Source organism: Poeciliopsis prolifica, unplaced genomic scaffold (assembly GCF_027474105.1).
Source record: "Poeciliopsis prolifica strain line A6 unplaced genomic scaffold, Auburn_PproV2 SCAFFOLD053, whole genome shotgun sequence".
Taxonomy (NCBI): Eukaryota; Metazoa; Chordata; class Actinopteri; order Cyprinodontiformes; family Poeciliidae; genus Poeciliopsis; species Poeciliopsis prolifica.
The window spans coordinates 929,580-1,175,383 of NW_026562428.1; the positions used below are offsets into that span (position 1 = coordinate 929,580).

The 245,804-nt window shown below is 43.2% G+C and overlaps 11 protein-coding genes across 29 annotated transcripts; 4 read left to right on the top strand and 7 right to left on the bottom strand.

Moving 5' to 3' along the window:
• The first annotated feature begins 267 nt into the window (after positions 1–267).
• Positions 268–50,725, top strand: prox1a (prospero homeobox 1a). Of its 5 annotated transcripts, XM_055059233.1 has the most exons (10): positions 8,801–8,987; positions 9,101–9,160; positions 11,987–14,289; positions 14,366–14,579; positions 24,421–24,838; positions 24,928–25,518; positions 25,652–26,878; positions 31,947–32,054; positions 38,804–38,998; positions 48,943–50,725. In XM_055059233.1, the coding sequence occupies exons 5-10, from the start codon at positions 24,488–24,490 to the stop codon at positions 49,126–49,128; spliced, it is 2,658 nt and encodes an 885-aa protein (XP_054915208.1). In that variant the 5' UTR covers positions 8,801–8,987; positions 9,101–9,160; positions 11,987–14,289; positions 14,366–14,579; positions 24,421–24,487; the 3' UTR covers positions 49,129–50,725. The 5 variants fall into 5 exon arrangements, with proteins under 5 accessions (XP_054915210.1, XP_054915208.1, XP_054915207.1 ...); XM_055059235.1 differs by lacking the exons at positions 8,801–8,987; positions 9,101–9,160 and adding an exon at positions 268–283; XM_055059232.1 differs by having other exon boundaries at positions 8,801–9,160.
• A 23,475-nt stretch (positions 50,726–74,200) lies between these two features.
• Positions 74,201–90,759, bottom strand: LOC129378712 (sodium/potassium-transporting ATPase subunit alpha-1). Its single transcript, XM_055059164.1, has 22 exons — positions 90,514–90,759; positions 81,518–81,631; positions 81,316–81,375; positions 80,665–80,766; positions 80,487–80,588; positions 80,306–80,419; positions 80,095–80,229; positions 79,794–79,911; positions 79,445–79,713; positions 79,050–79,358; positions 78,115–78,249; positions 77,635–78,006; positions 77,424–77,560; positions 77,139–77,289; positions 76,551–76,719; positions 76,317–76,471; positions 76,112–76,235; positions 75,437–75,582; positions 75,220–75,350; positions 75,042–75,143; positions 74,650–74,741; positions 74,201–74,567 (listed from the first exon to the last, which is right to left on the bottom strand). The coding sequence occupies exons 1-22, from the start codon at positions 90,523–90,525 to the stop codon at positions 74,539–74,541; spliced, it is 3,078 nt and encodes a 1,025-aa protein (XP_054915139.1). The 5' UTR covers positions 90,526–90,759; the 3' UTR covers positions 74,201–74,538.
• Positions 90,760–93,457: 2,698 nt separating this feature from the next.
• LOC129378714 (sodium/potassium-transporting ATPase subunit alpha-1-like) lies at positions 93,458–105,128 on the bottom strand. The gene is given in 24 exon segments (XM_055059166.1): positions 93,458–93,654; positions 94,490–94,581; positions 95,064–95,165; positions 95,543–95,673; positions 95,766–95,911; positions 95,996–96,119; positions 96,201–96,355; positions 96,435–96,603; positions 96,687–96,837; positions 97,132–97,268; positions 97,353–97,528; positions 97,602–97,794; positions 97,955–98,089; positions 98,715–98,809; positions 98,812–99,022; positions 99,109–99,377; positions 99,505–99,622; positions 99,928–100,062; positions 100,150–100,263; positions 100,349–100,450; positions 100,565–100,666; positions 101,233–101,292; positions 104,543–104,653; positions 104,901–105,128. Coding segments are annotated over 24 exon segments (3,069 nt in total). The 5' UTR covers positions 104,913–105,128; the 3' UTR covers positions 93,458–93,625.
• A 16,321-nt stretch (positions 105,129–121,449) lies between these two features.
• Positions 121,450–135,340, top strand: obsl1a (obscurin like cytoskeletal adaptor 1a). Its single transcript, XM_055059165.1, has 25 exons — positions 121,450–121,732; positions 122,934–124,161; positions 125,268–125,537; positions 125,632–125,892; positions 127,081–127,386; positions 127,486–127,752; positions 127,822–128,097; positions 128,191–128,305; positions 128,775–128,935; positions 129,034–129,306; positions 129,391–129,666; positions 129,751–130,026; positions 130,101–130,376; positions 130,457–130,732; positions 130,823–131,092; positions 131,178–131,444; positions 131,519–131,788; positions 131,871–132,137; positions 132,703–132,969; positions 133,090–133,202; positions 133,281–133,434; positions 133,555–133,716; positions 133,787–133,891; positions 133,985–134,251; positions 134,346–135,340. The coding sequence occupies exons 2-25, from the start codon at positions 123,000–123,002 to the stop codon at positions 134,621–134,623; spliced, it is 6,615 nt and encodes a 2,204-aa protein (XP_054915140.1). The 5' UTR covers positions 121,450–121,732; positions 122,934–122,999; the 3' UTR covers positions 134,624–135,340.
• Positions 135,341–135,344: 4 nt separating this feature from the next.
• Positions 135,345–147,380, bottom strand: ctdsp1 (CTD (carboxy-terminal domain, RNA polymerase II, polypeptide A) small phosphatase 1). The gene is made up of 7 exons (XM_055059167.1): positions 146,617–147,380; positions 140,222–140,370; positions 140,049–140,144; positions 139,358–139,414; positions 138,901–138,993; positions 137,895–138,080; positions 135,345–137,807 (listed from the first exon to the last, which is right to left on the bottom strand). Exons 1-7 carry the CDS (start codon positions 146,687–146,689, stop codon positions 137,679–137,681), a joined length of 783 nt encoding a protein of 260 aa, XP_054915142.1. The 5' UTR covers positions 146,690–147,380; the 3' UTR covers positions 135,345–137,678.
• A 1,657-nt stretch (positions 147,381–149,037) lies between these two features.
• Positions 149,038–183,283, bottom strand: LOC129378647 (striated muscle preferentially expressed protein kinase-like). Of its 7 annotated transcripts, none has more exons than XM_055059020.1 (42): positions 182,875–183,283; positions 182,451–182,548; positions 180,763–181,309; positions 171,502–171,600; positions 170,686–170,836; positions 168,996–169,784; positions 168,045–168,481; positions 167,203–167,346; positions 166,829–167,011; positions 165,405–165,568; positions 165,220–165,280; positions 164,940–165,108; positions 164,696–164,769; positions 164,429–164,587; positions 164,097–164,286; positions 163,782–164,011; positions 163,582–163,701; positions 163,404–163,508; positions 162,980–163,186; positions 162,777–162,900; positions 162,475–162,647; positions 162,281–162,393; positions 162,037–162,205; positions 161,660–161,759; positions 160,352–160,552; positions 159,955–160,012; positions 159,793–159,870; positions 159,449–159,621; positions 159,333–159,359; positions 159,101–159,253; positions 158,312–158,354; positions 158,154–158,219; positions 155,474–157,958; positions 155,213–155,383; positions 154,172–154,294; positions 153,130–153,294; positions 152,309–152,882; positions 151,740–151,979; positions 151,445–151,668; positions 151,287–151,362; positions 150,897–151,046; positions 149,038–150,802 (listed from the first exon to the last, which is right to left on the bottom strand). In XM_055059020.1, the coding sequence occupies exons 3-42, from the start codon at positions 181,142–181,144 to the stop codon at positions 150,565–150,567; spliced, it is 9,588 nt and encodes a 3,195-aa protein (XP_054914995.1). In that variant the 5' UTR covers positions 181,145–181,309; positions 182,451–182,548; positions 182,875–183,283; the 3' UTR covers positions 149,038–150,564. The 7 variants fall into 7 exon arrangements, with proteins under 7 accessions (XP_054914995.1, XP_054914993.1, XP_054914997.1 ...); XM_055059018.1 differs by having other exon boundaries at positions 164,940–165,120; XM_055059022.1 differs by lacking the exons at positions 180,763–181,309; positions 182,451–182,548; positions 182,875–183,283 and adding exons at positions 172,652–172,681; positions 173,515–173,557; positions 175,537–176,086 and having other exon boundaries at positions 164,940–165,120.
• Positions 183,284–184,595: 1,312 nt separating this feature from the next.
• Positions 184,596–186,477, top strand: inha (inhibin subunit alpha). The gene is given in 3 exon segments (XM_055059025.1): positions 184,596–184,916; positions 185,307–185,883; positions 185,885–186,477. Coding segments are annotated over 3 exon segments (969 nt in total). The 5' UTR covers positions 184,596–184,627; the 3' UTR covers positions 185,988–186,477.
• A 453-nt stretch (positions 186,478–186,930) lies between these two features.
• LOC129378774 (gap junction gamma-1 protein-like) lies at positions 186,931–194,748 on the bottom strand. Of its 3 annotated transcripts, none has more exons than XM_055059269.1 (5): positions 194,417–194,748; positions 189,486–189,757; positions 189,186–189,411; positions 188,235–188,912; positions 186,931–188,019 (listed from the first exon to the last, which is right to left on the bottom strand). In XM_055059269.1, the coding sequence occupies exons 2-5, from the start codon at positions 189,723–189,725 to the stop codon at positions 188,006–188,008; spliced, it is 1,158 nt and encodes a 385-aa protein (XP_054915244.1). In that variant the 5' UTR covers positions 189,726–189,757; positions 194,417–194,748; the 3' UTR covers positions 186,931–188,005. The 3 variants fall into 3 exon arrangements, with proteins under 3 accessions (XP_054915244.1, XP_054915243.1, XP_054915245.1); XM_055059268.1 differs by having other exon boundaries at positions 194,193–194,748; XM_055059270.1 differs by lacking the exon at positions 194,417–194,748 and adding an exon at positions 193,410–193,529.
• A 4,622-nt stretch (positions 194,749–199,370) lies between these two features.
• Positions 199,371–218,430, bottom strand: stk11ip (serine/threonine kinase 11 interacting protein). 6 transcript variants are annotated; one of them, XM_055059245.1, is made up of 26 exons: positions 218,245–218,430; positions 217,897–217,964; positions 217,472–217,674; positions 216,943–217,017; positions 216,406–216,501; positions 216,207–216,314; positions 216,048–216,119; positions 215,834–215,963; positions 215,533–215,636; positions 215,370–215,459; positions 215,254–215,295; positions 214,945–215,115; positions 214,783–214,864; positions 214,279–214,704; positions 213,855–214,066; positions 213,527–213,637; positions 213,098–213,332; positions 212,777–212,919; positions 212,474–212,708; positions 209,503–209,612; positions 208,871–208,968; positions 207,753–207,931; positions 203,262–203,346; positions 202,111–202,193; positions 199,917–200,137; positions 199,371–199,725 (listed from the first exon to the last, which is right to left on the bottom strand). In XM_055059245.1, exons 2-26 carry the CDS (start codon positions 217,961–217,963, stop codon positions 199,585–199,587), a joined length of 3,519 nt encoding a protein of 1,172 aa, XP_054915220.1. In that variant the 5' UTR covers position 217,964; positions 218,245–218,430; the 3' UTR covers positions 199,371–199,584. The 6 variants fall into 6 exon arrangements, with proteins under 6 accessions (XP_054915220.1, XP_054915219.1, XP_054915216.1 ...); XM_055059244.1 differs by having other exon boundaries at positions 207,753–207,934; XM_055059241.1 differs by having other exon boundaries at positions 207,753–207,952.
• Positions 218,431–221,693: 3,263 nt separating this feature from the next.
• On the top strand, positions 221,694–229,410 carry igfbp2a (insulin-like growth factor binding protein 2a). 2 transcript variants are annotated; one of them, XM_055059199.1, is made up of 4 exons: positions 221,694–222,162; positions 227,228–227,385; positions 228,200–228,340; positions 228,835–229,410. In XM_055059199.1, the coding sequence occupies exons 1-4, from the start codon at positions 221,757–221,759 to the stop codon at positions 228,985–228,987; spliced, it is 858 nt and encodes a 285-aa protein (XP_054915174.1). In that variant the 5' UTR covers positions 221,694–221,756; the 3' UTR covers positions 228,988–229,410. The 2 variants fall into 2 exon arrangements, with proteins under 2 accessions (XP_054915174.1, XP_054915173.1); XM_055059198.1 differs by having other exon boundaries at positions 221,696–222,162; positions 227,228–227,409.
• A 579-nt stretch (positions 229,411–229,989) lies between these two features.
• On the bottom strand, positions 229,990–236,630 carry igfbp5a (insulin-like growth factor binding protein 5a). The gene is made up of 4 exons (XM_055059200.1): positions 234,606–236,630; positions 231,945–232,108; positions 231,671–231,781; positions 229,990–231,569 (listed from the first exon to the last, which is right to left on the bottom strand). Exons 1-4 carry the CDS (start codon positions 234,928–234,930, stop codon positions 231,432–231,434), a joined length of 738 nt encoding a protein of 245 aa, XP_054915175.1. The 5' UTR covers positions 234,931–236,630; the 3' UTR covers positions 229,990–231,431.
• Between the last annotated feature and the right edge of the window lie 9,174 nt (positions 236,631–245,804).

Below are 245,804 nucleotides of genomic sequence, written 5' to 3' on the forward strand. Positions count from 1 at the left end.
CTTAGCTGTAGCAGATGAGAAAAATGAAATTGTTGATTATTTTTAAAAGGTTGGTTTGATTGGGGTTTTTTTTGTTTTGTTTTTTTTGCTATAATATTTCAAGCCTGGTAAAAAGAGGGGGCGGGGGATGAACCAGGAGCTAATCAAAGTATTTGTGCCTGAACTAAAAAAACTCCTGTTCACTTCAGGCCAGCTGCCTGACTGATGCCTCACAGCAGCGTCGGACACAGCACAGCTATGGGCAAAGAGAAGTGAAGGGCGCTGCTCGCTCAAGGCGAACCCAGTAGGTAACTAACATGTACAGCGTTAACACACACAAGCTGCAGCTAATGTTTGTCGTTTCTTTACTTTTAACGCTGCAATGGCTGCTTCAAAATCTTTAACAAGAATTTAAAATCTGGTCTGGTGGGTAGAAAAAGTACAAAAGTAAAATATGCAAACAAAACACATTTAGATGATAGAAAATGAAGATAAAGCTGTAAGGTAGCCATTGTGATCTTAATGTTCAGTCTGTTGAATTACTGTGTTTAAGAAAGCCTGTTACGGTCAAATATAATAATAGTAACAATAATACCTGAAATATCATCAAATCTACTAGCCTCTTATATTTCTCCTACTTTAATACCCCTAAATAAAATCTGTTGCATGTCATTGATTTTAGATTTTACACTTTCACACATAGGTTCTACTTTATTCAATAATGTTTCATTTTTAATCCTAATGAATAGTTAGACCACAGCGTAAAATAGCTTCAGCTTTTGAGAAGTTATTCAAATGCAGGACAAGCCGTTTCAGAGGAGCATTGTTGTCGTTTGTGTTGTTGGATCTGCTCTGCACTGCTCCTGATGTGGTCGATAATTATGCTAATACGAACGGCATCGCTATAGCCTCCGTCAGTTCATCATGTCACCGTCTCTCACGCGAACCCAGACACTCGGCAAAATGTCAGCGCCCACCTCGCACCGCCGTGTAGAAGAGAGATTGCTTGAGATAAAGGAGAGGTAGCCTCAAGTGTGTAAAGAGGCTCCCTCAAATATGCTTCAACACACACACGCCGGGCTGAAATATTAATTAAAGTTCATTGCTTCAGTAATTAGCAGGGCAGTATAATACCAGTTAGTGACTTATTGCCCCCCCAGGTTCAGCTCTGCATCGAACTTTAATTGAATGAGCGACATTAAAAACTTCAGGGGCCATTTGGCAAGGTTGACTAAACAGTCATAAACAATAAAGGATACACTTGAAGCATGAAGGAAATTCTTCCTCCTTCAGCTGAAGGAAATAAAAGTGAACCTCATGAATGGAGGAAGATAATCTTCAGGTTTTCCTCAAGAAGATGTCATGAATGTCATCAGGTCTGTTGGACAAAAGTACAATCAAGGTTTGGCTGTGCTAAACACGATTGGTGGAATTTGTCAGGTGTTGGTAGGTTTAAACATCAGATTATTTGTACATTAAAACCCAAGAACTGACAGAGGGTGAACTTTCTTTATACCTTCACTGTGTTTCTAAAGTGTGGAAGAATGGAAGTCCATCTTTTATAGCTTTCAAAGGCAATGAAAATACAGAGTACACAGGATATTAGCAATAATTACACCAAAGGCTCCATCCAAGAAAGAGACAAAGCTGAACACTGAAGTACTGGTTAAAAATTATTGCCTACTTGGAAAAATATAAGTCAAAAGAAAAAAAGATTTTAAATACATACTTTTAATTAAATCAAATTTTTGTTTGTACTGAAATTGAAAACTGTGTATACTTTATTACTGTCAAGTTTGCATTGTTTTCTGAACATTTTAAGTCTAAATAAGTCTGACTCTCCCATTTTTTTTAGATTGTTACATTGTAATATCCAATGCATTTAGCTTGTAATAACATCCCCATCCACAATTATCAGTTTTATCATCAGTTGATTATCTAAGTCAGCCCTTAAAATAAAAACATACAGATGCGTTCAGACAATGACATCCGCTGCCAACACGATGTTACAGCTGCGCCTTTGTGCTCCTTTAACCTTGAGGTCTGCAGGCGCCCAGCTGTGATAATCTCCCTTCATTACTGTTACAGGACACACACACAAAACACACACCCACACACGCACTCTTTTGAGACAAGCATCAAGAAAAGTCCCCAACGTTTGAACAACACACACCGTTGAAACACAAATAACACCAGCACACGTGTACACATGTAATAGGTGGAGCATTTAAGTTTTTTTTTCTTCCTCGCGATTGACTTGAATCAGCATTAGTCTCATCAGATAGCTAAGCAGAATGTGTGTGTGTGTGTGTGTGCGTGTGCGCGTGTGTGTGTGTGTGTGTGTGTGTGTGGGTGTGTGTGTTATTGGCTGTCCTCTGCCTAACTGGCTAGACGGACACAGCCTCCAGGAATGTCAAACCTCCAACCTGCATTTTGATGTGGGCACCCGCAGTCAGTTGAACAACATTGCCCACCGCGGGTAGCCCACTTTGAGCGCTTCAGTCTGAGTGGCAGGACATGGACTTTATGGAAACCAGAAAGAATAGACGTGTCTGAGGCCTGTTTCAAACTTTTTTTTTTTCATGAGACATTCTGATTGTTTTGTGCTAATTTTCCAAACGGTCTTGCATTTTATCAGGTGTCACGCTGCAGTGTGCGTGTGTGAGCGCTCTTTAAGTGCCAGTGACAGTGGCTTGGCAAGAGATCTGCACTGCCACTCAGTCACCCCGCTGCTCTACCTTTCTCTTTCATTCGTGCTTTTCCTTTCCTTTCATCCCTTCACTCCCTCTGTGACACAACCTGTGGTTTTTGAGAAAGTTTTCAATGATTCGTTCTTTCATCTTTTTGCGCATGTGTGCTTGCTTGTATCAACTGCTCTGTGTCTGGATCAGAACCAAAGTCAAATGAACGCTGGAAGTCATGAATAAAAGTCATGAATTAAAGACACAATGGAATGATAACTAATGAGTTTAAAACACCAAACCCTTTAAACACAAATACACAAACCGAAGGTTCCAAAATGGTGACGAAATACAACTTAATTTTTTTTTATTTAATGTAATTCTTCAGACAAATTGAGACATTTAGTGTTGTGTCTATTTTACAAACATCTGGGCTCCACTCTAGCTATCTACTTACTTTATATTATACCTAGCAAGGAAAATAGCTAGCTAGCTGGTAAGTTTTGTCCAAGCCTGTTTCATTAATTTGTTTAGGTAAATGATTCAAAGCTCAGATTTTTGTCTGATTTTTACTGGTTAATTTCCATTAAAGCTGGAACAATACTTGAAATGGCAACAGATGAAATGAAGTCGGTTACATAAGGAATACCTTACTTAGAGAAAATTGTCAAGGTTAGCTATTTCTCTTTTTTTTTTTTTTTACAAAATCTGACTACTTTTCTTTAATCAAAATAGTGCCACTTTAATATAGTGTGATTTATTCATATTTGACAGCAAGAACAGAAATATTATGGTTGTTTTACAAGTATACATGTAAAAGCTGGCTAGCTACTTTACGTAGCTAGGGAAGCTACCGAGCTAACTCATTGCTTTTGCTGAGATCTGTTTCATTAGTTTTTTGGGTTTTTTTTTTTTACTGTTTCTGTTGGATAAGTTAATAACTTTAATATACACACTTTGGTTAGATACAGGTGTGTCAACAGGAACCATAGTGCTGAGCTTTGGCTATACTGGTTTAGTAGCAAGTCCAATTTTACAAAAGATTGGCCAAAACAAAATGCGAGTCAGTTTGTTTCTCAAGAAGACCACAGACAATAAAGAAAACCTGAAACAAAGATCAAACTGTATATATGTCAGTTTAAAACTGTGCCCTATAACTATCAAATATTCATACTAATGTATGAATATTTTGTTCATTTTTAAACCTCTTCAAATTTTAAACAATACTCCTGAAGAGGTCACTGCAGTAGGAAACAATTTATCCAATCTTTCTGAAGGCGATGAAAAGAAGACAGTTGAGTGTGAAAACTCTGACGAAATGTCATCAGAAGTCAACTTTTGCTCCGACGAGAACATCAGAAAACTGGACCCAAGAAAAGAGTTCTATCCAAGAGGACAATTTCACAAACCTTGGCCAACCATCCAAGGTATTAAGAGTAATTTCACTTGGCTGCGACATTTGCAATGAAGAGGAAAAACGTCGAGGTAGTAGCAACTTCAGAAGGGAGGTCCAGACTTCCGTCTTCAAAGGTCTTTGCTTCATAAGAGGATATGAACGTTTAAATCAAGTCAATCCTTGTTCCAGACTAAATTCAAAAACAACATATTTTGAATATAATTTTTTTTCTTAATCCACTCGATCCAAACCTTGGATTGTTTTTTGTATGAGCAAGAAAAAATTAAATGTCTCATTACAATCGGCTTTTTGTTATGGAGTACCTACTGATAAAACAACTTCAGTCAGATGTTGCCTTTTGAATGACATATTTCTTTAAGACAGCGTTTTTTTGTTCTTGTGTTTCCTGAATTATAGGCCTCCTATTCATGCAAAAGTGCCGAGGTCCAAGGACTTGAAATGTGGTCAATGTCTGAAAGCCCAATTTTTTTTATTTTTTCTACAAAACTGCTTTAAAATACAATTGACAAAAAAAAAAAAAAACTGCGGCTCCTTGGAAGCAAAACAAAAATACATGAGGGTCTTTTGAATTGTCTGTGCGACGCAAATTAACTAATTGAAAGTTGGTTTGAAGCAGTCTTACATCTCCTGCACAGACTCCGTCATTTAGAAAGAAAAAATGAGCCTGCTCACAATTCACAGCTGGATAAAAAGAGCCCACATATTGAAAAAAATTATTACAGAAAAGCATAAAAGACAAGGTAATGACCTAGACGCTGACAATTAGAAAAATCACGCGGGGGGGGGAGAGCAAGCAGAAAGCATTGTGAGCTCTTAAGGACTCTTTTCTTACTTTGGATTAAAGCAATTAAAATATATATATATATTTCTTTAATTTCCAAGTTCAAGACAGAAATCTCTACCTTTTCATGTATTGATTAAAAAAAAAAGTTAGAACTTTTTACACCAGCAGGAACCAAAACCTCATTCTAAGTTTCCTCCAGAGATTTTATTGATAATTTAAGGACAAATTAATCTACATTAAACAAAAAAATAATAATAAAAATAAATTGAAGATGAGTGAAAAGAGCTAGTTCAATGTACGTCTACTTAGACACAAAACATCAATCTTTTCTCAATGTCCCTCTGCCCCTGTTGCATCCTTGGAAAGCTTTAATTTTCCCTCAAGTGGCTGCCTCCCATCTCCTGGAAAACTCTCCACAAGGTTCCTCCCCTCTGAGAGGATTCATCTCTCCTGAGTTTTAAGTATCTCGTCTCTTGGTTGCCTCAAGGTCGCCATTTGTTCCGCCTCTTGAGGGTCTTGATTCAAACAAATAAGAAAAAGGAAAATTCATCTCAGGCGGAACACGAAGTGTTAGGGTTGCGTGTGTGTTGTGGATGAACGCGGTCATTGTGTGTGTGTGTGTGTGGGTGTGTGTGTGTTTCCAACTGCAGTTGGTAGAGCAGGAGCTCAGCTGCTCCGGTCCTGCACCCAACGGGACAAAGCGAGGGATGAAAGAGAAAGATGAAAGATGAAGACAGAAAAAGTGAAGGACCGTTGTTATTTGTCTGGATGTTTGTGCATATTTTATCTCCGTGGTAGCTTTCAGACACCTCCACCTTTCTGAGGAGATTTAAAATAAATGAATATCTGACCTCCAACACAAGGAAGATCGGACGCATTTAGAGCCGAAGAGTAATGAGAACAAGAGATATTTCATCCCTTTACTGCCAACCGTCCTGTTTTATCAACTGGGGATGGATCACATCTATTATTCACTCCATTTGGCTGCCAACTTTACACCAAAATAAACCTCCAGCCATGCTGCCCCTCCACCCGTTCACAACGCTCACCTTTTATCAACTGCATGCTTCAATAAATACATTTCTTTTGTCCCCGTCTATCCAAACTCCACTCGTAAAAGAGGGGCTGATGCTGACGGGTTTAAATTTAATGAACTCTGGGAGATTAAATTAAATATCTTTTATCTCCTACTTCACCCAGAATTTGATCCTTGGTGAAATATTTTGTCACTTAATCTTCTGTTGGACGCATTTTCAGGAACATCTACACATCACCGCAAGTATTCAGCGCTACTGACTCAGATTCCACCAACATATTAGATGTGTATTGATGATTTTGATTATGTCATTCATCAAAATGTAATGTTTATCAGTTGTTGACTGTATTGTGTTTTTTATGACTTTGCATTTTTTGTGGTTTTATGCTGTAAAGCACTTTGAACTACCTTGTTACTGAAATGTGCTATAGGAATGAACTTTGATTGATTGATTGATTGATTGATTGATTGATTGATTGATTGATTGATTGATTGATTGATTGATTGATTGATTGATTGATTGATTGATTGATTGATTGATTGATTGATTGATAGACTTCTAGCTTATAACCACTTTAAAGACTTAGAATTCTTTTAATTTTCAAACAACTTTTCAATGCTCAAGATCTCTTGGGTTTCATTTGGACCACATTAACTTTTCTCATTCCATTGTATTCTGAAGATGTTTGATCAAATCTGACCCTGAAGTTGAGGCAAGTATAGGCGATGATTCAATGACTTGATGTTCTCTGTTAAGTGTCGCCTCCAGATGGCCTGAAAGTGACACCGCACACACTCATGGAGGGCGCATGCATACATACAAATTGCTAACTCACCCCCGAGGCTCGTTTTAACCGCGTGTCACACGGGGATCAAAAGCAGAGGGAAGTCAGTAAAACCAGAACCATGAAATGCAACCAAAAAAAAAAAAAAGGAGGAAGAGATGTAATTAATAAGAAAGATCACTGTGACAGCTTTACATGCTGAGTTTGTTTGGAACTCCCTCCGACTTCATTGGAACGTTGGATGTTTCCTGTTTATTTCCAAAAAGTGAAGAATTCTCAAAATTCAGGGCTACTTGAGCTAATTCCAGGTGAGTGAGTGCAGCTCGGGGAAGGAGAAGGTACAGACATTATTATTCTATGTCACGGTACATACTGATCTCAATTTGAGTTTATTATGACGAGGTGAATTGGACTTTTAACTACTTCCATTCACCGCTGCTTAGTTCTATATTATTGGTGGCCAAGGCAGGTAGAATTTAGGATGCTTGCAAGCCACAATTAGTTTTAATTAGTTTTAATACTCCAAGGAATCAAACCTCAGCAGGAGTTTCCTGTGTGTTTGGTATAACAAATTGAAGAACTGGGCCTTTCTTCACTGTGTGGGAGAACCGTTTCTCATTCGTAGGAGCGCTCTGACCTTTCTGAGCTGGAAAAGCCATATAAATACTAAATGACAGAGCTAATTGTTTCACCCCAGAGTCCATTCTGTCTCTCCTGTTCCTCTTTCTGCCAACCGGTCCCTTCCATCATTTCTTCTAATTTCTCTCAATTATTGTCTCCTTCTGCTCTCTCTCTCATTGGGGTGTATTTGTGTGCGCGAGCGCACGTGTGTGTGCCTGACCTTCCTGAACTGTATGGCCATTTATGGAGATTAGATAAAGTTGCCTGACTCATTGGCATGCATTAAGCGGAGCACAACACTCATTTAGGCGCGCACACACACAAACAGAGCTGCACAAGAAGACCATCTTAAATCAAGGATATAGGAGCAAATTAGAGGTAAAAGCGCACTTGGTTTTTCTTCTTTTGTGAGACATCATCTGTTTTTCAAAAAGCCATATTCCGCGTCCTTTCCCCTCCCTCTAATGGATTTTTGATTTTTCCCGAGCATGCAACACAATTAGCTCGTCTTTCTTTTTATTAATGACACATTTACTCTTTTCTTTTGCCTCGCGCTTGTTTATGTTTATGTAGTCTAAATTGAGGACAGAGGAGGTCTTAAAGTGCATTTTGCGTGTGTGCGTGCGTGTGTGTGTGTTCGCGACCATGTTTTGCATAGGCCATTTTACTATTTTTGTTTTCTAAGTGTTTATGTAGAAAAATGGAAAAATCATAATGGAAAATAAATAACAGAGAATGACTTTAACCAACACATTTCTGATTTTTAACATCTTTGCCAGGCTGTAGCGAAGTTCTTATTTTCATGCTTTAACCATAAAAGCATTTAAAGTTGCAGTCACGTCAATAAATAAAGGTAATATGGGAATTGTTTGGCTCCTCATGCCATCCTCGATAAAAATGCCTCCAAATAAATTCATTATCTGTCTCATTAACACGATCCTACACAGGGAGTTTCAGACAAACTCAAACTTTAGATTTATTCCTTGGAAATATTTCCAAATCAGTGCAATATTATCATTTGTTTTACAGTTAACAGAGCCATAATGATTAGAACTTCTTGAAAATTACACATACATGAAATATTTTATGTTTTGCCCTTCACTTCTTTTAAGCTGAGGAACATTTAATTATAATTTGGATTATAATTAATTAGCGGGAGTATAAATGTGTTACCCAGGCAGCCCATCCAGGACGTTATCTCACTGATCTTCTTCTTCGTTTGTGTATAACTTAATAAATTCATTGAAAAACTAACAAAAAAAATGTTTTTGTTCACTTTAGTTTAGCTCTTCATGGTCCTTTTGATATTATTATTTGAGGTTTTTGCTGTAATTAGGATTGTCTTATTGCTTTCCTTTCTGGCTTTTGTATTAGTAGTGTTTTTCAGTTCCCCCTTTCCTCCCTGTCGTGTTCCCCAGCAGATTTTTTGGGATTTTTCTTGTTTGATGTGAATGCACCATCAGAATGTTCAGTTCCACTGGTTGTCACAATGACATCAGCAGTGATGACGTAACTGTTTGATGCATCGAATGAATCTCTCTTGAGTGTTGCACACAGACTGTTTTAGTGTAATTAGAATTGCTCCCGTTTCAGACTTATAAGTTGTAAGTTATGAATCTTCGACATGAGCATTGTTAAAATGATTTGAAGGCAGAATCAGCCCAGTACTGGTTCACGTTCTCAGGTAAGAGAGGCTCACCTGGTAAAAAGTTAGTTATTTTTGGTACTGGAATTACACCGAAGATAAATTAGTTTAATCAAATCATGTCATGAATATGTGTGCATGTACTCCTTAAGTCCAGGGGCCTACAATGCATTGCTATGACAGGCCACAACAATTATGGAAATGTTCTTCAGGTGAGAGAAAGCCGACTTTGTAACCGTCTTTATGTGACTCTGAAGGTTCAGATCGGAGTCCATCACTATTCCCAGATTTTAGGCCTGATCTCTATTTTCTATCTGTAATATCTGACTCTATAACTTTCCTCTTTAGGTCATTGGTCAATTGTTGAGTCAAAGATAGTTATGGCACATTAATGCATAGATTTGATCTAGTCAATAATTGAATAGGGTCTTAGTCACCCGGTGGCATTGTAATGTAGATCTGTGTATCATCTGCATAATTATTGTTTGTTGTAATTTAATCTGACCTAATAATAAGGGGCCCCAACGTGGAACTTTGGGCCTGCATGTGATTTTAGTCAGGGCATTAGGGGTAAATACAACCAAGACAAACATGGTTCCGATTGAGAATTTATAGCTTTGCGCTTGCGGGAGCCATGGCTCTTCTGTGACCTCATTGATGAGTCAGTGAAGTTCTCTTGAAGTCACTTTGGTGGACCAGCTACTTCCTCGGAAGGTTTCCCATCGTTCCGTGTTTTTCCATTCGTAGAGTTCTGAGTGTGGTTGGGTGAAATTCTCGGAAGTCTCACAAATCTCCTCTTGTCAAATCTGTATTTACTTTGAAGTAATTAAACACAAACACTTACCTGCACATACACATACTTCCTCCAAGGTGAAATCTTTTCATTAAAAAAGACAAACACGGTGAAAAACACACTGAGTTCAATGCATTCCGCATGTCTATTAATAATAGAATTTAATTAACAACTATTGATAAGCTTTGGTTGTCTTAAGGACATGTTTGTTTGCTATGGATATATGTGGGTGGGTGGTTGTCTGTGTATCTTAAGGACCTGCTCATTATACAATCATTATGCAGTGATCTTCTTGATTCGTGAACCATGAAGAGGAAACACACACACACACACACACGCACGAAGAGTGTGAGCTCCAAACACAACATGTTGACAGATTAGATGAGAGTTTTTAATCATTTTAATTAAGCCTAATTGTTATTTGTTGAATATGTGGCATTTATGAAGTTCACAAGGATATCCAAGCAGATGACGGAATACTAATTAAAGTATCAGAAAGTGTGCTTAAAGCAAGAAACTGATAAGAAGCAAAGGAAAGTCGCATTTAAGGCATCCATGAGAAGACGATGCACAGTGACAAGCTTTATGGGGACATTTAAATAATACACTCCTCTTTTCATTGCTGATGAGCTTTAGACTTTTATTTGAAGTTAATCAAATAGAAATGCTAAATGTGCTTCTTTTATTCCAACTGCCATGTCTTCCAGCTTTCATCAGTATAAGTTTATCTCATGTAGCTGTAGCAGTTACCTGGCTACAGTATTTAGCTGCTCTGTGCTAATACTGGCTAATTTTGCAGTACTGAATAACAAGACATTTGCATCTTCATCACCATCATGCAAAACCAGCTCGAAACTGACAGTGAGGAATTCTGCTGCCCAGTAACTGTAGCTCTTAAAGAGACAGCGTCTCAAAAAGCAAACTGCTCCAGTTCATCCCTGAACTGAAAAGTAGAACATAGTGTATATTCATCTAGTGTGCTTGCATTGCTACTTGCTCTAATTTCAGCAAAAGTCCTTCGTCAAGAAGACATGTTAGTCCATGTTGTATTTATAGATGAATTGACGATTGAATGTGAAGAGTTTTGTGGTGAAACAGCAGGACTGCTTTGGAATTCAGAAGTTGAAATTGCGCAAATGCTATGAAGCATTTTGGTTGGAAAGACTATTTTAGGAACATTACATCTCTGCATGCACACACACACTAGCTCCTGACAAAAGGACTGCCTTCCTTGATGCACTTGAGGGTAAAATAACTGTCTCCACACACACTTGCTTCCTTGCACCTGAGTACACACAAGCAAAAGGCCACAGCACCGTCTGTTCCTGCCACACACACACGCACGCACACACACAATCTCACAGCAAACTGCCCTCTTACCTCATAATTACTGTTGTTTTCTGATTGTGTGCTGCATACATACAGATTTCTGAAAAAGCATACACGCCGTCGGATGGCTGGGTGTGAGCCGATGTGCCGTGGCTCTAGTAGCGACAGGTCACCAACGTACTGAGAGATAAGAGGATGCCAAAATCCTCAAGACCAAAATCTACAAAACCATTGTGTGAGCCGTAACTGTCTTTGGTGTGACGTGTTGGCCAGCTATGATAAACAAGCAAAACCTTCAGCATGAAGAAGATGAAGATGCTCAGGCAGTCACTCAGATTGTCCAGATATAAGACACATATTGCCTGGTGTGTTCATGGGAGATTTTGTAAATGATTTTTTTCTTTCTTCAACCACTTTTTAGAGCATGAAACATTAAATTAAGATTAGCCGGCGTAGCCACGCTATTCCCCAGTCTCTAGAAAGCTAACACAAGTGAGCCTGTCATTAATCAGATTGCAGATTAGCCTCCTGCGACAAGAAAGTATAGCCTCCTCTGGGTGTGCAGTAGTTGTAATTTTGCTGCTGAAACTGCACCGTAAACACCATGAATGAGGACGAGAGACGAAGACTTCAGGAAGCTCAAAGCACCCACCCAAGAAGCATTGCTGCAACAATGAAAAAACACTTTTTGCACTAAGTACAGAATGGTTAGCTACTATAGATTTGCTTGGATTTTTCAACTTCGGCATTGAAGCTTTATTTTGCTTTACATCTGTGTGTAACGTAATGGCTAATTCACTTTCGAGGGTCTGATTAAAAGATTCTGGCTATTATGCTAAATGTAAGAATACAGGTGATATAATATCTATAAATGTTTATGATTTCTACGCCTACTTGTTGTTTTTTCCATTTTTAGGAGGGTCAAAGCATTACTTCGGGGCACCAGACCGTTAATTCTGTGTTATTAATAGAAGATCATGGAGCAAGAAGAACATCAGCGCCACGTTCTCTCATAAATGGAGATAATTATCTTGGCATCATAAAATCACACACACTTGAATCTGTGTCCAATCAAACACAGTTATAGCCATTTTTACTGCTGCTGCTGTTCATGTTGGACAGATGTGCGCGGTAATGGCATAGAGCGGGTGTTAGAAACAAACATTATAGATAATGTCCACGTGCATATCCGAGTTAATCATCAGAAGAAGTCTTCAAGCTCAGTTTCCAGGTTGCCACCTTACCCAGGGAAGCGGGTGTGGAGGTCCGCTCACCCGCTTACACACATTTATCATATTTAACACCTAGTAAGGAGGCCTGGTGACCCGAAAGAAACCGCAGACAGCTTGAAGATGGCGGGAGGACGAGGAGGAGACGGGCTGAAGACACAGCTGTTATTAGCTTTTCCGCCAGACGGCGGATGAGACGGAAGCTGAGACAGTTGGACTGGAGAAGGAACGGCTGGACGGGAAAAGGGGGAAGATGGGAGATCCTTGGAGGGAAAGGAGGAGATTGTGGAGCATTAATAATGAACGGCGGGTCCTTGGAGACCGTGTTCACACATTAATAATGAATCACATTCAGCTGGACGGCCAAACTCACATCTCGGCACAACTTAAGGGGAGAAACAGCAGAAAATTGAATGTAACGCTTTAGGGTGAATTTGGTCAACTTTTTACTTTGTAAAAATATTCATATCACATTAAAACCTTAAACTTCAATGCAATTTATTGCATTTATTCAACAACATAGAAGTAAATGTGAAGTTTAGGACAACCGTGAACTAAAATCCAGTAAAATAAGGACAGGTATATTTACTTGTATGGCATATTTTAGCTGCAAAACAATTCAAAGAGGATTGCATGATGAAAACTTAAAACAGTACAATAAATGACCCGGACTAGAGCCTAAAACTAATGATGTTCCAGCTATTATTAATCAAAAGACATGTTTAAAAAGTGGGGGGCGTGGAGGGAGGTTTGTACAGGAACTCAGTGTTTTGGCAGCTTTGCAGATTTTTTTCCAGATCAGTGAACTGGAAGCTGCTTCTCTATGTTTGGTTCTGGTTCTGAGGATGCAGAGCAGATCAGATCCAGAAGACCTGAGAGGCACATTATCACTTCTTGATGATGTAAGGTAGAGCTGTGCATCATTTCCATAATTATGCTAACTTACCTGTTATGAGTTAGTGGAAGATGTGGATATGAAATGATAAAGGAAACCTTTATTAATGTGAATTTTTTTTTTTATCAGACTGGTTTCACTTTGAATCCACTTCACAAAATCTTGATAAATTATTGAAAACATTTGGGTTGGCATGAAATGTGGAAAAGTTCAAGAGATTGGAAAAACTCTTAAAAAACTATAATACAGTAAAATATGTATTCAAACTAAAAAAAACCAGCAACTCAACAGTAGGTATATGTTGTTCAACTTAAATAATAACGATCATGAATGGCTTCCAGAGTGGGAGTTGAAACGGGCTGCTTTCGTAGATTACCCTGCGGCGGGAGCAGATACGGCGAAATGATTCCTAAAAGAGGTCAGGGGTGGAGTTCGAAACGTTCCCAAAAAGCATGTTTCTGCTCACAGTAATTGAAACAAATGAACATGGAGAGTCTGGTGTGGACTGCCAGCTCCTGGTTTTACCCGGAGAAGGACGCAGAGACACAAGCACACATTAACTTCTCAATTACCTCATTTTCCCTCTTCGTCTCTAACATCTTCCCATCGCTATTTCGCACACACTCACTCCCTCATTCGGCGTGTACACACACTCGCGCGCAAGCAAATGAGCTGCTTGCTTAAAGCAAATGGGCGGCCCTGATGTTGATTTGCTGCCATTTGCCAACAAAGACCTCAGCTTGTTGCCCCTTCATCCCTCTTTATCAGCCTGTTCTTCTTCCCCTCGCTCTAGCTAGAATGGGTGTGCAGCGCCGAGAGATACACACAAATGGACAAAACGTGTGTATTGGACATTGAGAACACACACACACTGTTCTGGGTGTATAATTACAGTGAGTGAAGCAGCACGGAGGAATAATTACATAGCCTGGTTCCTGTTGTTGTTTCCAACAAATAAACCAGTAAACAAACAAGATGGAGGGTGAGAGAGAGGTCAAGGGATCTCGCATCTGTGCGCCTTCCGTTTTGCAAACGTTTGTCCGTCGCATCACCTGCAGCATCGCTGGGAGCACCGCTGGTGCAAGGCTGCCAAAGGTTTGTCATGTGAAAATTTCAGAGTTTTCTGGAATCAACTTTCAACTCCAATTATTAAATATTTCGTGTGTGACAGGTATTTCCAAAGTGGGCAGGTTTCGATCGTGGAGAAACAGAACCAGGAAGGAAGGAATACAAGGACAGAAGAGGATTTATCCACCGATTAATCAATCAGATTGACTGATTGATCAATTGGTTGATTGAATAGACGAAAGAGAATCAAAGAAGCAAGAACACAGGAAAAATACAATGAAAAAGGGAGAAAGGACACGAGACAAGAGGAAGTAAAGGTCAGCTCAAAACACCAAGTCTTGATGCTAGCTTTGCAACAGTGACATTACCTATCAAACGCTGACGTTAGCCATCAAATGCTAATGCTAGCTATCAAACTCCAAGAGTGGAGATATGGAATGTGACCTTCTGTGTGCTAACATGGTTTCCATTGTGACTATTAAAGGATTCTAAGGCATATTCGGTATTTGCTCAGTTAAAATACAGTTGTTGGTCTTTTTTACAGATTCCACCAATTCTTTGGCATTTATCATAGAAAGTTAGACGCATCAACAGACAAGTGAACATTTTATAGTTGTCGTTTCGCTGGAGATTTATTGAGTTTCATTTAACAGCATCCTGGGTTTCCACTTTATTTTGGGGATTTAGACACACTTTTTAATTATGATGCCATTTCCTCCTCTCTGCCAGCAGTTCCACTTCCTTTGCTGTCTCCAAACTTCTTTAATGTGCTCGCAAACAGAGAGTTTCCTAAAGCAGCCGGTGCCCAGGCAGTCACCTGCACTGAAGGGAAATGGAGTGTGAGGTTTTTACTGGCGCTGTGATTACGGGGTACGGCTCAGGAGGAAATGTGTGTTTAGTTTGTTTATGTGCCATCAGACAGCAGGTGGCAGAGTCAGCACAGCACCTCTCGACCCGCACCGGTTCGAGGGGTGTATCAAGGTGCAGGGCAGAGGGGTGGCGCCAGTAAAATTTCCATCCAGACATCTCTAACAAGCAGACGCCGACAGATACGTGTGTATTTAGGTTCGACTCCATCAATCCTGTTTTTTCTGGTAAAAATCGGATTCAACTGCGTGTGTGTGTTTGTGTGTGTGTGTGTGTAGGCTGCGGAGGGTTATCCCACTGTGTGAGATGGAGAAAAAGCAAGGGGGAGGGAGGTTCTCTTCCATGTAGACAAAAAAAAAGGCCGACATGAAAAATGGAGGATAAGTGAGTGCGATGTGAGGAGGCTTTGTTCTAGTGGAGGGCCGGGTTCAGCGGCAGATGAAGAGCTATCTCTTACTGCAAAATCACAGCTCGGCGCAGGTCTCTGCCTTTCATTTGTTTGCTTTTTATCCTTGGTTCGAACTCCCAGTCTGATTATCGGTGGTATTCTATCTCTCTCTCTCCTGCTCTTTATCTTCTTTGGGTTTAATTCAAACTCACCTTCACTGTTTTTCATATTATTTCCTTTTAATTGAAGGAATTTGGGACCACTTTCCTCCCCAGCATTGCAATGAGATTGCTCTTTAGGCGTCTCAAACCAGGCTGAGGTCTTGCCTTTGACTAGGCCATTGCAACACCTTGGTTCTTTTCTCACCTAGCCATTGTGTTCTGGGTTGTCTGCTATGCCTGGACTCATTATCCTTTTCAGAACCCAGATCAGGTTGCGTTATGGTCCTCTCAATGACTCCTTTGCTGGCTTCACTGTCATGCTGCCGTGTTGCAGATCATACAACAAATTTAATATCAGACTATCATAATCTGAGAATATACAAAGAGTTTTTAAATGGCTTCATTCAGTAAGGGACTTCTCACTATGTGAGAAGCAGCCAATCAATTCCTTGGCACTGACTAAAGCAAGCTAAACAAGACTTGGGCACCAAATATAAAAACATAAAATTTTAAAAATGCTGCTTTCTTCTTCACAAATTATTAAACTAATAAATGGTCCAATTAACTGTTGGCTTACTAGTGAACCATGAAATAAAAGAAGTTCAGTCAGTATTAAAGTGATGTTACTGGAGCTGTGTTGAAGTGATGGGTTAAACTGGGACACACAGTGAAACAAACTCCCAATTCTTTTATTCATGAATGCATTAATCTGCTGTGACTTATTTACGGACAAAGCGTTAATAAAGCAGGTGTTTGTCAAACTGTCCAGAGCTTATTCTAATGAACCAAAGGCTACAGCCGTAATGCCTCATGTAAACAGGGCAACATCATTACTCTACAGTTTGATCCCTAAAGCGATGGCTACTTAAAACCTTGCTGAACTCCTGAACGTGATTGTGTACAAAACAGAACGGGTCAATGAGCAGTTATTCAAAAATCAGCTTTCACTGTTTTTGCTTTTTTTTTCTGTCTTTTTGCTCTGTGTTATTTGTGTTTGTTGTTTTTTTTTTTATTCTGCCTCTCGTCGTCCCTCGTGCTTTCGTTGGCTCTGATTTGGGGCACCGATGAAAGTATTTTGAGGAAACATGCTGATTTATTTCTTTTTTTTTTCGGTTTCCACGGGGACCCGGGAAGCCCAACAGCGTCAAAAGAGGCTTCGGCCAGCATCGCACCGCCGCTCTCCTTCTTTCTGTTCATCCCGCTGAATCTCAGCTCATCTTTTAAACACTTTTCTCATTTCTTTACGTCCCACTTTGCCGGCTCGTTTGTTTTTCCTCATTCATCCATTTGAGCGGCTCCATTTCTCCCGCTCCCCCTCTGCTGTCCTCTTCCCTCTCACTCGCTCTTATTCTGCCGTCACCCTTTGTCGTCGTCTGTGTGTGAAGAGCGGCGATAAATAAAGACAAACAGGGCGGATTTTGTTTGTGTGTTCTTTCGAGAGGAGGACGCCGGCTCTCTGATAGCATTGTTAGCCTCTCCACCTCTTCTCACTCCACTGCACAGGCTTTCTTCTCCCCCACCATCCCTCCATCCGCCCTGACCCGGAGCCAGTAAGGCAGCTTCGAGGCCAAGTTTGGGCCAGGACAGGGGCTCCGCCGGGGGGCTGCAGGGAGCATCGTTGCTGGAGGCTGAGGACGGGAACCGAGCCAAGCTCTGGACCCCGGGCCCTGATCTGGCGGGCCAGCCTGCCCACAACAGGGCCTTGATGGCTGGACGCGGCGTAGGGCAGAGCGGGGAAGCGGAGGGCTGGAGGTCTCAGCAGTGGCAATGGCAGCAGCTAGATTAAGACCTTTTCTCCTAGAGTCACCACAACGGACAAAGTCTACATACACACATACACACACCGCCTCTATTCAGCTTCATCCATCAGAGACAGAAACGCGTGAATAAGCTCGCGAACGGGTCGAAGCTTTATAAGACTGATTAAAACAAACAAAAAAAGAACATACTGAAGGAAAGAATAGAAAAAAAGTGGAGATGAATTAGTTTTGTAGTGAAGAAAAGGGAAAAAAAAAAGCATGATCAGGAGGAGGATTTACGACAATCGGCTTTTGCCCGTATGTCGGTTGGGAAAAGTTGGGAAAGAGCCAAGTTTGGACAATAAGTCAACAAAGAAGTTAATGCAAAAGACAGAAAACAGTAAATGTAGCATAATGTAGACTGCCAGCATTAAGTGCTATCCATTTAATATAATGTCGGTTCTCTGTTTCGAGATAGAAGAGGTTGAACAGAATTGCTTTAGCGGACTGTGTCTCATGAACTTGCTTTTTACATTTTAATGTAATAAGTAGCTCGTGAGTTTTCTTGCAGCAAGTCTTCACATCCGAGACAATTGACATCATCCGAAAGGTCAAAGGTCAGACCGACGGAAGTGGAGATTAGAAAGAAAGAAAGCAGGCATATATCACAACTGCTAGCAGATGGTAAAAGTGTGAAAAGTTTTCGTGGAGCTGCAGAAATGCGCTCACCTTTCTCCATATCACGGTTAGCACCAGTTGTCCCAGCTGGAAGTCAAGCTGCAGAGTAACACTTTGTAACATCACAATGACTGTTTAAAGCTGTAAAATATATATTATATTCATGTTCTTGTCGATGCATATCGCAGTGATCAGGTAGAATGCTGCAAACCAAGACCCCGCAAATAAAGAAGTTAAGCTTTTTTTGCATATTCTTGCTAATGAGCACCATTATACATTAATAATAAAATGCTTTTTGTAGTCTTTCACTTAAATTCAGTCACTTTTGACAATCCTGGTCAGAAACTTGTAGTTTACCAGCAAAAGCCCAGCTTTAAACCAAACAATTTTAGGCTGTTAAACCTTATTCAGGTAACTTACAGTAGAGCTGCTGAATTTTTTTATTTATTTATTTTTTTGCCCTTGATAATTTACTGGAGTTTTCTCTATTTTTCAGCACATTGTGAGACTTTTGGGACAAAAGAAGACAAAGGCAAAAAAAAAAAAAAAGGAGTAGATGATGTGTCTGAAAGTTCACCAGTATAAATAAACCCATATTCATTTCTCTTTGTGTCTGCTAATGTCCATGCTTCTGGTCACAGTGGCGCTCAGATACCTGGTAATGCCTGCAATAAGACCTTTTTACCACCTCTTACCTCTTCACCTATACCCCGCTCTACTTTTATAGTCCACGTGTGTGTGCGTGCACGAGTGTGTGTCTGCGTCGGAGCTCTCAGAGAGGACCCTGGGACCCTCCTCAACAGAGAGAGCTTTTAGCTCTTCCTCGCTAATGTCCTGAATAATGGCATCTTGATGGAGACTGAGCGCAGGGAAAAGAGGTAGAGGAGGGGAGGGTAGGGGGGACGGAGACAGAGAGAAAGACAGAATGAGAAACCTACGGCCGGGTGTCTTTACCCGCCGAGCGGGACCACCATTATTCCCTCTCTCAGCCCTTCTGGTTTCATTATTCCCTGTTTGTGTTTTTCAGGATGATCATCCAGACATTTTGGAAGGAGTCCCTCCCTCCCTCCATCCATCCTTTTAGCAGCTGCAACTTTTCATAACAATGTGGCATTATGTTGGAAGAAAAAGCTTTCATGTTTCAGCACCAAAAAGTTTCACCTGGGCGTAATAAAAAAAAAATGTTATAGTAACTCTGGCTCTGAGTGCTAAAAAAAACACAAAACAGGAAGTAACATGTGCATGTCCTTCTTGAGTGTGCGGCTGAAACAGAAACAGGAACTGGAATGAAACAACTCAGGACTTACAAGGTAGACGGCGCTTCCCGTTTTTTTTTTTTTCCTCCCGCGACGTCGACACACGCAGAGCAGCTGCTGGGCTGTTCTTCTTCTTCCCGTGTTCCTGCCACCCCGCTTTTCCGCCTCATCGGCTCTCTCGGCTCAAATCGGCCCGTTAGCAGCAGCAGCTAACGGCTAATGGCGGCGGCTTTTCATGTAAAGTTTAGTGGAAGGAAGAAGTTTGAAAACTAACTGCAGTATTGGGCTAAATGAACTTTCCAACACTTGGAATGCAATTTATATTCTTAAAATTATGTTTTGTGAGTTCTCTTCAAGAAGTGAAATAGATATTTTCTTTAGATGTATTTTCGATTGTCAGTGTTTCTTTTCATTTTAAAACCCTTTTGACCAAATGAGAAGCTCTGCTTCAGTCGTCCTCAAAAAGAAGAGATGATGACGACTGCATTTTGTAAAACAGAAGAAAAAAAGAATATCTATGTCCAGTGAAGGATGTTACCTAAATGATTTTCTGGATTGTTCTGCATCAACACATCAAACAACCTACTTAGCTCATCTGTAATGTCAAGAGGAAGACGGGAGACGCCGAACAGAATCTTCTGCTTCACAGAATCTTCTGCACTTTGCCGTAAGAAAGTGCAACAGAGTTTTTCCTTCCACCAAATTTTCCGCTAATCTGCTTGGAAACGACGCTCTAAACACCCAGCGATGACCTTTCCTGCCTCCTTCTCTGGCTTCCCGGCTATGACATAAAATTTGGGGTTTAAAAAAATAAATATATAAGTTTTAATTCACTGCAAAAACATTAGAATTAACAGCTTGGAAAGAAAAAAAACTGTTTGGACTGAATTATGATAATAATAATAATATACTGAGGTGCTCCTGTGTGAGTGTTTGCCAGCTGAGACTGGAAGGTCAGTGCGTGTGTGTGTGTGTGTGTGTGTGTGTGTGTGTGTGTGTGTGTGTGTGTGTGTGTGTGTGTGTGTGTGTGTGTGTGTGTGTGTGTGTGTGTGTGTGTGTGTGTGTACACAGTTTGGACAGTTTAGAAATTGTTTTCTCTGCGTTTTACAAATTGAAGCGCACACACACTCTCACACACAGCTCTGATTTCTTTCCTTTCTCTGCATAATAATAATTTGGAAAAAAAAAAGACATATTTTTTATTTCATTTTCACAAAACCGACTAAAACAATTCCTCCCTCCTCGGCCTCACATGAAAACCATTTCCGCCCTAAACGAGGAGCATCTCTGACCTCAGCATCCGCGCGTGTTTGAAGCCGCAGCATCCACGCCGCGTCACTTATTAAATATGAGCCATAGCGTTATGACCGCAGAGTATTTAAGGGAAAACAATCGGGGCCTCGACTGGAACATGCCTTCCGTTTTGAGGTTCGTTTCGGGAGCCGCTCCTGCGTCTAACGCTGCACGAATAATAATAATTGTTATTATTGTTAAATAAAAATGTTTTCCATTTTTATTTAAATCTTTAAGAAGTTTGAAGCGGATTGGAATGTGAGCCGCCCTCAATTTTAGTTGAGGGGGAAAAAAACTAATTAATACTTTGAAAACTTTATAGAAATTATTTTGTTTTGTTATATATAAAAAAAATAAAAAGAAATGAAATGAAGCCGCGGAGTTGGGCTCGCGCTGAACGTTTTTTTTTTTTTTTTTTTTTTTTTGCTGGAACGTCGCGCGCCTTTTCACGTGCGAAAGCCGCCCGCGACTGACGCGCGAGCTCTGACAGTGATGGCACGCGGAGGACCGGAGCGCGTTTATTCCAAACGGTTTTTATTATTATTATTATTATTATTATTAGGCTATTTTAGGTCTGGATGGAACTTTGAAAATAACATATTTGATTTTTTTTTCTTTTTTAGTAAAAAAATTAAGAAATTACTGGGGATGATTAATAAAATCTTATTGGTAAATTAACTTTTGTGTTTTTTTCCCCCAAAGTTATTCCCTTATATATATATTTTTTTTTTTAATTTTTTTTCATCTGTCTCCATTCATTTAAACTCTCCGAATTCGTAAAATAAAAAATGGGCTATATATCTAAAAAAAACAAAACAAAAAAAATAAACAAATAAATAAATAGTTCAATAAATTGAAACAATTTAGAAAGCGAAGGTCGATATTTTAAAAATGTAGGATGAAAGTAAAAAAGCTGAGAAAAGCAGATTTTTTTATTTATATCACTGTTATGATTTCTGGTGTCGTAAAATGGCTTTTCATGAAAGCTGACTATATCTATAATTCAACGTCAGTTTAAACAGCTAATAAGTGAATGAAATGAGGACGCCTCAGTTTACCCCTCATCCTCTCTGCGCGCCTTCTTATAAATAAAATCCAGCGTCCTCCCCCCCCCCACCTACCCCCCGCCGGTTCCTCGTCCTTATTGGTCAGACGGAGCCGTTACCTCACTCCGGGGACGGTGACGCAGCGTCTTCGCGTATCCTTCTGTCTTTTTTTTTTTTTTTCTCTCTCTCTTCTCACCCCCTTCCTCCCGTTCCTTCTTGTTCCTTTACGCGGAGAGTCCTCCAGTCCGCTCAGACGGGATAAAGAGACGCGGAGCCGGCGCAGGGGTGCGCTCGATAACTAAACACTTCCCATCCCGGGAGGAGAGCGGCGCGCAGGAACACACGCTCTCTCCGTCTCCGAGCGTCTCCTGCTCTCTCTCTCTCTCTCTCTCTCGCTCTTTCTCTCTCTCTCTCTTTCTCTCTCTCTCATTCTCCCTCTGCGTTTCGCGCACACACGCGCGCACACGCGTCCGTCTCCACTTGGCCGTAGTAAATTACGGCGTTGATCTGAAAGGGCGAGCGTGGATCTGTCTCTTCTCTTCGCTCCTTTTTGCTCGACGGAGGGATCCGGGGAGGCGCGGAGGAGAGAAGTAAGTAGAAAAGCTTCGTCCGCCGCCGCTCAACTTTTACGCTTCGCTCCCGTTTTCAGGTCGTCCACAAACGTGAGCACAAAAAAGAAAAGAAAAAAAAAGACAACCAAAATACAGATCAAAGTTCACAGGCTGGCTCTGATCCGCTGTTTTCTTCTATGCATTTTGTTTGACCTTTTCCATCTGTTTAGTGTTTCAGTTTGGATCACTAACAGAGCTGTATCAAGTTCCCCTCTCAGCTGGCTTCGAGATTAAGACAAAAATGCAAAGAAATGTGTTTGCAGATGAAAATGTGCGTACGGTGTCATTATGGTGTCACTGTTGTTTGGAACGCGAGAAACGTCCCCGGGTCTCCCGTGCGTAAAACTCCGGGTTCGGAGCGCACGCTGACCTGGACTTCAGATTCCAGACTCTCGTTTAATTTTCGGTGAAAAATGTCCGGAGTTCTGAAAAGTAGAGTTGCAGATTCGACTGTCAGATTAGAAATGCAGAACAAAGTGTTGATAAAACCTTCAGATTCAACTTAATTCTGCTCCTGCGTTCCCTCCTTACATGTTCAAATGGTCATTTCTTGCATTCTTCCAGTCTCACTTCTCATTTGCAGAGATGTTTGTCCTGCTATTTCCATTCAGAGCAAAACTCAAGTTTCGGTTTTGACACCAAAAACCTCACTTGCGCGCCCCTCTCACATCTCCTTTTCAGTCAGCCTCACCTTTAAAGCTTCCAACTTTCATCCGTGTGGAGGAAAAAAATGTGTAAAGTGTTTTGAGTTTGAAGGAGACGCCTGCTGTTTTTTTTTTGTTTTGTTTTTTGTTTTTTGTGATCTGCGCTTTCCAATCAAGTGCGAGATGTCACTTTTAGATAAATCTCGGTTCAAACAATGCAATGTGTGTGTGAATGCATTCGTTTTATTCAGCAATAATGTCTTAGAGAAAATCTTTGCAGGAATGCATGCTTTATTTTGTGAGTCATTTTCCTACAATGACTGACCGTGAAATCCTTTGCAAAACAGATGCAAACTGTGACACGGACAGCGCTGCTTGTGTGTGTGTGTGAGTGAGTGTGTGTGAGATGGTAATAACCTGCTTCCACAACAGCTTCAAACTTTTCTCCCTCTTTTCAGAAAAACTAAAAACAGGTTGGAAAGAAACATTTTGTCATTTGACGAAGCTGAACATTGACAGACGAAACCGTGAGGGTTTCAAATATCTGTAAAAAGGTCATTGTGGCTGAATAAGTTAAAAATGTATTTCTTAGACTTCAAGATGTGCTGGTGGTGGAAGTTTCTACCAGACAGGCCAGTGTGTGTAAGAGTCCAACAACATACGGTAGCCCTAACTGCCCAAAAAGGCAATAAAAAAATAAATAGCATGACAAGTTATGAACATACCGAAACACTTGCAGTCTTTTACTTCAAATCTCAACATGAAATTTCAATCTGAAATCTGTTAAATTTATATGGAATGATATTCAACATCTCGGCTCATTTACAATAAGGCTGATTGTCGTAGATGTTACTTTTTGTCTTGCTGTTTGGATCGTCTTCTTTTTTCCTTTCCCCTCTTCATGTTGTCACTTGCAGAAATTCAAAGTAAAATTCACTACAAGTGAATTGTTTTTTTTCCCCTAATTTCAGAGTGGAAAAGGATTAATGGGCTGCGTTGTGAAATTTTGCTGGCTAAACGTCACTTTGACCTGTCTCGTTTGCTTAAAAAAGGTCCAATGTCCATCTATTGGGAGACAAACAGAAAGCTGGATTCACCTCTTTACCTCCAGAGTAAATTCTGTCAAAATAAAAGTTTTACTTAACTGATAAAAACAGACCTGTTGAACCTGAAATGCTGAGATTCTTTCACTTGCATTTGGAAATAAGTTACTTTGCAGAGGAACAGTAAGAAAAAGCTTGTTTTTATTTTCATAACTGGAACAAAACCTTATATTTGGTTTATGTGTATAGAGCCAAGCTGATTGATATTTTAAAGAGTTGGTTCTCTTGGGTTATTTTTAATAAGAGCAACAAGTTCTTTCTTCACTGATAAAAGTGACTCACCTTTGGTCTTCTGAGTTTTTTCTGCCCTTTTGTCTCTTTGATACTAACTACAAATTCCAATTTGTCTTGATTCTGTTTCTCAATGACCAGGCTAATCCTCTCACTGTCTGTTTGACTGTGAGGCCCCGTGGACATGCCTGTTTAGCTGCCCTGCGTGATGCCTGATCATGACAGCACCACCCTCTTAACCAGACAAACCAAGCGCAGACGTGTCGACATCGGGGTGAAAAGGACTGTGGGTAGCGCGATATTTCCCCGTGCCCGGGAGACCCTGCTCGAAGCCATGAACCAGTCGCACGGCCCTGATCAGGACGGAGATCTCTCCCTGGTGAGTCACGGCCACGGGGCCGCCAACGGTGACGGAGAGAAGACAAACGTCCTCAGAAAGCTGCTGAAAAGGGCCAACTCTTATGAAGACGTCATGATGCCTTTTCCTGGGGCTACAATCATCTCCCACTTATTGAAGAACAACATGGGGAAGAACGGAGGGAGTGACTCAGGCTTTCAGGTACAACTTGATCTGCAGAGATAATAATAATAATTTTTAAAAAGTTCTTAACTTTAAAGTCTGAATTAAGCTGCTGTTCTTTATTGCAGGGTAGTGGAGCTCTGTCCAGTGGAGGTTCGGAGATTCAGGCCGAAGACGCCTGCAGTAACTCTTCACGGGACAGTCCATCCGACTGTCTTTCCCCTGGTCCTCCTCTGCCTCCTCCATCGTCCTCTAACTTTGGACGACCGTTGCCGCCCTCGAATCACATTTCTCACACCTCTTCTCAATCTTTATCCTCCTTTGACTTGGACCGACTGTCGGACGAGCATCTCCGTGCCAAGAGAGCCCGCGTGGAAAACATCATCCGCGGAATGAGTCACTCCCCATTGGTCCGTCCCAATGCCGGTGACCACAACCAGGAGGGCAATCGTGAGAACGAAAATGGCAGCAGCAACAGTAACAATCACAGAGGAGAGGACGGCAGTCATAACAGCAGCCGCGGCGGCGATTGTCCTTCCCTCCTCAGCTCTCCTGGTTCGCGAGGCGGTGTGGTCGGCATCGGCGAGGTTTACAGAGAGAATAAGAGGAAACAGCGTCTCCCACAGCAGCAACACAGTTTCACCCAGCTAGTTTGTTCCAGGCAGGAGCAGAGACAGGAAGAGAGAAGGCAGCTCAAACTACAACTTGAAGACATGCAGGTAACTAGATCTTTTAGTATAGATTTCCACAAGTGTTTACCAAATTGTTCTCTAGTAGAATTCTTATTCTTATAGCAGAATTTGAGATAATAAAAAGCTCAACCTATGTGTTCTTTGTTGTTTCTTTGTTCAGAAACAACTGCGTCAACTTCAAGAGAAGTTCTACCAAATCTATGACTCTGAGACAGAGGAAGAGGAAGAGAACATAGTGAATGGAGAGGTCAACCAAGGAGGGGATAGAGAGGAGGATGGCAACCTTTCAGAGGACAGTATCCGCTCTGACGGCCTGGAGGAGAGGCACAGAGACAGAGGCCGGCATAACCATGATGATCTATCCGAGTTGGACCCGGGACTTTTCCTGGACAGAGCCCGAGCCCTCCTCCGAGAACAAGCCTTGATAGATGGAGAAATGGAGGAAGATGCTGACAGCCGGGAAGAGGAGGAAAGAAACGGAGAAAGGGTGATGAAGAGGAGAGGGGTAGCAGGAGGAGGAGGAGGAGGAGGTGGCCGGCAGCTGGCCGAGACACTAAAGCAGGAGCTGAACTGTGCCGTGTCACAGGTCGTTGACACTGTCGTCAAAGGCTTCTCCTCACCCAAGCAGAACACCGGTCACCATCATGGCTGCCACAGCAGTACGCCAGCTGCACCTTCTTCTTCCTCCAACTCATCCTCATCTTGTCCACCTCCTTTCGGGCCACTGCCCTCGCTTACCCCAGAGTCTCGTTTTGGTGGTGGTAATTTGGCACTCAGCTTGAATGGTGAAGGCAGTCCCACCCCTAACTATCATTCCTCCAACCAGAGGCTGCATTGCTTTGGGGATGTAATTGTCCCTAGCCCTCTAGATTCGTTTGGTGGTCTGAGTAGCAGACTTAGTGGTGTGCCAACACCCAACGATCAAACGGAGGCTCTGCCGCTTGTAGTGCGCAAGAGTGGGAGTGCGGTAGAGACCCCCAATGCTTCTCTTCCTCCTCCTCCACCTCCTCATCATCCCTCCCTCCACCCATCTCCGCTCACAGCTTCCCTCGGCTTTAGCCCGCCATCATTTCGCCACCCATTTCCTCTCCCCCTCATGGGTTACCCTTTTGGGAATCCCCTAGGATCACATGGGGCTGGAGGTGGCTACCCCTCAGGACCAAAAGACCACAGTCGGGTATCCCCCGACTCTATGGACATAACCCGGGAAACTGTCAGCCTCAGAACCAAGATGGCATCTCTCAGCGGGGCCCACATGGGCCACCATCACCACAGGCAGAGCTCTCCAAGCCACCATGGACCAGAGGGCCTGTCACTGTCCCTCATCAAGTCAGAGTGTGGAGATCTGCAGGACATGGCTGACATATCTCCCTACTCAGGCAGCACTGTATCCTTACCATGTGTTACCTGAATATTGAAGGTAATGTCTAAAAACTGCTCTTTTAGTCGAGGAATATGGTTTGGATTAATCGAGAAAAATTTTGTTTAACAATCTTTGAAACTAAATATTGTAAATTAGGTATGCTAAAACTTGTGAGTTTCCCATCGTCACCGTTAAGAGAAAATTTGAAACTAAATTTCGGTGAATAAAACAATTCAGTTGAGCTTTTGAAACATGACATAAAAGACACGGCCAATACTAATTTGGAAGATAAGCCACAAAATTGTAGCTATAATCCTAGATATTATTATTTTAGCTCTCTTGTCCACAAGAATCACATTTTTCATAATAGAGCGGCAGCAGGAGGCAAAGTGACAAAAAGTCTTTAATATCAATTAATCTGCATTAATTGGCTGCTGCTCTGAGCCTCTTGTTTCCCTCAGTGAGTGGGGAAGATGAAAAGGGCGCACCGGGTCTTGCAAGAAGGGGAAGATTAAACAGGTCGCACACTGCTCTCCAGAAGCCCTTTTAAGTCTGTGCAGCAGGTTGTGTTGTTTAAAGGTGCAGGGAGAGGCTAGTGAGCTCCCTCTTGAACATGCGCGCACACACACACGCGCACACACACACACACTGTTTGCACTGTCTGAGACACTCGGGTGCTGTTAGGTTCTCTTTCATCACAAAGACTTTGTACATAAACGCTCAAAGCAAATCATATTTCACTTTGTCTGAGTGCATGTGTGTGAGGTAAGACTTTGTTCACAGGCGCTCAAAGCTAATCATATTTCAAAGAGTATGTCAGAGGAGCAGGCAAACGTTTGGCTTTATTGACGGCAGCTTTCTAAATTTGCGCATATCAGTGTTAAGGAGAAGTGTAATATCTAAAAGCTGCACAGTTTCCTCTTTATCGTTTTTAGCTCCATCTCCTCCCTGCTACCATTTCGGAACCCACCCACTCACTTTCATTTGTTGGCCCTTCATTTTTAGTTGCCTGGCAGGCGTGTGTGTTTAGCGCGCGCACGCACGCACGTGGGAACACACGCCTTGCCTTTCATGGCGCGTGCATGTCGACAGGTGTTTGCAGGTAGCTGTTTATCTTTTCGTTCCTAACCTTTCATATGGAGAGGGCTTCTCCCGGCCATCTCACTTTGACTCACACAAGAGAGCAAACAGGCGCATGTGCACAGACGCGCACGTTTGAACAACAAAGTAAAGAGAAAAATAAGACTTTGAACTCGTCAAATGGGTACTCCTTGCAGCTGTGATGGGGATTCGATCACAGTGTCGCCTTCAAAGCTAATTTAGATGTTGCTTTCATTGAAAAACAAGAAAATATTTGACACGGCTCTTGATCCTCTTGAGCCGTTTCATACCAGAATGCCCCCCTATTCATTGTTAAAGAAAAACAAAATCTTTGAAATGGATTATTACTTCAAAGACACTGACTGAGCTTTAAAAAGATTTTTTTTTCTGATAAAATTGCTCATCTTGTTTGTTTTTTTTATCAAAAAACTAATTTTGTTACAACATAAAGAATAGAGCAGATTTTAACTGATGTGTTTATAATAATTAGGAAAGTAATTAGGAGCTCTGATTTTTAAATGAGCAAAATTTGCAATTACTTCATGCTTCTGTCTGTAGCTTCAAGTGGACGTAGCTCGATGTTGATAATAATAGATATTAAATATATGTGGAGTGTTTTTCCAATTTGAGAAAAGCTAGCGAAACAAATGGAAAACCTGAAATGATATCATCATTCCTGTATGCCCTATGAAAGCCGTTCCACGCTAGTGCTAATTTTTGTCCCCACGTTTTTTGTTTTTTTTACATATTCCCAAATTCAAGACCGCTAAATAAAACCAAATGCTAAACAACTAATGGTTGACCGAACATGTCAAATGAAAAGTAAGCTAGAACTCTTTTGATTCAACCACTAGCTGGTATGCTAGTCGCTAGCTAAAAATTCACTAGCTAGTGTGGAAATTTAAGGACGTTTTTCTTTGGAATCATTAACGTGGAGCTTATCGCAAACGTTTCGGAAGATGTAAAATTATGCGATTTTCCTCTTCTTGTCTTGTTAGACAAATTTGTAAAATAAATAAATGAATAAATGTAAGCAGACAAATTCATACCCACACAAATCACGCCATTCTTTTTCTTGGTCATTAATTGTAATTATTTTCTCAAACTGAGCAATGTTGTGCAAAAAATATGTATTTTTTTATATTTTAACTAAGTGTTGTTGAAACCAGCATTAATCAAGGTACAGACTGTTGCATCAACAACAGACAAACAATCTATTTATGAAACCAGTACAGTGAACACTGTTCGACAGAAGAATGCCGTTTCCGAGTCGAACTGAAATGAAACTGCATGAAACCTTTGCTGTAGTTTTTGAGGTTAATCTTGTTTATCTCAAAAAACAAGATTTTTTAGATGAACAAAAATTCATGACATACAAGCGGTGAATGTGCCCATTAAATTTATATACTTTAAATAATCTTTTTGTACCTGAGAAAGTCACACGTGAAACATCCAAAACTGCAACATTTAAAATTGCGTAAATTATCAGCCGTACGATTAATTACGTTAAGTTGCGGATTCTTGGTTGCATTTTGCAATGGTCATCGTTCACCTGAAAGGCTGTTTCTTGCAGTGAACACTCTCAGGTCTGTGTATCTTTAATCCTTTGTATTGAGCTGAGCAGATGTCCTCCATTCATTTATGAATTTATCCCTCCACCCTCCCTCTTTGCCTCTCAGTCCAGCTCTTCCATTGACACACATAGACACACACACACCTGGTAACAAGGTCAAGTTACCGCTGGTATGGTGAGCTCTGCACAACACTCACAGGCTCTTTGACAGATATGCATTAGGCTAAACACAAACCAATAGGAAGACAAAAGCAAATTGGGAGGAAGAGGAATGGATGGAAAAAGAACATGTGTGTTGTTTATTCACCAACTCCCTTTAGCTACTATTACACCCAAAAAAAAACAACAATGCCACATATACTCTTTATTCATTATATCGTCTCACGCTTGTTTACTCTGAGGCTCATTTTGTTTGTTTGTGTCCCAAGAGAAAAAGAACACAGACATCAAAATTCTGGACAATATGTACCGAATGAGCACATGGTGACAGGTTGGTATGAATGTTAACAATGAGATTGGTGGTGTGGTGGGTTGGGGGGGGGGTGTTTGTGCCGTGCCCCATCCCTGATGAATCCAATGCTAAATGAATGATGGATCACATTGAGACTCACTTCTGGTCTAACATGGCTGCTGCATCACGGCACTTTCCAGATGTCGCGTATTTATGGTTTGGATCATTGGCTGGGATTTTTTTGGGTTTTTTTTTTTCGGGGATGCCAAATCTCTTAAAGATAAAAAGTACCAAATGATTATGTTTTCATATTTCACTCTGTCATCAGATTTCTCCTTTTCCTGTTTTTTACCCCCACTAAATAGTTGATGCCATTCTTTCCTTTTTTTCCAGCTGTACATGTCCGTTGAGGTTTTCTGCGTGTGTGTGTGTGTGTGTGTGTGTGTGTGTTTCTGTGTGCTAATTGACCTTGTAGGGGGCTCCATTGATTGCCTCATCTTCTCTGATAGATTATAGGCCTTTTAATGTGGTGGGGAAATGGCAGCATGGTGGGGCACAGCTGTTGTCTCCACACACACACGCGCGTTACCACACACACACACTAACACTGAACACACAAGCGCTCGCCGCCCCTGAATCCAAGGCCCTCACAATTATTATTTTTGCCGCCGAGTCTGTGGGACGGAGGGATTTGTGGGGTTTGATCAGAAGCCAGCAGGTGCTTGTGTTTACTTTGGGTGTAAACTACTATATTCATCGCAAGACCAGGCCCACTTTGCTTAAATGTTCCATTTAGCCCTAAGTAAAATAAAAACATATATATCTCTAGTAGGTGGAAGTGTGTATTTTGGTGTCTGCATTTGCAAATTTATTCAAAATTTGAAAACCAGTGATGCAAGTGTTCTTTTAGGAAACACACGTTCATCCAAAACAGACAAATCTCTTTACTTTGGCTACTTTTACTGCTTTGGGTGTTTTCTAAAACTGTTGCAGTTTTAGAAAACTGTCTGCCTAGTGACAATTTGTAGCAACCACCATGTTTCTATGTCATTGTTCTTCTTGATCATTAAGTAAACACACCGTTGGCTAAAATGTCTTTTCTTGCACATGCCAGATAGATTCTGCAGTAACAATTCCAAATAAATGTTCAATTTTTCTTTTTCAAGTGGTATAAAAAATGTCACCTGCAAGCTAGATGTTTCCTGTATGGGGATTGACGATGTGCAGTGGTCAGGGTCAGGGTTAGGGTTTTTAGTTTTGCAGTAACAGCACCGAGCTGCGTAATTTTGAATGCTTTTTCTTTCTTTCTTTCTTGCTTTGCTTTTGTGTGTCCCTCACCGTCTCGCTCCATCGCTGCTAATAGCATGTAACGTACGTCAAAAGCTTGTTGAACGATCATCCAGCTGGAACGCTGCTCTAAAATTTGCCTCAATGAATTTTAAAAATTGAGGTTCTTGAATTGTTGCAGCTTCAAGTCCATTTCTATCATTTCCACATAGACTACTGTTTTTCTAGCTAGCTATCAAATGCTCATACAAGTTAGTCTTACTAAAAAAAAATAATAAAATGTTTTTAAAGAACTTTCTGTAAATTTTCTACTTTATTGTAATAATTTTGACATAAAATACATAGAAAATAATGGAAAATCGGAAATTACAGGCATTTGTCATGTGGCTTTGGACGTTTATCAAATTCTGTATTGAGCTTTTTTTCTGTTATTTTAAAAAGAAAAGCTGCTTCATCAATAATTATGCAATACATTGAACTTTAGTAAATAGCAATGTCATAATGGGCTATTCCAAAAAAGAACTTTTATTTTCACCTCCATTTATTTCTTGATGGAAGGTGAAATTTTTCGTTTTCCCTTTTTGACTGCAGAAGAAACAAGCAGTTGCCTCCCTGTGTTTTTATTTTAAAAGATTCTGTAACGTCAGCACGTTTTGGCGCCTTAACTTGTCCTGATTCAGATTCAGGAGGGCTTGTCTCCAAACCATCTGAAGAAAGCCAAGCTGATGTTCTTCTACACTCGCTACCCTTCCTCCAACATGCTCAAAATGTTCTTCTCTGACGTCAAGGTAAGACCCGTTTCTTTATTTTTATCCTTCTTCCCTTTTGAAAAAGTCACTCTCGTTCTTTGGTGGCATTTTTTTTATGTCTTGTTTGTCCTTTCATAGTGTCTTCGTTTAGAGTGGCCTTAAATGACATTTAATTAAAAACGCTTCCGTAGAAATATTCATACCTTTCAGATGTTTCTCATTTTGTCTTTGCAATCATCACATCTCAGTGCATTTCCAGCTGAAAATGTCATCTTTGTTTGCACATCTAGTTGAGGAGAGTGTCTTTAAAAATGTCTAGCAAAGAAATTCTAAATTATATGTGAATATTAGGGAATAAATAGTTAATTTGTTCAAAATTCTTTACATATTAACTACATATATTTTCACGTGTTACAAAAGTAAATGCAATTAATTGTATCTTTAGTTCCAGGGGGAACCTTTATGTTTGCTTATTTCTGGTACAACAGTAAATCTGATGCACAAGTGGCATCCGCTCACAACAAAGGGCGTTTTTTGAAGTGAGAATGTTACAATCAATTAATTAGAGATCCTTCAAGAATTTGCTAAATGAGTTTTATGAAGTTCAACCACTAATAACTCTACTTTGATCTAAAAGATTATATTAAAGCTGTAGTTGTACTTTCAAGGAAGTGTTAGCTCTGTTTTTAGCTTCATCCAATTGTCTTTAAACTTTAACATGGGGCGACGATTCTCCTGTGACAAAGTATGCCCACGCCATTATACTGCCACCACCGTGTTTCACCAAACCTTTCAATTATACAGACACTAAATGAAACAGAAGGGATGAATTTCATGAGTTTAGCTCATGAAATTCAAATAAAATACATTTGAAGTTTGTGGTTGTAAAATTGAGAAATGTGCAACAGTCGTAGTTCAGTTTGCAGGACACGGCATGTTGTTTATTATAATTATTCCTAACTTTTTTGATAAAGTTCCATCGTGTTCAGATGAGCTGGATCTGAGTGCATGTCTGCGTGTGTGGGCGTGTGTGTGGGCGTGTGTGTGTGTGTGTGTGTGTGTGTGTGTGTGTGTGTGTGTGTGTGTGTGTGTGTGTGTGTGTGTGTGTGTGTACGAAAACTTAGAGCGCAGATGGGCGTTCCAATCTGGCATGTTTTTGTCACATAATTAGAGTTTCTGGCCTTAATCGGGCTTGGGTTAGTCAGCAGGGTGGGGGCGAGGGGGATAACGCCCACTTTCCCTCTCACACACTCCCACACACTCCCACACGTACTGTAGAATAGCTTCCCCTGACACACACACTGTGACCTGAACCTTTTTGCCGTTTTCACTCCAAACACACGCAGCTGCATCAGCGCGTTCGCTCTCGTCGGCACAATTAAAGCCGAACCTGGAGAAGCTGTGGCTGAGCAGGAAACACACTCCAGAGATTAGGCTGAGAAAAATGTAAAGGACCCCCACGAAGTTTGTCACGGGGAGGGTGAAAAAAAAAAAAAACGACCAAAGTGTGTGCAAATGATTGCATGTTTGGAGAAAATGACAGAGGGATTGTGGAGGAGGATGAGGGGGGGAGTGAGGGATTGGGGGATGAAAGGGATGACAACAGAACTGGAGCTATAAAACAAAAGCGCTGATTGTTTGGTGTTTACAGGCTGCTACGGGTTTTGCAAAGGAGCATACGGCTCCTCGACAGATTCAGGACGCTCTATTCAAATGAGCAACCACTCTCTCTCTCTCTCTCTCTCTCTCTCTCTCTCTGTCTCTCTCTCTCTCACACACACGCTCACACACACACCAGCTGCTCTTTTGGTTCATGTCTATGGTGACCACTTCCTCGTGGGAGTTCCACATCCTCATCGGCTGCCATGGGATACCAGGTTGCCAAGCAAACTCAAGGTTGCTAAGCTGACCTACCGCGGGAGAGCGAGGACCTGCCGGGTCATCAACCAGGAGTCAGTCCATTAAGTGATTAAAAAGCTGCTGAAAGGGGGAAATTACCGAATTGCAAGTAAAGTGAAAAACATCAACCCAAAATCCAGGTAGCATAGCAGGTCTGGTAAGAGTTCGATTAAAATAATTAACATTTATACAGTTATAAAACTTGTGAAAATAGGTTTTCGTCACACTTGAAATTAAAGTCATTTTTGATGATTAAACTACAAGAAATAAATGAAAAATGCACTAAAACACTAAAAAAGAAGTCAAAACCTTTTTGCAGAGATATGAATCCATAATATTAGATATGATTCTCATAAATTCACCTGAATTTTGTCAGGACATGTCACGTTTTTAGTCCATTTTTAGTTTTTGTTTTCAAACTCAGGTGAATTTACAACAAAATGGCTTCGAAACGCAGCAGGCGGAAACATAACGGGGATGTATTATTTTATTTTTAAACAAATATAATCAAAACATAGAAAACAACTAATGACACTCATACCAACACTTATATCATTCTTTAATCAGATTATATTCTTAAATTCCAAATTAAGTTGAGTTTTGTTTTTGAGCAATGATGTCATTAGAACTATGGAGTTTATGTATTGTAGATTGAAATAATATTAAAAATTGTAACTTTATCTCCAGATTGAGATTCAATTTCTTAATTGATATGTAAGGAACAATTTACATTTGTTTTAAAAACCAAAAAACATGCTTAAAAATGTTCCTAAATTTGAAAAAAGGAAAACAAAAAATAAAAAAGTAGGTACTGCTATAGAAAATAATCAGTAAAAAGGCAGGTTGTGGACATCTGCTTCATTTGTATCACAGTAAAGAAACGGACCACCAAGAAACTGTCTCTGTAGCAACTGGCTTCATCGAATATATAGCGCCACCTGCAGGCAAAAGTCGAAACAGTTTGTGTCCAGTATGTGTGGGGTCTGTAGAGCTGTTAGCTGACCATTTCCTGACCTCTGACCCATGCCGGTCGTGGGTGGAGGGACCGTCGGTGCTGATGTTTGTTGCAGTCTGGACCTGGTCCGGTTCTGTAGATGCGATGATGATTAAGAACACACACTTTGTCGTTGTTCAGGAAATAAAGTCTCTTTGCAGTTTGTGTCTCATGCAAATCAGTGTTTATACTGAACTTCAGTTTTAATTGAGTCATAATCCCAGTTAATCCATTTTATTTATGAGACACTTTACAACTATTACTCTGCTTAATGAAAAAAAAGAGAAGAAAACACGTAAATGGTGGATAATCCTATTTGTGACAAGTGAAGCTTTTCTTTTTGAAGACAGTAGATAACCGTCTGTGTCCCGTTTAATTGTCCCACCGCATTCATTACCAGAACTCTGAAATCCGGGTCAGTGTCTCTTTCCCGTTCCCTTTCTCACCCTCACTCCGATTCCGACCGGCGCCCCCTCCCTCCTTCCCAGGGAACAATAAGTAGCATGTGTTAGAACGGTTCCCTGTAAGGGAATTAGGCCCTGAATGGCTCCACTAATTGGACTTGAATGGACTTCGTCTATGGGAAACTGGTTCTTAAAGATGAGCCTCTTATGTACAATGACCTCCTCGCTGAGTGTGGGAAGTGGGTTGATCTGACGGCTGTTTCGAGCGCAGATGAGCGAGCGTACACACACACACACACACACACACACACACACACACGCACATACAAAAAGAATCCCAGACCTCTTGCCTTCTGACCAGTCACAGTGTTGGTGCGAGACGCCGGGCTTTGCTGGTGTCTCGCCTTGAGAGAGTCAGTGAGAGTAATTAAGACCTCGTTAAGACTGGAGGAGGATTAATTAGACGCTTTCTGGCTCAGGGAGCTCCTTCGAAGTCACACGCAGCTGAGTGTTTACACTCACACTAAGTTACAGGCATGCGGCGAGCGTGAAGCTGTGACGCATTTATCACTCCTGCCTCAAGAGGCTGAAGTGACATCTCAACATATTCGCCTCAGTGGGAATCAATTAGAGTCCATGCCGCCGTTTAGCCGTCCTGTCAATTAGTTGCATAATAAGTTACACAGCCAATTTGACAGTGCCAGGAGGAGAACGTGACGCGGCTTGTCCATACAGATTCAACTGTACCCAATGCTCTACATAATGCTTCCCCTGTAATAGTTTTCTTTAAAAAAGGCGTACCTTTATCATTTGTGTGGTTGTCAAATTTTGCGTTTTGGTCACAATGGCTATGAGTGTCTTTGGAGGACTCAAGCAAACACACACTTGTGGAGTGTGTCCGCAACCCTAATACATTTCCTTCACCTCCATGTCTTCAAACTGTCTGATCAGGCCAAATGTTCAATGCCCCTCTAACCCCTTTGCCATGTGGGGTTTCACCAAAGACTAATGTTTTCAGTTGGAAAAAGTTTGGGAGTCAGTCTTGCCTCAAGACTATCCTGAGAAATGAGTAATAGCTGAACGAGTTATATACAAGTGACTGAGGTTAATTTTTGTCTGTTGGGTGTCTGGCCTCTGTCTCCAGCTCAAATAATTCCTTTGAGTTGAGTCATTCATTCATTCAGGATCCTTGTTGGCACCTGCTTTGAGACCCTCAGGGTCCAAATTCGAGTGCATAAAATCTAGAATCATTTTTGGGAATCCCCAGAAAGACTTAGAACCTGTTGCTGGGGTGACAGATGTCTGGCTTTACCTGTTACCCACACGGCCAACTCTCACAGAAGGGAAACGGTGGATGGCACAGCCTCAAGCAGTGGTCCATGTAGGACTGGGTTTTCTGAGATTTTTGTTGACTGAGCAAATTCTCTGTCTGCTAAAAAACAAACAAACAAAAATAACTTGCTGACCTACGGTGTTTTTAGTTGAAGTGGGCATATTCTTAAAGGATGCGAGTGTCTGCCCTTCAGTTGTGGCCCCGGGGCAATGACAACACCCACTGTCAACAGAAGAAAACGGGGAGTCAGGCCTCCCTGACACCATCTCTGACACACTCCCTTTACTGCCACTTCATCGTAAACATAAAATGGCATTCCTCAAACTCAGCAATTTGCCTTCTCACCACTTCCATTATCTTTCTTTCTTTTGTTGGTTTTTTTGTTGTTTTGTGCTGTTTGGGGGCTGGGGGTGTTAGTGGGAGAGCAGTTTGGTCAGTTCATGGCGCATGTTTGAGCAGAAACTCTACATGACATTTGACTTCTGAGTGGCTTCCAGTTTTGTGTCTCAGGACAACAAACTTTTCCAGCTTTTATTTATAGAGAAAGTAATTAGAGTTACAACAATATATGATTCCAATCTCAGAATTAAGAAACCAGATTGTGCAAAAAACTTATGTCATCCACAATGATCTACAAAAATCTGACTATATTGTTTTTTCCACTCGCAAAATAAATGTACTCTAATTAAACTCTTTTTTTCTTCTTTTTTTTTGTAATTCCAGTGTGAGAAGATGCTGTAGAAGTAAAATAGATGTATTTCCAGGGTTTTTAAATCCATCTGTACCAAGTTAGTTGTTTCTAAACAACTTGTAGGTCAGAAAAACTACCCAACCTCACACTTTCCCCTCCTGTTGCCCACCACCCGCGCCCCCGCCTGCAGTTATGCTCCATTATGTCACCCCCATGTGACCACCCGCAACAAAATATCTCTTTCCCTCATCTCATGCCCTCTGTGCATTCCTTTTTTCCTACCATTCATCCCTCTGTCTGTTATTCGTCCCAGGCCCCCCGCGGACCCCCCCCCCCATCCCTCATCCCTGTGAGACAATGTCTTGTAACAATACAGAGCTTAATCTCCGTGTCAAAGCAGTTTTTCCCCTCCAGCGAACACACACACACACAAACACACACATGTACTTTCACTGTTTGTTGTTCTGCACATTTTGCTTCCACTTAAGGAGAGCTAGCACGCTAAAATGTTGTCAAACTCCTGCCCAGTAATTAACAGTGGATGTGAAGTAATTTAAATGACGTAAGCATATATAAAACAGAACCAAATCTTGAAAAAATTTTCTTGTAAAAAGAACATTCCTGTTTTTAACTGACAGTCCGTAGCATTAAAGTCTTCGGTCATTCCAGGAGAGTCTGTGTTCCTCCATGTCTCTTCTTTCTGGACTCTGCTGATCAGCAGTTTGTTGTTTTCTCTCTCTCTCTTCACGGCAGCTTTTTTTCTAGGACAATTAAAACCGTCTAAGCAACATCATGAAGCCAAAACGAAGCTCCAACTTCTCTTATTAGAATAAGAACGTCGTAGAAACTTCATCGAACCAGATAACAGACAATGGAGAGTTTGCACAAAAAAAAAAACTAGCTCCATTTTAAACTCTGCAGGCCTCATTTAGTACGTTAGACGTTAAACTTGATGTTTCATGCTTACTGTTAGGCATGGTGGTGGAGGAGTGATGCTTCAGGTTGGCTCAGAGCCGTTGCTGTGGTGTTCGGCTCTCATTACATCTTTCCCATATTTAGACTCAAAAAAATAAATGAGTAAAATATTCAGTTACAGGTATGAGTTGTTGTTGTTTTTCATGCCGCGAAGCAAGAAAATGATTTGCATAGAAAATCGACGTTGCCAGACAAAAAGCAAATTCCCAAGTTCATGCATAGCCATAATCAGTGCAAGCAGTCATTCAGCGGCTGGTTTGCTGTCATGCAAACGAGGACGAAAGCAAACGTCGAGTTATGACATGATACATGATACAGCAGAATACATCGGATAGTTTTATTTAAATTTGGTCCATAGGCATAAGCCATTACTGGTGAGTGAGGTCCTCGACCGCGGTTACAGAGAATATTTTTAATTCTGACGAGTTATTTTGGGAAATTGACGTATTTGATTTGAACTGTACACATGTATTTTTTTTTTTTATCTCCCAGTTCAATCGTTGCATCACCTCCCAGCTGATCAAGTGGTTCAGCAACTTCAGAGAGTTCTACTACATCCAGATGGAGAAGTTTGCCCGTCAGGCCATCAATGAGGGCGTAACCGCAGCCGAAGACCTGACGGTGAGCCGGGACGCAGAACTCTTCAGGGCCCTCAACATGCACTACAACAAGGCCAACGACTTTGAGGTAAGACCGGATGTCATGCGCTTTGGTTTGGTCAGGAGAACTGATGGTCAACCCAAGAAAACAGCCCATCAGTCTATGGGTAGTTCTAGTTAGCAGGAGTTTAATAAATTACACCTCAACCACATGTCTCAGCCATTAGCCAGTCACACACACATTGATGATTTGTCAGATGCATCGGCACCACCAGGCCAGGACGGAACCAGGGGGCTTTTAGGGAAGGTCCACGGGCTTTGAAAAAGACCTGGTGTTGTATTTTAGATCTGAAATCCTCACCTTTACCCCTTTCACATAAGGGCGACAGATTTCTACTTCAACTCAAATGGGTTTTCGAGCGCAACTATGATCGCAAACTACCGTTGGAATACATCTGGAAGAGCCTCCGCTCATCCTGACCCCTCCAATTAGTGGAGAAGCTAACCAGTTTAAATGGACTCAACTAAGGAATCTGAAATATGCAATGAAGTTTGTGGTACAATTGACCCATCCTGGAGAAGTATGGTCCAGTAAACCATAAAAGACCTGTAATTAAATGTGTTTTCCAGTTTCTCAAGTAGCTTCTTCAAATGTATTAAAACGCGTTTTGCTGAAAACTGCCCTCCACCAAGTCAACCGTTCCCTTCACGATTCTGCTGAGGTGTGGATGTTGTAATAATGTGTGTGTTAGCGTGTGTGTGTGCGTGTTCGATGAGGCAAAAGAGGACGCCGCTCTAGGCGTCCTTGTCAAAGCGATTTGCAGAAGTCACATCCCCCCCCCGCCCCTCACTTCTTCCCAGCCAATATTGGTGTAAGGGGACCTGAGGGCCCTTAAACTACGCAACGTAACATCAGCAGCATTTAGATGTCCATTAGCGCACACCTTCCCGCTGACACATACACTTGTCTTTTTTGCTCAGCGACATGGGTGTTGAAGCTTAAATGCAACAAAGAGGACGATATGCAGACAAATTAGACACACACACACTCACACATCGGAGCGTCCTACATATGTGAAGATAAATAGGAAACGCTTTGCATGCTAAGAGTCAGGTAGCATTTCACAGGTGTGTATAGAAAGGCATGACCAGGAAAAAGACACACACATGCAAATTGCTTTTGTGTTTGTTTTGACTGGTCAGCACGAAGGTTATTTTTAGGGTTCAAAGGGAATAAGTTCAAGCAGAGGTCATAAAGTCCTGCATGGAGATTTTTTGAAGAAGCTTCTAAAGCTCGTCTGTGTGTGGAATCAGGTTTGACTCGTAATGAATGCTAACTAAAGACTGACTGAAAGGTAGAAAAATCAATACAGATACTTGCAGCTGACAGCCTAATTTGCAGAGCTACAACATGTAATTGTAATCAGAGGATGCTGATAAGGACATCAGGAAAAGGTTGCGAGCGTCCCCCAAACTGAAGGTACATTTACTTTGCCTTCCTCGACTTTGTCGCCTTCACCTCCCGTCTTCCTCCCATCCGTTCACCTTTAGGGAACATTACTGGCTAGGGACTGTCTTTTCCTCTCCTTCCCTCTCTCCATTTCTCTCTCTCTCTCTGTCAAACTCAGAGGCATGAAACTGGAACCACAGCCGATTCAGCAAGTCTCCTGATGTACACACACACACACACACACATAAGTCTTCTCCTTTTGCCAAATTTAGCATCGTCTAACTTCCACCTTGGTTTGTCCCCCATCATGACTCCCTCTCCCCCTTCTTTTCTCCATCTTCCAGCTGAATGTGCCCTCTAAGCACAATTACCTCCTTTGGTTAAGTTTTGTTTGGTTTTTTTCCTTCTCTCATCAAGAATCTTAAATTGACTTTTCTTCAAGAGTTTTCTTCTGGTCACATTTTTGAGTCACCGCTGATGTTCATTCTAATAGCTAATAAAGTCAAATATAAACTGTAAAACATGATTTCTTCTGCTTTTTTAGATGTACAGTCAGATTTTTCTTGATTTGTCTAATTGCAAATTGCAAATTGTTTTGTGAACCGGGACTCCAAGTCTCTGACAACTTGTCTATTCACAGATTTTTCTTTTTTCTTGGAGCATTGGCAAGAATGCTTATTTTCTGCATCTTATGACCATAACTGGTCTGAATGTCGACTGTCGGTGAAAAGCTTTCTTGAAAAAGATCTAGATCTGTGTTCAAAATGGCCCAGTCAAAGTCTGACTGAGAATGGAAGGTAAAGACCTGAAAGATGATGTCCACACTTTGGAACATTTCGGTCTTAAATGTCCATGTTAGTCAGGTGAAACTCTTCCTTTTGGAATTGACAGTCGCGAGAACCGACTTGAACACGGAGCCTTTCTGGTTCCAGAGAAAGAAGACTTCAGCGGACACACTTGGACAGCATTTTGAATTCTTAATTCAGAGAGAGTCTGTGTGCTTCAAAGTTGGCGTAAACAGGCCTGAGTAATTATAGCAGCTTCATTAATTACCACCTCTTCAGCCACATTCTTTCTACTCTTCTTTTTTTTATTTACCTCTGTCTTTCCATCTCTCTTTCCTTGCTTGCTCCTCCTCTCCACTATTCTCTGCTAATTGCTGCTCTTCCCACTGAATTAATGAGGAAAAGTGGGAATTGTCTCATCTTGCCAGGACAATCAGGGAAAGGCGTTGGTATCTCGTTGTGCCAAGAGGAAAAGAAATGTTTCCTCTTTTGATTCTCCGTTTGGTTCTTCCTAGCAGATTGCCGAGCGGCGCACCTTCGACTCGTCGGGGTTAGGAATGCCAGATTCCCATATGCCGTAAACACGGAGCGCGACGATCCAGGCCACGGTATTCCGCTATGTGTGCCGGGTCAGCGGGGACAATGAGACATTTTTATGAAGCCTTCTAGAGGACGTTCTCATCTTTCCAGTTCAAGGATCCTCGCCGGCTCTGTCAGCACCAAATGACGGCACAGCTGCGCCTCACACACACAAACACACACCCACACACACGCATACGCATCCGTCGGACACACAACGCCGGTTGTGTTCATCTGAAAGCGCAGATATCCTCTCCCTCGAAGGCCGGGTGTGGTTGCAACCAAAATCTGCCCTTTGACTTTGCGTCGCACACACACACACACACACACACACACACACACACACACACACACACACACACACACACACACACACACACATATGTGCACACCTGGAGGCCAGAGTGGTCACACACTCACATTTCAGAGCTATCTGCTTTCATAAGCTTTGCTCTTCGTGAAAGGCTGAACTTCTCATGTCTTTCTCCACCGATTTAGAGTCTTTGTCATCCCTTTGCGCTTCTTATTCATGCCGTCACTCATCTTCTTCCCACTTCCTGTTCATGGAAGCTCCCCGGAACAGAAAGCAGGCTAAACTCCACCCAGAGGAATCGCGTCTGAAAGTGGGAGCTTTTGTCAAACAAACGGATACACTCAGCGATGAAACAGTGGGACCACACTGTTTAGTCTGCTCCATGCATTTGCTCTTAAGTTTGTCCTTTTTTCCCCCTCTGCGTCTGCTGTCCTTTCAGTCATAACCTACCCAGAAGGCATGGCTGTAAAAGTGTGTGCACACTTGACGCAACGGATAAGCCCTTTAAAAGAAGGTGAACCTCAAAGTCTATAAAGATTTGTCCTCCTTTGTTTCAATCTGCACTTCTGAGCCCAGCGCTCCTCCTGATTACTGCTTTCATTAATCAGGTTGTGAACATTGTGTGAGAGGAAGCCGCTTCAGTTTTCGAAATCAAAGCAACGCGCCAGAAAACAACTGCAGGTCACGGTTGCAGTTTAAACAGGAAAACCAGCAACAAGTCGCCAAAGAAGAAACGGAGGGAAAAAAAAGATATAAACCATGTTGGCCATGTCTTCTTCCTGCAGAATATTTAAGATTGAAAAGTCGAACCTCTGAAAGGATTTGATCAAATCTCCAAGTATGTAATTTTAGCTGAAAATGCTGCCAGATTAAGCTGATTATTTGTTGTTACATTAACAACAAACTATTTTGGTAAGAAGTAGTGGTCATTTGGTTAACAGTTGTTTTTTGATGTGGTTGGGCAATTAAAGAATTGTTGGTCTTCTTGATGCCTGTAAGTTAAAGTCAGAGGAGGTTTAAACATTTAGTTACTAAAACAGCCTTGATGTTGGGAAGTAAACACTTTGAAGTGTGTGAAGGAATGTCCATGTTTTCCAAGAGACACCAGCTTATAATTCCCATTAATACCCCCTTGACTTCGCCGTCAGTCAATAAAGTGAAGAATGCTAAATGAGTGAGAGTCCTTCGCTGCGTTTGTGCTCCACACAGAGCGGCATGCTGCAGAGAATGCCACCTGCCAGTTTCTGTCACTATAATTATAGCTATCTGCTCGCAGCGTGTGTGTGCGTGCGTGTGTGTTAGTATTCCAGCTGAGAAGACGAAGGCATCATCTTTGTCACCGAGCCTGATTGGAGTCACGCGGGGAGGTTAGGGGGGTGCGAAGGCGTGCGCTGGTGTTGTGCTCGCAGTGATTCCCTTTTCCCTGCCCCAGCTGTCTCCTTAGCTTCAACAATAGGGCTGCTAACAAAGAGCCGGCCTTCAGCCTCCATCATGTGATGCTAGCGGTCTGCAGCATCTCGGTCAGATGACCCGACCCATTGTCCTCCTTCGGGTGACACACAGGAACGCTCACAGAAGGAAGCAAAGAGGGCAAACCCTAAGGAAGCGCGGCACGCGTCAATGGAGTCCCGCAGAGAGACACGGAGGCGCACCAGGTCGCCGAGGGGACAGACAGAGACACAATCTGAGGACGCAGACCCTTCCTTCTGTCACATGCAGTCGGAACAAAGACGGCGTAGAAGGCCAGCCCTGGTGACAGTGAGATCAGTGAGCGACTGACAACACGTCAGCTGAGAAAGGAAACGTATTGCTCGTGTCCTGGAGGAGCTGCTCCTTCTCTTCCTACAGATAAAATATTTTCAGATCCACTTAAACAGCTGATCGCTGTCACTCAGGTTTTGTCTGTGGGACGGCTGCTGTCTGTGTGAAATAACAAGTACATCATGTGGAGCTGATGATGCTCGCGACTGTTCACTTAACAAACATTCAGAACGGGATGTGTTGAAGGTTTCAGACTTTAAATATGAAAGAACAGGAAGGAAGGAAGACGGGAGAAGAAAAAAAGGGATGCAAGAAGGAAGAAAAAGTCTATTAAGGAAAGAACCAGTCAGTGAAGGAAAGAAAGAAAGGAAGAAAGAAGAAGGGAAGGATTTAAGGAGGAAAGAAAGACGGTAAAAGGGAATGAAGGGAACCACATCTCCAAAAGTAAATGTCGGTTTGGATTTATTTGGTGTAACACCAGAACTTCCAGCTCGGGAACGCGCTTCCTGGTTCCCTCCGTCTGTTTTTGTGTATTTTCCTGCCAGGGTGAGTGTGACTAACGCCAGGTCTGATAGCGGCGAGCGCAGAAGAGAGATAGGGAGAGGAAAAAGGAAACAGATGCCTGAGTGTTGGCGCAGAATTGACACGTTCACTTTAGTCCCAAACACACACACACACACACACACACACACACACACACACACACACACACACACGTCCAGCATTTGACAGTCCACAAAGGGGCAGCACATGAAAGAGTTCCAGTATTGTCTCCATGATGGAGAAATACTCAGCTGACCAACAGCGGAGCAGACCTCAAGGCCACACAGCCAATGAATGAAGAACAGGTTGACAGTGCATCACCGAAAATTAAAAAGAGCAATAAACATATGAAAAGATGCGAGAAACTGACAAGAAATCAGGAAACCATAGCTCAGCTTCCTGTTTAACGTCATGAAGAAGGAGCGACGGGATGAACAGAATCGATGAACAACAAAATTCAGCAAACATGCAAATGGCAGAGATCATTTTTTCTTAAAGCCGAATATCGTGTTGGTGTTGCACTTTAACATTTCTGTGTTGGTGTAGCGCTTTCATGTTAGAGTAACGTTTATGATTAGGTTTAAACAATTAAACAGGTTAGTTTTAAACAATTAACCCTAACCTGGTTAGTTAGCAGCCCACTAAGGTTAGGGTTAGGAGTCCAAATACCAAACCTCACTAAGAAAATTCAGTTGGATGTTTGTGTAAATGAAAAAAAAGTGACAGGAACGTCTTTGCCGAACTTTTTTTTTTCATGCCTCAATTCTTGATTCTTTTGTTCACATCTTCTGAAATGAAGATGTTTGTCTTGAGCAGAAAACGCACCGAGTCTCTGATTGTTGGTTTTCCTCTGTGACCAAAACGACCAGAACTCTTTAAACGTGAGCTTTGGTAATGAAGCGACCTACTTATGAAGGACCCTTCTTTATCCTAAAATATTTTTAGTCCAACCGTGGCCCTTTGTGCTCGTGACCTGCTTTGTCTGAAATAAATAAATAAATAAATAAATAAATCGCTCCTAAGTCAGTGAAGCAGACGTCACTGTTGCCAAGTGCAGCTTTGTTCAGTTTCTGTCCCCCCCGCCGTTTGCTTTGTGACTCTTCAGGTGGCGCTTTTTCACCCCACTGCCATTGTTACCATTCAGATGAACAACAGTGATTTCTGAAATTGCTTTAATAAAAAATTAAATAAAATAAAGTAAAAAAAAACTGATTGGATGATTACATTTTTCAACACAAGAATCAAAAAGCACAAAACAGACGTCTCAGTGGGTAGCGATTTAAAGGCTCCTGTCCTCCTTGTCTGTGTGCCTGTGTGTGTGTGTGTGTCCGTGTGTGTGTTTGTGTGAAGACAGAGTAATTGAGCCTCCCCTCATCCAATATTTACCCAGCAAACCAGAGCAATCATGCGAATTATGTTTACTGGAAACAAAGTGTCTTTCTTCCTCTTTATCTTCCTTTTTCTTCCCTACTTTCCCAATTCCTTCCTTCTTCTGTCGCTCTCCTGGCAACTAGACATTATATCAAGATCCTGGCCAGGAGTTAATCACACACACACACACACACACACACACACACACACACATAGAGGGAAAACAGGCCCATCTGTATTGATGATGGCCTAATTTAGATCTTTTTATTGGACTGATTTACGACGGTTGGACAAATCTGGGCATCTGGAATCCAAATGAGAGTGTGTGTGTGTTTTGCGTGTGTGTGTGTGTGTGTGTGTGTGTGTGCTGACACCCAACCTGGACACTCAATATCCTGCTTGCTTAACCTCATCCTTCCAGCTTGTGTTTCCCTACGTCTCTGTGCGAGTCAGCGTTGTCCTTTTGGTCTTCTTGCTTCAGCACTTTGAAACGTGTCGTCCTGTTGGGTTGGGAAAACAACACAAGAATCAAAAACGACCATCGGCTTTGCTGATGGACACCGAGGTCCATCAGCAAAGCCGATGGACCTCACGGTCCGTCGTTCGTCTTCTGGACTTCCACTTGGGTCGAAATAAAATGAGGGAGGAAGTGAACAAAAGACGTGGTTTGCCCGGTTGTAGGATGTGATGCTGAATACCGTGTTGGTGTGTCAGGAGACAAAGGTTCTCAAAGGCATCTTCAAGATCAAGCTCAGGTTTCAACTTTTATTTGTCCCAGTGGGCAGTTTCACAGCAACTGTTAACAGCATCTCCACTTTGGAGCCTTTTATAGATTACAGGAATAATTTTGTGACACCAGCAGAGGCTTGATGGTCTAAATTTGCTTTCAGTTTTACCATTTTCTGGACATTTCTTGCTTGGATGTTTTCAGCTCCAAATGATGGTTTTTGATTGGCTACCAAGTAAAGAGCTGTGTATGCTTATGGGACCCAAAAGATTGTTTCCTTGGTTGGTTGACTACTTCGTGGACCTGGACTCTCATATCAAAGGCCCTTGGTGTGACTGACTACAGCCAAACCAAAAGGCTTTGGTTGCTTTGGTTAGACCAAATTCATCCAAACTGTTTAATAACTAGGATGAATTTGAATTTCTTTTTTTTTTTTTGCCTCAACATAACATTTATTGAAAATTGAATTGAGTTCTAATTTTAAAAAAAATAAAGCTTTAAATATTAAGTTTCAAAATCAGTCATTTCTTTTAATATTAATTTGTCTTGGAGAGACAATGAGAAGTTAAAAGCCTCAAGACTTTTGTGCACATTATTAGTGCACATGAAATCAATTCAGATGTTCACTTTGAGAACCCAGACTTACCTCCAATCTGACGTTTGGGGATGTAAATCAGACCATCATCAGCAAAGAGGCTTATTGGGATGAGCACTTTAAGCCAGCGATTTGTAAAAGTATGTGTTTGGGGTTTTTTTTACACCATCAACATTGTCATTTGGATACAGTGTTATAACTCCAGGTCTTAATCAGGGACTTTAAATTCCTGTCTTGAGTATTTTCAAATATATTTCAAAAATGATTTTGAATATCATTGGTGCGCTGATTGCAGTTTTCTGGCTTGCTGTAGATTGTTGAAATTTCTGACTTTGATATCATTTTTTGGTGTCAAAAGTCACTAAATATTGTGACAAAGTTGCTGAATTGACAACAGTGGGGTAACTATTGTTCAGACGTGACCTGGTGGGCGGGTCTGCCAATCAGAGCAGAAGAAGACTGATTGTTAGACAAGATCAGTAGCAAACATTCAACCAAAATCAAGGAGCTGATTTATCACTGATGTATCTTCTCAATTCTTCTTGGAGTACTTTATAAAAGTTTAGCGCAATTTTCCAAAACCTCCAGCTTGCCAGTAGAGCAGCTGAAAGCTGAGTGTTTTCAGTAACAACCTTATCAAGATTATGAGGTTTTCACTGCAAACACTTCCAGAGAACTCAAATCTACAAAAAAAAAAGCTTCAAGGAGACGCCGTTTGCACACCTCAAACCAACACTGTAGATATCATCTGAAAGTTGTGTCCAGAGCATGTGTGTTGTGTGTTTGTGCGCGAGTGTCTGCAGTGAGACAATGACAGAGAGCCTCATTGAAATAACAGTGGTCTCGGGGGGGAGGCAGCTAAAAAGAGAGGAAGGGTAGGTTGGGGTAGAGGGAGTATATGAGAGTCCAGGGAATCATTTAACTGTTGTGTGTGCGCGCGGAGTGATTCATCCGTTCTGGTGGCGACTAACCTTGGCATGTCCTGCCACGCGTGACGGGGTTACACTCCACTGTCCTCTACATGTGTGTGTAGGAGTTTGTCGGGTGTATAGGTCATTGTATTTAGTCTGGTAGAGTCAGCAGTGTGTGTGGGTGTGTGTGTGTGCATTAGTATGCAAAAAAATAAAATAAAGAAGGAAATCATGGTCAGGTTGTTTTGGATGATCTCGCCCTTGGGAGTGAACGACGTATGCGTGCTATTGTCCTCCTGTCAAACACACTGTTAAAACACACAAACACAACCCGGACAGATGTTCACCTGCCTGTTGGACGCTAGCTGTGGCTCATGGAGGTGGTTTCTTCTGCCTGTGTGTGCAGAAGAAACTGAGAGGAGTGTGTCTCAGGGAAGTTCTGGAAAAAATTTGGAATGGTAGTAGATTTTCTTCAGTCTATCAATCACTCGTCTCATTCGAGGGCTTCTGATATTACCTTCATACACCGTGCGCTCCATCTATTCACAAAATACCAAGAAGTGAAAGAAGACATTCTCACCACAACATTTCCTTTTAAGCTCAAGTGTTTTTGTTATTCCTGCGTATCCAAAGATTTGGACAGGTCCTCCCTGCTGGTTGTGATTGTTTTATAATAACACAAAGTCTGTCAAGAAAAGCTTTCCTTTTTTTGTTTTGGAATCAAGCAAACTTGACGTCGGACAATGTCACTTTAATGACATTGTAGCTGAGCAGAAAGCAGCTCAATGAGACGCAGTTGGTCCTTCGGTCACCCATGAAAATCTCTTTTCTTCATTGCAGTCAACATTTCACAGACAAGTGATGTTACTTACAAGAAAATACATTTTCCATGTAATTACACATTGTCTTTAGCTTTGACGGAGACCTTTTGGAAGCGGTTAGTGTTCGAGACAAACGTTCAGCCTGTGCATTCACACTCCCCTACGCTTTCCGCCAGGTTCCCGATCGGTTCCTGGAGGTTGCCCAGGTGACGCTCCGCGAGTTCTTCAACGCCATCGTAGCCGGGAAGGACGCCGACCCGTCGTGGAAGAAGGCCATCTACAAAGTGATCTGCAAACTGGACAGTGACGTCCCCGAGGTCTTCAAATCCCCCAACTGCCTCCAGGAACTCCTCCATGACTGACTAGGACGAGCGAGGAAACCAGGCAAGAGGAACAAACCCGCCAGGACCGTCAGGTCTGAACTGAACGTAGAGCGCGCTTCTGTTCACCGGAGGATCTGAAGACAACACTGCCCTCTATAAGATTTTATATGAAGAGTTGCTCCTCTTGAATAGCAGGAAAGGGCTCACGCTCAGTTTTAGATATTCATGTCTGGACTTTTGGAGTTTAAAAGCAAAAATGTGAGCAACTGATGATCCTCCTTGCACTTAAAGAAAAGGTTTTGTTTGAACTTTCTCCTCATCCTTAAAGATTAAAAAAATGATGAAAAGGATGCTGGACAGGAGCAAACTAATAACAAAGATGATAATATATATATATATATATAAAAACAAAAAAAAATCTTCTTATTGTGGATGGCTTTGAGTTACATGGATGATTTTGAAAAGAAAAAAGGTGTAGTTTGTGTATTTTCTCCTCCTTTGTATATGTCCCCATCCATCATGCACACGTAGGAAAGCACAGTAGCATCCTGACCACAGAGCGCTGCTCATCTTAGAGCATCAGACACGTAAACACGTAAATCTCTATAATAATATCCATGCCCAAAAACTTTGTGTCAGTCTGTCACGTAAAAAAAAAAAAAATCTCATTACAATAAAAGTTTTTCTGACTGAACGTGATCAAACCTGACGTTCCAGGGGTGTGAATACTTTCTCAAGCCACTGCATTCCAGTATCTAAAAACGCTCTGTTTGTAGAGATTACTAAAATTCTTGATTTCTTGAACTTCAGTTGTGGGTTTGATTACTTTGCTAAATGTGGATGACCTTTATAAATGAGACAAGAGGAAGCCAGCGGACTATTTTTGTCTAATATGATCAAAAACACATCGTGCCAATAAGCATGAATAAGAAATGTTTGCATATCGATACTACATGTATTTTTCACATCCATGACTGAACCGTTGACTTTTTAATTCTAATCAATTCAACTTATTTTACAAATTCCCTTAGAATTTGAAATATTTATGCCACACAGTGGCAGACATTTTTAATAGAATTCAACATTGTGGCAGATTTTTAATGTTGCAGATATTTGTGTCTCGGATTTGAAGAGTTCCCAGAACATCTTCACAATTCACACGTTCCAAGAAATGTGTGAACATTCGTCAGTAAAACCAAGTTTTTACCGACGCAAACCTATTCAAATAAAGCACAGGAAAAAAATTCAAATCTTTATAATATGTATTTTTTTTTTTTTTTTTTTGCTTTTGCAGTGATATCCAGTGTCTGATTGAAAAGCCCTCAATTAATCAATTTGACTTAATAAAGTAATAATTTCCAAGGTATCAATGGCCCATACTGTCTTCTTGTTGCTAACAATGCTAAAAATAGATATAAAAACCCCAAAAATATGTATAACATATTTATTATTTATATTAAAGATATAAATAATACACATCAGACATATATGCCTTTCTTTTAATTGTAACCCTTTAAATGTTTTGGATATTGAATGGTTTACGCATCCATTTCATACACACACACACACACACACACACACACACAAATACTGTTTACTTTCTTTATAGTTGAGCTGGTGCAAAATAATAATAAAAAGAAAAAAACTCACAAAACTGTTTTTGTGTTTTTAATTAAAACGTTACAACATTTTGCTGCTCAGGCAGCCGATCTTGAAGATTTTGGTCCTTGTGATGAAACGTTCCTGTTTAGCATTTTAGCCTTTTCGTTAACTTGGAGAACATTCAGCGCACTTAGCCTTTCCCTAAATTCATTTATTTCAAATCCTTTAATCAGTTTCAGTATGTAGCATACATATGTAGGTCTGCTTCCAATAGAACCGACCAAAAGACAATGCAACTTACCATAATCAAATTCTGTAACAAATAAATGAATGAAAACATTTATTTCCGCTTAAATTTCACCACATTTGTGTATGAGGCCCAGAAACAACTAGACAAAACTTCTCAGTTGTTTCAGTGGAGTTGATGCAATAAAATATTGATATTCATCTATTTAAAGGCGCCATTTTGAATAAAATTAATAATTTCACATGTGATGTTTTTTATTGGTAATGTTGATTTTTGTGATTTTTTTTTTTACCATATGATATCATCAGGTGTGTACAAGCACCAGATAAGAAGATATAATTTATCTGTCAGAGTTGGTCCTTCAACAAGTTTTCTATTGCTTTGATAGATTTCAAGTCAATGTGATAGTACACGCCCCCTTGTGCTGAGAACAGGAAGCACAGATAACACGGTTTGATCAAATGATTTCCTGCATGTTGGAAATATGCTCTGATTGATTGGTTGACAAAGTTGACAATATTTCTAACTTGTATAGATTTATTAATATTTCTGATCACTGATTTTGTCTATAACAAATAATTATCCGTCTTAACGTTCTTCTGATAGTGATGATCATTACTGATGCTTGCTGCAGTGGTTTTAGCCATTGTTTCTCCATCCCACTGTGATGTGAAATAAATTATTCTTTGAAAAAAACAAACAAACAAAAAATAAACATCAGACTGCGTTGTTTAGAGTTCAACATGTGGACCCTTCATAAAGCGCCTCACCATCCGCTCAAGCCGTATCCAGGCAACGCAGCAACCACTCCCCCTCCGCCGGTGCCCTCTCTGGATTCTGCGTGCGGACATGTGATCCCTTGTTGTTGCTGCTGATGAATTGAAAAGAAGAGCGCCGTGTGATTATTGTCAGCACAAAAGGCTGAAAAGCTGCTGACGCCTAGATTAGGCGGCACAAAGAGTGCAGTAGGGGCTAACACTCAGACACACACGGATGAGGCCTGGCTGCCCTCACTGCCCTCATCTCCTGCTCTCCTTCCTCCTTCTCGCTCCTCTTCAGGTCTGAATGCACTGTCTTCTTTTTTCCCCAATAAAATGAAAGCAGCTAAAATCTGAAGAGCTCATTGCTTCACAGAGCAACACAGGTAAAAGCATCGTTAAAGGCTTAACGGAGGAGCCATGTTGCAATGAAGACGTCTGGAGTTTAAAGACGAGCAGGAGTTTTTAAAGACGTTACAAAGTCTTCTAAGTCACGTTTGATACGTGTAGCATATTTATAACAACAGCTACTTTATTGAGCTAAAATGTATGGATGGATGGATGGATGGATGGACGGACGGACGGACGGATCGATCAATCGGTCAACGGATCAACCCAGATATCTGATCTTAGGAATAAAAAAAACACACAATACAAATGAGCGACTCAGCTCCTCTCAGTAAAACCAGACTATAAGGATGTGCTGTACTTTACGTATCACTGGCAATGTTTTTGATTAGAACAAGAGAGACTGAACAGAAGGTGGGGGTTGCGCTGTATGATCACACACACACACACATGCGCGCACACACACCGTCTGGCTGCGAAAACACATCTGAGCAGTGCAACAATAAAACAGCTGTGTTTGTGTTGGCATGATGATTGTTTCAATCTCAATCAGCATGTCATAAACACAAACACACAAAGACGCAGCATGGCTAATAACTGCCTTTATTATAGAATATCTCCCTCAGTCTAACAAATGATAGACTGCTATAGTAATTAATATAATTATAGTTTCCCTTTTTTTTCTTTTGCCTTAATGTCTTTGGAGGTTTCTTTGAACTGCACTGTACAAACCGTCCTCTGATGACCTGGGGCCTCATGCTTTACGGAAAACGTGTGTGGCGCCATATTTTACGCGCAAGTCGACATGAATAAACATTTTCCTTGCGTAAATAGACGCAAACTTTTTCTGTGGACAGAAAATTCATATCGGCGTCAAAAACTCACCTGAATACACTGAAGTGTGACTGTTTAGACCAAGAAGCATCAAACCCGACGTTTGTCACGAGGCTCCAGAGCTGGACTCTTCTTACACATTAGAGATGAAATCTGGATCTGTGACAGGAATAAAACAAAGCTAGCTAGAAAACAGTCTGATCAAATCAGAGGAATTGCCTACAAAACCCAGAATCTGCAGTGACCCCACCGCAACCGCAAAATAATCCTCCATTCTACTTTCATCATATGTTTGTCTCTATCATCCTCATCAAAAGCTTAGATTATTTTTCTGAAACAATGTCTTTAGTCTCTCTTGTTTTGGGAACTTTGTCTCTTCATCGCATATGGACTGCTGAGACACAGACAGGGGGCGGCGGAGTGCGGCATGCAGGGTAAGAGGATTGGATTGTGCTTTTCATCAGAAGACAGCCAGCATTGCTTTGTTCACCATAAATAGATCTGATAGATGATGATAGGAACAACTTTTGAAAAGGTTGGAAATAAAACGGTGGTACGCTAATATCTCATGGATAATATGGGAGAAATTCAGCAGGATAAAGAACATTTAAACAGTATCGTTAAGAGAGAGGTAATTTTCTTAAGGTCTTCAATTTTAGGAAATGCTTGCCCAAACCATTTTGCAATAGAAAAGATGAGCACAAATAAACTAAATATAAAAAGTTTTTTTTCGAGTAACAAGAATGAATGAGAGGGTAGTCTTCCTCTGCCTACAGGTGGGGTTACGAGTCTTAACTGTTGTTGAACAACAGTTCAGATTACCCACCCCTTTGGTGGGTAATCTGAGTCTTGGAAAAGGCAATTGTGGTCCACCATGCGGGCTCTCCAGAGGGGGAAGCAGTGTAGCACCAACACTTGCTGCACCATCTTGTTGCAAACCTTGAAGGATCTGAGCTTCCTCCAGGCTGCTCTGTCCTTTCTTCACTGTTGTGTCTCGGTCCATTCTGATGTCCAGATGAACACCCAGGTGTTTATGTTCTTCAACCACCTCCACTTCTTCTCCCATGATGAAAATTGGGTTTGATTCGATCCTGTTCCTCCTGAAATCAACCATCATCTCCTTTGTTCTCTGGCTTCCTGGCAATAAATGACAGTACTGCTGTACCAAAATACAATGTTTTCAGGCGAGAATGTAAGTGTGTAAGTCTCAAAAATCTGCTCAAAATCTGCAATGTTGCTCTGATGTTCTCAGACGTGTCTACTCCCGCTGTGTGCCCTTTTTTTTAACTTTGAGCCCCTGCCCCTCCAAAGGCCTTTGCACGGCCCTGACACAGCACAACTAAAGATTTGATCTCCTCATGACATGTCTTCAGAGGACTGTCATGATTCTGGTTTTCAGCATCGTGTCCATTTTGACCAAGGACACAATGAGCAATACAGACAGAGCAGGGGGGCGACCCACTGGTTACAGGATAAACTCTTACCACCTTTGCCCCCGAGAATATTTCCTACCTCCAAGGTCACACAGCTCCCAACCTTGACATGTTATCAAGGTTGGGCCATTTGGGTCATTAGCAGAAAATGGTCTAGTCTCCAAAATCAAAACAGATTTCAGCATTTACTGCAGTCGTCCTTCATCAGGAGCCTCTTCTGTTCTTTTTTGATTTCGATCAATCATATTATGTGGCCAGAATGCAAAATGAAAATGTTGGTGCCTTCGAATGACTCAAAATGGAATCACTTACATTCATGTTTTGAAATTTAAAGCTCTATTTGTAGATGAGGAAATAAAGCAAACTGCTATTCAGTCATTTAAATGTTGTTCCTCAAAATAAAACAGAAGGAGAAACAGAGACAGGTTGATAGAGCCTGTCGTTGGTTACTAAAATGTTAAGTAACATGAGTGTTTTATAAATTTGTCGGCTGATGGAACCCCTGGCATTCCTGAAAGCTCCTCATTGACGGACTTGATGCCTTTATTGGATGCACGACGCATGGCTCTCTCCACAGTTGGTACGTCCAGAAAAAAGCTGCGAGTGAGTCCATCTATAATCATGTATTAACGTTCATGCATGGCCTCGCGCGTGCGGTCCGCGTGAGGCTGTATCGATCACCTCACCCGATGTGTCCTCTTGCTCTCTGCTTGGTAGAATTTCACCATCGCAGGGTGTCCAGAAGCTGCTGTCAGGACGTCGAAGCCGATGGGGAAAACATCATTCGATTAGCAAAAAGTTGAAAAGCTCTGACTTCAGCTGTCAAACTTTCATCCGGTGAAAACCTAAGATCAACATTTCGTCTTGGACGGCGTCCCTTTGAGACTGTATGACGTCTGCACAAGATTTCTCTCAATTTGTTTGTTCAATTATTACTTTACTTTTGTGTTTTCTTTCACAATCTCGCTTTATAAGCAACAAACCTAACAATGATTGTCCTCTGACAATCTTTAAAATAAATTGTACCGGTAGGTTTTAAATGTATCTAGTTCTCGTTAAATGGCTGTTAAATTGATGTGACATATTTACACATGTCAGAATCTCAAATAATCCTTGATCTTCTTCAGATGGTCCCAGAAGAGTTGAGAAGGAGGCGTCATCTGCCCAGCAATCCAACTAAACAACCAGATGGGCTTAAAGAGGAGCAACAAAAGCAAAGGTACTGGATTAGCAGTGGTTGCCAACAGCTGATGATGCCATGTAGGACACGTTACTGTGGAATATCGTCTCTGCCGTGACAGTGACGAAACGGAGGTCTCTCCACATTTGTTACAAGACTTGACTGCTGTCACCGTCTGTCACCGTCCACAGGGACTCTTTGGAAACACTTGGACGATATGAGTTAAGACAACATTTAATTTCCCTTTGGGGTCAATAAAGTATGTGTTGACATCCATTGACAACCGCGCTGCCATTTCAACCGACAGGAATACCTTTGGGAGGCATCGCATTGTTACGACGGCTTCAAAGAAACAGCTCCTCGTCCCGTTGACAGTAGGGTGCAGACACTGGCCATAAAGATTTGATGTAAGCCATTCAAGAATAAAGGCCTCAGTGACTTTGTGGTATCAAGTCACAGAGCCAGACGCCAGTCGGTTTGGCGATCTCTGTGTGCGTGTTTGCCAGCAGAAAATTGCAATGAAGCACCAGTGAACATCTGGCCTGTGTGCCAATGATTGGTTAGGGAAGTTCCTCAGGATATAACACTTGAAAATGTCTTGGCATGTTCATGACAACAGCAGTGCGTGTACGTGTGTGTGTGTGTGTGTGTGTGTGTGTGTGTGTGAGTGTGTGTTAGAACATGGAGTTTATTTCCTGTGCGTGTGTGAGGGGGATTGAAATGTAACAGTGCATTTATGCTAATAGTGTTATGTTCCTGTGCGAGTGGTGATTGGGAAGAAAGCGTGTTAGGTTTTTTTTTTTTTTTTTTTGCGAGCAGGCAGCTGATTCTTCCCTTGATTACTATTTAGATTTCTGCTCTGCTTGGGTCTATCTGTCCATAATTGTTCCTCCTCTGGAAGTTTATTTTCTTTGCCTAATGGATGATAATGTTTTTTTCCTTGGGTTCAGCAAGAGGCCAATTGAAGTCGGTGACATTTTTCCTTTCCAATTCAAGCTATCATTTGGCATTTTATCCGTCTACGTGCTGCAGTCGTGTCTCGGTGCCCGTGGAGAGGAGGGGGCGCCGGCCCACCCTGGCAACAGCCGCCCAGCGGAAGTGGCGAGCGGCAGGCCGTGGAAGATGTGACAGGGTTGTTAAAAGTGTTGTTAAGAGAGCGGCTGGCAGCTGTTCCTGACAGGTTGGGGATGAATGGACAGATGGTGTTTGATTAGCGAACAGACCGCTGATGGAAGTAGATATGGTGGGACAAACGAGGGAGGGAGGGATGGATGTTGCTTCAGACGGAGGGCAAGGAGTGGATGGATGGATTAGTAAGGAAAAAGAAAGTAGAGTATGCAAAATATTTGGATAAAATTACCCATTTCCCATCCATTCATCTGGTAAATAGTCTTGTTTACCATCATTCACCCATTTGTATTACCAACATCATCCATCCTTCTGTTCCTTACAACCAGTCTTCACAGGTTTTATACTTAAAGCTTGAGACATGCAAGACGAATATTTGCTCTAGCTTCATAAAAACCTGTTGTATTTGTACAGCAGGTTGCTGTGTTGTCCATTTTGTCCATTTTCCCCTCAACAGTCTTTATAAAGTCACTGGGCATAAAAAGGCAAAAACTGCAGATTCATAAAGAACATTTGAAAATCTTTCTGCTGTCCTGTAAGTTAGCTCATAGCATTACACTAAAAAATAAAAAAAAACACACACACCACAACAAACAGGGACCTGAAAGACCAATGGACCAGACCAGACGCCACAAAAGCAGGAAGTAGACTAATCTGCAGAGCATTCTGGGTAAATAAAACCAAAATGAAGCCGAGCGGCAGAAATGGCTCTCGGTCATTTACCAAAGACAAAAGAGAAACCGTACAAATCGCTAAAATCTGACCAAACTGCATTTTTGTTCACAGTTTGTGCAGCAGGAAGTTGCGCTCAGTCATTTCCTTCAGTGATTCCTGGTGCAGCGCCCCCCACAGGTCAGACAGTGCAGTGTGAAACCTGGAAATGTTGCAACATTAGTCCCCAATTGAATTGAGTCTTCTGGACTGTCAGCTGTAAAAACACCAATTTGAGTCTAGAAATATAGATGAGAGTGAGTTCGCCAAAGCAAGCTAAGCTGCTAAGCTAACTGTCGCTCATGATAAAAGACTCCTTGCTGTTAAACTCTTAAGTAATAATCCTCTCCTGTTCAAACAACTCCTATTCTAGATGGGGAATGTTTATGCAATCTGGACATTTTTATAAATGCAACACAGAAGGTACACAATAATGACTTTTCAGGCAAAGAAACCAACATCTTGATGCAGAAATCACTGAACGCCACGCCATGCGAGCATCTGCTATCTAAACAGTAATTGCCTTCATTCATCTGGGTGCCATCTTAAAGGAGTGATGCAAATGAAACCTGCTGAGGAGACTGATTAAATTCTGTCCAAAAAAAGCAAACAGTGATCATCAGATCGCTTTGCTTCCACCTGCTTTAAAAATAACTATATGTGTTGTTGCAATATGTAGAATGCAACACTGTCAAGATCCCAGAGCTCTTTATTTTTTATTTATTTATTTAACTGACCTCAATTGTAAAAAAAAAAGATGTGAAAAAAAATCCTGTTTCATCCACAGAAGAAATAAGTTTTTTTTATAATAAATCTTTTATTCCAAATGATAAAAACTTTGGGTGGTGCAGACTGGGATGTGAGCAAACTGAAAAGATGAACTGAAACTAGGAACACATGGCAGGAATTACAAAAAATCTTTCATAAATATAATCTGAGTTAGAGCTTTTGGTGGCCCGGGCCTTAATCTCCCTAAAGACCACAAAGTCTTCCTCCACTAATCCGATTCTTTCTCATCCTCAGCCGCCTCACCCCGTCTGTCATTCAGTTTATACAGACAGAAAGTAAAGGAAAATGTTTGTCACTCACTTATAAAGACAGTCACCGAAATTCTCTTCCTGATCATTAAGAATCCAGTTCATTTTATGCTTTTCTTTATTTTCCAGGATTATTTTTGACAGTGCTAATCTGAAGGCCGCATGAAGTTTGATGACCTCGGTCTACACTTTACTGCTGACTTGGTGTCATTCCTAATGGTTTCCAGTCTGGGTTCTATGAGGAACATTCAGCCTTGAAGGCCATTATTGTTCAAGGTTTTGGAACCTTGAAAATATGGAGGTTTGCAACGAGCCTAAATGTAATACTCTGTCTGTTCTTGACAAATGTTTGTAGAAGCCATCTACGTGTTTCATATATTTTATAGATTTGTGACCACAAAAAGTGATTTTTAAAGTCTTGATTCATTGGTGGTCAAAGATTTTCTATCTAGACATTAAAAATTCTCAGAGGGGGGGCAGAATTTTTTTTTCCCTCAAAAACCAAAATGGCCGAAGCAAGCGTTTGCTGGCGAGTGTTTGCTGGTCCATGAACGCAGCCCCACATCACCCTCAGCTTCTCCTTGAGAACTAAATCTACTTACGATTGTTTTTAAATTCCTCGTTCATATATTCCTTACCGTTTTCTTTAATTCAAAGCGACAATCTAGACGTTGTAATCCATCACGGATTTAACGATTTCCCCACGCGCTCCGCCGCCCCGCCCACAGCCAAATATTTGGAATGATTTAGGACTCTGGGTCTGACTGGACGGGGATAGAAAGACGGAGACGAGAGAAAGGGAGCGAAAGAATCACGGAAATTGAATAAAACTGACATGAGAGGGAGAAAAGGAACGCAAGGGCAAAGCTACAGAGGGACACGATCAAAGAAGTCTTGTCCCGACAAGGAATAAAGCTGTAATATTCATAAATTGTGCTCCCCCCCACAAACCATTCCTCTTATCCATTCTGCCTTGATCGTATTAAAAAAATGAAAATCTTAAGATTAGAAAGATTGGAAAAATTGAATTACGCCAACCACACGGGGGCCCGAATGGATGAGTGAGGGCCAAATCTTCATCTCGGACGCAGCGGAGGAGGAGGGGGGGAAGGTGAGTGAGAATAATGAAAAATGAAATCTGGAGGAGGGGGGTGGGGGCCAGAGCTCACAGATACAGGAGAGGATAAGAAGTCAGGGTCAACACCTCCACCGGCAATCAGCTTCCAATCTCCAATCCAGCAATCAGTTTAAGCCCTGAAACAGAGGGGAACGCTTTCTGTGACCTTTGACCTCTACTCTTTGAGCGGTCTGGTGGTGATCCGGACAGAAATTTTAAACGTTCATTTAAAAAATCATACCACATTAGATATCCACAGACTTTGTTTGTTGGAGATCGGCAGCGTTAGTCCCCAGTTGCCCTGCAACGACAACCAAGAACAGACGCATTAGGGAATATGTAGCACCCTCTAGTGGTCAGAGCTCAGTACCGCAAAATCGTCTGCTACAGTAAATCTCAAGTTGCAGACGGAAGCAGCTATCTTACTGATTTTAGTCGGAACTCAGACAGCAACAGTTCTGGACCAGCTGCAGCTGGAGGGTCGTGGTTTGAGGCAGACCAGTGAAGACACCGTTGCAGTAATCAATGCCACCAAAGATAAATGCATGGATGAATTTCTCTTCATCATCTTCTCTGATGAAGATGAAAAAGATGGAGGCAGGGATGGAGCAGGTCTCCTTTAGTCTCGGGTAGAGACTAAAGTGTTAGAGCCTGGATCGCAGGATTCTTTTCAAGTTGTCTTTGCCATGAATATGCAAACATCCAGATTAATATTCATGTCAATATTTGGCTGCTATGAACTGCTTCCCAAGACATTCAATATGTGCATGATGTTATTTTTATGTGATTTAATTCTGAATGGCTCCTTTTCCACTCCTTAATAAAGGAGTCTTAACCAAGAGAAGATCCCACCTCTTATGTATTTGACACAGTTCACTTCAAAGCCCAGCTTTCTAGAGATTGTATCTGAAACATAATCCATTATGAATTTAATTATGGCACTTTATGTAATGTTTTGATTGTTGAATCAATGTTGCACCACTTTTGTGTGTTTTTGTGTGTTTGCTATGCTTTGAAATGTCTTGTTGCTGAAATGCAAATGAAACTGTTATTTACCTGCGTTTGTCTGTTTGTAGTTTCAGGTAGTGTCCACTAGATGTCCTCACAGCTTCATTTTTCCACATCAAGGCAAATATGCTTGCATCTCTATATTTTGTGTGTACTTTTTTAGAGTATTAGAACTATTTATTTTCATTAGTATAAATAAATGTATTATTGATGTGTGTTTATGTAGCAGCAGAAAAACTGAGGAAATAATTCCTCTATCCTCTTCATCTGCTACTACAGAGTAGTAGAGGAATAGATCAATGAACCACCAGGGGGCGACAGTAGCCTCTTCTCTCTCTCCGCTCCTTTTTAGGCCCAACAGATCAGTCCAGTTATTCACAAGCAGCTGTGAGCGGATGCTGGAGTTATTTCAGTATGATGTCACCAGCTATGTTTAGAAAGTTACAGGAGGCTCCAAGCATGATTAATGCTGAGGATGATTCAATCAGTTCACGGAAGACACGAGATGGACATCATCAAAGCACAAGTTGTTTTTCATTTTACCTCTTTTTTCTTCTTCTTCTTCTCTTTAAGGGAAGCAGTAGAATAAACCGGGCAGTTGGACAAATGGAAAAAGTTGAATCCGAGCTGAAAACGTCAGATTGGCCGACAGTTGTCGTGAACCGTGAACCTCGTTTCCAATCATTAAGTAAGTTTTCCTAAACGGTTTGTCGAGTCAACTCTAAATCTGCATTAGAAATCCCATCAGTATTTTTTTTTTCAGACTGCAGTGGCAAATGACTGATCTAGAGTAGAGAATTTTCACAGGATGCTGGTCCTGATGCTCCTTTTAACAAGCAACAAACTTCACACTCTCTATATATAAACGTGCTAAGGGAAAGTTGCTGAATTTCAAGTCATCTAAAAACAGTTATTTGACTGTCATACAGGATAACAATAAAGATGAAAGAAATTCTGCTTCCAGAAGCCTATCATAGCATATTTATCTGATTCTCTTGATCTCGTTTTTAGTTTGATTTTCTTTAGAACTGAATTCTTTTTGGATGTCAAGAGGAACAATCATAAGTCAGTAATAACAGCTGGGAACTACTGGACCCAGACATTTAGAGACACATAAAGATAAATACAAAGTCAGCCTTCTGTCACATTTCCATATACAAATAAACTTGACTTAAGGTTAAAAGCCTAAATAAAGGAAGTCAACGTGAAACCGGAGAGGCCCGGAGATATTTTTGTGTCGTAAAAAATATCATCGATCACTTGGAGAAACGTTGGAGACATAATGAGGGCATAATTGTGAAAAGGCAAGAAGCTGGTGTTTGACAGCTAGAGCCTCCATTTAAAAGCAGGGGCATAACGGTTGCTTTGTCCATTAATCATTAAGTGTTAATGGTTGTTACAAGCAGGACAAAGATGGTGCAAGATGGTGCAAAAAGATGCTTTGTGAGGCTTTTTGAGTTAGAAGACACTAAAAATGAGGCCCGGAAGGAAAGGAAGAGAAATTAATCACACTCTGATGCGCTTCCTTATGGGCACCAAGACATCTATATCTGAAAGCACAAATGATGTTATAAAGACAAAAACATCAGATATCTAATCAGTTACCTCCCCCAAGCACCAACTATCTGCATTGGACTGGAACCAGCAGCTGCATCTGGTTTCCTTCACGGGGAAACAAATGATCCGACCCTCACATGAAGGAAGACAGAATGTAAAGAGGCAGCTGCAGAATGTCACAGCGCATCCAGCACATTTCCACTGACAGCAATATGACCAGGAAAATGAACATGTCCTTTGCTAGCAAAACTTTGGAATGATTCAGTCGCTCTTGGTGTGGAAACTTTCTGACATTACATGGGCCTCGGAGCAGGTGTACTTGAGAGGGGAGATGTGCCACCAGTGAATTGAGTTTCCTAAATCTGCTGGGATTTGAAGCCGGTTTCGAGAAAGGATTCGCCTGATTTCTACGACCTATATCCAGATATCTCACCCTTCTTCGCCCTGCGAATCAGTCAGACTGAGCAGCCTGCAGCCAACTAGTTCCACAGAGCACATCTGTTAACGGTCGCTCCTTCTCTTTTTTACAACTTGCACAGGTTAGTTTTAGTGACTGTGGCGAGTCCCAAGGATGTTGTTTTAAATTTGGGCTAAAGCAACTTATAAAACATTACCTAGTTTTCTTCCCCAGAATCAAACATCACAGCTATTTTACTACCGTCAAAGAACTTTGAGGTGACTCATTAATTGAATGCCCACAACATCTTTTAGATGTTCTTTATGCTAAAGATTTTATTAGTAAAGCAATTTTGCAAGGGTCAGTGCAGCTTAATTCAGTAGCAGAAATAATCAAATAACTAAAATCAGTCATCTAGAATATCTTTCCCTAATGCTGATACTAAGAACTAAAAAGGGAACCTTTAGAGAGACGGACGGAGTTTGGTGTTCGGAACCCCAGAACTGGATCGATGATGAAGAAGGTGTTACAGCAGGAAGATCTCTGTTGGTCTGATAAGTTTTCATCTCTGCTTTCATCTCTTTATCTTTTCCTTGATCTTCATCTTTGTCTTTGGGGTCTGAACCCAGCCGATGAGAGAAGTGCGATTTGAAGCCACATGTTGTGGGGGCGACGGCTCTTCTTCAGCTGCTGAGTTCTTTGTCCATCTCGGTCTTGACTCGAAGCTGGCTGGAGGATCCAACCAAAGATTCCTCTTTCTATACACGCTGACACTGTTCCTGTGCTTTATTGGGTAACTTGTTTGGACAGATGAATTCATATCATCTGTTTATCCGTCAGGACAAAAGGTCTTAGAGGTCTTGTCCTGATGTCTTGGCTAATGTCTCAGGGTTGCTCAACGTTCCTCCCATGTCTCTGACACGTCGAAGTTGTTCAACAATCTACATCTTAATAAGGCGTCGGTCATCTCTGCTTTCCCATCAGTCTCCATTTGACCCCTAACCTTTCACCTACTATGGAAACACATCATCAGTGATCTTTAATAGCAGTTATTTCAAGTTCAATGTTCAAATCACATTCATAACCCTTTTAGTTTCTTTGATTTAGCATTCATTTATAATTTTATGATAACCCCAACCAATTGTTATTTCTTCTGAAAAGAAACCAGGAATAATCCATTCTTGTAATTATTTCATACCAAAGTTACAGTTATTTGTTTTACTTGTAAGTTTTCCCACAAGTGTAAATTGAAGTATTGTTATAAGTAAAACAATATTGATATAAGTACTTTACTTTAAATCTTTTCTAATGACTTCAGATTTCATTCTTTTAAACTTTTATGCTCAGCTATTTTTAAACAGCTGCAAGCTGGAAAGTTCCTTTCTGTTTTTCAGGAAACCTGCTCTTCCTGTCTCACTATGATTTCTTATGATGAGATTGAAAAAATAAGTATAATTAAAGCTAAGTTTGCAGGAGACAAAAACAACACACACAACCAGATTCATTTGATTGCAGTCTGGATCTACTGTCGGATCAAGATTTCACTCGTTTCACTCAAATCTCCAGCGCGGGGAAGCGAGACGATGTGGGATTTTCTCGACGAGGCCCATTTGATTGGAGAAGTGCTAAGAGCCTCCGATCCATCCTAGACGCGAGACTGAAACGTGGCGATGCAGTGCTGGAATTTTCTGCTCTGCATATGACTAATTTTTCCATATTAGTCATATGGAAAAATTGTTTGCCAGAGATATGAGGGGGGAACCATATATTTTAGCCACCTTAAATAATCTGTTCCCCCCTCAATAAAATGGGAACAAATTAATTTACCTGCAAATCCTTAACTGTGAGTTTTACCCTCATCAACAACAATAACTCCTGTGATTTTGGAGTTTTGTCAAACAATTGAAAAAAGCCAGATACCACAGTATGTCGTCGAGAAATGGAAAAAAAACGACATACGTTATAAACTGCAGCAACACGTTATAAACCGAAACCTGAGCGTTGCTTCCTGTGCAGCTCCCACACATGCTGCTGTTCTTTGGGATGTTTTCGAGCTGCAGTGCAGCAACGTCCAGCGGCATCAGGAGACCAGCTGACTCAGCATTGGTTTCCTTTCAGCGCGGCGCGGGTCAGAAATGCCAGCGTTCTCTCAGCAGTTGCCGCTGCGGGTTTTACTGCAGCCATAAAAGCAGACAGGCCGCGGCAGAGCGCCGATTTACGACTTCATCAATCTGCTTGGGGCAGAGACACCGCCTGAAGCCAGGCTACTTTATCTTCTTTATATCTTTGCTTTCAAAGAACTAATTCTGCGTGTCCGGAGCAGAACAGGAAGAAGCAAACAAAAGAGATTACGTTTTCAGATATCTTGGTTTTAGAGGAAAGCAAAGCCGTGTTATTTCTGTGTTTTCTCGGCAGAACCCATCAGACCATCAGTAAATGGATTACATTTGGAAGACTTGTCCAATCAGACAGAGCGTCCCAATGCACCAAACAGAGTAATGGGAGTTTCCTGCTGATGAGGGACTTTTCTGCTTTTTCTAATAAGCCACACACACACACACACACACACACACACACACACACACACACACACACACACACACACACACACACACACACACACACCACAGCCTTCCTGTTAATGCATCTGCAATGATCTCATCACAGTCTTTAACAAAAAGTATTCCAGGTGAAATGTTTCATGCAGATTAGCTGTGTTCCAATTTTTTATTTTTTTATTTTTATTTTTTTCAGGATCCATCTGACAAAATGGTGGAAGGGTTGATGTCACACAGCACTAATGTAAAGAGGAGATAAAAATGCCAAGAGTTCAGAAAGCAAACTTTCCCATCCACTGGTTGATCTGGAGCTAATTTATGCCAAAAAGCTCAGAAGGTTTTAGAGCGATGTCAGAAATTTTCTGGGAATAAATTTCCAAATGTCTGAGTTTGGAGGAATCATTATTCAATTATTCAAAACACATGCAGGTTTTGTTTGTTTGTTTGTTTGTTCCCATGCAAAAATGACACAAAAGTAAATTAAACTGATCAAAATACTCAACATTTTTGTTTATTTATTACATCTTATTAGCCAAAATCTGTCATTTTGGCAAATTTTCAAGTATGCTGAGCTTTTTTCTTTCTTTTCTAATTTGCCACGTGTTCAAAATTGGAATATTTTGAACGTCGATATAAAAGTCATTTTTGCTTCCTCTCACTCTTGGGCCTCTTGGGAAATTTCTGCCACTGCAAAGACAAATTTTAAACCAGTCGGTGGACTAAACTGAATCGAAATCATGTCTCACGACATTGTCATGTCAGCAAAACAATACGTTTTACGTCTCGACATTTTTATTCCCTCCGTTTGGATGAAATGCCGAAGTCAGTCTGCTGGTTTGCAGATTGGAACAAAATCTCTGCAGCAGAATCCTTTTTCAAAATTGTCCTTATTTCTTATGTGTGCGCGCATTAAGGCGTAAAATATGCCAATGTGGGCAGCCGTGTGTGAACATGAGTAAGCATGCATGTGTGTGTGTGTGTGCGTGTGTGTGTCATGCTCAAGTGTCTCAGCTGCATCCTTCACTTTCCAATGTTTTTTTTTTTGTTTTTTTTAAGCATCTCCAGTGGAGCCCACATGCATCCAGAGATCAGCTGAGGCCTCTTCCTGCAGCTGGAGGTCAAACAGACGTCAGAACCGCGTCCGGCCCGTCCGTGTCCACTCAATCCGACGTGCGGCCGACGCCTCGTCCACCTGGCGCGTCCCGTCACAGAGCATTTCTGTCAAACGGCTGCTGCTGATTGGAGCCGACGTTTATTCACCGTTTCTCTTCTGGTGATTCGGTTCTCAGAATAAAGTGAGAAAGTTGTGTTATGCAACATGTTTTGTGTGTCTGCTTATCTTATTTTGGAACTTTTGTTGGAATCAATCGATCGATTGGGGATTATTATGGTTTCTGTCTCACTTTAACTTTATCTGTGTGAAGTTGCTCCAATGCTTTTCTGTGCGCAGAAATTTATGGTGAACAATGCAAAATGTCTAAGGGAATGAGAAGCTCATCCTTCTCAGTCTTTGGGAAATTTTTAAATAGATCTTTTTTTGTCGCAAAATCTAAACCACAATTTTAAAAAAATAATTTTCACACTCCTTCTCTGCAGATGCGCCAAATCTGCAACAGTCCCTCGGTCTTCCTCGCTCTCACCGCTTGCTTTCATCTCAGTTTCCTCGTCTTCCCAAGTGTCCCATTTCTCCCCGCTCTTGTTTTGCTCCTCCGTCATCCCTCGCTTTTCCTCCCGCCTCTCCTCCTGCAGATCACACACCGTCTCCCCGGCTCTCCACCCGCCGCCATTCATAATTTATGAACCCGGCTGTGAGAGGAAAAAAGACGCATCTGCTGCATGAAGAGAGCCCTCAGCCACTGAGTGGGTCTCTGTTAGGCTGCAGTCGTGCTCACTGAGGCAGCTTCAGACCAGATATCTAAGAGAAACATGCATGAAGACCAAGGCGTCCTCTCACGCTGCTGCTGGGCGAGCAAGATTTGGAGGAAAGTCCTGCATTGTGCATGGAAGTGTCTCACATTTCAGAACGACCTGAATTCCCAGTTTTTGTTGACGTATGAGCAAACACATTTTTTTCAAAAAATGTATTTTTGAAAATGCAAAATATGTCAAATTTGTAAACTGATTCTTTTGTTGTTGTTGTTGTTTCACTTTGTTTGATTCGAGGTTTCAGGACATGCAGGTTTTTACAGAAACAACGTTTCTTTTCAAACAGCTTCTTAGACTAAAGCTTCAGTCTAACTATATTCCTAATTTTCTTAATATTCTGACCAAAGATTTTCTCCAAGATTCCAGAAATCAACCTTCCAACAGTTTTATTATTAAAACTAGAGGAGATCCAAGCTGTTGAACTGAAACCAGCAGAATTATTTATAGTGTGATTTCTGAGGGCATGAGAACCTTAAAGGATATCTTCGTAACAGGTGAACTGATGTTGTTTTTCAGCTGGTCGGTTGTTTTTGTCGTGTCGGCCTTTCAGTTTGTTTGGGAGTGGAGGGGCTACAGCGAGATCTGGACTCTGTGAGGGCGTGTCTGAGAGCCAGGATGTCAGGAGGGAGCGAGGCGGGGTGAGCAGCTCTGTCTGCTGCGATTGTCCATGATGTCCATGATGCCTCTGGGTTCCTGCTAAACACGCGGCCGGCGGCGAGGTGAGGGAGGCGCCTCCTATAAATAGCCTCTCACTGCTCCCACACAATCGTGCATAAAACCGACAGACGCACGCAAAACACGTGACGATCTGGGCTTTGACAGGGACACTCTTTTCTTTCTGCTCCCTCTTTCCCTGTCTCTTTGCTTCTCGCTCCCTCCATCTCCTCTTGGCAGTTCCGCCCCTTCTCCTACTTATCATATGCTCTCAAACAGATGGCGGATATGATAATTACCAGGCTGACGACACAGTAAGTGAATGTGCCCTCTCTGTGGCTGTGAGACATATGCTTTTTTCACAATTTTGACGTTCTAACTACTGAGTTTAGCATTATGCAGTGACTCAATGAAACATGGAACATTTTGCCTTTTTGTTGTTCCTGTAACATTAGAAAAACATAGAAAAATGCAGGATTTTTATAGTAATTTAAATCCAATTAGCTTTCAAATGTATCTACGATAAAGAAATGTGTTGGCATCATAATACCTGTTCTTTTTCCACTGAGTCTCCTGTTGCTTTTTGTGCTCTAATGGCTTTTTTTCCCCTAAAGCTACGTAGCGATTAATAAGGCTGGATTTCACAATTAAGCATGAGAAATTGTGCTATTTCTTGTGCTTTCAAATTTAATGAAGCTGCCACAGCGTGAAGCGAATGATCCCAGAAGAGAACGAAAAGAAAGGGTTTCCCTCAATCGCTTCTAGAAGCACAATTGATTTAAGTGTCAATTCCAGCTGTGGGTGAAAAGAATTGACTCAAGATTCTTTCGGATTTGAATGAATTCAATTCAAATTTGGGTCGTCTGGTTCCATATTACATCATGCTAATGGAGGAAATCTGTTTAAAGACTTACATGCATATAAAAAACATAATCATTAATATGCTAATTCAATAAAATGAGCAACAATTTAGATAATGACACAAAACTGAATATTAGCACGATTAGCCTCTCTATTTGCAAACTGTGTCTTAATGTATTAAAATCTTTACAAAAGAATTAATAGCAGGCCAATGAAACATTCAAATCCTAATTAGAATTTAACGAACTGAGCTCAATCCGCTCAAATGGATAGGAAGAGTTGCTGGATCTCGCCGTTGTGTGAAAGGGCAAAAATATAAATGCTTTATACTCTAAGTGTTGCAGAAGACAACAGAGAATGAGTCACAACAGCAGTAAATGAAACACTTTGTACAGAAAAACCATGACATTTGAGAAGTTCTAATTGTACTGAAGGAGGGTTAGGGTTAGGGTTAGGGGTTAGGGTGATCCCATTCGGGTGATCCCGTTCTGAATGTAAAAAGTTCTGCGTCAGGCCTGAGAGGATACCCTGCTCTACTCAGATTTCTGCTTTTACTTGACTAAGCGCAAACAAAAAGCAGACAAAGCTGCTCCTGGTCTCAGTTTGTGTCCTACGCTGACATGCCAGCGGAGCTGCCGGGACGTTTTGGCTCAGTAATTACAGCGGGGAACCCCAGAACACAAAGAATTAACCAGGATGGCAGCGCTTCCTGTTCAGCCTGAACCCAGTTACCCAGATAGAAATACAACACCTAGAGTGACTTTTTTTTTTTTACCTTAATATATGCAATAAGGCACAATAAGAAAAAGGTTCCTTTACAGTTCATTTAGTGTTCAAGTATTTCGAGTAAATGATGGATAAAAACATACAAAACTTTACAACTTTTTGAACTTTTAGGTTCCTAAGAGCGTCAGAACGACTGCAGACTTTCTGAGCCGGTTCAGAGGAAGTGAACAAAACAAAGTGGAAACGTAACTAAACTTGATTAGAGGTATATCAGCTGGAGGGAAAAAAAATCTCTGCAGTCCTTAAAGTAATCCGGCTAAATAAAAAAAGTCCTACTTCATTTATCCAAACTAAAAGTTATGTTACAGATATTTTCATTATGCATTTCACGAATACTTTTAAAGAAAATAATGCTATTATTTGTGGAGAATGGATGATTGATAGAACATTGTGTTTATTTAAAAATCTTTAAAAATTGACAATTCATGAAGGTTTGGTCAAAGTGTAATATTTCTGCAAAAACCTCAGATGTTTTTCAGCATTTTAATGATAGTTTTCATATGATTGTGTATCAAACGCACAAGTGGTTATTTTACTAATTTGCCAGAGTTTGAATCAGATTCCATTTTAATAAATATAAAAATCTTGTGAAAATGCCTGCTAAGTGATGAGAACCGATCAAAACGCAGTCTTCTTTCAGATACATAAAGGTATTGAACCAAGTTGCTTTTTGATGGAAATGTAAATTATTAATATGTCCATTTAAAAAAAGGAGCATTTGATAAGCTCTTTGAGTTTCGTTTCTACGTTCCAACTTTGTGTCCATTCCAATAACGGCTGCGTTGTTTTGGTGCCGCAGGCATCGTGCTTGGCTTCCCCACCAAACTGGACTGCCAGCTTTCAGCCAGCAGAAGGTTTGCAACTTTACTGCGCAGCAATGCGTGTTTGAAGAGAGGACAGAGTGTGCCGGGAGGGACTTTGCTAGATTGTGTCTGCTCGTGTCTTCTGTTGTGTGTTTGGATGGGAGGGAGAGAGAAGAGAGAGAGAGAAAAAGAAGGAGTTGGCGGAGGCAGTGGAAAATTCGCCAGCCAGGGACGGTGACGCTGCCGAGCAGAGAAGAACAAACTACTTCCTGAAAACCTGTCCAAGAATGAGTTACCAGAATACAACATGAGACTCAAACCTTTGTCTGACAGAAAAATAAGACTATAAATAGATATTTAATATGATTGAACTTGCTTTTAAATAAATACATTTTACACTTCATACTTTTAAGAATCAGAGATTTAGAAACAAATTTACAAAATCAAATCGCCATCATGTAATGTACCAGTTTGATGCTATGAAGCTTACCTACTGTCTCATTCATTGTGGCGTTATGGCTGGAATATCGACTTCCCCTGTTTTTACATTACATAAAAATAAAGCCAAATGTCAAATCATTTAATGTTTGCTTTCTAGTTTTTCCGCTCTCTTGTGTTCAGATGATGGCAGTGACATCCACCCAGTGGGACGCTTTGATGCTAAATATGTCATGATGTCTCGCTGGGAAAGGGATAAATTATTGATAGAAATCTGAACTGTTTTTACCTCGTATTTGCTATTTATTGTTATTTACTATGGTTAATCTATGCAGTCAAAATAATGCCTAATGTACTTGCTACTGTTAGCCACTTAGATTAGCATTTGAACTATTTGCATTGCTCTGAGTTTGGCCCTAAAGTTCCTGCATTCCTGTCTGATTCTGGGAACAGGGAATATCTTGATGCAGATGAGATTTGTTGGAGAACTTTCTCCAAAAAATTTCCAAGCTCTTTGGAAATTTCACTCAAGAACTTGGTTTTTGCGTATTTCTTAACATAACGTTTCTTGCAAAGTCTAAGTGGCAACAAAAAAAAACAAACAAAACAAACACTAACAGTTGCATCCAGAGCAGATAATCATATTTATCCCCACAATATGGGGGCACATTTTCCAGTTAGTTACAAGAAAACATCTTTGGACATCTAGAAGGAAAGAAATCAAAAATTCATTTTGATGTTCATAAAGCAATAACATAAGATTGTGATTTGATGCTGTGTTGATCTGTTGATGTTTCAGATGTCAGATGTGTCCATGGTCGCTTACACACACAAACAGCTGTTCAACACACAAAATGACAAACCATACAGTCCCACTGTGACCTATAACTAAAACATGGTTGCAATGGAAAAGTCTGGTCAACTAAATCTTTATGATAAGGAAGAAGTTTTCGTCCTGCTTTTCATTTTTCTCCCAGATTCAGAACAGACCCAGACATCTATTTCTGGACAGACATGTAATGCAAAGCACAAAGAGCAACAGGAAAAGCGGCCCAGTCGTTGCTTTAGGATACATTTTCTGGCTCATTGAGTTGTTTTAGAGACGGCTGGCAGCAGCCGTTTCAAGTCTCGGCCTCCAGCTAAAACGACAAGGAGGCCAATAAACTCATAAAAACAGTCACTGTTCATTTGGTTCATGTCCACTTGTGCTTCCTATTATATAAAGTCTCTGTCAAGCAGATTGTTTTTCCACCAACAAAGTAAACGCTGATTTTTTTTCAGCCTCAGCTGATATGTACACAGAGTTTTCATGATTTCTTTAGATCACTTTTTCCATTTTTAAAAGTACAATTTCCACATTCTGACAAAACAAAACCTTTCTGAGAGCTGTCACGTTTTTTTTTTTTTTTTTTTTTTTTTTGCCATCTTTTGTGACATCTGTCATCCCACACTGACCCTGTCTGACCAACACAAAATCCTCAGAGAGACCAAGAATGGGAGTTAACTGCAAATCCAGCGCACGCACACACACACACACACACACACACACACACACACACACACACACACACAGAGCTATCACTGGGTCAGTCGGGAGACACGCAGAGCTGAAGTGTTCGCTGACACAGAAATCAGCTGCAGAGACTCGCAGTCTGTCCTCATCCTGCTGTCACAGACATCGGGTGTTTAATAAAACCTGATTTTTTGCCTCCTCATATTGGTAACTTTAACATACCTTTTATATATTAATATATGCAAGTATATTAATATTTCCATATGGCTGTGGGAGTCTGGGACCACAGCTGCAAAAAGAAATAGCTAAGAGATCCAGGCTTCCTCTAAAAAACATTCAAACTGCCATTTTAATAGTCAATAAAATAATCTTTCTAGATTATAAATCTTTCTGTAGCTAAACCTCCATATTTGCTGGACTTCTTCGTTATGACGGCCAGAGCAGTTACAAAGCTGAAGTTTTCTCGCAGAAAAAGACTTCATTTTTGAAAAAACTAATACGCCACTAAACATTACCAAAGTACCAATGTGGCAGTGGGGCCTAAATACCAATATGACACAGACTGACCACCAACAAAGATCAAAACCCAGTACAAATTAGTCCAAATTACACATAACTTAAACAAAACACTACGAAACTAATCTCAATGGGCAAGAAGTCATATTGACGCAACAAAAATTCTTAAGGAAAACTTGTTTTATAATATTCAAGCCTGTAAGAAGGGCTTGAATATTATAAGCCCTTCTTACAGTTGCCCTTCTTACAGTTGCCACCATACTTTCTGCTTTAATATAATTATATTTTATGTCTTTTTCTTTAGGATATGAAGGCACCGCACACCGATGTCTTTCCTACTGACATTACTGACATTAGGAAGAAAGACATTAGTAGGAAAGAAATAAAAATACGTCCTAATTTGGACTATTTCTGAGTTATTACTCATCTGTCAGTTTTGAGTGTCTCCATTGTGCTGGTTGTCTGAATGGTTTAAAGGGCACTTCCCACACTTCTCATGTTCAGTTCCATCTCAACCTCAACAGCCTTTCAATCAGGTTTTTGCACCAAAGACTTAATAAAAATAGACGTTTTATTATGATAAAACTAATGGTTTTCATTTCTTTATTCTGTCACTTTTGAGCAGATCTGAGAAGCAGAACGGAGCTGGATCCATTTCAGAGTTGCGTTTGCAGCTCCTGCCAGCCTCTTCAGTGACCTAGTTTCTGGTGGCGTAAACACGCCCAAACACTTTGACTTGAACAGAGGCGAGCCGGCCTCCAATCGCTGCGTTGCTCATCGTTCTGTTTGAAACGTGTCCCAGTTTCATCAACTTTCCGAAAGCAGCCAGTCGGCTCCTCTGGAATTTACTGGATTTGCTAAACGTTATAAAATCACATGTCATTATCAAGGAGGTAATTATCTTTTAAGAGCTTTTGACAGCATCTGCGGTCTTTGATGCATCTATTTTCACATCCAACATGTGGAATCATTCGCATGTTAGTCATGAAATGACAGAAGTTTTTCCTCAAAGCTTTGATCAGACTTTCATCCAGGATCACATCAAAATTGACATCAACACTTGTTCATTTGATCTTGATCATACTCACTGAAAGAACAATTTACTTCCTTTTCATTACAAATGAACCGATATGAAAATTTGGGTAGATACCGATATCCGACACTTTTGAAGAAAATAAGATAACATAAAAATAAATATTGGTTGTTGGATAACATCGGTATTGGCCCAGTTTTATTTAAAGGACCGATACCGATATTTTTAAAAATGACAAGTATCAGCCAATACCGATGTTATTGCAGATATATCGCGCATATATCTGCAATAACAGTCTTCAGTTCCATTTCCATGTAGATTAGGATTTTTAAAGCTGAGCTGCATTCTACCGATGAAGAGAATGACCACGATCTGTACCGTGTTCCACTTGAAAAATCCAGCAGGTTGTCAAGAAATATTAATGTTGCATTACTGCCACCTACTGATATGGAGTGTAATCAAAATGTCTTCATTTACACAAGAGGCCGTGAACCAACATTGTTTTGAAGAAAACTAAAATGAGAATATTTTTACTCTCCGTTTTCCTGTAATATACTTATTAAATTACATTCTTTTTCTGAAGTCCTCCAACATTGTGAATGTGTTGCTTTGGTTGTAAAGCAACACATTCACAAGTAAATATAATTTAAAAAAGTACAGGAGACCTTTTTGGGACCTGACTCGAGTGCATTTTTATTGAACGTTCATAACTGTTAAAAACATGTATAAAATTGGTCCTGTTTCAGAAACAAGGCACGCATAGTTATGTCAATGTTCAGTGTTCATGTCATCATTAGCATTATCATTTATCATCAACATTATTGTCATCAGCATTTTTCATCTCAGTATTGATCTAATAGTAGTATCAAGCATTCCCTAATATAAAAACACGTTCCAATTTATTTGTCACAGAGGTTAAAATTTTTATTCCGAGCAGCAAGACAATATTCATGCAAAAGACAGGAGGAGTGGAGGACAAGATGCGAGCGGACTGGACTGGACCTTTAGTAGTAGGTCTCTCGTTCCACCCAGCCTGGAGAAGACAGGAAGCAGGAAGTTCAGCTTAGAAACCAAAGAAGGGATCAAGAAAAACTGAGGGAAGGTTAGAGACTCGCCTCCTGGGCTGCGTCGGAGGATCAGTTTACGGATTTCATCGTAGATGAAGATGAGCAGGGAGTACGGGAAGGCGCAGAACCACCAGTTGGGTCTGGAAGACACACACACACACAGAAGAGATGAATGGGAAGCTGCAGCTCCGGGGGACGGCGCTGCCGCACAACGATCCGGACTCGACCTGTTGGATCACTCACTCGGTCTGTTCAGAGCAACATTTAGAAATTCATTTGTTTCTACAGTGGAAACCTTGAAAAACATGAGCAAGGGTGGAAGGAAAAAGAAGAGGACGGAACGAGAGAAAGGAAAAAAAGCAAAAAAGGACAATGTAATGTTCCAGACCTGATTCCAGACTCTCGCTGTAGAAATCCTGGATGAAAACACAAGTACTCACTTGAGAGGGTACATCCTGAGGGCCACGTCCATGCCTGGGCAGTAGGAGAGGAAGGCAGCGAGGGCCGTCTCCTCAAACAGGCCGAAGATCAGGATCTTGTTCCTGAAATGCAGAAACAGAAAGTCAGGATGACCCACACGTGGTCTGCAGTTACCCAGAGTTCAGTGCTCTTCCTCACTTCATGCCCTGCTGGAACACAGAGTTCCTCCTGGTCTTGCAGATGATCAGGTCGGCCCACTGGACGATGACGATGCTGACGAAGAACGCCGTGTGGCAGGTGAACTCCACGATCTTCCTCTGCTCGTAGGTCTGGAACCAAAGCAGGGTCAGGTTTTAAGAAAGACAAAGCAGCTGGACCGTCCCCCGGTTCGTCCCGTCAGAGAGCGGCCACTGACCCACTGCTGTCCGTAGCTGTCCTCCAGATCGTTGATGTACTTGTTGTCCCAGTTGACCCGGATCCCCACCAGGGTGGAGGGCAGGAAGCCGTTCTCAGCCAAGATCACGAAGTAGGTAAAGAACCCGGCCAACGCCTGGATCATTCCTGCAGGGTCAGAGGTCACCACAAGCTGCTTAGGCAGTCTGTCCACTCGGCATCAACCATTCAGCCCACAAGCTTGTGAAATGGCTTCCAGAATCACAGAGATGTGAAACTTGAGGTAAATGTCATGAAATAAATGAATGTCTAATTCAATAAGATACATTTGAAATAACCAATCACAATAACATTTAATCTGAGTATTTTTGAACTGAAGGGAAGGAAAAAGATTTTGCAAAACTATATAGTTCTACAATTTCTAAGAATATATATATGTTTTTATATATTTTAAATTTCACAAGTTTAAATGATGTCTGAAACATTACTATTTTTAAAGAATTAGATGTGATCAGAATACTGTTGAAAGGGGAAAAAATGTGTTTTACTGCAGCTTAAAATAGTAAAACATATTTACTATTGGCTTTATTTCAATGAGCATTAGAAGCAGATGTCTGTATCAGAGCCGCTCTGTTTATGCCGTTACTCTTCTTGCCATCTCGGCCCAGACAGATCGGTTTCAGAAGCGTCTATTTACCGATTTGTCCGTAGGCGATGCTGATGAGCCTCTCGTTCACCAGTTTGTCGGTTTTGGGGTTTCGGGGCTGTCTCTTCATGATGTCGCTCTCAGCTGCTTCATAGGCCAGGGAGATGGCAGGAACCTGGATGAGACGGAGAAACATGCAGCTTCAAAAAGAATCATCTTGATCTCATCAAACCTACAAAGTTCCTGAAGAACTCACCATGTCTGTTCCCAGGTCGATACAGAGGATGGTGACGGTGCCCAGAGGCAGAGGGATGTTGGCGATGATGAAGAAAAGGAAGGGGGTGATCTCGGGGATGTTGCTGGTCAGAGTGTAGGCGATGGATTTCTTCAGGTTGTCAAAGATCAGACGGCCTGACCAACCAACATCCTGGTTAATATTCTCAGGCTGGAACAAGCAAAACCTAACTTTATGTGTTTTCGCCCATCTTACCCTCTTCCACTCCGGTAACGATGGAGGCAAAGTTGTCGTCCAGTAGGATCATGTCGGCCGCCTGCTTGGACACGTCGGACCCAGCGATTCCCATGGCGACGCCGATGTCGGCTTTCTTCAGAGCTGGAGAGTCGTTGACGCCGTCACCCGTCACCGCGACGATGGCCCCCTGCAGCGTAAGCAAGAGTCCTGCAGGTTCAGAATAATTCAGCTGCAGCTGCTAAATAAGCTGAGAGTTAGCAAAAAATATGTTAACTGAACTGGAAGCTCATCAGATCAACAGAAACTAATTCGGAAAAATAACTGCGACTGAAGCAGAGGTTAGGGTTAAGTTAGGGTTAGGGTTAGATGGCACACTGCTGTTTAAATGTGAATATTATGTCCAATATTCATAGAGCAGATTAGTTTATCTTGAGTTAAAGTAGGATGTAGTTATGCTGTCCTCACACTGCTACTTTGTCCTACTACTCTCCAGGTTTTCACTTTCAATTTTTCCTAATAAATATTACCATCTTGGACAATAATACATACAGTTTTAGAATAAAGAACCCCACATAACCAGCCAGACTCCAGCAGGTCCATGTCTACCTGTCTCTGGCAGCCCTCTACAATGATGAGCTTCTGCTGTGGGGAGGTCCTGGCGAAAACGATCTCTGTGTGGTACTTCAGGATGTCGTCCAGCTGCTCGGGGGACAGATCCTTCAGGTCGCCGCCATGCACAACACAAGCCTTGGCGTCCCTGGATGGAAACGTTATTACATCAGGTCGTTTATGATCCAATTTCTGAAGCCAAATTTAAAACAAACTGGGACCAAGAAGACAACCCTGAGGTTTTCCACGGATTTTGCCAATTATATTGTCCAATGACAGTACCTTGGATTAACTTCATTGATTGGAATATTCAAACGTGCAGCGATGTCCTCAACTGTCTCGTTGCCTTCAGAGATGATGCCAACGCCTTTAGCGATGGCCTTGGCTGTGATTGGATGATCCCCCGTTACCATGATTACCTGTAGGAGGGCAGTTTTTAATCATTATGTTCGGAATGTGAAATGTCTCCACTTGGTTTTAAAATGTGGCAGACCTTGATTCCTGCGCTCCTGCATTTGCCCACAGCGTCCGGCACGGCGGCCCGGGGCGGGTCGATCATGGACATGAGGCCCACGAAGCACAGGTTCTCGATGGGGAAGTTCACCTCTTCCGTGTCGAAAGCAAAGTCGTCCGGGAACTGCTCGTCAGGCAGGTTGAAATGACAGAACCCGAGAACCCTTTCTCCTAGACCTCCCAGCTCCAGGTAGGCGTTCTGGAACGCATCCTTCATCTCGTCGTCCAGAGGCTGCTCTTTGCCTTGGATCATGATGGTGCCGCAGCGGTCCAGAATCCTCTCTGGGGCTCCCTTCATCACCAACAGGTGCTTGGACTCTGCTTCGGCTCCAGCGTTCTTATGAATGGAGAGCTAATCATGATAGAAGACACATCGAGAACGTCACGTTTTCCCACGTTTCGTTTTTAAGCTTTGTGGGGTCTTGACAGGTTGTTTTTGTGGAGTTTTCTCATGTCCCACCTGGTACTTGTTGGTGGAGTTGAACGGGATCTCGGCTACTTTGGGGTATTTCTCTCTCATTCCTGCCACCGATCCACAGCAGAGCTCGATGCACTTCAGCAGAGCAGACTCCGAGGCGTCGCCCGCCACATCTCGCTTTTTAACAAAAACAATCATCAGAAACATCAGTGACACGAAGTCTCTGTCTTCCTACTCCCATGCTATTTAGTTAATCTGATCTACAAGTTTCAGAAAAACATTTTTTTTTTCAGTTTTTTTGCCGTCATAATTACAGTGTTTACCCTCCATACATTACATAACAGAGACTTAAAGAAAAACAATGAGCCGTGACAGACACAGGGGTAATTATAACGGCGATTATCTCACACACACACACACACACACACACACACACACACACACACACACACACACACACACACACACACACACACACACACACACACACACCTTGGTGTTCCAGAGTATAAAAACAAGCTACAGAGAAAAGGCAGACTCTAGAGAGTCTCAGAGCCCAGAGACGGATATTTGTGTTTGTGCTATTAAAGGAGGAGTTCAGACACAAACTTGTTTCTAACAACAAAGCTTAAATCTGTAGTTCAATTTAAAAAAGAAAATACATTCTTTGTTTTGTGCTTGATTAAAATACAGGACATAACTTCTAATACATAAGGGTATTTTATTAGGGCATTGTGTTTTATTTGTCATTACCACATTGTACTAATTTTCTGTTTAAAAATTCAACGTTTCCAAGACTAAATTTTTCCCTTTATCTGCTGGTAGGACAGTATATAAAAAAACAAAACAAATATTTTTCTTCTACTTTAATGTTTAGAAGCAGACCGACTCCATGTTATTTTAATCCATTTGAATTTCTAAAATATATATCAGTATTTACAGAGAACAGAAGTCTATCAAGTAGAACAGGACTGTACCTTGAGGATGGGAACGTTGCTCTGCTCGGCCAGGAAGACGGCTCGGTTGCAGAGTCCGGCGATCCTGGCCAGAGACGCCCAGGTGGCCGAGCTCCGGTCAAACGAGGTGCCGCTCTGGTTCTCGGTGGTGTCGGCTTCGTGGATCTGGTTGTCGAACCACATGTGGGCCACGGTCATCCTGTTCTGGGTCAGGGTGCCGGTCTTGTCGGAGCAGATAGTGGAGGTGGAGCCCAGAGTCTCCACAGCTTCCAGGTTCTTCACCAGGCAGTTCTTCTTGGCCATACGCTTGGCAGTCAGAGTCAGACACACCTGGAAACAAAAACCAGATCCATCAAAACTGATGGAATATTCTTGACGATTGTCGGATAAGAGGACAAAGAGCCTTGTAGACTCACAGTGACTGTAGCCAGGAGACCTTCTGGAACGTTGGCCACGATGATGCCAATGAGGAAGATGACGGCCTCCAGCCAGGTATAGCCAAGGATGAGGGAGAGGACGAAGAAAGACACACCCAGGAAGACGGCCACACCGGTGATGATGTGGATGAAGTGCTCGATCTCAATGGAGATGGGTGTGCGTCCCACCTCCAGTCCAGAGGCCAACGTGGCGATCCGGCCCATGACGGTCCGATCTCCGGTGCTGATCACGATGCCGCGAGCCGTTCCTGTAACCAAGGTCACGTCTTTGACTTAAGCTGACTGATAAAAGTTGGTGAAGTGCTTGGAAGACTTCTGGCCTCGTTACCTTCAACACAGTTGGTGGAAAAGAAAGCGATGTTCCGGGTCTCCAGCGGGTTCTCATTGGAGAAGTCTGGAGTACGAGTTTGCGGTTCTGATTCGCCTGTCAGGGACGAATTGTCCACCTGAGCAACCAGAACACACATTTAGATTGAACAACAAGAAAACAAAGACAAAGGGTTCACTTTCAGAGATGGAATCGACTTCCAATTATTTCAAACCGATGTTCCTCTGCTTTGGGAGTTATGAAGCTACAAGTTCAGTCAAATGTTGAGAGAGAGAAATAAAGAGAGAGAGAGAGCGTCAACCTTGCAGCCGTGAGCAGAGATGATCCTGAGGTCAGCTGGGATCCGGTCGCCACCCTTCACCTCCACCAGATCCCCGACCACCACTTCCTCAGCGTTGATGCTTTTCTTCTCTCCGTCGCGGACCACCAGGGCTTGCTGCAAGACCACACCTGTTAGCTGGTACATTCCCAACATGAGCACATAGATGAACGCTATGCTAACAGAGACACACCTGAGGGACCAGGTTCTTGAAGGAGTCCATGATCTTGGAGCTCTTGGCCTCTTGGTAGTAGGAGAAGCAACCAGTGATGATGACGACAGCAGACAGCACAACCCCCAGGTACAGCTGCAGACAGACACAGCTGTTAGCTCTTAATAGGAATCCTCCCAGGATTTGAAGGAGGTTTTCCTACGTTGTCGTTTGCGGGTTCCTCCTCCATGGCGGCCTGGATCCCGTAGGCCAGGAAGCAGAGGACGGCTCCGGTCCACAGCAGCATGGAGAAACCGCCAAACATCTACAGGAAGTCAGAGGATTAGAGCCAATAGATGGAATCCACTCTAAAGTCTCCGACCAGAGGGATCTAGTTTCACCTGTTTGCAGAACTTGACCCACTCTGGCGTGGTTGGAGGGGGAGTGAGGGCGTTGGGTCCGTCCCGGGCCAGAATCTCAGCAGCTTTAGCTCCAGTCAGACCCTGGAAGGCAGCAGAGTCCCGTCACACATGGCGGGAAACTTGGTAAGTTTCATCATCACTCTTTACAACACAACGAAACATTGTCAGGTCTAGAGGGGAGAAACAGGGCTTCAGGGTTCAGCTGCAGAAAGGGGAAGAATCTTTACGGAGGAGGAGATTAGGATGGGAGAACATCAGGACAAAGGGTCACAATATTCACCAATACAGGCTGAACTTTATCATCCTTAAGATTGAACAATTTGTGACCTTTTGAGAACTCGGTGCATCCTAACTTAACTAATCTCTTAGGTTTTCCTCTAAATTTTGGACATTCTTTAGTTTGAACCTTTCACCAAGCATTCTTAATGTAGTTTTTCAGAAAGAAAAGTTTTGGTTTCTTCTAACTTTTGTTGCAAACCATAAGAAATATTTTATTACTTGAAAGTTTTAAACATACAGAAGACGTTCAACCAAATGTCAGCTATCAAACTAAAAAAAAAACAAAAAAAAACAACTCTTTTGCTAATCTCAGGGACAGGTGTCCATGTGTGGGACATTTGTCTCACTCACATTGCTGAGGTCTGTCCCATACTTGCGTTGGAGCTCATCCAGGTTCAGTTTGTGATCGTCCTGCAACGAGAGACAAAGTGTTCATGTCTGGGTCCAATGTAGCCGACGCTGGTGACCTTTGCAGGCCACTGGGAGCGAAGTGCAAACGGAACAAGAGCCTGAGCAATCAGAGCAAGGCGTCCTGCCGAGGCGGGACACTCACCATGTCCACTTCCTTCTTCAGCTCGTCCATATCCTTCTCCTTCTTCTTTCCCTTCGCCTTCTTCTTGCCGCCCTGCTCCGAGGTGGCAGCCAGCTCATACTGCTCTCGTCCTTCCTGGCGACACGGAGGAGAAAGACCAATCAGGTGGGGTCACACCTGGTTTTGTCCAGGATGCGCGCCGCGCCATCGAGTACAAACGAGCGCAGACACGACGGAGTATTTTAGGTCTGAATGAAATCCTTTTAAATATATATAGTTTCTGTTTAGCTTTTGAACATCAGCAGAATTATTTTGCAATCTAAGAAAGTTTAGTTTGAGTTTATTTCACATTTTAAGTAAGAATACAGAAACACAAATACACTTGAACAGAAAGGGTTAGCTCTAAGTCTCAGAGTGACGATCGGTCTGGAACATCAATGCTTCATCCTGACAGAAGGTTAAACTAAACCGTATTCCTTAAACACTGAAAACTTCCCGCTGGTTTGCGATGGCGGACTTAATGTCCGCCATCGCAATGTCAGCTGGGACACAAAGCAACACTCTGCCTGTTGTCTGTCCCTGTCTCCCTGCCGTCTCCCTGCTGGCGTCCTTCCTTATCACCCGCCGTCCCTGCAGCTGACAAAGCAACAAAGCCTCCAACACAGATCCTCCTTCCAAGCAGCTGTGAGGAAGAAAAAGAAACATTTTTTTTAGTGAACTTTGCTTTGAAACTGACCCCTGGCCTATTTCAAAGAACCTTTATTTCTCCAGCATGAGACGATCAGATCGCTCTGTCTGTCTTAGTACCTCCAGCCGATCTCTTACAAGGCTGCAATAAGACCACTTATAGAAGCTTAGAGTTGCTTTTAAGGCAGCAGCAGATGAATGTATGGTTGCGCTGGTCAGGTCCTACAGCTTTCAATAAATAATCGCCCAAGAATCAACAGATTCCTGCCCAACTGAATTTATTTCAAAACGTCCACATAGATGCTCAAAACTATTTTGTGCAAGCTGTGCTAACAGACCAAATGGAAGTGAAGTCGTTCTCATGTTAGTGCGAGTTTGAGAGCGAAACGCCAAATACTAATGAGGAAATGTTAAGTCAACTAAGAAAATATAAGAAAGACAAAAAGAACTTCTAGAACTTTATGAGCCCGTCTCTATTGGTGTCAGTGTCTGGGTCCAAGCAGCAGATGCCAACATCGATCAGGAGTTAAGGCTCATCAATAATTCAGCAGCTAACAGGGAGTTGAGGTGTGAGGCTGGTAGCAGGGGGACGGGGCTAGCGGAACGCCAGCGGACTGCTAATGAGGCAGCTGGGCTCCTGCAACCATGTTCTTCTCTAATACGACAAAACAACCAAATATGGACATCCTGTCCTCGGCCCAGTCATGGAAAATGCTAACTAACATTGTTTTTCTTGTGTGTGTCTTTTGTGTGTGTGAACCAAGCACAAACAGCCCGGCAGGCCAAGCTGGGAAAGCACTGGGCCTGATCTTCGGCTTGGGACCGCTGTGTGCCCCCTGGGGCCCATCAGATGGGGCCAATCATCCACATGTTGACTGGAACAAACCTGATTCTTTGCATTCAGATGATTCTACATCTGTTGCAGTGCTCTCTGTCCCTTAAAAGGTTTAATTTTACTCCAGTTTCTACTGCAAATATGTCAGTACACTTGAAATAAGATACAACTAACTTACAAATAATATTTCATCAAGATATAAGAGCTTGTTTTAAGTCAATTCTTTCATATTGACGTGTTTTTGAGTCACAAAACGTTTAAAGTTGGCAGGAAACTTGTAAGCATCACTTGATAATTACGTGTTGTTCAAAGAGTGAAGATTAATACCTGAACACAAACTATAAAGTCTTAAAAAAATGCAAACATTTTAAAAAGACTTGGAGGTGACTTTTGAACCAATCAGAGCCTCCGTCACTAAAACAGATGTAAACAGCAAAAAGCGGCTGAGCTCCACGTTCAACCAGCAGAAGCGGGGCAGGCATGCTTTCTGCTCAGCGGCCTCCATCATGGAAACATTGCATCATCGCTCCTTAGATAAAGACCCGCCGAACTACAGGCAGAATAAAACTCGTTTTTATGTCGACCAATCACCTTCCAGGAACCAAGACCACAGAAATCCCCTCAAATCCTGAGTGTAACGCAGACATGTGCCATCTGACAGTCCTAGTTTCAGGGACAGTCCCTGTGAGTAAGAAAAGTGCATGCTAGTGTTGATTTAAACCAAAATCACATCATAAGCCATTTAAACATGAACCAATCACAGCTCAATTACACCGACTACACTATGTAGGAAACACTTTTCCTCTGATTTCAGAAACCTGCACAACCTGAACTTGGTCCGTTATAATCAAGCACAGCGGCAGTCATGGTAGTAATGTGAAAAGATAAAAGTTGAATAATTGCACTGGAGAAGTTTTTTTTTTCCTCTAGACACCAATTTACAACAAAACAATTTGTCTTATGTTTTTACAGGAATCAAATATTTATTCTGAAAATGAAGCTAAAAATGCTGCTGTCAGCTAATCATAACAGATTTAGGAATGAAAACTGGGCCAAAGTTTGGTGAATGGTGAGCAAAAAAGCATTTTGAATTTAAAATAGATTAAAATAAAAAAAGGTAAAAAATAAAAATAATTGGAGGGAAAAAATTACTATATTTTAATTGACTGGAAAAAACAAACATAAAATGTAATCAGTAGAGTTTATTCTCTAAAACTCAAAATATACATACATTTTCTGCTCACGCCCAGAATAATTTTGACACACATGTGTTGCCATAACTTATGGAGCAACAGTTTCTCGTCTGTTTTTGTGGGAATAAAATTCAGACAAATTTATCCAATCAAATTTTTGGGTCTGTTGTTATAGTCCCATACAAATGTTTTCTTCATGCAGAGCTTTCATTAAAATGAGACAACATGGCCTCCTTCGGAGAGAGTCGCGGAAAAGTCAGGACGTAATGAGGATGTTGAGATGGTGACAATGTTGGATGAAAAGAGTAAAAAGATGAAAGACAAGAAGATGAATGGAAAGAATGAAGCGTTAAAAAGTCTTCTGGTGAAGCCTACTGTACACCCAACAATGGCTCTTTGTGTAGCTTCCCCCGTCCTGCAGTTACAGCACAGGCACCGGGTTCAGAACCCGGTTCATGTGACTGTTAAGACCCCAGGCATGTGGGCCCGCTTCATCCAAACACCAACAAGCAATTTATTACTGGAGATCTGCCATTTCCAGCCACTCCGGTCTCATGATGTGGAGATTACAGTCAGAAATCCTTCATAATAATGTCAACTTCTCCAATAACTGGATCGTGTTGCAGAAAACTAAACCGCTTTGGACAGAAAGACGGGAATGATTTGGATCTGGACGATCAACCGGCTCGGTGTTGTCAAAGCGCCTCACGTTTTCCAGGCAGGATTCCTGTTAGCGGGTCTTTCTGGTGCCAGGGTGTTCAGCCAGATATACAAGCTGCTCATTGAACTGTATCTCGCTCACTTCCAACACACACCGACTCTGGGACTTCACCCGGTTGCTAACAACAACGATTACCCCTCGTCTCTGGATACATGAATGGACAGAATTCTCCACCTCTTCCTCCTCCTCCTCTTCTTTCTTCCCAAGTCCACTCTCCCACATCTATCCCTCCATTATTCTCCCACTTCCTCCAACAAATCTTTTCTGTTCAAACAGTGAAAAAGGAGTGTGTTAATTTACACTGTTTAGAACTCTTTTCACGTCCTCTGCAGCTTCCAATTTTCCCCGAGCGGAACTAAAGTGAATGAATGAATGAATGAATGAATGAATGAATGAATGAATTGGCCAGCTTTCTGGAAACCTGTTGGGAAACTAAACGCCTGCAAATCGCCAAGAACCCAAACTCACTACCTTTATATGACTTTAACGGAGTTGACTGTTCTACAAGTCTTTAAAAAGAAACTTTGCCACAAAATTTGTTGAGTTTTTCAAGCCCGCTTGACCTACCATTTCCAAGTTTTCCTCCAAGAGTTGAAAGCCTTGAATTTGACAACCAAATATCCAAAAACAGGAAGAGGAATGCTGACTAATCAAGTTCCTGACCTCAAAGTCTTAAACCACCTCTTACATTTTCAGGATGTGTGGAGAGATCAGTGGATCAGTGAAGAACAAACCATTGTCTCTTTGTACTGCTAAAAGTGTAGGTTGTAAAGGATTCATTCTGAGGGGGATTCCTGTTGAGGTGTTCCATAGAAATCCCAACAAGGCAAAGCAAAACAGGCTGTTTTCTCAAAAATCCAGAATGGGAAGACCATTAGGATTGCAAAAGAGAATCTTAAAAACTTTGCTTGTGCTGAAAGACATGAGAGTAAGCACTTTTCGAATAAACTTTAAAGAACAGACAGACCTCTTGAACTGGGTTTCTTGGTGTTGTGGGTTTCTACGCAAAATCAGGTGAAAACATCTAGAAGAATAATGAGGGATGAACTGACAAATCAGCTCATAAATTTCTTTCATTTTGGAAGATTATTTAATTGTTAAATACTCATGAAATTGAGCTCATCATCCAATCTCATGTACCTCCACAAAGGTCCTAACATTAGACAATCCATCCTTTTGCTCTGCCATGAGAGCCAGCAGACTGACCTCTACCACCAGGTCACATCTGGCTGTCTATCCGATCCAAACTGAAAACACCGTACAAATTACCAAAAAAGGAGTTACAAAGTTAGATTGGTTGGAATATGAAGTTCTTAATGTAAACCAGGCACTTTGCTTTCAAGAATGAATGAACTTACAGAGACTTCCCCTGAGGTGGGAGTCCCTTTGAGATTTCTTTGACAACTCCAGTTAGGAAAAAGACCAAGAGCCAGACCAAATGGATGCCTACTCAATCTGGACCAAAATTTAGGACGTTTTGATTGGAGGTACTGAAGAATGAATGGCTGAACGATGGCAACGAGACGGATTACTTGAAAGGGAAATTCAAGAGTCATCATGAGTGGGGAACCAATGTAACCTGGGTAATACCAAGCCAAGAAGCTTGAACGTTTTGATTGCTAGAATGTTTCCAGAAAGTCAGAGTACCATCTACAAAACAAATGGATTTTCAGGTCAAGTTCATCTTGGAAAAAGTCAAGAAGCAGATCTAGCAACAGTCAAAAACATATAAACAGGTTTGATTTTGAGAAAGATCCATACACTTGTGGAAATACCCCATCTCCAAACCAATCTTGGTAAATTTATATGTGGAAAAGGTGCAAGTGGATCTAAATGTCAAATTTCCCAAACCCAGGAACCGAAACATTGGCAGACTGAATTCACCTGGAAGTAATTCCTACCCTCTAAATCTAAATGCAAGCACTCGCAATTTCCGAGTACATTCAAATAAATTTTATATTTAAAAACCAATTACAGAAAGAAAACATTTTAAAGGCATTTAAATTGGAAATATCTACAACGCACACCTTTTTTCTACCTCTTCTCGTTGTCCTACTGGCACAGCATCTCGTCCTACATGTCAGTCTCCCATAACGGCTCAAGCATTTAAGAGCTGGATTTTATCACCTCTTGGATTCGTCATGGAACATTTTTGAGCTTCTCATTCAGCAGAAGAATAGAGGGAGAGGAAACATGTAGTTCTGACATTCGGAAAGGAAATGTTCCACTTTCTGTTGATCAACAGGCTTGTGGGACAAAAAAAAAAAAAAAGTTCAACAAAGCAAAAACGTTTAACTCGGATTGTGTGAGGAAAGGGGAAGAGATTGGGAAAAGGAGGAAACGGTGACTCGCGACGCAATAATCAGATGAATGAAAACACAACAGTAAGGCAGCGGGAGCTACAGATGAAGGTGGGAGAAAGAGGAAAGAAGTACACTGTGTTCTGAAACAGACAAGGGGCAGTGTGCGACAAAATCCCGTTAATACACGATGACTGCCGAGCGGAAAGAATGTTAAATCCTTTAGAAAGGGGAAGGAAAACAGGTGGAGAGAGAACAAGGGGGGAAATGGACTGAAAACAAATAAATGTGAAGGTCCAGTCCGAAGCCCCTTTGGCTGAGATTAGAAGTGGCCAAAAGACCCCGGAAAAATAAGCAGCTGAAGGGCTTTAATCTGGAACATGTTGTTGTTTTAAAGTTCCCTTTCTCTGTTTATTTAGCAGATTATTCTACTGTGGATTTATTTGTTCTTAGTCTACTCTGGAACTCGGAAACTACACGCAAGGACATTTCTCATCAGCCTTCAAATGTACAAAAATATGAAGAAAGAAAAGGCATCGCCACAGAGTTTTCTAAATCCAGACTGAATCATGAAAAATACTACAGAACACAACACTGTGGCCTTGTTCCGAGCAACCAAAGAACAGAAATAACACTATCTACTCCCATATAGCCAACATTACCTTTAACTAGTTCAGAGCAGCTCAATCAACTTTCATAACAGGCTCCAAGAGCAAACATCTCCAAGTACAAACTGCCATCAAAGAGCATCTCAATGAGTAGAACTCTAGATTATACAAGGGAATAAAACTGGAAAAATTTTCCCACTTCACAGTACACTACACTTGGTTTTATTATGAACCAAAGTTGCAACATTTCTTCCATTTCCAGCTGCTGTGCTTCTCTCACACCACACAAACCCTTTGAAAAAGCTCTTCTACCCCTTTCCAGTGGGGGCGCTGCACCAAGAACCACACGTAAACCTCAGAAGAAGTCACAGAGGGCTACTTCCTTTTTCATAAAATGTAATCAAAAATAGAGTGGCAGAAAATTTTTGTGGTTGTAGGATTTGTCTTTTGTCGTTATTAAAAGACCACAAGTCATTTCTCCCACTTGTACTGGACTCTTGTGCTTGCTTTGGCTGTATTTACTCAGAATGCCCTGCGCTATAGTCCACTTCCTGTCCGGAATTCATCTAAACCAAACCAAGACCAAGGTGCGTAGGTGGACCAGAGTTTGCTTTTTTGGTCTGCATTAGAGTTCGATTAAAGATTCACACTTCCCCAAATGGATGAGACTTTCTCGGCAAGCGAGCTAAAGTTGGATTAAAACGGGCTAAGTGGGGCTGATGGGAATGCAGGTTTGGAGTACTAGCATCAGTACTTTGTTTTGGTAGCTCATTCAGGTGACTGATTAGTTCCAATGCATTTCCATCCTCCATGGCAGTCTTTCCCACTGAAGCCAAAATTGGTTAAATTTAGCACATATTATAAGAAAACAACAAACTTCACAAAAAACAGTAGGGAGGACTGAAAAATCTATGCGATTTAAGCTCATTTGAATTAAGTTGTGATGTATGAATTATTCAGTAAACCCCCCCCTCAAACTCCCCTTCCCTTACGACTGCTGAGCACTGGGTCTGCCCTCATTTTGTTTCAGATCTTATCAGCGATCTACTTCACATCTTTCGAACTGAAAAACGCTGTTGATTCGGGTAACGAGACATCCAGCTGCTTGGGTTTAAAAAAAAAGAAAATATTACGTTTAATCAGCATCTTGGGAGGGTTGATGGGCAGAACTATCCGCCCTTTCTCCTGCAGTCAAGTTCCTCAACAGTGGCAATGCGGCAACTGGTGCCTTATGTCTCAACCCCCTCCACCCATCTGCTTGACACCTCCCTTTCCAGAGCCCCCTCCTTAGCTCACTTGGTTTAGTGTTTTTATCGCCCTGTGTTGTGGAGAGGTAGAGGAAACTGCTAAAAGAGCAGCGAAGAGGGAAATCTCATTTTTAAAACAAAGTAGAAGTCCAAAAAAAACAAGGAGGTGGGGGTTGGGACACATCGGGAGTCTCGTCATACCCAACAGCCCAGATCTCCTCGATTATAGCCAGACAAGTTCTCATCCTTCCCTGCAACGAGGCGACCACCTCGTTCACATTTGGCTGTGTTTACCAGAGAAGAAAAGGAGGGGAAGCAGAGAAGGAGAAGAAGGGGGTGCTATGGGAGAACATGGGGGATGTTGGATGGGGGCAGGGCATGACTTTCATCTCATTTGGGAGCAAGCAGCAGAAGCCAAAAAACTCAGGACGAGAAAGCCTGAAGTTTTTCCCCAGAACGAAGATCTCCGTCTTCACATCTCGCGCCAGACCGGCTCGGATGTCGTCCCCGGCCGCCACCCACTTCCCAGTCTTCTCATCCCCACCGGGGGTAAATTTGTATTCCGCAGAATGGCAGGGTGTGGCGGCAGGGATCAGTTTCATCCTAAGGCGATTCAAGTTTATGGAAAACAGAAAGGAGCCAGTTTTGATGAAGCAGGATGGTCAGAGAACCTGTCTGATGGATGGAAATTCCTAAAAACAAATTGAAGTTGAAACACTAAACTGCTGGTAGGAAATTTCAGTCAAATAAAATCAAATAACGTTTTTCTGACTGTTTTTTTTTTTTGTTTTGTTTTTTCTCTATATATATGCTCTAAATAATCAATACTGCAGAAAAGCAGCCTCCTTACAAGGACATAAAGCAGCACAGACAAAAAAAAAAACACACACACACACAAAGTAAATCACCTCAAAATTTCAGACAAGCAAAAGAAACAAAAAACTTATAGAAGTAAGACTTTCAAGAATAGGAGCCACTTTCATCATTTCTATTTTTTCTCTTGAAAGGAGCAACTAAAACTTCTGCCCTCTACGCTATTCGCCCGTTATTCTCTCCATCCCAGCGGCTTTTATTTCCACTAAATCAGACCAACTTTGACAGCCAAAGGCGGCCGGAGAACAATCCCGTTATGTAACCCGGGATTGGACCGTCTCTCCTCCTTCTCGGGGAAAACGCAAAGGCTCGTCGGGCACCTCCAGCAGGCATCGCCGCAGACAGCCCCACACGCGCCCAGTTTGGGGGGCTTCCGCCGAGGTTCGAAACGCGGAAACAAGCGGGCACTTTCCACCCGAAAACGCGGCTCGTCTTTCAACACGTTGGCTTCTTTTCGCGCGACATCTTTTTTACAGACACTTGTTAGAATGTTGCCTCGACTTTCTAAACCGCCTCGTTTTTCTTAAGGAAATAAAAATAGACATGTACTCACCCCTCTTCCCATGGCTGCAAAAGATTTATATTCCCCTCTTCAAGTAAAATTGGTCAAATAAAGCTCCGCCTTAAAAAAAAAATATATATATACAATAAAAAAAAAATATATCAAAATAAAATTATCTCTTGGTTGCGCTCGGTATTTGTTTTATTTTTTATTTTTATTATTTATATATATATATATATATATTATTATTATTATTATTGAATCTTCAGCACGTGTCACTCCTTCAGAGCACACATCCGAGCTCGCGCACCGCGGCGGCAGGACCTCTTATAGTTGATGTTCCTTCCTTTATGACGTCGACACCGTTTGCCATGGTAACCTCCTCGGAAAGAGGCGGGGCTTCCTCCATTTCTTTTCTTTTCTTTTTTTATTTGATTCAAACCATGCAACGCGTACACATGGCGCATAAATCATTTATGGTAATGGAATCCAGTTTTTTTTTTTTCTTTCAATATTTGTTTTGAGAATTAATTGCTCACAGCTTGAGCGATATTCAAGTTAGTTAGTAATTCAATAGGCTACAGAAAATTCAATATCAAAGAAGACAAGCTGACTTGGGTTTCATAGCTGAAATGGCTGAGATCTGAATCCAAACATGTGGATGGAAAGTCGAGTGGAAGAAAAAACTCGGTTAGACAAAGCTGTTCAAAAGACAGGGGTGATCACAAACACGAGAAGCATTTCCTGACTATGATTCAAGGGTGGCTGATTGGTCCAAACTCTTCCTATGAGATTTCCACATTTGTGACCATTTCTTTTTACAGCGTTTTCGAACAAAGGACAGAGGACAATGGGATTTAAAGCCAAAGTGACCACATTAATTTGACCATCTGATAACCTCACCTGCTTTTGGGTGTATGCATGTTTCACTAAATAAATAAAACCTTCAAACTAAAGTGTTTAGCAACAAAATGCTCTCAGGATTATATTAAAACAGGCACAGGTTAAAAAAAAACTGCCAGGAAGACAGTTCAGCCAACACACTGTCGCTATGCATCTACACCTCTCCCGGCCGCACAGCTGGGTGCGCAGACACCTCCTTCCCCCTGCTGCTTTGACAAGGTTGTTGTGTGCCGATAGCGGGCAACTAACTTCTGCAACCTCTCAGCTTCTAAATCCAGAGCAGATAAGGAGGCAGATTTAGCCCTGAAACAGAGAAGACGCACCACTAAGTGTTTCTTAGCCAGTAGGTAATATTACTTTCTATAGGCTCCTATTAACTCTGGAGTACCCTGAACTTGTCCTTCTCTTTGTGTTCTTTTAACACGATGCAAAATAGCTCTAGTATGCTCCCTGACCCAAGGTCCATCTCTACAATGGTTAAATGATCCATGCTGAGGGGCCACAACTGGTTTGTTCTGTAGTATGGCAGCAATACCCTTGTGGCGATTTGCATGTGTTCCAGGAGCTCTTAAACCCTTTGGTCCCTCAGTACAAATGAGAGATTTAGGCTTTCATCCCTGGATCTGCTGTAAGCCTGAAACAAGACGCATTCTGTCACTTGTTGCATTTTGCTCGGCTCGCGGCGAACTTCTTGAACTCTGCGGTTAGTTTTTGAAATTGCCAGGCAAGTCTTGCATCGTCATCCACTCCCGCCTGCTGCTTCTGACAAGTGACCTTCTTACACAGGTCGAGCCATTTGCCACAGCGCTATTGTCTTCTGATGGGTAGACGTGCCACTCAGCGCCATCCTCTCTCACATGTAATCAGGCAGCCTTGAAGACAAACCTGACAAGACAAACCCAAGATAGATCCAACGACCAAAGGAAGACTTTACTGCGTCTGTTTTCTGTAAGAGACGCTGATGCATGATTTCTTTGGTTGTGCGCAGAAAAAGCAGGACTAAAAACACAAAACAACAGGTGGGCCTGAAAAACAGATGGACACGCAGCAGAGATGCGACTGCATTGTCACTGTGCACACAGGCTCATCGACATGCATCTGCATGCAGACGTAAGGAAACCTCCCTGTTTTTGGGCAGTCGAGCATGTGTCGAAACTGTAGCTCACGTGTCGCCGGCGTTCTTCTAAAAATGGCCCAGATTTTATTTAGATGTTCAAGAGGAGAGAGAGAGTGAACTCTCAAATAGGGTTGCGATGGCAACAAGCACGTTCAGTGGGGGGAAGGGAGGATTATGAGGAGTGGGGAGTGGTGGTGGTGGTGGTGGAGGGGGGATGTTTTGGGTTGGGGTGGAGGCATGATAATGTTGGTGTCTGTTTGCAATCGTCTTCCTCCAAAATGAGAGAAGCTGAATCCAAGAGCCGCATTTTTGCGATTTCACCACGCATTGAGAAAATGAATTGAGGAAACTGGAGAAGCCCATAAATCTGCCGATCCCCTGCTCCCACTTCTTCCCTTCCTCTTTATCACATCGACTTGCTTCCTTCACCATCCATCAACCTCACTCTCTCCCTTCCGTCTGCCTCCCTCCGCATCCCTCTATCCTTTTGTCTGCAGATTCTTCTTGCCTGTCTTGCAGCGGCTCCCTCTCCAGCGAGAGAGAGAGAAATCCCATTGGCTGCTGGGAATATTCCGCCTTCCACAAATGGAAACCCGAACGGTTTCGAGGGATGATCGTGGTAACGGCTCAAGTGCTTTCCCCTCAAGTATGTGAACGGCGAGGCCAGCCATGTGCTGGCAAGTTAGCATGATGATGGAGAGCTATCTGTGCAGGTGAAGAGGAGGAGAGGGGCATTCATAATGGAGGGTCCCCTTTGCATTGGCGGTCAAATGAGCAATGGTGGCGCACCGACACAAACAGACACGCTCAGACATGGCTGTGGAGGAGAAAGATAAAAATGGACAGAAGAAAGAAAGTTCACTTTGAACGCATTTGTGAAAATAATCTGTTCCAAACTTTGGAACTTCTACATAGCAAATATGGACAGATGGATAAAGTCAGTGGATGGAACAAAAAGGCGAGTGGCTTCAGGGCAAATGTTAAGGACAAGTTTTATTGGAACAACAAATAAATTAAGAGACTCTTAATTTATCCATGCTTGGTTTTCTCTTTGTGCTTGTTGGCTGTGGCATTTCAACCAAATATGTAACATGGCGGCGAATGAACGATGAAATATGAGTCTTCTTTTTCTTCTGGCCCGACTCAGTAGTACGTCTCCTGCTCCACCCAACCTACAAAGAGAGGAAACGCAATAAACTAAACTTTATATCATACAAGTTTTACAGTTAGAGGCCGACCAGCAGGGGCAGTCGAAAATATTCTAATATTCATCATTATTTAGACCCCTCATCTAGATACATAACGGAAAACAGGAAGGTATTTATAGAGATTAGGATACAACCTAAGGTCACAATTTATCCTAATTTGTTCATTTGGTTCTAATGATTTATATGAGAGCAAAACTGCTCCATCATATACAAAGATACTTCAAAATAATACAAACTTCACATCTTTACAGTATGACTCATACGCAAAATTACTACTTTCTAAGAGAGAACAAGTGACTAGTTAAAGGAAGCGCAAGTTGTTGACCCAGTAACACAAAGCTTAGAGACGCAGGGCCAGAGGCGGGGTGGGGGGCGGGACCAGAGGGGTGGACATATTTGTATGGAACCCGTTGATAGCTGCTTGTATTTCTAGTTTTTTTCTTTTGACTTTGTGTGACAGATCCAAAGCTGCGAATGCGTCTCTTCGGTAGAAACTGGAAGGATTGTTCAAGCTAAAGGTCCCGCGGGACTAAACAGCGTCCGGCTGCAGCTGCGGCTTATTTTGATATGCCGACGCGAGAGGTCGGCGGCGCTCAGAGATCAGAGCCGCGGGGCTCAGATGTAGCGCTTCTGTCGAACAAAACAAAAGAAAGCAGTAAAAGAAGCAGCTGAATCCGAACCAAGCCCTGTTGAGCCTTGTGGGCGGAAATGGGCACCGACAATGGCCGGGTTGAGGGTTCTACTCCCACAGAAGGGGCTGTCGCCATCCTTGTGTAAGGATAAAAACCTCCTGGCTTACCTCCTGGGTTGCGTCTGAGGATATATCTTCTAACTTCATCATAGACGAAGATGAGGAGGGAGTATGGGAAGGCGCAGAACCACCAAGCAGGCCTGAGGTATCAGACAGACGGCAAGAGAGAATTAAAAACCAGAATGTGAGAAAAAAAAAAAAAACAAAGCAACAAAACACAGATCAAAGTTTGTTTCAGCAGAAAGATAAGCAGAAGGAAGATGATGTGTTCTTTCTGCTTTCTGTTTTTCCTCAAAGAATCTCATAGAACTAAAGCTCTTCATCCTGCCTCAGAAGTGGAAATTACTGGAGCAGAGACACAATAGCCACTACTCTTTATGGAACACATCAAAGAAAAAAAAAAAGCATAACTACTCTTAGTTAAAAGCCAGCCCTAGAAAACAAGCATCTGGAAGTGCCTTCAGAGTGGATTAGAGGATAAGAAAGCAGAAATTAGCAGAAAAACAGCGTTATTAGGATCACACTTCATAACAAATTGCAATTAAGAACAGGGAAACGGCTGAAGTCATAAAAGCAGAAGAATGTTTGATTGAAACGAAGTGTGGTTGTGTGATTTACTCACTTAAGAGGGTACATTCTGAGGGCCACGTCCATGCCTGGACAGTATGACAGGAAAGCAGCCAGAGCCGTCTCCTCAAAGAGTCCGAAGATCAGGATGCGGTTCCTGTTGGAGGAAAAAAACGGCACATCCAAAGATTTTATTCCATGTTTGAAGTTTTAAAAGAAATTGGTTTCTGGTCTTTGGTATGACCTGAGGACAGGGTTTATTTCTCCAGTTATATGAACCACATGAAATGCTTTGTCCACTTATTATTAAATGCCTGCAATATTCCAACGAAAGCTGTTGCAGACCTAATAATGAGTTTTTAAATGCTACTTTTAAAATAAGAAATAAATTCAAATGCAATGCTGACTTAACTGAACATTAATGCATCAGTAGAAGTGTTGTAATCTCTGTTTTGTCTTTTTTAGCACTACTATTAGTATTAAAATGATGAATTTCAGTGGCTTCAGTCTTAAGCAGGTGCCAAATCTACGTACTTCATTCCTTGCTGCACGATAGAGTTCCTCCTGGTCTTACAGATGATCAGATCGGCCCACTGGACGATCACAATACTGGTGAAGAAAGCTGTGTGGCAGGTGAACTCAACGATCTTTCTTCTCTCGTACGTCTGGAGCGCACGAAGAAGGAAAAAAAAAAAAGAGTTTACAGATGTGAGCTCAAGCCGTGGCTGTTCAGACAGACATGATCTGGGAGACCGACCCATTGCTGTCCATAGCTGTCTTCCAGGTCATTTACAAATTTGTCATCCCAGAGGACTCTGATTCCTATCAGGTCCATGGGGAGGAAGCCATTTTCAGCCAAGATCACAAAGTATGCGAAGAACCCAGCTGTGGCCTGCATCATACCTAGTGAGAAGGAAAACGGGTATTAAAATCACTCCTTCAGTGGAGAAAGATTCACAAATATGTCAAAGCTACTCAGGTTATTACCAATTTGTCCGTAGGCCATGCTGATGAGCCTCTCGTTCACCAGTTTGTCGGTTTTGGGGTTTCGGGGCTGTCTCTTCATGATGTCGCTCTCAGCTGCTTCATAGGCCAGGGAGATGGCAGGAACCTGGATGAGACGGAGAAACATGCAGCTTCAAAAAGAATCATCTTGATCTCATCAAACCTACAAAGTCCTTGAAGAACTCACCATGTCTGTTCCCAGGTCGATACAGAGGATGGTGACGGTGCCCAGAGGCAGAGGGATGTTGGCGATGATGAAGAGGAGGAAGGGTGAGATCTCAGGGATGTTGCTGGTCAGAGTGTAGGCGATGGATTTCTTCAGGTTGTCAAAGATCAGACGGCCTGACCAACCAACATCCTGGTTAATATTCTCAGGCTGGAACAAGCAAAACCTAACTTTATGTGTTTTCGCCCATCTTACCCTCTTCCACTCCGGTAACGATGGAGGCAAAGTTGTCGTCCAGCAGGATCATGTCGGCCGCCTGCTTGGACACGTCGGACCCGGCGATTCCCATGGCGACGCCGATGTCGGCTTTCTTCAGAGCTGGAGAGTCGTTGACGCCGTCACCCGTCACCGCGACGATGGCCCCCTGCAGAGCAAGCAGAATCCCATGGAAACACGGCCAAACATCCGCAGCGATATCTCCGTCATCTTCGCTGAGCTGAAGCTCACCTGCCTCTGGCAACCCTCAACGATGATCAGCTTCTGCTGGGGCGACGTTCTGGCGAAGACGATTTCTGTGTGGTGCTTTAAGATCTCGTCGAGCTGATCGGCTGTCAGCTCTTTGAGCTCACCGCCGTGAACGACGCAAGCTTTGGCGTCCCTGTTGGAGAAATCGCAACCGGGTTTAGCTGATTTCTTAGATTTCAAACTCAAAAGTTCAGAGATCTGTTGAACATTGGAAAAGGGCATTGAACCTTCACTGATGGTCTCTCAAGCTAAAGTTGCTGACAGCAAGCTCAGAGCCAGACTCATTTATTTGGCTTGCAGTGAATGGCTTGCAGTAAAAGCCTTTTTGGCTAAGTGCTTCGTGCAGCTTTGATAGCCAGCATGATTATTATTGCTGTTTTTTTTTATTATTGCCACAAGAGGAATATTGATCAATAAGATGACTGACCTGGGGTTGACCTCTGAAATGGGAACGTTCAGGCGGGCGGCGATGTCCTCAACTGTCTCGTTGCCTTCAGAGATGATACCAACGCCTTTAGCGATGGCCTTGGCTGTGATTGGATGGTCGCCTGTCACCATGATTACCTGAAGGGAAGGAGGTTGAAGGAAAAGTTGAAGCCACATCTCTTTTTCCAACCTGAGTGAGTTAAAAAAGAGAACTTAAAGCACCTTGATTCCTGCGCTCCTGCATTTGCCCACAGCGTCCGGCACGGCGGCACGTGGCGGGTCAATCATGGACATGAGGCCGATGAAGCACAGGTTCTCAGTCGGGAAGTTCACTTCTTCAGTATCAAAAGCAAAGCCATCTGGGAACTGGTCGTCAGGCAGGTGGAAGTGGCAGAAACCTGAAGAAAACAAAAGTCGTCATGTGAACACGCAGCTCTCTCCTCGTGTCGCTTCAGCAGAATCAATCCTTACCGAGAACTCTCTCTCCTAGACCTCCCAGCTCCACGTAGGCGTTCTGAAAAGCATCCTTCATCTCGTCGTCCAGAGGCTGTTCCTTGCCCTGCAGCACGATGGTGGAGCAGCGGTCCAGAATCCTCTCGGGGGCTCCCTTCATCACCAGCAGGTGCTTGGTTTCTCCGGGAGTCGAGTTCTTGTGGATGGACAGCTGTTGGAGAAGAAAAGAAGCTGAACCCAAGAGCCACCAATGTTTTATGCAAAAGCCTATAAACTTTTACAATGTAGTAAGAACTTTATTTGGCTCATAAGGAATGCACCAGAGCTGAAGTGAAACAGGCAAATTATTTAGACCTGATTGGATGGTTTACCTGGTATTTGTTGGTTGAGTTGAATGGAATTTCCGCGACCTTGGGGTACTTGTCTCTCATGTCCTTAACAGGACCGCAGCACAGCTCAATACACTTTAGCAAAGCAGCTTCAGAGGCGTCACCAGCCACATCTCTCTGTGGGTTGAAGTATAAGAACAAGACAAGAACGGTCAATTTGAACTACAGGGTGGGTCATAAGTGTGAAATGTACATTTCTTTTACATTTCAGACACCCAAGAAGATGCGATTGACAAAAGAGCAAAGAATTGAAATTATACTGATGGCTGGATGGGGAGTCAGTCGCACGGTTGCATGAAACTTTAACAGAAAACATGGAACGAGCGTTCACACGACAGTGGAAAAACTTATCTGCACGTTTCAGAAAACTAGAAATGTTGCAGATCAGCCACAGAGTGGTCCAAGGCGTGCAGCCCAACATAAAAACAGTTGCCCAACATAAAATTTTTATTTTTTCTCTGTATGGAAACTTCTGGCCCACCCTATATATCAGTGATAAAAGTAGAATATCCTCAGGCACACTGGTATTCCTGGACTTCAATAATAGTAAGTGCTTCCAATGACAATTGGCTGCTCTACCAGTTTGTTGGATCCTAGAAGCCCCTATGCTAAGTCATAACTCTGCCATGCTTTCCACATGGTCACACTATTTCTGATAATACTGAAAACGATAATTCAACAAAAGCCACTCAGGCTAACAACCGAGACTCAGAGATGTCTACATGCAACATCAGTTCTTCACCTTGAGGATGGGAACGTTGCTCTGCTCGGCCAGGAAGACGGCTCGGTTGCAGAGTCCGGCGATCCTGGCCAGAGACGCCCAGGTGGCCGAGCTCGGTCAAACGAGGTGCCGCTCTGGTTCTCGGTGGTGTCGGCTTCGTGGATCTGGTTGTCGAACCACATGTGGGCCACGGTCATCCTGTTCTGGGTCAGGGTGCCGGTCTTGTCGGAGCAGATAGTGGAGGTGGAGCCCAGAGTCTCCACAGCTTCCAGGTTCTTCACCAGGCAGTTCTTCTTGGCCATACGCTTGGCAGTCAGAGTCAGACACACCTGGAAACAAAAACCAGATCCATCAAAACTGATGGAATATTCTTGAAGATTGTCGGATAAGAGGACAAAGAGCCTTGTAGACTCACAGTGACTGTAGCCAGGAGACCTTCTGGAACGTTGGCCACGATGATGCCAATGAGGAAGATGACGGCCTCCAGCCATCCATAGCCAAGGATGAGGGAGAGAATGAAGAAAGACACACCCAGGAAGACGGCCACACCGGTGATGATGTGGATGAAGTGCTCGATCTCAATGGCAATGGGAGTTTTCCCTCCCTCCAGACTGGAAGCCAAGGTGGCAATGCGACCCATAACGGTTCGGTCTCCGGTGTTGATGACGATTCCTTTGGCAGTTCCTGAACATCAAGAAGGAATGTTAGTTTCAGAATGTTGCCCAGCTGCTTTTCCTGCATGTCTCCAAACTCGACATCCCCGCCAAAAAAATCCCACCTTCATCATAAATATTTCTAAGGGCGTGAATACCTTCAACACAGTTGGTGGAGAAAAAAACAATGTTCCTGGTCTCCAGTGGGTTGTCGTTGGTGAAATCTGGGGATCGGGTCTGGGGCTCTGATTCACCAGTCAGGGAGGAGTTGTCCACCTAGGAAATCAAGTAAGAATAAAGCTGTTTTGTTTTGCCGTGCTCTTGGGACAACTGAAAATTCCTGCGTTATAGAAGCAGCTCAGGTATTTCTGTATATATAGAAAGTTTATGAGCTTTTAATTGAAAATATAAGTCTCCTCACTCTACAGTTGACTGAAAAACTTTGATCAGACTGAAACCAAACAGAAAACCTGAGTTGAAACACGAGAGAGCACCTGGTACGGTGGGAACCCCTCCACAGAGACCCGCTAACACCAAGGTTGCCTGTAATTGTACGAGAAATCTACACTGATGACACTCACCTTGCAGCCCTGAGCAGAGATGATCCTGAGATCAGCAGGAATCCTGTCTCCACCCTTCACTTCCACCAAATCTCCGGCCACCACCTCCTCAGCATTGATGCTCTTCTTTTCCCCGTCACGGATAACCAGGGCTTGCTATGACATCAAGGAAAGGTTTGAAGTAAGATCCCCGAGTAACAACAAGCAGCCATGTGGCAGGCCGGTGGACGCAGGAAGTCTCACCTGTGGGACCAGGTTCTTGAAGGAGTCCATGATCTTGGAGCTCTTGGCTTCTTGGTAGTAGGAGAAGCAACCAGTGATGATGACGACAGCAGACAGCACAATACCCAAATACAACTACAGGAGGACAGAGAGGACTCTTCATTTAGACTCTGGCGGACCGGAAAACGACTGCAGAGGACAGTGAGAGAAATCTTCTTACGTTATCGTTTGCTGGTTCGTCTTCTGAAGCAGCCTGAATACCGTAAGCGAAGAAGCAGAGGATCGCCCCAATCCACAGCAGCATGGAGAAACCACCAAACAGCTGGACGGGAGGCCAAAGCAACATTCAAACAACCATCTCTACCGCATGCAAACTCTAATCTAAAAACACATTTGCATCCATTTAAATTGTGCCAAGCCTCTTGTTAGCTCTTACCTGCTTGCAGAACTTCACCCATTCGGGTGTGGTTGGGGGAGGTGTCAGGGCATTTGGACCATCTCGGGCTAGAATCTCTTTTGCTCTGGAGGCGGAAAGACCCTAAGCAGACATAACGTGAAATTAGCTTCTAATTTCATGCAGCTCGATGTAAAGCATTCTGTGCAAAAACACGGTGGACTTAGATTCAGGTTTGACGAAAGTCACATTTCAGCCTTTTGAGGTTAAAAAGTCTAACCTGACATTTCTCTAAGCAGATATTGTCAGCCCAGTCAATAAGGACAGTGTTCCTGATGGACTGAGTCTTTGCTTTGAGAAAAACTCACACAGATCACATTTTAACAGATGATCAGGCGTTTAGCCTCTGTGGAGTTGAATATTGCACAATAAAAAAACGTCTCCTGAAAACAAAATGTAGGATTCCTTTTTTTTTTGTGCAATGCCGCGCTCCCGCTGCAAAACAGGCTTTATCGTTTGGGTTAATAGACACTTTGGTAAATCTTCTGCCCATGCACCACATTGCTACTCTGCAAGATAATTACATGAGAGTCTGCTTTCAAGCGCGCAGACAAACACGAGCTCCGCGCAGTGTTTGTCTGCGTGGAGCTTGTACTCTGGCCTCATCTACCTCCTCGAATCCCGATAAATCCTGCGTGCAGAGAGCTCACCCTTGATAGGTCCGTGCCATATTTTCTGTGAAGTTCATCCATTGTGAGCTTGTGATCATCCTACGGGGGGAGAGGGAGAAAAAAAAAAAAAAACACAAAGAAGAGAGAATGAGATTGACAGACATTGCGTCAAACAGGCTGAAAATCCCTGTCATTTTAAAAGCGCAGATATTATCTCCTCTGAGGATTACAGAATGTGTTGACGCGGCCTCCAGGGAACATAAAGATGACGTCGCCAGGGAACAAAGGTCGCTAGACGGATCTGACGGATTATGGATGCGGGTACGGATTGATTTTTTTTTTTTAAGATTAGGCAAACATTTGAGTGAGGATTGTGAACTTGCAGTCAAACATGAACTGCAAAACAACCCAACAGAACATCCAAGTCATTTTGGATGTTCTGCTGGCTTATATCCAGCAACTCATCTTCCATTTTGAACCAACGTGTGGGAAAAAAAAAAAAAAAAAGTTTTGCGCCGCTGCGGTTTCTCGAGCTGAAAAAGCAAAACGTGTTTCAGCAAATGAACAGCCAGAGAGGCTGACACATTCATGTGCCCACACAGTTTGTTTTTTTGTTGTTGTTCAATAATGCCCACAGCGGGTGAATGAACAGAAACTCCTCCGATGTCATTTTGGATGAACTGCAATCATATCTGACTTCCAGCCTTCATCTCGGTTGTGCTGTGAAACGAAAACGGGTTTTTGTCGTCTCCGTGAAAACGCCCCGAGTTGAGATGCCCCCACCGCTTTCTGCGATGACATCACGCACGTGTCGAAGCTGAAAACATTGACACATCTCACTGAAGTAACTGTCGGTGTGAGTCACACGGAGCTAAAACGGGACAGGTTGCGTTTACCCGTTCACAAGCAAATGTCAAGAATACGTTTGAGAGTAAACACAATGCAAGCTGGAAGAGTTCCATCGTTTCCAGCGTCTGTTTTAGCATTTGCATTTGGTTAGCAGGCTAAACCCATAAAGAGTCAACAGTAGAGAAAGCCATACAGTTTCAGTAAGTAGTCATAGGCAAAAAATATTGGTATTGGTATCAGTTATTGGGCAAATTAAATTAAGTAAATTGTCATATCGGAGATATCTACCAAAATCCAATATTGTGCATCCCCAGTTCTATTTTAAATACATTTTTGAACATCAATCAACGTCCCACATAAGACGATGTATTCATTATTTTTGCAAACGTTTCACGCCTGTCTATTTCAAAACCCAAAATGGATATAAAATGGTTGTTTGTTTTTTTGTTTTTTACAAATAAGAGCACATTTCTTATTGTAGTAGTTGATGATCAAAATTATAAGTTGCCTTTTTTAAAGAAGACAAAAAAAAAAACATCACATATTGCAGATCGAAGTAAGTTGCGCAACCTGTGCACTGGCCGCTAATATGGCAACAATGCACAAACCTCTGCAGAGAAAGTGAGCGGTGAGCATTCGTCTGTTGTACTCTCATTAATAATTAGTATTATGTAAGCAAGCGTGCCAAATGTGCCATGGCTAATATGTTATCACATGCTCCAAAAGTAGCGCCGCTTTTTGTTCCCTTCTCAACAGGCCGGCTGAGGACGTCACGCCTGGCCTTCTCGGGTTTCGGCCCGGTTTTGATGTTACATGCATGGCCGACCACGAGCTCGCCGATAAATCCCGGGTTGAAAATTCCTGCTGCTATTTAAATAAAGGAAGCCTCTCTATTTTTAGCAATCAGCTGTTTCGGCTCAGACTTTGCCACATGTAGTCAAATCAAAGGCTGCGTAATGTTGCCATGGGAATAGCCCCTATTGTCTTCACTGGACTTTGATATCTCTAGTTAATTGTATGACGGGGCAACAATCATTAACATGTCAGCTGGATGCGCTTCTCCAGAGAGCCGTCTGTGCTTTTACTGCTGCTCCGTAAGCCGCCATTATTCAACCACAGACCCGATCTGGAATCACTAAGACATGACAATAAATCACTCTGAAGCGTTTAGTTGGACTGGAGGAATTTCCGCGTCTCCGCTAAAGCTGAGGCATGGCGTTAATTGCAGCGAATGATGTGCCAGATTGGAAAGATCAGAGGAGATCGGCGATAGCGTTGCTATGACATTAAGATGTCCTTCAGCTTGCGGCAGGACTTTGAGATCTAGTTAAGATGTTCAAAGGACGATAACCATTAATATGTCACCAAGATGAGTTTTATAGCCGTGTAATTCAGAATGATGGCTGCAGAAAGGCACTGGGCAAGAATTTGTGTTGGACACTTCATGAAATAGACAGAAATGACGGCGCCTTCCAAAATGTCCAGTGGTCAAACATAGCTGGGGTTAATCAAACAATCCAACCCGGAACAGCTTTTAGAAACCGAATGCATTAAGAGTCAAACATCAACTTATTTCAACGGACAACGTTTGATGTTTGAGTACATTTAGAAATGACTGACAATCTACTTCAATCTGTCGACTATTGATATCCAACACGTTTTGGTTTGATTAGTCGATTGAGAACAACTTCTCGTTCTCAACAATCTGTTCAGAAAGCGTTAAAATATTATAAACCGGCATATAATCCGGTAGGAAACAGAGAAATATCATGGAATAGAAAAAAAAAAAAAAATCATACCTACTAAATGTACTATAATGCACGTCATATACCAAGGTTTATTGATCACAAACTATGGTTTTCACTGAGACGATATTGATATCCATGAACTGAGCTTTGCAAACTGATGATGTTGCAAACGCTTGATTATTGTGGTGATGAATTTATTCAATTCTGAATATTGTTGGAAATCTTGAAGGCATGTTGATAATCACGCAAAAGAAATGTGAGATATTTAGAAGGAGTGAGGCGGTCGGGCTGTGACCGTTTCTCCTTGACCTTGTGAAGGACACGACGGTCGGGTCGTTTTGGGCGAAATGCCTCTGATCCGCAAGACATTTTCCCTCTTGCTCTTTAAGGCGCCGTCACTACACTTTCAAAATGTGTCATGATTTTGTGAAACTCTCTCCTAAACTTTGACTTCCTCTTTGACCTTGGTGAAAGGACTTGAGGGAAAAACGCTGACACCAGTGGAAACTGGCCAGCCGTCCTCTGATCTTTCCGCCCTTCTTAACCTTACTGTGTCCACGACTGGAAAGTAAGATTTTAAGCATGTGTTAGAGGCTGATTATAGACGGAAACTCTTTAAGAGCATGTGACTGCATGCGTAGACGTGCAAGCAGCAATCTGTGTGTCTCATGTGACTGTCGGTGAGGTTTGTGTTGGCCGTCACGGTTCATCCCTGCGATCGCTCAGCCCAGCAGGAAAGTTGGCGTACTCACCAGATCCACTTCTTTCTTCAGCTCGTCCATATCCTTCTTCTGTTTCCCCTTCTTGTGCTTCTTGTTGCCGTGTTCTGACGTTGCGGCCGGCTTGTAATCATCCTTCCCTTTCTGGATTGGGGAAAGTGAGACAAAAACAAGTCCCGGAATAAGAGTGAGCACATGTGGGAAGACAGCTCCGAGGCTCCAGCTTGGTTTTTCGCGAGGAAGCGCCGAAAGTATTCCTCTTTGCTGTGCACACAAGCTCGCGTGTTAATCATTGACTTGCCTCCAACACGTTTTGGCAGATCACAAAATGACCTCACACTCCAAAAGTTTTCTAACAGATGAGAAGAGGAGAAAAAGTTGCAATACTCACTCCGAGCCCCATGATTGCAGAGCGGCTCTGAGAGCAGTCGATCCGATTCTCGTTTTTCAAAACGTCCCCACTCCGCCTCTTTAAGTTTCCCACACAGCCACTCGCAGCCCCGCTGTCTTCTTCACTCCCAGAGCAGAGAAGATGGTCCGCTTGCCATTAGCATACGTTTATATCTGCAGCTGGAGCCCTACCTGCCCCACAGGGGGAGGAGCTGTGGGGGGATGGGAGGCAAAACTCAACAGGTGAGTTGCAGAGAGAGGCGGATCCAACTCAAACGTATGGGGCCAAAGAAGAGGAGTGAATATTTCTCAACTTCCCTGTTCTGCTCTTACTGCTTCCCTCTTTCTTTTTTCATGCTATAATTACCCTCTGCTCTTTCTCTAATTAAATTGCACTTTTTTACACAGTTTTTACCCCCACCGCCGCAGGAAGACCAGCGCAGCCGTCTGTGTGAGTCCGTTTACTCTGCAGACGAGAACAATCAGAGAGAAACACACACACACACAAAATGAGAGTCAAGGAGATAAAACAGCAGCAAGAGATGTGAAAGTCCACCTCAGGTTTGCATTTTATAGACTGAAAGGCTTTCTCCCAAAACACTGGAGATAGAAAAGAAACCTAGGTTCAGATAAACTGTTGCACAGAGCAAAGATAACATGAGGAATGAAGAGGGAGTAATCCACAGAGCGGTTAGCTCTGCCTCTCTAAGGTCAGTGTGTCCTGTTGGGGAGAGGGCACACACACACACACGCACACACACACACACACACGCACACGCACACACACAGCCAAGAAAATCTCTATTTGCGCGAGGATTTCTTTATTTTCATCAGAAATCAAAGCATGAAAAGTGGATCATTTCAGCGTCGCCTGTTCGCGTCAAGCAGTAAACCTTAAAGTTTAACAGAGCAGGTTTCATGCCCTTGAGCAGGTCAAAGGAGTCAGCTGCCAATCAGAGTTGGAGACGGTGCGCGATTTGTGAAGGCGGCGCTTCAAACATGCTTCCAGTGAAGCTTAAAGCGAAAGCTATTTGCTTCCAGTGAAGCAAACATGCTTCCGGTGAAGCTCAAAGCGAAGGCGGGACGCCGCCGCGCGCGTCCCAGCCGACACGGGTGACCTTGAGGGTGCGCTCTCTTCCTGTTCACCGAAACTGGCGAGGCTGGAAAGTTACCCTGAATGGCGGTGCGGCAGAGGACGCCGGGGTGTTTTGGAGTAAACTTCCAAACTGTTTGTACTCATTGAGCTATGCAGGGGGACAGGAGAGCGAGGAGGAGTCGGAGGAGGAGGGAGGATGATGTGAATACAGGAAATGTGGTGAAATGGAACAACTGCAACAGAAGTGTGAAGGTAAAGACTGAGAGAGGATGTGAGCTTGATGTGCTTTTTATCCCTATGACCAAAAGAATATTTCATATTTGGACACAAACATGTCAAATATTAAGTTACATGATACATGCTGAATTGAACATAGGTACTGGTTCATTACATTCCATGTACAGTTGACTGCAAATTTTTCACTGGAATGCAACTCCAAATTATATGCAAAAAAAAAAAAAAAGTAGTCACTAATTTGACAGATTATTTTTGCAGAGGACGTCTAAAATATTCAAAGAAAAGCGGTGTGGGAATCTCAAAATACTGAGGCACAATGCCACTTGACACGCTGGTGCAAACACTATTACTCTGCAGCTCAACGCTCACAGTCTGCACAGCTCAACTCGCAGTTGCACAATTGTGAAAGAATTTCTGTTTACACTTTTGATTGTTGGATTCACTCCAGAGAACGGTTAGAAGTGTTTGGGAATTTGGCCTCCCACGCAGAGTCGGAGCATTTTCACGAAACCCAAAAGAGCAAATTATGACTGAGTGGCTCCCTCTGAGCTTTCATGCGGCTTACAAGGGTTTAAATTCTAGAATGAAGGTGGTATAGGTGCTTGTTTGACACAAAACAGAGTTCTGCTGTATATAAACAACGTGGGAGCTGAGGACGTAAAACGTGGCCTTTGCAATGTCACAGTAGAAGCCGGAACAAGGAGTCATAGAGTGTTATTAGGGGAAACATTACGCTGGCGACACGGCGCTGATGTCAAACGTGAAAGATTGAACACCAGAGCAGAAACCTGTTCATCTCCAATAGACATGTATCGTATTCCACTGAAATGTCCCGTGTCGTTGTCTCTGAATGAGTCGATGCGTCCTTTCAAACAGCAATATTTAAAGTTTTCCCTCGCCTTTTAAACGCGTCCATAAAAACGGTACATTGTAAATGTTTCACCTCCTGGTAGGCTGGACTCGTCGTCCTCTAACTGTCGTGAACTTTGGACCCGGAGGGACGCCTGAGGCGTTTAAAACCTTTCATGATCGAACCGAAAGCTTCTGGAGACCTCGACTTCTTGGAAGCTCGTAAATTTTCACTCACAAGCAAATAAGTAATTATATGTGAAAAATAGAGACAAAGTGTCCTGTGATAGACTGGTGACGTCTGAAATGTCCCGCTGGAGACAGGCACCAGCACCCCTCCTGACCCCACTGGGGACATGGGTGTTAAAACATGGATGGGTGGATGAAATTAGAGACAAAGAATCACCGACATGACGTAAATGACATCTATAAATGATCTTTTACTGGATGTGAGGGACATATTCCAATAAAGTCATAGACCTTCACCTTACAAGAACCTACACCAACCCTTTAAATCTGCATCCTAACACCAACAAATATATAGTGAAGCAACCAGGATCACAACCAAAATACTGCATGTGTTTTACTCTCCTAAAAGTCACAATAATGATGAATATGTTAGCTTGAAAACAACTAGATTAATCAAAAATGCCTAACCTTTAGCACAAACAAACAAAAGTCCATGTACATACCAGTGATTGTGGGGGATTTTAGGTGGAACCTGACAGTGAAACTCAAGTTCACATTGTGACAATTTGCCCTGTAAAGTTCTCCCTCCCCCGCCGGCTTGAGACCAGTCTGAAAAAAACAAAACAAAAACAAAACAAAGAGCAACTGTTTGCAGATCGGCCATCATGAGGTTTCAACTAAAACTGTGACATGCTCACTCTGAACAATTCTGAACTGAAATCCAGTCAGAGTGTTTTTAAGCTTTGTAGATTTGGTCTTAGGATCCTGCAGGACGCTGTCCACACCAACCAGATGAGACGCTTCAGGGGTTAAGAGATGCTTAATTAACATCCACTGCATCAACTTCCCACCATTTAGTTAGGATTTCTATGCCAGAATACAGTTTAAACCACTGCATTTCTCATCACGCTCCATTTTTCAGTCAACTGGAACATTCTGTACCCAGATAAACTCCCCAAAGCGGAGCAGGTTTTGTTGCATTTTGAGTTTCTTTGGTGTCAAATCCCCGTCGATGTGGCCGACCCCGTTTGTCCCCACTGCCAGACGTGAGGACAGCAGCCAAAAAGGAGAGAGGGCGGGGATACAAAAACTGTCCGAACCGAACTGCTGTGGGAGGTTTGGATTACACATATTTGTGGCGTTTTGTGCGGTGAGAGAGAAATGTCTTGCGCGTCGCAATTTCCCCGACAACAAACGGTGAGTATCGCTGACTGTTTGTGCTACTTGTGTCTGGTAGCACCTCTAGTTCCCACACGCTGGTTACACTAATGCTCCCTAATTACACCCTTCAACACGTGCTGCTGAACGGGAGGGATCCAGAAATGCCCTGCAGCAAACTTCACGACGTCAAACGTGGGTGTTGGTTGAATTCTTCAAAAAAAGAAAAGAGCAACATGTTTTGTTGGTCTGAAATGTGTCTAGACGTAGCAACAAAGTCACAAAGTTGGTGACTATTGTGACATTTCTAATATTGATATTAAAAGCATGTTTTTCTCACATTTCACATCTTTGTTCTCTGATTATTGCCCAAAAACCAGAAAACACAGATGAACAGAAGGGAACTGCAGCAGCTGAACCCAAAGTATTAATGAATCCCTCATCGCTCAACCAGGTTAGAGGATGCAGGACGGCGAAAAAGAAACAGAGAGAACCCTCCCTTCTATTTATAGCCGCAAATATTCGCCAGAAGCCCAGTTCTGACTGGGTCAGCGTGAAATCAGTATGATATCACAGGGGGGTAAAAACTGCTTCTTGACAGGCAAATATTCCATAGTGAACCAACCGACGGATCAACGTGTAATCTAACTGGGCAACGAGAAGGGTGCTAAACCCTTTGACATGACAGAAATCCTCAACGGGTTTTGTGTCGGCGCTTCCGAACCTTCCTGCTGGAGATGTTGGTGGAGAACGAAACTGGATTTGGACTCTGGTTGGCACTGAGCCGCGAGACAATGACACAGATCGAGTAATCTCTGTGGGATCTGTGTATCGTTGATTCAGACCCGCACAAACACACGGCCAGAGCCGACACATCCCTCTAATCTGGCCCGGGATTAAGGCTGCAATTAGAGGAATGAGAAAGAGAGACGGTGGGAGGAAGAGATGGGTTCTGATGGCGGAGTATGATTCTATTTCCAATTTAAATACTCGTCCGCGCAGCATTTTCTACTCCATTTGTTTACATTCAGATCATGTTCATTTGGAAGCTGTTATGCCGCATCGAGTTAAAGTGACTCTTCTTGCCAAATCCAAATCGTTTTTCTTCAAGATTCAACGAAAATGCTGACATTCTGGCTTCAGAGCTGTGTTCACGAGCAGTTCTATTTTACCCACATAAAATATGAAACAATGAAGGAAAGATGGGAGAGGGAAAAAAAAGGAGTCACTGCAGGCACCACCACCCAAGCCAGGCAAACTCCTGGCAAAGGCAACAAAGAGCCACTGTGTCTGTTCACTCACTCAGGCAGCAGCACACAGTGCAATGTGTGAACCTCAATGAGAACGAAGAAAAATTTACTGACAGTAAAATGGCTACCAAACGCACAAAGTTGCTGAAGGGTGTTCTACCTATTTAATTGTGAATTATTGACATATTATACATGTTTTCTCCTAAAAAAAAGAACAAAAAATCTGCTTTTACTGAATTGTCGTGAAGAATAAACAGTAAAGCTTTTATAGTAGCCAAATACTTTTTTTTTTTCCTTTCACTGCCACTCAGCTAGAAGTCAGGGTGGGTGTGCACACACACACACACACACACACACACACACACCCACACACACACACACACACACACACACACATACACACACACTTCTGGGTGAGTCAGAGAGTCCAGAGTCCAGAGGTTTCCAGGAGGTGACGTCTATCAACACCTATCAAACACAGCAATTCTGACAAGGCGAAGCTGGGACTTCACTTTGCATCACAAATCAATATCGGTTTCCAGCCGAGACGGCAGGTTTCTTTTCTGGTTCTGTATCGCTGTAAACACGCAGCGCTCTGCTCGCTGCGGCTTCAGCCACCAGAACGAAAATGCAAACCTAACCTGAGGTTTCCCAACCCCACACGACACTGAAAGATGTCATGTGGAAGAATGAAGCTGTAAGAACGAAACACCAACTTACAGATTTCACTGAGCCGCGTTCAATTCAAGACAAACGTCTGGACTTTCAACACTTTGGTGCATCGAGAAGTTCAGGAAGTTGGCGATAAAACGCCAACATGTCAATGAGTCATTTCCTCTCGGCAGGTTTTTGCTCAGCAGGGCCTGCAGCTTTTCATGTCAGCTAAGGGCTTTCCCGAGGAAGGATTTCAAAATAAAAGCTTTGCCTGTTGGGCTTTGTTTGGTTATCAGAAACAAGGGGTTCAGAAGGTCACTGCTGGGGAAAAAATAAAAAAGCTTCCAGTAGGTGGAAGTTGGAGTTACTGAAACATGTGCTTGGAGGTAATGTTTTCATGTCTGCACAAGATTAAAAAAAAAAGGGGATTTAAAAAAAACTCAACAGAACAAAATCACTTCACACAATAACATGATGATGGTCCATGTTCTGGGAGTCGGGTTTGTGTTTTATCTCTGCATTTCTGCTGAGGTGGTCCAGTCATGCGTTGTGCTCCACAGTCACAAACTGGAACACGGAGGAGTTGTGGAGGAGCGTCTGTCTGGAGGCAGCGTGTGATGTGTGACGGAGCATGTGGAAATCGCTGACAAATGAAGAAGACTCAAGCAACAATTGTTGCGCTTTGTGAGCCAGATGCTAATTTTATAGCTTTTAAGATAGAAAAAAAAAGTAAAAATTTCAGACCTTTTGGTTTTAAACCCTCGTTTAACCTCAGATTTATGATCGCTCTGATTTGAATTCATCTTGAAAGTACTTCAGTTTGCTTGTTACAGTCGCGGCTTCCCAAGAGGCTCATCGTTGGTCTCATCTGAGCAGACGTCTCTTCCACAAGCGTTCTGTTAAAGTCTGTTAAGTTTTCCTTTGAAAATGTCTGACAAACCGTTTCGCTGTAGAACACACTGCAGTCTGTGGCGACAGAATGCGAAAAGTTTTAAAGAGGATTGTGATTCTGGAACATCGGCTCGCTTCTGGGGACAATGTCAAACACCGAGGGAGAGCCGCGGAGGCCGAAGACAGGAAACTCTTCTTTGAAAATGTCTATTTAAAACAGGGAGGGGAAAAAACAACTATTCTATGAATGTGGTATTGTGGAATGTTGCATGGATGCTTTAGCTTGCTGCCGTCTCGCTCTGGCGTTCACCAGAACTTCACTACGCCAAGCCGACAAGCTCAGAGCAGTCAGGACCAGGGAGAAAGTCAAATAAGGGACACAAGGAAGTCCTGGAGGGAGGAGTTGGACAAACTGCTTAGGAGGAGGAGGCTTCTCACATGATGGGTGGTGGCGAGTCGGTTTGTCCTTGGAAAGGACGCCGGTGTCCCGACAAATGCTTTCTTTGTCTCCCTCGCGTCTCCTCCCTCCGTCCTTCACCCTCAACTTTCCACCTTTCCGTGCTCACGTTTCCAGCCTGGCGAAGCGCCGCGCACTCGCAGCCACTTCCTACTCTGGAGTTCTTTGCACACTTCTCCAAGAGTTCATTCACACACATGCTCACACACCTCCCCTCTCCCCCCCATCACCATAGTTCTGCTCCAGTACACACACACAGACGGCCGCAGAATTCCTCCGTCGACTCCTCCCCCCGTGAGGCCTTTCCTCTGGGGCCGTCACAACCTTCCCTCATGGAAAACTACTAGTGCACACAGCGCTGGCGAACACAACCAGGTTTGTGTTAGCAGTGGAAGACGAGAGAGGCTCTCCGATTGCTTTAATTGATCTCTTATCAGAATCCAATCCTTTTCTTCATCAGTAGATCAGCATAATCAGAAAGTTGCGGTTAGCGTCCTGCCCTGCCTCGGGCCTAACAGTGCCACGGTTCCTCCTTGTCTGTGATCAGATCCGGACTTTAGGTGAAGGGTTTCAGTTCTTCCCAGAGTTACACCCCCCTCCTGTAGTCCAAACTGCTCTCATTTTCTATGTTTGTGCTCGCTGAAAAAAAACAACAATAAAAACCTCCCACTTACCCGAGGTCATCTGTCTCTGTCAGCTTAAAAGCGCATCATTATTTTTTGATGAAGAAAAGAACTCCAGCATGTTGGGGAACACACAAGAGAACTGTTACAGGTTCTGTTTCTACTCTGGTGTTATGATCAGACGTTTGTTTCCACATGAGAAACTCTTGTTCCAGAAGAAGTTTGGCTCGCCGCGCCTCCTAAACTTGGTGTTTAGTCGAGAACTGACACCTGCTTCCATCCATTTTTGCAACCAAGTGCAACATGGAAGAAGAGTGTAACAGATGTAACACCAATGTACTCTATTTAGAGGAACATTATTGGATCACAGTCACAAACAAATGCTTTTTTTCCCCCCTCTTCCCCTGCAACACCGAACAAGTTTTCAAATATTTCTAATCACCGCCGTCCTAGTTCTCTTCTTTTTGCCACACAGCACAAAGACATTTATAATAACCATTTATTCTGACACCTGCAGGCTGAGTTCAGCTATTACAGCTTCTTGTAGAGCCACAAATGGCGGGAGATGTGACGGTCTCACATTCCACGCCGTCGGATGGAAGAGTTAAAGATGATGAGGATTTACGCCGAAGGAGGCCGTGGGGCCCTTTTAACAACCAAACTGTAGATTAATTTCTTGAATGCACTGAAACAAACACGCACACAGGATTGGGATAGAAATAGGTTTGCTCTGGGAACCTCTAGGGGCCAAAATGAGGCGGGCTGCAGAGTAAAATGATTCCAGATCCCCTCTGAGCTGCTGCCCAGGAAAAGAAGCTGAATTTAGATTTGGATTCTGCTTACTGCTTTGCTGGGTCACGGTGCTGGACACACGTGTTCACACGCACACAAAGCCCCACACACACAAACAGAGAGACTGAGCGGCATGGATTTCTCTCTCTGTCTCTTTCCGTGAGGCCTGAGGGAGCAATCTTAGCCTCTTAATGATGACGGAGGCAGAGTGATGGATTTGCCGCGGTGAGCCGGCCGTGATGGACACGCTCACTGCATGCAAACACACTCCGCAGAAACGGCCCGTTCAAATCAAGACATGTCTGTCTGATGCACCGACTGCCTGCTTCTCTGCATTTTTATACTTTTGTGATTCTGGAAAGAGAAGAAGTTGGTTTAAGAAGAAGTGGGTCAGCTCCTTTGGCAGAACACTTCATGTTGCAAAGAACGGTAAACATCTTTTCAGAGTCGGGTCCTCCAACTGCAACTTCCTGCTCATCAGCCAATAGCGTGCCAGGTCGTTTTGCCTCTAGACATTTCAGCTTCTGAAGCTGCTTTTGCCTTCCAATGACTTTCAATATGCTTCATGGAAAAACCTGCAAACAGGTAGATTTTCTGTGAGTAATTTGGAGATCAGCAGCTCAGCAGAAAAATCTATGAATATTGAACCATGAATGAGCGGGGCTTCAAAGTAGGTGTTGGCACATCGTCAAAATCCCAATAAAAATGCATTTTTCACTGCTGAAGGAACGGGACCACTGTAAACAGTGAGTAATTCTGTCACATCTCATTAGTTCCTACTCAAAAGTATCTTTGTGACGAAAAATTAGCATCTTGTGATATTCACAACTCCCCCCGGCCGCCCCCACCGCCCGCCTGTCACTCCTCTCGCCAATGAAGCCTCATTGTAAACAGCCGTGGCGTGCTGCTGCCGTTTCTCCGCGGAGCTAGAGTTGTGCCGGCTCTGGCTCCAGAGGAGATCTGGTTTGTGGTCACTTGCGAACCGTACAGAGTGTGGAAGCCTCTCATCTTTCGCCTCATTCGCTCGGCCAGGTTCATGTGCGCTGGATTCCCTGTCGGATCATTTATTCACTCTGCTGACTCGCAGGCATTTAGTGAATCGTGGAGCAGCCTCAGATTAATGCGGTGCGCTCGTGAGATGTGTTATGCAACCATCTTGTGAACTGGCAGAGATCGTCTCGTCACTGAACCGTCTAATGTTACAGCATGGAGGATGTCTTCTGTCAGGGAGGTGGGCTAGGCTTAGATTTACTCTGATTTCAGTCAAGAAAAAAAAAGATAATTAACAGAGTTATGACAAATATTGTAGTTTTATCAATTGAATTGGATGCATTCCTACTGACTGGCAGTATAATTAAAGAATTTCCTCATTAGAAGTTAAAAAAAAAATTTTAATAATAGTTTTTTGAATAAGTATTTAAAAAAATATATTAAAAACATTTTTTTTATATTTTAAATAAATACTTTTTAAAAAAAGTTTTTTATTTAACTTGTTCACACTGAGATGAACTGTACAGTTTTGTGAACTATTGTTAAAAACTATATACGTCTATGTGACAGGGTGCAGCGCCACAGTACACACTGCAGTAGGTTTGCAGAACTGCAGTCGCCGCGTCTCCCATCTGCAGGATGAGTTTTTGTCCGCCCGAGTCGTCATAAACATGAAAACGACCAAACTGTTTCCCCCAACAAGAAACCCACTGGAATCACGAAGTCCTGACGTAACAGGAGCAGGTTGTCTGGCTCTCAGCTCTGTTACCGCTCAGTGCTCTTAAACTGCTGACCGCCTGACCTTTGCAGAACGCACACGGATGAGCAGAAAACACGGCATGAGTCCAGCACAGGAAAAGCAGGTGTTGCCGTCTGTCCAACTTTCGTGGTTAATGTCGGCTTAAGATGCTTAATGGAGCTCAGCAAAAGTTCAAGCAGGAATTAGTATGTTGTTCAGCCGCACAAGGGCTTTAATTCTTCACTGACATTCCAGTTTTCAGTCCCCGAGGAAACAACATGTTGGAGCAGTTTCTGGACAGCACTCCTCAACACACATTTAAAAACGAGTGATGCTACAGCCAACAATAAGTGAAAAGAAAAAAATCTGCATTTTTCCCCCACCACTAATGAAAACTGGTACTATAAATTTCTGCTAATATACAGAATTTCACAAACACAAGGTGCATCTTGCAGAGCTAAGTCCTGGCATGTTGCAGAAGAAAACAGACATGTCGTCGCCTGCCACTGGCGGAGCAACCAATCAACATTTAGAGATTTTTTTCTTTTATTTCTACACCCAATCAGTTACAAATTCAGAGTAAAAGAATGTGTGAAAGAGGAGCTCCTGTCTCCAGTTTTTTGTTGTTGTTTCTGCTGAAGGAGCGAACCTTCAGTTGGATTGCATCAGTGCACTCGCTCCGAGTGTGCCTGTTTTTCCCAGAAGCACTGCTAAGAGGAGTAATGATGGCTTCGGCCTGAGGGAAGTCAGAGTTTCGCACCCTCATTATCTCTCCAAACTGGAGCTGCAACTTGCTGGAAAGTGGGCCAGAGCTGCTTTTTATACACAACAACAAAAACGCCGAGCGGAATGTTTTGCATCCTGTTTTCCAACTAGATTCTATAATAAGACAATGTTCTATTGCTTTAATTGCAGATGAAACACAAGTCAGCCAACTAAGTTAGTATAATTAGTTCAAGAAATGAAAGCAGGGCACGTCATAATCTCATTAACCGTTGGGTTTCTTTTAAGTTTAGGTGGTTTAAAAAATACTTCCTGGCTCTGTTTTGTTTCTAGAAAACAAAAATTATGCACTGTTCTATTTGTGTAGCCATTTTTACAAGTCCAGACTAAAATGTCGCGTTTAACCATTTCCCCGATGAAGAGTTATTAAAGGTAGTTTCAAAAATAAATAAATAAATAAAACCTTGAATCTTCTAGAAAGTTTGCTAAAACTTTCTTTGAATTGGTAATGAATGAGTTTTTTGTGGTTTTGTTGAGAAACGCTTGTGAAATAATTCCTACAACTTGGATGGAGCTTTATGTGGTTACACCAAAACAAAGCGTTGTGAAACGGGGGGGAAAAAAGGAAAGAAACATTTTTCACACACGATAATGATCTGTGAAGTTTGTCACTGTGACATCAGGAAAACGTGAAAAAGCTCAAGATTAGGATTAGGGTGAAAAGTGAATATTTTACGCTGCCGTTCAGCAGAAAGAACCAGACGAAGGTGAAAGAAGCAACAAGTCCCCTGAACTTCCTCTGCCTTCGAAGCACAAGGTGTCAGACGAGGGTTCATATGGAGGACGTGTGTGCGCACGCACTCACAAAACGGAAGCCATGGTTACTGTATCCCTGGCATCGGAAGCGGGCTTTAAATAACCCTCCCGTATATCTGTGTGTCTGTCTATCAGCGGGGAGGTGAGCGTCAACTTCTGTCTATTCTGTGAATGTGAAATCTGTCTGCCTGGAAAAAAGCAACACACTTCTCTTTGACTATCTGTCAATTACCGCCTATTTCACACACTCCTTGGATAACAAGATACCAATTAGAAGCCTGGGTTAATTAGGGCTAAATAACACTCAAGGCGCAGCTGTATGTCAATTTAAAAACATGTGACTGACGGGGTGAGGTATAGTGGTGGGGATCCAAGCAGAAATGTGTCAATTCCTTACGCTTCCTTTTCTGTAACTATTACCTACATAAGTGATGGACGATGAAGAGACTGAACGGTAGCAGGAAACATCTCAGAGTGTGCAGCAGATGGTCGCCGGCGGCGGCTGAATGACGTGACGGTTTCTACAGATCACCTCACATCTGCCCTCCCGCCCCCACGTCCCACATCATGTGATCGCATGTCATTTCCATGCACATCTGCCCCTGAAGCCCTCTCAATCAACGATGGGGCTTCACTTTGCAGCAGATAGCGCCGCGCTGCACTTCACTCTCCCAATGAACGTGCCTACTCATAAACGCAAGACTTATTTACGGGAGCATGAAATGTGGCGCCACTGAGAAATAATGGAACGCTATAAAAATAGCGGTGCAAAACAATTGTGTAGGGCTCCTGCTGATGCATGTTTGAGTAATAAAGTCTTGTCAAGTATGTTCAGATTTCAGTTGACAAATTTGACAAATTACACCAAACAGTAGTCAATAGCAGAACAAGCTGTTTAGTGAATTTATTGCCAGATCATTTCTCCATTTTGCCAACTCACGCAGTATCAATCGTTTGCGATTCCTCATGGATGATCGGAATCGCAAAATCACGTTTACCCCACTTCTCGAAGCAGATATAAAACTATTTTCTTTTATTTCAATGTGCTTAAAGGTGCAAGGAGCTACAACAAAAAAGCAGCAGGTCTGTCCATCTTCTCATCAGGGTGGGTTTCTTCACATCTGCTTCTGATGATGAAAACTGCTGCAACATTCACCAACTCAACTTCCCGCTCACATTTTTTGTAACAAATACAATATGAAGCAGACTTAAAGGCCAAACCCGGGATCAGGGCTGTTATCAGCTCCAAGCAACAAACTATTAAAAAAATACAGGCCTGGATTTATACTCAATACAAGCTTGAAATGTGGACAGGTTCAGAGTAAACTCCATCAACAAGAGCCAAATCTAGAAAAGCTAGCTTTAATGAAACGTTAGCTTAAAAAATTGAGCCTACAAAACATTTGATGATTACACATGGTATTGTAACGCAACACAAGACGACACACAAAGGCATCCTGTGGCAAAATCTCTGAAACAGATGTTAGCTTTAGCATTACTAGCTGCTAACGGCTAACCAGTTCCTGCTGGTTTTGAGGGGTTTTTTTAAGCTTAAAAAGCGTCCATTTTTCTACAGAATACCCAAAATGTTGAGAAACAATTTCAAAGTGGGAGCTTCTGTATTTGCCTTTTTTTGTATTTGAGTTGTTCTCCAGAAGGGCGCTATGTTTATTAGCTGACAGCGCCGCAATGTAGACTTTGTCCCTCTGCAGAGATATTTTATAAAACAGTGAAGGATTGTAAGACAGCTAATTTAGCTAATTTGATCCTGGAACAGCGTTTGATATTACCTACTGTGGGCCCCGCCTTTTTTGTCTTCTCATTTCTATTATAATACAAGAAAATGGCTACAGCTGTCCAGAATGTTAACAGAATCAAAAACGAGCAAATTTTACAGTACGACTTTTTCTGCTAACGACACTTTTGACCAGATTAGGAAACAGACCTCTCAATTATGCCAACAGACCGACGAGCGCACAAACAAAGCACAGAGATCTTGTATAAACTAAGCATTATTTTTTTGACATCCTTAGAGGATGCTGTTAAAGGTCATACTCTGGAAATCTCTTTTTAGAGAGACCCGCTTTATTTTTTTTTTCCACAGATGTTAGTATTGAAAAAAGAAAGCCCTTCTCCTGTCTTTCCCAGAATCCATTGTTGATTCTCGCAGTGTGCGTGCAGGTTACATGTAGAAAGGGCGGAGCTAAAATGTCAGAGGTCACTCCACAACAATTTTTTTTTGTTTTTGCTCTTTGGTCTCCCATCTCTGTGTCCTTCTATCCTTCTAGCTTTTCATGTCCCTCCGGCCCCCTTCTGTTTGATCCCTGCTGTATGATCCGAGCTCTCTTTAATGACGGGGCCCGGCGGTCCCCGAGCGTACGTGAAGCAGGACACGCCGTTTCTGGTCTCGGGGGGGCTTTGTTCTAGGACCACAATGTTTTCACAGCTTGTCAGATCGGTAGGAGTGCTGCGAAGGATCTTAGTTCAGAAATGAAGCGACATTAATGTTCTAAGCACCGTTTTATTTTGGCTTCTCAAAATTGGCTGTGGAACATTTTAAGTTTACTGGTACATAATGGCAGATCGTCCGTCTCCCTTCAGTGATATCAAGGGTCAGAGTTATAAAGCTGTGAGGTCAAACACTGGAGCTCATTTTGTCTCTGGTTCAGTGATTCAGCCATGGTGAATGTTTAGCGCCATCTAATGGAGCACATAGGAAAAGAGGAAAAGTCAAAACTCTTAAGGTTTTTTTCTTTTTAAAAGATTGCAACCTTGCCAGATGGGCCAAAATGTCAACTTGGGTTGACAGTGGGACAAGTTTAATTTTTTATCTTAGAAAAACTTGCAAAAACTACTTCATTTTTACCTGCTCAACAATAAACTAAACATGTTATGTTTTAATTTAAAAAATGGATTTTTATAAATCACCGTAGATTTTAGAAACTTAAAGTTCACCCAGTTAAATACAAGACAATATTTTAGCTCTTTTTTTTCTAGATATTTTTGTGTTCTTTCAGCAACAAAAACAGTTTCTGTGTCACTTTTGCTTCAGTGTGCCAAGAGTAAATCTCAGTTAGTAAAAGTCAGTGGATGATTGTGATTCTAGTTACTGCTAAGTTAAATTAAAAGAAAAAAAATATGGCAAATGAAAGATGAATATTTACATTTTCCAATTCATAAAGATTTTAATTTGCCTGCATTTTTAGTTTTTATTATTGTTTTGAACGGCAATTTGAATTTTGCGGCCCCTTTAGGGCAAAACTTAAGTAACACCATGCCACAAAAATTTGATTTTTCTCAGTGAGCTAAATTTGTCTATTTCTTAAAGTGATAAAACTAAATAATGACATCCATTGTTTGGGGTCAGTTGTATTCAATTTTTTTGGTTTAGAATGTTTTGTATGGGATACAAAGCACACTTGCTTTGAAAATTCAATCTATTTTCTAAGATTAATGGAATATACTTCTGAATACGTTTTTGGATGGATGAGCTTTTCTTAACTATGGGAATGAAATAAACAAATAATGTGCTGTTGTACAGAGCATTTTACATACTAAGATTGTAAATTGTCTGTATCTGAAACTACCACCTTAAAAATAAAAATAAAACAACCTGAAATTCTTTCAGAATCAACTACTTGTGCTGACGGGCCTAACTCCTGCACAAAATCATTAAACCTTCATTCAGTACCCCTACAGTACAGAAAACTGGAATCCCTCAAAAGTTGGAAGTCCCAAAATGAGTCTTCCACTCAACACAATCCTCAACAATGACAAAAACTGATTAAAGCTATGACTCATGTGTCTCAAATTTAGCCGTTGTATGAATGGAATCCGGCTGACTGACAAGTCAGTCATGAATGCTACAGTCCATCAATCCCCTTCAGTTCTTCAAACAGAAACCTAACGCCAGGACAAAGCGCGATCTGTCGATGATGCGGTCATCACACAAAACAGCTGCCAAGATGACTGCAAACATGGGACTGACAGAGAAACCATAAATGGAGCTAGTATTGTATTGTAGTTCATCAAATGGCTGATCAAACATCACATAAAACAGAACTCAAAAAAAAGAAAAAATTGAAAAGTTGTTTTTTTTTAAGACAACTAGATTAAGTGGATGTTTCTAGATGGAGTGAAGTTATGACCTGTACTGAAGGTCAAAGATCTCAGTGGTCCATTTGCAGTGCGTATCAGCAGCTTCGCTGTCTGACACACTCTTGAAGCGATAGCTGTGGTCTGAGAATGCAGGAGGGAACGAATCAACACCAGGAACACAAACGGTAAACTGCTTAAGTACCGACACTAGAGAGAAAGATAACTTGCACCAAGGCAAAAACTAAACCTCAAATTATAAAAACATGAACCATGACTACAGACAAATCAACAATTTTTCTCCGTTGAAGAAAAACTCAACTAGCAAGAAAACTCATTAAGTGCGTTGATTTCTGTATGAATATAGGAGACAACAATGGCAGAAAACTGTAGTTTCCGTTGACATAATCACTGCAAGTGGATTGTTTTGCATCGCTTCTGATGGATCCCACTGTTGTACAAGTGAAACTTTGAGTTTTTCTGTCCATTTGTGGCTCCTGGTATAAATTTGTGCAGCCTCCAATAACACTTTGTCACGGTTCTGGGCTGCTTTGGGTTTCGTCTTACTTTAAACTTTGATCACTTACTTCCTTTCTCTGTAATTAGTTCCTGCTGTTCCTCATTTGATGGTTCATTGAGAGACACCGGATTAGGCCAATGGTTTAGAATGCTTGTTTTAATTCTTGTTTTAGAATTAAAACAAGCATTCATGTAGAGTCCTAAACACGGCAGGATTGATCATAACTACTTCTTCATTGATTTTGAATGACTGTGTTTCCTTTCTCTTCCGGTGTTTAGCTAAGGATATCTTTTGAACTGTGTGATCCAATGCAGGACTCTATCTTTAGTGGGCTGTTGTCTCTGAATGGAGAGCCTAACTTTATCTGACCCTGCGTCATGAAAGCTGTTTGTTATTTTTAGGAGGGGGGCTTGCAAGTGGCAGCAGCTGCAAAAGCATTTAATGACCCTCTCCATTCTGGCCCTCCCTCTGTCACTTTAGCTGTTGGACAATGATTGAATCAGAGCTGAGGCGTGCACGACGGACAAAAAAAAGGGCTTGTTTTCCTTTATGCCACCTCCAACCTTATACCAGCAAAGACAGAAACGAGCGGGAAATGACAACTGTGACTTTGACTCCACAAATGTGAAAGGAAGGTTTATTTTTGTCTCTTACATAGAAGCTAAAGTGACCTGAAGGTGTGCTGAGCGAGGACCAAAGACGAGCAAAAGCTTTCAACAGGAGGCAAACAGCGGAAAGCAGCTACTGGAGACAGGTAAGTGTTGGGTGTTCTTTCTCAAGTCGGAAAACAGTTGAACTCTGGTCCGCCAAGAAAAAGGCAACAAATATCATTTCGCCAGCTGTAATCTTTGCAAGTATTTGAAAAACCCCACAAAGCACTGCCCACCGGTGCTTTAGTGCAAGAGTATCCGAAAGGCATCCTAGAACAAATTTGCAGCAATCTGAGTGATTTTGGGCGACTTTCGACCACTACATAAGAATGAATTCAATTTTTTTGCCTTACACACACAAAGAAAAACCTCAAAGACAACACAAAGCGTCCAAATAAACAGTAAACATATGTATAAGGGCTCAGAAACCTTGGTCCATTCCAAATAAAATGATCTTACTGGACCAATACGACTTTTGAAATCAAACCTTTAATTTGAGCACATTTCTCCAATTAAGTTCTGCATTAGAAAATAATTACATTTTGTACACTGCTATTTAAAATTTCACAAGCTTCAACAATGCTTCACACAGAAGCATCTAAAACTATCCAAACATACATAAAATAGATTAATTTAAAAATTCATTACATTAGTTTGATGTATTTTTACCTCAAATCAAGCTATTATTTGTTTGTGTGAAAACACTGAACACTCACAATAGGTGTTGGATTTTTCTTTTTTGTGATGCTATTTCAATCAAACAAACATTGTGAAAAGATGTATTGATATTTTCATTAGGAAAGAATGATACTGGTGAGCTCTAACCTTGCAGTCAACACAAAAACCACCCAACAATTTAGAAAACAGACATGAACAACCCAACTCATCCCAACTGTTTTTAATGATCAGTACATCAATGAGTCAGCTCTGCTCTTGTTAGTCACTGCAGGTGTGATCCCCAGTTTTTTTTTCCCCCTACCGCGACACATGGCCTCATGCTTCTTATTTTGGAGTACTTTATAAATACACCGTCAATGAGCTACAGCACCAACTGTGGGAGAACCGAGGGCCGACTGCGTTTATACTCAAAGTCTAATCCACTAAAACGTGATGCAACTCAAAAATACTTAAGACGGCGAGCTTCATTAGCTGCATTCAACCTTTTGTAGACTGCTATGGGTCTCTTTTATTCTTTGTGAAGCCCAAATCTAAAAGGCATTCCCTGGATTTGTGACAAAACTTTAATTATGCGGCATTCACAAAAGCAGATTTTCTACTAAAATGTCTGTTTCGTTTACCCAACAGCTTCTCACAGAAGATAAGGATAGAAAAATTTGGGGCAAGACCTCTTTCATAACAGTTGACCTCATCATGGATATTCTTGGAGGTGCACCTCGTGTTTTGGGCTATCCTCGCCCTGTTGTGGCACAGTTTGGGGCAGACGCAACCCTAAGGTGCCAAATTGGTGGAGACCCTCATCCGGATGTCATCTGGGAACGTAAAAACATTCAAATTCTGTCTCAGGGTCGATACAAGATCTCAGAGGAGGGAAAAACATACTTGTTGACCATTACTGGAGTTACCCAACAAGATGCTGGTCAGTACATATGCAAGGCTAGAAACAGCATAGGAGAAACCTATGCAGCAGCCTCACTCAAAGTGGAAGGAGAGCTTCTTGACAATAATAGAGAATCGATACAATCAAACAGTAATGGCATAAAGGAAAATGGGGAAGTTGGTGAAACCCTAAATGGCTACAACATGGTGCAGACAGAGAAGGAAATGAATGGAGACAACAAGTGGAGGAATCAAGCAAATGATCAACAGAAAGAGATTGATTTAACATCAAATGATAAACCAAGATTCCTCATCAAGCCTTTGTCCCTGCGAGTTGATCGTGGAGAGGATGCCGCCTTCTCATGTAAAATCTGGGGCACGCCTTTGCCTGAAGTGACTTGGGAGAAAGATGGGAAGAAGCTCAACGATATCTTTGAGAACTCTCACTTCAGTGTGAGCATTCAAGACGGGGGCTGGTTTCAGCTCAAGATCTACAGAACACGCATGCCAGACAAAGGCGTCTACACCTGCAAGGCCGTGAACTCCTATGGCGAGGCCTTGGCGGGAGCTATCCTTCTTGTTGAGCCCATTCCAGAGCGAGAAGACAGTAAGACGTCATCAAACAGTCATGTCGGCAGTCAGAGGTCACCCAAGCAAAGAGGCGGGCGGTTCAGTTTGTCAAAGCTCGCCGAGGAGCCGCCCATCAACACGTCCAAAGTCAAAAAGTTTGTAGTGTCAGAGGGGAAGCATGCCAAGTTTCGGTGCTTTGTAACAGGCAAGCCCAAACCAGAAATCGTCTGGAAGAAAGACGGGGTTCCTTTGGAACCTGACAGACGACACTTGGTATTTGAGGATCGGGAAGGCTACTACACACTGAAGGTTCTCTACTGTAAAATGCAGGATACAGGGCTATATGTATGCGCCGCATCAAACACTCTGGGAAACACCCTGAGTGCTGTTCACCTGACTGTGAAAGGTAAGTAAAACATCTTTGGATTCTGGGAAAGGAGGACAGTGTTGCATTTTGTCACAACTTTGATTAAAAAGAATTAAAAAAGAAATGCACTGATTTAATTTCAAGTGGGTAGTGATTCCCTCATCTCAATGGATCATCTTGAATCTAGGAATCTAGAGAAAGTATAGACAACCTAAAGCAAGAATCACTGGGAAGATGGCAAAGCCATGCTCCATAGCCATTGGTCAAAAGAGCAAACACAGCACACATCATGGACACAGTGATATTTTTAAAACATAAAATAATTAGATACATGGAAAAACACTTAGCAGGGGGGCAATTTAGCAGACAGATACTTACTAAAGAGCACAATTAAGGAAACATGACCAGTTTGATTACTCAAACACCTAAGGCAGGAGAGTCCAAAGTTTAGTTTGGTAATTTTGTATGATCAACAAATGGAGTTCAAGAATAGTCCAAATTTGAAACTTCAGCAAATAATAAATTTTTTTTTTTTGCATTTGTCAGAAAGAGATCTTTAGAGAAAAAAAAATTGCAACTGGAAAATGTTAGTTTCAACTCAGTCAATAGCCATAAACCTACTAGCTTTTTTAGAAACGTTTAGGAGAGAATCAAATGAATTAAACTAAATCATACTGTAATGAAATCAAAAATAAGGACTATTAAACTGGAGCAGTCAAGAATCGATCAATATTACCAGTTTTAAATTAAAGTGGTTTATGCATATAATAAAAATTTTAACAAGGAATGCACCGATCCCAGTTTTATGGCTAATAAACAATGTTTAATAAGCCTGATCTGCTGACTCCAATTTTTTAAGTGTGACAATATAAATGTAGTGACAAAGTGCCTAAGTTGAAACTATAGACAAGTTCCATGTTACTGTTTACATCTGGAAACGTTGCACACGAATAAAGGCATGGTGTATAAAGGGACACAGGAAAAAGTCTTTACATTGCTAAAAATTCTGATTTGTATTATTTCGATGGTCAATTTTTTCCCATTCTTATCCAGACTAGAAATATTATCAGTTTGCAACTTTTTCAAACTGTATGTGAAGCCATGACGTAAATTCTAATATACCTGCAACCTCCTTTGTTCCTCAGGGCCTGCAGTGCGGTTTCGACGGCCATTAAAAGACGTGGAGGTAAAGGAGAGGAATGTCGCTGTGCTAGAGTGTGAGGTGCCTGATGAGACGATCCCAGCTGCCTGGTACCTGGAGGACCAGAGATTGATGCCTAGCAGTAAGTATGGGATGGAACAGAAAGGGACCAGGCGAAGACTCACCATCCATAATGTCGGAATGGATGACGATGGGGTTTATCTTTGCGAGATGCCAGAGGGAGCAAAGACCATCGCCGAGCTAGCAGTAAAAGGTAGGATGCATGTAATGTCAATAATCTTATTCATAATCTGTTTTTGGAATAAAAGGAGCAAAGAAAGGACAATAAAACATTTCCGAACGTACAGGCACAATTGTTCGTAAACTACCTCGGAAACTGGAGGTGCTGGAAGGCGAGAACGCTGCGTTCTGCGTCGAGGTTGAGAATGATGAAATGGAGGTCCACTGGTTCAAAGATGGTCTGATGCTCCACGAGACACACCACACCATCCTGAAGGCTTTCGGCAAGACCCACATCCTGGTTTTTGTCAACTTGGCCCATCATGACTCGGGGGTTGTGACGTTTGTTGCAGGAAGATCTAAAACCTCATCACGACTCAAAGTCAAAGGTACAGTCTACACGTACCTCTGTAATTTTGCAGGTCCAGCAAAATTAGCTGGACCTGCTGTTGGAATGAACTTATGGAGAACCAAAGGAAAAATCAAGTTAACGCAGATCTTAACCTTAATTTGCAAATTTACTTTATGAAGAAATATTCTACCATTTGTACTATGTATGTGTCAGTGACATGCGGTGAGGCACTAAACTTAATCAGATGTACAGACATTGCATGTTGTGATTTACATAAGGAAATTTAAAGCATGTGCACAAAGTTGGAGGGCAACTGACAACAATGCCACTTTGTTTTAGGATTAAACACTTAAAAAACATTCAAATAGTTTGAACAAAAATAACAGTTTATTGCACCAGTATGTTTTCAGGTTTATTGTTTATTAGTAAGTGATTGCTGTGGTAGATTAGCTACTACTGCTATTAGCTAATATAACAGTAGTTTGGGGGTCTTAACACATACAAACTGTTGCCCACAACACACACATTTCATTTTAAAAAACTACGCAAAAACATTTTTATTGCCATCTTACCTTAAATTATAAATAAAGCTCATTCTGCACAAATTTCTCTGTTCGTCCAAAGCCAAGTGTGACCTGGTTTACCGTGCGGCTAGCTCGCTGGGACTCTCTTTACTCTGCAGTTGTGGAGTCACAAAACCGACGTCTGGGATCACGAGCGCCCCCTGCCAAGATGCAAGAGAACTGCCTGCCGTCACCTCAAATCCGTTCTCTGCCGTATATGATCGCTCTTCAGTACAAGAGTCATGTTACTCACACTGTTGGTGACAAAAAAAAAAAAAAAACGCTGTACATTATATGATTAAGCTAAATTATGAAATAATTAAATGTTTTTAACCAATTTATTGGAGGAACAGCTCACTGCTGCCTCAACAGCCGCACTTCAGGGCATTTGAATGGGGAATTGCAATAATAAAATAAAATCAGCCATTTTGAAGAACAAATGATTAAAATTGGTTAAGCTAAATGAAAAAAAATACTTTATAGTACAAACCACAGGGGCAAATGGCAATATAAATTATTTTATCATTATGTTATTTTTCTGCCTCGCGTGACTGCATGTCACTGGTATGTATGTATGCAAAATAAAACGATAGATGCCGTTCCTGCTATAAGATACAGAACTACAACCACGGACTATGTACAGTTTTTCCTGTGTTCTGCAGCAACCAGACACAGCCCGCCAATCTGTCCTGTGGGCATCAAAATGGACATAGACCGGCCCAACAGTGCTCTCCTCTCCTGGGTGCCTGCACCCAACAGCCAGACTACCACCCGCTCCGTGTTTGTCCTTGAGAGAAAGGAGATTGGTTCTCAGGAATGGCAGAAATGCTTCACTTCAGAGACTGTCACCTCTGCTGAAGTTTCCGGCGACACTGTTCCGTGTGAAGGCGACTACCGTTTTCGAGTGTGTTGCATCAATAAGTACGGACGCAGTGGCCATGTGGAGTTCCCCAAAGTAGTCCATCTTGGTGAGCAGCATACCTAAAAGTATATTAACATATTTCTGTAAAAAAAGACAAAAAAATATATAAATGCATAGTATTGCTGATATATTGTTACGCTTTTAGTCCCAGGCCCCAAAATTCATAAACATCTCCAAGGGTGTGAGGTGATGGAAGGAGAGGATGCTCAATTCTCCATCGAACTGTCCGCACCGATGGTTGGAACATGGTTTCTGAACAGCTCCCAGCTGCAGCATGGTGGAAGATATTCAGTGCAGTTGAACCAAGCAAAGCACTCTTTGGTGATCCATGAAGCTGGAACCGCTGATGATGCAGCAGAAATCACATTCATCGCCAATGGAGTGAGGGATTCAGCGGCGCTCAAGGTTAAACGTAGGTGCAAAAGGCTGCAATATTCAGTCATCGTGTTGGTTCCCAATTCATGTGTTCATTTCTCTGCAGCTGCTGTATTCAAGTTCATCCCTCTGTCAGACCTGGAAAGCAGCAAGAGAGTGCAAACCGGTGAGGCCATTGTGCTTTACTGTGAGGTCACCCATCCTTTCGCTAAGGTAACCTGGTTTAAAAATGGTGAGGAACTCCAAGTGAGCGATGGGCTAAACATCCAATCAGACGGGAAGATGAGAAGGATTGTCATACAGTCCGCTCAAGCATCTGACTCTGGAGTTTACACATGTCAAACTTCAGGGGATGTCATCAAATTCAACGTGGACGTTGAAGGTTGTCTACTTTCTAGCAAATGTTTTTCAGAAGGTACGTTACCGTTTGTTGTAGCCGCTGTAACAATCCGTCCATTAATCTCATGTTGTTCAGGACCTCCAGTAGAGTTCAGTCCAGCCTCTCAGGAAGAACTTCATAAGAACAGCATGGAATTAGACCCTGTGGTTCTGCTTTGCCACGTCTCCAGAGAAGATGCCGAAGCTGCTTGGTAGGATAATAAAAATGTAAACTCTTGAAATAAAATAGTCCCAGCTATGGTCTATGTTGTGCATCATCTTCTACACATCCTTCTTCCTCGCATTCATATTTTTGCTAATTTAGGTTACTGAGAACCTTACTATTGAGTATTATTTTACAGTTTGCATGTTTTTTTGTCTAAATTAGGTGAATTTATTGCTAGATCTTTCTTTCATTTTGCCAGATAACATAGTACCATTTATTCCTAAAACAAAAAATTACCAGCCAATCATGGTGATCGATTTAGAGGTGATCGGAATCTGCAGGAAAAACTCTGATCGGAGCATCCCTGAGTGAGAGAGATAGCATATAAAATAATTTTTTGAATCCAAGAACATTTCTATTTTAAACAATTGAGAAAAGATTAATTTGATTTTACTTCCAACAACCAAAAAGAAGTTGTGTGTCTAGTAAAATCTGGCTTCGTATGTATTTCCCAGGTATAAAGATGGTTGTGAGATTCGGGCGAGTGACAACATTACCCTGCAGGTGGAGGGTACCATGAGGAGGCTAATCATCCGATCTGCAGAGGCTTCAGATGCTGGACATTACACTTGCAAGTCTGGGAACAACAGCTTAGAATTTACAGTCAATGTCAGAGGTATGGCAACTTCTGCTGGTTTCCTTTATATATAAGATTAATTAGTTCACTCTGATGAGAAAACTGAATTTGTGCGTTCATCTATTTCTGAAACCCAGAGCCTCCAGTGACCATTGTTGAACCTAAAGATGACATTGTGATGACATGTTACTTAACAGAGGAGATCAATTTGCAGTGTGAGTTATCTCGGTCCAACGGGAAGGTCTGTTGGTTTAAGGATGGTCAGGAGGTGCAGGAAAGCGACAACATCCAGCTAAGATCGGAGGGTCCTTACAGGAAGCTCACCATTCTCTGTGGCTCAGCGGTGGATAGTGGAGAGTATGTCTGTGAAACAGATGGAGACTCAATCTTCTTCCAGATAACTGTTACAGGTGAATCTGTAATTGAAATATATTAAAGAGATTGCAATAAAAAGGTCTGAGTTGTATATTTTAACTATCTCTTTCCTGTTTTAGAGCCTCCTGTAAGAATCATCTCTCATTGTGAACCCGAGGTGGAACTCACCCATGTTGCACCAGAGAGACTGGAACTGTGCTGTGAAGTGTCCCGGGTGGATGCTCCAGTTCGATGGTACAAAGACAGTTTAGAGGTAGAAGAGAGCCCCAACTTGATACTGGAAGTAGATGGGGCCCAAAGACGGCTAGTTATACCTTTAACAACTGTCAGTGATACAGGAGAGTATATATGTGACACTGAAAATGATTCGGTTGCCTTTCTTGTAAAGATCACAGGTAAGTATAAAGATACTTAGTCCAAAGCCAGTACCTTGGAGGTGATCGTTTTTAACCTACTTTTACTTTGTCCCTTTTATTTAGAGCCACCTGTGATGTTAAGTCGACCCAAAAACTTGACAGACAAACTGGAAAGTTTTGCTGGTGAACCAATCATTCTAGAGACTGAGGTGTCACGTCTAACAGCAGATGTCAAGTGGCTACTCAATGGCAAAGAAATAGAGCAAAGTAGTAATATCACAATCACAGAAGATGGGATCTTTCGTCGTTTGACCATCAACTCTCCCACTTCAAATGATTCTGGGAAATACACTTGCGACGCTACAGATGATAAAATTGATTTCCAGGTGAAAGTTTCAGGTGAGAAGCGAGAACTGACTGACGTTTTATGACCCATGAAACTATTTTAGACCACTGTGTCTGTATTTCCACAGAGCCGCCTGTGCAGATCTTGAGAAAGTGTGAGATCAAGACAGATCTAAAGTTTCTAGTTTCAGATGACATTGTTCTTGAGTGCGAGCTCTCTCAAGCTAATGGAAACGGTAAATGGTACAAGGATGGCTGTCGACTTCAGGGTGATGAAAGGTTCTGTGAAGAGGAGGAAGGTGCATTCCGGTCGCTGGTAATCCTTAATGCAGAACTCAAAGATTCAGGGGAATATTTCCTAGATGTTGGGGATGACAGTATCAGCTTCCACGTTAAAGTAGAAGGTAAAATTCAAATAGCCGTTACCTTTTTTTCCTATTATTTGATAGCAAAAATCCACAATACAAAACTCTTTTGCCCTTAGAGCCTCCCGTAAGCATTGTAGGAAACTCATGCGACCCTGATTACCAGGAATTGATGGAAGGTGATGACCTGATATTGGCCTGTGAGTTGTCCCGTGCTAATGCCCCAGTCCAGTGGTACTGTAATGACAGGCTTCTCACCAGCGATTCCCGTACCATTATTGAATGCTATGGAAGTCTGAGAAAACTTATTATTTCAAACATCCAGCCTTCGGATTCTGGAAAGTATGTGTGTGATGCGGTGAATGACAAGATGGTCAACATAATCCGTGTTCAAGGTAAAAACTGCAGATCATAGCTTATTAGGGTCTATAGAAACAGCAAAAATCTCAAAAATAACTGACTTTGTGTCATCTTTCCCAAAAAAGAAACTCCGGTTACTTTTGTCAACAAGGAAGATGACGTGGTTGTGACGGGTTACGAAGTTGAGAGCGTGACTTTAATGAGCTACGTGTCCAAAGAAAGTGCGGTTGTACGCTGGCTTAAAGACTGGACACCAGTTGAAGGTGAACGCTTTCGAGAACTCATTGACGGCCATAAACGGAGTCTTACCATCCAACCTTTAAGGCGGTCTGATGCTGGTGAATACACCTGTGATGTCAACACTGACCAGATGCACTTCAGTCTACTAGTGAAAGGTAACAATCAATACTTCCAAAGAAATACAAAGACAACTTCCTATTAACCAAAAAGCCCAAATATATAAAAGGTTTGTCACCATAGAAATGAGGATAAAATTTGTGCGACCACTCCATGACACCATGGCTCATGCTGACGGCATGGTGACCCTGCACTGCGAGGTGTGCAAACCAAAAGCAGATGTCCAATGGCTTAAGAACGGCGTAGAAGTGGTTGGAAGCAGGAGATTCTCCATTCGAGCAGATGGTGTTGAGAGAAGTTTGACCATCCATCGTTTAACTCATGAGGATGCAGGGCAGTATACCTGTGAATCCAGAGATGATCAGACCTCCGCAACGCTAAGAGTGGAGAGTAAGTATTCAATTTGTGTTTCTGGCTTTTCCATGCGAGTTAGCAGCTTCATTCACTGCCTTCTCACTCTGCAGTGCCTCGAGTTGTTGAGTTTCTCACCGAACTTCACAACACAACTGTGCTAGAAGGAGAAGATGCCACCTTCAAATGTGTTGTTTCTCCTGAGGACGTTTCCTTGATTTGGCTTATGGACAACGAACCAATGACTTTAGGGGACCGCTTCCAAGTCAGTCGAAATGGATTGTGCCACACCTTGGTGATTAAAAAGTGCCAGATGATAGACTGTTCTAGGATCACAGCAGAAGCTGAAGGAAAAGTGAGCAAGGCTAGTCTCAAAGTTCAGGGTAAGACTAAAGGAAATCTATGTATAATGTTAAAGAAGGCTGAATGTGAGTCTGAGTTTTGTTTCTCCTCACGATGTTGTAGAAGCTCAAGTCATGTTCACCAAGAAAATGGAACCCGTGACAGCAGAGGAGTTTGAAGAGGCTACCCTAGAGACAGAAATCAGCCTGGAGACCGGTGAGGTTCAGTGGATGAGGCAAGGGGTGGTCATCCAGTCCGGTCCTCGTCATATCCTGGCCCAGAATGGTTGTAAAAGAAGCCTGACTATCCACAACCTGAACCTGTCAGACCGAGGAACATACCGCTGCGAGACCCTGCATGATCGGACACAGGTCAAACTCAACGTAGAACGTAAGTAGTTATTTTTGAGGTATGGAAATCTAATTACCATTTGTCTTACTAACCTACCTAGCCTTCGGCTAATAAGTCTCCATAAAGAAAAGAAAAAGAAAAGTTTGTTGTAGGATTTTCCTCTCAAATAAAACCGTTACAATAAACAGGATTTATTTGTATTGATATTCACTGCTCTTTTCTGGAAATGGTGTTTCTTCACACATATTGTAGGTGTTTTTTTTTGTGTGTGTGTTTTTTTTTTTTACAGTGTGTCACAGAGCAAAAAGATACTAAGAATACCTCAGCCAGACTTCCAAGTGTGAAAACACAGATGGAATATTATATCAGTGTGCATGGAGCAACACCATCAAAATAAACCCCTGCTGGAAGAGGCATTTTTGTAATCCCAACAATGTCTAAATTTAGACCACATTGTTCATTGTGACACACTAAGTGTCACAGTGAACACGTGTTTGCCAAAAAGTTTGTTCAATTCTCAATGTCAACGTCAAGCTGTTATATTTCCTTGACACAATTCCACAAAACATTGTCCTTCTTCTGCATCCCTGTATTGTTAATCCAGCCCGAAAGATATCCATCTGTAAAGGCCTAACGGATCAAGAGACGTTTGAACGGGAGACTGCCTCCTTTGAGGTGGCGCTCTCCCACACAGATGTGGAAGGCATCTGGCAGAAAGATGGCATCCGCGTGAAGCCAAACAACCAGTTTAGGGTGAGCATCAATGGGCTAGTCCATAGCCTTACCCTGACAAACTTAACTCTGGAGGACACAGGCACCGTCGTCTTCTCGGCCGAAGGAGTGCGATCGACTGCAAGGCTCACAGTTAAAGGTAAATGCAACCTAGAGGGGTCTGGGTTATTATTTTTAGTAGGTCACAACTGCAAAAAGAATTATTTGGAGTTACGATGGTTCGGTGCTGACAGGCTAATCAGATTATATTGATTGACAGAGACACCTGTGGCTATCCTGAAACCGCTGGTTGATGTTCGTGTGGAAGAAGAATTTCCAGTCACTCTTGAGTGTGAATTCTCCCGACAAAATGTTGAAGTCCGATGGCTTAAGGTAAAGAAAAGAAAATGATCAACAACTTGAATCGTTTTTGTATGCAAATAATTCTGTTTTCTTCCCTCTGCAATTTAGAACGGAAACGAGCTGAAGCCAGGGAAGAACCATCGGATCTATTCCATGGGTCGAAAGCGGTTCTGCCAGATCCTTCAATGCTCTGTTGCTGACTCTGGTTCCTATACATGTGACACAGGCGAAATAAGCACCTTCTGCTCTTTGGAAGTCTATGGTATATTGAACTCCAACACTAGAAGCACTTCAGCCTTATTCTTGAACATATTCTTCAATCATTTATAATCAAATGTCGCCATCTAGTGGTCATTCTTTTCAATTTCATCCCTGTCCTCAGAACACAAGTTGGAGATAGTACAGGATCTTGAGGACCTTTACATCCAGGAAGACCAGAATGCTGTGTTTATGTGCGAGGTCTCTGTGGAGGATGTGGCTGGGGAGTGGTACAAGAATGGTCACAAGATCAGATCCAGTAGCACCACAAAGATCCGCACAGAAGGTCAGAAATTAAACCGCAGTTTGACTTTGCCTCTTTTTACCAGCTGAAATGAAAACGTGTCGCCTTCCAGGGCCCAAACACTTCCTGCTGATATGCAACGTTAAAACTGAGGATGCTGGAGAGATCCAGTTTGTAGCAAGGGATGTCAAGTCAACAGCCTACCTTGAGGTAGAAGGTGAGCTATTTTTTTAAAATAACGTCCGACTTCCTTCGTGACACCAACTTTATATTTTCCCCGTTGGAAATCTAAAAAAATTGCAATTTTCAGAGCTCCCAGTTTCCATTGTAAAACCGCTGCGAGACAGAACAGCCCTGGAGAACCACCGAGTGATCCTTGAATGCACCGTTTCCTCCCCGCGCTGCAGTGCAACTTGGTACAAAGGCAAACAGGAACTGGGTTCTTCAGATAGGATGGAGATTATAACAGAAGACTGTTCCCATAAGCTAGTAATCTACCAGGTTGCTGTGGAGGATGAGGGAACTTACAGTATTGAGGTTGGAGAGCATACATCCAAAGCAAAACTGATGGTTGAAGGTAAGCTGCATGAAAAGCAACATACATTTTTGTCAGATTTTCTCTGCTAAAATTTCATCGAATCATTTTGTTCTTTTTCCGTAACACGCTTCAGCCAAGGCTCTTGTGATGGTGAAAGAACTGGAGAATGTCCAGGTAACAGAGCCAGAGTCCGCTTCTTTCCAGTGTGAAGTCTCCGTCGACATCAGCAAACCCCCAGTCTGGACGTTAAATGGAGTGACCCTTCGCTCGTGCCCGGCTGTCCGTCTGGAGGACCACGGGACGGTCCACAAACTCACTCTGAGGGACACAAGCGTGGACATGAGTGGGACGGTCAAGTTCACATTGGGCAAAGCCAAAAGCAGTGCCACATTTACTGTGATTGGAAAGTAGGAGGACTACAAAGTACCTCTTGAAAGCAGAAAGCAAACAGGAATCAAATGGCGAGAGGCCAGTTTGATAAAAACAGATGTCAGTAATTGTACCATTTTTATAATATTTACATTTCAGTATTTTTAGTTGATTTTACAATAAATTATTACATTTCAATGAAAACCAAGCAAAATAAAAGGTGATGGCGCGACTCAATAAGTATCATTTTCTACCAGAAACAAATTCCTAATGTAAATTCAAAATACTGCTGATGTTGAAGCAACTATTCTGTCTTCTTATATCCATATTGGAAAAACTTTGACTGCCTGGCAAAATGAAGCTGAATTTTTTAATCTGGAATTTCAGATGACTCAAGAAATAAGCTTATGTTTGAGAAAGTATTAAAAACTGTTGCCAACGCCCGTTCACCAGCTGAGAAATGAAACTTCCAGCCTTCATATCTATATATATATGTGTGTGTGTCTTTTTAAAGTTATAGAAACTGAAAAGCAGGAAATTCAGTTTCAAGATTGTCCAAACCTTCACCCTTATTTTAAACAATATTGTTAGAATTGCCATTTCGAAAACTACGCTGATGAAACGTTTGGCTCATTCGCCACAAAACTGCCTTCATCGGCCATTTCAGCCACCGTGTTGCTTTTTGTCGGTGTTGTGCAGAACGGTGTGATCCAGAGCTGTAGCTTTCGCTTGTGTTCACAATAAATCTCGACAACTGCAGGCGTCTGGTTGATTTTCAGAATGTATTTGCATTTCGAGGTCGAAGGAAAAGATGGAAAATTTCAGGCGGGAAAACTGTTTCGTCAGAATTCCGTTTTTAAAACACGTTTCTGTGATTCTCTGATCCTCTTGAACAGAAAATGCTTTACAAAGTAGCACTTGGACCATCTTGCAAATTAGCATTTATGGAAGAGAGAGAGAAAGATGGCAATATTACATACAGTCATACATGATTTGGTATGAGAAAACAACAAAAGTCAAAAATTAGGTTACATCTATTGAATCATGAGTACAGTAAAATGAATATTCCATATATATTAATGAAATTTGTTTGCTTTATTACGGTGCAAAACAACATATACATATCTATTAATGTGTAAGAAGTACAGTATCGGCGAATGGGCCCTATAGTGACGCAACACTCAGAAATGTAATCAGATGACTAAACGACTTCATGTTCCTATAAATACGTTGCCAATGAATTGAAAACAACGTCATTTCTGAATCTAACACGCGTGACAACGGCTTACACGGAAAACGCGCTTTAAAACAGTTACCCTGTTATGTGCCTAAAACAGTATCTGTGGGCGGTTCTGATCCATATTCTACCGATATACGAGGTATCCAACCAAAAAAAAGAGCCGATTGGAAAACACACTAAAAATATGATGTCAAATGAGCACTCCTTGGTGAAATAAGAAATAAAAATAGGCAAGTATTCAAAAACAACAAGCTAACTTTGATTGAAAAGTGTTTGTTTTGCTTTCTACATATAAAAATAATTCAATAGCTCTTAATCTCCCTGCCCCGTCTAAAGCCTGCCACCCAGGCTCATAGTCTCACCCGCCGTTTTCATTCATCAGTGTCAATACAGGCCATTGTCATCGCAAACGTGGAACAGCGGATTGCTGGGAGACCGCGTTGCTCTTCAGGAAACTGATCTCCAAGAAACTAAAACTGGACAAAAAGAAAAAAGAAAAAGAAAAAAAAAAAAAGGTACACGTTCCAGCCTTATATCAGCTCTAACTTTGTCAGCAATCGTGTACATAGTGATTTCCTACACTTCCCACAACATCTTTAGCAACGCTCAATAATATGTATATATCAAAAAAAACAAAAAACATAAGGAGTGGGTGTTATTTTCTGTGATTATATTTTCAATTCAGAGAACGTTAACATGGCTGCGCTACATTACCGAGTTAATATTACATCCATTTATGTCCAGAAGATGAAAGAACTTCAGCCAAGTAACAGAACCAATAGTGTTGATTGGCTTCAAGGTGGACTTATCCCCTAAATCTGGACTGAACCAAAGCATTTATCGCGAGAGATGGCTTCACGCTCCCCAAATGAGCATCTTCTGACAACGTCGCACAACTTGCCTCCGGGCTACAAGTACCGCTTTGGGACGTAAATAACTCAAGGCTACTGTTCCGCTACAACAGAGCTTTAAACACAGTCCGCTAAACCAAAGTTAAAAAGAAGACAATCGAAGGTTCATGATTTGTGCACGGCTTTAAAGCAAGGAACAAATCCGACACAGTTGTGACGCACCGTCAACAGGGACTGGTTTCCACTGGGTTGGGTTTGGAAGACAGTTCTGGTCCTCTGAACTCAATTGGTCATGGCGCTTATCAACCCGACAACCAATGAGAGCCGCTCTTTCTCCTGTTCAATCAGATCAAATCTAGCCTGTTTAAAAGCATAAAGCGGTGGGGAATTACACAGCAAAGAGATCAAATTTGGACTATTATGCTATTTTCTAAGCAATATTTGTGCACAAAAATCATCAGTTTGCACTATAGACTACACATCAAACAGTAAAGTGCCGTCCAATCACTTATGTTTTAATATTTTAAACTCTCCCAGCTCCGAATATAGTTAACTTGAACGAGATTTTATAACACTGCCTTGATGGCTCCAAAACGGCTCGAAAAACCAGGCTCAAATAAGCGCTGGTCCGACACGCTGTCAAGATGTGAAGGCCCTGCACGGCTTGGATGGAACGCGTGTGCTTTCATGTGAACCTTTAAAAAAAAAAACATTCCTTTCAAATCAGTTTAAAGGAGCATCCCGTGGAGAAGTCAGCACCCAGGTGGAATCCGGAGGATTCGTGGCTACGCTGTGGAAATGTCATTACGCGTTGGTTCGTGTTTGACCAGAAGGTGGCAGCGCCGGTCAGGAAGCCGGTTGTGTACTGGGAGGGTGAAGGCTCTGTCGGCTGTGTTCTGGTGGGCAGTGATAGGTGGAGTTCCAACCTCGCTAGCGCGTTCACCTTTTTCTTCCCCCCTCGCTTTCTGTTTTGTTTCTACGGCGTTTTGTTTCCACGGCGTCGAGGTTAGCTTGGAGTCCCTTGTTGCTTGAGGACTGTGTAGACGTTGTCCACTTTGCTCAGCCTCTCGAAGAACGGGATGAGGTCCAGCAGCTCGGTGTCGGACATGTCGTCGAACCACGAAGCAACGGGAACCTTTACAGAGAGAACATGTAACGTCACTCGATGCAGCTGTTGTTGAAAAACAGGATTAAATGTCCAGAAACGGCGAGGGACACTCACTGCGTTGTCGGGATGGAAGATGTAGGAGGCGGGGGAGTTGTCCACGATAATGACTTTGTTGAGATCACGACCCAGGCGACTCAGGTCCTTCACGTAATTGCCTCGGTGGAAAACGCACGACTCCCTAAAGAGGCGGCAGCGGAACGCGCCCCACTTGTCCAGGAGGTCAGAGACGGGGTCTGCGTACTGCCGGAAAGACACACTCAGATTTACGGGACCCGTTTACGGACGCTTGGTTTGCAGCAGGCGATGATCTCAGAAAAGCGTCATCAACAAAACCAAATATATAACCGAGGAAGTTCTCCTACTATCAAATTTGTAATTTAACACAACTTCAAAGTGGAAGTTGTTAATTGTCCAAAAAGTGAATTTTGCAACGCAAAGACAGAAAGACATGAGCAAAGGTCAATTGTTCAGCAATTCCCAGACTCTTACTGCAAAGTTGATGCTAATCTCTCCAGGAGAAAGGAATTATTCTCCAAACATGTTTGGCCAAAAAAAAGATTTCCACACATAAATGATTTTTCAAAACTGTAATGAAGAATGAGATGGAAATCCAAAGCAGAAATCTTAACATCTCTCTAACCGCACAAGCAGACAGATTTAAAGAGGTGTGGCAAAAGCAAATGAGGAGGATCAGCATGTCATGACAGACATGTAGTGACAGTCTTCAGTCAGAGGCCTCTTATAATGTATTGTAAGACTGACTACTACAGGAGATCCTTTCTCCCTGCAGCTTTTTGTACTTTATTATAGTCACAAGTTAACGCAAAAATTATGTGGAAAGAAAACTCAAAACATTGCCAATCACTTTGAACTACGCCATGTTGCATCACCTCTGCCTGCAAACGTTTAGAAATACTTCCTGTTCCTGCTCGACAACATTATTTCAAATGTTCAGCCGCCTCACAGAGCAAACCTTTGACATGTTTCCATTTCCTAAAAGAACTTGTCAAAGGTCTGCAACGGATTACCTTCCAATTAATGAACTGAAATGAAAAGTTACCTTTGCTAAACTGGCAGTGAACAGGACACACTCGAAGAGCTCTCCCATCCGCTTCAGGAACTCGTCGACATGCGGCCGCTTCAGGACATACACCTGGAAACACAGGAATCCTCAAATCGGCCTTGTTTTCTCCGAAAGGCAACATGTTTCTGCAGATTCCAGCCGACAAGAGCCAAATACGTCTGAATGCAAAATGCAAAAAAATCAAGGTATGTGCATAGATGGCAGTCAGACAGCGGAGGTGAGGCGCTGAGGTTCTCCTGAAGGCGTCGGCGTCTGAGGCCGGCGTTCCTGAACCAAGTCATCCGGAACAGGCTGTGCTTGTCTGAACAAACCTATCCTGGATTACTTGAATCAGGCCCGGAGCCACGAGGCACGTCATCCCGCTCCGTCGGTCGCTTGAACTCAAGACGACACCTGCAGACTCAGCCAGTCGGAGACGAAAGAGCGGCGTTACCTGGTGTACGGTTCCATCTATTTCCACGGGAATGATGAAATCTGCGTTGTTCACAGGCTGGCGGAGGAGACAGACAGGGAGACGTTGGTAAGCAAACATCCAGTGTTTCTGTAAAGGCTACAGCATTGGCTTTTGGAGAAAGAAAAACACTGTGGCTCTACAAACACTCTAAAATAGAAGACTGAATATGTCAAGAGATGGACGGGAAGGAAGAAAAGAAGGAACAAATGAGAGATTAATGAATGAAAATCAGAGAAAAAAGGACAAAAGGAAGGAGACAAATGAGGAAGAGACAAAAGTAAATATCTTTCAATATTCCTATTCCAGTAATCCAGACATAAAAAAAGGACTTGAATCAAATTCCAGACTTTTCCAGACTAAGCAGGAACGCTGCAGTTGACACGATGCATTTCTGCTGACATGTCAGATTTGGTTTTCTCCTAAAGTGGAATAGAGGTCTCACGTCCAGCTTGTTTATTCAACTGAAGGCTTCCACCTACGTGTTTTGACCTTTGAACCTGCTCTGAGCTCAGCACCATCCGACCTTGGGGTGGATTTGCTGGAAGGTCAACTTCCAGGAAGACTGGCAAACGTTGATGCTTTCCACGAACTTGGGATATATCGGCCTTACAACCATTCCCACAGTGATGGACAGCAACAACTCTTATTGTCACGTTTTGGTTGCACCCACCTTAAAAGAGCTGTGAACTAACGTCTCGTCCAGGTCGATCACCACGCAGATCTTCCCAGCGTCTTTTGACTTGACTGGAGGCAGCAGTGGCTTGACCTGGACAGAAACGCACACGTTTGACTGCGAACCCGACGCCTTGCACTCCGATTCAACCGAGGAGGAGGTAAGCCCACCTTGGAGACCGTCCCATTCTCCTCCACCAAGAGAGGAGCGTTGTTGTTGACGGGCAGGGGTTCGGGCTGGTCCCGGCAGAGGCAGCAGAACAGGCCGGAGAACAGGCCTCTGCTTCGCGGCTTCTTCGATGACGGGGAGGGAGAAGAGCCTGCAGGAAAGACAGGGTTGAACACATTGAACCATTTTTGTGGTGAATGTCATAAGTGAGGTATTGTTAGGCGACCTGCTGATATTCGGGTATGATGAGGAAACACACCCACTATGAAGTCAGCTGGAGGCTAAAATAAAACTTCCCCTCTGGTAACCTCTGTCCAACTGGAAGCAGAAACAAAGAAAAGCTGCCTTTTGGAGGCCTCAGGTCACGTGACACTCATCATGACTTCTTTTGTTTGAGGCGACTTATTTTTGGCTGACAGTGATGCCAGTTGTTCCATTGTTAAAATTGTTTTGTTTTGTTTTTTTTAAATAACTGTCTCCACAGACTTGGTAGTTGTGACACAAATAAACACCTGCCTTGAGTTTCCACAGATCGATTCAGAATTTACGCCAAGACCACGCCCTCTTTTGGGGGCGTGGTCTTGGATTTATGTAAAATCAAACATCTTTAGGCTTAAATATCAGGGTGTAGGCCCTGAAAGGTTATTACTTTCCCAACAAGCTCCCAGTGAAGACGTCTTGCTACAGTCAAGACAACCAATATCAGTGATGTTTGGATCTCCATAATATAAAAAGATGATACCAGGTTCACCAGACACTCTTTACCACCTCAGACCTAAATCCAATGGAAGACACATGGGATCTGGTCAATCTGGAGATGTTATCGATGCCAATGTAGTTTCTTCTTCGTATCACGTTAAAAGTCTGTGGGGCTGAACTCTGACCTCCATCCCTCCCAAAGGAAAATTTAGAGAGAATTGAGACTTCCAGTAGAAAGTCTTTAATTGAATTCATAGCTAATTAAAGCCAACATATTGTTGGCCTCAAGTCATAATTGCTTATCTTAGTTACAAAGTTTATTCCTCCTCCTGTCATCCCTGTAATTAAACATTTCTCTGAATTCTTTTCTTTCCTCACACCAGACTTTGCTTCCATCTCTGTTCTCTCGTTCCATCCGGACGTGACCGCGTTACTAACACACAAACCTCTGTTGTGGTGCTCTCACGCCTCTTTCTCTCCCTCCTCCCCGCAAGCCCCCTCCATTTGTGGATTCAAACCAACGGTGTGACCCTCCGCCGGCCTCTGCCGCGCGCAGGCCAAAACAGGAAGAGGAAACAGACGGGTATCACTGGGAGGAAGCTCCTGGCCAGCGGGTCTTAAGAGGAGCGACGCTACTACTGTCCTACGATTTCAGGGTTTGTTTTCCTTGTCATGAACAGTTTCTTCTGTGTTCCTGCAAATTCAGTTTCCTCTTTACCCCAAACAGAAATCAAAGCTGTAATTTGCAACAGATAAAGCATCTGATGCAAGAAACACACAGAGGAAGACTTATGTTTTCTTATTTCACTCCTTCGTGTCCTCAGGATTTCAGCTTCACTCCCATGGCCTCATTTGCTCTCAGGAGTCTTAATTCACTTCAGTGTTCCCGCCTCCCCACACCACCATCACATGCCTTTCTGCAAGAAAAATGTCCAACTGGGTGCTGACTGCAAAACACAGAGCATGAATGAACTTACAAAAAAAGAAAAAAAAAACTGAGGGGGGTCTGTGAAGATGACAAAGAGAGAGCTAACATGTAGCGAAGCGGAACGTGCTGGAGGGATTTAACGAAGAGCAGAAAGACCGATGGGTAAACCTGAAGCAAAGGCTCTAGGTCAAGAAAGAAGGAAAAACTTTCAACTCAGATTATAATCTGAATTTTTTTGATGCGTTAAAGTGAAACGCAAACAGGAAGTTCATAGTCCATTGGTTCTGAATCGATCAACGCTTTCGGTTTTCTTGTCCTGCTCGGCTTATCACCTTGTTGCAATTTGAGTCGGCTGCAGACCAAAATAAACTCAACGCATACTTCCAGCGCAGCACGGAGGCGCTCAGCAGCTCTTCTGGTGGAACCAAAGTGTCGCCCTCTGGAAAGATGGCGGCTGGAATGTCACGCAGCCAGATGAGGCAGAATTCGGTCGTCGCCTCTTTACGTCTCAGACTGGCTGATGTCAAGACGAGTACGTGTTTCATGAAAAGTCAGAGAAGTGCAGGGTGGCTTTTTGTCTCCAGGAGAACATCTATCAAGAATACATGAGGGCATAAAGTTGTGTTGTAACGCAGGTGTTTCATAACAGAGTTAAGTACCAAATCTAAGTCCAATACGCCTCCCAGAAACCCTTCAGCTCTTTTAATGAGCTCAAACCGCTTCAAGAGGAGCACCAACAGCCTTCATTTGCGTTTATATTGCTCCAAATCTTCTAGTAAAAGTCCCGTAATTGTTATTTGAATAAAAATTTTTTGCAGCATTTTACAATCTTAAAAAAACAAACACACACATTAAATACATCTCATGTGGTTTTCAACAAAGATCAAAGAATCAAGTAAAAGAAAGAAAAAAAACAAATTAAAAACTGGAGCTGCTGTTTGGAGCCAAGCAGAGCTGGAGACACGGAGACACGGAGACATAGAGGCTGGGAGGATCCCAACAGCCAATCGGAGGACACTTCACTACAACATAACACCGATATGAACATCAATATCTATATCTGAATATGGCTCTAAAAACTTCCCGGTATTATGAACATTTTTTGCGACAGTTCATCGCATCGCCTACATTACCTCAGATAAAATCCCCACAATCCCACACTGCATCACCGACACATGACCAAACTAACGCCTAATATGGACAAGGTGGAAAAAATGTCAACCGCTTCTCAGACCACAACCGATGTGTTAAACAATGATAAACATCAATATGTTAGTGTCGATATAGCACGCATCCCTACTTGATAAACAACTTTTTTTTAATTTTTATTAATAATAATGAATACAACCTAAATGAGAAATCCATGGAGAGGCCTGGACTTTGACTGGGCCACACAACACTTTTTTTCCCCCTCTTATCCAGCTTGAGCTCACAGATAATATTACATCTGATTCAAGATGTGAGATCATCTATTATAAAAAAAAAAGATGCATATTTTTTTTTTAACGCATCAGATAAACGAGTTGAGCTGCAGAACATTCATCACCACACCTCCTCCACCGAGCATCGCAGCGAGAAGAAATCTCCCCGTCGCAGCAGTTTCCATTTCTATTCACTCGGTGTTTCATTTCATTTCTGAGAATTTCACGTTCTGACTTTATTGTGAGCTTGCAGAACTCGCTGCCCTGGAAGAGCAGGCACATGGATTTTATTGAGGGATAACTAACAAACTGACTAACAGTAGCGCATTAAGCACAAATTCTGTTTTATGAAGTCAGTTAATGTGTTCTGGTGATTAAAATGCTCGGCTGGATTAAATAGTTTCTTCAGCCCGGCATAACTGAAGCCTGTCATCATTTCCCTGTAATAACCCACATCGTCTCCTCATGATTTTTTTTATTTTTATTTCTGCCTCTTCATGCTCAACGTCAGATACGTCAGCTGAGTTCATCTAACCTCCTAAAGTCAGCTGCTGAAATCATCCCTGAAAGCATTAAATGCTGACAGAACTGATGATGCCTATTAAAAATCTGTTTTATTTTAAAAAGCAGAAAATAAATTGATGTTTCTGCAGCTGCGGAGAAAATGAGGACGATAAAAGGAAATGAATGAAGAAACGTTTTTAATCTAGATATATGATTTAATCAAGGTATTAGCAATTTTTCTGCTCTTCATCAAATATTTGCTCTTTAATTCAACACAACGGCACTAAAACCAAGTTTTATTTTCGATAACTCGTGTTTTTATTTGTTTTAAAAGTAAAAGCACAAATCAAAAAGCGGCTCTATAAAAACGACGGCACATTTCCTACAGAGCCGTTCATCGAAAATGACGTTTTATTTCTCCAGACGAGCTTTATGCCACTCGTCTGGGTGGAAATGTCCCTTTTTCAGGTTTCAGGCTCAAACATCGACATGAAGCGTCATCCAGTGGCTTTAATGTGAGCCAACATTCCCAACATGCATCAAGGCAACGTTACGTAACAGATTCAGCTGCTGCACATGTACAAGAAGCACACACACCACCACTAAACGTCTGCTCATGTTTCACCCGAGCCTTTGTTGCCAAAACATGCTCTTCTTCTGTGGTGGAGGTCTGATGTGCCGCTGAAATGCCAGCGTCGTCGTGGGCCTGCCGCCGACTCCAGGATTATCCAGGAACCTGCGCAGCTTCTTGCCCCAGCTGGGAGTTAATGTTCAACTGGGACAACTGGAGCTTTACAGTTTGTTCTGTTGGGAGATTTTCTCTCTATGTGTTCCCGTTTACCTGGGAAGATCCAAACTCCCATTTCTTTTTCTTGCACTAAATACATCAAACTCCAGGTATTTCATTCAAATCTACAAATAAAAACAAAGTCCTCATGTATGCATTGGACTCTCCACACATTTTCTCTTGCATGCCACACCATTGCACCCTCTAAGGCAGCCACCAGGTCAAAGGTCGACGCCAGGGCCCGAAACAAACAATCAATCGCGATGAAGATGAAAGTTTTATTCTGAAAACCAGAAGCGTCCTCGTCCTGACCGACAAGTAGGATGATTTGTTCGGCGTGGTCAACGAGGATCGGTAGGAAACTCCCGCTTTCCAGCGAGTGACGTCAACGTTTGTAGTCGGTAGCATCTGCGTCTCCAACCGGAAGTCAGGCCAAATAAACAGCATCTTTTTGCTGAGGATTACGAGGAATTGAAGAACTTCATGTGAAAGGAAAGAACCCTGCTACAACAGCAAATGACAGCAGAGCCACTGAATGCATAATTAGTCAAAAATATACATTTCCAAACCCTTCTTTGACTAACAATCGCCCATTTTAAAATTGATAATGGTATTTTCTACCATCAAAAAGTTGAAACACTTGACTGGATACCAAAATTAATTTATAGTATTTCAATGCAGCGTAATTAAAAAGATTGTAGCAGTCAGACAAGAAAACAGAATCGGTAACTGAACTCATTGGTTCCTGATCGGTGTGATCGATGACTGAACAGACTTATGAACGAAAGTTTCCGTAAGGTTAAAAAACATTTATTTTTTTGCAAATTGGTCTTCAACCATGATGACTTGGAGTCAAACGCCAACAGCTTCACACTTTTTCCAGGTTTAGGAGTGTAAAGGATTTATGTTGATTATTTACGGAACATTTGTGAGGTCAGACACTGGCGTTGGACGAGAGACTCGACCCAACTCTACCTCGGCAAAGGTCGAAAAATCAACCACGGCTGCAGCCCACCAGGTCTGTCAGTATGGAGTGACTTTCTCACTACATTTAGTCATAGTGACAAAAAATTGGTATCAGCTAAAATCGGAATTGGCAAGTCAGATGGTAACCAGCCTAATTGAAGGTATGGAAGTGATTGGAACACTGGAAGTCAATACTTTGGATGGTCAATCCAATATTTATGGATTAGCCAAAATATTGGATAATTTTGAGAGCCAGCTGAATCAAAGACCTGGATACACTTTAACCTGATTTATTAAACTAAAACAAAACTATCCGTTTCATTTTTTTTCAGTGAATACTTGTATTTTGTAACCCCTTCCACCACTAAAAATATCCACAAAAGAAAACTGGATTTTCCACTCTTCTTCGTCTGCATGACTTGCACACAGAAGCCTGATATTTCTGCTTAACTAATGCAAACCATCCCAAACATTAATATAAGACCTTAAAATCATATATAAATACTTACTCCTCATCAAAAAAAAAAAAAGCTGAATAATTTTGTATTAATTTTAAACATCTTCAATTGAAATAGAAAAGAAAAATCTGGAAATATTTGCAGTTTGCACTAAAAAAAAAAAAAAAAAAAAGATTGAGATCGGATGCATATTATGAAATGCATAAATGCAAATAACATTTGAATAATATTGGGGGTATTATGAAACTTTCACAAGTTTTTGCTTTAATTCAATTAAATTTATTTACAGTCTGAGGCTTAATGGTGTGTAGTATAACATTAGATTTTTTGAAAGCAACATAGTGTGATAGTTTTATTTGAATTTATTTTGCAAGATTATTATGCAGATGCAAAAAAAAAAAAAGTGACACGTTGGGTTTGATGTGTGTGTGATCGTCACTTCCTGCAGTTTCTGTCAGGGGCCAAAAGGGCCGCAGCGATCATCTGTGTCCACACAAACACCCAAAGTGTCACAGTCCCCATGTAGACCACGCAGCTGCAGTGGAACGTCAAAAAAAAAAAAAAGAAGAAAAAAAAAACTTTTTCCTGACATGACAGTAGAGGAATCCCCCCCTCTAAAAAAAAAGACGCTCACCTCTCTCTGACGCGGCTTTGCTGCCCTCCTCATCCCGGCTCACTTGGGTGATGACTGAGGACGGGCTGTCCATCGCGTCCCAGTCCCCCAGTCCTCACGCCTCAAACTTCTGGGTTGTTTCGCCGACTACTCCGCCGCTGCTGCGTGAGCCGAACATGTACGAAAACAAAACCGAAAGGCGCCGGAAAAGTGGCCGAGCCGCCGCTTAGAGCGCGTCCATTCGCACCGCCGCGGGAACCACTCGCTGAGCCGCTGACGTACAGTCCCAAAGTCGGCGAACATTTGTTTTAAAGAGTTGGCAACTTTGATTCAATATGGTGCTCAACTCCTGCTCGCAATTTCAAGATACAAACATGGAGGTTTCAAGGCGCCCCGCTTCCACTTAAAGCGGCGCAGGAAGAGGGAGCCGCCGACGCCGACACTCCGCCTCGCCGCGTCGACACATTTCGCCACGGTCCCTTAAACCGAACGGGACGAAAGTTGGCCCAAAAGTTACACCGTGTTCTTTAAAGTTCGAAACGCTCAAAGTACCGTCACAATATGGCCGCGACTCGCCGTGGAAACTTGTTAAAGTGCGGCGGAGCGCGCGCGGGAGAGAAGGCGGCGGTCTGGACGTGACGTAGAAAGCCGAAACTAAACGAGACAGCTAGTTTGTGCGCCGTTCAGTTGTCGGCGGGGTTTGGATGTTTAGGTCGCTGTAGGCTGCAGCTTTACAGACTGCTTCTAAAAACAGCCTCGAGAGCAAAACGTTTTCAAACTTTTTTTCGCCCTTTGAAGTGGCAGCAGCTCAGGAACGCCCAGTTCGGGTCTCCTTGAAACTGCCTTCAGTAAGGGAGCGTCACCAAAAAGTTCCTTTTTGCCGTCAACAAAAACAGTTCCCGTCATTTTATAAATGAAAAAAACATGTATGCAGAACAATATATATACATACATATGTATACATTTTATGTTTGGGCAAAAATAATTTCTTTGTATTCTTTACAATTTAAGAATTTTGTGGAAAAAAAAATTAACTGCAAAATAATTAAATATATATATATAGGCCTACATACATGGACTGGCCACAATTTTCTTTTCTTCATATAACTTCCTCAAGTCTAATTCTCATATATTGTTTATATATATATAAACAACTATAGCAGACATAGAGGACAGTTACAAGTACCTAGGTATACCACAAGCAAATGGAAATCTCGATGAGGCCACAAGGAAAGGAGCCACAGCTAAATACCTCCGACGAATAAGGCAAGTCCTGAGAAGCCAGCTCAATGGCAAGAACAAAATTCGTGCGATAAACAGCTATGCCTTGCTAGTAATCAGATACCCTGCTGGAATAATTAGCTGGCCAAAGGAGGAGATAAAAGCCACAGATATTAAGACTAGAAAGCTACTAACCATGCATGGAGGGTTCCATCCCAAATCCAGCACCCTGAGACTGTACACGAGCCGCAAGGAAGGAGGCAGAGGACTAGTGAGTGTGAGAACCACTATCCAGGACGAAACAACCAAGATACATAGATACATCAGGAAAAAGGAGCACGAGAAACTGGAGAAATACCAGGGCCTCAGGGAAGAACTGGAGAGGGCCTAGAAGGTGATGACCACAGTGGTGCCTGTGGTCATCGGGGCCCTCGGGGCAGTAACCCCCAAACTGGAGCAGTGGCTACAACAGATCCCAGGAACAACATCAGACATCTCAGTCCAGAAATGTGCAGCAGTCCTTGGCACAGCCAAGATACTGCAGGACCCTCAAGCTCCCAGGCCTCTGGTAGAGGACCCGAGCTCAAAAAATACAAAAGCTGTGCAAAATCCAATTTCACCCTTACCTTTACACAATCTATTTTATAACCATTAAATCCATTGCAGATTGCCAGAATTGGTTAATGTTTAGGTTTTGTTTTTTTAAAGATTTTTTTGTCTCTATAGTGGCCTTTATTTAAGTGCAAAGACAGGAATGTAGGGAAAGAGAGAGGGGGGAGACAGGTCATCAAGCCAGGAATCGAACCTGCAAGGGCCGCATTGAGGACTAAGGCCTCCTTATGTCGGTTGTTCTCAACCCTTGGGCCTCCACAGCACCTCCGATGTTCAGTCTTTTGAATAAATTATGGACAGACATGGTGATAAAAACCACTTTGAATTTTCTGAAAACTAGGATCAAGATTGATGGGATTGGGGTCAAGTATGCGCACCTCCTTACAGCACCCAATGACGAAATATGTCGAAGAACATACCAAATGTAAGCAAGAATGATTTATTTTCCTTGTTATCATGGTAAATGGGCTGAATTTGTGTGGTGTGTTAGTAGCATAGCTAAATGACTGCCGGATAACTTCTGAGGTCAGAGAAAAATAACGTTTCGATCATATTCTCTTGCCATTCAGGGCGTCTGTAGACCCCAACCGCATTTAGCAAAACACGTAATATTCTCAAATGTATGAATATTTTATTACATACTATCTCATAAAAACATTTTCATCTTTTTCCACATATAAACACCGCAAATGGGTACATTTACAAATCTTGAGCCATCCAAAGTCATACAAAAGTCCTGATAGAGCAATACATGAGGCATTCTAATGATACAAGGACTCCATGAAAATTTGCCTAAATGTGTTTATGGATGAGTTACCTCTTGTAATGTCCGGACACTGCAACCAGCTGATGAAGACACACATTAAATATGAACATTTTTGACGTTTACCCCGAGGCACCGACTGGACGACCGAGATTCAAGCAACCAGATCTACTGACCTGTAATACTGACAAACTACGGCAACTAAGCGTCACGTTACACTTCATAGAAAATCTACTGTTCACAGCTGGATCGCGATTTAGAGTTGATCACAGAGCAAGAAGCTGCACGACAGATTCTCCCCTAAACCGTTTCCCTTGAGACTCAACGTCAATCACAAGCATCTTCCTTATTTCTTTTTTTTTTCTTTTTTTGCCTTATAGTTATATTGAAAAGTGACTCAAGAATGTGCACACACATGCAAATAAATTAACATGAAAAAAAGTAAACATATTTTAAAGAAGGGGGGGGGAAACAATGTTTTCGGTGTTTTAAAATGAGACAAAATGCAGAATAAGTTAGCAGCTTTAAAAGTGGTACATTAGCATGACGATTACCACCAAACTGCATGCCAAACAAAATGTGTTTTTAAGACAAAACTACTAAAGAAAGCATCTTGGTATCAACAGTGGTGGGCAGCGCTAACTGAAACGTTTGCTACGCTAAACCCAAAGCCCTAACCGTCAAGATTAGCTCCGCTAAAGCTAACGCACTGCACCGACATTGTATTTAGTGGAAGCTAATGCTAAAGTGCCAACTTAAATTTTGGTTTAGCATTAGCTTGTGAGTACAACCTTCAAGAACCGATTTAATTTCGACATAATTTCCATATTCTATAATTCAGTTCGGTTTTTTATTCGTGCTTTTATCTCGTTCTGTGCTGCATATTATTTTGCTCCTGCATGTTTCTCGTTTGCTTTAAAGTGATTTGATAAAACGAAAACGAAAATTAATGTTAGGAGAGGAAACAGAGTTGGTGGCAGACGTCAAACTGAAAGTTTACACAACAACCAAATAACTGATCTGGAAATATTGTCAAATAGCTAAGTGCACTTGTCTGGGTTAGCAAACCGCTGAATAAAAAATTTGCTCCACTGTTAGCACATTAGAGGAATTGCGCCCACCACTGGATATCAAATGTGGGGCAACTAAAACTGCAGTGTCAGAATTAACAAACGACAAAGAGGCTAAAACCAAAAGTCTTCCTGTCCTTTTAATACAGTTTATAAGGAGTTTATGAGTTGAATGTATTCTCTCTGGTCTGTTGAGTTTTTATTTGTTCCAAAGTAACACTTGGACTCCCGTGTGGGTCCAACTGTCTGCCCGTGGTGCTTGGTGTCAGCAGTGGTTGGGTTGGGGTGACTCCTGCCCCGTGTTCACTTGGGGCCGGGTAGGTGTGGCGCGGTGCCGGATGCCGGGCTGCGTGGCGAGCCCTGGTAGGTGCGCAGCAGCACCTTGTGCTTGGTGGCGCTCTCCATGCGACAGCTCTGCTGCTCCACCAGGAACTCCTTGAGTCGGCCGGAGGTGAAGGTGAGCGTCTGCCTCCGGAGCTTCATCAGATATGAGTCCTGCAGCCAGGCCTGGGTGAAGCAGTCCCGCGTGGTTGGACGAGCCCTGAAAAATACGCAAATGCAATTGAGGATCTTTATGCTGATAAATCCTACTGTTTTTTTTTTAATCACGTTATGTTGAATAAATGAGCAGTCACCATGGATAACTGCTCAACATCTTCTTGAGAAAAACTGAGGCACTTTGGGAAACATTTGGGTAGAGTTTGCTAGGGTCAAACTTGGCCATCAGGATTTTAGATTCAACTTGCCGAGGGTCCTTATCTTCAAAGGGCAGTCGACCACTAAGCCTGAAAGAAAAGAACAAATAATATAGAAAGCTTGACAGCAGCTACAGTACAGAACATCGTATCAAATTCAACCGTTAATATTTTATGGGCTGATGGACGATTTGAAAATTCAGAATTAAAAAGCATTCCACCTGTCCAGGGGATCATCTCCACAAACTGTTATTCCAATTCTCCCACATCGGGAATCCAGACTGACCTTCCAAACACAAACGATGACTTTAAGGATGCGACGAAACTTACATGATGTAGGTGACGACTCCAACGGTCCAAATGTCAGCAGGAGGACCGACGACTTCCCCTTTGACCATCTCAGGAGCTTAACAGGAGGAAGATGTTTGCGAGTCAAACTGTGCTTTTGTTTTGAAGTATGGAAGATGAGTTGTGACATTGATCCTCACCCATGTATTCCAGGGTTCCTTCCCCTGTGCCCTGGGGTTCCAGGTTGAGGGGATTGAAACTCTGAGCACTGCCAAAGTCTACAATCTTAACCACATTAAGGTTGGTCACCAGGATGTTCTCAGGCTTGAGGTCCAGATGGAGGACTCTGCGGTTGTGGAGGTACTCCACCGCCTGGAGGATTTGAACCAGGTAGCCAACTACATCATCCTCCGAATACCGAAACCTTAAAAAAAAAAGAAGCATTTCAACATCTGCCTGAGTCTATAAACCTCAGCTTGATATTATCCTTCCCACCTGTCAGTGAGGCTGAAGAGCAGCTCTTTGCCAGTGCAGTACTCAGCCACCAAAACCAGGTACCGTGGTGTGACATAGGCCTCGTGGAGAGCCATGACCTTCTCATTGTGAAGCGACTTTAGGATCTCGTACTCCTTCAGCACTTTCTGCTTGCTCTCCTGGCTGTAGGGAATGATTTTGGCCATGTAGATCTTTCCGGTGGCGTTTTCCCTGCACTCGCGGATCACCCCAAACCGACCTCTGGACACAGGAAACACAGCAGCTTCAGCTACAGGAGCTACAAATCTGCTCCTAAAATAGGAGGTCCACCTGTTTAACTCAAACAATATGTCAAAAGAATATATCAAGAGTATATCAAAGACATACACAAAGTTGTAACTCTTTGAATTACAACACAAATGTGTTGTAACATTTGATGTGAATTACAACACATTTAATTTCTATTTGACAAAAATACAGTTTTTTTCCACAAAATTTTGAATTCTAAATAAATAAATTATATTAAACATGAATATTTGGAGGGTGTTTCATGGAGTATTGCAGTTGCATGCAGTTGGATTCTGTCTAACCTGGCCTTCTCATCCAGGAAGGTGTATGGTTTCTGTGGAACTCCTTGTCTCAGAGCAGTAGAGGGCGTGCTGCGTCCAGATGGGGTGCCTCTGGTTGGGGTGTTGGCACCCTCTGCAATGGGGCTCAGGCTGGAGGCCTGGAGGACGGGTGGGGAAAAAGACACCGGAGTGGGAGCTACGTGTACCGTGGCAGCAGTGGTGGGGACGTAGCTGGGTATGGATGCAACCAAAGGTTTGGTAGGGGTAGAGGGCGGGCTTACAAGAGGAGGCGGGGTCTGGGTCATAGGGGTCACCACGTTTATCGGACTCTGGGGCTTAGACAAGATGAAGGACGGAGAGGTTTTGACTGTGCTAGAGGAAGGCAGAACGCTGCTTTGCTTTTCCTCTGGGGTTATGCTAACAGACGGTGACGGAAGACCTATGGGAGGGTCAGAGGTCAGGGCAGACGGCGGAGGAGGAGGTGGAGAGGTTGAGAAGGTGGAGGTGACTTTGACATCTGGGTTAGGTTTCAGTGCTGGTTCAGGTGGAGTTGGGACTATTTTTACTACAGCAACTGCAGGTGAAGCTCCTCCGTCTGCACAACAGATACAAGACAATCGTCACTGGGAGATATTAGCCTCATGTTATGGAAACTACATCTGCATTTAATATCTCAGAAAACTGGGATAAAACAGGAGAGAAGATGGAGGATAACTTCATGATACTGTTTCTTTCGTCATGGTTATTACTCTAATTTGTCATTTCCACTTCCTGTATCATTCCTGTATCGATCCACATTAATAATAATATTAGTGATTGTCTATATCAAGCCATAAACCCACCTGTTGAGTCCAGGCTGACCGGAGCAGAGCAGTTGCTGTGAGGACCTTGTCCTGCCTTGTTGACGCAGGACACTCTGAACCTAATGGCCCCCCCTAGTGGCAGGTCAGTGACATTGTAGTAACAATCAGCTATCCCAGTGGCTACAGTTACCCAGTTGGGATCAGCTACAGAAAAACACAAGAAATGTATTTTAAAAAACTCAAAAACTTACAGTGATAAAGCAAGCTGCATGAGCTCAACAAAAGATTAATGAAGATCAAGCTTAGAAAACATCTTGCAGTTCACATTATGGCCACTAGGTGGAAGCGTTGGCATGCTTGTCAAGTAAATAATTTGCTTAGCATCTGTCCCAGTGTCCAATTTCCTCTTAAGACGAAATGAAAGCAGCTTGAAAGAAACGAGAATGAAATGCACAGAGAAACGTAGAAGAAAGGGAGGAGGAAAGAAGGAAGAAGGATGGAAGGAAACAAAACAAGAAGACAGGAAGAATATAAGTCAGATGAGTGATAGATAGATAGAAGAGAGGACAAACTGAAATGGAAGGATGTAAAAACAGGAGTAATGAAATAAGCAGAGAAGATAGAAAGTACACAAGGATGATGGCAGGAGGCCAAAAAGAAGAAAATTAGACGAAGATAAAGAGACATAAGGAAGGAAACAAGCCACTTGAAATATTTTAAAAATTAGAGGCTGAAACCACATTCCAGACTCTTCCGTTCTGCCTAGCAACCACAAAGTGTCTGTATCTGCAAGCAGCGCACTCCAGCGCCGACGCAGAGTGAAGACAGAAAGCTCTGCTAAAACCATTATCCAGTTGGAAGCTGACTCATTGGATGTCATTAAACATTCTTTATGGATCGGGGAGCTCATTTCCCAACAGAACCCTTCATATTCAGAGCCTGTCAAACACCAGCAGCTCTGGGCCTGAGATGATTCACTGTCTCCCCCCTCGGCCCCCTCCTCCATGTTACTGACAGCGGCACGCAAATAAAACGGGCATCTCATCCCAGACCCTGCGAGGATGCTTTCCGACTCGCTCACCTTCACTTCTCCATTCCAGAGAGTAGCTGCAGGGAGATTTTGTGTCCGACGGCTTCCACAGAACCAGAGCCGTGTTGTTGTAGGTCTGAGCTACTTCAGGGGTTCCGGGTCGCTTTGGAACAGCTTGAGTGAAGAATGGGAGAAGTGATGGAGGGAATAAACCCCGCCGACAAATCAGGCAAGTATTTATTCTTAATAAAGGCCACTAGAGCCAACAAAACCTTGAAAAAAAAAAAACCTCCCCAAAAAGTCCAATAGTGAAATTTTCTGCAATTTCGAAATGAAACCTATTTTCTTTCTCCTGGCACACACTTAGTGAAAGCAGCCAACATTTAAGACAAGCAGTTTTACACCAATTACACTGATGACTCATCAAAGGACAGGCTATTCAGAGATAAGCCTTATAAATATAAGTCTACAGCTCAAAAGTACCGCAGTAATTACTACATTTCAGGAGCTTATAAGTTCTTTAACTTCGGCTGACGCCAATTTTATCTGTAGAGCACCATTTATACAGAAATCTGATTTATGTATAAATACTTGATTTATTAAAGTAAATCAAGCTTTACTTGATTTATTTTAATGAACAACAACAGTGTATTTTGATCAGACTGATTGTTTTCCAGTCTTATGTTTTAGTCTAATTTCCATGGTTTATTGTTTGGATATGAGCCACGGAAGATAATTTCAATCATCATCAATACAACAGCAAAAAAAAGAAAAAAAATTGTTCTAATTAGGTACTAAATTTTGTGAAAGTAAAACTCCATTAGGTTAATCTTCCGTACAACTAATCTGCTGCCGTTAATATTCTTGGCATTCATACCAATCTCAGCGCAATTAAAATTCAATAATGTAAAATGTGCCATTAGGAAAATGACTGTATGTCTTTGAAATGCAAATATTGCTCCTCTGTGAGGAAAGTTCAGCATGTTGAAATCTGCAAACTCGTGCATGCATTCTAGAACTCCCCAAGCCCCAATCTAGTAGCATATTCGCGCAATGTATTTCACTGGCTTTGGGAAAACAGAAACCACTTACAAGCTATAGAAAGCGTGCAGGAGGTGGTGACGGTAGCGATTGGGTTGGTAGCGACGCATTCGTACACCCCAGTGTCTCTGTGGCTGCACTTCTGAATAGTAAGAAGCTGCCTGCCGTCCGGGTGGTTCAGAAGCTTGATCCGGTTGTCCGTCACCTCTAACACTTTCCGATCTGGAACGTGAGAAAACGGGAAAGAAATCAGTCTCACTGTTTGAATGGATTTCAGTTGTACAGATCAGTCTCTTCTGGAGTTAAGGTTACCCTTCATCCAGGTAATCTGTGGGTGTGGACTGCCAGCTGGAAGGCAACTCAGAGTCACAGCTTCCCACTCTAATAGGACATGGTCCTTTAGTTTGATGTGGAACACCGGAGCAAAATCAGAAGCAGAGCGGATGAACTGCTGGCTTTTTGTCAGACCTTCCTCTTTGGGTGCAGTTGAGGGTAAGTCAGATTGGGAGGGAGTTTTGTCTCTCCTGGGCCTGGTTAAGCCCCACCGGTCCCACCGCGACCGTCTGTCAGTCTCCATGGCTTTATCGGAATGGATACTAGAGTTAGACTCAAGGGATTCCTTCGATGCAGCAGCACCTGTTTGTTTTGCCAGCTGATTTTCAGGGATACCCATCCCTTTGAGTCCTCGACCTTCAGAATGGGAATGACGGTGCCGAGCAAACAGAGGTGTGTTCCTACCCTCTCCGTCTACTTTCCTTTCTTCTGATTGACTGCGGATTTTTGAGGATATTCCTGCCACTTTGTTCTCAAACTTGTGACGTATTGCAAGAACAGGGGATTCCGAGACCTTGTTGAGACCCCTTTGCTCAAGGTCTTTCTGACTACCTCCAGCCTCTTTAGCCTTCCTCTCCTCTGACTGACTCCTAAATTTTGCAGAGATTCCCGCCACTTTGGACTCAAACTTTCGTCTCATGGCAGAAACCGAGGACTCCTCAGCTTTCCCAGATTGTCGCTCTTCAGACTGCTTCCTTGCTTCAGAAGCATCCAGATCCTTTGTGTCCAGAGATTTACTGCGACCAACAACCCATGAAACCCTTTTACTTACAGCAGTTTCTTGTACATTTGGTTGCTTTTCCTCCTTTTTCTCAGTAGATGTTGATCTCTTGCCTTTCAATGAAAACCTCCCAATCAAACCAAGGCCTGTTTCCTGACCTACCTCTCTTAAGTCTTGGACAGATTTAGATTTCTCTGGAATTCCCTTGGATGCCATTTCAAGTGGAGCCCCTCTCGGCCCTGGCCTGTAAATGTCCTCACCCCCTTCAACAGTCTTTCGGCTCAACACAGGGGATTTCTCCTCAGACTTGTTTCTGGTCAGTTTGCGGATGCCACGGGTTAAGGATGACTCACGCTTCTTAAACTTGGCCTCAAAGACTTCCACTGAATCAATGTCTTTGATGTCTGTTCTGAGAACGGGTTGGCGAGGGATGATGGTGAGATCGGGGTTTGAAGACGAGGGAGGAGAACCAGCAGGTCTGTCTCCTGTTGCTACTTTGGCAAATACAGCTGGATGCTCAGGTAAGGAAGATGCATCTGAGAATTTTTCATTCATACTTTTTTCTTTCTCTTCTATAACAATTTTAGGAGTAATACTAGATGTTTCAGTCTCTACTTTGGTCCTTTTCTCTGTTGCTTCATCTATATCTGAACCTTTCACATTGCAATTGTTTTGCTCTTGGTCCATTTTTCCTGTTTCTGGAAGAGCAAAGGAAGCTTTTGCTTTGGGTGAGGTTGATTCGGACTCCAGTGTTGCTTGTTCAGTCAGCGCAGACATTGAAATAGCCTCCTGCAGCTTCTTCCCTTCTGTCGGAGCACTGGAAGCAGATGGAATCTCTAAGGGGGCTCCAAACCTACGGTGCAGGGACATGGGCTCTGAATCCCCCTGTGAGAAAGAAACACTTTTACAAAAAACTTTGGTCTTTGGTGTGTCTTCTCCTGAGCTTTCAGAAGATGCTGCTCTGGTAAGTTTTGAGGGTCCTGCTTTGGATCGTCTTAAACTTCTCTCAAGAGATCCCGTCTGCCTTTCCTCATCTATGCCAAGGGTTTCAAACAGCGGCCCCCGGAGGCCACTCATTTTTTTATCAACGCTTCCTCCCCTTAGCAGCCGTTGCCTCATTAGCTCTAGTTTTAAGGTGTAATCTTCCTGACTTAACTTTGTAGCTCCTGGGCTTGGGCTGCGATTGGGCAGTTCCATAGAAACAGCCTTTTTTAGGCTCTTCGTTCTTGCCTCTGAGTCTTCATTTGCATTTCCTTCCTCTGGGTCTATGTGGAGAAGTAGAGCTGAATCAGCAGAGCTGCCTCTCCTCATGGTAGCCCTCCTGGCTCTTGTCTGTGTTTCATTAGACCCAGTGCCTGATCCTTTCTTCAGATCTTCTCGTTTAGCCTTTCCTGTTCTCTCCACTTCATCTGTAATATTTTTATTCCCCTCTGCCGTAGAACCATCTACATCCATATTTTCCTTTGTCCTTGTACTATTAACACAGACGGTCGGCCATCTGACATCCTCGTCCCCTGGGATCTCATTAAGCGAGACCCTGGATCCAGAGAAAACCATGGACAGGGGCATCGGAATAAACGGAAGCTCGTCCGCATCTGCTTCTGAATCGGACGAGGAAGAAGGAGGCGGGGAGCCTTCCTTCAAATGACGAGCAACAGCGATGGAAACGTGGCTGGAGGAGTCGTTGAGGAGCTCTGGGATGGATCTTAACGCCATTTTGGATTTATAGCTGATAAGGGAGCGCTGGAAATAATCAACACAAAACATCTGGAATCATTACATCTGGTGTTACAACAACAAGAAATCTGTGTTCGGTCTTTGTTGTAGCAATGCTTCGTGGAAATAAATTTCATATACTACTGGACAGTTTGTAAGGACAATGCATTTGTGGGCGAAACAAGCAAACTTAGTGGAATCACAATCTGACATCGGTCTTACCTGCCAGCGCCTTCTAGCAATAACCTGCTTTAGCATCGCCGTGCTAATGCTCTTATTTGTAGGTGACTGCAAGGCAAACAGGGGGGATTGTAACTGACTTTCAGCAAAGACAGCAATAAGTCTAATAAAAGGAATTAATTTAAAAAATAATGGCTCACCTTGAACCAAGGATGACGAAGGCACTCTATGGCATTTGGCCTCCTGAGAGAGGAATGATAAAGACAATATCCGTTCTGTATATTAATAAAAAATGGGCACGGTTGTAGGTTTTGAAAAAAATCTGAAAAGTGTGGCATGCACATCTGCAGACCGCCAGACTGTATCTTTTGGGACATACCTTTACAAACTGAGTGCCCAGCCATTGTAAAATGGATGCAACACGTTAAGATTTTGGTGAACAAGTATGGCCACAAATTCTCAAACTGATTTTGGCTTGGACTTTGACTTGGCCATTGCACTACTTCAATCAAATCAATTTAGCGCCAACACCTGGATTCTTTCTACTTGCTGACTTTAGAAGGCAATTGTTTGTACTGGATTTCACTTAGGAGTTTTCCTATTTTAATAGTTCAAACACTAAATATACCTAAAGATATTAATTGTGGGAACAATCTCAGTACTACCACAGAAAAAAAGCTAATATCTTCACTGATTTGCTCTTGGAGGAACAGACAATCAGTGCTGAAGAAAATGACTGGCACTCCTGGATTGGTTGTTTTGCAAACGCAAGCCAATAGCATGTCAGGTAACATTATCTTTTGAATATATTAATCTAGCCGAAATTTTCGCGAATGATTTGGAGTTACCTTCCACCAGGAAAATCTGCAATTAATAAACTGTGAATAAACAGGGGTCCACTGTACTGGTTTACCAGTATGATACTGGAGGGTATGCCTTTAAGGCATGAAATTCCATGATGGCTCTGATTAGAGCTACAAGATGCTCACAGCCTGTCCACCACCAGAAGCTTGATGACGAATCCTTTGGCCTCCTTGCAGAGCTCTGAAAACATGCCCTCCTCGAACGCCACGTTGTAGTTCCTGATGTTCAGCGCGGTGTCTCTGTCATTCTCACCGGCAAACGGAGACACCCCAGTCAGACTGGAATCAGAAGACGTTTGGGATCTTTTACTCTGAATTTGTCGTATTTCAGGACTGAACTGGAAGCTCCAGAACGTACCAGAGATAAGTGATGACTCCGACAGGCCTGTGGAGAACAGGAAGCAGGTTACAACATGCTAATCATGCCAACAGAGTGAGGAGTCATTTATCTAGATTCAGAGACAGCTGGCTTACCATATGTCTGTGGCTATGGAAACTGGAGTTTGGTTAATGATCTCTGGAGCAACGTACTCCGGTGTGCCGTATTTGCAGTAGTAATCCTCTGAAGTGTCCAGTTTGATGGCATTCCCAAAGTCACATATGCGGATGAGGTCACTACCTGGACTGGCCATTAAAATATTTTCAGGCTAAAGAGGATTTAAATGCAGACGTAGAATGATTAGGTAGTGCTAACTGACTTATAGATGGATACATTGTTTGTTGCTGTGGTTTCTTGGTTTTGTTTTCTCTCTTTCTACAGGCGTACACTTCAGATGTACCTGTAAACACAATAAATAGCATTTGGGATGCAATGATACCTTCACGTCAAGGTGAGCGATATTGTTTTGGTGAAGATATCTAAGCCCCTCCAAAATCTGCTGGACACAGCTGCGAATCTGCGGGTTGGAAGACGAAACGGATAATCTGTAAAGTCGGTTTGCATAATGTCGCTGCAGTGCATCGAGCAGAAGAGCACCAACCAGCTTCTCCACGACGGTCGATTTCTTGGCCATCCTGTCCAACATTTCTTCGTGACATCTTCGCACAACAGTTGAGGGAAAACCTGAGCCGAGAGTCGACTTTGTGAGAGAAGGATTGCAAATGAGCAACACTCCCACACATGCTATCTATTGCTAATTCCGCCCAGCAGCCGTGAGTCAGAGAAGAGAAGCTGGGCTGCTTCATTCATGCCTCCAGGGAACTGCAGAGCGCATCGGAATCAATGGTTTCCAACCTTTACAGAATTATTTAAGTACACTGTTAATTTGGAGGGAATCAAAAGGATTCCTAAGTATCACTGGAGGTAAAATAGAGGATATCAACATGCTCTCTCCAAATGCAGCTCAACATTAAGAGGCGCAAAGGATTAAAGGATACAATTCTGTGATGAGCACCACTATGTTCTTCTTCTCGAAAGCATCATGAAAGTAAAGGATGTGGTTGTTGTCCAGCTCAGAAAGCAGCTCCATCTCCCTGAGGGCCAAAGCTTTCCTCTTTCCTCGGGCCGAGATGAATTTAGCCGCAAAATCCACCTTTTCCGACTTCAGCGTCGCTCTCTTCACATAGGAGAAGGCTCCCCTGTTACAGAGGCGATACAATTAGAGACGGACGATGGACAGAGTCGCTCAGAGTGGCACCTCTCTCACCCTCTTCTTTGGAAATTCATGGCTCGACAACAATAGGAGCTTTTAACTACTAATAGCTGTCAGAGGAGGTCTGCTGTATAAGTTAGCAAGCTAAGATGCTACAGCTGCAGTGTGTAAAGCAGCAGAGTGCAGGCTAGCCCATAAAACTGAGAATAGATCCAGTTGGGATTTTACACTTCTGATACTTCTTTCGAGATGACATATTGATTGAACCGATACTAACTTCCCATTTTCTTACTATTTGTGACTGAAGTAGAATTTAATATTCAGTTTTTCTTATTGTTTTACCTGTAAACACCGTCAACCTCCACATGTTCCTTTGCCTTCTGTACCTTTGTTGTTTCAGACGTTTCAAAGCAAAAAAAATAATCAAATATCACTGACAATGCTATTGTTACTAATAAGAAAAAAATAAGTTTAACAGCAGTTCAATGTTGTTTAAAAAGACAATTAAAAAACATTCATTTTATAGCACTGCTGCAAAATATAACTTACTGCCTGGAGGAGGAACTGCTTCCTGAGAACCGACCAATGAAATGCTTTCATAAGCAGAACAGGTCAATTTGCTCATTCCATCAAGAGTTTTCCTCTTTTTCTATGAGTATTTCATTATTTTTCTTCCGTTCAAGGAAAATAAAGAATATCATGTTTTGTTTAGCCTTTTTGTTTTGTTGTTGTAAGAAAAAAAAAAAAAAGAATTTTTTTTTTTGCCAGTCGAAAATCAGCTTTGGTCTGTTTTCCGTTTTCAAAGGCTTCGCCGATCTCAGCAAACGGCCGTCTCCACCGAGGCGACCCAGAACAAATCATCTGCCAGCTAATGCATTCACTCCACAGAGGATGGTGAGTCATCTCCCTTTCTGTCTGCTGTTGTTAAGCAGGTTCAAACCCATCCCCTCTCCCACCACCATATGCAGCCCCCGCCCCCTTCAGGCCGACCCTGAGCGCTCACACAACTATTAACGTCAGTGCCCTCGCCATGTCTGAGGGGAGCTGTGTGCCTCCCACACACAGGCACACACACACACACACACACACGCACCTCCCTATCTCCTTGTGAACATCATAATAATCCGTCAAACGCCGCATCTTCCTCAGAATGGTCCCCTCGTCCTCCACTGGCTCGGCTGTCGCTTTTCTCTCTGCATGACGCACAGACACAGGCGTTTAATACAGTGTGTGTGTGTGTGTGTGTGTGTGTCAGAGCAGTGACAGATGGTTTCATATTATAGCTGCAGAACACCTTGTGGTTTCTCCCATATGGAGCAGATTTACAAAGCAATTTCCAACAACAACTAGCTGACACGGGTAAAATCTGCTGCAGCACAAAGACGGGCTCTGGTCTGAGCTGTGAAGCTTCTCTGTGCTTTTAAATCCTGTCGTTTGTTTTCAAGCGCGTTTCGACGTGGGACTTTGCACCTGTGTGAACCGTGAGCTCAGCCTTGCAGGACACGGAGCCGGCCACGTTCTTGGCGGTGCAGGTGTACACGCCTGAGTGCTCCTCCGTGGCGCTCAGGATGACCAGCGAGTATTCCGGGTCGTCGTACACGAACGTGAAGTGGCCGCTCTCGGAGAGGAGGAGGTCGTCCTGCGGCAGAGCAACGAGGAAGACGAGCTGGAGCTGACGGTGCCAAAATGTATCGAAAGTTTCCAAAAATGTTACCTTAAACCACAGGATATCTGGATCCGGTTTCCCCTCCACCACTACAGCCAGACGTGACGTTTCCCCAACGTGCACATCCACGTCCTCCATGATAGATTCAAATTTAGGAAGAACTGCAGAAGAAGGCAAAGAGGTAAACAGTCGCGGTGCAAGATGTTTTCTGACTTCCTGGTTAAATGCTGGAGGTAGCTGACCTGCCATGGCCAGCTGCAGTGTGCAGAGGTCACTGCCAAACTGGTTGCTGGCGGTGACCACCATCTGGCCAATGTCAGAGGTCCTGACCCGCTGGATCCTCAAGGTGTGCTGATCGTCGTCTGGCATGCTCATCTCATACACTCCTAGTCTGTTAATCAATGCAACTCCCCTCCTGAAGGGAGCAGAGAGTCTTAGCGCCTCGACTTTCTTCAGAGATGCTAAGAGATGCTAGCAAGGCTGTTAGCATAAACTTTTCCCTCAGCGATTTTGCTCATTTTTTGCCACAGAAATTTTACAGCACCTTTTCCAGGTCACCACCGCATGCACGTGGTTCAGCGTGACGGTGACGTTAGCGGGTTGGTTCTCCACCACAAACACAACGTCGGGTTTGTCCAGAATAACCGGCGCCTTCCTCAAATATGGCCCTGGAGACGGAGACGGTTGAACAGCATGTTCTACTTCTCCTCAGAGCTGATTTGGCAGCAGCAGGAGCAGATGTGGTACCTTTGTCCAGCAGCTGGACCAGATCAGTGGAGGGGGATGGTTTGCTCAGAGTCTTCCCGGTCGACGTCAGAACCCTGAAGGCGTAACGGACTCCCTTGGACAGGGAGGTGACAGTGTAATTTGTCTCCTTCAGGTTAGATGCCGCAACAGACCACTGGATGGATCCCAGAGGCTGCTGCTGGACCATGAACAGCAACGAGCTGGCATCTGCAAGTACACAGGCTGTTTACGTACGTCATCTGGGTGACAGCCAAAGACAGTGAGGTGCTTACGATCCAGATATAGACATCAAACACATGTGGGCTATAATTGGAAATCTGAGGCTAGCTTACTTTTAAACCTAAACCTGTGGTAGTAAAATATTTATAGGCATTCTTTCTTTGGATAAAACGGTTCTCAGAAATATGCTGAGTAAAGAGCCTACCCAGTGAAGGGTCGAGCCTCTTCGGTCTCTTCCAGCTGAGGGTTATGGTTTTTCCTGTGATGGCCTCAATAACCGGAGGGCCATCCGGAGGGTCAGGAACAATGTCTGATTGAAATAAGCAAAACATTAGAAAGAAATCCTGAAAACTATTCAAGCAGAACTTCAGAACGCTCCCTACCCGTAACGTAGAGGTGAGCGTAGCAGGCCGACTTGCCCACTTTGTTGGATATGACCGCCTTATAGACGCCCCCGTGAGCGTGGCAGGCGCCCCGGATGACCAGACTGTGGACATCCCTGTCTGGAGAACACATGCAAATTTCTCCCTTACTTCCTGCAGGAACGCCTTTTGATCGGTTTGTGATCCGGTCGCCTGCTTACGCTGAGTCATTTTGCGCTCCTCGCTGCTCTCAATGCGTTTGCCATTGTGGTACCAGGCGATGGTTGGGTAGGGCAGGCCGGACACTTTACATTTCAGCACGGCTTCCTTCCCTTCGATCACTTCCACGTCCGCCAGAGGCTTGACAAAATCTGGCATGGTTCTCCTTTCCAACTCGTTTTCCAGAACCTCGGGCTCCTCGGGGATGGATGGCATTTTCTCTAACTTGGCCCTTGAGACAGATCGTGAATCACATAAATTCACAACTTTCAAAGGTAGAGCAGCGTAAGGTGTTATAGGGGAATAACTTCTCTTACATGTGGGAGGAGATGGCAGCCCGTGATTCCTGCACATACAGCTCTGCAGTGCATTCGGACTTTCCGTAAACGTTCTGAGCGACTGCGGTGTAGAAACCCTCCGTGTCGCTGCTGACGTGGGAGATGACAAGTGAGTGACGACCTCCTTCTTGAAGGACGCGAATGTTATCATTCTCTTCCACTCGTGTCTCTGACAGAAGTTGGCAGTGAAACAGAACATTTAAAAAACGTTTTCTTTGATGAGAAGATGGCGGCGGGGGGGTTCTTTTTTTTCTGTTTAGAGTTCAGCATTTCGAAATTCCAACACACACAACCAATATGAAGCTCCTTACCAAAATGCCTCCATGTGACTCGCGGGGCAGGTGATCCGCTCACCTTACAGTCAAAGCGCGCGGTGCGTCCTTCGATGACCTCCAGGATGTCCAGTTTACGAGTGAACAGAGGTTCTCTGGACGGAGCGACTCTCAGGTTTGCGTCTGAGGTCAGCTCCTCTGGAGGCAAAAGTTGTTCTTTGGTAAATGTGTTTTGTTTTTCGGGGGTTTTTTTCCCTAAAAGTACTTCTTTAACTTCCTTTCTCCTCATCAGCGTTTGGGCTTTACCTTTGGCAGTGCTCAGTTTGCAGGTGTATGTCCCACTGTCATCCTCGTGCACTGAATTCAGCATTAGGCGGCACCTAAAAATGCCCCGGGACAAAATGAATGACCCGATTCTCACTGCCGGCCCAACACTATCAGAGCTATTAAAAGGTTCTACAGCCCATCAAAGCACAGGAATTATGTAATATGCTACTTTTTTTCTAGCGTTTGAAAAACGTACAAATGTCTCCGCCAAATTCCAACCCACCTCTTCCCATCAAAATGCATCTTGCAGTTGAGCAGTGCTGGCTGGATGAGCTTCCCGTCAGACAGCCAGTCAACCTCCACATCTGGCGGCCCGGTGATGTGGCACTCAAAGATGGCCGATTCCCCGGCCTTGACCGCTACGTCTTCTGCTGCTCTGGTGATTCTGAGCTCTGTCGGAGCAGCTCGTCCAGAAAACAAACCAAAAACGAATAAATAAATGTAGCAGTAGGAAGGAGACATCCACACAACCGAATCTGATCAAAAAGTGCTTTATTGCTCACCTTTGACTTCTACTCTGCACTCCACCTGCTTGGTTCCACAGACAGGGTCACGAGGGGTCACCTTTAAATGATCAAACCTCGGTTAACTGAATGGCTCCTCAAACCCCCCCCCAACTCTCTGTGCTCTACATCCAACAACAAACTGAAAAGATTTCAGTTGATTTAGTTTTATGCATAATTCTTACCTGAAACAAGGGAGGTTCCCTGAAGGAGACGCCTTCATTCAAGGACGGTGAGTCTCCAACCTCCATCTTCTCCTCCTGAGGACTGAGATATTCTTCATCCGACTGGACTGGACCGCTGACCATCACGGCTGGAGATGGTTTCCCATGCTGCACATGACCAGGTTCTGATAAATAAACATATTTGTCAAACGGCGACATGGAAAATATTGTGAAAACATTCAGAGAATCACTTTGGCTTTAATTCGACAGCAGACGGTTATGTCATTTAACTGCTGAGTCATTACTGAGACTTAAAGATGCAGACATGAACATCACACACAGGAAGTGAGCTGAGCTGAACAGAAAATGGATCAATCCCCCGATCCCTGACCACATCGTTCCCTCATCCCCACTGGAAAAGACTCGTTTCGAGCGCCTTCTATTCGGGGTTTGCTGCTGTCAGAAATGATTCCCTGGAGACGTCGACACTTTCCACTTCAGCTTCGGCCTCAGTTGGTGCATATCGAGAAAAGAAAGGATTGTGAAGACCGACACCAAAACAGGAGAATCTGCTGGCTAAGCAGATTGTCCTGTTTAGGGTTAGACCTGAAACCTGAAAGGAGACGGTCCTAGATGTGAAATACCCTCTGAATGCTGTAGTCGGGTATTCTGTTGAGTTGTTGATATTACAAAGGAAAGAATAAAACGACCTACCTAGACTCAGGTGTCTGAGAGGCGTCTGTGTGCCGGGCAATAAATCCCACAAGTATTTATGTAAACCTGCCATCTCTTATACAACTGTAACAATCCCTTTGCACATTCATCATCTGTTCTGTCCTTTATTTCCCAGCTCTGTCACATCCACGTTACCTAACCCACTGAAGTCAGGGCAGAGTGGATAAAAATAGAACAATACTTCCCCCGCGATTCAAGACTTTCAATTCAGGTCTGGATTTTGATGAGACAAAAAAAAAATAAATGGATATGACATCAAGCTAAGATGATGCACAACAGCCCCCCAAATAGTCAGTCTGCTCCATCACCAGTGTGAAACCCGAGGTGGCGAAAACCTTCCCTGATCTCAGAGGGACATGAAGTAGACGGCAATCTCCCGAGAGAACAAGAGGCCCGGCTAAAAATACCCCCGCAAGCCAGGCTCCGCTGGCCTAATATGGCAGCCGAGGCCTGGAGCCGCTGGCTCACGCACACGCTTCCATCACACTCAGTGCAAGCTCTGCACAACACCAACACATTGTCTACCAACGGCACATTTACAGCAGAAATCCCTTCTTGAAAGGAATTTGTTTTGCTTAATCCTGACCCTGAATGCCAAGGCTGCCTTCAAGTGTCTGAACAAATTGAGAGCAGGAGGCGAGGTCGGGCTTTTATTTTGAGTGCTCACTCTTTCTCTTCCTTGTTGTTTTTTGGTTTTATTGTGTTCCCACCTGGACGGATGGAGAGGGTGGCTCTGCAGGAGGAGGTGCCCGCCGTGTTGGCTGCTGTGACGCAGTACGATCCGGCGTTCTGCGCCCTGAGCTCCTTTATCAGCAGAGTGTGCGTCTCGCCTTCTGTCTGGACTGTACAAAAAGCATCGCTGCGCAGCTCTACGTTGTTCTTCCTCCATGTCACTGAGGGGGGGAACAAAATGTGATGGAACAAAAAGTGATAAAATCAGCAGAGGTGTGCAAAGAATGAGGCTCATTTTGTTATTCACACACATTTTTATGAATATTCATGTTCTTCCTGTCCTGTTTGCAGAAAGAAATCATATGGACGGACGGACGGACGGATGGGGCCCAGCATGTGGACTGTGCTGTACCTGTAATTGGTGGCTTGCCAGTGATAACGCAGTCCAGTTTGACCTCTGAACCAGCTGTTGCCGTGGTGTCCTGGAGAGGCTTCACAAACCTTGGTCCCTCTCCTGGCTCTTCATCAGCAGACATGTAGGAGTCATCAGATGAGCCTCATAGAAGACAAACAGGAAGATTTGGCCCCAAAATGAGTCAATGTTATTTTTTTATTGGTTCCAGTTTGGGTTTTGAGGCCTTTAAGTCAAACAGATTACACTTTACCTATTCCACTATTTTGATCATGTCCGTCCCAAGAGATGCACATTCATCCTTTCTCATCAACATTAAGTTCCAGCAATTAGATTATTTGCATCGTTTAGGACATTGGTGCTATTTTGGTTCACATAAACTTCAAACACACCTTTTTATCGCTTAAGGTCGGTGACTTAATGAACCAAACCGCAACTGTGACAAAACTCCACTGTCTATTTCTGTAATTATTGACACTTTGACCTCTTCAGACCTGCAGTAGCGCAGGATTACCTTACAGACTGTACCAGGAACTTCACACTTGGACATACTGGCGTGCTTTAAAACCCAGTTATATCATTTCTTGATGTTGGGGCCACCACTGAGTCTAACCAGCAGAGACAAGGTTGGCATTTCAAACTACAAACATCCCAGATTTAAGCTGAAGTGGGTCGGAAGGTTTTGGTTTGGCAGTAAAATCTGGCCTCTGGTGTTGAAAAGGTAGCCAACATTACCATTTCTGTACTGAAATACTCGGGAGACAATTCAAATATTTTTTGTTTATTTTAAACATTTCCGTTCTGGATTTGGAAAAACATTGAAGTGTCTCATTAAGACCTACCTTCCTCTGCAGACATTGGCTGTCCTTGCTTGGTTCTGCGTACCCTTCGTCGGGTTCGGTGTTTGCCTTTGTTGTCATCTGTCGGACCTTCCTCCTCCATGGGCTCGTCCTCCACCAGGATGGTGGGGATGCTGACTTTCAAAGCCAGAGAGCCCCGTCCCACCTCAGCCCTCCTCTTCTTCAATAAGGGGCTAACCGCAGGTGGGAGTGCCGGCGAAGGCCGGTTGGATTCGGGCGGATGTTGGGACAGCGGTTCCACCGACAGCACAGGGGACGATCTCTTCCCGGTTGGGTTTGAAGATCCGTGATGCGATTTGTTTTCCATCTTGGTGTCTGTGTTTGAATGTGTTCCCGGATCTCTGGAGGAGGACGAAGGCTTGAAGGAAGTGGGAAGAAGTGTGTGTTTGTCATCTGCTGGTGAGCTCCGAAGAGTTTCACTGGGCGGATGGAAAAAGAAACGGTTGCATAACACTTACAACTGTGAAGAACAATATCCATGACTACAGCTTGAGAGATTTTATGAAGAAAACATCTTCAGTGCCTCGCAAAAGTGTAGCGTTCTTTTAACCTTCCACGTTTGATCAAGTCACAAACATAGATTGCCACCTCGCCGAAAGGTCTAAAGTGTGAGGAAAACTACATTGCTGCCACTATGAAACAAGGTAATGAAACAAGGTGGTGGCAGTAACATCCTATGTCTTCCTGTTTGAAGCTTCTTCAGACACAAATATGCAGTCAGAGCTACAATATAACGGTTTAGAGCAAAGCATATGTAGGAAAGGCCTAGACAAAGCCCCGACCTAAACCCAATACAGAGTCTTTGTCTGTTGATCACAGTAAGTAACCTGAAAATAAACTAATGTTTGTGACAAAAGAGGATTTGAAGACTTTTGGTTGGGACAGTGTAGTTAGACAAACATATAAGAATTAAAACATCAAATCTGCTCAAACCTGTTTAGACTCTTCCTGGCTGCTGTTGCCAGTGGTTGTCCTGGCAACTGGTGAACTGCTTCCGTTTCCATGGCAACCGCGCTTTTCCCGATGCTTTCTCCAGATGAGCCTCCAGGCGTCTGTGCCACATTGTCCCAACGAGGATTCTCCCTCCGACGTTCTAGAGGTCCGCCGGGGAGCGGTGCAGGAACCTGGGGTGTCCCGTCCCGATCCCCCTCCAGAGCCCGCTCCCTGGCCTCCAGCTTCCGCACCACATGCTGAGGAATGGGCTCTATTTTCCCCGAGTGGATCCTTTCCTTCTGCGACAACTGCTCTGTGGAGTACGCCTTCTTCAGGCTGGATTTCCCCACAAGTTTCTTGATCCTCTGGAGCTCCTCGGCAAACTTGTTCTGGTAGCTCTGAACCCTCTGGGAGTAGGTGGTCTTGTCCTCCAGTGAGGAGGCCCGCTGCTGGAATGCTGCTCTCTTTTGGGCTACTCCCTGCAGGACTTTCCCCTCCTCCTTGCCGGGGCCTCCTGTCTTCTTTCCGCTGTCATCCGAGTCCACGGACGCCGCCCCTCCTGGCAGATCCACACTCCTCCTTCGCTCCTCAAAGGCCCGCACCTTGTCAAAGATCTTGGGTCCGGCACGAGCCAGCTTCGGAGTCATGATAACGTTGCCAGTGCCAGAAGTCTTAGAAGCTTCGGGCTCTTCAGTTTTGTCTTTGTCAAGGTTTTTGATTAATGCTGGCTGGGCAGAGGATGGGAAGACATGAGAGGAGATCCCCCAGGATTCCTCAGGAGTTTTGTTCCTACAGGAGTGAGGATTTGGGGGGAGACGAAGTTGTGGAGTTAGAGATCAAGCAGTTTTCAAGGATTTGTTGGAGCTGAGACGATGCTGATGAATGTCTGTTTGAGTATTTCAAGTCCCAGGTATCTTACGTCACAGTCAAAACACAGCAATGTGAGATTTTAAAAGAAGCAAATGATAGACCGGACTCCCTAAGTGTCTACGGTAATCCAGAAAGAAAAAAAAACGTTTTTAAGCACAAACTCATCCAAAAAGCGAGGAAAACGACTGAAATCATGCCCAGAAAGAACCTGAGTCGTTGACTCGTGAAAACATTCATGCTAATAAGAGCAAAGCATGCATGTCACCGCAAACTCAGAGAGAATCCAAATGTGAGCTCCTGCTCTAGAAAACTTGCAAAACCACAGTTTTTGAAAAGCCCTAACCTGTTAGAAATGAGTCAAGTAGTACAAATGTTGCACAACATTTCTTCCTTAAAGGCTTGAATTAATATGTACAGCATGAGTAGAGATAGAAGCTTCAAATGAGATGAAATCAAACCACATATCAGACAAGTCAAAGGAAAGTGTGATCAGACCGAAATGAAGGCAAGAGAATGGAATGAAAGGAACAAATGGATCGATGGAGGATAGAATACTGTGCAAAGTGTCAATTTGGGATTTGAGGCCAGTCCTTTAGTGGAATCTTGGAAACAGAGAGCCATGTGCTATAAGGGCATGGAAAATGTTCTCCCTCTGTAGAGGCTGAACATGCTCCCATAGTAGTCGCTTCCGACAGAGACACTTTCCTCTGACCCCTGCACGGGCCGAGCCAGGTTAGCATGAGACGCCCGGATTAGAGGTTCCACGCCCAGGTGACGGACGGGGGCCACCCCCTCAGCGGGGCCCCCGCCGAAGCCTTGCCTTGCTGGGTTTGTGGGGTCCAAATGCGGCCCCGGCGGGCGGGAACCCAGAGCCCGGAGCTCCCGCTCCACCACGGGGTCGTAGGTGCCGGGGAGCGTGGCTCTGCGATCCGAAGCGTCCGGGTTATAGTCCATCATCCGTCCTCCTTCGCCTGCAGTCAGAGAGCGAGAAACTGGATGAAAACTGAGGCCTGGGTTTCATTCAGTTCAATATCATAGTTCCCAACAAAAGAAGGGAAATCCATTCATTCCGTGTTGATCCTCGTTATAAACTTGCAAGAAATTAAATCTTTGCAAGAGATTTTGTGGCGATTTGTACTAATTTAGGAACACCAGCACAGTGTTGGTTTCAAATATCTGTTATCCAATTGAATTTTGCCTCATCGCCATACCTTCCTTATGGCAGAGACACATGCATACAAGGTGCTGCTTCCTGTTGGAAACTGGGGCAGTGTGCCACACCATGGCATCACAAGGGATTAGTACGTATTGGATTTCACCCGACAACCTCCATTAAATCTATCAATCCACACTCAAGCATGATTTGGTACAAGTGTGCTTTTGGCTGCTCTTCTGGCAGGGCAATAAATCCTCAAGAAAGTGACTATAAAAAAATAAAAATAAAAAAAATGTTCCCAGAGATGTTAAATTTGCAAAGACTGCAGTCTGGAACAACGTTTCGTGAACAGTGGCGGCTCGAAGCCATAAATATTTATGCGTGCAGCGCCAAAAGGGAAGCCGAGATGCTGGATGTCTGGTTTTAAAAAGTGTTGGAAGTGGACAAAAGCATGAGAGGGAGCTAAAAGCAACTAAATACCCGATGGTCCTTTCCGTCCGGCTTTGTCTTGGTGCCTCCCGGGCCCTTCCTTGGTCTCCATCTGAGGTTCAGTGGTTTCATCTTCTGTCGTCTCAGAGTCTGAAATCGTGCGACAAGAACAAGAAAATTACACAACTTAAAAATAAAAAGCACTTTTTTTGTTTTGTTTTTTTATGGTTCCTTCAAAAGAGTCCTGAATGTACATGAAATGGATTCAAACCAAACTGTAACGAATCCACAAATAGACGCAAACACGAAGTGACGAGATGCAGAGTTTATATAGCTGCAGCTAAATGTAGCTGCATGAAAACTGGAATTTTATTAAATGTAAAAAGAAAAAAGAAAAAAAAAAGCCCATAAAGTTGAGAAGTAAAGCTCAGATCTTTATGATCTTTGAACTGATGGGAGAATAAAAGTTAAATAAACCATCTAATGAAGCAGCTAAAGTCGCTTTTCAGGCTTGTAGTGTTTAAATGCCAACTCGATGCCAACACAGTCTGAAAAAAAAAAATTCAGTATCTAACTATATTGAATAGTTATAGTTCAGTAACAAGAAATAACGAGACACAAGAAATAAATGTAATGAGCCAGAATCATTAAGAAAAACTGAAACCAAAATCATCTCATCAAAGACAAAAGTAACACGGAATAATAATAAAACTAGAACCAAATAATCAAAACAGCCCAGAATCTGACAGGCTTGGCCAGCCAATCGGCTTCTTAGGCTCCTAATGTTATTGTACGACAAAAAGCAAATAGAAAATAGCTCTTTAATATTTCAACAATATGTTGAAATATTAAAGGTTGTCGATAAATATTCAGGGCCACAATATGTGCCATGGTAATAAAAAATAAAAAAACAGCCCACAAGTTAAAGGTCAGTCAGTCAAAACAATGATGGATGGATGGATGGATGGATGGATGGATGGATGGATGGATGGATGGATGGATGGATGGATGGATGGATGGATGGATGGATGGATGGATGGATGGTGGATGGGTGGATGGATGGATGGATGGGTGGGTGGGGTGGGTGGGTGGGGATGGTGGATGGATGGATGGATGGATGGATGGATGGTTGGATGGGGATGGATGGATGGATGGATGGGTGGGTGGATGGATGGTGGATGGATGGGGTGTTGAGGTTTACCATAGCTTTGCTTTCGGCAGGAGCGGAAAACTTCGCTTCCATAGTGGCAGCAAGAGAGGGCAGACGGGAGAGCACCGTTACTATGGAAACCAGCATCTCTCTCACCCACACGACCAATCCTCTTCGTACCCATTAGAGTCTAAAAATCACCAGCCACACTGCTGGGTGGCTGACAGATATGTTTACTGGTTAGAGAGTCTGCAGGAGAGGAGGAGGACGACAACCACAAAATGGGCTGCACCTCATTGCGCCTCGCAATCGAGTCAAAAATCCCGACTAGATCATTGCACGACTTCAAGAAAAAGAACAATCGCGTTTAAAAAGAGCGTGCCTTTTATGGCTCTGAGTGTGCAGATCCACCTGTCTGAATCTCATAAAGTTAAACACATTGCAGAGAGAGCAGGGAAAACTGCCCCGACGCTGAAGGTAAAGCGTATAGCTGGGATTGGATTCTGAATGAGATTCGGAGTTAAAGCATCTGCTTTTGGTTCGGGTCATCAGTTGCACAAACATTCCCAAATATTATGGCACGAATCAGAAGGGATAGATGTTTTCCACTTGAGGATTGTGCTTTTGCAAAGAGGCAGCAGTGCGATACAAAAATACCATTTTGTGGGGGTGGATGTACAACTACAAAACCCACTTGTGTGCAGCTAAACAGCAAAACATACAAATAAACTCAGGCAATAAAGAGTTTCATATACCAAATGATAACTGCTGGAGGAAACATCATGCTGATGAAGGCTAAACCGAGGAGAACAAAAGGCTACAGTGGTTTTCCAACAGAACGAAAGAGAAATAAACGAGAAAAAGAAAGAAAAGAAGCTGTAGGTGCGGAGAATAAGCTCATACTGACAACACACCATGGGTGAATCTGCCAAATGTCCGGGTGGAATGCCCAGTTCTCTGAAACAACACACAAAACCACAATGTGTTAGTCAGCAAATTACTTAGAACTAAATATGCTCCTGTTTACAGAAGTGGAAAGAGAGAACACACAATGAAATATTCAGTAATTTCAATTTTTATGTAGATATAATTTTTGACATCTGCCTGAGGAAAATTTCCCCCAATCCTCACTCTCAGCTATGAGATGTTTTTGCTAGCAGGTAAGCTAGCACTATAGCTTCCAAGAGTAAGCTAGCACTATAGCTTCCAAAAGTAAGCTAGCACTATAGCTTCCAAGAGTAAGCTAGCACTATACCTTCCAAGAGTAAGCTAGCACTATAGCTTCCAAGAGTAAGCTAGCACTATAGCTTCCAAGAGTAAGCTAGCACTATAGCTAGCTTACTATAGCTATAGCTTACTAGCTATAGTGCTAGTAAGCTAACACTATAGCTTCCAAGAGTAAGCTAGCGCAGTAAGCCCTCAATATGAAAAGGAGGGATTGAACATTAACACTCTGTTTTATCTTTGTTCTTAACTCTTACTTTAAAGCAACAAATAAAGTAGTTCTTTATCTTGTTCTGTTGTGTTGACAGAATTCACAAAAAAAAAAAAAAAAAAAAAAAAACAGGAGATGTCCGGTTTGATTAGCTGGCAACAGTTTGTTACAGAATCCGCTACATTTAAATTGCTTGGTGTGGTAGCATAGTTTTTTTTTTTTTAACTTATTTTACATTTGACAGAAAAACAAAACCAGCAGAAGAGGGAATAATTTCCAAAGTGTTCTTGGTGCCAGGATTAGCCAGCATTAATAAGCTTCAATAAACAGACACCTGGAATAGATTACTCAACACTGAATACAGATTCTTTTTTGTACAGCTCTGCTGTATTAGCAGCTTCAAATTCTCAGCATTGGACATGCGACTGTAAAAAGATCAGATGAGTCCCTATAAAGCAAACGAGAACCCAGTCCTCCAGGCTGTAGCTGGGTTTTTTTTTTTTTTTAAAGAGCAGCCATGCTGATAAAGCAGCTGAAAAGATTCCTTTCTGGCCAGGCTGTCAATCAGCTCCACAGAGAATGACTCACTGCTTTTCAGTGGACAGAAAGCAAAAGTAGCAGAAGTGAAATGACTCACTTCACACTTATCCCCCCCGCACCCCTCACTCCAGTCCCAATGATTGCTGCTTTGCTTTTTGAGTCGTTCCAAGTAATTTGATTAACTGCCGTTTTGACACATTCTCCTATAAGCTTCTGTCTTTGTCACGGTTCCCTTTTTGTTATGTTCCCGAAGGGATCGTATCAGCGAAACCCAGCCTCGGATTTGGGAACATTTGGATTCGGGTTGTGGGGGAACAATCCAGATTCTGTCAAGTAGTGGAAGAGCGAGAAAGCACATTTAGTCTGGATGAAGAAGCAAAGCGAGCTTCAGCAGCATCCTGACCCGCCGCTTTTGCTCACTTTATCCTTGTGCATCGCTGGCCTGGTTCCCAAGTCTCCACAGAGCGTAGCCTACTGACACACTTTCTCATCTGCCCCAAATTTGTGAAACCTGAGCAAATGAATTAGTTATTATTGCAACAGAAATCTCTAAGGACTGCTGATTTTTTCATGTTGGGAAGTAGAAGCAGGAAATGTGGAATTAAGACCTTGGAGACAGACTGTCCTTTTGAAGGGGACGGCGCGGGGTGTTGAACTACCTTCCCCTTGAATTTCAGTTCCTAAACCAAGGTTTTTCTGATCACAACATTCATCCACCGTTTCAACACTCGTGCTTTTCTTTTTTCCCCCCTCAGAACGGTCTACATAAACCCCCAGAACCTTCCCGAAAATCAATCGTTCAATTCACATTTACTTTAATCTGTTTTCGATTAGAAGCACACATATAAGGAAAAAGGGTGTGGCATGTCTTTTAAGAATTATCCTAAAAATGTATCTATAAAACACAACATTGATTGATTGATTGATTGGTATTGCTCCAAACAAAATGAAGCAAACTCACCTGAAATCTTTTCTTGGACCAGATCTTCTTCATCTTCAAGTGGCCCCTCGCTTCAAGCAAAATCAGATTACCTGTGGCTCCAGTTCACAAAAACAACCTTCCCTCAGAAAAGAAACGGAAATGAGGAGCTGTCGGGTGTGGTGTGAGGATCAAGATTTGAGGAGGGGGGTACGAAATAAAGGAGGATGCGGCTGTGTGTTTGTGCGTGGGCGTGTTTCTGCTCCGATCTGGACGCGAGGCGGGGAGAACGGCGGCGAGAGCAGAGATGCTGGTGTCTTTGTGTCCGAGTGTTTATCTGCGAGGAGCGTCTCTCTGTGACGTCGGGGGCTGCTTTCTCCATCGACCCCCACTTTCTGCCTGCTCTCCCTCGTTCGAGGGCGCACTTAAAACAAGACGGGGTGGGGGGCCGGCGAGAGGCGTTGGAGGGAGGCGGAAATCACAGCCCAGTGCGTGCATGGGTCTTCTCTTGATTGCACCGACGAAAGAGGAAAAATGCGAGGAGGAAGAGAGGAGAGATACAGAACACTGGGATGCACTGGAGTGTGGGGATGTGTTTTTTGCCGGGTGGCAGGACGGAACGGTGGGGATGAAGAGCAGTAATGGGGAAGGGGAATTACCAGAGAATAAAAAGGGGCCAGATTCTTTCGAAATATAGATTCAAAAGAAACCGCTTCACCAATTCCCTCTGAAACCTTCTTCTCCTCTGGCTTTGTTGTCCAGCAAAAAGCAGAAGTCATCAAATAAGCATCTACCATGTTTCCTCTCTGTTAAATTGTAACTAGTGATAAGATCACAGTCTGAGGCATCTGGAGGAGTAAGCAATTATTGCAAGCAGATTCCATCCCAAACTCCTGGTGGATTGTTATGAAAAACAGATCAATAACGGTTCAAATCAATATGGAGGAAAACTAGTGAGACACCAAAAGAAAAAGACATGGCCCGGTTTCACAGTGAGGCGCAAACCGATTTGCTCATCAAACAAGGTGGCGATAAAATCCACGAGGTTTGTGCTAATCGGGCTGCAGGATGCTAATCAAAGCCTGCAGAGGTGGGAAAGGTCAAGTGCAAACTTTTTTTTCTGCAGTGTGAAACAAATTGTTGTTGATGACTTGATGTTAATCAGGAGAACAAGCTGAATTGGTATTACTGAAGTATACAAATTCAGAACTCCCATCATTCACTTTGCTGAACAAAGTTGTTTTCCGCCGTGATCAAGTGATTTCTGTTTCTGTTTACGGTCTTGTAAACACAGGATCAATGCGAGACTCGCTCCCACCGTGAATCAAGAGCCGTTCTGCCGACCTGCATGTTTGCTCCAGTCACCAACTCCATCCTGTCCGTTTCTTTTCCCTGGAAACGGATTTTGATTTGACCGATTCGCCGGATCCTCCTGCAGATGGAGCGAACCGCAGCCTCCAAATGTTATTTTAACCAACCCCCTCCTGCTTACCTCCGTCCTCCTCCATCCATCAGCAGCCAGAGCCACTCACTCCAGCAGAAAGTCAAGCGATCAATACCAATGCTTTATGCGTGATATGGGATACACCCCCAAAGTAGCAGTTCCAACGCCCCTGAATCAATAAGCCCATCATAACACACGCATCGGCCAATAAAAGACTAATGTGCCTGCAAAGGGCAGATTCTGAGCCACAACAAGCCAGTTTTAACCAGTTTCTGACATGATATTATGGATGGCAGCCATTAAGAGAAAATAACTTGATTTCTGTGTCATTTATTAATCCCTGAATCTGAGAGCAGCACTTAAGACGTCAGAGCCACAAGCCTGCTGCTTGGAGGCAGAACCGGCCGGGAGACGAACCGAGCCTGAAGGCGGGTCCTGACAGGCGCAGTTAGCAGTGCGTTACACTTTCATTCGCTTAAAACAACAAGGAGGGGCATAGACTTCACGGAAAGCCATTGATTTAGTGACCGGGGTTGCTTTGTGAGGAGCGACTGTGATGGAGGCTTTCCAGGCACGCGGCTTTATCAGCGGCAGGCCTGCCGTAATCTGTGCTTTTATGTATTTCCCATTGTATAACACAATAAAGTAACTATGTTACCTTCAGTTATGAAAACGCTGAATGTATCAAACATGACTTAGAAGACATTTGACTTTGCATCAACCATGTCTGACGCTTAAAAACTGGGCTTCTGTCTCTTTAAGAACCTCCCGCTCTTTTATGTGATCACAACGGCGCTTAGGAGCTCAGCAGTTGGGCCATTGGACTGGGTGTCTGCTCAGTGCTGCCGCTGGTTTGGAGGAGTTTGGGGTAAATAAGTAACTCATTGATACAGCCTTTATATATTCAAAACAATTATCCAAATGTATATTTGTGGCCTTCAATCAAGCTGACCCTTTTAGTGAATCCATCAAACCACTGAAAACGCAACGCTGTCCTTCAGCTCAGCATACAGTGAAAGCCAGCTTTGAACCTCAGAGTGGCAGAGGCTGCTGTTGATAGTGACAGTGCAACCCGATGCTACCACCTAATCCCGATCCAATCCCCCAGGATTCCTGTGGATGGCCGCGTTCCGCCAGAACACAAACACACCAATTGCTTCAAATGTTGCCTCAGCTGAGAATCTTATCAGGCGTGTTGCAGCCCTTAATCCACTTTACTTTGATGTGTGCAGAATGTGAAATCATCTGTTGGTCATTTCTATTTCCATTGTTTCAAAAGCTCACAAGTGAAGAGATTTTTAAATCGTATCCAGTAACCAAAACGGTGAGGTAATATCTGACTGCTGTCCCACTCACCTCTCTGTTTCTTACTTCTTGGCCCACTCAAGCCTTCACCGGCGCTCCTCAAAGACTTCCGTGCATCCAGCAGCTCCTTCCGGAACATGACTCATCTTTTTCTCAAACAGGACAAAACCTTCTGTCTCCTTCTTGCCACAATAACCATTATGTCCATCGGTGGCTTCCTTTAAAAGTGACTTCAAGGCCGTTTCTCCTTCACGCCGTCATCCTTTCTTGCCCTCACCTGAAGTCCCATCTCTCACAGCCAGCGTTAGCGGCTCTATTTCAGGTCCAGTGTAGTACAACCCCCCCGAACCCCAGACCCACCCACAAAACTGTGAGTGCTTACAGAGTAACTGAGTAATCCTTAAATAAAATATTCTATTTTCTTAGATTTCTACATCAAGCAGAGATAATGGTGATCATATTAGTTCTAGGAAAAGTGTTACTGTTGCAACAAGGTTTTCATACAGTTAGATTGTTTTATCAGAGAGGGTGTGAATTTTCTAGATTTGTAATATAAAAAAAAATACAAGAAAGATGTTTTAAAATGAAGATGTGTCTTGATACATTGGGAAACACGTGAGTGATAATTCAGTATATAGTTTAGATATTCATAAGCCACAAGCCGAGCATAGAGCTGGAAGAGTCATGGTTTATTCACACGTGGCACATTCTTCACATCTCGAATGACGAGACAGCGATCAATCGAGTAGACTAACAGAAAGAGATTACTGTGTGATCTTGATGATCCACGGTAGAATGCGTGATGACACATCAATCTGCCGTTTCATACGAGAAAGTGGAAGCTGAAGCAGAAATGGGCCGTTCTATATGACCGCGAACAAGATGATACCAGTAACTCCACGGAAGACTGGCTGAAAACCAGGAAATGAGAAGTCCCGATCCCAGCCAGCGTACAGTTCTTGATCTCATTGAGACGTGGTGGATTGCACAGCCCACAAACCCTTCAAACATCTACAGCTGGATGTGAGGAGAGCGGGACCTTCCTCAGGTTGTTGTCAGAGACGGAATGAAAAGTTGACACGCAGAAATCTACCGACTTGTACGCATTAGAAACAAGTCCTCTCTGCCACCCTTCAAGAATTCACACCTTATTTTGAAATGGACAGAAAATAGATTCAAGAGTCGAGTTCAGACAGCGAAAACTAATATCACATGTACCCATTCCCAGGAAAGACACAAAGACAGTGGGCTTGAGAAACAAAGATAGACTCAAAGACAGAACAAAGGACTCAAGGATGAAAGAGATGGACACAAGCAAGATAGGAAGGAAGCACACAAGGACAGAAGGAAAGACAGCATAGGAAGGATTTTGTGAAGTAGGAATGACTTCAAGCCTTCAAATCATTGAAGGAGTGAAGTACTTCAATGACTTCAATTGTTGAAGTCATTGATTGAAGTCATTGAACACTTCAATTCATTGAAGATTGAAAAGAAAGAACAGTAGAAGGAGTGGAAAAAGGAAGGACACAAAGAAGAAAAAAGGACACAAGGATAAAAGGGAAGACAGTAAGAACTACTCAAGGAAGTCACAAGAACAGAAGGAAGAGCAGGAATGGCTTGAAGATTGAAGGACACGAGGAAATAGGGAGGGAATTAAATACTGAAGAAAGGACTTGAGGGTGAAAAATGGAGTTCAGGATAAAGAGAAAGGTTAAGAGCAAAAGAGGAAAGTATAAATCTTATGTCTAGAACTGGAAAGTAGCATCCAGACTTTTCCAGACTGCAGCTGAGCTCTCATTCGTCCTCAGACTGACTCTGGGTGACGCTCGGCTCTTCAAACCCGACCCCAGCAGACACACCAACAAACATCACGGCCTCTTTTTCATCACGCTGATCGTGACGGAGTGTGACGGTAGGCTATAATTATGTGCCATTGGAGAAGCGGGGGATACGGCGGCGGCCACACATATCACCGCAGCATGAGCGTCGGGAGCTGCCACGGCACATACCAGTCTATAAATAACCACAGGCTGAAGGAGAAGAGGGAGAAGTATGAGGCAGCCAGGGGTTGGAACAATAAGAAAACAGCTAAAGCCTCGGAAATCGATGTAGCCGTCCCTCAGCTGCTGAATTAAAAGGCAGGGTTTGGTCCAAATTGCTCAGAGCAACAAGTGAAAATGGACAGACTTAATAAACTGCCTTTGAGAGAATAGAACTCAGATGAAAGTTGCATTAAATTATGATTTAATTTAATAGACAAACACAATGTAGCACTTTCATTGGCAAAATGTTGCATTTTGTCCACATAGATAAACACGGTGGTGGCAGGCTAATGCTGTGGTGCTTTTCTTCAGCACAAGGAAGCTGGTTGGAGTTAATGAGAAGTATTTCTGAAAGAAAACCTCATAAAATGGCCTAGTCAAAGTCCAGGCATAAGCCTAATTGACAATCTGTGACAAAGATTGTTTGTCAAAATGCTCAAAATACTTTGAGCATTTGGACTCTTAAAAAGCGCTTACCTTCACCTAGGTCCATAACAGCCAACACTGCGCTACAGCTTGCCTCTCCCAGGTCATTGGACGCCACGCAGGTGTACAGGCCAGCGTCGTCCGTGTGGCAGTCCCGGATCCACAGTCCTCCTGAATCTTGGGCTTCTGAGGGGGGAATCGGCTCATCGTTGTGGTACCATGTCATCGAAGGTTTAGGATGTCCTGACACTGACACCCTGAGACGGATATCACAACCTGTTCCCACTGCAGCCTTACGGAGCTTGCGGATGAAAACGGGAGCTGCCATTTCTTGAGATCCACCTTCATGATTCTGGAGATTTTGTGCGCCTTTGGTTTTGGCCTTCTTGGAGGGGACGGTGGAACAGGGACTCGACTGTGAGCGGGCTGCCATTTTGATTCCCCTCGGAACCTCCTTCCAAACTTTCCCACTTCTCTGGTTATTGACAAAGGTATCGAAATGAGTTGCATTTATTAAACATCTCGTCTGAAAGACTTTGCTGCTTTAGGCATCTGCTTGTCTTTATAGGTGCTGAAAGTGGACCAACACACCGGGATGCTGCAATGACCAAAACACACATACACTGGCTTTACTGTGCAATAAAGCAACATTACTCATCACCTGAGACTGGTTACTCATTCAGACTAAATTAATGAGCTTCCTTCTGAGTCCTTACAATCAAAATTCCTTACAAGTGAACTAAGGAAGTTTGTGTTTGGTAGATTTTTTGTTTGTTTGTTTGACTCAACTTTCTTAGTATCCTTGAAAAAAGGAAAACCCAATTATATATATATATATATATATATATATATATATATATATATATATATATATATATATATATATATATATATATATTTATTTATTTATTTATAAATTTTTTGTTACTCAATTTTTTTGTCCCAATTCCATTAGGAAATATTTATTTTAGCCATTATGGTAACATGTAGATTTTAGGTAATTTTAGCATGCAAGATGACTTTAGAATAATTTTTAGCAAGGTTTGAATAAGTAGAAAACAAAATGCTATTAGCACTGTAAATGTGATATGTAAATAGACCTACTTAGCAGTAAGTATTGCTGCTAGGTATAGCAGCAATATTTGCTGCTATACTTGCTATGTAGTTACCACTGTTAGCCAACATGCTAATGTAAAAAGGTTACATAATGTTGACATTTTAGTAAGTGTTACCCATTTCTTTCATTTGTTATTCTGTAGCTAGAACTAATAGCAGCGAGCAGCTTGTCTTAGCCCTTCCCACATTGGCAGCACCTGCTTAAACTTCTGTTTCTCTTGACACAGAATATTGGGGAACAGACTTCAAAGAAAATTCACGTGAATTGTTTACACTAGCTTTAGCATGCGTGATGCTTTTAGCCTCGTACATGACATAATAGTGCACTTAGCAACATGCTAAGGTGAGCGGGTTAGCTAATGTTGACTTTTTAGCCAACCAGGTGTGTTTTAATCTGTTAATGATATGCGGTTGGAAATGATAGCAACAAGCAAGTTGTGTTGGCCGATTTGACATTAGACATTTACACTAGCTTTAGCATAAAGGATGCTTTTTGCCTTTTAGCTAACTTGCTACTGTTAGCCAACCTGCTACTGTTAGCCAACTTGCTTTTACAACAGCAGTAACAATGTAAACTCAAACTAAGGTGAGAGTTATGAAATGGTCTACAATGGAATACAGACCTCTGTACAGTAAGCTCATCTCATTGAACATGTGATTTAATCTTCAGTCGGCATTTTCCAAACATCCTCCAGGCTTTCATCACAGGATCTGTAGCAAACTGCAAATAGACAGGCTGACGGGTGTCCGAGCTCCTGACAGGTGGATTTTCAACCTTTTAACCTTTAGCATAAACTTGTTTGGTCAGAGGAAACTGGAAACCCATTTAGTCTGTGCTGTGATAGTTTACGACAAACATATCTCGATTGAAGTTATTTTATTTGCAGCATTACATTAACCGCCATATATTATGTTTGTGTCAAAATGAAGCACACAAGGAAAACAACTAAAGTGAACAACTATCAGCAAATCGAGTTCAAAAGATAATGCCATTTTAGTCCTTTACTGCTCATTCTACCAATATGGTGAATCAAAAAGTAATCTTACCTTAGTTTTGCTCCAAAGGCTGTAAGAAATTCCTTTGGACATCCCCACGAAGTCCAGGTTAGGGTAACAAGAGCCAAATATTTCATCTCAAAGCATTTGTCCTTTAGGTGTAAGTCCACCTAAGATCATGAAGCATTAGCAGCCACTGCCATGGTTCCCTTAAGCAGCTTTAACCCTGCTGAAGAACTCCCAGAAAGGGAGGGAGGTCATTTCCCTAAATGTCAGTCCGCTCAGGCCTTCTGTTTTATGTCGTTCCACCTTTAAGGACTTGCTGAAAGCGACACTTTGAATCTTTTTAGGCTTCCAGGTAGTTAAATAAGCTCATCTTAACCATCTCCCTTCAGTGTTGAGGCATCACCCCCACCAACCTCCATCAGGTTGGGGGCGACAGCTGCACATATAGGTCACATTTCTTGGACTGCCTTTTATGACCTACTCTCTCTCACACACACACACACACACACACACACACACACACACACACACACACACACACACACACACACACACACACACACACACACATGCACTTCCAAGCCTGTTAGATTGTACAGTACTTGTGGGGTCTGGGTGTAAGTGGAAGGTGGAGACAGTCAATGTGGGACAGTTGGAGTTTCTACAAAAAGAGAACCTAAGAATAAAGACAGTACTTTGGGATTCAAAGGACAATGATATAACTTAACTTAGGATTGTTTTCTTTCCCCTCCTTGCCATTTATATGGCAAGAAGGTTGATATGCAAGTTGACAACCTTTAATAATTTATAATACAGCCATTATTAGCAACTGGTTAGTACTGTAACTTTTTCCACCTTTCATTGAATTCTAACCACAAACTTCAAAATGAAGAAAAGTTGCACGTGAAAAATACATACAAATATTCAATTTGTTTTGGTGAGTTTAACCCTTTAAACATATCTTAACATATGCCCAGTACTTTTGTGAATAACTAAAAAAATAATAATAATTTACAAACACTTGTGTGTGACATGCACACACACACACAGATTTATTACTGCAGTAGTAAAGAACCCTTGCAGAAAAGTAAAAAGTGATCAATATTACACTCTCTGAACAGGAACAAGTTGCACCATCTGGGGGGAAAACTGAAGAAATAATTGTTGGGTTGAAGTTCAAACTGAAATTTCAACATAAAGGAATGTTTTAAGTATGCTTCAACAAGTGCGGTCCTCGCCTATTTTATTTGTATTCTTTTCTGATAGGTGTGAAGGGTCAAGGAGAGAAAGGGTGCAACTCCAAATATGACCACAGAGGTCGCTGTTCAGCAACATTAGCTAATTCTCACATCAAAAGGCATTTTACTCAGCTCTTATTTCCAGCATTTCCATATATTTGAACTTTGTCTCAGTTTTTGAAATTATGACAATTGTTAAAATTGACGTTAAAAATTAGTTCCACACTGAAAAAAAACAAAATATGTTCTATCAGCAGATAGTTTCCTGAACAAGATTGCGAGAAATCTGAAATTTCAAAAAGCTGATGAAATGAAAAGCCTTTTCTAAACTTTTTTTTTAAGTGATCAAATGTATGCTTAAAGCAATCATCTTACTAATATTATACAGTAAAAGGATGACGTCTAAAAAATAACTGCTGAAAAGCAAACACAGTGTAGCCTCTCATCGCTCAAGGCCACGCTTTGCTATTGTTTAGAGACAGAAAGCTCCTGCCTGCAGACAGATTAGCGGCTGAGCCCAAACAACAACGTGTGAACAGAGACGGTCTCACAGATTCGACATGATGTCCTGGTCCGTCCTCGTTCTGGGGCCTCTCTGGATCCAAGGTCTGCTCCAGGTCTGCACTACGGAGAAGCTGCCCAGAGGGGTACTGGTGTCCTGGTTCAGGAAACGGGTTCTGGAAGGCCTGGGCCTGTTGGAGCCTCCGGCACCTGCAGCACAGAAAGGAGCAGAGCCAGAGACGAGGCAGTGGGAGGGGAGGGTGCCCAGGACTAACAGAGCAGTCCGGGTCAGTTGGCAACCCGGCCCGGGTCAAGACAGATCTTAAGTGATTCTGTTTCCAAGTCCAGGTGAAAATGATTCATGTCCTATTAGAATGAGTTTACCAGTTCAAAATGTTGAGTTTAATGTTAAAAACTAAAAGCTTTAAGATACAGAAGAAATTAACACATCAATACATGAAATATTTTCCAGCTGCACAGCTTTTCTGTGATGTCATGGTTGTGCTTCATCAGATATAAATGTTGGGCATCATTTGGTGTTCAGTGATTCGGTTTTCCTTTTCCCAGAAGGCGTTGAGCTGTTTGTGTATCCAGCGGGTTTTATGTTCATTTCTATCAAGTCTCAGCACAACAGCAGATGTTTGAGGACAGAATTAAACCTTCACCCGATTTGTATTCAGACCTGTTATGCCACACCTGACCACCAGATGTCAGTAAAAGCCCGATGTTTGATTTCAGATTCCTCCTGGATCCTGGCTGATGCAGAAGCGAGAGGAAACTGCGGCGGCGCACCGTCGTATCGCTTCCAGCCGTTCATTCCCTTCCAGGTCACCGTAGTATCGTCAGCTCGCTTCTGGTTCTACGGTGGCCCAGCAGTGAACGCTTCGCTGCTGTTTATGCTCACCTTTGCACAGCGGCGACTACAGGCGGCCCGGGGTCCCGCAGCGATCAACCCCGACGGCTGGATCACCTTTGACCTGGACGAGAGCGTCCTGGCTCCTATGGTTGAGGGTCCCTTCCTGCTGCAGCTCCAGAGCTCAACGGGTCAGCGCCGCTTGACGAACCCAAATGAGACGCCGTTTCTCCACCTCCACATTCAGCCCAGAGTGCCTGTCTGCTCCCCCAGAGGGGCCCCGGTCAACATCCTCTGGTCCCCCGCTGCCCTCCGCCTCCTCCAGCGGCCCTCCCATGAAGGGCCACAGCTCCGGGACTGCCGCAGGGAGCAGGTGGAGATCAGCTTCCAGGAGCTGGGGTGGGACAGCTGGATCGTTCACCCCAAAGGACTCACCGTCTTCTACTGCCGCGGGAACTGCTCGGACCATGAGGTCCCTCGGGATCACCACTACGTCTGACGGCGGGTACTCGTTCAAATACGAGACTCTGCCCAACATCATGCCTGAGGAGTGTAGCTGTTTCTGAACATGAGGGGAAGGACGGGCCCCTGGTCACTTTATCAGGAAATATTAAAATACTTTACAAACAAAATATTTCGGTTTCTCAGTGTTGCATCCAACATAGGTTGGTAGGTAAAACCCAATTAAGATCCAGGTCTCATTTAGAAGAGGGACCCATACATAAAGATAACCTGCAGATAAATTTATACAACAATACTTATTTATATTAAGAGGATTATTCTGAGAATTAAGTTTTGAGTAGAGAATCATTAATAGAGCTGCAGCCATTTAAGGTTTTGTCCATATGGATCCGACGCTAAAAACTTGTTCCAAAAATCAAATTTTAAAAATGGAATTTGTAGAACAGATTGATGAAGCTTCATACTGTAAATCAAGTGTTTTGTGTTGCAAACTTCATAACTCCATCCTAATTAGATCACCTTTGAGATTCAAGTTAAATCTTAGCCCTTCTAAAAACTGTACATCAATGTTGATTCTACATGTAAAAAAATGAAGAACGCCATTTAGATTTACAGCACAGTGATTCACTCTGCATCGTTTCCCCGCTTCCTTTCAGCTCAGGATGAGGAGTTGAGACATAGCTCAGCAGAAATCTCTGAAAATGAAACAGTAGTCAAGTTATAAATGTTAAAATTTCAAAGTGAGAACTTTTTTTTTTCCTTCCATGGACAGTACATTTTTTAGGCATATTTAGAGCTTACAGCATGGTGATTTCTACTCAAGTTTGGTTGTGGAAATTAATCACCTGATTCAAACAAAATAGCGTCGCTTTTCTCCCATCTACCCACTAGATGTCACTGTAGGGCATCATTTGCTTCATTTCAAATGAAAAACAGTCGAGAAAAATTGTTGGTCGAAGTTCATTTAACTTCTTAATGCAACAAGAGAGCTGGTTCAACTCTATGGACGTTTATCCAGAGAGAAACAAACACTATGGGAGCAGAGAATTGACTCAAATATATTTATTTACTCTGACAAAATAATCTCTACAGTTACAAAAACAAAACAAAAAACAAAAAAAAAATCTACAAAACTTGCAATAGGAAAAAAGTCAAAGTATTAATCATAAGAGTACCATTCAAAACTGGAATGTTTCTTGCAATCGACGGAAAGTGATATACAGAAACGATCAGTCTGCAGCCGAGGGTTGAGAAGGTAACTATGAAGCTATGGAAAGTTTTGAAGTCCTAAAGCTACAGATCAGAAATCTATTGAACTGAACATGATAAATGACTCCGGTCTGTTCAGAGCAGTTTCATCAGGATGAACTTTTGGCAGCTTGAAAGGGAAAAAAAAAAAAAAAAAAATCCATCTTCTCTGAATACACTGGAGGAACTCTTCTACATTCTACTAGTTACACTGAAAGCTGTTAAAATGAAATTTTAGATGAAAAACATTTCCCATTAATAAAGGATTCAAGCATTGCCCAGGTATACATTTTGGTCAACTGGACTTTCAAACACATATACGTACCAGTTCTGTTGTCTTGGCCAGGATGGATTAAGAAAATCTTGCAAAGAGAAAAAAAGATACTGCAGAATCCAATTGACATAGCCTGAGGTTGTGTCATTTAGGAATCCAAGAGCAACAAGCCTCAACATTCAGTGGCAGTTTATGAGAGAAAAATAGAAAGCACAAACTATTGGCTCAGCCAGAGGAGTTTGGAGCTTTAAGGTCTTAGCTGGATGAGGATTATTGCATGGCTACAAATAAACAGGATATGTGTAAAGATCAGGGCTTAACTGAAGGCACAGTCTAGGTTTGGCAAGCAGAAAAACTCCACATATGGCAGGCTTTCAAGTTTACCATCACACAGATTCTATCAGCAGTTCCTCTGCTTTGCACTGACCACCAATACTGAAAGGCACAAATCTTTCATTCACACAAACGCATTCACACACAAACGCACACTTAGGTCTCCCTCAGTGGTACGACTGCTTTCCTCATGTGTGCTTCCTTCCCGTTCCAACATTTAAGGCCAGTAGGAATGGGAGGACAAGACATCTGAGGCAGGAAGCACGCTCAGGCATGTATTCCTAGGAGGAGGAACAAAAACAAAACCAGTCAACAACTAAGTTTCATCAAATCTGGACTCAAGAGTTAGCTCTTCTAAGCTACCTCCTCTGAATCAGTGTTCACTCCATCAACAGAAATTATGCCCATAAAAATTTCTTCCAATTATCCTGATACATTTGCCAATTGTGCTCAGTCTTAGATCTGATCTTGGTCCAACTCAACGTGTGATAATTACCTTTCTCACTCGACTCTCCTTGCTTTTCTTGTGCGAAATTGAGGCGGTTCTGCTCAGCAGCTGTCTGTACAGCTGTATTCACCTCCGGGCTGCTGCTGCGTGAGGGGCTTCCTTCATCTGCCTGGTATGCAAGATCCAGATGCTGCTGCGCCATCTTCAGATGCCTCCTCAGCCGCTCCAGTTCCCTGGATGATGGACCCTCGTCTCCAAAGCTCTCTCTGCCCGAGTCACCCATTGGCAAGTCCCTCAGCTCTCCTTTTAGCTTCTCCTTCTTCATGGTGGCGTGGTATCCTGGCGGGGCCGTGGGTAAGGAGCGGGACGAGGGCGGACGTGGAGTGCGCCGGGAATTAAGAATGGCACGCCTGCGGAATGTGTCACGGATGCCACCGATGCCCAAATGGAGGATTTCCAGGACAGTGAGGAAAAGGCAGAGGAAGGACACAACGTACATCACCAGCAGGAAGATGGTTTTCTCAGTAGGTCGGGACACAAAGCAGTCCACCGTGTGTGGACATGGGGAGCGAGTACAGATGTAGGAGGGGATCACCTCAAAGCCATAGAGGAAGTACTGGCCAAAGAGGAACGCAATCTCAAAGGCAGAACGCCACAGCAACTGGCATACGTAGACTTTCATAAGTCCATCACGCAGAATCTGTCGTCGACCATCATGCTTCGTTTCTGCACCATGACAGAAAAAAAGCAGAGAAATGGTAAATGGACTGAATTTATTTGATGCTTTTCTAGTTAACTCCAAGCATTTTACACTGGAGCCAACTTCAAACATTTGCAATGATGTTGTCCAGGAGCACAGCTACACATCTAGCAGGATGAAATCAAAATTGAACCCACAACATTTGGATTGAAAGGCGGCTATACCAGCCGAATCAGGTACCCAGAACCTTCCATCCCATCAAAAGGTACTCTGTCTCCTTCAATGCATTCTTGACTTGCCTTTTTCTTTTTTTTCTGGCTTGTCCGGTTCAATCTCCTCAGCAATCATGGGATCCTCCTCTCCGTTGTCCTCTGCTTCTTCATAGTCCCGCACCGCTCCACGGCTGACTATAGGCATCCTCTTCTTCTTGTTCCGAATGGGACGGTAGTCCGTGTCATCCATGCGAGCGATTTTGTGCATGGCGAAGCCAAGATACATGATTGTGGGAGTGGTGATCATTATCACCTGAAGAAAGAAAAGGCACAGGTCAGAGGGGAAAAGAAGCACCAAGTCAGACTCCTTTATATTGGACAGGCTACCTGAAAGATCCAGAATCTGACATGTGAGAGTGGAGCAAAAGCATCATAGCACACATTCTCACATCCAGGCTGTTGGGTGTTGCAAACAAATTTGCTCTGTTCATCATAGTAGATGGTTTCGCCACCAACGGCTGTCAGCACGATGCGGAAAATGATCAGTACAGTCAGCCAGATCTTCCCCACAAAGGTGGAGTGGTTTGAGATTTCATCCAGCAGACGTGTCAGGAAGCTCCAACTCATGGTGCCGAGGAAACCAGAGCACTAAGTCAGATCTGTGGGAGAAACAATGCTTCAATATGAATATTCATGTCTTTTCTAACTAACAAAACAAACTGTTTCGCAGGCTTTGTGCTGATTCTGCTTCCTTTTTTAGGTGTATAACATTGCAAGAGAGAACAGAGTATGAAGCTATTTAGAACTGATGCAACATGCTTTCCGCAATTAATTCCTACCGTTCCTTCTGAAGTCAACCCTTTGTATCAAGACCTCAAGTGTTAACATGTCTTAACAGATGTTTACTGATCTGATATACTTCCACGCAAAAAAAGTGAGGGGGAACTTATACCAAGGCTCTCACAGTAATAAGCTTGCGATTGGTCTCTCCACCTCACTACAACAATCGATCGGATTTCAACAGACCTGATTATACTTGTCGACTTAGCAACAGAGCTGAATTAATTCTGAAAATTGCTCATATTCAAATAAACTGGAAACTCCAAGACCGAGTTAAGCAGCCGACCTTCATGTCCCAGATTTGTTGAGCGCAAAGGAAGTGAGACCACTGACACCAGTGGCTTCATGAAAGCAGCCTGATGTAGAGAAACTGACCACAAGACTGAAGTATCCTTCAGCCCAGTATGTTGAGCTACCACTTCAGCGAGTTTGCTGCCAGTACTTAATTTCACATTAGGAACAAGAATCTATGAACTGAAATAAAGAGGAAAAATGTGTTCTTATAGTCCATTTGTAACAGTTATTGAAAAATACATTTCAGTCCATTGGAACCACTGTTTATTTCGACTGCATTTGGACCATAGTTGGAGCTAAACACTTGTGGTTTCCAGCCATGAAAAACTTGCCACTTTAGCTGGTCGGCTGGATGGATAATTGAAGTTTGAGTAAATAAGACAATGAGAATCTTTTCAGTTACATAGAAAGTCCTCATCCCACCCAGGGATTCTCTACCAACACCACTTAGATTTTGAACAGCATAGACTAAAGTATGAACTGTACAAAGAATTTTGGTTTAAAAGTTTAAACCCATCCAATAGTTTAATTCTAAGGAAAAAAAAAACTTCTACTATTTGGGTTTTTTACATGCCCTATGACACCAGTTACTTGGAATCAAACGGGGTTTAATTGCAAGTGACCAATTGCAGCTGGTCAATAAATTTAGCTCCAATAATTTCAAATTCTGACCAGACTCCAAATCTAAAACCAATTAGAAATATGTACATAGCTTTGATACATCAGTATATTCTTTTATTTGGAGGTTATTGCTCACCTTGTTCTTTTGATTCTAGTCACCATGCATTTTTACTTAGATCGTTAGATTCTAAAAGAAAGGTCTCAAGATAGTTTTCAGTTTGAGAAACCCCTGAAGTTTATAAGAAAGTTATTTTCACCCAGTCCTTTGGTTTTAAGTTGCTTTTCTAAATTACGCCTTGGGAAATTATTCTAATAAAATCCATTTGTCTCTACACATTTTTTAAGATCCTTAACCGAGAAATCTGGCTTTGTTTTGCCAGCCTATAAAACTTAAATCTGAATATTTGGGGGTTTTAATCGTCTTGTTGGACAACAGAAGTACTTGGAAACAAATTGTTGTTTTCCCTCCCCATTTTCTAACACTTTATAGACCACATGAATAACAGAGCAAAGAATTTGTTCCCAACCATTACTCAGCTAGATTTATAAGCAATGCCATTACTCAAACACCCTTAATTGGGGTTATAAAATACCCCAAACAACATCAAACTTTGAGCTTTACACGTCTGAACGTTTTCTTTCTTTTTTTTTTTAAGAGAAATGTACATGGAGTGAACAACAATGACTGATAAGAGATTAAGCCAAGTGCTTTGTTTTTCTCAAAGTTCTATAAAACTGAGCATATTAATCTTGTTGGTTAGGGCATAAAAACTTCTGGTAGCAGTTTAGTAAACCCACAGTCTCACTACTAACTGGCATACAAAGCTTAATCCCAAAAGAAACCCAAGAGCCCACCAGTAAACTGCAGCCAGGAGACCTGCTGTGGCTTTGGACGGCAGGAATTATTGTACTGAAGCAATGAACACACTCAGGAATTTATTTACCACCTCACAGCCCTGTAATGATGTCATTAAATTACTCTAAACATGGCCAGGATCTACAAAAGAACTGAGCTTGGACTTTCATACTTCATTTTACAGAAAGAGTGATTCATGTTTAGTGGAAGGCAACTTCTCAAAGTAATCAAAAGTTTGTACAGTGTTCATTGAAAGTCTCTTCCCATGCAAGATGAATGGCACCAACATGGATGAAGATTTCCTTTCAAAAGGAAAAAAACAACAACAAAAAAAAAACAAAAATGAACATGCATATTTCAATGACTCACTGCAAAAAAAGCCAAGCTACAATGGCTTCATTTGTCAAGTCCACCCCTGTAACAAACTCCCACCTTCAGATGACGAATTGACCAAGCCGACTTGCCTGAACCTGAGTTGCCCGCTGGAAAAATCTGGAGCTTCCAGGAGACTAAAGCAATGAAAACAGTCTGTGGAAATTATGGCTTTTGAAACCCAGACCTACAAGCCTCCTCCTTGCAGAGACATCGTGTCATTAAGTCAAACGAGCCCCGGTAAACAGCGGGTCTTGCTTGTGGGAACATGCAAAGATTTTTGACCAAACAGCACCTTGATGACCTTGAAAGAAAACTTGAGACAGAAACAAGCACAGCTGCACAGTACCATCTGCTTTGCTCTCCAGACTATATGATTATAACTTACATATGTAGCCGTTTTGTCTTGTCCTAAATCTGTTCAAAAAAAAAAAAAAAAATCATGCGGTTCATGCATTTAGCCTCAAATGACCTGATCTGACTCACTGTGAATGGCTGGGTTACTCACAGCTAGTAAGGGATAAAATTTAAAAGCCTTTCTGGCAGCAACCAAAGCAGCTCCTCTCTTTAAACCTCAATTTAAGAAAACACACCTCAGATATTAAGCCTATTTTGGTTCGGCGAATATGTCGAAGAAAAGCATCTTTTCTTTTATTTTTAAAAGAAGGTTTTGAACAGCCCCAAAGGTTTCTCCACCCATACAATTAAAAAGGGAAAGCATGCCTAAAGCAAGAGTTAAAAGGTGACAAATGAGCGCAGAGAGGCTTCCACTCTATTTCTGTCATGCAAAAGACTCAAGAGAACCTGAAGAATTTCTACTTGCTGAACTTAAAAGAAAATGTGAGACGTCGATTACACAGATGAGCACTTTTCGGATTTAGAGGAGAAAAGGCCAAAAGAAGAAGCTGATAGTTGATGAAAATTACGTCAAGACTTCCAAAGAACAGAAGCTGCAGACAGGACAAGGGCTCAGCGACCTTTTCCACAACTCACCTCCGATAAAAGTCAAAAAGACGCACGCCAAAGGCAGCGGCTGATAGACGAACAAATGATTTGAGTTCAGATATCTCATCAAAACAGTCCAAGAAGTCATGAATTAATTCTAGAGGATCTCAGCAACTCCGATGACCCCCATGACCGAAGGCATCTCCAATCAAACAGAAGTTTTCACCTCAGTTCCGTCAAGCAGAAAAATCAGGAGTACTTGAACTCGACTGCCAGAGTTTGACACGAGCAGGATGAGGAGGACGTGTTCGTTTTCTTTTTAGAGATTTCGTCATCTGAAAATATTTGTCTCAAACTTGACGTTGACACAAAAAGCCCCTTACCTCCAGAAGCACCAACAGCTCACCATCCACCAACGTACAGGACTGAAAGTCTCGAGTAAACGCAAACGCCGCCACCTCCCACCAGCACAAACAGAACTTCTCACAGAGTGGCTCATTTGCCAGTGTGGGCAGTGATTTAACAGCTTCTCTGCTTCAGGAGTCTCTCGGCTCCAGGATATTGTGGGTATGCAAGGAGGGTGGGGGTAGACCGGAGAAATTTTGGGCAAAAGATCTGGACAAAAGCAAAAGGCGAGTTAACATTCCAGCTTAACCAAAACCAGAAAGCTGGAATTGTTAGGGTTCACAGAGCAGAGAGGACACTTGAAATCCCTTTCAGAACACAGGAATCTATGGCCACCACAGGGTTTAAAAAACCCACAAAACTCATCCTGAAGGCAGCTTCTTAAAATCCTCGTGACTGCTCTGTTGTAGTTGAGAAAGCACAAAAGAGAGAGAAGAAGAAAAAAAAACAACTAAGAAAACCTCCAAGAAGCATGAACACGCTTTGCTGAGTCAGACTTGGATGTTTTGGAAATTGTGGCATTCCAGGAGGAAAAACAAAGTGCTGCCAAGCTTTAGTGGGAGAAACAAAAAAAAAGAAGAAAAAAAATTTCACTGACTTAAAAGAGGAAAGTGAACCATAAGTAGCAGCTAGCTTAACCTACTTGTTAGCGAGATATTTTTATTATTATTTTATTTGTTGTGTTGCTATTACACACTCAGTCAGCTAAGAAAAACATTCATAAACTTTTTTTCCCACCATTGATACTGAAAAACACTCACCGCTCTGTGACACGCGCAGCTCCACAACTCGCCACGCGAAAGACAAAAAAATATATATATATATAATATATATATATATAACTCCTAAAAACGTGCTACGGTTCCACTAAAAACTAGCCAAATTGTGAGGAGTCAACTTCCTACGGCTGAAAACGCCACGGCGGAGCTCTACGTCGAGCGGCGGAGGAAGCTAAACCGTCTGTCTGTCGGTGCCGAACACTCACCGTGTGAGCCGCAGCTCCGCTCCGCGCGCCACTTCTCTCCTCTCACTTAATTGGCTCACCAGGTTTTTCTAATTAACGCTCGCTCGCGCGCACTCCTTCTCTCTCCCTCCCTCTCTCTCTCTCATTGACGTCCGAGCCACGCTACGCTAAGAACCCGTGCGGCCCGCACTGACCCCATGCGTCGGGGTCCCGAACGAGAGGACAAAAAGGAGAACTTTGGTTTCCTCGAGGCTCCTCGCTGCCCTCCTCCTCTTTCCTCCCTCCTCCCTCCTCGGCCCCATTCAAGAAGGAGGCCCCTCCAGTGAAACCTGAGATCCGCGACACTGACTACCGTTCTGCCCCGCGTGACAAAAGGGCCACGAGAGTCCCGTGACGCGGCGCAAAGTGTTGCCGTGGGATTTTATTTATTTATTTATTTATTTAGTTCGGTCTCCAATCTGGGACACTGCTTCAAACTTTTTGTTCATTTAAATCTTTGAATGTTAATAACTTTAAAAAAAAACATTATTATTATGATTAGAACATATGTGGAAAAGACCAATATAACATGAACTACAGCGGGTGAATTGTTTTTCAAAATGTTTGCCATAATGCAAATTCCAACAAATAATAAATAGTGCTTTAAAGCAATAGTTCATTTTAAACAGCCGCTTTGTTTCTATAGCAACAAACTGTGTGATGCTAATTTAAAGATGTTACTGATATGAAAAAGTAAATAAAATAAAAAAAATCAAAGCTATTTTCTTCTCTTTTTTTTTGTCTGACTCAGTCACCCAATAGCGTTTTACCTTTTCTGACTTCCTGCAGCTGCTAGCTGTGGTGCAGCGCTAATGCTAGCTTGTAAGTATTTATTTTGGTTTTGATAAATGTTTTTTTTTTAAATTCCTTTAATTTTACAGCAGTTTGGCCTGTTTTTAACATCACTTCTAATTCTCCCTGGTTTCCCTTCATGGTCATTTCTACATCTGCTGGTCGCGCCCTTTTATTTGCTCTTTTCTCCAGGTTCGTGAGATCTACAGTAATTGTCCGATGAAGCGGCGCACACGCCGAACAGACTGCTCTTATGCTTTATTATTTAAACAACAAAAAGTCTGAATATATACACTTAATTGCCATCATCGTGGATCCACAGGCTGCAATAGCCCCGCAATAAATCCGGGTTTTATGAAGGTTGTAATGTTCACTTTTGGATTTATGATTCAACTTTATAGCAACTGTGGAGGCTGTTGAGTTGCTTTGCTGCGTTTAAAGAGTTGCACGCAGTGAGAGTTGTGCATAATATTCTGTCTGTCCTCCAGCTTTAATGGCCTGCACAAAAGACACAACAAACTGCAGCTTCCAAGTTGCTCTAAGCGTAAACATCATGACCTTTGACAGGTCATGACCTTTGACAGGTCATTCAGGGATTTGTAGTGATGCTGCAAAGCCGGCTGAGCAGCGACATGTTGAGTTCAGGTAAAGTTTCACAAATCGAACCTTTGCAGCTCATGCGTCCGTCTCTATAGATCGTGAAAAGTACCCGCATTCACGACTTTCGGCTCCGGCAGGACGGTGATCAAGAAAGAAATGAGCCTAGTCAAAGTCCAATCCTGTCACATGGCAGCAGAGTGGGTCAGAATTTCTCCAGACCCGGATTAATAAGGTCTACTTGGTTCTATTAATAACTAAAGTCGTCATATAGGAAGATTTTCCACAGAGAGCAAGAGCTGTGTCTTGTAACTTTCGATCCATCTGCATGTGGAGGAGCCGATGTTATGCCCCGGACCGCAGCTTGGCAGCCCACCGGTCTGACGGAGGACTGCGTGACTGCAGCTTTTACACGCGGAGGCCCCACCGTCCAACAATCTGCTCCATTCTGGCATTCAACAAAAACAACAGATTTCTCACTGTCATGCACGGCGCAGCTGTAGCGCTCCAGACCGAGGAAGAGAACCTGAAACGTTTGGAGGAGGCGGCGAGGAGTCAAGCCGGGCCAGATGTCTGCACCGGGCCAAGCAGCCCCGCTTCCTGTCGAACCATCAATCCTTCTGCTCTCTGATAAGCTCCGAGTGAAACATGAACTTATTCACCTGCATCTCCTCTGTGCTTGCAGGCCTTGGCTTTGGATCAGCTATGGAAGAAGGGGGGAAAAAAATACAAAACGGGGGAAAATTGTGAGCCACAAATTGGTTGACAGGGTCGTGTGAGGTTCTGTAAGGGCTTAAAAAATTCCTCCTTACACCCCTGCAGAGAGAATATTAGCTGCATCATTAAGGGCAGGACTGACTGATATGAGGTACTTTTTGATTTTTGCCCACCCGCGCAGTACGCGGCCTCTCCTCACAGCAAACACACGTTGCGGTAACGTTTTTAGTATCGACCCGGATTGCCTATTTCCTCCTAAAAACATAAAAGTGAATGACAAATTCGGGGCATGCAATCAGTCTGACTCATGGATTTTTCGATGCTGAGTTTTTAGGATCATTAATTCCACCAGAGCCAGCCAAATAAAAGAAAAAAAAAAAAAAAAAAAAACATGCAGCATTTCCTCACTTGCACTTTGTTCCTGGGCGGATGGCGGAGGCCCGGGAACGGTTATTTAGATAATCAAAAACAATAAAAAGGCAGAAAACACAAAAGAAACACTTACCACATGGAGAAAGACAATAAAACTGTGAAATGCATGGCTTAGCGTGGGCATGTGGGAGAACAAAAAACGGTGCCAGATCAGAGCCATAAAGTGGAATTAATGATGTACAGTATGCTTCACCATTAACTTGGTTTTATGTGCCTTCAATAAGAGCTATTCTTTCTCTTTCAGGTAGGAAAATAACACATTTAGACTGCTGCAATTTCCACTCTTCACACACCTCAACACAGAAGGAAATACAGTCATATTATGGCAAAAAGGTGTACGAGAATAAAGTCATAACATTATGAGGAGAAGGTCATATTACCATGTAATATTACAAAAATAGAACAACAATGCAGCTGTAACGCTACGAGAACAATGTCGTAATAATACAACAATAAAGTTGTCGTATTACTACTAAGTCAGTAAATGAGAACAGTCATAGTTTGAGAATGAAGTCAAAATATTATCTGGTTAAAATAATAGGTTTCTTTTTAGAGGTGTTTCAGTCATGCAAGGAACAATACAAATAACCAAAAATAAAAGACATTTTGTGTAATTATAAGAAATATAAATGAAGCCTAAATATCGCAACTGCAACATAAATGTTCAAATCAAAACATCATAACAGAAAAATGTAACAATGGCAATCTGGAGATCCCAGTGGCAGCCTGTTGGTTTCCTCCACTTCCTGTCGGTTCACCATGACACAAACCGATACGGTGGGGGGGGGGAAAAAACAAAAGTCGACATTGTAAATGAAAGCACTGGTGCGAAAGGAAACATGGCGGAAGCTGGAAGAACATCCGTGTCGGTCGTCTGCACACATCCACGTCTGCGGCCGGAGCGGATGTTCTTCAACCGTGGACGACCTTCAGTCCTGCACGGAGAGAAAAATCCACCGCAAAATTGAGGGGCTTGTTAATTGCGTGCATCAAACCTCCGGGAACATTGAACGCAGGCCGGTCTCGGGTAAGTGACGACCAGTCATTTGTGTGCTGCTGCTCACTGGGGTATAGGGATGGGGGTGGGGGGAGGGGAGGTTGAAGCTGAAGGTGATCCTGGTCTTCTGAAACATGTGTGCGGCATATGCTCTGCCTCAGAAATATTTACACCCACAGACTGGGCAAATATGGCTTTCAAACAGCTGGGCTTGGACCGAACTCGGTGAAAAGAAAAACATTTGGTACTAAGTGACCAAAGAGAACATCTTTGTTGTGTTTTGACCTCAGAAACCGGGATTTGTTTCGCAGATCCTTTATTTACTCATCGTTTCCTCTGTAGATTACCCAAAACTTTTAGGGTCTAGGGACTTTTTTCTCTTTTCGTTTAGCAGAGGAAAGCAAAAAAACAAAACAAAAAAAAATCACAAAACCATATAAACTCATTGCTGAAAGTCACCCGTATCAGACATTTTTATGGAAGTATTAGTTGCTGTCTTAGTGACGCAGTCTTACGATCCCTAATTTGTCCCAAACCTTAATTGGAAACGCAACAAATAAATCGAATCTGAGGAAAATGTCGAAATAAAAGGCCTCGTCCAGGTCTCTCGTCGATGCTTCGACCAGGAATAAGGAACACCACCCGTACAAGTTCCATCAGGTGAAGACCAAAATTCCAGTTTGGAATTTGGCTTCTGGAATATTTGGAGACGCGGCAGCAAGCAAGAGCGGACATGCAAGTAACGAGGAGTAAAACTGTTCAAATGTAAAACGTGATGATTTATCTGCGGCTGAAGGAGGAGAAAAGGAACTTCGTTTTGGAGAAATTTCAGCTCCGGGTATCTTTTTTTTTTTGCCCCTCCCGATTTTCAGGATCGTCAATAAATAAAATGCGTCCGTTTCGTAAATTTGCAACAGGAACTCCGCAAAATTGTTCAAGGACACAAACAAAGACAACTTTTGTTTCTTTTGTATCCAAGTAAACACATTTATGAGACATTTATACAAAAATAAAAGTGAACATTCCGCAACAACAACATAAATTAAATTAGATTTTTTCCTGATCTATTTCATATAAACTCTTAAGTCACACCTGTGGGTTACATTTTAAACAGTACACAAGTCCATTTATACTCCGACCAACTATAAGACCCTAATTGGGGTCAAAGGTTTACTTTAGCCGCTCCTCGTGTTGAGGCCGGACACATTGAAAGCCTCCCTGCCAATCATCCCAGTCGGAGGAACCTGCCCTACATTGGCGAAGTTCTACAGGTGATCCAGAAAACACGACGTGCATTTAGGCGCATCGCCGAACGAGGACGTCTCGTCTTCACAAAGGAACAAGGCACACTTCGTTTCAGCTGTAGAAAAATCCACTGGGGATGATGGGGGGGGGGGGGGGTTTCCTGGAGGAAAAATTATGCAAGCAGAGCTTTTTTTTTTTTTTTAACAGGCTTGTGTACCACATGAATGAATGCAATCATTTCCAAGCTCTCTTGGCTTGAAGCAACAAGCGTAATGGGAGCAGACTGAGTGCAGGGAAAACAAAAGACGCAGACTCGCTCAAGACTAAAGCCTCAAACTCTGGCTTTTGTTGTTTTGTTTGTTTGGATCCATTACGACGGCTCGTCTTGCAGACTCATGTGCAGCTTGACTCCGAACATGGCCTCCCACTGTGCCCTGACCCAGGACAGCAGACCCTGGAGGAGCTCGGCGCTCTCCGTGCGCACGCACCACGTCTTCTCCTGTTTCACAGTCTGCAGAAAAACAAGTGAGAACAGACTTTGAGCTTTCATAACATCCACAACTCAAGAAAATGACCGACCGAATCGGAAATGCGACCCCAAAGATCGAGTTGAAGCGAGGACGCTCCTTGCTCTTCGCCGTTTCTTTCTGCTGAAGCGGAAGAGTCCGAGCGGCGGCCGTCGTCTCCGCGGGGTGAACTGACCTCGTCGTAAAGCTTGGTGTCCATCCTGAGCGGGTCCGAGGCCCACAGCAGAACCGAGCTCACGCAGCTGATCGGAAGAGTTTCCAGGACGACGGCGCTCCCGCTGCACGGCCGTCCGTCCTCGGGCGCCGCCAGGACGCTTTTCCTCCATTGGTGATCCTCGTCCAGCAGGTAGAGGGTTTCTCTGGTGGCCAGCACAGTCTGAGGCAGCCACAGCTCCTCTACGGAAAACAGTTTTAGACAAAGTAGGAGATTAATCTTACTGTAAAACCCAACGATCCTTCCACTTGCTGTCAAGACGCGATAGAAATTGCGTCTCGAACCTCTTGGAAGTATCAGTTACGGGTCAATGATGGTAAGAGTTTTAGCGTCAGAAAAGAGGTGGAGGTGAGAGGCAGGTCGGGATACGTCAGGAGCCAGCTGAAACTCCACGGTCAGGCAGAGTGCGCCGGGCTGCCGTGCACCCTACAGCCCCGACACATTTGGTCCCTAACCACATGCATGCAAATACAGTCATCTGTCAAGCCGCTGAGTCTAAACAGTATATTTCTGCCTCATTTATTGGCAAAGGTCAGCGGGGCTTGCTGACAGGCGGCTCACGTCAGCGGCTGGCCACAAATCACCTCCTGTTTTCCATATTTTTTGGCTTTGTCTGCCATAAGTTGGAGGGAAATAAAATAATGTACCCGTTTTTTGGTTCGTAAGCCTCTTTATTGAGTCAATTTTAGGATTACAAAGGATCACCGCAGCGCAGCGTCCATCCAGCTGGTGTTTTTTTACTCCGTGTTCCTTTGGGTTCCCACGCATTTTTCATGACAACGTTCCACACGTTTCCACTCTCACATTTCCAGAGTTCTAGTGAGTTTTCAAGCCAAGTTCAAAACATTAAATTGAAAAGTTCACTATGAGTTTATGGTAGGAATTTCTCCACTGGTCAGGATTTAAATATGGAACCTGGGGAAACTGGAGACTGGAAGGAGGGAGAGAAGGAATGATGGAGGGATGACTGGGTGTGTTGGTGAGCAGCTGGATGGATCCATAACTCACACATTATCCACCGAAGCATCCAACAAAACCGTTCATCTGTTATCCAACCAACCATCTGTCCATCCATCATCCAACCATCATCCATCATCCATCCATCATCCATCCATCAATCATCAAACATCATTGATCATCCAACCATCATCCATCCATCCATCCATCCATCCATCCATCATCCATCCATCCATCATCCATCCATCCATCCATCCATTCATCCATCCATCCATCCAACCATCATCCTTCCATTATCCATCCATCATCCAACCATCATCCATCATCAATCCATCATCCATCCATCATCATCCATCCATCCATCCATCCATCCATCCATCCAACCATCATCCTTCCATTATCCATCCATCATCCATCAATCCATTATCCAACCATCATCCATCCATCCATCCAACCATCATCCATCCATCATCCATCATCCATCCATCATCCATCCATCCATCAATCCATATCCAACCATATCCACCATCATCCCCAACCATCCATCCCATCATTCCATTATCAATCATCATCCTCATCCTTCCATCATCCATCCATCCTCATGTTTTTCAGTTTTTATATTTCATCTACATCCTTTGAAGTTCTCAGTACTATTTAAATGGCTGCTAAATATCAAAGTATTAAAAATCACACAAGATTTAACATGAAGTCATGGTTTGTGACTTCACTGTCATCCTGAACATTAAATTTTGCCTCCATTGGAGGAAAACGGCAATAAATTTCACAGCTTTATGTCATATAATTGTTGCAACGTGGAAAGAGAACAGCTCAAATAAACCATTAAGAGTCCAAAATGTATATAATGTCCGCCTGTGATGGTTGAGGGTGAACCTACTGGCCAGAACTGTGCACTCGTCTGCAGTTAATTCAACGGGGTTTACCCAGAGGCAAACCTTGCATGTCGATGCACTTGACGTGTGTCCTGAAATCTCACTGTTCCCATAACAAACCAACATCTTGCAAATGGGCCTCAGAAACGGGAAAAAGTAGACAAAAAAACACGCCACTGATGAAAGCAGATTTTTCTGAGTGATAACAGAGGAGATATCTGGCAGAGACAGAGCGCTTTGTCTGAAGATCGTTAAAGGTTTGAGAGGGAAAAAAGAAAAGAAAGAGAGGAAGAAAAAAGAAAAGTCACCTCGGCGGACAAAAGCCAGGATGTAGAAGAACTGCAGCTGTCCGTCCTCCACATCTGCCTGGATGTCTTCGCACACCAGAGGCCTGACGGATCAAAAGAAATGCGTCATAAATATTCAGACACGTCCCACAGATTCCTGTGCTAAGATGAGGAGCTGGCAGGTGCCGCTACGTCAGAAAGATGTCAGCACCAAAGCGGCGCGGCATGCATTCCGCATTAACTGCAGAACAGAGGGGATAATTGACATAACAACGGCTGACAGGACGTGTGTTGCGCAAACACTGGGAAGTGTGTTTTGAGACTGCGGTTTGCTGCCTCGGTAACACATGAAGGAGCCGCTTGGGTTGGGCTCGTTTTTGATTTTTTTTTTTTTCCTTTCTTTTTGCTTTTTGATTATTGAGTCGAGGAGCCGATACCAGATGAGAAGCTGAAAAAAAAAAAAAAACGTCCGGCATCCATTGTGTTTGCGCATGGATGCTCCAGCGGGCTCCTTCGGGACGGGGGCCGGAACTCGTCTGTCAGGAACTCTGGAGGGGTCGAAGGGCGGGGGGGCAGGGACGGAGTGGGGGAGCGTTCAAATCAAATGAAACACCTTTCCGTCAAGCCTGCTTTGTGAGTATACACAATCTGTCAGCAGGAATAAAACCTTCGATTGTCACGAGATGTTGAACTTTTCTTCCCTGAAATCATACTTTTTTGATTAAAAATCCTTTTTTTTTTTTTTGTTGTTGTTTTTTTTCCCCCTCTCGAAAAAAAAAACAGGAACAGCAAGAAAAGCTTCAGAGGGGGGGAAAAAAAACCACACCACAATTAAAAGGTGCAAAAAAATTATTGGTGGCGATTACAAACTACTCGAGGGGGGCAGGCGCAAATGCTGTGCAATTTGCAAGGGGAGACACATGTTATCAATTAAGATGCGGTTTACCAGCTAATTTAGTGAGCCTGTTTCACCAAACGGAGTCTGAGAAAAGCTGATCGTAATCAAGTAAAGATGTGTCAGAAATGTGCAGCTTTGGAACTTCTCCCCTTATACTTCACGGCTTGACCGCATACAAATGTGCGCGACGCTGCTTCGCACCACATCTGTCAGCGTTGACACAAATAAAAGTCAAGAGACGGTGGCGCGGCAGGCGGCGCTGGCAAACGCGTACCAGAGGTGGTGCTGGGCGGACAGCCTCGTGGTGGAGATGGACTGCAGCCTGCTGTCAGATTTGTGGGCCATCTCACGGACCATTCCTGGAGGAAAGAGTGAGAAGAAAAAAAGAAAAAAAAAGTTGTTACAGCCCTGAAAAAAAAGTCCAGACGTTTCTGCAAACCTTAACTGTTTCAACCAGTTCATGGAATGTTGAAGACGTCCCTCCCGGTCCTGTCCTAAGACATCTTATTCTCCTCAGCTACAGCCACTTGGCTTATGGAAAACCACGAGCCAGACTTCATATTTCACTTACTGCCACAACGGCTTTCTTCGGAGGACAGATTTATGGAGTGATAGACTACTAGTGTCTTGACAGGAGTGGTAACAGAGGAGATATCTGGATATCTGCTTGAGATCTTAGTTGTCAAGAAGTTCTCTTGCCCGTACTAGCCCCCATTTCCTGTTGGACAATGGGGAGACATGGGAGTACCCAGAGAGAAAGACAACATGCTAAATCCATCTAAGGGTTAGTGTTAGACATCTATTCCTTCACTGTTTGCATGTTGTGCTTCAAGAACAACACGACCTGACGTTTTGAGAAAAAGAAACCAACGGAGGTCACCAACCAGAGGTCACGCAGTTCAACGTGTCGTTATTGTGTGCAGAGCTCGCAACAAATACAAGTTCTGTTTCAGAGATGTGCAGACATGCACATTTGTGTTTCTGTGACGTCGTTTTCTGTCCAGAATTCCAAAGAAATCCCAGATTTTCCTTTCCGACTCATTCAGTTGCCTGAACTCAGATGTCTGGATTTGGTAGCCTTCTGAAAGCCTATCGGGTTTGTTGTTGTGCGATCAGCCGCTATCTGGACCTCATTTCATTTTCCATCCTCTGTAATGAACTGCAGCCCGAAATCAAACTTACATTCTTCTCTAAATATTGTGGAAAAGCGGAGTGTGTGCTTTTGTGTCCTCAATGGCGCATTCATCACTCAACCAAAAATTCCAAAACAATTCCAAAACCAAAGAATGGAAGGCCTGAAGTATGAGATCTCCGAGGACGTATCTAGAAACCAAAAGATTTATTAAATAACCACAGGAAATTTAAAGAAAATGCCCCGCATTCCTTTTGGAAAACATCTAAAGGTTCATGGCTTTGCCAGAAAAGTGAGCAGCTCAAACAAGAGATGTCACACACACCCCTCTACTAACTTTCACGAGGCGTTCGGGTTCAGGTGAGACATTTCAGCGCTTGTTTACGTTCGCCGACACGGCAAGAGGGAACAAGCCAAGAAAATGAAACCAGAGTGTGAAAGCAGATCAAGGACCATCATACCCCACAATTCACAGGGCGGGAGGCCGGAGTGGGGGAGGGGTGGACTCCGACCGACAGACCTTCCGCTATTGTAACTCCAACAAGAAAGCCAACTCCAGTTGCAGGTGTAGGGTTTCACCTCCGTTGAGTCTGTGGGTGGGAAAAAAAACTGCGGCGGCGAACAGGATCCGCTGGGTCACGCCAAGCAGGCGTCAAATGTTGGTGTGAGATTAAGGGTGACAACAATACGGGGTGGAGGAGACGTCTCCAGCTGACAGGCTGAATGGATGAGACTTTGAAAGGAAGATATAGGGACACGAAGGAGGAGAGGCGGTGGAGTGAGTAAAATGTGGTCTGCTTCAATCTTCTGACGACGATCTGAAGGAAAGAGTCGTTTTTGTAATAGAAAACTACATTTAAATATATATACTAATGTTTGTGGACTCATAATGTGGTTAAGAAAGGCAGAGTTTATTCCCAGGCTATTGACTCTTTTATTGGCTCGGATCTTAAATTAAGGCTACAAGTGATTCTGGTACCAAAAGGAAGGAACACGCAAACAAGTGTTTGAGTAATAATGAACATGTGTGAACTGTTTCGAAAATTGTTCTCGGTTTAAGCATCTCAAGCTGTTTATAAAAAATAAATACATTAATTAATTAAGATGTAGTTTAAAAAAAAAGGCTGAACCAAATGAATAAAATCTTTCTTTGACCTCAAGAGTACCCTATGGCATTTGTACTGCAAGATACAAATAGCAGTACCACACTAGAAGATTAAATAACATGTTCACAAAGACAGTTCGCGAGGTGTCATCCAAGACTGGGATCACGCATAAGCAAAGGCGACAGGCGGACAAAGTGTTTAGAAGCAAGCTGGCAACGACCGGAGTCTGGATGGGGCTCTGGCGAGCGTCACGCCACAGCATCAACACCGACGCCCCTGATGCTTTTCACACAAACGTAAACATCGCACCACCACTCTGTACGTCAGCCGGTCTCCCGAGAGCCCGCTTTCTGACGGGGGCCGCGAATCCATCAAATCCCTCAAGACAAACTCGACTGCAAAGCAATAAACGGTCCCAAATGAGAGAAAAATAAACGATGATGAACCGCTCCTTGGGCAGCAGCTCCCATGTGCCACGTGTTATCTCTCAGGTTTCAGCTGAAGCTGCGTCAGAGCCGCCAGCTCCAGAATGCCGTCCCGGTTGCGACCACATCCTTTCCGTCCTCTCTCGCCAGCGAGTCCACCGTCATTCCAGTTGTGGTTTCAAACCGTGCCTGCTGATTTAGGCAACGGGACAGGGGCTTGTTTTGGTTAAGCGTTTCTGTACTTCCTCTGGCAAAATCTTTCACCAGCTGTACTTGGGGTCCGTTTGGCTGGAAGAACAGAGAGTCATCGGCGTAACAACTCCACTATCTCAGAAACCAACGTATAGCTGACGTTTGAACCGGAAACATCTGATTTCTCTGTGAATATCTGAGGGTTTTGGGTTTTTTTTCTTTTTTAAAACAAGAATTCAACAAGGGCCTCTGTGGTCTTGTTGAAGGCAATCTGGAAGCATTTTCAGCCACAATGAAATACAAGAAACTAAATGAGCTGTTTATGGATTTAGACTCTCACAGCAGAGAGGGAGCTTACACAAAGAGGGAGGGGAAGAAAAGAAAAGTTAGTTTTGCTGGAAGTGGGAAGCAAAACTGGATAGGCTTGCAGACTCGATGTTACCTTTGTTTAGGCCGCTCTCTACATCCTCGGTGGCGTTCATCACTTGGGCAGAGAGGCAGCATATTAAAAAGCTTTCTAACAGACAGAAAGCAATGTTTCAAAGGCCAGAAACTGATAGCATCAGCTGGTTTTGAAAAGCTCCAGCCGGCGCCATTTCCGAGTTGCAGCCTGATATAGAATCGAGTGAAAAACACGAGCGACATCAAAGCGAGCGGCGGGAACCGCAAACTGAAAAGTCGCACTAACCCGAAAGCACCAATCATAAACATTAGTTGCGCCAACACTAAAACCGCGATACCAACATGGCATTTAGTAGAAGGTGATGCTAAAGCAGAAAATACAACCACAACATGTATATTCCCTTCAACAGGGTCAGGTTTGTTATTGCACACGTCAGGATGTGATCCTCTAGAATACAAAGTGAGGAGAGAAAACTGAGCTGCTGTGTAAATCATCTTCACCCACTTCAAAATAAGAGCCCAAACACAAACGACTAACTACTCCAAGAATTCATTAGGCAAAGCTACGATGCAGATGTTGAACTTGATTCAAGTAGATTATAAAACAGCCACATAAGTTAGAGGCTAATAAAGAGACTGATGTTTACCTGGAATTAGATCAATTTTCAGGGTATTTATATAAAAAGATTAACTTTCAGTTTATTTTGACTGTAAAAAAAGATTGCCAAAAAATTTTTGATTTTTTTTTTTTTTGTTTAATTAATTGGTTTTCTCCATTTTTTGCAGCGTTGGTGTATTAAGTTTCAGGGTAAAGTAAACATAATTATTAAAAGTTTGTCTTTTTTTCCCCCCTGAGGTATTTGACATTTTTTAGAAAGAAAGTGTGAAATATATTTTGCACACATCTGCACTCTTTACGGCAACCGACCAAGGAAAGCAATCAAGTTGGCAAAAATACTGTATAATATTGCACCAATATTATATCAATAATATTCAGTCACTTTCAGGTTGACCTCATTCTTGGATGATATCTGATGTCATTTTTTTTTTTTTTACATTCCAGGTGGAAAAAGAGTTCTAAAGTGAGCAAAGAATGCTGGCATTTTATCAGCGGTGTGTATACTTCTGAAACCCACTGTATATTTGTGTGCTCCACGTTTGCTCCAGATTACTTTTCCATACGTTCCAAAGATTTCCTGTTTTGTTCCCGACCTCCACATTAATTTTCCATATTTCCACAGACTGAGCCCTTCCCCCGTATTGTAATAAAACGTTTTCCTCCCTCTCCAGACGATCCAGTCTGGGCAGGATGTGCTCGGTCTGCGTGATGCCACTGCTGCCGAGGGGTCGGGGGGCAGGAGTCTGCGTCATGAAGCACATGTGCTGCAGCGGTAGTCTGTTGTCGGAGCAGGTTGGGTTTCTGCAGGGGGAACAAGCTGTTCTAACAGCCGACGCCAGCATTCCCTCCTAACCAGAACACAGGTTCTGGAATTAGCGTTTGGTTTTACCTGTTAGGAGGCCAAAGAAACGCTTGCAGCGCACGCTGTCCCTGACGAGGAGAGTATAGGCCACGCCTCCATCTGCAAACTCCATGTGGATGCTCTGGGACCCCAGGCCCACCTCCAGGTAGCTGAGCTCCATGATTGGGTAGCTGTCCTTCTTCTGCAGCCAGTCGGTGAGCGGACCTCTGCTGGGAGGAAACGCCACGCTTCATAAAACAAACCGATGAGCCGATTAAAAAGCCTTATGTAACATCTGACACTTTAAGGTGTGAATTTGTTGTTAAAGGACACAGAAAGGGTGATTCTGAGGAAAATCCTGAAAAAGCACCAGATCAAGTGTCTGAAATCTGAGGGATTCATTTCGTATTGTTATGACGCAGAAGAAAAGAAAAGACAGGAGAGGGAGAGTCAGCCTGGAGATCAATGTGTTTTCATGATGTGACCCAGAAACCTGGCCAGGCTGTGTTCATCCTGAATGGAGGGTGGGAAGATTCTCCCCTGTGAAGTAAACTGCAGTGTGGCGCCCCCTTTTGAATGTTTGGTCATTTTTGAATTTATTTTGTCTTGATGAGACAAAATCATCTGTTAACTTGGACCCCTTATTCTCGCAGGGGTTCAGGTTAGCGGCAAACTGTGAATAAATGAGACCGCCTGTAAAAAATGACCTTCTTTTCATTTGGGGCGCACCGATTGCACTTTTGTGACCGATCACCAATATTTGGAGAACCCAACTTGCACATTTCGATTTTGGCCAAAACCTATTTGCTGATACTTTTTGAAAATGTATTTGTATGTTTTTAGCTTCAGAAAGTACAAATGCAAATACGCAAACATCCTTCAAAATCTTTGGCATGCATTTCTTTTGTTTTGTTTTTTTTGTAAATATGCTTTCGTGCCACCAACAGATTCTTTCATTTCTGCAATTCTTTTGGTTCTGAGTACTCATTTAATTTTTTTACGCACTAGTCTGGAATATTTTGTACAGAACATAAATCTCCAAAACATCTCAATTTGAATCGGCAAAACAAGCATGAAAATTCCCAGTGGGGTGAATATTTTGAATAACGGAGCTCTAATAATTTCGTGTTGTTTAGGGAACAAAGCAGAAACGTTGCTTTACTTACTGCATGTCTGATGTCATTTCCAGAAAGTAAAACCGCTGGTTGGAAACAACCAACAGTGAAGGAACCTCCCCTGGCTCCCCATATTTTACAGCCGACATCTGTGGATCCAAAGAAATTAAAGAGGAACATGATGTTGTTGGATATTTGAGAAAAAAAAAAGGCAATAAATGACAGCTGTTTTCTTGGTGAATATTGTTTTTCTGATAGCGTCGTAATAAGGCTCATTGAGCCATAATTTCAACACTAAACCATTAACATCTGTATTTTCGGATGACACCACTTTCTCGTTGGGGGTTTAGAAAACAATCTCATCCGTTTCCCCCGAATAACACAAACCGCAGTCGCTGTCAGAGGCCAGATCTGCTGATTTGTTCCCTGTCGCTTTCAAGAGGCTGTCTGACTGGCAATCCAAACCGCAGCTGAACTTCAGGAAATTGCCACCATGCTTTATAACTGAACCTTTGAGCTCTTTGAGAGATAATTAATAGGACTTTTCAAAGTCAGAGCTGCCATATTTCTGCTTCAGATGTCTGGAAGTAATTTGGTTTCTGTGGTGAGGATTTAAAAATCTTCGAGACAATGTCTTACGACTCTTCTTTTTCACACAAACCTCTGTGTGTTCTCCCACAAACCTTGAGAAAAGAGTGAAGCTCCTCTTCCTCTTCAAAGACCTCCACATCCAAGAAAAGCTGCAGCCGATGGTCCACGGACTCGTAGTCCTCGGACAATAGATCCAAGTCACCTGCAGACGCGACAGGAGATGAGCAAATATTTTTCATTCATTCCCAATAAACACATATTAGATTCATCAATGGTGAGAGTTAGAAAAACTCAAATGTAGACTGTAAGATAGACAAGTTTGTTCTGAAGAATCACTGCCTAAAATGCGACTGTAAAAGGACGACGTGCAATGACAGATTTGGTCCAGCTGAGGGCGATATAGTGCACACGATGCGTCACTGACACATGGTGGACGTCAACAGTGATGAAAAGCTGTTGCTTTCGTTGAACTAATGCGTATGGTTAGCGCTTAGGGTTACCACAACTAACTTTTTAGCTAGCGGTTCCGGCCTATGAAGAAAATTCTTCTAATTAAGGGTTAAATGGAAGGATGGAGTTCCACAGGGTTCTGGGTAAGGCCCGTTAATTTTTTCTTCTTCTTGTGTGCAATTGCTTTCTTTTTTACCTACAAATCATAAAGTTAATCACATACATAAACTATAGGCTTCTCTGAGAGACATAAAATACTAATTATTGTGTGTTAATTTCCTCAAAACATGATCACACCTGTCAGGAAAGGGCTGTTCTCTGTGAATTTGGTTTGGCAAAACCAAATTCAGGCCTCCATAGTCCTGATCTCAATCCAATTTAACACCTTTGGGATGAATTAGACCAAACCAGCTCAGTTTGTCCCACATCAGTGTCTAACCTCGCAAATGAACATCTGGGGGTAAAAAAAAATGGATCTAAATATGGGTGCTCTTCTACAGCAGAGCAATAGAAGACATTTTGATTTCTAAATAAATAATAGATGAGATCGGCTTCGCATGGACGTATCGGCTGATCACTGATCTCCCAAAATGAAGGAAATTAGACCCAATTTATTAGTGAACCCTTAGATCTAAAGCCTTGCTGAAAATCTTACAAGAAGCTGTTCCAGCTGCACAGAATGCATTGACACCATTTAAACCACGCAGATTCATAACATCCAATTCCATAGTGATATTGGCCAAAATGCTTTATTTCTAAAGCAAACTCTGCACAGTTTCACTTGTCTATGGTCCAGATAAATTAGTTTTGCTTCTTGCCAAATAAATAGAGCTTCTATTTTTTATTATTATCTTCAATTCCCATCAAAAATCTAAAAGAAATCCTGGAATTTTAATTAAAAACGGCAGTCTGGTCTGTATTTTTAGCCAAACATAAACTAGAAGACTAATGAATGAGCAGATTTTTGCCTCGTTTTCTTCAATCCCTCAAATGATATCTTCCACTAATAGTTGAGGCAGAGATTTGGGGCTGCAGTGTGGGAGCACTTACTTGCATTTTTCATTTTTGTGTGCATGTGTGTGTGTGTGTGTGAAACTGCAGCCAAATTTTGCTGCAGCAGACCGACCGCCGCATTAGCCAGAGGCATATAAGAGCAATAAATCGGCAACAGAAGTTATCTGAGCGGTGATGAATGATTCCAGCTGATCAGAAATGACAGGGCAGGGACCCACAGAGGCCAAAATAAGCCAGCGGTCTTTCATTTAAACGGCAGAGAAAGATCAGATTTTCAAGGTCTTTGAACCTAGAGAGAACCGCTCCTCTGAAGGTGGAGGAGCAAACTTGCGTGCGATAAAGAGCACGAAGAAGAAAGAAAGGAAAACAAATCGGTCGCCAAAAAAAATAACAAAAACAGTTCGTTCAGGCTGTGGGATGAGTCGTCTTCAGAGTGACTCTGCGGCTTCACAAGGACAGATTATATGGTACTGCCTGTACTACATCACTACAAATTAAAAACAAAAAAAGATAAAGAAAGCCATCATTAGTACTCCTCGGCTTTCATCCCCCTCACCCCCCATCACTTTCTGTAATGACTCCAATCTGTTTTGCTGCAAATTTACCATGCGGTTCGTCCCAGAAATGGCAGACAGATGTCAGGGAGTCCGACGCGGAGGAACCCTCTGAGGATTCCGACGCGGTGCCGCTTGCCTCCGGTGTTGTTTGGAATTTTTTTTTAAAAGCCGAGGTGAGTAGGCAGGAGCCTGTCCTCCAGCGTTCAGGAGGAACAGCAGCGCTTGCCCCCTCGCCCCCAATAAAACCCCCTGGAACATCAAGCAGGAATTTGATCCACAAAGCAACAATTACCTGCTTTGTTTGTTTCTCCAAGCCTCAGACATGTGGGGATTTTTACATCTGTGTCCTTCCTGATGGAAGCCATTTGCTCGTCGAGACACTTCTTCTGTCTGAAGTCTAATTGCCTTTCCCACCGCCGCTCGTTTTGCGAGATAAGACGGACTGCTCCAGGAGTTTGGCACTTTGGCTTTATCGCGTTTAATTTGCAGCTTTAATTGCTTTTTTTTTTTTTTTATTGGATAATTAAAGTTGGCTAAACTTACACGGCTTCCTTAACAGCTCTAACAGCACCGAGAGCCGCAATAAAACAAACAACCGAACTACAGCTGGACATTCTGGTTCTCCAAATTCCTGAATAAACACCTAAATAACCGTCACTCTGCTGTTAATTAAGACAAAACAGAATATGAAATTGTGTAATGTTCAGGAAACCAAAAAAAACTGAAATTGAAAGAAAAAAAAATCTGTAATCACATGAAAAAAAAAATTCTTGAGGAAAATATGGAATCACTTAATATTTAAAGGAAAAATATAAATTTTTTCTTTAAATAAACATTTTTCAGGTCTGTCTATTCATCAGGCAAGAGATTATTCCCTAAAGAATTTGTTCCATTAGAGAAGGAATGCTACAACATACACACTCATGATTCCAGATGTTTTCTCCAACATCAAAATGATTTCGTGTTTAACTTTCTGCAAAAGAATTTCATTTTTGAAGCCTAATGGATAAAGCAGGGATTAAAAGGTGAAATCAGGTCTAACCCTTCGGGATGGATGGAGGCGCAGGTTCGGCAGGAGGTTGGGCTTGCGGGGGCGCAGCGCTGCTGACGGAGTAGTGGTAGCTTCCTGCCAGCTCCTCCTTTCCCTGGCTGTCGGTGCGGTCCGGGGCGTCGCCGATGAAAAAGGAGGTTCCCTGTGCCGTGACGAAGCTCTGCTCGGGCGAGGTGGCGGCGGAGTGCAGGAGGAGGCTGCTGCCGACTCGCTGCGCTTCATCGAGCTGTACAAACAAAAACCCAGGTCAGAGTAGGAAGTGGGACAGAAGAGCAGCGTGTTCGAGAGGAGGACCTGCTCTGGAGGGAAATCCAGAGGCTGGAGTTCATGCCCGAGCCGCGGCGAGCCGCTGATGGGCGTGCTGCTGCAGGGCGCCGCCTGATGGGCCACCTGGACCACATGGTCACTGCCGCACTCCGGACAAACACACACTGCTCCTGCACACGCACAGCAGAGCAACCCGTTGGAGACATGCCAAACACTTTCTGCGAGTACAAGTAAAAGAATCGTCACAGGATCTTTTTAAAAGAGAATCTGGGCCTAGTCAAAGTCCAGATTTTGCTCAGATCATGTGGTGTGACGTGATATTCCAGAGCCGATCTCCACAACACTCACCTGAACTGCCGTTGTTATGATCTGCCTCCGTTTGCTCCTCCCTGCTCTGTCCTCCCTCACCGTCCCGCAGCATCACTCCCACTCCGCTCCCACCGTCCTCCTCTTCACCAACTGCCAGGTGAGAGCTGAACTCTGACCTGCAGCGGAGGCACTGCAGGCGGGAGGACCCGGAACTGGATTTAGAGTCCCGCCGCTGGTTCTCCTCCAGCACAGCGGACAGGATGTCGCTTAAAACCTGCAGGGACATGATTCATCATGGCAGACTCGGTCCAAAGAGTCCAGCCTGTACACAGAGTACCTGCATGCTGGAACGCAAGTCCTGAGCTGCTTTCACGTTTTAGATGGCTCATATTTTTTCTTCTGGAACATGTGGTCATAAACATGAGTCAAAGGAACAGATCCGGATCAAGTGAGTAAAGGAGGGTGAACCTGTGCTGCCTGATGGGGGTCGTCATCCAGCAAAAGGTAGGTCCGCCTCCGTTTGGACTTGGCAATGTAGTCGAAGTGAAGTTCCACGGCAGGAAGCGGCTCCGCCGCGTCCTGAAGAGGAGAAAGCAGAGCCGTGTTGGGACCGTGCCGGGTAGGAAAGACGACAGAAATCTGCAGAGATGGTGGAGTGTGGTTGGACAACACTCCACATGTAGAAAGTATCAATGATCTGGGATGACGTTCCCAGATCATCCCAGGCTTCAGACAGTTGTAGAACAGAGCAGAGGTTCAGGATGGATTAGCAGAGTTGGACAGGTTCAAGGCTCACCTGTGGGGTCCAGATGGCCTGTGTGGTCTGGACCCGGGCCAGGCTGTCCAGCTCCAGCCGGGACATCTCCACGCCGCGCTGCGGATCCACCTCCACCAGGACGCCCTGCTTCACCCGCAGAAACACTTCCATCCTCTTCCCCTCCTGGCCTTCTCCGTCAGCCTCCTCTCGGTTGGGCAGGATGCCGACCAACAGGGGGCGACACAGGTCAACTGGAGAGACGATGGAAAAAAACAGACTTAGCGGTTGAATTTGAAACTTTCTGTCAAATTACAATAAAGCTGGAAGGATCCTGTTCTCCAATATTGGGGAAGTTGTACAGGCCACTGCCTGAAGGAGACTTTTAGTCTCAAAAAGTACAAAGGAGCTGGAGACAAACCCCAGTGGATACCGGAAGAGATTCCAGATGAGTTTCTCTCCATACCTCCGATTTCATCTTCTTCTTCTGGGTAGGTAGCGCCACTCGATGCCCTGGCAGACCTTTGGGACTCGGGGCTGGACTGGTGAGAGTCGGCCGCCTCCTGCTTCCCCACCGGGCCGTCCATGGTGCTGGTCTCCAGAGTGGAATCGGTTTGCTGGGCGTTTGGACTCAGCCACTTTAGCGTGGAGTCTGTCTCCGGATCGTTTGGCTCCGGGGACAGCAGTGGGAGGACTTCCACAGCAGGCGCCTGGTGACTGGGTGTCATGGAGGTGCTGACGCCGTTGGTTAGAGTCTGAGGGATGGATGGGCTGCTGATGGTGGTAGGAGCCCCTCCATCTAGATGATGCTGGTACCTCAGCCAGTCTTCCCCCAGCTGATCTCTGAAGCTGGACATGCGCTCGATCTCCTGTTGGTGAGGAAGAACAACGTCTGGCGGAGAGAGATTGGAGAACAGTGAGTGTGTTAGATATTTCTCCAGTAGCTGCTGAAAAGACGGTAGTCACCAACCCTGTGCAGAGGAGAAGGGTCTGGGCTCGTGGTCAGTATCGCTTGGTTCTGATATGCTGGCTCTTCGAACTTTGACCTTACTCTGAAACGCCAAACACAGTTACAACCGTCGTTGGGTTGTAGCCATTTTCTTTACAAAATGGCTCCTGGATTCACTCTTACTCTGGACTTCTTCTTCCTAAACCGGGACATCCCAACTTCGGCGGCGGTCAGGCTGTCACTCAAATCCCCCGCCCCGCTTGACGGCTCCTGGTTGCTGCGTTCGGGTGGGTCGCAGGTTGGCGCCACGGACGTCTGAACCTGGATGATCAGCTGACCTGCTTTGGGTAGAACCTGGAGACAATTGGACGGAAGGATGAACTGACCTTGCCTGTCTCTGACACATGAATCTGACTTCAGAATCAGAATCCGTCCCTGAACCCGGGGGCGGAAGCTAACATGTCGCGGCTACAGCCAAACACCCAGACTCACTGATAATTCAGAGGAGGACAGTGGGATTCCATCCAGCCTCATCTAAAAACAGACACAAAAATGAGTTTTAATGATGGAGCAAAATAAAAACGCTTCACTTTTAGGCGGCGTCTCACCCTGAGGCTGACGGCCTTCGGGGACAGGTGCGGCACGGTGCAGCTGCGGTGGCTCTTCTGGAAGTACAACGGGTTTCCCTCCAGGTTTAGCTGCAACAACACATCATCACATGATCCGACGTGGGGCTGGGTGAGGCCGTGGGGATAAAAGTTAGTGCCTTACGCTGGTGAGGCCGTGCAGCAGGGAGAGAGGTGCGAGCTGGGCGTGCTCCAGCAGCAGGTTGTAGGCCAGGTCTAAATGCTGGAGCGAGGACAACTGCTCCACACCTGCACGAAAACAAGGGAACAGAAACAAAACTTAAGAGCTCAACACTGGTTCTGGTGGTTTATTTTTATTTCTCGGATGACATCACCAGCCCCGAATGGGCTCCGTGACCTCATCAGCCAGCCTCTCAGTCTGGTCGGAGCCGCCAGAGTTTCAGGGCTAGATAAGAGACTCGGCGAGTAACGCCAGCGCTCTTTACCGTTAATGGTTTCCAGTTCATTGTTCCTGAGGATGAGCGTGTGCAGCTTGGCCCTGGCGCTGGGCCCGAGTGTTGGCGCCCTCTGCAGGCAGTTGTATCCCAAGTTTAAGTGTTCCAATTCACTCAGAGGCTAAAAAAGACAAAAACGACTATATATTAGCTTCTAAAACGCAATGGAGAGATGCTAAAATGAAAGAAAAAATAAATTCTCCACCTTTAGGAATTCTCCACACTCTTGGATCTTGTTATGGCTCAGATCCAAGGATTTCAGGACGTTTAGTAAACTCTACAAGGAAAAAGTGGACACCGTTGGAGAGTGACAGAGGATGCTGACAGTAGTAAGGATTGAGACGTGAGGGAGGCTTGCTCTCACTAGCGACTGGTCGAGGCAGACGATGGCGTTGTAGCTGAAGTTCAGAGTGTGCAGCTCCAGCCAGGTCAGCGCAGAGCTCAGGTCACCTCCACACAGAGAGAGCAGCTCCTGGCAAAAAAAGGAAAAAAAAAACAAACAAAAAAAAACACAGTTGCTTCGGAGACGTACACAGGAAGTTGAGAATCCAAACTAAACGTACCTCCAGGGAGTCGAGGCTCTTTGAGCAGGTGAAGACCTCAAGCTGGGAGTAAACTCCTCGGAGTCCCTCAAGGAGGTGTGCTGGGATTCTCTTCAGCTGGAGGAGAACAAGGAAAAAAACACATCAACAACTATAAAGAGTTCTACTTAAATCCTTATGGTTTATACATAGGACTATAAATTAAATTGGACCAGTTGCCTCCTTCTATAAACAAGTTTGCTGGAATTCTGTTCCCTTCATCCTGATTGGAGAACCACTCTAATATAAAAACTTGTAACTGCCTATCTCAATAGTTTAAACACCAAATGTACCTCACTATGCATTAATACACACATAGTTCATAGTTCTACAAGCTCTTGGAGGTTCAGGCAATCAGCACCAAGGGGAAAAAAAGTGCTGCCACTGCCAAAACCACAATCTCAAATATTTATGGACTACAAATTAAAAGACTGAAATGAGTTTAATATTTATATTAAGTGTGTGTAAACTTTGCATAAGAACTGCGTGCGAGTGTAAAAAATAAAGTTCATATTTTACCTCTAAACACTTGAGAGACTTGAAAGGGAAGATTTTGACCGCTGACTCCAGCCTCACTCCAGGCGGATGGATGAGCTGCGATTGGATAAACAGAAAGAGAGCAATAGGGTTATGGTTACATCTTAAAGTCAGACACCAGGGGGCAGCATAGCACTGACTCACCCATGTCTATTGATAGATTGTGCTTTGATCCAACCAGATGAAGTAATATTAGTCAGGATTAACTCAAGATAATACACCTTTATCTGACAAATATCTGCAAACAGTAATTTGCATACTACATAAAAAGAACATTTTCAACTGTAAAAAGTCAAATTAAATTCTCAAAATTAAATTTCAACCCTTAAATATCAATAAGCACCATTAATATATCTCTGGCCCATAGCATGACAGACTCATACTGATCCTTAAATTCACACCAGCTGCAGCCAGTCTCACAGAAACTTGGTCCAGTCAAAGCCCAAGTTCAAAATATGGTTTATATTGGGTGGCGTCAGAGACGCTCCACTGTGCAGCAGGGCTCCTTCACCTTGAGAGAGAGCGTCTTCTGCAGCACGTCGAACAGGAACTGCAGCTGTAACAGAGAGGACGTGTCGGCCGGATGGGAAGGAAGCGCCAGGAAGCCATGCTGCTGGCTCCTGGACAACAAATACTGCTCAAAGAGCCTGATGAGCTGCTGCAGGGTGCAGGCGGGGAGGGTCAGCGTGCTGCTGCCATCCATGACTACGTCACCTGCAGAGGAGAAGGGATTGAAATGAGAAAAAGAGAAAGAGAGAGAGAGAGAAATCATTGACTAAAGCCACCATCTCTTCTTCCTCGTAGAAACTAAAAGGTCTTTTAATTTCCTCACACCACCTGGTTCTGATTGGACTCAATAACCTGAAACTTGAGCTGCAGTGAAATTCATTGATCTCTGCTTTTTTTTAAAATACATATGTATATATTTGAACATACCATTATTGCGAAGAAGGGTGGCCAAACTCTGCACGAGAGAGAACTGGCCCGGGGGAGCCGCAGCCATCCTGTAAAATGTCAAAACAAGTGTTTGAAATCTGGACTACAACTGGACTACAACTCCCAGAACACACGAACAAGCCTGCGGTTTGTTTCCGTGTAGCTGCTTAATAACGTTTTCGAGGTAAATACACATACTTACAACGTTGTCTCTTCTTTTTTATTCCTTTTTTTTAACACTGTATCCTTAAATCTTCTACAATTCCAACAATTCGCTCTTCTTCAGGAGCTAACGCTGCGCTAGCTCCGCTGGCTTATTTTCTCCTGGGGACAGGCGAAATAGCTTACCTGCGCGGTGACACCGGAAAAACAAAGAGCTAACATCCGGTCCTCACTTCGTGTTTTGGATGCCAATTCGTAATATTTCCACGTCAAACGCCACACAAAAGCAACGGCGCAGCGGCGAATGCTAATGCCACAAACAGAGCTCAGTGGTGTTGATGTTTTTCTCCCTACGTCACATGACTAGGAGGCAGACAGTTTCTACGGTGGCCCTGATGTGTCAAAAGTCTCGCCCATAGATTTTTGTTTATTTACTGAAAACCACGATTTGGATATTTTATGCGAGAATCTGGTGGAAGTTGGAAGTTGTTTTTTTTTTTGTGCCAGTTTTTGTGGCCAAGGCCAAAGCATGCTTGCTCTGGATTATTATTTACAAATGATTTCAACTTTTGAAAAAGATAAGCAGCAATCTGGAAAAACAAAGTACAGTACGTAAAAATGTCTGTTTACGAATTATTTAATTAACTTCTTTATAATGCTGGATGATCTGGACAAAACAGATTCTGCACATTTTTGCAAAGCATTATGGCTGCAATTGTTTAAAAAAAAGTTTTTTTTAAACAGAAGAAAAAAAAAGACTTTGACATTTCTTATAATAATCACTTCTTCTTATATTGATCTATTTCATGGCTGCTATTGCGCCTACCCAGAAATGGTCTTAGCCACAATGTAATAATGTCAATAGAGAACATGAAGCATAAATCAATCTGAACCAAAACTTGTCTTGTATATATGTAAGAACAACAAGCTAGTTGAATTTCGACACTAAATAGGTTTACACCATAAAAAAAACCTACATTGGGATCTAATTCTTGTCCGATAACCACATAAATTCTTAACAGTGGTCATCTTTAATTGCAAAAACAAAACATCGCACCGAGATATGAACAGAATAAAATAAACTGTTCACTTTCTTGCCTTTTTCCCCTCCTCGGACTGCAAAATTTCAATTTGGGTTCTTCGCCATGTGCAGCACGGGTTATGGTAATTGGGGGAATAAAATCTGGAATTCACCGTGCAAATGTGCATTAAGCAAACTCATTAAGAGAGTTGTTTCCACAGGCCGTCATTCACTTTTATTGGCTGAAGCAAAACAATGCGGTTTCATAACAGACACCTCGTAGTGATCAGCATCGGCCAGAAAGAAACAAAGCAAACCAAAGTTCCCTGCTCCTGCACATGCATCCGTTGCTTTGCAGCAAGCGAACACATGGCATGTTTGTATTCTATTTGATTTTATCGGTTCGTTTGCGTCGTAAGTCGCGGCAAAGCAAATCCATGTCGATTTTTCCTGATAATAAAGTCTATTTTTGACCCTTGGAATGCCCGCTGAGAGGGCAAGGGCTAAAAAGAAGTAGAAAATAAATAAATAATAATAATAATTGCCATGGTTTGGATCTCACCCAGAGGAATTCAGCTGTGAGGATATTTTTGGATGAGAAGTGTCAAAAGCAATTTATTTATGTCAATTAGCCGTTTTGCTTTACAGCAAAGCCTTCATTAGATGCTAATTAGTGCGTTGTTGGTGTAATAATTCCTTATAAAGCACTTCATTTAGAAATACTCTTGTTTTAACTACAGTATGAGTTATTAAAAAAAATAAGAATCACACAAACCTTCTGCACTGTGGACTCTCAAATAGGGAGTTGTGGGTTTCTATAGATCTTTTCGGGGAGAAAATCTAAAGACAAGAACTCCAGCTTTTGACAAAGGCTGTGTGTGAATGCAAAAGTTATGTGAAAAACATCTGTGTGTGTGTGTATGTGCGCATGTGCGTGTGTGTGTGTGTGTGTTTTTAGGTGTACTGTGAATTACAACTCTGTAAAAGAGCATTGGAAAATTGGAGCAGCCGAGTTTCTACATCCTAACAAAGTACAACCAGCCTATTTTGATTAAAAACAATAAGAAGAAGAATAATAGTAAAATGCTAAATGCCCAACAACATTTCTACCAAAAACATCCATCTTATAAAGATTCCTCCACCAGTGGCTCCAGACTCCAAGACTTGGGATAGATTGGCCTTTTTGTCCAAACCTTACCATCGACAAGCATTGGAAAAAATGTGACAAATTTGTATCCATCGCATAAATGACACATTGTGATCTTGAAGGCTGAAGCTGCCTTGCGTTATAAAAAGCTTCCTTTATGAACGACGAGGGAAACATGCCGTGAGTGTTCCCCATTCATCACCGATCCTCCGGTCTTCCTCTATCAATGCAGAGTTTATCCAGAGTTTGTGTTTGTCCAACAATTCCACCGGGAGGGATTGAAGTAAATGACCTTGGTGGGAATCACTCTGCACACACTGGCGGACCCCGCGGCCTCTTAGGTCTAATTAGCCGGTGATCAAATCCTCGCTCTTCTAAAACAGCAGGCCTTCTCTCCTGCGTCTTTTCCATCCACGGTTTCACAAAATGACACATGAGGTTCCGTGAGCAAACAGCCTTCTCGGCATCCTCCTGACTCGCACCTTTCTCCCTCCCCGAGCCCCGAAGGTGAGCTGCAGGCGTGAGCGGGGCCAAATAACGTGAAGTCAGGGTGCAGCCACGACACAAAATAATCAGCATTTGTACCTGCGGTGTTAGGTTTCACATACCAGAGCTATTCCTGGGTCCCATGGATAAACACCTATTAGTGTGCAGCACTGGACGGGGTTAACAGGGGCTGTGTGCAAAACGGTGTCGGAAAATTCATATCTTTCACCAAATTAAATGTCACTAGATACTTACTGTTATGTTTAATACTTTTGTTGTTTTTTTTTTTTTACAATTATTTTTACTCTAGTCCAGCTATTCATGGTGCAAAAATAGGAAGTGAAAAACTTCTTTACAAATAAAAATCTGAAATGTGCGGCGTGTTCATCTGTAGGGGCCACAGCTAACAAATGACCAGAGGGGGCCAACACGGTAGCGGTAGCATCATTTCACCCACAAATCTGCGGCAAACAGAACTTTGGAAAGTCATAGTTACAGTTTCGCCGAAGCGAAGTGTGGAAGTGGCAGCATCATGCTGTGGAAGCTGCTAAGATTGATGGACATGCAAAAGACTTGATGACGGGAACGCCAAAGCCGAAGTGCTGCAAGTCAGGCGACGGAATGGTCTAGTCAAAGCCAAGATCTTGAGGAGCAGGAACCGTTGACTCGGAGCAGATGAAGAATCTGCCCATCAGTTTCCTTCGAACTGTAGAACTGGACGCCATTTTCCAGATGAAATCCCCTCACTGCAGTTCAAGTTCAAATAGTTTGCTCTAGTGGGAGAAATTTGATTTATTTTAAATAACTATAATAAACAAAATCTACCCCCCTCCTTTCTCCTCCCCCCACCATTTTATCCACCATCCCATCTATAAAGAGACGCGTTCCCTCTAATAACAGATCCCAAATCTGGGAACTTGTAGGACCCAGCAGCCTTTCCCTCCCATTCACGGCTTCACCTGTTCACATTTTCTCGCCTCCTTTTTTTTTTTTTTTTTTTTTTCCTCCAGTCGGGATTGTCTCCTGATCAGGCCCCCGGACGCCATGACCCCGGTCCGCACGCCTCCGACTCTGCCGCCGTGGCTCGCCGGCTGCAGCCTGCTGCTGCTGCTCCTCTCCGCGCCCTCCGCCGGCGCCTCCCTGTCCGAGATGGTGTTCCGCTGCCCGGGCTGCACCGCGGAGCGCCAGGCGCTCTGCCCGCAGCTCGCCGAGCCGTGCGCGGAGATGGTGCGCGAGCCGGGCTGCGGGTGCTGCCCCGCGTGCGCCCGCCGGGAGGGCGAGGCGTGCGGCGTCTACGCCCCGAGGTGCTCGGCCGGTCTGCGCTGCTACCCGACGCCCGACTCGGAGCTTCCCCTGGAGCAGCTGGTGCAGGGCCAGGGCCAGTGTCGGCGCAAAGTGGACGCGGAGACGGCCACTTACAGCCCGGAGCAGCGGGAGCGCAGCAGCAGCGGTCAGTCAGTTCACTGCAAAAAAAGAAAAAAAAAAAGCTCGATCGATTTTTAATGACACTGTCTAGACTGCAGCCTATTGGACGTCATGCACCGTCCAATAAGGTCAGTGACCTCTCTTAGGCATATAACATTGTTTTAGGACTAAAACGATGAGTTAAGAAGTGTTTTTGGAGAACTTCTATTTATCGTCATGCATTTAGTTTGTGGAACCATGTCACAGATGTGTGTTGAGTTCACTTCAGCCAGTTCATCTCAGCTGCTCTCCAAAACAGCTGGATCTCCAGCCTTTCCCCTCCCAACAACAGAGAACAAGTTGCCTGCTAAAGAAAGAAAGAAAGAAAAAAAAGAAACTCTCTGAAGTTGTACTTGGATCGAAACAGAAAACATTGAAATATTGACGTTTCCACAGGGGAGAACAGGGAGGGGACAGCAACAGGAATGCTAGAAGGCTTGCAAAGCCGGACCTTAAAGCTTTGGCCGGACGAAGCTGCTGGCCTGAACCCGAAAAGCAGTTTTCGACCGCAGGGCGAAGCTAAAGTGTGATGCTTTCGCATTTTTTTTTTGTGCGACAGAGAAACAAAATGTACTCCGACGCACCAAAATTAAAAAAAAAAATTCTTATATGGAATCTCACATTTTTGAGAAATGGGTGCAGAAAAATATGCCAATTCACAGATTTTTTTTTTTTTGGGGGGTGGGGTCTGATATATTTGAAGAAAGTGCAGCTTAAATAGCTAGCCGCTACGCCACTTGATTGGCCGATCCAAGAGCGGCGTTTCATTTTCTCGCTGCTAATTGGCTGAGAGAAGGACGACCATCCAATTCTCAGTGACTATCAAACAGAGGAAAGTAGACAGAAGGTCTCCTTCTACCACCCTGCCAACCAATCAAAACACAGAAACAGTCACTGTACTCTCAGTTGTACAAATGCCATAAAAGCAACAGAAAACTATAGTTGGTCATTTTCCCCTCTAGTGACCCCCAAACAGGAACCAACGTTTGCATCGTTGTGATACGACGTTTGCAGACGACAGTCGCATTTATTGAGGGGAAAAAGCTCCCGAAACTTAATAACCGGTTCTGCCGTTTGCAGGGAACAACTGCCATCGAGCCTGTGCAATAATAAGTAATGAGTCTCTGGAGGAGCGTTACTGAATCGCTTCCTGGCAGAAATGTTTTATCCAGCCACACTGGGGGATTTTTTTTCTGTTTAAAAATGTTAAAATTTTATCGTCATCCAAGTGCAGAGCACTATCTAGAAAGTAAAGAACTTTGTGCTTCAAGCTGAAGCAACAAAACAATTGATCTTTTTTTTCACATAACAGGGTTTCTGCATCGACTTTCTTCGTTTTGCGTCGATCCGAAGTTCTTGGCTGTGAATATTCTAGGAAAGGACGACGAGCTTACAAAAGCTCCGATTCATTCGATTAAAAGTAGCTTATTTTTCTCTTAAAGAGCTTAATAGTCAACTGTACAACAGGGACTCGTCTGATCTTTTGTCCTGTTATACAGAAAATCTGACACTTTAAAGGGACCAGACACTACTTGCCTAAGTAGTGCGGCGGGTTTAGTCAGATTTTTGTGGATTTAGCGTCGACTTTGCTCGATAAAGCTGCTGATTCGTATGCATATATGCTATAAATTAGAGATTACAGTTTAAAAGCCAGTTCTCATGCAGAGGTTCTGAGGTTTATATTTCTTTACCTCTTTGAATATTTCCTGTTTTGCCAAAATGGAGTATCTTACATTTAAGGTGAGGAAATCGATGTTTTCTTTTACGGTTCTGATACCTCAATTTGCACCAACAGATGACTAAACCCATTTGGGTAAAAGTGTGTTCTAATGCCTGGTATTCATTTTTATCCTCAAACGTCCTTCTTCACAAAGAAAGACATGTTTCACACAGGCTTTTCGTCTTTATGCAAAAGACTGTTTGATATTAGGCTCCCAAGGAAACCCACATCCGAGTGGGTTAGCTTTATCAGATCCAAGTGCTGTTTTGACTAGAACTTTACCGAGACTTCAGGAGAGATCAAATCAACTTAAAAAGGCTGAACCCTAACCCTAACCCTAACCCTACTCCACGGTCTTGATTAGATGAGTCGTAAAAACGGCTGGCAGCTCAGCGTGGCTGATGTCGACTGCTGATTGATCCTAAAAACAGCCCTCTGTCAGAGTTCATTTTCACCCCGCTGCGATTGGAGTCCATTTGAGTCGGCGATAATGAGAAAGAAAAACATGACGTTTTGCTGTTATGGTGAGAGTTGCCATGGAGAAGGAAAGCCGGAGGAAACAAAAGGGAGCTAAAAACAACCTGCGCCCTCGGCGGCTGGAGTCATTCATTGAGAAGTGGCATTCCTGTGTACCTGCGGGGTGTCCAGGCGGATCTGGCGGTGCCTGAAATAGCAGCGGGATAATCCCCCCAAAAATCCTGTCTAAAAACGGGTATTTGCACCGTCGTCCCCCTGAGGCGTCCACTCCGGTCACCTCCATGCCAGGAATCTCCACAATAACCTCCCCACCGTCCATTTTGCTCAGCGGTTCCTGACAACTTTACCAATGTGAGAATAGATTCAAAGACACTGACGATGATGATTCAGTTGATAGGTGAGCTGATGTGTCCTGTAGATTCTTACTTTAAGCAATCAATCAATCAAGTTTGCTGGATTTAGAGCTGGAACTCATGATCATTTGTTCAGTGTTGCCTCATGTTGCAGAAATGCCATGTAGAATTTTAATCAATATGTGTGAATAATTCTGACTTTCGGGCTGTGTCCTGTTTTGACACGTGACTAAAATATTTTTCCTCCGTGTCTGAAATTCGTTTCGGCTTCAAATCTAAAGCAACTTTTTGACATTTCGGTGATCGTAGAGTTAAAAGTCTGCATTTCGTCACTTGTAGCGCTTATCGACTTTTCAGTGCAAACAAGTAGGTTACAAAATTATAAAACTGCATCCATAAAAAAACAGATGCTAAGACGACTACTTGACTCTGGCCAAGTCAGTTGGTGGATGGATGGAAACCAGCAAACATTAGAGAATCATCTAACTCCTGTTTTTAAGCACCTCTGAGGCGTTAAACGGGTCACGTGTCGTTGCAAGGCAAGGCAGCATCGATTTGTTGTGGTTTCGAACTTTTTACAAGGCCTATTGGCAGTTATTTCAAGAGTCAGAGTTCTAATATGTTTACCTCCGAGGCGTTTTGGCCCAAAGAAGTCGTCTAAAAGCAGGCTTTGGCACGCATCCCCGCAGCTGCTTCCAAGACTGGGCAGAGCTACCTCTGCAGGCACCGCTAGATGAACTCTGGGGCAATTGTGTAGGACATAAATTAGCATGGGATCTGCAGCGGGCTCAAACACGCCGAAACACGAACCGCCATCCACTTTGACTCTCGGCTGCAAAGGAGAGGAGATCAAATCTTGGAGAATATTTCAACATTTTCGTCGAGGACGAGCTGCGTTTGTTCCTTTCTAGCTGAAAATGGGAAACAGTCAGACGGAGCAAATCTACGCAGGATAATTCATCTTCAAATCAATGAATTTCTTGTACAGCCACTGCAGGTTCTACAATTTATGATCTATGAAAACTGTGAACAAAAGAAACCTGCTTTTATTCTCATCTTGTGCTCATAAGCTGGATGAATTGTGACATATGATCATATAAAAAAAAAAAAGTCCCATCATTGCAGTCATAAAAAGTGCCAGATACCAGTATGAAGGTACACAACGGTTTTTAGGCAGTTTTGATTGACCAGAATCCGGACAATCGGACGGTGTCACCTCTGGCCTGTGTGCCACCTGGGAATTCGACACGGATCAGATACAGAAAGGAAGTCTCTCTAGGCCTTTGTGTGAGGATTAAGTCAAGCAGTAGACCGGACAGTAGGCCTGCTGCTCTGTTGACTCTGCTGATCCTCAGCCCACTGCTGTGAAGCAGCTTGTTCTGCAGAGGCCTCGCACCCCCTGAAAGTGGGGTGCTGACCCTCTGTGTCCGTAGAATCGCCCGGGACGGTTGCGAGTCGTTGCTCGGCACCAAGCGTTGGCGGGAGCGCGTCTGGAAAGTGCGCACTTGACTAATCGTCTCGGGTTTCCGGCGAAAAGACAGGCCGAAGGTCGAGCGCTTTGTGACTCTTGAGGATTACGTAAGCCAGCAAAACAAAACGGCGCCCCAGCTTGAGGGTGCTCTGTGTTTATCTGCTGGAGTCGCGGATCGAAGCACATGTGCAAGTCAAGACACACTTGGTTTCAATTGACCTTTGCCCCCGCTTTCCTTTGTTTTGCAAGACGTCTTCAAAAAGGTCCTGGAGAGAGCGCCGTGGAGCGTCACGGAGAGAACTCAAGTCCAACAACTCCAGATCAATTCGATGGCGAAAGGCGCCAGCGCCTTGTTATTGCTTAGTTTTCAATTTCCTTTTTTTTCCCCCCATTCCCTCTCAGATGTTTCGCGATCCTAATCCCAAACCGGACGTCACATTAACCTCTTGCAGGGCTCTTAGATTGGCTCCTCAGTCTACCGTTTCTGCTAAAACACACACTTGTTTTCACTCACTTTCCTCTAGTCGGCATGTTGGAACTTGACCTACATAACTCCGAACTATCCACTGCATGGCCGGGCGTTTGACCTCCTCTGCTGTCCTGGCTTTCCTCCCGCCTTTCGTTCGTGTGCCCAGGAAAACCCCGCATAGGCGAAAATGCGTGCTCTCCTGCAGAGATTCAGCAAAAACAAGCGGTGTTCTGGCACATTTATTTGCTTTCTGAAATATTATTCCTCGCAGCTACAGTGAGCCAAAATGGGCTATGTGAAGAATTTGTGTCAACTGGGATTTTTCGGGGTTTTTTTTCCCCATCTCTGCAAAATCAGCTGGTTTCCTCTTCCGCTCCTTTTTTCTGTGAATGCCAAAGTCTGCTTGGTTGTCAGAGGCAACGAACTGGGTCTGACCTGACGACCTCTAACTTTCAGATTGTCCCAGTGCCGCCGCTCGTTTCCCCTCCAAACATACCTTAATGTTCATCAGTAAAACCCAGTGGAATTCGTCTTCTAATGCTCTGATGTGTCGGATCAAAGGTGAGGCGCTGGAGCCGCAGCCCGACCCGGACGCCAGCGAGATCCCGGCCGTCCGAAAGCCCGGCAGAGACGCCGCCTGGCTGGGACCCAAGGAGAGCGCTGTGCGCCAGCACCGGCAGGAAATGAAGACGAAAATGAAGACCAACAAGGTGGAAGAGGTGAGACCTACTCGTCCGAAACAGGTGAGTGTCTGCTGAGGAGGACGACTCTGGGATGAGCCGCGTTTACCTTTCTGTCCGCAACGTAGAAAAATGATTGTTTCCAAGTGTTTCTGCTCTTGAACATTTCCTTTTGCTCAAGTTTTGCTGTCAATAACACTTCTTGTTTGTAGGAAATCTGTTAATGTCCCCCTAAACAGCGGAGACAATTTATGAATCGTATTGCGTTGGCGCCAATTCGCCGACGTTTCGTACGAATGGCTTCCTTTTCAGGTAGGCTGTCTGCAGCCTACCTGCTCTGCAATCAACTCTTTAAATCTTCCGCCCAGCTATGTTCTATTTTTCAACCGACACAAAGTCGTTCAGAGGCCAGATCTCGAACAGAACACGTCTTGGCAGGGCAGTGGGAGGTAAACCAGAGGCCGTTGGCGAGATTTGATACAATTTCTGGCAAGAATTGAGACTAATTTGCGCAAACCAGGAAGCCATTTAGCAATATTGTGTGTTTAATATGGGATTTTATAGTCAACAGTGTTCAGATTGCTTGGCAAACCTGAGCTGGTGTTGATGTGTCCTGGATTTATTTTAATGAGGTTTTATATTTTAATAAAAAAAAAAACCCAACTTGTTGTTATTATTATGATGATGTAAAAGTAAACCAGAACACACCTCAGAGGTTAGGGCTGCCTGAACATTTTGTTCTGAACGTTTCAAGCCTTTCACCGACGCAGGAAGCCGGCGGCGCCAGCGAAACCCGCACGCCTCTGTTTGGGCTTGAAACTCTTGTTTTGTTCTGTTCTTGTTTGCTCTCAAGACTCAGTGTCAGCAGGAGCTCGACCAGGTCCTGGAGAGGATATCCAAGATGCCCTTCAGAGATAACCGAGGTCCTCTGGAGGACCTCTATGCACTGCACATCCCCAACTGTGACAAGAGGGGGCAGTATAACCCTAAACAGGTGACTAATGTTTTGGGTTGTGCCTATTAGAAATAAGAAATAACCTACGTGGATGGGGTTCCCCATTGAAAGAGAAACCAGAAATAAAAACAAGATAATAAATAAAAAATGATCAAACATTCGGGTTTCTTCAGTCAAAGTGTTTTGGCGAATCTCGCCGTGGTTTCGGGGTCTTTTCCGAAGGGAATCCTTCCAAAACTGCAATTTTCTTTGGCGATATTGCAAGAATATTGTCAGCAATAATAAGATGAAGTTCCATGTGATTGGGGCAAAAAAAGAAAAAAAAATTGATGGACAGCTAGATGTTTTCCTGTTCCAGCAGCCGTTATGTCTCACTAAATCCACCCACCACTTAATGAGGCGGGTGGAGCACCCCTTGGATTGCGCTGCAGGTGACGGGGTGACCTTGTTACTAATTTTGTTACCTAGCAACTTTGCTCATTAAATGACTAACAATAATTTTAAAAAAAACTGAATAAATCATTCTGTTTCAGTGCAAGATGTCGCTCCACGGTCAGCGGGGCGAGTGCTGGTGCGTGGACCCCCACACCGGCCAGCGCATTCTGTCAGCCCCGGCCGTGAGGGGCGACCCCAACTGCAGCCAGTACCTGAGCGAGCTGGAGCCGCCCGACGCCACCCAGATCTGACGCGGCCGAGCGTTGAAAATAAGCCAAACTGTCAACCGCTCGGGAGCAACCTGAGGAAGCTATAAGCTACATGTGTGTATTTGTCTGCAGTCCGTCTATCGGTGGTTGCATCTCAAATCTTAGCTTCCTAAAAAAAAAAAAAGGTTTGGATGATGGTCACCAACTTGTCGCGTTCTGTTTGTGTCTTAGAGCCAGTGATTATGCTTTACTAACTGGAACAATGCTCAGAGTGCTTTGTTACTGGTGTTTTGTACTGTTTGAAAGAATGGAGAAGTGTGTGGAATGTTTTTCGGTGTCTTTCCGTGCTCTCGCTTGCAGATTAGGTTTTTGGGTGTGCCTCATTTGTGTTGCACAGTAAGTAGCGAGGATCTGACATGATAAAGTGCTAATGCAAAATAAAGTAGAAACCTGTTGAGTCTGTAATTGTCTGCTGTTGAAGTTGGAAAGAAAATGCTTGGTTTCGGTATGAAATTCTCCACTGCCCCCTATGGGTGAATCTGTAACACCCAGAAAAAAATGACCACGTTTTTTTTTTTTTTTTGGGCTTTTTCAGCAAAAACTGGATACTACCCGCATGGAAAATTACATTTTTGTTGTCACAAAACACTAAACATCTGACTTAACGTTTCGCCACCATAATCCAGTTTCCCACACAACAGGCTTTTCTTTTTTAAGTGAGTACAAGAAGTTTATTAAATAGTGATTTAACTTTAAAAAAAAAAAAAAGGAGTACATCAATTATAGGTGCGTTAAATATTCCATCAGAAATTTCACATTAATTTTTAGTTTCTGTGGCGTTCGTAAAGTCACCGTTTTGCGATTGAATGAGCGCGAGTCGACGGCAAAAGAGAAGAGCCTGATCAGGAAAATTTTTTTTTTTAAATAGGCTGATGTGCTACACGGCTGAAACTACATGAAACATTGCAATTTCAACAATAAAGGAGAACACAATCCTGTCCTTTGTCATTACATATTTAGCAGCACTTGACTGGAAGATCATGAAATTTGTCAGCAAATCCCATCCACACATTAAATGATTCCTTTTTTTTTTTTTTTAATTATTATTACTATTATTCCCTTTTTTTTCCCTTTTTTTTAAATGTTGCTTGGGTCGCCCTCTTTCAACCACACGATGGCTCCGCATGCAAATCCAGATTCAAAGCAGTCTGGGGCGGAAGGCACTTCATTTACGTACAAACTCTGCGACCTCGCTCCCGGCAGGACGAAGGGCCCGGTGAGCCCTGGGAGCGAGTCGCCTGCGGATTTGCATGCGGGGGGGCCTGGCCTGGCGGCGAGGGCCCTCCGAGTGGAAAGACGGGGCCTTTGCATACGATTTGTGTGTGGGCTCCGGTGGGAAATGCACTCTGAAAGGTTGAGCCGCTTCTCGATCCTGACGTCGAGAAGCACACACAAACGCACTCGTGGGGCATCCAAACATTAGTACAGGCATTTAGAAACAGTGACTGCAGCTCCGAGAGCCTGAAATAGAAAGAATTCGAAGTTTAACTGTACAATGAGCTTTTTTATGACTGAGGTTTTGTCCGTTTTGCTTATTTCCCCGAAAAAATAAAAAAAACTTTCCCTGATTGTGGTACAGAAGTTCCCAGAGTGTCAGAAATGATTCATCGAAATTGGTATTAGTGAAGGTTTAGTGGTAATCTAAACATCGTCTCAACTACCTACATTTTACCAGGATTGCTAAAAAATATATATGATAACCTGGGAATCAAACTAGTGACCTGTGGTGCAACAATCAAAGCCTTTTGATTCACTTTGCACGAATGCAGTCCTACAACATAACAGAAAAAGGTGTTTTTATCATATATAGCTGGGCATTAATGTTGAAAATCTCAAATATAACATCAACTCTGTTGAGGTATTTTATTACCTGACCAAGACAGATTGGAAAAAAAAATCTTTGGGTATTAAAATTTTGAAATGAGCCTTGTCTGCTAAACTAAGACCATAAAGAGTTTAAGTCAGATTAAATGTTTAAAAGTGGATTTTGTGACTCTCAAGTATCCATCGTGTTGCACCTGAGAAAAGCTGCTAATCGGAACAAAACTCACTCGTTTTGGCAGATGTCTGCTAGTTTGGTTAGCCGTGCTCCCTTCTCAACGATATCAGGAAAGTCAACTGAGAAGTATTGATAGTTAGCCACATTTCGAATATGTGTTGTCACCTTTTTCATCATTTCCAAAAATATATATAGTTATATGAACTGCAACAGACTTTATAAACGAAAGAAAAACTCTCTCTATGCATTTCTCGCCGATATAGGATATAAGGTTTGCCTCCTCTCTACAACAGACAATGCAGTCCATCACAATCAACAAAAAGTCAAAGTGTTTGTGCCATATTCTCCTGATTGTCAGTCATAAAGTGTGCTAGCTTGTTTGGCAGGTTTTAAGAGGAAGAAGTTGGGCTCTGGAAGCGGTTTGCTCTCAATCGCTGCTGTTGTTGCCGCTGTCAACATCTTTGCACTGCAGTTCTCCGCGGGGAGAGTTGCTACCTGGGATTTTTTTGCCAAAGCGGTCCACGCACCAGCAGACGCCTCGCTTCCGACCGCGAGACGGCTTGCACTGCAAGAGAGAAGAAAAAAAAAGAGAAGGTCCGATTGGGTTGGCTGCACACTTTTTGCGTCACTGAATGAAACTGGGAGCTTTAAGAGATGCATCCAAACCTGCTTGCGCTTGAAGAATCCCTTTTTGTCACAGTTGGGTACGTACAAAGAAACGCTCAGGACCCGAGAGGCGCCATGAATGAGATTATCAAGTTCTCTTTTGCAAGGCCCCTGCATACAAAGAGCGTTTGGAGGTTCAAACCAAACACTACATTTCACATCTTTCATTGTAAGTGGGCTGCTAAGACCAATGTGCACTACCAATTATGCTACCCTGGTTTGTTAGTTCAAGTTTGCAACGGCAGACAGATAATACTTTTGCATCGTCACTCACAAATTCCGGCTCGGCGTTGTCCAGGGCAGACGGCGGGAGCTCTCGGTTGTTGCTTGATCCAGGCCTGGCTAAATACTTCTTACGGTCCTTGGCTAGCCTCATGGCGTGAATCTTCCGACTGCTGATGTGATCTCCATATAGGGGCACCTTGGTTTCCACTGGGTCTGTATCACATCACGGTGATATTGTGTTTGGAAAGAAAGACGCACAAGAGACGGAGAGTCATTCATCAACTTGGAAGCTACGTTTACAATGAAACCCATTGTCACTTTTCAAATATTTCACAGTCTGATACTGAAACAGAAGTTGCTCGAAAGTTCCTGCCGTTGTCGTTTCGTGAACACGATGGGAAATATAATATTTGCTCCAGTCTTACTGACGGTTCATTTACTCAGAATTACTGATATGGACAAAGAAAGATTAAAAGTCCCATCACCAATTGTCCCTCAGAGCTGGAATATTAGTCATTAGCCAGGGCTTCAGAAGACGAGCTGAAGACGGGGAAAAATCAAGAGCCCTGCTAACTGGAGCTACATCTCTACATCAAGACTAAAATTAAAAGCAAAACTCCATACATGGGACCATGAGTGAGGAGAGTATCCATCTCGAAACGTGACAACACAAAGTGATGATTTCACTACAGCAGCTAAATACTTATTCAGCACAGTTAGTGGCGACAAGCCAGCTTCGGATTGAATGTGTTGACATAAGAGAGGACAGAGGCTACATTTATGGCATGTCAGGCTGCCAGTCTGGAGTATATGTAGACCAGGGCTTTTAAAACTTTTATAGCAAGTGACCTAAATTAGACATTTAGTCTCAGACTGGCACCCAGGCCTGTGCAAACATACTATTACCCCTGTCATGTGGCAAACCACCAGAAGCAACCACAACCCATTTTTGGGTCCCGCACCCCCCCCCCGAGAAACCTTTGCATACGTTGACCCTTTCATCTCTCTTGCAAAATGTTGGGGTGTCGAACACAGACCTCAGCACTCGCCCCGTTCCCTTATTGTCCCCACCCTCTATTCAGGCGACCGCAGCTCCTTTGCTGACCACAGACGGAGTGGATGTGGCTTTCTGTCCCTGAGACTTTTTCAAACGGACACATCATTTGATTTACAGGCCTGGACATCAGCATCGGCTGCGAATCGTGACCCAAGCGCTGGTTGGCCCACTTCCACTGCTGTGTCACGCGCTCGCTTCCGCTTCATTATGGCGACCTCTGATGTCATCGCTAATCTACTGAGCCAACCGAGTGATGAAACAAGGCCACGGCCTCCCTGAATACATGCCTCTTAAAACCTACCAAGCCCCCCCCCGAACCCCCTCCACCAATGACAATGGCCGATGACGTCATTCATCCCGTCGCTGTGATGATTCCCATTTTGTCTTCACTTGGGAAATTGCTGAGGCAGGTCATCAGCCAGTGTTAGTCCAATCAAGTCTTCACTTGCTAATCCTCATGCGGCTTTAATCTGATCTGTCATTCTTCCCTCTCTTTTCGCTGTAAAAGCTGGTTGTTGTTTTTTCAGGGCCATTTTTGGCTCAGCTTTTTTTCATTTGACATCTGGATAATAGGAAGGAACCGATCCAACTAAAAGACGCAACTAAATGTCCATGTCTGAAGCAATAAACGACAGCTGAATTTCAAACACGCTCTCTGGCTCGGTTAGGAATTCTCCTCAAGCGCCTTTAGTTTGAAGAAGCCTCCGTTTGGGTCCGGTTCGGCTTTTCCAGCAACGGTCCTGCACCGCAGGAGCTAAGTGGGAAGCCGGCTTACGGGCAGACAGACGGCGGGTATGTAAACCCACGCTCAGCCCGCGTTCTGCTGAATCACAGCGCAGCCTGACATGAAGAGGGGCGGAGGGACGACATGACGGAGGGAGAGGCCTAACCAAACAGCGGTGAGGGGAAGAGAAGAGGACGGTGCAGGCAAAACGGTCAAAAAGAGTCGGGATTATTAATTTTAAAAAAAAAATCCAATCAAAAATATTACATTTTAGACTTTATGTGACAACTAATTCCTCGCAAACATCCTTATAATTCAGTCAATTGTTGAATATGTCCGGCAGAGAACAATAAGTCAATATGATTTTTCAGGCGTATGAATAAAAACCTGAAAAAAAAAAAGTTGATAGTTTAAAGCTCAATAGAAAATAGAATATTTCAACAAAAATGGTTTAATGTTGGATTTAAAAAATAGCCCCCTTGATTAAAACAGGTGATTTTTATTGACTATAATTTAATACCCACTTTTTTTTACAGTGTAGAACCAGAAACCAAAGTGCAGGAACCCGAACCAAGAAGTTTGAGGTGGGAATGGAAAGAGAAAACTAATAGTAAGACAGGAGGAGACAGGAGGAGACATGAGGAGACATGAGGGGGGGACAAAGAGGGACGGTTGCCAGGCGGGCGAAAGAGGAGAAGATGCTCTGATGGCGGGAGAACAAAACAGTCGAGGTCAGATGTGAGGAAAGGCACAGGTGGCGGACGAGGAAGAGAAAAGATGAAAGAGGGCAGAAGTGAAAAGAAGGGACATGGAAACTCTTTCAGACCAACATCTGCAGCCTGACTGCAGAGAGAGGTCATGAGGTCACATGAACAGAGACTTCTGGGTAATACATATTTGCATGAACATGTTGCAATGGCGCCGCGTACCTTTGGGTGGATGCTGCAGCTTGTGCAGCTTCTCGTTGGCGCACAGCCCGCGCCCGTGCAGGAGCGCGTGCAGCGGCTTCTCCTCGCCGCTCTTCGGCAGGCAGCGGAGCCCGCGCGCGCACGGCCCCGTGTACACGCCGCACGCGCGGCCCTCCTCCAGGGCGCACGTCAGGCAGCAGCCGCAGCCGGGCTCCTTCACCAGCTGGCAGCCGACGGGCACCGGCGGGCACATGGACAGGGCTTTCGGGTCGCACGGCTCGCAGGGCACGAAGGACGCGACGCTCAGCAGAGGCAGCGCCATCAGGAAGAGGAGTCCCAGCAGCATCGTGCAAGCCTCTCCTCTTATGCAGGAAGATGAAATAAAAGCACGCAGAAAAAAAAAAAAAAGCAAAACCGCGGGTTGGTGCAGTGGAGGGAATATCAGCTGCGGCACGCAGGGATTCCTGTGCAAATCCAGATGGAGAGGCGCATCCACAGGTGCATCTGAAACCAGCAGCGAGTCCAAAATCCTCCAAAACTGTCCAGTCCAGCTCAGAGTGATGCTCAGTCCCTCCTGATTCCCTCTGCGGCTCTGCAGGTTGTTCCACCCGCACTGAGAGCAGAATGGAGACTCTGCGGCTTTGCGCTTTTTTTTCTCCTTTTTTTTGTGTGTGTGTATGAAAGAAACTGCCTCCGGCGAAGCCTATAAAGATGGGCTTGTCAAACAACGTTCTGGAGAGGAGGGGAGGAGGGAGGCGCACTTGTCAACTCCGTGCGCGGGCGATGCTGACTCCTCAGAGGGGGCGGGGCCTGCAGTGATGTTCCTGAAGGCTTCTTCCTGCATGGCTGCAGGAATTAGAAACTAAAGGCAGGTTGTCATTGAGTTGAATCTTCTCTTAGTTGAGGTACTAGAAAATAAAAACAACCATTCCGCCGCATGCACATTCTGCAACTTTATTCGGTTGCAGCCAAAAATAACATTAAAGTTTGTTTGCGTCCAACAAACAAGTAATCTACCTAATGCTTAGGGCTACATGCATAGATATATTTTAGGAAATATATGAATAATTCATGTGACCAGAATGTAAACTAAGTTCCTGCAACGAAATAGCCAAGTGAATTAGTTGTTTAGAATTGATTCAGGAAACATGATTAAGGGAAAGATAAATGTTTTCAAAGTTAGCAAAAAAGTAAAAAATCTAACAAATGAACTCCACTGTTGTGCGTGACCAGATTAGGGTTCCCACTGGACGATTCCCTCCCCAAGATGGCCACCTCGACTCCTTCTTTTGTTGGAGCTCAGTCGTCACATATGCAGTTTGGAGTTAGTTTTGATATCGCTCCAACAATATGGACATTTAAACAAGAACAACAACAACAACAAAAAAACCCCAGTCCTTACAGTTTGGTGAAGGTTAACTCAAAGGATCGCAAGAAACAAAAATGTTCAGTGTCTTCCAGAGTTGAGGGAGAGTTCCTGCCCAGGAAACGCTTTATAATTCCCCTCAGATATCATTCGGTTCGCTGTTCTGCCAAACTATTCCTGCTTTAAACATTGAGACATTCCAGCTCCACGATAACAAATGAACTCTCTGAAGACGCGCTCCGAGTTCCAGATCGCGCTCGCAGGCTGCACTCACACCGACCTGCTTTTATGACTTGGTGAGGTCCGGCGAGATAAGTGCTGCGCTCCCATGAGAGGGATCGTAATTCACTTGGTGTTTTGGCAGATACGAGGGCTTCGGATTGATGAGCGTGTTTGCGCTGCGAGCAAACGGTCTCCGCACGGTCCAACTGTTGACCCGGGCCGTCCAGAGCCCGTCCCGAACTCCGCTGCGAAGAATCGCGATGTCATTGTGTTTTGTTTGGGTCGGGTCGCCGTGTGAATCCGAAGTCAAGTGTTTGTGATTTCAATTAGCACTGAAACTGACCTTTCAAAGCCGCCCCGACTGAAGCTTTTATTCCTTTGTCCACTCGAGTTTCGCTTCCTCTTTGAAATTTTGTTGGCAAATTCTCTTCGGCTCACTCGACTCTTGTTTGCCTTCGGTGTTGACCTTTAGGCCGTATCGGGTGTCGAGGGACGTCACAGGCACCGAGGGGGGGAGAAAAGCTCGGTGTTTAACACCCGATCGTTTACGCCACGAGACTCCAGTCGAACAAAACTTCAAAAGACCAAGAACAAGGCGAGGGAAGGCTCAGTCAAAGTCCGAGAAATGCTTTTAAAGAGCCTCCAGAACGGCTGGAGACAAACCGGCCAGGAATTTTAATCTGGAACTCAGTGGGATGTTCTAAATGTTTTAGGCAGGTGTGGAAGGTTTGGGTTTCTGCCGCAGTCGAGCTTCAGATTGAATATGTGCATACATGCTAGCTGCAGGGTTGAAATGTTACCTAATATCCTAATAGCTTCTGAACTCAGCCTGGATTTTAATCCAATGTTACCTGAGCTCAACCTTAGTTCAAGGATGCTTTCTTCTTTTTTGTACTGTAATACCCCATTATAACCAGAGAAGGTGACTCTTTCTTTCTTTCTTTCTTTCTTTCTTTCTTTCTTTCTTTCTTTCTTTCTTTCTTTCTTTCTTTCTTTCTTTCTTTCTTTCTTTCTTTCTTTCTTTCTTTCTTTCTTTCTTTCTTTCTTTCTTTCTTTCTTTCTTTCTTTCTTTCTTTCTTTCTTTCTTTCTTTCCATGCAGTGTAAGACGTGCAGCGAAGGGTTCAGGGGCCTCATGTGTGACATTAAGGGACGCCGAGAAAATACCGGGCTTGTTTTTGCTCAAATCTCTGCTTTAGAAAACAACAACCTGACTTTTACTTCTCGGTTGTTTGAGTTCAGCCTTTGTTAAATATTTTGTTGGTTTTTTTTTTATCCATTCATAGTGCAATATCTCACACGGTGACGTGCAAACAAAGAAGATAAACGCTGCGTATTTGCAGAGTGGGAACAGTTAACCAAATAACTTTGTTGCTTTAACCAAACCAAACTCTGGAATGGTGCAACACCTGGGTCTTAAGGAACAAAGGCCTTGGATTATTCCACAATCACTCCTTTCAACACAGCTAATACTGTCAAGGCCCACACTTGTCACACTTGGAGTGATTAAGGACATGTTTTGCTATCCTAAAAAATTTCCAGAAGAGCTTTTATATAAAATGACAAATGTCAATGACAGTCACTTTGGACTTTATGCAGAAATTTCCCACTTATTTCCCTTGGAAGATGGCTCACCGAGATGATCTATCACAGTCTACGGTTTTCCTGGAGGATGTGGCAATATAATTAAGAGAGCACATTGACTCAACCATTCCTCTCCTCAAGAGTAAGATTCGCCTGTACAACACTTGATAAGTCATGTTTCAGTTGTTGTCTCTCGAAAGTCCCTCCAACACTGACAAAAATAGGGAACTGGAACAGTTACCAGCATCGCTGACATTGACAACTCAAGCAACGACCGGAAACACTCCAGGAACTTCTTTGATTGTGGCCTCGACTCCCGCGGACTATTAAGGTAAACGCCATAAACTGCGGAGAGTGTTAGAAGATTTACAGCCAGGAAATAAAGTGCGAATTAAAACCCACTTCCAGCAGCCAAGTGATGTCATGTTGCTGCTTCTTGCACGCTCCCCGCCCTGCCGGGGCCGGTTTCAGCTTCTGTGGTACCAGAAAAAACGCAACATGGAATGTATGCGACGGGCTGAGAGACGTAAAGTTTCAACTGATTGCCTGAAGAGTCGCTCAGAGTCTCCGGGTTTTAGGAAAAGTGCATTCCTCCAGGGAGAAATATCCAAATCTATAAAAAGAGCGTTTGTATCAAGTTTCAAAAACTCTTATGGGAAACTTTCTTCTCGGAGCTCTAATGCCAACAATAATTTTCAAGTCCTTAATCTCTCGGCCCTCTCGTCTTTGATTCCCTCCCTGTCCTCCGACATTGTTCTATCCGCAGCTCGACTTTCATTCCCTGACCTACTTTATTATCTGTCAAAAGACGCTAAAGCCGCCGTCGCAGTCGCTCAGCGAGACAAATGGAGCTGGAGTCAACTCGGACGGCAGCTAATCAAAAGCAGAGAAGAGATGCGAGCCGAACACAAAAATGCTTCGGCGGACCGATACGATCTCTGGGAAACGGCTCAGAAGTGTCGTATGTCTCCGATTTGGCTAGTTGCTGGGCCGACGTGCTCCGTTACAAGAGAAGAGATGACGGGAAATGTAATCCATTGTGAGGAGATTAAGTTGGACGGTTCTTTCACGGGTTTACCAACCAGAACCATGCATGTTCTACGTTGGAAGTAATACATCATCTTGTTAGATTAGGGCCTTCTGAGTCAAAACTTTCCAATGAAATGTCCAACAACAGCGCAACTGTGAACATATTTTGACTTCCAATGCAACTCGAGTTCAAACACTTAACGCCACGATGGAAACGATTCAAGAATGCGAGTTTGTATTTCTGAGAACTCCCGCTCCGTCCAGCGCAACGACTTCGAGGAATTTTCGCAGACCAAGATTCGAGGAACTTCTAATTATTGGACACCAAAGATCATCAACGTCAACATTTCACAGATATGAAGATGGAATTTCTCTCCCAACCCCTCTTAGGGATTCCTATTTCTGTTTTCATGTCACACATTTTGATAATACGGCCGCAACAAAAAAACTGAAAGGTACTGACTCAGGCACTGAAGATTAAACCGGACACAGATTCTCCACTTTTTGTGCGTGGAATCTATCATCAGTGGATTTACAGTAAAAAGCCCCAAGAATCCCCTCGTCTCAATAAATGTGTATGGACTTGATTCCAGGCCCTTTAATGATTGATGCTCTGGTGACACAGTCAGAGCTTACTGTAAGCAGCAAAGACAAGCAAAACTGTGCTGATCCAGCAGGTTTTACCCCCCAACATCAGACTCATTCATTTGGAGATAAAAAAAAAATCAATTCCCAGAATGCAGTCTGATTGAAGGGAGCACAGCCAGGACAGACCAACTGAGTTTCTGAGTAATCCACGATTGTAAGTCTTGGCGACAGCAACTGAAACTTGTGCATGTTCACTTTCCCTCACATCTGAGGGGGAAAAAAAATCACTGAGGAAGCTGGAGATTGTCTTACAGTCTCATGTGTTATGTCACAACCATAAACTTCAGTACGTTTCACAGCGATTCTATCATCATGGAGAACTCTGTGGTTTGAAAGAAGTAAGGGATGGAAAACTTTTGCCTTTTTGACTCTTTATGGTAGCAAACCCTCTGCTATCTAGCAACTGATGTGTTGCATGTTTGCTTTTAGTTAATAGCTGAAGTGGGTAAATCCCTGGAGCTCAGGTCCACCTGCAGAAGCTCCGGCTCTTTTAGGGGAAATTCCCAGGGGGGGGAAGGGGAGGTGAAGGGATTTCATGGGTCATGACCAAACCGTCAGATTTCTACTGTACGTTCGGGAAGTGAAGCACAATTAAAGCAGATGAATGACTGCACAGCATCAATGATGTTATTGTGTACAGGTCACAGTAAAGATAGGCAACAAATCATTCGTCAGACAGAACTTCCCTCCACCAAAACTCCCCTGCGACCCGAAACCATCTGGCTGCGGTCCGTCTGATTCACCGAGTTGCTCAGATGACGCTGCAACTTTTATTTCCACGACACAGAAACTGCAGTCACAAGCACCAGATTGCACGTGGGGGTGATGCGCGTTTGGGAAACGCGAAGCCGCAAATCAACAGGGAGCCTGGATTTGCGGAGAGGACTGCAGAGGAAGATGAGGGTCGGAGGAACTGAGGCAAATGATGCATTTAATGAGGGAGCGGGGAGCGACGGGGAGGCGGGGGGACGACATGAGGGCCCTCATGTCCCCTCATGGTCGCAGTGAAGGACACCATCTTGTAGAAAACGTCTTTTTGTTTTTCACTCAGCTTTGTGTGCGTTGCCCTAACTTTAGGAAAAAAACATACTTCTTTAGAACAAATCTACAAAATCCAGATCGTTTTCTGGAATGAACTAAAGACAGAAGGACGAAGGGACACAATGAGGCAGAAAGAAGGAATGGAGGACAGCAGGACACAAGGAAAGACGGGAGGAAGCAAAGAAGGACAAAAGAAAAGAGAAGAAGCACGCAAGGAAGGACAGAGAGAAAAAAGGGAATTTTAAAAGCTTGAATAGAAACAAAGAAATCAGAAACAAGGTTGGAAAGAGAGAGAATGAATAAAGGAAATGTGAGAAAGAAAGGAAAGGAAGAACGTAAGAACACAGGACAGGAAGCATGGAAGGAAAGGAAAGGATGAAAAGACACAGCCTAGACAGTTGAACGGGGAATACAGTTTGAAAATGTAAAAAAAATGTTGCAGCAATTTCTGAAAACTTGCAAAACAAATCAATTTGAGGCTTTTCCAGACTTTCCAGGAAGGAGCCCTGATCGATCAACATCTGACCGATCGGATGCTGATCGATCAGACGCTAGATGACTTGAGCTGCTTTTTTTTCTTCCTGAGTTTTTATGAAAACAAATGATATCTCTCAGTGAGACACATTTACCTTCTATTTAAAAGAAAGCCTGAACTTTCCTTGAGAGGCTTTACAGCAACTCCCATCAGGAATTGGTGTAAATAAACACATAAATAAATCAAAAGCAGGGACTTGAACTAGTCCCCAACTCCACCGCGGCTCTTCTAGAGCGCTAACGCCGGAAAACAGCAAAGAAAAAAAAAAAAAACATTTCCAGGAAAACCAGAGGCCTGGCAGCAGCAGCGCCGTCATCACTCATGTGAAAACGCTTTCTCAGAATCTGCGGTTTTCCGCTCGCATGAGATCGGCACGCAGAACATCTCCCGAGGAACGACGGGTGAATTTGGCGCTCGACTCTCTCCCGAGGAATCGCTCTGATTTACAGCCGGGAGCCTTCGGGCCCTGGTCCGGGGCCCCGGACACGCCGAAGCTGAGGTTGAGCTGCTTCACTGTGTTTGGGTCCAGCTGGCGTCGCAGCACAATGCAATAAGTGATGGTTAAGCTTCTGTAAAGGGTCTTTCCCAGAATAAGTCCTGCTGTGGTCTTTGGGGCGACTGTGACTCCAACAGACTAAACTAACTGCAGCTATGCAGAGCCAGAAACGCTCCTTTACTTCTTCTTACAAAAATAACATACTAATAATCCCCACTAGTGGATCATAAATACTCACCTATAGATACAAAAATATTACTGCAGAGATTTGCATTATCAAATGTTTCAGAGCTTCTCGCCTCCAGGCTGAAAGAAAAAAGGCTCTCAGTCGTCCTGTGTGTGTTTTTCTCTTGTAAAAATAACTTCGACCGACTTGAATCATGCTGCTTTTCTTCCACGCGACCTTGCAGTGCATCAAAGAAGTGGGATTGTGACTTTTGATCTCAGAGCAATAAAACAACCACATGATGAAATGATCCAGATTTGTTTTTTGTCGAGATCAAACCTTTGTGATCCGGGACGAAATCATTCACTGGAGTCATGCTCGCACACCTCTCTGTAACTTTTAACCGAGCAATAAATATGTCACCTTTTTGATTCTTGTGAACGTTACGAGGGGTGTAATGTTAAATGAGGGGTTTCATTTTGTTTACGCAGAGAACAGAATCTGCCCCAAAGTGAAATCGTTTTGCTGAAGACGCAAATGAAGCCAAGACTTTGCCCCGACTCATCATGGCTTTCCTTTTCACGTCTTCCGGCATCAATTATGTTGCATTCGTGCTCTTGCACGAACTTGTACAAACGCCGGTCCTTGTTCGGCACCTCGTTTTTAAGGTTTTGTACGACACTGTGCCAGAATGTGAGAGAAAAAGCGATGGCGGCCACAAACTGAAGCCGTTTGCGTCACTTATTGTCCTTGAAGAGGAGAAGCCGAGGGCAACGCAGCAAGCGGGCGGATGGAAAAGTTTCCATGAACGCTGCAGATTCCTATCTGGAAATGCGGAGATCGTCGCTTCTGCAGTTTTGGGCGTCAAGATGCGGAGATTGTGCCCTGATGACATTCTTCCAAATGTGCAAAAAGGGACTACAGTCACCTGACTGGCATGAAACGTGTTGACCTCTTTGTATCTGTTCCATCCCATTTACCCGAAAGCGTGTTGCCCATTTGCCCATCGGCTTCAGTCGGACTGGATGGATGGTGTCGGTGGACTTGCCTCAGATTTGGAGCAATTTCAGTGTTTGCAATGATGACGTTGTGCTTATCAAGAAGAAATTTCCAAAGCAACATCTATTGAAACTTGATGCTGAGAGACGTTCTCTCTCTCTCTGTCACGGCTGGAACAACAGAGTGATCATGTTGTTCTTGCAGCTTGTCCCTGACATCATCATCTTGTGTGGGATCCAACAAGTTTTCGTGCGATTGGTCAGAACTTCAAAGTGGGCGTGGTTAGTTCTCGGAAGAAGCTCTGCTCTCGGTTTCTCGCGAGGCATCGAATGTCCTGGATAGAAGGAACTTTGTTCTTGCAGGATTGGCATTAGCACTTTCAAATTAATGCCACTAGAGCCAAGAAAAAAAAACCTAGAAAAAAATGAGCAAAATTCCTGATAAATATCTTTTGTTAGCGCCACAAAAATTGGTGATTTTGACAGCTAAAAAGTCAGAAACAGTCCCAAAGACCAGGATGAGCATGTGTTGATCATACAGTGTAGAAGCTGAAATTTTGGATTATTTCAAGTACTCTTAAAAACAGTTACAAAGGTCACAATCAGCCTCTTTCCTAAGATGAACTGGAAACGTTCACAAAGCTGTCAGTTACCCACAATAGACCTGATTTAACACGCCACACGTTGGGTCTGAGCCACACGTTGGGTCTGAGCCACACGTTGGGTCTGAGCCACACGTTGGGTCTGAGCCACACGTTGGGTCTGAGCCACACTTCTTGACAGAGAAGAAGCTCTTCTAATCACTCAGGAGTTGACAGAAATGTCTGCAGCGTGAACACAGAGTGGATCAGAAGAGTGTTATATATAAGATGCTTGAACGTTTGCGGTTTTGCCGTAGAGCCGCTTCGAGTCAAACTTTAATCTGTTCTGTTTGTGGACATGTGAAAGCAATAGCTGTAGAGCTTTCCGGGATTACAGCTTTCGGCGCTGAAATATCTCAGGGATTATGCTGCATGCACTATTTTTGGGGCCAATTGGAGTGGCGCACTTGACCGTGGAGAGGACGCAGGATTATTCGGCCCTCTGACAAAAGGAGTGGATTACAGAACGTACAGCAGCACAACTCTTGCAATTGTGTACAAAATGCGCAGCTCAAACTTTTCTGGACAGCTGAGTCCAATTACGACCGCGACTTCGATTTATGCCACTGCGCTCCATTTTCCGGGGTGAATTTTGTCTGAACAGAAGCAGTCGTGAACATCAATTTTCTTTTGTAGTTTGGCAACGGCAAAGACATTGCCGGTCTTCGTTGGCAACGATTAAAAATAACGACCAGTTAAAGTCGGAGCAGGAGAAATGTTTGAGATATTTTACTGCTGGCAAAGATGATGCTCAGCTCGGCATTACGTTTGCTTAGCTCTATTCGCAGTTTAGCTGGCGTACGTCACGGCTAATCGTTAGCGATTGCTTAAGATCATATTTGATTGTTTCGCGTCGGACAATGGGGTTGTTTCTACCAGACTGGCGAGAGAAAAGAAAAAACGACTCATTGTCAAATATTTAAAGTTGCTCATCTTAAACAATCAACATGACAGGAAATCTGACTGTTTTGGGTTCCACATTGGGATCCAGAACAGATCAGCAGGGTTTGTTTGAAATAAATACCGTGGATTTATGGCCGTTTCCTTTTGCACAAGCATCTTTTTAGTGGCGCAAACTCTCACTAACGCACAGCGCTCTTCCTGACAAATCCATCCAGCTGATTCCGCTCAACCAGGCCAGTGAAGCAGAGTTTCCACTGCTCTCAAAGCAGCTTCCTTCCTCCGCTGAGCGGTGGAGCGAGCTACAATGAATTACGAGGAAATATTATCCTTTCGCCAAAGGTTTGCACCAACGCCAGTATCCAAAGCAAACAGATGCCGTGTGTGCCTTGTACAACTGTCATGCCAAACACAGGCCCACAGATCCCGTTAGAGCAGATCAGAGAGCAGAAAGACGGGATGTTTATTGTCATGCCTGGAACAACTCCATAATCCTCCCCATTTCATTTTCACTTTTGAACGGGCTCAGCCAACTAAAACGCCGCGTGAAAAGACGGACTTTGTTGCATTCGCTGTTGTACTTTGCGATTTTCACAATCCCGGAGTTTTCCGGACAAACTTGTGCATGAGGAATGCTTTCCGATGTGCTGCGCGACAGCAGATGGTTGAGTGGGAGGGCTGCAAGTTTGAAAACATGCATAACAACCTGTCAAAAAAAAAAAAAAAAAAGCCTGGGAAGGGAAAAGGAAACATCAGTGCTCTCTCAACAAAGGTACAAAATTCTTTTTTTTTTCATGAGAAAATTTAAAATACCAAGACAGCTATTCCACGTGAGTAAATTCGGTTTAGTCTGTGATGTTTAGCTGCATTTTATTTTTCATCACCTTTAATAAAAAACAAAAATGCAGAAAAGTCATGAAAAAAAACGCCACAAAATCGCAGAAAGTGTTTCTGGTCCAGTTGATGGGAAAATGTCTGAGTTCAGCAATAAAGAGGCGTTTAGTTTAGTAAATGTCTGTGAAACAGGTCACAGAGATTTCAAAAATAATAACAGACAGGAAGAGGCGAAAGCTCTTCTTTCTGCTTATTATCTTTCACAGCTGGGAGCTACTGAATAAAACTTTCAGTGTTGACACCTGGAGGTGCAGTTGTTGGTTGATTTCCCTCAAGGGGATGTCTTGACAGTTGTTGAGAGAAAAGTTGAATTATGCCTCTTTTTATATATATATATGTATATAAATATATATTCCTCCTTTCCAAGCCTAGTTGGGGTGTGAGTGTGTTGATTTTTGCAGACGCAAGCCTCTAAAGTGAGTGTGTTTGGTTTCCATGCCACGGCAGGAGTTTGTATCGCTGACGGGGTTGATGAGCAACGACGCTGATTCATCTGGGACTTTGGCAGCTGCTGAAATTGCTGAACTTTTGCCAGTTTTCTTAGCGGAAGCTTTTCCAAAAGAAAAGTGATTTTCATGGAGTTGTGCTACATGCTTGATAAATGAACCCTGTGTTTGTAAGTTCAGATTTAATGGTGGATTCAATATATAGCACTATGTTGCCTTAGTACTCTTTACAAGCAGTTTATTTGACCACTAGATG

What these genes read in the sequence shown, in the direction of transcription:
- prox1a (XM_055059235.1), top strand. Translation starts at nt 24,488, where the DNA reads ATGCCTGATCATGACAGCACCACCCTCTTAACCAGACAAACCAAGCGC. An exon ending in TGTTCTTCTCTGACGTCAAG is followed by an intron (nt 32,055 to 38,803) that starts GTAAGACCCGTT and finishes TTTATCTCCCAG; the next exon opens with TTCAATCGTTGCATCACCTC. An exon ending in ACAAGGCCAACGACTTTGAG is followed by an intron (nt 38,999 to 48,942) that starts GTAAGACCGGAT and finishes GCTTTCCGCCAG; the next exon opens with GTTCCCGATCGGTTCCTGGA.
- LOC129378712 (XM_055059164.1), bottom strand. An exon ending in TTCCACCAACTGTGTTGAAG is followed by an intron (nt 79,714 to 79,793) that starts GTAACGAGGCCA and finishes CCTTGGTTACAG; the next exon opens with GAACGGCTCGCGGCATCGTG. An exon ending in GCAGGAGCGCAGGAATCAAG is followed by an intron (nt 77,561 to 77,634) that starts GTCTGCCACATT and finishes GCCCTCCTACAG; the next exon opens with GTAATCATGGTAACGGGGGA.
- obsl1a (XM_055059165.1), top strand. Translation starts at nt 123,000, where the DNA reads ATGGATATTCTTGGAGGTGCACCTCGTGTTTTGGGCTATCCTCGCCCT. An exon ending in GGCTAGTCTCAAAGTTCAGG is followed by an intron (nt 131,789 to 131,870) that starts GTAAGACTAAAG and finishes ACGATGTTGTAG; the next exon opens with AAGCTCAAGTCATGTTCACC. An exon ending in CTGCTCTTTGGAAGTCTATG is followed by an intron (nt 133,435 to 133,554) that starts GTATATTGAACT and finishes CCCTGTCCTCAG; the next exon opens with AACACAAGTTGGAGATAGTA.
- ctdsp1 (XM_055059167.1), bottom strand. Translation starts at nt 146,689, where the DNA reads ATGGACAGCCCGTCCTCAGTCATCACCCAAGTGAGCCGGGATGAGGAG. An exon ending in CAAAGCCGCGTCAGAGAGAG is followed by an intron (nt 140,371 to 146,616) that starts GTGAGCGTCTTT and finishes TCTTTCCTGCAG; the next exon opens with GCTCTTCTCCCTCCCCGTCA. An exon ending in AGAATGGGACGGTCTCCAAG is followed by an intron (nt 140,145 to 140,221) that starts GTGGGCTTACCT and finishes GTTTCTGTCCAG; the next exon opens with GTCAAGCCACTGCTGCCTCC.
- LOC129378647 (XM_055059019.1), bottom strand. Translation starts at nt 181,144, where the DNA reads ATGGCAGCCCGCTCACAGTCGAGTCCCTGTTCCACCGTCCCCTCCAAG. An exon ending in ATGCATTTTGATGGGAAGAG is followed by an intron (nt 164,770 to 164,939) that starts GTGGGTTGGAAT and finishes GGGCATTTTTAG; the next exon opens with GTGCCGCCTAATGCTGAATT. An exon ending in CGACCGTCGTGGAGAAGCTG is followed by an intron (nt 159,871 to 159,954) that starts GTTGGTGCTCTT and finishes TCCAACCCGCAG; the next exon opens with ATTCGCAGCTGTGTCCAGCA.
- LOC129378774 (XM_055059269.1), bottom strand. Translation starts at nt 189,725, where the DNA reads ATGAGTTGGAGCTTCCTGACACGTCTGCTGGATGAAATCTCAAACCAC. An exon ending in TCAGATTCTGGATCTTTCAG is followed by an intron (nt 189,412 to 189,485) that starts GTAGCCTGTCCA and finishes TTCTTTCTTCAG; the next exon opens with GTGATAATGATCACCACTCC. An exon ending in GCCAGAAAAAAAAGAAAAAG is followed by an intron (nt 188,913 to 189,185) that starts GCAAGTCAAGAA and finishes GTCATGGTGCAG; the next exon opens with AAACGAAGCATGATGGTCGA.
- stk11ip (XM_055059239.1), bottom strand. Translation starts at nt 217,963, where the DNA reads ATGGCTGCGGCTCCCCCGGGCCAGTTCTCTCTCGTGCAGAGTTTGGCC. An exon ending in TCTGCCTCGACCAGTCGCTA is followed by an intron (nt 216,120 to 216,206) that starts GTGAGAGCAAGC and finishes TTTTCCTTGTAG; the next exon opens with AGTTTACTAAACGTCCTGAA. An exon ending in GCCTCCATCCATCCCGAAGG is followed by an intron (nt 209,613 to 212,473) that starts GTTAGACCTGAT and finishes TCGCGTCTGCAG; the next exon opens with GTGACTTGGATCTATTGTCC.
- igfbp2a (XM_055059198.1), top strand. Translation starts at nt 221,757, where the DNA reads ATGACCCCGGTCCGCACGCCTCCGACTCTGCCGCCGTGGCTCGCCGGC. An exon ending in GCGGGAGCGCAGCAGCAGCG is followed by an intron (nt 222,163 to 227,227) that starts GTCAGTCAGTTC and finishes GTCGGATCAAAG; the next exon opens with GTGAGGCGCTGGAGCCGCAG. An exon ending in GACCTACTCGTCCGAAACAG is followed by an intron (nt 227,410 to 228,199) that starts GTGAGTGTCTGC and finishes TTTGCTCTCAAG; the next exon opens with ACTCAGTGTCAGCAGGAGCT.
- igfbp5a (XM_055059200.1), bottom strand. Translation starts at nt 234,930, where the DNA reads ATGCTGCTGGGACTCCTCTTCCTGATGGCGCTGCCTCTGCTGAGCGTC. An exon ending in GCTGCAGCATCCACCCAAAG is followed by an intron (nt 232,109 to 234,605) that starts GTACGCGGCGCC and finishes GATGTGATACAG; the next exon opens with ACCCAGTGGAAACCAAGGTG. An exon ending in ACAACGCCGAGCCGGAATTT is followed by an intron (nt 231,782 to 231,944) that starts GTGAGTGACGAT and finishes CTTTGTATGCAG; the next exon opens with GGGCCTTGCAAAAGAGAACT.